Genomic DNA, 288,358 nt, shown 5'->3' on the forward strand with positions numbered 1-288,358 from the left:
TCAACCCTGAAAGCACATTTTCTTCTATCTTGAGAAGCCTCGTTCACACTGGCCCATCCTCCCCGAACAGGACAGCCTCAGTGTGGTCTTGTCAAACCCCAGTACCGCCGCCACAGTGCTGGAAATCATACACGGATGCCAGGGATTCATGCTGGTCGTCCATAATGTTCGGCAGCCTGTCCTCTGCTGCGGAGATGGCGTGAGCGCGGAGCACATGGTCCACTGTTTCCATGCCAGATGCAACGGTGCAACTCCTGTTCTGCATTTGGAGCGGGCTTGTGGATGCTCTAGTTGAGTTCCAGAAGGAAATTATCCGCCAGCAGGCAAACAGACAAATTATTATTATCTTCAAACGGTCATACACACAAACGGTGACACTCATTGCGACAGATAGATAAAGAAATCACTGGGGATAAGAGCCTTTGCAAGTGCTTACAAAGGACGTTTCTATGCAAAATTCCCTCTACATTAACATCAATAAAAGCATTCAACATGTATGGAATTTCATTGAGGTACACAAGAATCACACCATGTTAAACTATGATGAAGTATGTTACTGTATGCTCTGTGTAGTTTGTTATCATGATTAGCTGGCCTGAAATCAATTTATTATCAGTCCCAAATCTGTAAGAGCGTGTTGAGTACCATGTGCGATTCAACGGCTTAATAAACAGCTGATGATCTTCCTGTAGAGGACAGCTGACAAATGGCTCGGCTGTCGGCCATTAAGAAGAAGGGTGCAGAGACGCATACATGCTGCCAGGCATGGACATCAGACACGGACATGGAAGCTGCCGAAGCAGCAAAAACGAGAGGACCAAGGAAGGTTCTGCAACTGAATATGAGACGATTCAAATGAAACTGCTTATCAGTGATGCAACATATCATTTAAGCAGTGCAGCAACAATTATGTTGTCTCATAAATCACCTCTGTAATTTTCTCATATCAGACCGAGAGGTGGTGGTTATGGTGCAGTGCTGCAGCAATTCTAACTGAGGTTCTCAGTTTTCATCTGTCATGCACAAACCCGGAACATGCACCTCTGGATGATGAAGACCTGTTCTGCAGCGAGGCATGTGATCGGAATGGATCATATAAATCGATTGTTACTGCCACTGAAGTCAAGGTGGCGGGGGGGCAACTGGTCCAGTGTGCAGACAGCTGCAGATGATTTGAGGGGTGCCGTGTTGAGCGTCTGAGACAGCAGAAAAGGTCACCATTAGACAAAAGTGTGCTGTAAGTCTTACTGAGTTTAATTGCAGATGAACGTAATAGGTGAGCATGAAATGTGCAAAAATAATATTGTCACTGTAAATGATGTGTTCACCACAGCACATTACTGCTGCTCAGACATTTCTCGTTAATGCAGGGAATGAGGACCAGGTCCAAAATTATTCCAAGGCTGTCAGGAGGACGATTCTGCCACCTGGCCAGACTTCATGCTGTGTGGGAGGGCGATGGTGATGACAGAGTTCTCGGAAATGAACCTAATGTGTTTTTGGGACAAACACACAAACTCCTACACCATCACGTTTTGACTGGTGAGATTTGTGAACTCAGCCTTCATTCACTTAATCATAATCTGAAAGATGTCTCCACTGAGTCACAGTTACTACGTTGTCTTGTGAATTATAACAGAGGTATTTAACCATCAAACGGACTTTACAACCAAAAAGGCAACTGGCTAACAAACCTGCAAGATTAGCGCTCAATGAAGTCAAAGCCAAGATGTCCAGGAGAACATACTGGCTTTGACTTCAGTGAGTGAGATGATGAAAAGTGGAAGGTTTGAATAAAAGTCTATTCAAGAATATCAAATGTGTATGTGTGCTGTTGGGGTGTAAAGATACAGTCCGCTATCAGTTCGGTTTGCTTTGCAATAGACACAGTAGTTACTCTTGATCCTTTAAACAAAGTCTGACTGAAAATAAAGTGAAAATTGAAATGTTCATGTTTATTTCTTCCTTACTGCATAAAATGCGCTACAACCCTGACAAAAGTCACCATTCCTAGTTTTCTAAAATAAGGTTATCATAGTTTTCAGTGCAAAATTCAAACAGAAGACTTTCTTTATACGTTTATGTGTTAGAATTGGACATTTTGGACTGCTGCGACTCCTGCTGTTAGTATCAAGGAAGACTAGTTCTAAAGGCCCATTTTTGCTCAATGTAAGATATGTATATTTATATGACCATAACACCTGACAAAGGCCTTTTAAAAACCCCTCACCCCTCTGTTGGGGTACCTAGCACATGAATCTGGTACTAAAAGGTGGAGCTGTGAACACTGCAGTCTGTTGATTGGTCAATAGGGGATGGTCAGTCTGCTCAGGGCTGAGTTGTGGCTGGTTTTGAGGCTCATGTAACCACTGTTCATATCGTGGAGAGTTTTACATAATAAACTGTAACTATGAAATGAAATGATGTTTTGCTGCCTCTTGCAGCAGCTGTAGACTGATAAAAAATTAACTGCAAAAATAACTTATTTCACTGGGTCGACTGCCGGCGGAAGATGGAACGTTTCCTTGGAATGTTACTCAATGTATGAGTTAATGACGTGAATCTATCAGCACATCTTAAATTTCACTGTGACAGCTATCTTACTACATAATGACGAAAACTCTGTATGTGGGTGTGTCTGTGTGTCTGTTCCACGTTTTTCTCCTCACTGACTTGGTCAATCCATGTGAAATTTGGCACAGTGGTAGAGGGTCATGGGAGGATGCGAATGAAGCAGTATTACATCAATTGGCCAAAGGGGGGCGCTATAGCAACCGACTGAAATTGCAAACTTTGAATGGGCATATCTCATTCCCCGTATGTCGTAGAGACATGAAACTTTGCACAGAGATGCCTCTCCTCATGAGGAACAAATTTGCCCCAAGACCCCATAACTTCCGGTGATATAGATTTTCTACCATTTTGAATTTTTTGAAAAACACTTAAAATCGATCTCTTCGTAGGAAGTTTGACCGATCTGCATGAAACTCGGTGAACATAATCTAGGGACCAATATCTAAAGTTCCCTCTTGGCAAAAGTTGGAAAACTTACTAAAACTGAGCTTCTATAAGGCAATGAATATTGCGGAGGGCGTGGCTCATCACATAAAGGTGTATAACATCTCAAGGGTTTCACCGATCACCACGCAACTTTGTAGGCATATGACCACACATAATCTGAGGGGACCCCTCCATTATTGACCCCATCACACAAAATGGGGGCGCTAGAGAGCTAATTTCTTATCTAGGCCTAACCGCCATATCGATTTTTTCTAAACTTGGTAGATATGTAGAACAGGACGCCTCAAGGTGACCGGAGAAATTTAACTCTAATTGGCAACTGGGTGGCGCTATAACAACAGAAAAATGCTTAAAAATGGCTAAAATGCGACCGATTGCTGTGGCTCCCCCTGTGGCCCAATGTTGCAGGGTTTTTTTTTCTAATTTTTGGTATGACTAAGTCATGGTATGGTATGCTGTACTCAGTGGGTATGGAATAGTAACCATTATTTTAGTTTTTCTTGTCTCTCTTGGATGACATACACTTTTAGTCATGAGTGGATCTCCAAACATTTAAAAATATATTTGAATTTTGACCTGATTATGTGAACTGCAAATATCCTAATACTCACTTTGAGAAAAAAATAAGCATTGCAGAGCGTCGTTCCTGTGGGCTTTGGCAACACTAAACTCCTGAGCTTGTCTTAGAAGGACTAAATGCACAAACTCACTATTTTTAAATATCTAATTCAGAGAGACTGGAGCCATAGTGTAGCCTGTTTAGTTTTGTTCTGAAAATGTCGGTGTGTAACCTCGTTCTGTAGATGATAAACAAGGTGCAGATGGATAAAGGACTAAACACAGCGAATGCTGGACGGAACAGTGAGTGACAACAACCCAGCCTGCATGAAAGAGTTCTGTTTGTGGTGGAAACGCAAAGCGGATCTAGGGTCTCGGTACTATGTCTAAAGGGTCACTTTTAGTTCCAAAGGTACCATACCGAAAGTGTTTGGTGGAAACAGGGCTTATTACAACCTCCTCCACTGCCATGTGTGTGGTTGTCAGAAACTCTTGACTCTGCCCTCCAGTGCCATCCATTGGATGCATCTATACCAACATTGAGAATGCATGGATGCACGTGGGCATTGATAGTTGGAAATTGACATATCTATTTTCATACGCAAAGGGAGTATAAATGAGCCTTTACAGCAAAGCAAGCTGCCATCCCTTTCCAAATTCACTCAGGCTATCAGTTGAGGAAACTCCACTGACTGCTCATGGCCAAAAACACAGATGGAAGAACCAAGAAGTCATAGCTAGAAGAACATTGTATCTACATTTGGTGCATTATTTTGGCCTGATGCTTAACAAGCACCACGGGAAGCATCGCCTCCATACCTTACAGCTCACATAGCTAACTGATATGATTAATAAGTTGATTTTGCTTCTATTTTTCAACTTGTTGATGTATAATCGAGTTTTAGTTTCACAAAATATCATGCCATGATAATAAAGCTTACTTACTGCCCTTAATGCACACTGGCATGTAGGGCAGCAACAAAGGATCTACACTCATGTCTATTTAGGTAAGCTTTGGTGGTACCCCAGGTCTGCTTCAGGACTTTCAGCTCTCTCTCCATTGTTAGACATCAGGTTTCCTTTTGTCTCTCTCTTACATCTTCCTTCTGGCGCCCAGTGGACATCAGTTGTTGTGATGTTATCCTGTTCTCTTTGCATTACATGTCCAGTCCATCTTCCCTACCATCTCATGATGATCTTCTCAGTCTTGTCTTGACTGGACCAAGCAAATAGTTGTTGGTTGGAGATGATGTTAGGCCAGGAGATACAGAAGTTTTCTGAGACTCCCTGTGTTGAATGTTGACAGCTTGGGGAGGTTGTGTCGTTGTGGTTTTCGTCTTTCTGTTCCGGCTTCTTGAACTTTAAATAAATATCCTCTGATAGATTTGTAGGAAGGGAACACTGAGACACAGAGGAACGAGGCTGTGTTTCTGAAGTACAAAGTTTTTATACTTCGAATTCACAGACAAGCACAATACAGGCTTGAAAATACAAAGGGTGTGGATTCAGAATGCAGATGAAGAACAGTTGTCCCGGCATCATATTTAAAAGAGGCCATATTATGCTTTTTGGGTTTTTCCCTTTACTTTTGTGTGTTATAAAGCTTTTTTGTGCAAGTCCATGCCAAAGGGAGTCACACTCTTCCACAGACAACGCCTAAAGCGGCTTGTTTGCGGTCCAGCCCTTCTTCCATTACCTGTCCATGTCACCATGTAACACATTTGCACAATACTTTAGTGACCAAGCAGCTAGTTTGGCATGTTCTCAAATAGAGCTACAAAGTAGGGGCCTCAGTTTGGTAAGTAGAATTGCTAGCTGTAGCTTCAGTGCAAATGCAAATTCCCTCTTTAAAGACTTCCAAAGGGAGCCAAAGTGAAGTCCAAACTGAAGCCTAGGATAGATTGATACTGTCTTTCTCTGACCCAACTTCAACCTTGGAAGCTGTAAGATTTGCCTGTTGTGTTTTGTTTCACTCTTTATTTTGTAGGTTTGCTTGTGTAACTTGAATGTTAGCATGTTGCACGGCAAATGTGTTTAACTTGGATTGTAGGCACACAGGCTGGATGTAATACCAACATTGTCTCACTCCAAAGTCGTCAAAATCCAGCACTTGGTCAGTGACTTAGGGCGTCAGACAATGACAAAAAATGCCATCCTTTCACACGACTGGTCACCATTATTGCTTAGTGGCACCTGGTGCTGTCAAGGGGAAACGTGGCAGGAGAATAGCTAAAGATAAGGCGGCGGAAGTCTGATGTCCCACCAACATTTACCTGGGAGGCTGGTGTTCACTTCACATAAGATTGTAAAGCCAGCCCTGTTCTTGTTCTTGAACCCAACCATGTGCTTAGGGTGCCTAAATCCAATCACATGCATGTGTTTGCAAAACATAACCACGTGTGTTTGTTGTTGAACAACAAGAAACGTCAATTCACGCTGTTGTACTGATGTTGTTAGATAATTTTGAAAGAGACTACATGCAAACGTTACATTTCCTGTGAAAACGGAAGTGTATTTTGAAAACAGACAATGCATGCGTGTCAAGAACTGACACACCCAGGGTACCTTGAACGTTATATCTCGACATGGAAAGTCTATGATTAAACCTCATTATGTGACGAGGTTGTATTGAGAATGTGTTGGTAACACAGAAAGAGACTGAGTGGATGTAAAGCTGCATTTGAAGCCATTTTAATAATGACAGAAGTGGGTTGCATGTGGCTAACTGTTTTTTCATGTTGCTTTTTTGGGTAACGTTTTAAGGCGCTTCATGGAGAGATCATGTGCCGTTACAGTTTCACCCAGGTGGAGGTGCAATCACACAAGGAAACTACTTTACATAACTGAAACTCTTGGCAACCTGTACTTCACCTTTGCAAGCTTGTCTTAAGCACAGTGGTGCCAGACACTTTATTATACAGAGACTCTGAAGTTCCTTCACTAACGAGCTTAGTTACTTATAAATGTATGCTCTGATATGCACAGGTCAAAATGATCCTCTGACTTTTCTTTGTATACTGACTTGCTGATCATTCATATTCTCTTATTAGAATGAACACTCACAGGTGATTCAAGTAATTTATGTACAGTGATCAAAATGACAGATGTATAACACACTTCCCTTCAACAGTTGCTCTCTGCCATCCTCCAGCATTCAAAGCCCTATAGCAAGGGAGGAAAAACTAAGCTCTTCAGTTTTTGCTTGGTGTTGATGCTGTACTAGTGGGACTTCCATACGTTGCTCAGCATTCTGAAGGTGTTTCTGGTCTACCTGAGGCAGCTTTTGATGTCACTACCTGCTCCTCCATCATATCTAACAGTATTTCCTCGATATATGCTTCCATTGTGGGTAGGTTTGCTCACGTATACCACGTTTTTTGTCTTATTTCAATAAACCCTTGGTTAACTGTGAGCATTTGCTATATTTGGATATTGTCCTAAGTATAGAATTTGTTAACCAGCCAATCAGCCTGCACTTAAACACAGGATTCATACTTGAACATGATGAAGAGCAAAGTCCCATCCCTCAGCGAACGTCTCAAAGTCCTAACCCTTGAATTTTTAATATCTTTTCTGAGAAAATTGCAGTCACTACAATTTTCTCAGAAAAACTCAGTGGTCAATGGTCAAGTGTCTCGCACACAGACAATCAAATTGACCGATGAGCAGAGATTCCCGGGGAATTTGGGAAGGACTTGGATGAAATGTTTGCAGAGGCTGGAGCTGAGTATTTCATGTCCCAGCCTTATCTCACTCTTCCAATTCTGCACACGTAAGACGACAAAGGCAGCACTTGCAAAGCTTGTGAAACAGTATGGAGAGGATGAGATGTTTGCCTTCCTACCAGGCAGGTAGCACAAAAGCTTTGAGGGATTTAGATATACCGTGGGGAAGATGAGGAATAAAGATAAAACACTGTTGTGATCTGAACACTGGATTAGAGTGGAATGGCATATGAATGAGACATAATGTTAGTTTAGCAATGTTGGTTTTTCTTTTCTGAAAAAAGTGTATATTGCAATGAGGTTAGAACAAACTTAGGGAGTTGGAGAGACAATAATCACTGGTAAAATAATTCAGTATACTTTCCCTTTTGATTGGGTGTATTACTTGGTTGAAATCAAGGTTATAATACAGTCTCTTTCTCTGCCAATGTGGAAAATCATGAAACTATTTAAGTTTACTCCAAACTTACCCTGAATTGTGGACCCACAACTGTCTAACTCTGTTATTGCTGCTTCGTCCAGCTGCCGTCTCCTTTTTCATCCTCATGCCACTGGATTGGTTAAATGCTAGGTCTGACTAAACGTCTTCCCATGAAAGACTTCCAGAAGATGGAGAATTATCCATCACTCATGTTACGCACATTATTTGTGGAGAATTGAAATGATGTGTCTCATGTGTGACTATTCAACATTCCCGGTCTCAGTCTTTTGATGCCGACGGTGTTGGCATCCTTGAGTGTTACCTTTCAAAATGCGAAATGACTAAGGAAAAATGCTTGTGCAATTTTCTCTTTTCAAAACTGCAAAAGCAGGAATTCATAGAGAGCCAAATGGTTTTTAGTCCCCTGTGTAATTTATGCTTGTTAGTGGTATAAATTGTATGCAGTGCCCCAAGGAACGTCACGGGGGAAAAAAAGGTGTTTACTTCAAGTAAGAATCAAAATTGGCTTTGAAGCAAAAACGTACAGACTAAAATACTCCCAAATAAGAGATGGTCACACACTTTGATTTCTCTGTAGTATAATGTAATGCGAGTTCCATTGTTTTATCAGACATGCTTGCATCATTGGGGGTTGAGACAGAGCACAGATCTTAGATTCCAGTCAATTAAAGGCAACCACAGCAGGTGTATGCTCCTTTAGTTTCTTCAAAGCTAGACTGAAGAGGTTACCAACCTACAATTTGAGAGTTTAAAACTTAAAAGTATTCTTCACAGGTTTGCTTAAATTGCATGCGATCGCATTCATGAGCTTCACCAGTGTTATTTGCTCTCTGCTATTTTGCCAACCCCAGCAGGAATAAAGAAGTGCAAACATCCAGCATATATTGGAAATAAATGGCATTAAAACAGAGATCACACAAATGCTAATCATGTGGCGCTGCTTGTGTTAGACTGAAGGATAAGCCCTTTTACCAGCTTAATCCCGCATAGCATTATTTCTGATATAATTGTGCTATCTTACTTGGGGATCATTTTGAGTTCATCCCTCACACACTGTTTACCCTCCAACATCACTGCTGGCTATCTGTGCAACTGCACAGTCAGGTTTATCCACCCAGTCAAATTAATCCTCAGGAACAGCTTTGAATGTACCGTATCACGGCTGGCTCTGGCACACGCACGTAAGAAAAATGTCATTCAGAGGGAAATAACAGACTCCTGTTGGCAGTCATTTAGAGACAAAGGATACATTAGCTACCCATATGCTTTTCCAATCATTTTCCAAAGTGCCTATTCTATCCATATGGTTTTACATGGTTTAATAACTTTGAAGTACAGGCTTTACAGTAGACTCTTTTGCCTAATAAGACTGTACGAGGCCAGATCCGTACTCAGTGACACTAATACCACTTGACTTGCTCTTGAGTCAGTCCCACATCCTTACGCAAGTGGTGCTAAATTTAAAACACTGAATTAATCTATTGTACAATCATTTACTTCATTATATACCTTCACCTCACTGGCCTTATCCATGAAAGTAAACACACCTTTTTTTTTTTCTTTTTTTTTTTTTTTTTAAACATAACAGCTTACACAACGTCCATTGGCTCCTTCTCAATCGCCACCATCACAGGCAACAGCTTCTGTTGTTTCTTTAAGATCTGGCACAGCTAAATGCTTAGAACAGTTTTCAGTTGTACATGTCCTCACCACACGCAGCCAACCTCCTTTAGTTTTGTTCTAGTTAAAGGCATACTGTGCAGGAATTGTGGCTTACTGTTGTAAACACAACAATTATACCTGACCCCTCCTTCCTACACTGCTTGTACATACACTGTAAGCTTCTGTTTTAGGAGTTTTGCATTTGTTGTAATGGAAAAAAAAGTATACTTTAGCAAGCTCGCAAAGCTGTTTGCCGGCACCTACAGTATTTGTCCAACAGAAAACAGACTAAATATGTGTTGCTTTTCATCCTCATCCTCTCCTTCAGTTCTCACCAGCGAGTGTTAAAGTGAAAGTTAACCCCAGACTCACTCTTGTTCTGTAATGAGCTGTGTCTGCTTGGCTTTTCGCCTCACTATGCTTGTGAGGGTTTTTGTTTTTTGGCGCTGTGTCTGCAGTTTTTGTAGCTTCCTATTGGATGTGTACTGCTACCCTTTTCATTAAGTCCCAGCCTCACCTGTTACTGGCTGTTGGCTACTCACCACTACAGGCAAAGTGCAGGATCTCCACAGGAAAATCCTGCATAGTATACATTTAAACAGTATCTAGAAAATACAATATTTCAATTTGGTTTGAATATGTACCAGCTGAGAGCACTTGTTAGTCTTGTGAACTGACCCACACCTAATTTTTGCCCAATGCCCCCCCAGTGAGTTAATCTGACCATGAGCTGATTGCATAATTTCACTCCCCAACAAAGCAGAGGCCTGAATTTCCAATGTGCCTCACAATGTTTCAGTAAATGGTCTTTTTTACCTCCCTTATCTGATCCAAATGGTAAACCTGGGAAATCATTAGCAAAGTCTAATAAATGTTTTAAAGCACAGACTTTGGAAAAGGTGAAGGGATAATTTCAATACGAAATTAAGAGCACTAGGCTGGAGCAGATACAAAAAGCAGAACGTTTAAACAAGACTTTCGGATAGGACGGCAGGCCCAAAATGTAGGGACGAAATCGGGCTCATGAGGGTTGCTGATGTTGTGTTTGGGAAGTACATTAGGCATTAAATGATTTCTGTTTAAAATCTTATCTTTTAAACTGCTGTAATCAATGTTTGTTTTTTTTTTAATATAAAAAATGACTGACATGAATTTGTGTAATTTGAATGTGGTCAATCACAATGACGAAACCACAGATAATTATCATCAGCTCCACAGAGTGTTGGAAAAAACTGAGTGTACAGCTGGATAAATGAGACTTGCACAAGTTGTGTAAGAGTTTGTAAACGGATGTTTTGATATATCGTAAAACTTCAATTAAAGGTCCAGTCCCTTTTACTAGTGTGGTGTAGCTACACGTTTTGACAAATAAAGGCATGTCTCAATTAGACGCCCGGTCTGGTTGCCAAGCAGTTCATTTTATAGAAGTTCTTTGGATGTATAAAACCAGGTGTTGGCTACCTCAAATTATGTGTCCATTCCTCGATTACACTGTAAGTTATTCACATTCCTTTAGTCCATAAGGGTCCTCAGATCAAAAGAATCAAAAGGGTTTTTCACAAAAAATTAATCCAGTGAGCATTGTTGTAACAGGATAACGTGCTGATGTATCGGTATGCCAGGTGCCATAATCCTGAGGTGCCATAACTCTCTCTCTGTCTGATGGGCTGTCTGTCAGAGTTAGATCAAATGACTGATTCATAATCAATATGTCATCTGACGCATAATTTTTATACAAGTAATATTCATACTGGTTTAAATAAACAGTTTGATTGTATTAATTTGATCTTTGCTGAGCAACAGTTTTGTGTGAAAGGAATTAAAGGCCTGTCCCATATAGAGGCCTGTCCGAAGTATAGGCCTGTTGATATCAGTGATTTAGCAAATAATAGCCTGGGTACATGCAAATGTTGCCCTGAATCTGCTGGATGTGTAAATAAGCAACCATTTACTAAAAGGTTTGTCATTTCAGCTTAGGTATAAGGGTAAAACATGTACATGATGTGTTTACTGCTGCTTTCCATGGAAACAAAGTGGCCAAAAAATAAAGAAAAAGTTGATTCAGGTTTAATGGAGGTTATAAAACAATTACAGAACTGAATGAAATTGCCAATTTGGAGCCAGACAATATTTGAGTAACCTCATGATGAATTTATGTAAAAACATTTTATCTTAAACTCACATTTTTTGTCAATCACATGGAAGTGTGCGTGTTTGTGTGTGTGCGCACGCGCGTGTGGACTGAATGCAATTTTAACCTCTCTTCAATGAGAAGTAAGCTGCACACATTTTCAGCCACTCTGTTAATGACAATGACTTTCTTGTCACATTTTTCAGACTGCCGCGGCCCTAAGCTTACTGATGCTCATTTTATCTAATTACATTTATCAAACAACAAAAGGCCAGAGCAGGCAGAGGAGATCCACACTAATTACATTAGAGCTGGAGGAAGATTGGCACATGTGATGAAGTGATTTGGCCACTCGCAGCCCTACCGACCGTGCTCAATAACTTCAAGCCCATCCCAGTTGTTTATGAGATCGAGCTGTCATCCGGACATCACTCACTTAAGATGCTGCCTTAGTCTCTACGTTACAGACCCTAACCAGCACTGGTGGTGCAGTGGGGCAGCAGCAGAAGAGGAGGATGTTACTGAGTGAGTCAATCTAATTAGCCAAAGATCAGGTGAAAAATGGTCAACTAACAAGAACATCATTGAGACCATACATGTCTGTGAAAATACTATAAACGTACTGTCACACAGCAAACACACAGTTGGAAATTATATAAATTAGATTTTCTCCCATACTGTTTATCATGCACATACCATTCTGTTTACATTCAGCACTATATTTTGCTCCAGATGCTCGGTGCAGTAAGCTCCAGGAGTACCAGGCAGCTCAAACAGGTCCCAGAAAGCAAATCCAGCATCTCTTTGTGGCAGTCAGTATTTTCCCCAGAAGACAGAGTGTTGCTCTTACTACTGTACAAGCTTTCAACACAGCTCAGAATCTTCTGTTGACACAAAAGGGTGTTCGTGTGTGTGCGTGTGTGTCTGTGCCTGTGTATGTGTGTGAGAGAGAGAGTGTGTGTGTGTGTGTTTGTCTGTGTGTTTGTCAGTGTTTGCTGAAGGGGTACAGACAGGAACTTAGGAGTTTTCAGCTGTCACAATGAGATGTCAATATTTATGACACGTTTGCTATCTGGTACGTGTGAACTCTTTCTCCTTCAGACATCTGCTTCAGATATTTGCACATTCACACTGGAGCATTATGAATAAAAATTAGTAAGCCAGTTAAATCAAATTAACTATTGACAGCTATTTTATTTTACTTTCAATGTGTTCTGTTCAGGTAAACGATTTCTGTCTCTGAGTCACTCTTTTTTCTAAACATTTATTTATCCAGGGAAGGTTCCCTGAGAGCAATGCTCTCTTTTTCAAGAAGGCCCTGTTCATACTCACACTGTTACTATACACACATTCACACCTGGAAGCTTCCCAGTACAACCACAGTCTGATCTGTTTGCCTCTGCAGCAGTTGGAGATAGTGTTGGGTTGGTGTACCGATATGATACGAAGCAACATGTTCTCATCCCAACTCATCAAATACGGTGCAGGTGTGGACGCTTGCAGTCACGTTTCTGCCAGCCCTGCTAAATATGTGCTAAATAAAGGTTCTTATTTCTGTTTTGCAAGTCTTGGTGGTGCTTTGGTGTGTGGCTGCCCGTCACTTATCAGGAAGAGGAAATCAACTCACCAGTCTGTAAACTCTCATGCTAACTAAATGCTAGCTAGCCAGGTCAAGGTTCTCAAACGTAAACATCAAGAAAGATGGATGGCTAAACTAGCATCCTGCCAGCCATTGTACAGGTATTGGAAATAAACCGGAGACCTCCAAGTCGCATCAGTTTCTAGAGTGATACCAGAAACTGCATCATCCTATGATTCACTGAAACTTGTCTAAATCCTGAACAGCAGCCAACCAGGTCACCCTTTTCTACGTGTCAATAAAACAGAGCAGAGGACTCTGGCGAGAGAAGGAGAGGAAGCCTGTGCTTTACGGTGACTAGTGTGACGGTGGGGTGCCCCCCGATCCTGTTGTGAATAGCCGTTATAACATTATGCCATGAAGAAGCAGCTGCAGAGCGGAGTTGCAGCCTGTGTTGCAGGAGAAGGAATCATACGGCCATCTTTTTGAGGCTGGGATGTGTGGACAGTTAAATCACTCCACAACCAGAAACCATGGATTACCAGAACCATCTGGAAACATGGACAATTACAAAGCAGCAGCCAACAATGTAAAAAGATTGACTAAATTGCAGCGCACAAGTTAAGGGAACTGATGGGATCACATTTTACTGGAGTTGTATGTTGTATAATTCCATGTGACAAATAAAGATTGATTGATTGATTGATTGATCCTGCCCCTTTGTCAGTGGACATACACATCAAAATATGATGTGCTAGGTACCCCCTGCATTGGTTTTTGACGTTCACATACTGTATGGCATTTCAATTTATGCTTGCTGCATTGTGTCTTTCAAAATACGTTTCCGTTTTCACAGGAAATGTACAGTTTCAGCTTGTTTCTTCTTTTTCAAAATAAACTTACAAAAAAAGGTTGATTTCCTTAGGTTTAGGCAACAAAAGCAAGTGGTTAGGTTTACAAAAACATGGTTATGCTTGAAAACCGCACGGGAAGCAAACAGCAGGTTTTGGGATAAAAGTCCAGGGTTTGTTTGACCAATCCACCTCTCTTCCCGCCCACCCTACTGGGACTTTCTTGTTCTTTATACTACGGTATTTGCTAGCAGTGTTACAAACTGCTGCGACCGGTGGGTATCATATCGCCGCAAAGGGTGCCTCTCTGTGTCTGTGTCTGAAGCCTAGATCCACTGACTAAGCAGCGATATTGTATGACGTATGTTGTTGTCCGCTGCCTCTAAAGGTGCTTTCACACCTGCCCTATTTGGTTCAGTTTGACTGTTCGTTTGCCCCCTAAGTGCGCTTCGTTTGTGCAAGTGTGAACACAGCAATCACACTTGGGTGAGCACCAAAACAACTGGAGACCTTCCTAAAGAGGTGATCTGACGAACTCTGGTGCGGTTCGTTTGTGGTGAGAATGTGTTCTGACCTCGATCCAAACCAACTACAGTCACATTAAGCATTGTTTGGGTTAAACATGAGCATGTTACAGTCCTGGAGGATTATTAATGTGTGCCTCCTCCTGTCACATCCAATACATCAAAACATTGTTTTCTAGTTGGAGCTGCGCTTCGTTTTCAAACTGTATGGTTTGACTAAAATGAACAATGACAGCAATATAGTCCACGATGAGCAGCGCTAAATTCAACCTGCGTAGCTGTCCCTCCACTGTGACATTAGAAAGTGTCACATTTATCTTGCAAGTGTACTCTTCTTCAACGTTTTGTTTACTTCCTGGATTTTTCCCACATGGAAATTCTGACCAATCAAGTGCAGCTTTCTCGCACAAGGCATCTGATCTGGTCCGCTTGTAAATGCTGCCGTGAGAACACAAACCAACTCTAGGTAATTATGCAACTTTGTAACAAAATGAGTCTCTGATTCGGACCAAAGCAAGACAACTCTAGATCTGACAGCACCCTAAAACTGACGCTCCTGTTGCGTATCAACTGCCACACTAGTTACCTGAGTCCAAGCTCATTGACAAAGCAGTGATATTTGAGGAGCTGGGAGTGAGAACGAGCTGTATTAGCCAAACACCAGACCCAATTTTACCTCTTGGTCACACTTGATTCAAGGCCTGCTCTCAAGTGGAACATAATTACACCATGTTCTAACAGCAAACACACGTGCGACTGTCGGGTCGCATCACATAACATCAAAGCTCTCTGCCCCTATTGAATCCATTAAATATGCACTTTGGTGACATCATGTAAACAAAACAGTAAATATCAGCTGTGCACTCTTGATCAGACTGGAGACCACTTCAAAGATGGATGAGTAGCCTACCTGCTCTTTTAAACTTCTAAACAGAAAACACACATTTTATATGATGATGTTTACTGAAGGTGACAATATGCAATACAGCCAACAGCAAGTACATGTTATTATAGATTTATCAGCATCTTTCAGCTGCCTAGCAATCACCCTCCAGTCAGCAGCCACCTTATGTTGTTTTCTGTAGTGATATGGGGAGGTATCATGTAGGTAAGTACGCATTTCAGCTTAATGAATGGCCCATTGCGGCGCTTTCAAAGCGAGCAACAGCAATAAATAGAAACAGGACATCTGACATAATGGTCAGCTCACGATGGCACACCTCGTCCCCGGCGGCCAGCTAGGACACCTCTTTTGTCAAAATGTTGCCATTTCGGCGCAGTCTCCGTTTTCTTGAGAGATTAACTCCGCCATTTGTCATCTCCATTAAAAACACATAAACTTTCTGGATAACAAACAAAGGGTGCACCGCTCCTCCTCCCTCCCACCTCTGCTGAAATGTTGATCTCCTTCATGTTGCTGGCGTTGGTCTGTTAGTCCACTATAAACACACATGATATGTCAATCGCAATGTCATGTTGCTTATTAGTAATGCAGTACAAGCTGGATTTAGTGCCGTGACACCGTTAACACAGATTGCCGATGTAGGCTACTTTTTAATGTGCCAGTACACTTGAGTGTCATAATGACAAGTGCCAGTTCAGCTGGTTTGCATAACATCAAACTGGTTTAAGGTTGTACACTGCACCAGCACAACCAGACCCAACTCTGGCTGGAAACTAAAGGACTTAATTGCTGAAGGTAATAAGGGAGGGGCAAAGCTGCTCTTGTCCCTGGTGGTTTAGAGACTGAACCACGACCTTCCACTTACAAGCTGCTCCTGCCATAAGCCAGAGGTCAAAACACTATGCATTGATTCCTTCCTTTTTTAAATGAGAGAGAGGCTTAGAGGTGTTGCTTTGCTGTGTGTGACGACTCGCTGCTACTATAAAAGTTTACAGCTGTGGGTTTATTACAGGTTTATTAATGTCAGGGGTCAATTCCTTCTTCCAGCCCCATTCAAATACCTCTATGCTCAAGTGACAGATCCTTAGTCCACACTGTAAGCACACCACAGTGCGAAGCATATGGCTCGTTTTGTAGTTGAACAGACCAAGAGGGAGACGGCTTTGCCTTGATGCCTCACTAGAGCTTGTGTTATTTCCCACTGCATCCTCAACACCGCACCTGTTACAACCTGTCCATGTGGACCGGGACATTCACTGGCAGTCGGTTAGGCAGGTTTCTTGTGCTGTGGCACACACTGACACCGCTTTCCAGCACCCCTTCTTCAATCAGGCGCCCTCCATCATCAGCCATAAATTAAATCCAGAAGTGGCAAAAGTGCCAAAAGGCTTAATATATCTCACACTGTAAAACAACGCCATGAAATGTTGTTTTGCCATTTATTTGATTTGTGCATGTCATCAATCTGGCATAGAATTACTTGCCCAACTCCATCTGCAGTTGGGCCTTTGTGTCACCCTTTTTTCAGGCACAATGCCACTGACAACGCTCTGGTAAATTGGAAAGAGCCCCCCCCCACCACCACCACCACCACCACTTTCTTCCCAACTTGCTTTAAGACTGCCTCTGTGCATGCTGATGTGTTTCGCAGCCCCTCTTTTGAAAACAGACAGTGTTGTCTTTATCTTGTTAAAAGTACACAACTTTGAACTTTAAGAATCCTCAGTCTCACTGACCCTCTGTCACTCTGCAATGTATTTCATCAAAGATCCCAGAACTCAATCCCCCAAACAATATTGCTTTTCTTCTTTCTATTTCATTTACAGAGGTTTCAACCTCACATTCAGTAATTTTCCAGTTCTTCTTCACTGTCCGCACTTGTGTTGCTCTCAAATTCTCATCTCAAAAGCACAGTTCCGCTGATTGCCTTCATGCTGTGATTCGTAATGAGACACAGGTGTACTCGGTGTTTTGTAAATCTAGGAATATACACAGGTACACGGAGACAGGGAATTGTGTATGTATATTTCACTTGCAAATCTGCTAAAACCTTAATATATCTGGGGCCAGCGCTTCAATAATGTGCTAAACTCCTGCCAGGCTCAGGCATCTACAAGCTCTCCTTTTGCTCTGGGTGATTAAAATATCATCACAGCTTAAATTAGCACTTCATTAGCAAAACCGGTTATTTCACAATGGAGCACCCAGGACTCTGTGCAAACAAAAATATACAGGGTTTTAACAAACGAAAGAGCAGGGCATGAAATGAAATGTCGCAATGATTAAATGGATGTGAAAACAAAGTGTCATAAGTGTAATATGCTTCAGAAAGTGCCCAGAGCTGAGAAATGTGCAGCGCCATGTAGAATGATGAGTGGGAACACACGTGAAAAAGGCAGAGAAGCAAAATATAATCTGAAAAGGAAAGAAAAAAAGGGACATGTAGATATAGAGTTAGAGGGAGAAGGAGAATGCTAAGGAGGGTATTTGCTGTCAAGTGCAAAATGTAAAAGTGGGAGGCATGAGATTTCTTCACTGCTGGCAACAATAATGAATATTTTGCGAATGGAGAGCCTCAGCCCAGTCCACAGCATGCCACTGAGCCCATCAGACAGCCTTTGGCCACATCCTAATCACTGCTTAATTATTTAGACTGAACAACTGCTCTCAAGGCTGCTTTGTTTTCTTTTCCATTGTAATCCTATTGCATATGTTTATTCTCTTTTTCTGTCTGGAGCGAGAAACAAACAAAGCCCACATTTTTTGTTTAAATTACATCGTTTGCCAAGAGCAATAAGAGAAGAGAGAACTCCCCGTAGTCAGCAGTAACAAGAGTTTGATTCCTCCTTAATTTGGCCCGTATTTCTGCTGGAGAGTCCACGTGATGATGGTTATAGTCTCACATTATGGAGGTGAATTAATGGTTAACAGTTGTAGGTATTCAACAATAGTTCTTTAATGCATCTCTTTATCGCAGAATACCTGCTGTAATTCCACTGATTAGGGCCTGAGGTATTACAAGCATGAAAGTTTCAACCTACAGAGAGCAGGGAGCAGAGCACCAGCTGTTTTCTGTCCTCTGCGATTCATAGTTGAATTATTCTTAAATACCCTTCGCTACACTGCTCATAATAATGCAGTTGTGCTGTCTAAACTGGCTTGGTTGTAACTCAGTATTATTATAATGCACCTGCCTGCTTGTCTGCCTCCTTGTGACAGACTTTACATTAATGATGCCTGAAACGTGTTTTCTAACAGCTTTGGGATAACGATAGAAATAATGATGCACACAACGATCCAGTAGTTTGTAAGAGATTATCTATTAGGGATTTAGGGGGCTTTCACTTCAGGGGCCTGAGCCTGGCTCGAGTACACTTGACTCTCAGGTTGAGTTTGTTTGATTATGGTGAACATTGTGTACTGTATCCACGGATTGGTGATCCATGCATGAATCCAAAGGTGGTCTGGAGTATGATTCATGTGTACTCTGGTATGGTTCGCATCAGGTGTGAACACCCAATGTAGCAAAACATGGAAGTGGACTGCTATTTAACTCGTCTACAAGGAGTTTTTAACTGATGAATCAGTCTCAGTTTAATACTCATTCATTCATTTTAAGTAACTGCTTATCCTGTAGGGCATTGTGGGGGATCTCGAGCCTATCCCAGCTGTAATTGGGTGAAAGGTGGGGTACACCCTGGACAGGTCGCCAGACTATCACAGGGCTGATACATAGAGACAAACCACCATTCACACTCACATTCACACCTACGGGCAATTTAGGGTCACCAATTAACCTACATGTCTTTGGACTGTGGGAGGAAGCCGGAGCACCCAGAGAAAACCCAGCTGACACAGGGAGAACATGCACACTCCGCACAGGAGGGCTCCCTCTTGCTGTGAGGCAACAACGCTAACCACTGCGCCAACGTGCCGCCCTCAATTTAATACTCATGCCTCTATATCAGATGGCAGGTTAGCCCACTGCAGACAGACCTAGATCCGGCTTCGCTGCCACCTTTTAACCTCCAGTTGGAGCACTAGTGGGAGGCAGAGAGCTCTGTGCTCGAAAGCAGTGGATTCTCCTCCAGCCAGAAGCAGAGCCTCACCTCGCTACTCCTCCATCCCACTGATGACAGTCCTTGGGGTAGCAATGTCTGTCTGCGGCGCCCTTTTCTACACTGTAGCATAACAAAAATGTCACGTAGGTGATGACGCAAGTGCACACGGGTACGGAACAACATTAATAATGTGATAGCTAAGTGGTGGGGGCAATGATACTCCGCCACAATGTGAATCAATTGTACTTAATATAAAAATGCAGTTATACACCATGAACAATGGCTCTATAGGGTTGATTCAATTATTTGTTGACAGAAATACTAACTGCTTACAGATGTCTACATTATTACAGAAATGTTCCTATGCACTGCACGAATTATTTAAAAGAGGTTTCAAATAAATAGAAATTATAAATATTTTCAAAGTATTTAAATAAATAATTTAAAGACTTCCTTTTTCATGTGTCAGTAAATGACTCAAGATCTGTATGTGGAAACAGAAATGAATCCATGCAGTGTCCTCAGATGGATGAGGCAATGGAAATAGATAGATTTACCAAAGAGCATGTTTTTCTTACCGAATGGTTACATTTCACATTTAGTTCACTAGATTGCAATTTCATTATTTCATCACTGAGTGTGGACAGACATGAATAATTCAGTGAGTTTGTCTCGACCTTTTGAAAAAATAAAATCCCTCTAAAAATGAAATCTAAAAAGGCAGGAAAGCAAAAAACAGTAGTGGATGGTAGAGAGTTAGGTTTGTCCCACTTGTAATCATGTTATTAACAAGACAGCCTGCGTTCAGACTAACTTTAGCCCTTGGGCAAAACAAAACAAAACAAAACAAAAAAAACGTAGGGTTGTTGTAAACCTGCTTCAGCTTTTGCCAGATCGTTTTGTTAAAATGTAACATTATTGCCATATTTTTACTGTGTACCTCCCACAGACTCGAGACAAAAATATTGTATGATTATCACTATGACAACCTCTGAACTCACCTGCTATTGGTCTGACAAGGATAAAGCCTCTGAGGGAAACAGTCAATATTTCTGGAGATCCAGAGTAGCAAGCCAACACACATTTAGTTGTGTGTTGGCCTTCCATGTCTAGATACGGGGATGTCGTTCTGGGATGCCCCGTCCAGTTATGCCTGTTGCATGCAAATTCTGTTTTCACAGGAAATTTACAGTTTACAAACATGTGGTTAGGTTTAGGTCACGAAAGAACGTGGTTGGGTTTAGGAAAAAAGAACAGGGTTTGGCTTTAAAAACTTAGGAGACACGAACACTGCCTTCCCGGGTGAAAGTCGATGTTTGTTGGCATCATTCGTTGCCTTAGCTTTTGTTCTTGTCCCACCATGTTTCCCCCTGTCACCCCCCAGTGCCGTGAAACTGTAATTGCGACCAGCCACTTAGTATGTTGACGTTAAAGGACAGCTTTTGTCGTCAGTACTTGATGCCGCGAGTCACTACCCAAGCACCAGATTTCGACGGAGTGAGACCGGGTTGAGCAAGCGGATATCCAGGCCAAGACTTCCTTTTCTGTTTGCAGGTCATTTCAGCTAATGTCTATAAGCACATATCTGGATATGAATGTAGATAGATCTTTAAAAAGCTAATGTAAAGCTAGACGGACTGTTTACCTTCTGCTTAAACACGATTGGTCAACACTACTCAGAAACAGAAACCAGAACAGTTCCGATACCAAAGTCTTGCCTTCCCTTGTGAACTGCTTTGCTTTGTTATTAATTTTCAATGGCACCATGCACACACAACCGGGACTACTGATTCATCCTCTGTATTTCCTGTTGCCACTTATCTCCCAAACAAAACTCTTTAGTGAAGTTTACCAAAGAAAAGGGGAAGTGATGATACAGCCAAACAACACTTTGATTGTGAAGTGTTAGTGAAGCCTAAGAGGCAACACTCCAGCAGTCAAGTACTCTCCTCAGCTAGGAATCCAGCAAAGTCATTCAGAAACACAAAGTAGATTGTGGAATCTCACCCAGTGCTCAACAATGTTTTCAAGGAAAGGAATCAAGCTTGTATTTTTTATGCTCAGCTAAACTTTGTGATTCACTGTGCACCCTCTGCGTGCACAGTCCTTCGCTTTTGTGCCAGATGGGCAATTAGAAATATGGTTACTGCATGCTGAGAAGCCACCCACACACTGGCTGCAACATTACCACATGTGGTGAGATTACCTGTAATACCACTCATATTATATACCCTAATTCAAGGTCCTTGTCGCTAAGCTCGAAAGTTTCTGTGCATTGCACACAAGAGCCAATAAGGAAGAACAGCTGACGTCTGTGATTTTGTTACAACGGGTTTAAACAGTTTAGTTACAACATCATTATGTCTTAGGAAACTTCTACAAAGTCATTATGGGTCCAGTAATTCCGATCTGTCATTGTACTTTAACTGGAACTTTATTGCTTTGATGTACAGTTTGATGCGTACATCATTTTAAAAACCACTTTACAAGAATCTTTAACATTACTTCTCATCTAGACTGACAGTATTTCCATCTCTCTGTGAGAAAAGCATCACCTTCATTCCCTCTCAAGTCTGCCCTTTTTTTGTAAAGGCTGTCCTTCCAAGAAGAAAGACAGCATCAGTCGTTTCAGCAAGGGCCCCAAAATGACATGTTTATGTTCAAGTGACAAAGTCCTCTTACAGGCATAGTAATTATGACGAGAGCAAAGGACGAAGACAGTGACCTTATTAAAGACTGACCAAGTATGTACAGAGAAGAGGCTGGAGCTGATAGATGGATCAACAAAATGTCAGACTGTAACACATGAGACAGTTGATTGATTTCAGTCATAATTGATTTTCTTTTTTAAGCATCAAAACAATCATTAACAACCCTTAATTATGTGTTTATGATTGTCACAATGACAAGGGAACTTCCCAACCCCAGAGAAGTAATTTCAACCTAAACTACAATGTTTCCTTAATCCAGGGGTCAGCAACCTTTACTATCAAGAGACATATTTGACCAAAAATAATAAAAACACAAAACATATTTTAGCCTTATAATGAAGGTAAGAAAGTCTATTAACTCTAAATTAGTTAATCAACATTACTAGTTGGTCTAAATGAGCATTTATTAATATGTTTTACCACGAGGTGGCTACTCTGCAGTGGACAATTTATGATTATTTGGAGCTTTAATTTTGCAGAGCTGGCAGTAAATTCAAATGAAGCTGTCCACACACTATTAAATTCTTTATTCTCCTCCAAAACTTTATTGTTTTTGATTTGGACTCCATAGCTCGCCTAGCTAGGGAGCCAAAACTCTTGCAGTTTGGACAAATTTGGAGCAAATGGCATCAGACGATAGACGTTTGAGTTTTAAACTGTTTAAACTATTTTTAAAAAAATTATTTGCATTGTACATAATTTCTTTAGGCCCACAGCAATGATGGACCAAATTTAACATTCTAAAATAAAGCCATTAGTCATTTCTTTAGGATTTTTTTTTTTTTTTTGTAAAAGCCACAAGGAGCCACTGAAGAAGGGCTAAAGAGCCACATGTGGCTTCATAACTACAGGTTGCCTACCCTTGCCCTAAACCAAGCATGTCCAAAGTCTGGCCCGGGGGCCAACTGTGGCCCGTAGACCAATTTTAATCGGCCCTTGGCTTGACTTTCAAAATATACCATATGTGGCCCTTTTCACAGTAATGGTTAACGGAGCAAGATCACCTTGCATTTTTACCCTTCACCTCACAATGACAGGACATACAGTTTGTAGAAAGGCTTCACATGGTAATAGTTCATTGCAAGATAAAGATGGCTGCATTTGTCTTTTCTTTCACCCAATTTGATGCGAGAATCAGTTGGCCCCTCTGTATTTTCACGTTGTTTTATCTGGCCCCCATTCAAAAAAGTTTGGACACCCCTGCCCTAAACCTAAGTAAGTAGTGTTTGTGCTTGAACCTAACCAGACCTTAACCAGTGCTGTCAAAGCAAAACATTTCATTTTAACATTTAATAATGTATCCTCATGAAACGGTTCCTTTCTAATGAATTAGCGCCCCACACATGACATTATGTAGTTAACATGAAATTACATAGGTGAGGTTTAGAAAAGAAACATGGTGGTGACGTACCTCAAATAACTCACTTGGTTTCACATAGTTCAGAACATCAGTCTCCTGGGGGAACGTACTGTGTTTTGCAGCCCATCCACCACCCCAACCTCCTTACATGGGCTACATTTCAGGATTTCAGAATTTCAGGAAGATATGCAATTACCAATTTTATGAGGTGTAATGGAAAAGTAATATAATGACTAGTGTGATGAACTACTGTTGGCAGGGAGTAATAAGTAATATCATACTATTACTTTTGCAAAGAGTAATGAGTAATATAATACATTTTAAGAGTTACGAGCCCAACACTAGTCTTTACTTCAGCGCATTGGTCATGTGATTGCAGTCTTCCGAATTATGGGAGCTAGTGTTGTCACAATACCAAAATCTTTGTTTCGGTACCAATACCAATATGAATTTCGATACTTTTCGATACTCTTCGGTACTTTTCCTAAGGAAAAGTCCTTTTGGATACAAACCTTTAGAACAATAAATAGTAGGGGTGTAATGGTACCAATAAAATCATGGTTCGGTAAGTACCTCGGTCTGGACGTCACGGTTTGGTAACTCAAATGTTCCACCAAGTTTGTGTTGTCTCGTGTTGTCTCCCTTTGCGAGGCAGACTTTCTCTTGTCTTTTTTCACTTGATACAGGTGTTGTCATACACACCACTCACAATCTGTGCTCCAATAGGAACAAGAAAGGCGTTTGTGTGCATAATTGAGTAAAATAAATTAACTAAATTAATGAATTGAATCAGTTTCAAAGTACCGGTATTTTCCAAATGCAGTATAGCACCGTTTGGAATACTCTAGTACCGCGGTACTATTTTAGTACCAGTATACTGTGCAACACTAATGGGAGCTATAAGTGAATTAATGGCTTATGATAATGTGGAATATATATGAACTGTGGTACATTACTTTTTGTAGGTATATGTACAAAACAGTGCACGAGAATAATCTGAATTCATCAATAATTTGTAACAGTTTTAGAAGGCACAGCCAAGTGATGTGGTCCTGTTTTCTAAAGTGTGTGGACAAATATATTTTGTTATTTAATTTGGACGACTTGGTTTTTTCCTTGCTTTTTTCTTCTTTCACAGTAATTGGATGAAATGACTCTCCTGTGTTTTGTTGGCTTTAAAGCATCGGCCAACAAACCAACTGAAACTTGTCATCATTGCATGCAGAAAAGTTTCCACAAATATTTGTTTTTGTACCACTCAGGAGTTGTCTTTTGGTTTGAAATGTTAGGTAGCCTCAATAGTAAGGTAATACTTTAAAAAGTTGTTGTGTGTATGTTTGGATCTGGCTGGCTGACTGTCTTATTACCCAGAAACTTCCTGAAAATGAGTTTGTTTTTCATTAGAGAAGCAGAGAGGCTGGAATGGTGTCATCTTCATTCATCTGTGTTTCTCCCACTTGACCCTCCCTCCCTCGCCCTGCGAGAGAAAAAAAATCCTCATGACTGATGGACCTGCTGGCTATTTGGACATCTGTCTTCTCCTTCATAGCCCTGGCAGGGAGAGGTCTGGGTACAGTGTGACAGGCTTCCGCAACAGCGTGTACTAACACCGGGTAGAAACATCTCTGTGGCCTAAGCCTGAGAGATCAGCCATTAGTAGGTTGTCAATCTAGCGAGCGCTAACAGTCTTCTGGGCAGCTAGGAGGGAGATTCAGCCCATGGCTTCCAACAAGGAGGTAGATGTGAGATCATTAGTCCAGATAAATTTAGCTCCTGTAAGGGTATTGTGTCTGGGCTGGTGCTGAATATGGCACAATTATTGTAGTTATGTGGATAATGGAGTCAAATCTGCACAGTATAAAAGTATATTTTTTACCTGACAGTGGTATTCCCAGAAGGCTGAGTTACAAACTTTGGTAATATTTGACATTAAGGAACACATGCTCACCAGTAATGAGATGCTGAATGTCATGCATGTTAGCATATTGCTCCGTAATTCTCCTTACAAGTAGTCATTAAGCAAGTTGATGCGCATAAATGAGGTTCTTAGTATGCTCTGCACAGTAGGCTATTTGACTAATAAGGTGTTACTATCAGAAAGACTCATACCTTTGAAAGACTTCTTAATAAAATTAGAAAGTATGACTGAGTATGGAAAGAGGTGTTAGAATTACCACGAATACAGTCCATTTTGGAGTGCGGATGAGAAACTTCAGTATTTCTTTCTCAAATATATTACATTATGTCACACACGAGCAGTTTTAGCTTGTTTCTTGCCAACCCTTTGGGATTAACTATGTTCCTTCCAAGTGGTTCTTGGACTAATTAGTCCTTTTTACATATATTCGTTTATTTATATCCATTTTTATGTAAGTTTCCAAACACCTGATTACAAATATTAAAGTCAAACTTCTTTGTATATGCATTTTTAAAGGTCCAGCGTGTAAGATTTAGGGGGATTTGTGACATCTAGCAATCAGCTAAAACTTCACCCAGTTAGAATTCAACAAAAAAGTGTTTTTTGTTCAGGAGATTTTTACCAGGAGTCAAATTATCAGCAGAGGTCTCTTCCACACCAAAAAAAAAAAAAAAAAAAAAGCAGACCAGGTGAGTGACCATTAGTGTTTCTACAATGCTGTTTGGCATCAGCATATGCAGATGTATGCTCACCTATTTTCTCAGTTAACTTAATGTGTGCTCATCTTACTTCTGATCCAGACATATAGGAGGTTTTTACCATGAGCCAAATTGTCCGCAGAGTTCTCCTCCTCTTTAAAACAAATACACCTGGTGATTTAAACTCATAATTTATACTCATACTCATGAAAAACTCATAAGCTCTTTTTAGATGGGAATTGTGCAAATTTGCAGGAAAGCCCAATCAGTCTTTTTCCAGCATTGGCAGTGTAAAAACAAAATTGGGGAGTGCAGCAAAATGCCACCTACCTACTTTTGTTTATACAGAATGCTCCTTTTTCGGGGCAATGGGGGGCGTGAGCAAGTAACAAAACATGTAGCTCAGCGTGTGACGTAACCAGTGACGTGGGAGGGAAGCCACGGCTAGTCAGATGGCGATAGTCAGGCAGCGATTCTCTCATAAATCGGCCCGTTCTTCACGGTTAATGGCCTCTTCGTTTGCGAGGACAAGGAGGGCGCGCAATTCCTTGTCTCCCCAGTTGCTCATCTTTACAGTGTCTGTCAGGTTTGCGTTTCCCTCTTGCTACTACCTGCTCGCTAATTCCAGCTATCAGCTGTTATCTGTTTATCCACCGCCAGTGGGTCGCATGTGCGGCGTCATCAACAGCTCCTCCCACAAGTCTTCAACAGCCCCTCCTGTTGCAGAAGGCCGCCTCGGTCTGTTCAAACTAAATAATATGACTACAATATGACTACCCTATGAGGCGGAAAATTGGGCGCCTCGGATCAACACGCCATTCCGCCTATGTGTGTCCAAACGCTCGCAGCTGGCCAGCAAAACGGCCCAACATTCGTGGAAAATCTGGCAGTGTAAAAGGGGCTATAGTTTCACTTAAAAAAATCAGTATTTTTTTTGACCCTCTCATCACAGAGGGGCTGCTAACTATGGTGGCCAATGTGCAAATACAAATGGCAATTTTTTGGTCTGTTTTGGGTAGGGGTTTGCCATACCATCTCTCTTCCTCTCTTGAGGGTCGCGGGGGGGCTGGAGCCTATCCCAGCTACATCGGGCGAGAGGCAGGGTACACCCTGGACAGGTCGCCAGACTATCGCAGGGCTGACACATAGAGACAGACAACCATTCACGCTCACATTCACACCTACGGACAATTTAGAGTCACCAATTAACCTAGTCCCCAATCTGCATGTGTTTGGACTGTGGGAGGAAGCCGGAGTGCCCGGAGAGAACCCACGCTGACACGGGGAGAACATGCAAACTCCACACAGAAGGGCTCCCGCACCTGGGATCGAACCCGCAACCCTCTTGCTGTGAGGCGAGAGTGCTAACCATGCCGCCCCTCCATACCATCTCATTCACGATAATACCAGTATAATTTTCAATATCATATGAAAAATTCATACTATGATATTCATCATAATTCAACTTGTTTACATATTGACATCATATGGTTACCCATGGCAACAACAACAATGGCTGAAAGCAAAATCATCACCGACTTCATGGTGGTTCCAGAAAGAGGAGCAGCTTCAGTAGTGTGGAACAAACTGTGGCGTCCTGAATGTTTTATGAACAGCCCCAGGCTTCTCAGACTCTTTTAGCGAGTTACTGCTCAGAGGGAACTCAGTCAGCGGCTCCTCCGGCAGCAGCACAGTGTCTCTCCCTCTACTTCCTTGGTGTCGCCAAGTGATTTTGTCATAAACCTTCGGTAATGTAAACCTACATGACGCTCGCAGCTCGACAAAACTACATATATGTGAATGTGCAGTAGCTATCGTAGCATAACAGCCTGTCACAGGTTACAGTGTGATGATTAGAGGAGAAATGGCAGAGCATGAAGGTCTAGGTGGGAAAAAAATCAACTGTTGATTTATACATATAGATCCCAGGGTACATTTTTTTTTTGCATTTGGGAGCTGTTTGAATGTGTAATTTGTGGTAGATTTCATTTTGTTGTACTTTTTTACTGAATATTTGAAGGCAAACTGTAAAACTGTATCACTTATTTTGTTGCAATTTTATGTTCTAAAATTAATTTCAAAAAACAACATTTTTTTAACTAATTTGTCACATCATCAAGAATATCTTTAACGCAAAAATACCCTGAAATATTGTGATATTATTTTAGGGCCATATTGCCCACCCTACTATGTAGAGTTAAACAGCTTACAGCTTATGGTAAAGAAAATATAGATTATTATTTTGTGATTATACACTAAAGAAAACATTATATTATATTACATTTCTGACAATAAATCCCACAAAATCCAACACACTGGACCTTTAATGGATTCCACAAACAGCCCTGGTTACTAAAGTTCAACTGAAATCACAGAGGTATCTATTTATTTCCATCAAAAATTATAGTCATATATTTTTATTGCAGAAAGGACAGGGGAAAAGCAGTGGTACTGGAGAATAAACTGTTCAATATTCTACAGCTGACTAGCTTATGGTTATCTAGTCATGCCGGCAGAATTTCGGCAGATTGGGAACAAGTAGAAAACCTTTTGTGAGCCTGTCTTGGAAGTATTCACACATTCCAAAATAGTTCAACCCCCACAGAGCAAAAATGTGTGCTGTTGCAGAAAATAACAGTGCAGTCTACTTAAAGTTGAACTTCAGGAGTTTAAGTCTTCATCCTAATTCGCCGATAAAACCTTCATACGTCTGCAAAACTGCCGTCCTGTCGGCGCAGCCTGGGGCACACACTCCCTGAATTTATTTGTCTGAAAGGTGATGTAGAATCATCACAAGAGAGCACCTCATTTTATCTCTAATACCCGCTATGCCAAACGCCCGAGAAGTTTGTTTGCGCACCAGGTCTCTGTCATCACCAGCGATCGACAAGCACAAACAGTCAAAGTGGAAGACTGTGAGCTCTCTATCTGTAGTCTCCCTGTTCAGAAGGTGTTTGGTGGTCTTTGAAAAAAAAAAAAAAAAAAAAAGCAGGATATTTTGGTTTAAATGTGATTGTGCGGTACACAATGGATTTCAGATTACATTTTCCCAACATTTTTAAATAATTTATAAACCTTCTTTTCTTGCCAATTTCCCTTTCTTTCCAGTCTGTTTGCCTCTTCTTTTAATCCGTCTCTTTGCTTTTAGGTTGCCAACAGTTACTCACCAGCACTTCCCCTCTAGAGATAAGGAAATTTAAAATATGCATCCCACCAACACTCTGCCTGTCATCACCGAACCACGCACACACAGTGCTGCACATTTCATCAGGAAGGTGTACTCAGTGCAACAGAGGTATTCGCAGTTCACGGTGACATTTATTACCAGCATGAACATAACAAACATAGTTGTTTATCCTCTCCGCTGCAGCGACACATGGAAACATGTGCACCTAAAAATCCACATTGTTTGCTTTGGTGTGCTTGATGATCTGACACAGAGATGCATCCACACACCTTTTCTAAATCTCACTTGAAATCTGTCCTTTTATAGTGGCTTATATATACACAGGCTGATGATGACTTCATTTTAAAGGGTGTTTAAGCAACAGCAAAAGGTGTTAACACTCAAAAGTCTCTGACTATCCTCATGAACCAAGTTGAAGGGAAGTTTCTAATTAAAAGCTACGGCCAATAGAATCATAGGATGTAACGACTTCAATGATCCCCGGAGTATTTTATGTCTACTATTGCAAAGGCAACTTGTCACGTGTCACCAGCACTTCCAGGCTAACGACTCTCTAATGGCCCCATTTATCCATTTAGCCTCATTGAGTTCTACGCAATGCTGGTCCCGCCAGGTTCTCTGCCCATTGGTGGATGCTTCAAACACTTGACTGCAAGTGGACCGTTGGAGAGCGAGTGGAGGTGCAAAGCTGTCTGTGGCCGCAATGCATGGAGTGGTGTTGAAATCATTTGAAAAGTTAGCTTTGAGCTCCGATGAAGACTTTAAATGGACACATAACTGTGAGACACTGTCATATATGTTTAATTTTGGATATTAGATGGGAAACTGGAAACTTATAGTGAATTCCATTTAGGCTTTTTTTAATAGCTTTCATTGTGCTGTTAAATTATACCCTGGGGTGCACTGAGATGTATGTACAGCATGTCATTTCCTGTATCATGTCAATGCAGCAGTGTGTCCCTACATCTCTCAAACATTACTCTGAATATCTGAAGGAAGGAAGACATTGGTTGATTCAACTAAATAAAACTGACATAATTCCATCCATCCATCCTTAATCAGGCTTTACTCTGTTGTGTCACTTCATCTGCATGAGTACAACTTTTTGAACTCTTCAGGACGAGCGTTACATTTTTAACGACCTTAGTTAACCTCACCAAAAATGGTTCGGGGCTCAGCTGCTTTACTACCAGCTTGATATTAACACAGTCATTCATCACTATGTTTTATCGAGGCTCTGTAATATCTGTAATAGAGCACAGCTGCGGAAAGTAGCTCTGTTAGCTCGTATCAAAGGAAGAAACAGGTAGTACTTGGATTAAACTTAGAGGGATTTATAATTAGCTGAGGAGGATTTGTTACACAACTTGCCATTTTCGTAAACACTGGAGTCAATTTAATAGAAAGTGACAGTGTAAACTTGTATGTGTCGCTTTTACATACCAAGGTGGATAAAAACAGATTTGTTAAGGCCGTGCGCTTACCCTCTCAAACACACACACGCATGGGACGTGACTAACTTACCATGGTGGCATTATTGTTACTATTAGTGTTATTATTATAGTTTACTGTAAAGGGATTTACTCAAATAACAATAACACACACACACGCACAAAAACCAACAACACAACCCATCCTTTCTTAAAAATCTTGAATGCCCTTTCATTGGAATCAGACTGTTAATTCTTATAATTGCTGCATTGTGTGCTTTTACAAAAGCTGCAGAAACTTAAGAACAGTACTAATCAGTGTCAAACACCATGTGTGGGCTTTAGCTGTGAGTTACACTTCACTTTAGAATGAAGACAGCAATTTTACTCCCACAAGAGCTGAAGTTACCGGAGCTTTACTAATGCATCTGGTTTACTTTTGATTTATATGGATTTGAATTATTCAAAGCTGTGATTTAAGGAGAAAATCTCACTTATAATACTGCCACCTTGCAAGCCTAGCACCCTAAGTTAAGAAGTAAATTGCAAATGACATGCCCTGTTATGTGAAGTATTAAATAACAAATGAATAATTAATGTGTGATTTGTTTTGTTAAAATTGTGGTAACTGTACTTAGTGTTACTTTAATTGAAGCATTCTCTGGCACAAGAATTTCCTTCTGGATAAATAAAGTTCTATTGAATTGAATTGCAGACATTATGGCAAGTTTTTATATAACTTGCATGTGCAACTATATGCCAAGTATTTTTAATTTTTCCAGTCATTCCCAAACTGATGCTTGTATCATGTTTTAGTAAGCTTCCAAATCTTTAGTACTATTGTCACACCAGTATTGTTTTGCCCCAGTCATCAGTGCTGTAGCCAGAATTTTAGAAAAACTATGGCTCCTAAGTCCCCCATGGCAGTCCTACAAAGAGCTATTAATACTGTATCATTTAGCATTCTCTGTATTAATTTAGAGGGGAATTTTCTATAAACTTTGTCCAAATGCCTTTTCAAAGCCTTCCCTTCAATGCCAAAAATATAATTCTATTGAAGAAACACAGAATCTCTTAATTCTAATTATGTCGTTGGTCTTAAACTGTCACATTTAATAATACGCACTTGAAAAATACCAAAATCAGCCTTAAAAACTCAGTGAAATGTGTGCATAACTGTAGATTACATGCTTCTAATTAAGTCATTAAAGCCCGCAGTACAAAAACTTCAGCCCAACCACTCAGTCAACATTTGAGTTTTGGGTCGGTATATCTTTAGAATCTTTTGAATTTATATTTGTCTGCAAATAGAAATAAGAGCATCATGTATTCATCTACAAAATCATGTAAAAAAAAAAGTCAAAGCCTCTCACAGAAAATGGCGGATACTTAAATATTACAGTACAAAACATTACAATCAAGTAATTTAACATAACATAGGTGCTTCTGCAGTTCAAAAAAACAGGTGTAGGCTGAAGCTACAGCTTAAGAGTAACCGGTGGACTCTAGTGATGATGATATAAAGAGGCCCAGACCGTGGATATGTTCAGAGGCAATCTCCAGCCCCTACACAAATTAAGCGACACAAGATTGTGTTGGCATAAAATGAACTTATAAACATAGCTTAACAATGTTAAAGCATGGAAATTACTGTAAGAGCAGTGTCACTTACCTCTCCCACAGAGCACAACAGCAAAAGGGGAGAGGCAAGGCGGAAGACATCCCTTTATAGGTGGGATACCCCCAGAGGTGAACGCAGGGGTACAGAAACTGAGTATCAAACGTTCTACATATTGAACCAAATTTTGTGGAGTTATAATACTCAACATTACAAATGCACATTTGTACTTCCAGACATGACTACTGCGACAGTTTCCTCTACGGTTTGTCAGCCAAAACACTGCAGTATATCCAGGACTCGGCTGCTTGTCTGCTCACACACTCTCGCACCGGGACCACACTACCCCTGTCTTTCATAACCTCCACTGGCTTTCCATCCCCCAGTGTATTCACTTTAAACTCCTCATCATCACTTACAAAGCTCTCCACAACCTCCTGCACTCCCAAAAGGCAACTTACACACTTTAAATCCCTGTTCCATGTGCCTCTACGTCAGTATTACAGTCTGATCATCTACTCTCATATATGTTACTTTAAAACAGTTCGTCACTACAACTGTTCCATAAACTCACTGCTTCAACTGAGATTCAGTTCAGATTGTCATTGGTCCTCACCAATGGTTTTTTGAATATGGACACCTCTCAAAGCATGTTGACCTTCTGTCTTCTGGAGCAACTTTTGGACACTTTCAGGTAATATGTTCATTGTGAATAGACGTAAAATCCATCAATACCATAGGCCTCTTGAGTTGCATTCACACTGGAGCTATTTGGTCTGCTATAAATGAACCCTGGTCCACTTCCACGGATAGTTCGGTTCATTTGGAGTGGTGTGAGCGCTCATTCGAACTCTGGTGCGGACCAAACGAGCAAACCCTGGTCCGCTTGACAACTTGGGGTCTCGGTTCACTTGCAAGTGAACCCTGGTGCGGTTCGCTTACAGTGGGAAATGCAAACGGACTATGCAGCTAACCAAAGAGAGGAAGTGACGTACAGCGCAGTGCATTTTGTGTACAATAAAAACAAAGCCAACAGCGCGAACTGGGAGAAGCAGAGGTAAAAAGAAAAGTTGGAAAATGTCTCGTGGGCAGACGTGGAGTAGTGAGGAGGTGCAGGCGCTTATTGTTATATGGTCAGAAGACTATATATCGACTTCCGTTTTTGGTCCTGGCCAATCGATGAGCTGCGTTTTCTTCTTCCTCGTGCTTTTTTCCTTCCTGCTCAGTGGTCGTTTCGGGCAATACTGCCCCCAAACAAGCAGCTGTTGTAACTGCGTGGCTTGGTCCAGGCAGTTTGGTACACTTTAAAAAGTGCAGTGTCAAAAATGAACCGAACCAAATTAAGGTGTGAGATTTTTCGACATTCCAAACCGAACCGAGTCCCCCCAGACTATCCTGGTGTGAATGTGCCCTAAGCATCACAGACAGCAACCAAAAGGACCAAACTTAGGTTGTGTTTCAGCACCATGGACAGCAAAAACAAGCACTTTAAATGAGATTGTGTTTGAGCATCGTGGAGAGCACCCAGCAGGATGAACTTTTGAGCTGTGTTTCAGCACCATGGACAGCGACCACCGCTGTTCCCTTCACTTGTAGGTAAAGTTACAGACTCCACAGAGCCTGGGCTATGGGGGATTTTTAAGAAGAGAGTTTCAGGTTAGTCATTCCAAGTTTACATTACCACAGTCATACAGTCACGTTGTATTTTATGCAAAGTGCACAGCCTACACGTGGCACACTGTGGCACCTTCTGTGGCACCCACCACCTTCATACTTTGTTCAATTTTCTCAGTATTTCTCACGCATGAATCCCACAGCCTGTCCTCCTCTATGCTTAGATTCCCCCCAGTTTTTCCCTCCTTTAATTAGTAAGTGTGTCTGTGGCGCTCACCCTACAGCCTATAGGTGTAATTGTTCACCTGTCAGCAGAGAAAAAGTCACGACACGGCTCCTTATCCTCATCCACCCTCAGTCCCCTCGCCTTCCGCCTCATACAGTCCAGACCCACCCCTTACTGTCTGCCATGACCGTCCTCTACAATACGAGACTGTATTCTTTGTACCTCCCCTTTCTCGCCCTCAGTCTGTGCATCCCAGCCTCCCTTCCTAGATATCCATCCCACACCTCTCCACCCGCAAACGGCTCCTACGGTGAGAAAAAAAAAGAGAGCAGAACAGTTTCAAACACGTCGGCATAAATCTCCCATCCAGAGCTCCCTTTTTCCTCCTTCCCCTCCTGACGGACTTCATGACTTTATTCCTCTGCGCGCCAATGCCCGAGACCACGCCGAAACGGAGGATTTTTTTCCCTTGAGCATGAAAAGGATTGCCAAATCATCCGCAATCCAACATCACCGACTGAGCCACCAGCATGAGCACTGGATACATATGCTCCAGCAGAAGTTGTTGGCTAGAGAACTAAGAAATCTTGGACCACAAATACAGCTAAGAGGGGAGAGTCAGTTTTAGGTAAGTACGCGTATCCCGGCTTGAACCTCTAACATAATACCAGGGTATCTTATATATATATTTTTTCTGTCCATCACTGACCACGAGGTAGTGGTCGGGTAGGCAGGGCTATATTGTGGCACAATTATGGCGATGTTGCGTGGTCAGCATGTTACTGAGGTGGCCGGTTGTGTCCTTTTTCAGGATGGAGGCAATTTGTTCCTCTCAATGTGAAGCTACCTTTCAAATAATCGGTGTGCAAGTCCTTTTCAAGCTCCGCCCGGACTGAGCGTCGACGGAGCGTTTTCTGAGGGGGGCTATTAAAAATAATATCATGACTCTTGTAATCTTTTTAAACCCCATCATCTCCCCCAAAACATTATGCAAATGAGTTATTCTCTCGATTATGTGCGCCCGACTGCGTCCTCCGGTGCACGTTGTGAGGCAGCATCTTCCCGCGGTGATGCTGCAGAAGTGCGGACATAAAGGAGCATAAAACACCGGGAGTAAAACAATGATCTGAATTTTTTTTTTTTTTTTTTGGTGTTGGCATATTACGCAGAGCTGCCGCGGCTTCAGTGCATGGCATTACAGGGGCAACACTGAGAGTGAAGGAGGTGCATTAGCAGGCCTGCAGATCACTGTGCAGTCGGCATCAATATTTGTATTCAGGCTCATTCCGTTTGCAGTCCAGTCGTGGCTTTTTGCACACCCCGTGTTGATCCCGGTAACTGCACGATCCATGAACTTAAAGTGAGTGTCATCCCAGATGTGGAATGAGTTGCGCTCATGCTTCCTGTTGTTTTTATCCCTGTGCACATTTTGGATGAATTACTGCCTGTTAGGAATTCTGTGAAAACAGATAGTCAGCTGGATGTGTGTGTCTGTGTACGTGCTGGGTCTGTGTTGGACGTGGCTCTGAGCGCGCGTGCAGAAAAAGAAAGCAAGCACGTACAATGCTTGTTTTATTATACGTGTGCATGTGTGCGCGCGCGCGCGTGTGTGTCACCAGTGAGGCAAAGTTGCCGTTCCGTGTTCCCTCAAGTTGTTTTGATTGCTGTTCCACTGACTAACTGCGAGGGGAGCTCATGCTCTTTTACACCAGGTGTCATTCTGTGGCTCAAGGCGAGATAGCTGTGTATGGTGCTGATACCAACTCTGAAATTAGAGAAGCGGCTTCTGTTTGAAATTGGTCCGGAAGCATTTATCTGCACTTCCATGACTGCCACTGCAGTTTTTTTTTGTTTTGTTTGGCATTGTTTCTTTTTTGGAAAGCGGGACTAATTAGCTACATTCACGTTGTATTAACAGATATATCCAGAGAGGAGGGAAAAATAACTTAACACAAGACACTATATGTGCAGGCCACACTTCATGCAAGGTCTCCATCTAACTGAATAGCTTAGCCTTTACAGAGCAAAACAAAAATCTGTGTGCTAGGAATAACCCTGCACACTGAACTTTAAGTTATGCTTTTTTGAAATTAACATTATATTGACAGCAAGTCAATACATCCCGCACTATTGTCCTGCCCTCGTCTTCCAAATGTGCAGTGCAGAAAATTACACTGGCAGCGGAAATTGCAGAAGAAAAGCTGCCTTATTCAGTATGCCTCATTCAATCTGGTGGCCTTTTCAATGGCAAAACGCTGGCAACATGTAATCATTTTCAGAGGGAAGGCATTCCACATCACATTGCCAAAATGAAAATGCCAGCAGTAGCTTAAAGCTATATTTGTGTCATGGCTTTAGATGACCCAATGTTGATGATGCTTTCAAGGACTGAAAAGGGAACATTCAGCAGCAGAGGTCCCTTTTGCAAACCCTGGCAGTGCAACTTACCGATGAATTGTCTGTAAAGCATGTGGCTGGGATTCTTAAATGGGGGAGGGAATAAACACCAAATATAATTAGAAGGAAAGGATGATAGAATTCACACCGCTCTATGTATAGTATCTTGCGATAAGGATATTATTTACAAACTGTGGTGGACAGAGAACAGTAGTCTTGTGTTGGCAGGACCCACCAGCTCTCTTCCTCTCCCTTCCTCTCTGTCACTGTCTTTGTGTTCCTGTATTGGCACGACATTGTTTTTATGTGGGGGCTGGCTGCAGCTGTAGTGGCCAGAAGGCTGCCTCCCGAGAGGGTTTGAAAAAAAAAAAAAAATCTGTTTTTATCGGAAACAAACAACGGGGTCACGTAATGACATGTGACAAAATCCTCACAGAAGGGCTGGTGAGCTTACAGTATTTTGGAGTAGAGGCAGCTGAATCGTTTGACCTCCACTAGGGGCTGTCTGACCTATGTGCTGCTGCGATCAGTCCCTGCAAGACCACATGGGGCCTTGCTTGTACAGTACGGTGTTCAAAAAGAAGTCTCACCCCGTAAGGCTCATAATTAAAGGGGTTGGTAGCTGATCACAAGTGGTTAATTGCATTCTTGCACACCATGAAATTTAAGCCATGTTAAGCTTTGATTAACAATTCCAGAAGGAAATTATGTTTTAAGTTTTTTTTTTCTTTGACAATGGCCTTAAAAACATCCAAGAAGACAACCATGGTTTTTCAAAACTTAGCCTGCAGTCTAACTAGTCTTCGCCGTCTTTATCAGGCACTGGATCCACTCATTCTGGGCTCTGTGTGACGCCTCAGGGAAGATGAAAGCAGACTCAGAAAAGCAGTAAACTTATTGTTATAAACTATTTAGGCATTCAACACACAGCAAGTCATCGTCTGAATAGACGATGACTTACCGTCCTCTTCCTCTTACCTCACAGTAGTGAGTGGACACAGGCACCGTTTTCATCATACAATCAAGAAATAAATCAGTAAGTCAAAAGTTAAGCGAAAGGTAATCAATATTTTATAAGACAAATATTTATGCACTTTCACTTCCTCAAAGCAAAGCCTACTGTGGCTCACCTCCTGACTGCTGATGAACCTGAATATGATGTTACGTAAAAATCATTAATTATTAAGTTCATTTGCAGGAGCTGCAGTTTTTTGCACTGGAATCATAATTTCTGCAACACTTCCTGGCATTTAGGTTCAGAAGAAAATCAGCAGATCACCTTAATGTTATTAGTATGAAATAGCATAATTTGAGTCGTTTGTATCAGCGGTGGCTGCTGAATGTTTGTGGGTGAAGCCAAGCGAAGAAAATCCACCTTGCATACTTGCTCTGAATATTTCCGCTTCCTAATGTGAAAGATCAGACCTCGCATATTTGGTTAACACTCACAGTCCTCTGCAAACTATTCATCTTGACCTAACATTTGGTGGGTTTTAGGTAGGAGACAGCGGGTAGAACAGTGATGCTAAATCCAGCCTCGACAAACCTGAACCCTGTGTCATTAAACACTGCTGGGAACCTCAGTTATTACTCCTTAAAATATGATAAGTCTGACAACACAGTAATAACTACAGTCATTTATCTTGCTTGACACCGCCTTGGTCTTTGCTGGCTCGGTGATAGCTGCGGTTGTGCATCCATTTGAATTTTCTGCCCCGTGTTACTGTGAGTAGGAGAGGCAGAGGGAGAGAGATGTTTTGATTTGCTGTGGTCTCTCACATCACTGAACAATAGAAGTCTGCACTGGCCAGCAATCACACATAGAACCTTTAAACTTAATTTGCTTCACTGTTGCCTCCCATGTTCCCTCCGGCAATGTAATTTGATCTGCTTCAGTCTAGGAGTTGTGTCTAAGGTATCTTAAACAAAATACAAGCTTCTCTGTCATAAAATATCTTAGGGCTCCAATTTGTATGGAGATGAAATGCAGCTGTGACCAGAATTTGGCGATTGGTAAATCTGTTGTGGAGATTTTCTTTTTCCAGCTGCATCTATGTTGTAATTTTGTGGGTAGCCATAATAAAAATTCATTCTGGGGGAAATGTAATCTTGTGTGCAATACTATGTCAGGATATCATGTTAATATATCATACATGGGCTGTGTGTTGAATATATCTACACAACTACCACAGGCAACATATATGTTTGTGTGAACATTTTTCAGTGTTATATTCTGCAGTGTCCCCTTACGGCGACTAAAGCATGCAGAAGACCAGCTCTAGAAACTGACAATATGTCAGTGTTGTGTTTGCAGCTCGGTGCTGCCCCCAAGTGGCCAAAAAATGCAATTAATGTCGGGTCAAGGTTAGGCCTCTAAAATGTCTTGGTTTAGATTAGAAAAATATGTTAATCCAAGTATTTTTTACACAAATATAATATACTTTTATATGGTGGCCAACAAGGCTAAATGCTCTACAATTAGGGGTGAAGGGAAAAATCGATACACCATAGTATCGCGATCTTTCTGTGTGGCAATATCATATCGTTACATGGACACCAAGAATCAATTTTTTTTCATTATATAAATTATTAATATTAGAAATACAAATGAAACTTTTGGTAGCCTTTTCGAATAATATAATCAATTGCGTTTTCAGTTTGCTAGATACATTTTCCTGCAATAAAAAATAACTGAAGGGATATAAATAGATTAACTACTTTATTTTATTCAATAAAACTGCTGATGTTGACAAATATTTCCTTTAGGGACATATTTTGGAGTTGAAAAAAGGTAATAAATTGCAATATATTTTATCGCAATACTCAGCATATTGGTTTAAAATCACAATAATATTGTATTGTGACTTAAGTATAATGATAACATCATTTCATTGGGGCTTCTCTCTGCCTACAACCACCCTAAACATTTCCATTTGGAGAAATGTGCTGCAGTTTTAGAAACACTGCCAATTCAAAAACACGTAAACAAATCCAGAACAAATAGGACAATGGAAAAATGCTGCAAATGAAAAATATCATGCTGTAGGAAACCAATTATACAACTATAGCAAACATGCTACAAATACAGAAGCAATGCAAAGTCGAAAATGCACAAACTTTGAAAACATATCCAGTCAAAACAACCAAAGTTCTCCAGCCTCTAAGGGGAGCTATGTGTTTTTGAATTGGCATTGTCTCTGAAACTGCAGCATGTTTCTCCTTATGTTAATGTCTTAGGCTGTTGTAGCGTGTTTGCCCATGTCGCCCACTGTACTTTCACTGTGTAAATGTCATTCTGCTTCCTTCATTGGCCAGTTATCATTGTAAATCAGTTGCATATAAACATCTCTGCTCATGTGCCTTTCTCATCATACTGTATGAAGGTTAAAGAAAACTGTAGTCAAGTCACATTTAACATTAAACTTATTTTCCAAGATTTAGCCAATTGCTCAGAATCCAAACAAACCCTTTCAGCACAATAATACAAACCCAAACTGCTCTGGGCACCGTGTGCGAATGATAATCTTCTAGCCTCATGCTTTACCAAAGTCAGTGCACAAACTTCCAACTCCTCTGGCGCACGTCCAACTGGTTGATCACAGCTCAGTGTTTTTGTGGTATTCACAGCTTACAGGGGCCTACGGTGCAGTTGCCACTGCACAGACAGTGATTTCCAGGCTGCACAGTGAAAACAATAGCTCAGATCCACCGAAGATTTTCAGGATAGAAATCCTGTATTGTCATAAAAAAACACTTTCTTTCCAGAGGTGCATCAGTGGCATATATTATTCCCTTCTCTCCACAGAAGTTGTCTTGAAGCAGAGTTTGACAGTGGCAGGGCACTGTGATAAGTGATTGATAAGTCTTTGAGTGATCAGCTGAAACAAACAACTGAAAACATTAAATCAAATTATTATCAAGTATATTTGCATATTTGTAATCATTGTTAATCAAATTATTAGTACAGATTAATGCAGAGCTTAATTACAAGGTATCAAGTTATCAGTTCTATTAGATCTCTGCCCTACTTCCAATTGATAGCAATGGGTGCATTATTTTTTGTATGTAAATATAGTTATTCACCTACTGAGCGCAGCCTTTGGAGCATCATGGGAAAAACAAACTACAGGCAAGCAACAAAACAATGCCAGCACTTTGACTGTACTGTGTGAGTCTCTGTCTTTCATAATGGGTTTGGATCACTATGGACGGACAAGATTGTGATGGGGATTTCACATCTTAAGGAAATTGAGCCCCTCTTAAAAAGCAGTTGCTTTGGACTCCTCTGGACAACTGTCAGTGTCGTAGCAGGGAGCACACTTTCAAGCGCTACAAGGGGTTGAGAGGATCAGATTTGACTGGCAAAAAAAATTACCAAAAATGTGGTCATTTTGACGGTCATATTCAAGTGCATAAGAGCCCCAGCACTCATTCCATGACTGATAAACATGGCAGTTTAAACTCTCTCCAAGAAAGACTCACTTCATGACTCAAAGGCACAATCTTTAAACAAATGCATCCACATGTCATGAGAAATCAGATATATTTTAGGTATATAACTCAATTTTTCGTGGGCATTTTTCAAGGAATGGATTCAAATATGTGTCATATCCTGCAGATCCACATGTAGTGTTAAAGTTCATAAACAAATCTAAAGTATTACATATTTCTATGAGTCAGCTAAGTGTCTGCTAGTGCAAAAAGCCTCAATTTAAGATATGAACAATCATGGGACAATAATCTTTCTGAACAATTTTAATTAGGCCTCTCACAGAGAATGTTTTAATCTTTTCCAATCTTCCTTGTGCTGACGTGCAAGCGAGAAGCACTCCCCGCTGGAACATTTTAGGTACCTCCAATTATTCCTTAAGAATAGAAAAACATTTGCTAAAACATTTCAAATAGACTGGGATTTATAATACGAGGCCTGGATGAAGATGAAAAGCTGCTATTTTCAGTACATACAGTATGTGTCCCAATTTTGAGACACTCAACAGTGGAGCAGTCATTTGGGAGAGAGGGTAGATTCATAGACTGACCCATGACCGATGTGATGCTGGTGAGTCAATGCACTGTTAGCTCATGCCAGTGGCTCCCAGCGTCTGTGACCTATATTGCAGCTCGGGGCAGCAGCAGCTGACAATGCTGCAAATGACTGATCAGATTTAAGTATTCAAATTGGAGTGGAATGATATTGGTTGCTACTGTAAAAAGCTCTCCTATCTGGCTAAGCTGCCAGGAATATATACATTAACTCAACAATTTTATTGCAGATAAACTGCTATTGGATCAGTATGCATATACTGATTTTGTTTTGTCTATTAGTAGCAACTTGGGACTTTACTTGTAACATAATTTCAAATTAGTATGTAACCTGTTACTGATTACAAGCTACAGGAACAAATTATGTAAATTCAATTTCCTTTACCACAAATTGCATTTTGTGAATACTGTGATTTCCTTTACTGTATAAGGTTTCTTTCAGACATGCACCTCTTTACGTAAATATAACGGCAGCTTTAACTTACTGCTGAATAAGGAGACTTTCCTAGTATGACAGCATCAATCATTTAAGTGCCCAAAATTGGCGTATGTTTACGTAAGGCCGGGTGATATGGAGAAAATCAAATGTGATATTTTTGACCAAATGACTTACTTGAGGCGGCACAGTGTTGTGGTGGTTAGCACTGTCGCCTCACAGCAAGAGGGTTCCTGGTTCGATTCTGGGTGCGGGAGCCCTTCTGTGTGGAGTTTGCATGTTTTCCCCCCAGGTACTCCGGCTTCCTCCCACAGTCCAAAGACATGCAGATTGGGGATTAATTGGTGACACTAAATTGTCCGTAGGTGTGAATGGTTGTCTATCTCTACATGTCAGCCCTGTGATAGTCTGGCGACCTGTCCAGGGTGTACCCTGCCTCTTGCCCAATGTCAGCTGGGATAGGCTCCAGCCCCCCTGCAACCCTCAAGAGGATGAAGCGGTTAGAAGATGGATGGATGACTTACTAGACTTGAACCCTTTTGCTCCTTGGGGAGCATAGGTCATTCACGAACTTTCTCCAGCTGGTTTGGTGTTGGGCGATCTCTATTTCCTTCCAGGATGTTCTTGATTCCTTGAGTTCTGCCTCGACAGACCTTCTCCAGGTGTTCTTTGGTCTTTCCCGGCTTTCTTTTCCCCTGTGGGTTCCAGGATAAGGACTGTCTGGTCATGTTGGAGGGGGGGTTTCCTCAAGGTGTGCCCGATCCAGCCCCATTTCCTGCGTTTGACTTGTGCTTCAAGTGGTTCTTGTTGTGTGGTTTGCCAGAGCTCCTCATTTGTTGTTGTATTTGGCCAGTATATTCCCAGGATGTGTCTTAAGCATCTATTTTGACCAAATACCTCTTTATTAATACTGACACAATATTCTGGGGTTGACTATTGCTGCTTTCACAAAATAGCTAATGAGTTGTTGGATTAATGACCATCAGTAATGTGGATATAATGACTAAGTGATTAAAGGCTAATAATACAACAGCTAGAACAGTCTGGTAAGTTCAGAAAATTAAATCAATTTACTGTAATACAGCCTTTAAAACCAGTAAAAGACAACACTTACAGTGTATCCATATCCAAATCTTAGACGCTATGGAGTCCCATATCACGATATTGATAAAATATTGGTATTTTGCCCAGCCCTATGTTTACATTAGAGTGACAAACCCTCTAGCAGCTGTTGTTATTATAATGGGAACAACACAGGAAGTCAGGTGATGTTATTAGGGCTGTCCCGAATACCATTTTTGGGGCTTTGAAGCTTCAGTGGTAATTACTTGTAAATATTTAAAGCTTCTATGGGATGCAACGCTACCAGTGGGAGAAGGGGAGGGTAATGATAATCAATCATATTCATGTACGCCAATTAACGAACCTGATTTTAGTAGGACCTAGCACCACTGCATGTGTGTGTGTGAGAGACCGTAATAGGGAGGGGGAAGAGAAGGTGGAAGGTGGACTATTGCACGCATTGTTTCTGTTAGTTATTAATAACTCATAATAATAACTCATATCAATAGATGCAAAGCATGTGTTTTACTACATTTGCCAGTTGTGGATAACCGTCTGCAATTTATCTCACCTGTTCCTTCTCCTTAATGGACAGCTAGAGTAATTGCTTGAATCGGAGGTCACTGACTGGCCTCATTTGTATCCGACACTTTAAAGTTTCTCCAGCTTTTCACTGGTAAAAAAACCCAAAACAAAACAAAATATATGAATATTGATTTAGACATCAAATATCATGGCAAGGATTGAAGCTTTGAATCTTCACAGCATTCAGGTCAGCCCTAGTTATTTTAGAGCGTCAGTGTACGTGTGGGGACGATGCAGGGTTGGATGGAGTCAGCAAAACTGACAATCAGCGTTTTTTAAAAAGCATGACCAAAATTGCTTCCTAACCTTGACCACGTTTGTTCTAGTAACCATGACAGCAAAGGTCCCCCAACCTTAATGTAGTAGTCATTTAAGTCAGTAGTCATTTTAACCCAAACCATGATGTCTGCCTAACCTAAACAGTGTACTTAATTCAACCCATATCATGATCTTTCCCTAAACCTAACCAAACCTTGACCACCATAAAAACAAGTTTCAACAGTATTGTGACAGTTTTGGAAGGTGCAGACAAATGATGTTGTCGTACAGATGGGTCCATTGGATTAGAAGACACTTCCATGTGTCGTTCTAGAGTCCATTGTAAACACTGTATGTTGTCAATTAATTTGGAGGACTTTGCAGTATAAGACACATTAATGTTACAAAGCACCATCACGCCTTATCTGAGTGGCATGATTGGATATTGTATGATCAGCTGTGTAAAATCACTGGCAGTGTATGTATATTTACAGTACAATACAGTGCTAAATGCTTTCGTCTGAAAACATCATCCGGGCAGCATTATGCTTCGTTAAAATGTAACTGCTGAAGCAAAATGGACATCATTTGCAGGAGACACAGTTGATTAGCGCTGCATTCTTTTTCTGCAACAACTTAGTGCTGTAAAAGGCGCTGCGCCTCTGACTCCAGAAGTAGCACATGAATGGCCTGACACAGCACTTTCACAGAAGTACCAGCCTATAGATTTTTTCTATGTACCTGACCTTGCCTGTGCCGGTATATGTGTGTGTGTCTCCTGCACTTTGAGCATCCTTTGAGTGGCTGAGGCTGAACATCTGCCACCGCAGCTGACATGTATATTAATTAGAATTTAAACACAGATCATTCATGTTCACTAATGTCAATCCTACACGTCCCAATGGGTGAACCATTAGTACATTTGCATTCCTAGTATGTGAGCTTTACTGCCTAAGCACCGCATCCTGTCACACATAGCCTGGAGGATATTGACTGGAGATCCAGGCATATTTGTGATCATTTGGCATTGCCTTCAAGGCTGTTGCTATGGTTACTCTTATAACCTTGTATCACGTCTTCAACCGGTGCTCATGTATTTGGTCAGCTTAATTTTCTGCTTATCATTCATGCAATGGTTATTTCAAATTTACTCAATGAATGAATGATGAGAAAGAAAATATTAACTGAGTTTCATTATGACCTGTCTTTTCAAATGATGTGGACTCACCGCTGTAGTTTGATTTTTCACGACTAGTTGTGTTTAAAAGGCAAGTTCACACCGGAAGGCTGTAATATTGTTTTGGACATTATGGAATATAAATTGAATTTGCCTCAGGATGAAGAATATGATTAACAGACAATAAATAAAATATTATATCACCTCCAGGCCTGCGCATATTGCTGTTATTGCTCGGCCTCTATAGTCATTATGTTTTAAGAAATGTTTGAGCGCGATGGCATCAATATTGCTAACTTTAATTGCAACTATCAAGGTCTGCTGTTTTTCATGCAGAGTTTGCAATGTGTAAAAAATGGAACCAGCTTGAGAGCCTCCACCTTCCGTGCTTTGAAATTATGAAATTATTATGACATTACAAGATAATAACTTATGTGCAGATGGTTTGCTGTGGCCTGTAGTCTCTGCTGTTATGTTCCAAGATCACTTAAAGTGAAAAACTGCTATTTTTTCCAAGTATTTCTCAGTTAAAAGTGGGGGCGGAGGGCTTAAACATCTCAAAAAAGCAAGAACTAAAACTGAACCCAGCTAAATCCCACATGTAGTGTCCACTGAAGATGAAACAAGCAAGCAGATGTTAACTGAAGGACAGTGAAGGAGATGGAACTGTGTATCTTAGACTAACTCTAATGAAGAAATCTACTGAGAAGCTAGCATCTACAACACTAATGGTTACACTGTACAACCATTACTTTCATTCCACAATGAAATAAAATAGTGTTCAATCGTAAGACCTTGTAGCGAAACAAAGAAAAAAAAATCCTAGTGTCATCTTAGGGCACTTAACGGCAAATATGTTATTCTCACCCATAAAGAATACCAGCTGTGTTATTAAAAGTTTTTCTTTTTAATCCTGGATGAAAAAGGTCAAGCTACAAAAGCGCTCATAGTTTGCAGAAAGAGGGTTAGGTCAACTGTCAGCACGGGTTCTGAAAAGAGGATCAAGCATTGCATATTTAAAAGTAGAGAGGGAACTGTGGCCAGAGAACTAGTAAAAATAGACAAAATGTTGAATCAAATTAAGTAGAAACTTAGTGGGGCAAATTTATGGGACAGATTGGGGACTGCGGATTGCAAAAACATTTTTGCAGTTTTTAAAGTAACATCTTAATTATTAATAATTGTACTTAACATGTTTATAAGTGGGAATATGCTTTGAGATGGCTGCTGCTCTTTGCACTGTCATATAGGCATCTTCATATTAAATTCCAAGTTAAAGGGACAGTTTGCCCCTAAATCAGAAATACATAATTTTCCTCTTATCTGCAGTGCTATTTATCAGTCTTGATAGTTTTGCTGTGAGTCGCAGAGTGTTGGAGATATCGGCTGTAGAGATGTCTGCCTTCGCTCTTATGTAATGGAACTACGAGGCACTGGGCTTGTGGTTCTCAAAGGGCCAAAAAGAACCATTTGAAAAACTTAACAGCAATGTCTTTTTCCAGAAATTATGTAGGACTATTTTCTTTCTACCGAACTACAGCCACTAACCATATCACCACACAGATGGAAATTTGTGTCTACTGCTAGCTCGCCTAGCACCACTGAGCTAGCTAAAGGCCAAAACACACCAGCAACCACCACCAATTATTATCGATGTACAACCTCACACCGGTGACAGCCAAACGAGCACACTGCGCTTTACACCACCGTCTTATTTCCAGCCTCGCTGCCCCCAGAATTCAATACATTTTCCCCCCACTCGCTCTCTGCTTGCACATACCAGCGCCCATAGCAGCTCCTTCCTCTGCTCCTATGGCAGCTCAACTCCTCTGCTCATCATGGATGCATAAAGAGAACTCTGTAGCTGCTGCTGTGTCTCATGTACGATGAAGAATGGATGAGAAGAGACTCGTTGTTGAGGTTGAGAAATATCCTGAGCTACACGACCCACAATTACATCATTATAAAGACAATGGCCAAAAAGACATTGCCTTGGTGAGTCATAGCTCTGGAGATCAGCTTTTCAGGTGAGAACTTTAATTAGTGGGTGTCAACACATGATTTTAAGCTAACGCAGATCTTAAAAGTAGTACTAACTTTGTGTGGTTGTCTGTTAACAAGCTGTAGTGCGACGTGTCTGGTGTGTACTAGGGACAGCACTTTACATGCATCACAATTAAGGATAGTTAACTATGGTTTTCCTTACACAAACAAACCAAACATTATGTATGCATTTGTTCATGATATCGATCTCAAAAAGACACACTTGTGCCTGGTTTCAGACTTAGCAACCACAGGCCACTTCTCCAATCAAGTCAGTTTTGATATCAAGCTAATGCAGTACATACACATGGCCCATTCTTTGGGCCTGGTTCAGCTCATCTACATCACCAAGATGAAGGTTCTGGCCCATGCGTTACATACTGTATTTACCTCATTATTTCATAGGTAGACTGCTTGTGATGGTAATGCCCGCAGCCTCATCCCCACCTGGTTGCCTGCCGACTCAACTAAACATTCAAATTCTCCAATATGACAGGATGGAACAAAACAGTCTCACTGCAGCAGAGGCTGTCATGCACTGTTGGACTCCATTTGCCTCTACTTTGGTTTCCATGAAGGCTGTTGGGATTACTAATAAACAATGGCAGTGGGTTGCCACCTGGCAACCTATTGTGATTGCCTGCTGGAGGGAGGAGACCCAACCAGCTGGCCATTCTTTACCGCTGGTGCCAGCCGCTGTCCCTCACACTGCACATGTGTAGTTTTCAGTAGAGAGGAATGCCTGCTCTGTTGTGCATCCATCACCCTGTGTAGGTTATAACCCTGTCAGAGGCCGGAGGCAAAACTTGTAGTGTATGTTTATAATAGCGGCTTACCTGTGTTCGGTAGAGAGTGTAGTATGGTATAGTTTCGTGCAGTGCAAGCCGGTGCCATTGTGCTCTGGCTGCAGCTGCCTTAAGTGAGTCTAGTACTGCAAGTCGCACTTCAAAGAGGAGACGATTGGAGGGTGAATAAAAGCTCCAACTCAGTCAATTGGACCTGAATTGGCCGAACTTAACTGCAATATCAGCAGTGCAAAAAAAGTGGCTGGCGTGGTCAACTTTTTTCTCGGCTTAACTTGCTCAGCCCCTCACATTGACATCAGGGCCAGGTGGATAGGGAGGAAGTGGAAGGAGAGGAGGCAGTGTGCTCGATTTATCAGTAATTATGGAGTGCTATTTTCTCTGTCTCCTATCTATGTCTGCCCTGGAAAGCAGTAGCCATTCTTTAATCTTGACACCCAGTGATCATGTAACACAAGGAAGTGCCTATTAGAGGTGGAGAGAAATTGGAGGGGGCCTCTCTCCTGATCCTCTTTCAGGGGACTCGGGTTGACAGAGATGGGGAGTATGGGGATACATGAGCGAGGGGAGAGGGGGAAAGGGGTTGACAAGAGATGGTGGTTGAGGTAGCGAGGACAATTATGGAACTGGTTTTCTAAGCTCAAGAGGTTTAGTAAGGATGTGGGGTTAAGGGGAACGTAGGGAATCTTCAGCAAGCTTTTCTGCTAGCGTGAAAAAAAAAAGGCTTGCCAAAGGACATGTGAACTAATTTGATTTTTTAGATGAACTAAAACAACTGTAATAATGTGAAATTCAGTTGTAAAGCAGAGCAGGTCTTTATGCTGCTCCCTCTGGGCTTGCTATGCACTGAGTCAAACGCAATCAAGGAAATGTTGGGGGTAATTATATTATGCTTTGGGATGATTGTGTATCAGATAACATAAATCAGCTGATGGAGATGCAAGCAAGGCCAAATGTTGTGTTTTAATACCTCTTTTGATTTTAGCTCAAGATTATATCTGGCAAAAAAAAAACCAGACTGAGAACCTCAGTAAAAAGAGACGTGTTTCTTTCCCATTGATTTTCGCTGCAGTCTTTTAATGGATATGCAACATCCAGACCCATGAAGCCAAACACATGCAGGTCATTCTCTCTCTGTTGATTCTATCTTAATTGGGTAAAACTGGATACCCCTACTGAGTCGATCCATATGCAGGAGAAAATACATCAAAATATTCCCAATTTGATTAATTCCGAAACACTTCAGTGGGTGACACACTTGTTGGCTTCAATCAAAACGGCAGAGGCATTGGAAATACACATTGATTGAGTCTTTTAACATGAATAATTTGTTTTCTCAACTAACTGCAGTGCCACCAGCGCTGTGCCAACCTGGCACCTCACTCCATTAACAGTCCTCTTCTAATTTTGGAGTAACATGAAATCACCAAGTGGCAGGATTATTATAATCAGTCTTATATGTTGTTCTTCACACAAAGAAGACAGACACAGACAGATCCTAAGTGTTTGAACTATGAATAAAGAATCACGAATCAGCCCACAGTGGGCCTATTTGTTCCGCTGAAATGCCGTTTTAGCACGAAAAAACCCTGCAAAATCTGACAAGCATGCCTGAGCCAGACGGGGGAATGATTTGTGTTTCAGTCAGATTTGTGTTTGAATCAAACTGCTGACAGTGTGCTGACTGCGAGAGGATGCACAGCGTGCACTGTAAATACAGAGGCATCTCATATATGATTTAATCAGCCACTGTATACTGTGATTCACTGTGAACGTGTTTGGCTATATTTAATTCCCCAAAAATGAATTATGGATGTAATGCTACACTGATGTGGGTATTCGACATACTGTGATGTTAAAGTTACATCATTGTTTTATACGATGCTTGCTCGACATTTGCTGTGTGGTGAAAATATGTTTTCCTGCACGGTTGCCTTCAAATGTTCTTGTTTCCCCTGATTCTGAGTTGATATTATGAAGGCTTCTGACACTACCCTTAAAGGTACAGTTCACCCCATTATCAAAAATGCATATTTTTCACTGTTAATGTTATAAACGTCACTGCTCTCACACCATCATGTGTCCTTTATGATGGCATGGATACAGCCAAAAGATGGCGATAGAGGGCAGAGTCAAAAGTTTCACACAAAGACACATGAGGAGATGGTAGAGGAGGTCTTTATATTGTTCCTTTAAATGGAGGCAGCATTGTTGATAGTGGTTGTCTGTTCGGCCATTAAATAAACTGCGACATGTGAAGGGAGAATTCTTCTCACTATATTATTGATTTGTTCCGTTCCGCCATCATTTGAATTTCTTTATCATCTCCTGTGGTCGTTTTTTGCTTGAACTATGCTACACTGCCCCCACAATCTCTGGTGGAACTGCTCCACCTCAACTATCCGTAAGCTTTTAGAAATTATGAACCAAAGAAAATCTTGATCGACTAAAGTCGCACACAATCTTCAACTAATCGATTAGTTGTGGGAAAAAAAAAAATCTGCACGTTATTTTTACTGCGGTGGTGTGTCTGTGTCACTCTGCAGTTCCAAAACACTAGTCGGCGTTGGAGGACTGTGTTAAGTGCTGTAAAGTTTAGTTCAAATCAAACTTTATTTATATAACGTTAGTTGATTAAAAACACACATTAAATATGGCTTAATAGAGACAATTTCAAACACAAGTACGCAAACTGGCTTCACTATAAATCTCAGAACTGACACACAAACACTTCTCTTTATCTGGACACATTTCCCCCACCAGTACAACATGCTAACGTTAATAGCACAAATCTATGGCATTTTATATTGTATAGATTAGCCTAGCGTCTAGCAATCTTTTCTTCTTCTCATATAAAACCCGGGACAACAGCAACATGTAACAAAGGTAACGGTACATAATTTGGCTCCATTACAGCTCACAACATTCACCGACAAAACAACTGTCTTATACTGAATACGTTTTCCGAGCGAATATAACATGCTAACGTTATTAGCGCCAGCCTATGGCATTTTACATTGTATATATTAGCCTAGCTATGAGCGATGATTTACTGTGTTCATATGAAGCCAGGATAAATCACACACACAACTTAAAATGCTATTTTAGTGGAGGCTTTACTGTCTTCACAATTTATTGTTTCTTATCTGTGAAATACAAGTAAATACAAGCTTCGTTTCCACTGAGGGAAATGATTTCAGCTTACAGAAACAGACAGGAGGTCTGCGTCACCGCAACGCTGAGCGTGAGGGTGGCCGAGTTCAACTTTCTGTCAACTTTCTGTCAACAACAACGACTAATGAGAATTTGATCGGAGGAGAGCATAGCGACCAAATAATCGACTAGTCGACCAGGAGACTACAGCCCTATTAGAAATTGTGCACAAATACGGACAAAATGAACGCAGAGTACAGATAGGCTCTGTCCGTCTCCATCTGTGTGTCTAACGCTAAGCATAAATGAACCCTTACCTGCAGTGCTGTTTTGGTGTGCGTTACAGAGTGTTGTTGATATCAGTCATAGAGATGTCTGCCTTCTCTCAAATATAATAGAACTAGATGGCACTCGGCTAATAATTCACAAACTTTGTTGTTAGCAGTTTCATGTGGGAACTATTTTCTTTTAACAAAACTACACCTGCCAACTGTATCATTGCACAGAAGGAAATGTGCATCTACTCGTAGGAGAGCCTCAAGCTTGTGACAGTACAAAATGTAAACATTAATGGTGTCCTCCTTGGCTAAATTGTAATGTTAGCTAGCCAGTGGATGTATATAGGTGCATGCTTTCTTTTGCACTTTTGTTAGCGAGTATAGTCTGCTAGAAAGAAAAAAAGTTCTCTCATAAAACTGCTCACAACAAGGTCTGTAGATTATCTTGAGTAACCAGGTCATGATTTCAGGAAAGAGACATTGCTGTTGAGTATTTCAAATCTATTTTTTGGTGTTTTGGGCACCATAAGCTGAGTGCTATCTAGTTGTATTATATTGGACAGAAGGCAGACATTTCCACGGCCAATATCCTCAACTCAACAGCTCAGATCAAAACAGTCTAGACTGATAAATAGCACTTGAGAGATCCCTTTAACCAAAGACGTGCCTCAAAACTGGGGAAGGTAACTGAGTGTCAGAAAAAAGATGGTTCAGCTAAAGTGATTATTCTAATGTAATTACTGCAGCAGCAATCAGGAATTATGTATGTAAGTAAACACTGTCCACATTGTCATACTGTCACTTAATCATGCCATTGTTGACCTAAGTGATTATATGTGTAGCCTTCTGTAAAATATGACACATTACAGATGTGTGTTTCATTGATTCCACTCATCGATCCTACACTGCTGCTCACTCAACCACACAGATACACAAACAACATGTTTTTTTCCGACAGAAAAACATTGATTAAATCTAATGGGACAAGGACCAGCACACATTTGCATATATATGCACACGTTCACAAAAAGCACACACGTGTACCATCCCCCAAAGACCTGTGTGCCGGCTTGCTGATGGAGCCGGTGTTGTTAGTTTTAATGATGGAGAGGCCAGTCCAGGTGAAGCTAGCCCGAGCAGTATCCTCTCTGGTGTTCCTGCAGACTCAGCACACCAACATGACACCAATGTAGGGCAGAGAACAGGCAACGCGGCATATTCAAGTCACAGTGGTGAGCATTAAAAAAAAAAAAAAAAAAAAAAAGTGCAATGGTAGTAGCCTTTGGCTGGATAACAATCTGGCTACAGTGACGGAACAGCAGTTCTGAAAACAGATCACATTTAAAAGAGACATGGATAGTGACATCAGATTATATTCTGCCAACGTACTGTTGAGCTCAGGAGAGATTTTGTAAAAATGTGCTTGTACTTTGATGCTCTGTTGCAATGATCTTTTGTTCGAATGGTTCATCAGACAAGCCTTTTATCATTGTAATTGAGCTTAGCGAAAGTTTAATAAGGAAGACTACTTCATTTTTAATTCTTTCACCTTTAGGCTACTCTTTCATTCATTACTCCTTCCAAGCCACACCTCTTGGCTGCAGTCCTTTCATTCCCACCTCCCTCCATTATCACATCACTTTAAAATTCAAAAGGCAACCTCCTCGTAGTTCATCATCCAATCAAGTCAGCCTAAAATTCACTCCTTCTCTCTTACCCACATGGGAGATAATCACTAATCAGTGCGCTCTTTATTAACCCATTCAACTTCCTCAAAGGCTCACTGCTTCCCAGTGCCTCCGGTCGCCTTTTTGGGGACTTAAACGAAAACACTCTTGCCACCCCTTTCAAAAGTTGTACCAGACGCACAGCAGACTAACACATAGTGTGAAAACAATGATTCCACCAAGCCAGAGCCTTGTCACAAAAGAGGAAATGGATTACCAAAGCTTATTTCCAGACCAGACAAAGATGGTTCTCCCAGCGGGAGCCTCACTTAAGCATAATTTCTCTAAACAGCATAACATTACTGTGAACAAGGTTTCTCCACATTTGCTCTCCAAAAAAAAGCCAAGCAGTCAGTCTTTGATCCATGATGACCGCCCGGAGCCTGCAAAAGAGACACACACACACATAAACTGATACTTCATATGAACAGTAGATTGGGTACAATCCAGAAATTCACACTGGGATCCACACACAGCTTGCCATCTAAAAAAAACCCCACTGAAATACATGCAGTTATTAGAGCAGATTACTGTTTCCACAACAACCAAAAGTTTGATTCTTCTGGACATGATGGCAAAAACATCTTCACAGCAACAATTATCGTCTGAACCAGTAAAACAGGCTGAAACCGGATTCAAATTAGAAAACAAGACAGGAGATTTACATATAGGCAGAGGCCTTTTTCTGTTATTCTCATGATGTCACTGTGATGTTCAGCTGTTTTGCTTTGTCTGTGTTTAAAAATATTCTTCCTCTCATCACCTTGTTGCCCTTCCATCTTTACCCATCATCAGAACTCCTCTGGCAAGAAAGTCTGACACAATGGCAGAATCAGCAAGCTACAATATTACACTGAGAGCCATCCATTGTCCACTTATCAGTTATAATACCTTTGAGGAATGATCCACTTTAAATGTATAATTTGAAAATCAAACCCTGCCTGTAGGCTTGAAAGGTATAGCTCTGAAAACATCTGCTTTAGTCATTAAGAATTCATAATGTTTACAGTTCCAATCGCTACCTTGTGTTAAAACAAATACATCGACATATTCTTACTCCCAACATGTCAAATATTGACGCTTGGTTAGAGGCCCTACATGTCAAACTATGCTGCTCAGGGTAGCCTTCTAGCAACACTTTTAGACCCTCAGGGACGGCCAGTCAGTTTCCACTCAATACATGCATAGTGTCTTTCCTTTTAAAATAAACTAGAAATGTACAGTTTGTACTTCGTAAATGCATCTGTAGTTTCAAAATAAACTGTCTATGTAGGTTTACTTCATAAGTTTAGGCAACAAAAGTACGTACAATGCGGTATGGTACTAAGGTATAGAATGCAAATGTGCAAATCCTATGATAGTGAAGGGAAGCCCACCTTACTCTGCCTTCCTCTGTAACCAATCTACAATTTTTTGTTTTGTTTGTTTTTTTTGACAGTAATTAGTAGCTAGTTCCTAAAATGTTCAGGCAGAGGGTACTTGCTGTTGCTCTGGTTGAGGGTGAGAGGCTGTCAGCAAATAGTTTGTCGGGCACAGGGAAACGGAGATCTGTGTCGGCACATGAGACCCTAAAAAAGAGGGTGGATCACGGGGAGTACCACCAGTTGGTCCAGGAGCTTCACCTAGATGATGACCGTTTCCAGGTGTATTTTAGGATGACTCGGGGGCAGTTTGACAACCTGCTGTCTATCGTCCGGCCGTATAACTTGTGGTGTTCAGCAACCGCTACCTCCATTGTTTATCAACTGTAAACTTGTTGTGACCACCACAGACGGCCTGCCTCTCAAATCATCTGATTGGACAATGGAAAAAAGATTATTGAAAAAAAAAGATGTGGGGTGCTTTTCTGCTCTAAGTTGACGTTTTTTCAACTCAAGGAGTTCAGAGTGTTCCGGCAAAAACACCAGGCACCTAGAGCGCAGAAACACGAGGCGCACTGCAACGCAAAATCCCCGAGCAAACAGTTTCATTCTCTTTAAAAATAATTACGAAAAGCTGCCTTCAGCTGCTAAAATGCTTTCTGTGTGATCGGGGCCTTACCCTGCCTCTTACTGGCTTACCCTAACATTCTTATCCTAACCTTAACCAATCCAGCCAATGAAGGCAACGAGTACTAGCCAATCATGGGAGGAGAAGGGCAGGTCATTCCTTCACCAGCCTAGGATTTGCAAATGTGCGTATGGTACTGCACATGTTAGGTTATCAAAAAAGATCATGGTTTGGGTTAAAATACTTACGTTTCTTAATAACGAAGTGACATGTCATGTGACATACTACACTACGTTCTCAAAATAACTTGTTCATTTTTGGATTCACACGGGACACAAACAGCAGTCTCCCAGGTGAAAGTCCTGTGTTTGTTTGACCTGCCCACCATTTATCTCTTACAGATGCTAAAGGGTGCTTAGGTGCTTAAGTCTGGACTTGACAAGTTAGCAGTGAGAGAAGGTTGAATATATCTCAGTCTAGTTTACGTCAGCTCCTCCCTCCTTTTTCCTTCATGTACCTAAAAAATAATCTCTCTTTTGCCATTCTTAATATATATATATATATATATATATATATATATATATGTGTATATATACAGTACAGGCCAAAAGTTTGGACACACCTAATTCAATGCGTTTTCTTTATTTTCATGACTATTTACATTGTAGATTCTCACTGAAGGCATCAAAACTATGAATGAACACATGTGGAGTTACGTACTTAACAAAAAAAGGTGAAATAACTGAAAACATGTTTTATATTCTAGTTTCTTCAAAATAGCCACCCTTTGCTCTGATTACTGCTTTGCACACTCTTGGCATTCTCTCCATGAGCTTCAAGAGGTAGTCACCTGAAATGGTTTTCCAACAGTCTTGAAGGAGTTCCCAGAGGTGTTTAGCACTTGTTGGCCCCTTTGCCTTCACTCTGCGGTCCAGCTCACCCCAAACCATCTCGATTGGGTTCAGGTCCGGTGACTGTGTTTTGGTTTTTTTTTCCCTAGATTTTTCTAATATTAGAAAGACTAATGTTAAGCTCTCATCTACTGAAAGAGTTTGGTAAACTGTATAATGAACCGCTGAATGATTGCTGTGAAGCCTGTTTTTTTTTTTAGACACTGCCACTGGGGGGTGCCAAAGTCAGACATTCTCAAAAATCTAAATATAGCAGCTTTAACTTAATTACCATGTAATATACAGTACGTGCATTATACCCTAAAGAAAGGTAGGATTACCTCTTGCTATTTCACCTCATGAACACTTAGATTGTAAAGAGGCATTTGCTGTCTTTATTGGAGCATAACCATTTGAAGAAGAACTCAGAAAATCACCCCTGTTCTTCTGTGGCTCACAGCACACATTTGGAAAAATTGGTCTGTGAATTATTAAGCAGCTGTGGGCATGTTGTTATTGGCTATCATGCATTGAGCTTTTACTTGGTGCTCATAACCACAGCTGACTTAAATCTCTATATAAGGACATGCATTTTACATGGCTTATGACTCAGTTTGGTTCCATCTTTGAAAGGAAGGAGGCCAAAGAAACGCTGGAGCATGGGAAATGAAAATGCTAGCCTCGTGGCGAAAGCCTCTGAGCTACGGGATGAAAAGAGGACAGCTTAGGGGAGGAATACAGCGACAGTAGAATTTCAAAGGCAAGAGGTCAAGAGCACTCTATTTTCAATCTTAACATGGGAAATGGGTACAAGTTGGCTGCTATAACCCATATCAAGGGCACGTTTTTGCAAACGATAACCTCCCAAGAAGAGGAGACGAAATGTGGTGCAGAAAAGAAAGAGCTTTTCTCAGCAAAAATTCACAATCCTTTTAGTCATATCAGGCCTGAAAATGTCTGCTCAGGATGCCTTTGCGCATGGGGATCTATATACTGTATGACTATGTGCGTGCATGTGAGCGTGCTTGTGCACTGTATATGACAGAGCATCCCCCCCAAAGCTGTAACCTTTTCACTAGGTCTCTCGTCTAAGATACAGTGAAGCACCTCTCATTTGAAGCACTCTGTAAAAACGACTGAGAGCCATGGCGTGATAACATCTCCCACAAATAAACTGTAATAAAAAAAACTCTGACCTCCATTTTTTTTTTTTTTACTATAATTCTACAGAGATGTATCTCTCAGATACATCGGCTAATTGTATTTCATCTGCAATTAGACAGACAAACTCACATATACATCCAAATGAACTATTTCCATCCAGTTTGTGAGTTAATTGTCATTGTCCTTGGCACTGCAGAGCAATCACTAAAAACGCTCCTAGGTCTAAACGGCAGATGCACCCAATTCATCCTGAAACTACAAGCAAATAAAACAACCCATCCCACCCTTTTAAAGAGTTCTTCTTATATATATAAGAAGGACTCTTTAAAAGGGTGGGATGGGTTGTTTCTGTGGTATACCACAGAAGTAGTGCAGCATTGAATATAAAGAAGAGACAAATAGAGGTATTCTATGCGCGTCTTCATGGAAAAGAAGCTGTAATGGACACCGCAACAGTAAATTGCAAATGGCATACTGTAGGTTAATAGATGACACTTAATTGCAGTTGACATAGAGTAAGTTCATTCTAACTGTGAGGGAGATTGAGCCTGGCACTGAACAAAACACCCTTAGAATATTGATATTCATGCACAGCGCTGACACGAGGCATACGTAACACGGAGCGGTTTAGCTTTGCAATGCTTAATTTGCAAGGGATTGAGATGGGAGCACTTTTTTTTCCATTTTCACCATCTGCTCTGTGTCTCTGCAGATTTTGCTGATTTATGGAACCCACTGAGTCTGTGCTTGCTCCTCTGCTTTCCTTCCATTTCGCAAATTTATGGCTTTGAATTAGGAACAATAGTCGCGGTGACCATCGCCTTAACACCCCCATTCCTTTCTGTTGCCGGTGAGCAAGGCGGTCGGTCAGATCAGGGAACTCTTGCCAAGGTCTCGGGATTAGCAATTCGTCAAAAGGGTGAATTGGAAAAGTAAACATCAAATTGGGAAGAAAATGAGGTCAGTAAATTCAGGGATGGCATTGAATCAGAGTGCGCGGAGCAAACGGGGGGTAGCAAAGGGGAACAAAAATAACCCACTGCAGCTGGACAAAATCTCTCTCCACATAATGCCAGTGGTCCAGTCTCTTGAGAGGGCAGCAGCTGTTATGTATTTCTGTCAGAGAACCACCCCCCTGCTAAAAAAAAAAAAAAAAAAAAGTGCAAAAGTAGAAGGTTGTCGTGAAAAGGTTAGGTGAAGCAGCATTAACACTCAGAACGCTGGCGAAACATTTTCCATTATCTTTCCTTTTTTGTCACAGACGTTTCCCTGTGATATATAAACATCTGGGGGTAGGAATTGCTCAAGTATGACGGTCGTTAGGAGTGCAAGTGAGGGAAGGACGAGTTTGAGTGAAACACATTGTTCTGCTCGAGCGTCATCTTGTGCACGCGCTGATAAAAATCCCGGGATGAGAAAACGAGAAACATTTCTTCTCCCTGCCAGAGTCCTGTACCTCAGATACTGAAATGGGATGAGCAAATCATGCCCTCACCCTGATAAGGTGATACTTCCCTCACATATGTCTGCAAAATAAAATGCAGCTCCGCAATCCAATTGCAGTCTCACAGTTGCCTCGCAACAACACTTCATCACACCCTGCCCAGTGGCACTGATAGTGAGATGTGAATAAAATGTTACAGACACAAGCAATTATGACAGATCAGTCACAGAAGGGAGAAAAGAGGAAGGAGGATCTGCTGTTTAATTCTGCTGGTAATTACAGTAGAAAAAAAAAAAAGAAGGATATATTAATGGGGCCTGAGGTGAGCTTCACCACAGCTCCATTAAATGCCTGTTTTTTTAAGTGAATGCACAGATTGCACAGTTATAAATGACAAAGAAAAACAAATGTGAGCATGCACGGAGACACTTTAGAGAAAAGCAGCACCTTGGGTGTATTTATATTATACTTATCTTACATGCGCTCTCTTGGAGATAAACGCATTTAGGCTCCCTCTGAGACGTTCTTTTTCTCCCTGTTCATCCCTTCCTTTGGTGGAAACCTTTTGAATCTATTCAGTGGAAACCATACAGTGGATAACATCACTTGACATTTACATGCATGAGCAAGGAGGAACTGCACTGCGAACAGTGTCATTTACATCCTCCCAGCAACTCCTATTCAGGCTCTTATTCATGTCAGGGGGCTCCTCTGGGTGCATTTTGAGTGTGACCAGCAAAGGGAATGGAATTCGCTCTGGCATTTATTTGCCTTTAATCTCACATTGTTTTGGCGAAACATCAGAGACAAGAGGTAGCATGCAAAATCTGTTAAGGTTGGAGCATTTTATTTGCCCCTCTAATGCCTTTGGAGAGGAAGGTGAGAGACAACATATTCAAAACAAAGACTGTGCCCGGCGAGGTAAATCGAAGGAAAGCAGTCAGTGGTTTCTCATCAATAAAACCACAGAGTAATTAGAGAAAGCACTTGAAAGCCAATTTGCGAGTTGACAAATGATCAATCTTCATCTGTAACGCAGCCACAGTAGCATGCAGCAGCAGTGGTGGATGTGGTGACAAATGGCGTGCCTGTTCTTGCTAGCATCTCATTCTCTTTGGTGAAAGACTGTGATGCTGGCGAAAGACGTAGGAATCCTTCTGTTTCTCCTATCAGTGCAAAGCACCTTCTGCTGGAGTGAGATGAATACAGGAGCAAATCACGACTGTTATGCTCTTTTTCACTTAAGAAACATATGTTAGTGATAATCAGTTCAGCTGTCCCATTCATAACGGTAATGAAAAGGTGAGCTGTGTGTGTATTAAAGTAACAGATTGAGGGGAGATATCTGCATGGGAAAAAAAAATAATTCAAGTGTCACAATGTTTTTATTTCCCCTGCTGCAGAATCCCTCATGAAGCAAATGAATTTCATTTTTATTTCATGCTAAATTTAATTGCCCTTTCGGTTAGCCAGTGTGCTTAATTCATCTGAATCGCACGTTCAAAAAAACCTTATACCTTTACTGTCCACAGTGTTTGCTCTCCTGCTCACTCCGAGACCTCATTAATTAGTTTGCTTTATGACAGAGACAGTCCCTGTTTAAAACCCTCTCATAAACCTCCCCCGCATCGCTGCTGTTCAACTGGGCAGCTATCAAATAAACCTCACAGCACACTCCTTGCACTGCTTCACATGACAGATGCAAGCGGCTCCCCTCTGCTGCTCCTCTCCCTGGCTCGCATTGATCCTTCCCCTCCCCGAATAGATTTGGACACAATAATTCAGCAGCCAGGTAAATTGGAATAACTCTGACCATTAGTGAATTAGTTTGCTCTTTAAAATCAGCCATTGATCCCCGAGCTGAGCTGATTGGTTGCTGACCAACCAGAGAATTTAATTATCAAACAGAGTGTTGCTTGCTCAGCCATGTTTTCTGAAGGTCAGGGTGCCACTGCAGTCCTTTTTTTTTTTTTTTAAGAAACGACAGCACCAAGGCAAGAGATTCGGGGGGTGGGGGGGGGGTGGGGGGGGAGAATCCAGTACAAATGAAGTTAGCCACGGCCGGCCCTCCCATTCCTCTGTTGCTTCCCAGCAATTGCAAGTGGCAGACCATTACTACGCCTTTCCAGACACGGCTGTGAGCTGTGCAATAATATTTCTCAGAATTCACATGATGGTTTGGCATATTTAGATGCAACTCTGCTCTCGCTCTCCTCATTCTGTCATTCCCTTGCATCAGTCTCACATAACCCTTTAGTCCCATTGAGGTCATATTAATATGACTAAGTTAAAATAACCCAGAGGAGTATAAAAATTCATTTTTAGGCTGCCAGCCATCCATAACCTTACGTCAAAGGTTTTGCTTCACTACGCGCATTATACCTGTATCACTGGGAATTAATTCGCTCTGAGGCAGTCATGCTGATAACAGTTCAGAGAGAACTCCATTTGCTTGTATCCATACTGTTCCACTGACAAATAACGTAGAAAATAAATATTACATTTTGGTGGCCAGGTGTCACGCACGAGCTATGGGTAGATGGATAATGCAGAAATACATTATAGCTGCTCTAATTCCCTTGAGTCTACCTGTCTCCCTGCAAAAGGCTTCATTCTACCCTGATCTCTTGCCTCCCTGGGATTTAGAATACAAATAAGGAGAACAAGCCTCCCCATTCTTATGAACTTTATAGAATAAAGAGGGACACTTAGGGCCCCACACAGGGGAGAGGGGAATTGATTGGCAAAGCTAGTGACGGGACCAGAATTGAGATTGAATTCCCTTGAATGAACCAGAATGGAGGAGGAGTTGCGGCATGAATAAGGCTGTTTAAAAAGAGGATGGAGAAAACAAGCCTCCCTTGTCCCGTCTTGTGATTTCCTGAAGCAGACATCCTCCCCTTTTTACCCTGCTTATTCAAGGGTAAACGTGATCCACTCTCTGTCTCTTCCTCTCTCTGTTTCGCTAATCCACTCGGCAAATAACCGTAATCTGCAAATAACAGAAGATAAAGAATATTTCTGACGTACCAACAAACACATTCGCGGAGCACACGCAAGGTTTGGGATCAGTGTGAGTTATGATCTCATGCAGCGACAGGACACAGATACTTCAGGATGAGGAGAGGGTTTGAAAAATTAGATTTTGCCACGAGGTTGATGGAGTGCAGTGGAGTGGACTGCACAACATTTGCTGCATTATTTTTTTTTTTGTTGTTGTTGAGTAATCAAACAAGCACTCTTGAAATTTGAATGAAAGTGTCATTTGTTACCACTAACACGTTTTAATGGATTGATTGGACCATCCCTGCAAATTTAGACTCTTAATATCAAAATGGAGTTGTCAGTGCATTTAAATTTGTGCATGAGGTTTTGGAAAGGGTGATGAAAGCAGTTTTTATCATAAAGAAATAATATAAATATGTGGAATGGGATGGTTGGGTATGGCTCTAAATTAATATTTTTTCATTATCAAAAGGTTTTTCTGAAAAAAGTCTCTGGGGAAATATCAGGTACGCTCCTTTTCATCAGATGTCTGTGTTTGATTGACAGCAGCCGGCAGGGTGCCAGAGTGCCGGTGTTACACCTCAGGGAGCAACAGACAAAGCAAACAAACTCACCCTGTAGCCCACATGTCATGGGCAGACAGCATGTTGTTAGTGGTATTGAAAAGTAAGGACCACACCAGCATCTAACCGGACCAAAGTGACATTTGCAGGTACGTTAACATGCTGTGTAATGTGCTGCAGCTGAGCAGCTAATTAGCTATCTAGGTTGTAATCTGACGTTAGCGGTGCACTTTTCCCTGGTGAATGTTTGTTTGGTTGCTCGTTCGGCAAGCTAAAGACAAGATGTGTTAATGTTTTTGAATTAGATAAGAAGGGGACTTTAGCGGCGAAGCTAATGTGGTTGTTCTAAGTCTGTGGCTCTTCTGTTATGTAGCTGGCTGCTGTCTGGCTGAGTGTGATGTCTGCTCTGCCTGTGATTGAACAGGAAGGTCTGTTATTTATCTAAGATCTGTAAGATCTGAGTAGCTGCATCAAAACAATATACTGGATGCAATTTTTTTCTTGGTATGGCAAAGACATGAACCCCCCTACTTTGCCTTACTCTGCATCTGATTGGCTTACCCTGAGGGTACGGTGACACATGAGCGAAGGGGCAAATAGAAAATTTGCTTGCAGTGGCAAAGCAATTTCACAACTTCGTGTAACGTGGATTTCAACTTTGGTGATCTTTGAGCGGTGAAGTTACAGACTCAGCTAACGGCAAAAAAGTTTGTCTGGTTGATCCCGAACCAGCCGACATTGTATGATATTGGCCATGAAAAATACAAACTGCATCACATGAGATATGCTGCTTGGCTGGCAGCGACTTGAGAGACAGGCATAATATGTAAGATTATGGAAAATGTATCAGTAACATCCTATTTCTTGGTATTTATTAGCAAGCAAGCTAACATTCATTTGTTCACTTGTTCACTTTCAGCATGAATATTGTTTCAGCAGATGAAAGTCACTTACTTACATTCACTCATGTTTGACTGTGCCTTAATCTTACTACTCTTGCCTAACCCTAACCAACTGGGGGCAGCAGTAGCTCAGCCCATAGGGACTTGGCTTGGGACCTGGAAAGTTGCTGTTTCAAGTCCCCGTATGGACAAAGTATGGTAGCTGGAGAAGTGCCGGTTTGCCTCCTGGGCACAGCTGGGCACCGAACCGCCAACTGCCCAGGGTTAGGGTTAGGCAACACATTTTCACTCGGACCTCATCACATATCAACGTTTGGTCATGGACTTTCTATGTCTAGATATGACAGGGGAGGTACCCTGGCTGCGTCGATTGTTGACGTTCTGGGACTCTGTGTCAAGTTCTGCCTGTTACATGTCTTCTTTCAAAATACACTTGAAACACTCCTGTTTTCACAGGAAATTTTGCATACATTCTCTTAGATCCATCCACCACCTCTCCTACCCGACCCAGTGCGACTTTTACCACCTTAACTTTCCTCTTTGTCCCGCCTTGTAGTGTTTCAGTCTTTGTTTCGGTACCAATACCAATATGAATTTCGATACTTTTCAATACTCTTCGGTACTTTTCCTAAGGAAAAGTCCTTTTGGATGCAAACCTTTAGAACAATAAATAGTAAGGATGTAACGGTGCCAAAAAAATCATGGTTCAGTAAGTACCTCGGTACGGACGTCACGGTTTGGTAACTCAAATGTTCCACCAAGTTTGTGTTGTCTCGTGTTGTCTCCCTTTGCGAGGCAGACTTTCTCTTGTCATTTTTCACGTGCACCAGCTGCGAATGTTGATACAGGTGTTGTCATACACACCACTTGCGCAATCTGTGCTCCAATAGGAACAAGAAAGGTGTTTGTGTGCATAAATGAGTAAAACAAATTAACTAAATTAATGAATTGAATCAGTTTCAAAGTACCGGTATTTTCCGAATGCAGTATAGTACCGTTTGGAATACTCTAGTACCGCGGTACTATTTTAGTACCGGTATACCGTGCAACACTACCGCCTTGTCTCCCCATGACGCTGCCGGGCATCATTAACTATAACAGAAACCGGCTGAGTGTCATTCTGAAGTTAAAGGATGCCTTTTTTTGTTGGTTTCTGACACCATGCATACCTTTTAAAGCATGTATGTATAGGTCCTTTTTGTGTATTTAGTTATCCTTTTGGGATTAATAAGGTATACCTTCTTCTTCTTCTTCAACCCAACCAAAGGAGCAATGAACCAATCATAGGGAGAGACAGGTCAAGCCTCTGCCATCTTAGGAAGAAAAATTGGCATTCCAGATGGTCGTCCATTGAATTAATGCAGCATGGGGGTCGTGGCTAGATGGCAACCCTAGATTTGTGAGCCTCTCACGAGCCTCTTTACAGTAGTCACGTCTTATTGCACCAGCAAAGCCCCAGATGTTTTATGTTGTAACAACGTTGTGGTCAGTGTCTGGTTAGGTTCAGACACAAAAAGCAGTCGCTTAGGGAAAGATAATGGTTTGGGTCAAAATGATCACATGAAACATGGAACATGAAATCTCCCAGTTTTTGTGAGTCAGGGTTGCCATCCAGACATGACCGTTTGGCTCACTTCAAGCAATCCTGTTAGGGAAGCCTTTTTTTTTTTAGCATATCAAATCCACTTGGCTGTATACTGGGGAAAGAGCAGGGCGCCATCATCCTTTCAATGCCACCCTGCTCGTCTTTCTCCAACCTACTCTGACCTTGATGTAGGTGTTACTCTGGCTTCTGTGGCTCTTTGTGTGTACCAGAGGGATTGGGTGTACTGTTCTCAAAACAGCCAGAAAATGCTGTTCTTTATGACGTACATGTAAAGTCTCATCGTTTCTGTGTATTTGTCCAGCGTCAGTGCAATTTAAGAGTCTAATCAAATCCAGGATGCTTTTCTCACCATGACTTGACCTTTGAAATGTTGAAGAAAGATCACTGATTTCATGAATGCACATGCATGCCCCGAGATCTCGTCACAAAATTTCCGCTTTTGAGCTGGCTTTGCAGATACAGTCACATCCTCAGCACCAGTGAGGGACTGGCTATAGTGGATGGCCCCCATCCAGTTGTTAAACTGTCCCCGCGGTTCCCCGCCAAATTATTTGGCTCTCCTTGTGATGGCATTGAACTGTTCCCTACCTCGGACAACAGTTCTCGTAGGACCTGGGCACTAATTATTAACCAAATGTGTTATCTCCTCCCAAGCTATTTTAACATCATCAGCCCTCAGTGGCTTGTTTACAGTGCTGCATATTTGCTCATGGTGAGTCAGCGCTTCTCGCACGCGAACATCAGTTTATTCCTGAGAGAACTTTTTTTTTTTGTTTGGTAAATGCTCCCGACTGTTCTCCGTGGCTTCCAAATTTTAACTCAAAGAGCAGCGTGGTGTCGAGTCTGCATATTTTAAAGGGGAGAATAAGGCTGTATCTGATTCCTAATCCCAGCCGATTTCCAGCTGTGCAGTTGGTGCACTGCACAACATGGCTCCAACCCCCCAAAATACCAAAAGTCCATCACCTTACCCCATGCGAGCAGGGGTTTTTCACTAGTATGCATTGATTCAGTGAAGCGGGGCCTTCAGATTCTGAAGTGGGAATGCAATATGTTGATTCTGATCAATCCAACAAAAGGGACTGGTTTAATACTGAGAACATTTTTCACATAACTAAAAAATGAAAGCATCCATGTCCTCATGAGATCTTCATAGCCACTACGACTCATATTTTTCCAGCACTCCTCTTTATGACTTGTCGCTGTTTATTAAACCAGACTCCCTTTTATCTCGTAATATATTGTGGTTTAAGGTGTGATAATGTTCACATGCAAAACCCACAAAGCAAACAAGCAGAAAATCTGGCACGAGATGAATACCATTTAATGGCAGTCCATGATAGGCATACACATACAGACACAGGCTTAAAGAAAGCAGCACTGAGAATTAACTCTCCTCATGTGGCCGTATGAATGTAAATGTACTCACTGTGGGAGGTTTCAGAGATTCAGACAGCATCGATGCCTCAGGTGGTGAAATGACTTAGCCTCTGGGTCAGCCTCAGAACTAATTTTCATAGTCGTGGGGCAATCAACAGCACATAATGACTTACTTCAGGGTTGAGGTTCTGTATTTCTTTGTAAAAGTGAAGATTAAAAATTAAGAGATTTTAAGTTGCATGTAAAGCAAATGTGTGTCTACATTGTGACCTTATTTGTTTGGTACTGCCTCAGTACAAAATAAATTAGACTGCCCATTCTTGCACAGATTTATAAGGATTAAGTCATCCACCAACCAGCTGTCTTTACCGAACTGACAAGTTTAGCAATAATCTGTCAGTACACCTTTTTTTTATTACGTGCAGTTACTATTCAAATACCAGACAGCAAAATATGAAAGTATCTTTTGTGAGAAAAAAAAACACACACGTCTTCCACACAGTTGAATATATTTGGCATCACGCTTGTGTTTGGCCATGCAGTTGAGCTATTTTGCTGTCTCTGTCGAGTTGTCGAGCTGTCAGTTACTCACTCTGCGTCAGAAAACGGCACTTCAAAATTTAAGCTCTGTGCCAGAGATTCACTGTACTTCAAAATAAGGTGTATTTTTTACAAACCCGCAACCCACTAGTTGGGAACCACTGCTCTAGACCATCTTTACCATATTTGATCCAACACATATCTATCCTGGGCCAAAATAATGAATTATCCATTTGTTTATGTCAATATTCAATAACATTTTTTCATGATATGCTACCAAAGTGGTGCTGGAAGGGCCTAATATTAAAAAATGTGGTAAATGGTAAGCGCCTTTCTAGTCATCTGACCATTCTCCCATTCACACACACAGTCATACACTGGTGGCTGAGGCTACCATACAAGGTGCCAACTGCTACTCAGTTTTTGACACACTCACACACCGATGGAACAGCCATCGGAAGCAATGTGGGGATCAGTATCTTGCGATTAGTGGACGACCCGCTCTACCTCCTGAGCCACAGCCGATGGTCATGATCGATGATAATAAGCGATCAAAATATACTCTACAGGAAACTAGAGACCATCTTGTGATGGGATGACACCAACCACCATACAGCGTTTCGTGACTTAAAACATCCGTCCTTAAAGATGGCCATCACTGTGATCTCCACTACACACTGTTAAAGTTTCATGAGCCAGGTGCGTAAAGTCTGTCAGGAAGGGGGGGCAATGGGCCCTTGCTACCCTCTGTTTCCAAAGTTGTTGCTCGGATCACACCCATCTTAAAACGTGGCCTTCATTGTGATCTCAACTACACACCTGTAAAGTTTCATGACTGCATCTTGTACATTTGTGACACTTTTGCTTTGACAAAAACAACCAACACATTCTCACTCTGATCTCATCACACATCTTAATGTTTGGTCATGGACTTTCCATATCCAGATATGACGTGCAAGGTACTCTGGGTGCGTTGGTTGTTGACATTCTGGGACGCCATGTCAAGTTGTGCCTGTTACATGCATTGTCTTCTTTCAAAGTACACTTCCGTTATGACAGGAAATTTACAGTTTACATACGGTCTCTTTCAAAATAAATGCATTACATTGGTACAACACCGCGATTGACGTTTTTTGCCTTCAACAACAAAAGTGGTTGGGTTTAGGCAACAAAAGCACTTGGTTAGAATTCGGATAAAAGAACAGGGTTTGACTTTATAATTTCATGGGACGTCAACACTGCTCTCCAGGTGAAGGTTAGCGTTTGTTGGACCCTCCACCTCCCCTTCTGCATATGAAACTTCTATTATAGTTCTTTTTACAATAGGTGTTTCCAGGACTACATTTCATCATGACGACAACAGGTGAAAACAATACCAGCCCTGCTGTCTCAGTTGGTAACAAGTTATACCCTCATAGATTTCTTCTGTATTCATTAAAAAGTCAATGAGAACAAAGACGGTCCCAATCAACCTTCTAAATAGTCCTTTTAAAATGCCTACAATGTGAACCGCCTTGTCAAAAAGTGAAGTAATGCATTGAACTCAATTAATTAACTATTTTTTAATATAATTACTCACTGACATGTTTTCTCATGCATTTTTTTTCATATGAAAATTCACACTCACACCCTGCCTTCACACAAAGGCATATCATTATCAATCCCCTGCTCAGCCTCGTCCCCCTCTATCAGATTATGTATTGTTTCATTTTGACAGCCACGCTCAAATTAGTCTTACGTAATTAGCCTAAAACAGGCCTGTTCAGTACACTGTCATATTTTGTCATCGCCACTGAGTATCTGGTTGATAGGGTGAAAAAGAAGGCTTGTTTTCCTTCTGTCAAACGTGCAATTATAGCTGAAATGCACTATTCTCAGTTGATAGTTGAGATTTCATTACAATCAGTTTTAAGAACTGATTATACTCCAAATATGGCAGTATAATTATAATTAGTTACACAAGTGGATATATTCAAATGATCCCAGATTGTTCCGGGTCCTTTGGAAAGTAGGTGAAGCAGTGTTTAAATAATAAAATACATAATTAATTTAAGGCGTCATAAGAAACTGACACACTAATTTTAACTGATATGACACGCAAAAAAAAAAAAAAAATCCCCTTTAAGTATGCTTCTGTGATTTCTTTAACTTTTTGCAATCAAGTAGTTCATCATCTATTTAACAGGGAAAGATTAGGTCCATTAAATTCTCCCTGCTCTTTTATGATGTGTTATTGTCTAATAAACCATGAAAGGGGGAGGATTTTTTGCATACGGTAGCAGTTGATAGCACACAGTTGGGTGCTCCACGGCCAGGGGCCAAAGTTCTTAAATGCAATTACTGATGGAAATCGTTTCCTTATCAGTAACTAAGAGACATAATTTCACTGCCAAGTGAAAAATAATGTTCACAGTCAATGCAAAATGAGGAAATGTATCATTTTAATGTCGCGTTTGAAATGGTGAAATGTTTTTAAGATTTTTTTTCCTGATTTTTTTTTTTTTTCCTTAAGCAAGACATGATGGAGTTAAATGTGCTTTTTTTTGCTGTGTAATGGACTTTAAGATTATTGCAACTCCAAACAAATGGGAGAATATGCTGCATGGTACTGTTCAATATATCAGAGTATTAGTTACATAATAATATTAGTTACATTTATGCTAAATTGCCTGATCCAGTCAGCGTTAGTTGTATAATGTCTGCTGCTGTCGAGGATTTTTTAAATAAAGCAACACCATGAATCTGGCCTTGTTAAAATCTGTTTTTAGACGACCTGTTCTTGCTACTTTGCTGATCCATGTGTCCAGTTTTTTAAAAATGCATCATCTCTAAAATATTTATAGAGCGCAGGGTCACGTTTAGTATTATAGTGCCATTTTGTAAAGCTAAGGGCAGTAATACAGTTGTATTAACCATCCCTGGAAGCTTTAGCGGAACCAAATCGAGTTCTTATTTTGTATTTGACGAAAGAGGCAATATTTTGTATCACATTAGTTTTAACAATTCATGAAGTCGCAAGTCAATAGTTGAAAGTTTCCTCCAGCGGTAATTGACACCACTGGGTAAAGGGAGATGGTGCTCTTCCACATTAGTGGCTGGGTGTCATAACATATCGTAAAGCAGCCCTCTAACCTTGTCAGAACTTATCATGACACCAATTAGATGTTAAAAAAAAAGACAGCCACACAGCTGAGGATGTTCTTCATGCTCATCTGCAAAAGGGTAACAGTCCTTGTGTGGAGAGGCGCAATCTGTGTGGCTTTCCGAAAAACTCCAGGGAGGCATGTAGGTTGAACTATTTGAGAAAGAGCAGAAAATAAATACAAATCACATCACAGTAAAGTGACAATGACAAGGGCACTATCTTATTTGTTCAGTACTACACAATTAACCTAACTCAATGACATCTTCTTGTACTGCTAAAATAGATTTTGTCATGTAACAGCTCTCTCCTTTTTTTGTCCCTGTGTCTCCCTCCCTCCTTCCCTCTTCTCCTCTCTCCCGTCAGGTCTCCACACAATGGAGCGAGAATGAACAGAGAGCGGCTTAAAAAAAAGCATGAACTGGAGGTTTATTGAGGTCATCTGCTTCCTGTTTATATGGGACCATATAACAGTTCAGTCTTCCCGCCAGGACCCGTTGGCCACTGAACAACATGTCACCAAGCAATATGACTGGCTCATCTCTGACCGTGGACCTTTCCACCACTCTCGGAGTTATCTGTCCTTTGTGGACAAATTCCGCCAAGGATTTACGACCAGATATAAAATTTATAGGTGAGTTCACTTTCAGCTTGTGTACTGATGCCACGCAGGCTTTTTAAGAATCTGTCCGTTTTAGTGGTTTTCTATTTTGAGATTCTTTTGCAAAGAGCTGCACTGTGTACATTTTTAACCTATTCAGCGTGCATCTTTCATACCGACCTGCGACCACTCTCAGCGCTGTTAATGAAGCAGTCTGCTGGATGTTTGCCCACCTTTTCTATTATTCAAGTTCCCTTTTTTTTCTTTTTTGGAACAATTTGACTCTGGGTGACATGAAATATGGAAATAATAATCATTTTATAGCTTAATTGTCTCTTTAAAAGACAAAAACATGAAAAACAAATAAACACAAAACAAAGATTTTGGATCTTGATGCGGCATTTCAGTCTAAATATTTGCACACTGTTATTAGTCAGCTTGTTGGTAATAGGTACTGTGTTTGCACTGCTATTACTGGCAGAAAATGTTGGCAGGTGCAGGGTACTTGAATGAAAAGCACTGGCTAAATGAAAAAAAAAAATCTGTAATGGTTTGCTGTTTGTACAGATTTGAACAATTAAAGGGGATCTCCGGCAATTTTCTGTTACATTTCCATAAAGTTTGGAGGCTTGCTCGAGACAGATTTAAAAGAGAATTGTCAAGATCAGGGCAGCGCAGACCGAGATACCATGACTCTTAGTCATGGATCAAAATTCTGAAATACTAATCCTACACTTCCCATAATCCAACTCAAACGTGTTCCTGTCCTGAAGTTGCATCTGTCAAACCTTACAACCCACTTTGTAACACAGGCTTTAACATTTTTGACATATGGTTATAAAAGTATAGTCTTTAAGCCCATTATAATTTGTCATATTGTGTAATATTGCATTACATAAGTTTTTATTAGTCACACAATGAGTTCTGCACTACACAATTGGACAGCTCTGGCTATTTCAAGTGGGCATTGATTGATTAATTAACCAAATCATTTCACATACTAAAACATGCATAAAGCATTTACCACCAAAGGACTTAAAGGGTTCGGGGCCTTTAATGTGTTGAATTACATTCAGCTACAAATCAAGTCAAATAAAAGTTTATTATCGTCTGATATCACTGATCTGATATGAAGTATGTTTCAAAGCAGTGACTCCCAACTGGTCCAGCCATGGGGTCCAGTTTCTCATTAATCATTTGTTCAAGGTCCACACAGCTCAATGTATTCAGCATCATACTTGCATTCAGTCATGTCATTGAGCTAGTTAGCTGCTCTCTTGTCGTGTAGCTTTCAATTAGTTATTCACTCTACAGAAGGAAACGGCACTTTAAAGTCAAAGCTCTGTGCTGGAAATTCACTGTACTTCAAAATAAAGTTTTGGGTTTTTTTTTTACAAACTTGACATGTTCATGAGTCACTTGCAGTCCATTGAGAATGGACCTGGGACCCACTTTTGGACAGGACCCACCAATTGTAAACCACTGTTTCTAAAGGGCTGTACATTTAATAAAACAATATGAACAATGTTAGCAAAATATGTATTAAAAATATTAACAAAAAACACACACTACAAAAACTAGAGTGCAGAGCTCTGCCAGGCAGCCGTAGGGCTGATTACGGCCACTCTTGACAATTCTTGTAATTTCACCAGATGCGCCACAGCATGTTTTGAAAACATCCCAAACCTAAAAAAAGAAATACTCCCTTTGTCTACTTTTGACAGAGCAATGGCAAGTTGCACAGATTTCCGGCTCATAGGCATGCTATACATACATTTGCAATATGGAAACAGTAAAATCGTGAGGATGAATGTATTTTTAACAACTAAAACACAGCCAGAAAGCTTTGATCCATGTATTCATCACATCACAGCATTTACTTGCTACAGGAAATAACAACAAAAAAACACAATTAAAATTGACCAAAAAAAATGCCAATGTGTCGGCCCTCAGCAGATGGTAAGGAGCATTCTTAGCAGAGCTGATATCCGCAAAACTTACAGCCCCCAATGGCTGGCTAAGAGGAGTGAGGAGACTGCAGTCAGTGATGGTAAATAAACACACAAAAAACAGATTTTTTAACAATTATGAATCATTCCAACCACAAGAGGTCCTTGAGCATACAATCATATATGTGCACACAAAATATTAGGCTAATTGGTCTAGTAGTTCGTAACATTCTCTATCTATCTATCTATCTATCTATCTGTGATCTATACTATCACAGGGCTGACACAACCATTCACGCTCACATTCACACCTACGGACAATTTAGAGTTATCAATTAACCTAATCCCCAATCTGCATGTCTTTGGACTGTGGGAGGAAGCCGGAGTGCCCGGAGAGAACCCACGCTGACACGGGGAGAACATGCAAACTCCGCACAGAAGGGCTCCCACACCCGGGATCGAACCGGCAACCCTCTTGCTGTGAGACCAGTTTCTACCAGTGCTCAGCTTTTATCTTTTGTGCTGTACTTGTTACAGAAAAATACACTTTGACATTCAATAATTGCAACATGGTTCATATTTTCCACCTCACAATTTGCTTTGCAGCGCACATCTCCTCATTTGTCACATACAGACGAAGAGGTGGAGAAATTAGATGGATAGAAACCCTCTTTCTCAGAATGATGTGCTTTGATTTCCTTGCATCCCTAATCCCTAGTATGCTAACTCAGAAGTATAGAAAGACTGCGAAAGAGTAAGAGAGTCATTTGCCACATTCCTTTGGCAGTTCTTTCACAGAGTTTGTTCTCTGTCTCGCTGCTCCGTCTCTCTTGGTAACTTGCCACAGCCCCCGGTCCCCACTGGCTTTCGTGCCTTGATATTGTCACATGAACAGTAAACAATGCATTTGCATAATGTGTAACTTGACAGAGCGGCGTGTTGCACAGAGACATGAATCTCAGAGGCAAAACTTCTGAAGCCGCTTTCCACAGACGCTGTACAGCCGTCGAGTGCTGTCTGTGATGCTGCAGTGATTTATTAAAACAGAGAGTGTGTGTTTGCATGTTGGGGGCTGCTGGGAACGTTGCCGGGCCCAGGTGGCTCCTGTTGTTTCTCCCTCTTAACAAACCATTAGTGGCGTCAAATTCAGCCATCAGTGCTAGATGTCCCTTTCCTCATGGCAAGACAATTAAATCCTGCATTAGGAGTGTGAAGAATTTGATGTATTTCTTGTTAAAAAATTGGATGACAGCAATCAACAATCCACATTCACATCTGTCAGACATCTGCAGAACTGTCAGATAAAGTTTGATAGATGCCTTTCACTTTTACAGCTGTGATTTCCCTCAAATAAGGCCTCTTAACATGTCCAGTAATATACAGTACACACTGTACAATACAGTATAGTGAAGTCCACGTCTGTATCAGTGGACCAAGTGAAAGATGCTTTTGAGCATGAAATACATATTTAGTAAAATAATCATATTATACAGTGTTTGAGGCAGCGGTGTGAAGCATTCCCCCAAAGGTCCAAGTGTTTTCCAAGGATTTTCATCCTAACCTGGACCACCAGTTATTTCCAACGATTAGTACATCTTGATCCAGCGAGGGGGGGAGGAAATCAGTGTCATCAGCTGGTGTAGCGTTTGGTTGGAATGAAATCATACATACCCTCGGTCCTCCTCGGCACATGATTGCCCAGCCGTGCTCTGTTCTAACCAGCAATGAGAACTGAATCGCTTTGTAAATTTCCCCGGGGACTTTCTCTGCCTCGACGATTTAGTGGTGGAAAGTGGTTGAATCAGATTTGCAGAGAGACAAAGCATCCATTCCTTTCGGGTTCTCTTATCAAGAGAGATTACCCCGGAGGCACGCTGCGTGGACAATGCCAACCTGATCAGCAACAAACAAATCTGCCCCATCTTTAATAACATGGGCATTGTGCCTAATTTGAAGGATAAACACAGATTTAGGAAGTGCCAGCCTCTTATCTGGTGCTCTGCAAAGGTCACAGACGCTTGAAGGGGAAGACACCACAAGGTACCAATTAGAAGGCACGGACCTATCCAATTGCCACTCTGTTAGCTCAGTAAATTTATTCAGTTTTATGCTCTTACATTTATTTTTTTTCCAGACTTATTAGTTGTACCTTTTGTGAATAATACTGGACACTGATACCATATGTTGATGAGTCACTCTTCAGGACAGAGAAGTGGTGAACTCACCACTTTGTAAACTCTGCTTCTGCCAACTCTGCTACCTGGCCGGTTGAGGTTTTCAAATGTAAACATCGGAGTAAACATTGAGGAAAAGACAGAGACAAGCTAGACCATCTCTACATCCAACTCTGCATTCATGTCAACACTGGAAGAAACGCTGAGATAAATGCGGAGGAAATAAACACCAGCTGTGATGTCGGTCATATGGATCTTCCCTGCCAAGCATCCAGCATATGTAAAGACCTTGGATAATAAACTGGCTGACCTCCGTGCCAGCAACAGGTTCCAATGGGATATCAATAACTCTAATGTCCTTTGTTACACCAAAAAATTGGTTAAATTCTGGAATACTGTAGAGCACTGTTCATCCAGGTGAATCTTTGTCTCTATACGAATCTGACAGAACAGAGGACTTTCTGGCAAAATTAGACTCGTTCCTGCTCACCTGTTCTGGTGTTATTGTCAAACAAATGCAGACCACTCTTTCTACCAGTGGAATTTACCTTGGTCATTTTTACAATGATCTACATTCTACCACTGGCGAGTACAGAGGCTGCCCTGTCGGATCTTTTCAAGAATGCTAACAGACCAGTAATCCTGATGTGGCACTCATTATTGCTGGAGACTTAAATCAGGCTAACCTTAAGAAGGTTGTACCTGACTTCCATCAACATATTGACTGTGCCACAAGGGGAATAAGCACTCTGGATCAGTGCTACACACCATTTAAAAAATTACTACAGAATAGAATTTCTACCTGTGTTCAGGTAGAGCGACCATGCGGCCATCTTGCTTAAGTTGAAGTATGTAAACAAACTATGAAGCCTGTCCCAGTGACGCAAGAGGTCCAAAAATGGTCAGGCCAATGGCCAATACTATATGACACAGTCTGGAGCATGTTCAAAGTGTTGTTCATTGCCTACAGTTCATTTTTTAACACCGTAATTCCCTCAAAAATCATCACAAAGCTTAAGGACCTGGAATTTGATATCTCACTGTGCATGTGGATCATTCACTTCCTGATGGCCAGACCCCAGGTGATGAGGGTGGGCAGACACACCCCTTCCACCCTCATCAGTAACAATGGAGCACCCCAGGGCTGCGTTTTGAGCCCACTGTTGTGCTCCTTGTAAACATGACTTTGACTAGCCAGTTCTTACTCCAACACAATCATAATGTTTGCTACACACAGCTGTGGTGGACCTGATCACAGATAAAAATAAAAAGGTGTACCTGAAAGAAGGAGAGGACCTGACCCAGTGGTGTCAGGACAGCAACTTACTCCTGAATGTCAGCAAAACTAAGGAGATGAAAGTGGACTTTGTGAGGAAGCAGGGAAGGAATTAGGCCCCCTTGATATTAACAAGTTCTTGGTTGAAAGGGTGAACCGCTTCAAGTACCATGGTGTCCACATCACTGAGGGCCCAACCCAATGACCCTGTGGAAAGTGAGGCAAGATAGAGCATGGAGTAGGCGTACTAGGCCTTGCAAAGAGTGCTACATTTGGCTGAACATGCAGTAGACACTGCTCTACCCTGCCTTAAGGATATATAATCCAGGGTCTGCAAGCAAAAGGCCTGGATAGTCATACATTTATATATAAATATATTTATTACTAGTCCTATCCTATTTAAAGTCTTTTTTACTGCACATATTGGTAAGGAACTGGCAGGATAAGATTGAGTGATAGCTTGATTAATTGATCAATCAGTCTTGACTCCTGCCTCTTAAAGAAATGATTGGAGTGCGTTTTCTGTAGGTTATCGTCACCCCTGTCACAGCTGATTGCAAATCTTCAAACTGAATCCCTTCCTTTTCTTTCCTCCCCTGTTATTGTATGCTTAAGTGCACATTTCCTATATGGTATTCATCAGTCACAAGAAAGCCACTTTCACTGCTGGCTGCATACTGCTCCTGTATCAGACCTGCAGCTGAATAATGTGTATCAATGTGTGCTTCAGTTAGTGGTGAAACTCGATGGCCTGTTTTGCTCACACTAGCATCTCTCATTCTGTTGCTTGTACTCTATTATGGGGTCGAATGTGTTTCAGATAATGCGTGTTCTCTCTTTGGTCTTTGTTCGCAGAGCTCTATCTCAGGTTCTTGTGTGCCTGAGTGAAAAACCAATATAAATGCAAATCTGGTCGCCATTAATGCATTTTAAAGGCCTCAAATCAGCATTGCACTGTAATCAAAGAAGCGAGATGGGGGTTGTTATTTAGAATAAAAATATTTATGAAAATGAATAGTTCTGATTGATCACACTTTGAAAAGACATGCTGAAGTGAATGAATAGAGAGGGTTGATAGAGGCACTCTTGTCATCGGACCAGGGCCCATGAAGACCTCAAAATCTTTTTGAACAAAACTTGATAATGACCTGTGGATAAATAATACTTGGAAATGAATGAAAACTAACATGTTGGCCGGAGAAATAACAAAAATAGGCTCTTTTCTTTATTTGTTAGCATGATTACATAAAGTAAATATCACATAGACTCATTTGAAAAGGAAAATTGAACCATTGTATGTTTAACTGCACTGTTTACGATAATTACAAAGCCAGTTTAATATCTGTTATCACTACACTAAATTACAGACTTATTAAAACCTTTGGATATTGTTTGCATGCATATGTTCCCAAAATGATTACAGCTTTGCTCAGAGAAGAAAAAAACCCAAGAAAAAACAACTGTGATTTCCATGTTAATATTTCTCTTTAATCGCCTGCCTCTGTTCTGTAATATAGTTTATCTCTGCTGGCCTGTATTTCTGTCTCACTTTATTCGATTTTGGTCCGTTAGGATGATGCAGCAATAAAAGCTGCTTTTTATATGACCGATGTTACTACGACTGATTTCCCAACACAAAAATAAACATTACATTGTTTCTGAAGCTAATAGCTAACTAACTAAGAAGCCAAGTAGAATAGCCTCTGGAGGACCGTCATAGCAAGCTCTTGTGGAACTATGCTCGAAACAACAATGACAAAAGTGGTACAATGCATGACCTGAAAAACAAGGTCATCATGAGGTCATCACTTAATATTTAAGTAATATCATGAAACTCCAATAAAGTGTTAGAAAGAGAAGATACTTACTGTATATATTTGGTTTGTGGACTGCTGTTTTGAAGCCTTGAGTTTCGATGTTTTGGCCATCGCCATCTTGTTTTGTTTGTTTTTTTTAAGCCAGAGATGACCATATTTGGATGAGAGGGTGAAGTGGATTAATGAGGGTTGATCTGATTTATAGAACGTTTATGCCTTGACAAAATGTAAAGTGGTAAATAATATGAAAAATCTCCAACTCCCACCACTAGCCTACAGTTCTCATGAATGTTGAAATTAGCTATAGAGACCAAAACTGTATTTTTGTACTAGGCTGTATTTTTGCCGTAAAGTTGATTGACTCGCATCTGGAGCCAGCCTCTAGTGGCCAGTTAAGGAACTTAAGTTTTTGGCATTTCCGCATTGGCTTCATTTTTCAGGATGGAATTTTGACACATGGTCAAAAGTAGAAAGCTACTAGCTAACTTGCTCCCGTTGACATGCCTACATATCCCATTCATGTAGATGTGTCTTTTGATGTTTAAAATAAGCAGGAGTTCTTTGATACACAGCTTTAATACCAGGCTTGACAGGCATGAGATGGCTGTATTCAACGCAAGCATATTATGCATGTCTCTAAAACATTTACTTTCATGATATTAATTATTCCTAACTATAATCAGCCCACAGACAACCACTTGATCAGCACTAAACCTTGAATGAATAATCTGCAACTCTAATTTGCATGTGCAAACAACTTCTTTTATTCAGTCTCTAATTTAAACGGTTCATCAAATAGATAGCCCTGCATCTCCAGACTCACTTCACCTTTTATTCCAAAAAATTTTTTATCCTCATTTTTCTTTTAATTTGGTATTAGCATAGCATCAAATGTTGCCTTGGTCTAATTTGTTAACATTCTCCGATGAACAACGGGCAGCTACAAAAAGCACATTGAGTTTCCTCATGTGTTCAGTGCTGATGTGCCTGTCAGTGCTGATCTGGGCCCCATTTGTTTTAAACAGAAACAAGGTGTAACATTTGTCCGACTCAGGTCCTGAATTAGTTTGGATGAGCCATCTGTAATTGGATAGAGCGAGGGAAGGTGGATTTGATGTAGTCGGCAGATTTGCTGAGAGAGGCTGCAGCAATGTTTAATTCAGCAGGCTGCAGCCAAAGGAAGAGAAGGAGAGAGGCAGTCAGGAAGTCAGGAGGGATGAAACAGACTGTAGAAGGAGGACAGAGACATGGTGGGGTCTGAGATGCCATTAGGCAGTGAGACAGGAAGGTGCTAAAAGTGTGTGATAACAAAAATGTATATAAGTGCTGGAGACATGGAAAGGGGTCCGGTGAGTTCAGTATCAAAACAAGGAATGGGGGAGCAGACAGGTAAGCTGGCAGTGAGGTCACAGTCAAGGTGAGGAAGAGCCGCCTCACAGAGGCTTTGGAGTGGTTCAGATGACTCACAAATACCACATAGTCGAGTGCACCTCTCCTGCAAATAAAAAAACATCAACAAAGGCCATGTATTATTTAAGCCTTCTCTGCATCTCATCAAACCTGTGCTTGGAAAATCACATGTTTATCATCCGTCAAAACGTTTCATTAACATCCAGGACTGAGCCAAGGATGCTGGGCACCGCTTGAAAATTGCATATATTCATTGTTTTTATTCATCCATGCACGTATGCTCAGTGTGTGACACAATATTGTTTTATTTATTTATTACTTATGTATTCATTCTTTCTTTTTTTTCCAGCAGTGATAGGTTCACAGAGAGAGTCTCTTAAGAATGAACCTGGTGGTGAAGTCAAGATAAATGAGGAATAATAACTGAGGCGATGACAACAGCACAGCGAGATTAATAACAATGCCACTCCCCAAAGGAACAAATATAGGTTTATTAACCCACCACTTTATTGCTTCAACTTTTCACGTTGACATTATCTTGCACAAGCTTAAATTTAATCTGCCATATGGAACCTACTCAATAAAAAAATAAAAATCTTAATAAAGGCACTCAGAAATTTACTTTAAAAAGAACTTAAATCATATTAATCTTCCATTAAATAAAAAGTATAACATTGTAAGTGAAAGTATAAGAAAATTCAGTTAATTATTTATAGATAACTTCCTCATGCTTTTCAGCAGTCGGCTTCCAGTTTGATCTTCCCACCAGCACTTGAACGCAGCGCAGGAGCCATTTGCTGTGTAGTGTATATATTTTGTGCAGTTTCTAAGTGACACTGTTACGAGGTGATCGTGTCCATTTAGCTCGGATGACTCATGAAGATGCTGTCACCAAAGAGAATGTTGGCTGTCACCTCGCACTCTGGCAGCAGTCGTGAGTTCCCATTTGCTGACTGAAGCAGTAACCACTTCCAACGCTTGGGTTTTTAAGCGCTGTGCTCAGCCAGTCACCGCAACACAGCTTGGGACTGTTGTGCGCCAATTGCACCAAACAAAAAAAAGATTCATGTGTGTGAGTATTGTTTGCTATGGGGTGATATTACAGACATGATGACGCGGACAAATGAGGAGCAAATCAGACTTTATTATGAATTTGCTTCACATAGATATAAAATTTACATTTCCTCTCTCTGCATCTTTCTCTGTTACACACATGCAAACAGACACACATACACAAAATACAATATTAACCTGGGGCTACACTGCAATTACAATCACTGAAGTAGTGCTGGTACTGGGTGTTGATCTGCATCTCTCAGCTCTTTAAGTTTAGGAGAACCATCAGGGGCTGATCAGGGGAGGGACTCCATGCCATTTCCCTTCTCCTACCTAGTGGTAAAAAGCCCCCGCTGTGGGACGACTTAATTACTGGCAAGGAAGCGATGGTAATTAGAGGAGAAACAGGAGGCTAGAAGAAACTGTCAGGGTTAAGCACTGACTAATTCACTGCGTGGGACGCCTGTGCCACTCTCCCTTGAGACTGGCAATACAACATCACCAAGTGCAACAAGCTCTGAAGAGAAGATGCTGGAGAAACCCTGTCTCATATTACCATCCCTGTGATGTGGTGATTCAAGCTGCTAAATTATACTAAATATTCAACTAAAGTGAGGCCTGCATTTTTAAAAGACAGGTGCATATAATGATGATAAAAATCTATCACATCGACCTCAACACTGCCGATTAAATTAATAAAGCAATGTGAGCCTTTCATACTCTCTACCGTCTCTGACTTTTAATCCACAAAGGTAAAGCCCAAGGACTCTCCTCATTCTCAAGTTCATAATGTTATGTTTTTAAAAAATTCGCCAACCCATATAAGTGTTATTTTAGCTGATTAGACTTCACTTTGGGTTAAGGTTGGTTGAAGCTGAGGTCCCCAGACTTTATATATTCAACAGAATCAAAGCTGTTGCCCTAACAGGTGCAATGTACGACCAACACTGGAGGGTCAGGGAGATGTCAGTCAAGCATGAAGTACAAACACTTACAAGTCTTGAGTAAAGGTCTTATCAAGGAAACTAAGTGAATACACCCACATGGGTGCACTGTAGAGGCTTTAAGACAGAAAAACAGGCAGAGACAGCAGTATTCTTGCTCCAAACAAACACATTATAATAAATAACAAATGGTCATTATGATTTTTTTTTTCAGTCAGAGACACTTTTATAGCAAATGGTTGTGCAGTAAGATTTGTCAGAAAAGGCCATGCTGTTTGAGGGAGCTCTTAAGATTCTGCAGGGAGAGCTAATCCCCCTTAATAAACACAGATACTTAAATCTTAGTTAAGTCAACAATACAAAATGCCAAATGTTTGGGGTGGTGGAAGAAGCTACAGCACCAAACAGTGTTGGCATTAGTGTGATTAGAGTAAACTATGACAGGAGCTGTGCTTACATGGACAATATTTCCTCAATCCAATTGAAATCATTCTGATTAAAGATTCAGACTGAACTGTTTACACGAACGAATAAGATGTGCGTTTAAATGCCCCAAAGCCTTTAATCGGAATGGTTGTTTGCGCAAAGTGATTTGCCGTGCGGTGAGGCATCTAATCTGCTGAAAATAAATTCAGTTGATTCAATACACAAAATTTAGCAGGAGGAGAAGTGGTTCCACCTATTAATACAATTTTGAGGTTATTAATGTGAATGTATCCCACATTTTTTGTGTACCTACGAATTACAGGTGTCCCCTAAACACACCAAACCAATCAAAGAACTAGCGGTGACGAAAGCCAACTGTTGCATTGTCTACGTCACCTCACGTCACCCTGTGTCAGTTGCATTTTAACACACTACACGGACTACATCCGACGACCAAGTGGCACGTACGTTCTGCGCCTGCGTGAGAGAGAGCGGAGTGACAGAGTGGTATATCCTGACAGCCGAGGGGTTTCCTATCTGTGCAGCCAAGCACCGCAGCACCTCCACGGACTATTACATTTAGACGGTCCTGGTGTTTCCTCCGCAGGCTCCACTTCACTCAGCTTCACTCAGCTGCCCGACAAACCCGCTGCTTCTTCCAACTTTAACCTGAATAAGCTGCTCCCAGCTAGCTCTGGTTTGTTGTGAAGCATTTTGCGCTGCATTGTTAATGTATGAAAAGTGCTATACAAATAAAGTTTGATTGATTGATTTATTGATTGATTGTTATTCAGTGGGAAGAAGCAGCAGATCTGTCGGGCAGCTGAGTGAAGTGGAGCATGAGGAGGAAGCACTGGTTAGCCCCGGTTTCACTACAGGCAGATTCACTCGCTACAGGGGCGAGGAAATAAAACCTGAACAGCCAATCAGAGTGATCTCTCTCACGACAAGCTCCGCTGCCAATTCAACATGCTCAATCGGCCGAAAAGCCGCCGCCGAAGTGCCGACGGTGCGGGACACACCGCGAAAACTAGGGTGACAGACGCTCGCCGATGGCCCAGCTTTGGTCGACAGCTGACCATCGGCTTGGTGTGTCAGGGCCTTTACATGCAGACTTTTTGTAGATGCTACAATTTACAGATGTCCCTGAAATGTCTCATATGCAGGCTACTTTTACTGCTAGTCATGCAGCGTTTGTTATGTCCAGAGACTTCCACATTACGTCATGTTATAACAAGTGGTGAACCAGGTGAGAGTGGACTCAAACGCACCACTCTGGAGACAGCTGGGGTAAAATAACACAGTCTTTACTGGTCAAAAGGTAGGTTCAGTACACAGAGGGGCAATCAGTGGAGGCAAACAAATCCAAAAGGGATGAGGGAAAGGCAAAGTCAATCAACAGGCTAAACCCCCCAAAAAAAGAAAAGGACATGGGGAGACAAAAGGCTGGAACGCTAGACACACCAGGAGCTAAGGGACAACACACACTAAATACTCCTGTGAGAGGAAGGATAATGAGACACAGGTGGGGCTAATCAGGGCGGGACAGACAATCAGACGCAGGTGGCATCATCAAAAGGGAGGGAAGGCTGAATCCAAATGTCCACCCTCTGGACTTGCAGACTTCAGTTGTACGTAGTGTGATGTATTTACTGTCATCATGTAAAGGCTGCAAGGACAGAGACTGCAAGTGGCTGATAGACAGCCATTGACTGTTTTACTCGTTGCCGTGGAAACGTTCAACTATTGCTGCTGTCATATTCACATGTACATAATTTAAGTTGATGAACAGTGCAGAGCTCACCTTTCCCTGCAGATAACGAGATATAAATCCCATGTATAGCCTTTTTTGGTTTCGTATCTATATAATAGGCTACATGCGTTCAAAAACAGAAATGTTTGTAAATAAGGACAGGACAATAACTCAATAAATTGGGCATTACTTACATCAGAAGACCGTCTTTTGTCGCCTGATAGGCCGCAATAATAAAATGCATTTTCAGTCTCTCTACAGCCAATACTTAATCATATCTCTGTATCATGATGTGGTTGAATATTATTTCTGGCGGGCACTTTAATAGACCTCTAACTATGAATTGTGGGTTATCAAATCAGTGAAGTCTGCGTAAGTCTGCACCCCAAGCGGACTCTCCGGAAGTCTGCAGACAGTCCACTTGAGGCCCCTTGTAGATTGGATGAAATGTGGATTTGGACATCCCTAGGCACTCCTGGACTTCCCGGGAAGGCACCCGCAAAGTCCCCGAGTCTGCAAGCGCAGTTAAGTGCGGACATTTGATTGCAGCCCATAACACACAGGGGCAGGTAGGGAAGTGATCTGGAATGAGAGGAGATGTCAGTTTCAAAGTAAAACAGAGAACGACGTGAATGAACGAAATAAAAAACATAACCTTAGCAACTTGAGCTGTGACACCTGTAGCAACAACATCACATAAAGCTACTGTTCAATCACAGCACTAGCAGAGCACTGTTTTTATGAATGTTTTTTTGTCAGAATCAGCAGAGGTAGGCCTGTCGAAACAGCTATTGTTGCATGTCATAAGTCACCAAATGTTACCACCAAGTGGGGCAAGCAAAGAATATATTTGTTCCAAATGGAGATAAACAATTTGATTAAGTATTTATATGATTACTAGGTGTTAATATTTTCCTTTTAAATGGGTTATCAGCTTCACACAACCCATCTCAACTCAACTGAAAATTCCTTCTGATTGGGCCGGATCAGACCAGTCTCTTCTGACTGACGTGGTTACGTGAGGCATTTTTATTTTAATTTGGCGATATATCGATTATTTGTGGAATACTAGTCCCCCTGCAAATGCACTAAAGCAGTGGTTCCGAACTGGTCCAGCCACGGGGTCTAAATTTCTCTTTTGTCACTAGTTCAAGGTCCCATAGTTTAATACATTCAGCACCATACTTGTGTTTGGCCATGCAGTCGAGCTAGTTTGCTGTCTCTGTCAAGTAGCTGTCTGTTAGTCTCTGTTGTTTTTTTACAAACTTGACATGTTTGCAAGTCATCTAAGACCCATTCAGAATGGACCCACAACCTACTTTTGGACCACGACCCACCAGTTGGGAACTACTGCACTAAGGGTCAGGTTATAATCTCCACAGTAGCAAATAATTAAATACAAATACAAATAATTAAAGCTCATATCACTCACACTGCCAAAATCAGAGACAAACGTAATCACAAATATGTGAGATATTTACAAAGTCCCAAATATTCTTTGAAGGTCTAAAACTATAATAGCTTGGAACATGTTGAGTCGCAGAGTCAGCAGTGCCTCCCTTAATACCCCAGCAGAGTTGTCTTTACTCTGGTACTTCTCTGTCCTGCAGTCTGTGCACAGCTTTGGTGGGTTTTTTGTGACCTATACAAACACAAAGAGGTTTATTCTCGGCCTCCCGCAGAACATCTGAGTCAGTTCAGTTCCAGCAAAACGCTGAAAATGCTTGGCATGTTATCCTCGCTGTGTTAGAAATATACTATATGGCAGGGTTTCCTGTGCTGTAGGAATCCAGAAAGGTTACTTGTCCAAAACCAATTTCAATGGGGCTTTTATGTGACATCTGCCTCAACATGTTGGCCGTTTACCAGCAATTTAAAGACATAAATCTGTGGGTGAGCTGTAGCATGTGAGCTCGATACAAACGTATTATTTTACATGCTCTTCACAGAGAATAAGCCAATTCTGTGGTGATTCAGGTTGAGAAAATGATTTATTGCATCATTTTTCTTTTAGTGAGAAGTGTACAGAGTGTATAAAGGGAGTTTCAGAAAGAGGGCACAGAGATAGCCAGCCTGAGGTTGTTCTGATCTCGAGGGGTTCGTACAGCAGAGGCCTGATAAGTGGGTTTAACAAGTAATGACACGTTTCTCATTTTCAGACTTGAAGCAGTGAAGCAGCGATGACATTATAGATTACCACCGACTTGTTCATGCCTGTGTCCAGTATAACACCTTTAATATGTACTTGCCAATCAAGAGTCAAGAACATCCCTGGAAACCCAGCTAGGGCACTGCAGATGGTGCTCTGAGTTCTCTACCACATTATCATTATGATGTTAATTTCATTTAGGGTGCTTTCACACCTGCCCTGTTTGGTTCGGTTCAGTTGAACTCAAGTTTGTTTGCTCCCCTACTGCGGTTCGTTTGGGCAGGTGCGAACACAGCAATTGCACTCAGTTGCGCACCAAAACAACCGGACCGAGACCCTCTTGAAGAGGTGGTTTCAGTCCGGATTACGAACTCTGGTTCGGTTCGTTTGTGGTGAGAACATGTTCTGACCTTGATCTGAACCAGCTGCAGTCACATTACACATTGTTTGGGTTAAACAAGCAGGAACATGTTACACTCCTGGAGGATTATTAATGTGTGCCTCTTCCTGTACTGCCTTAATATGCACATTTACTGTATGGAGCTTTTTTCCTATCAATATATATGTGTGTATGTGTATGTACATCAATTTGAGAGCATTATTTATTGATTTCATGTTCAGATTTTCTAATACTGTTCCTCACAACCCTGCCCTCGCACTCAAATAGCCTCTGCTTGCGCTTAGATCTACTCTGTTTCTGCTCAAACTGTGTGCTCGTGCTCAGATACAATGTTGCTTGCATAGATTTCCTGCTCCAGCTTCAGTTCTTCTCCTCGCGCTCAAACTGTTTCTGTGCCCTCGTGGAATTTCTGCTCTCAGATTTCTGCCCTGCGCAGATTTCTGACATCCCCCAACCACTAGAACGCCAGGTTTATTGTTGACCAGTGAAATGATCCCTGCCTTCTTGCGGGCTCGCTTGCTTTAGTTTAAGAGCGTCACGTCCGGGCGGGTACTCTTTAACTGGGTTCATTCACACCCACCCTCCAGGGCTTTATTAAATGTTCTTCGCTTGCTTTCTTTACGACTTTTGGAATAAAGGGACTGTTAATTTACACACATGCGCCGGTGTTTTTTAGGGCAGGGTTTTGAGGGACAATATTACAAAATCTGAATGTGAAATCAATAAATAATGCTCTCAAATTGATATACCACTCTCTTGAATAGGAAAAAAAGCTCCATACACATTCAGCACATCCAATGTATCAAAGCATTGTTTTCTAGTTGGAGCCGCGCCTTGTTTTCAAACTGTATGGTTTGACTAAAATGAACAATGACAGCAATATAGTCCACGATGACCAGCATTAAAATCAACCTGTGTAGTTGTCCCTCCATTGTGACATTAGAAAGTGTCACATTTATCTTGCAAGTGTACTCTTCTTCAACGTTTTGTTTACTTCCTGTTTTTTTCCCACATGGAGATTCTGACTTATCAAGAGCAGCATTCTCGCGCAAGGCATCTGATCTGGTCCGCTTGTAAATGCTGCTGTGAGAACACAAACCAACTCTAGGCAATTATGCAACTTTGTAACAAAATTAGTCTCTGATTCAGACCAGAGTAAGCAAACTCTAGGTCTGAAAGTACCCTAAATCAAAAGTAATCCAAACAAGCTATCCAACCCTTTTTTATGACAAACACTTGTCAACTAATATATCATATTAAACTTGACAGTTATTTCATGACCTTGAAACCAGCAGTTGACAAAATAATCTCAACTCACAGTCAACTTTCTTGATTTGGAGCTGTGATCAAAAGACATACTTCACATTTGTATTAGGCAAACATCGTATCTCAAACAGAAAAGTGTGTTTTTTTTTGAGAGGTACTTTCCAACACAGCTTACAAAGATTGTTCCCCTGAACAGCTCTTGTATTGGCTTCGTAAAATTTGACCTGCATCCAACAGTTTCTTTTTGTGAGGGTACTATTGCCATCCAAGGTGCTGAAATCTATCCTCAAAACATCCCTCAGCACTCTTCACAGTTTGTGCCACAATTTTCAGGCAAGATAACAAGAGAAATTATTGTCCATTTTTTTCTGACTGCCACACAATTTTGAATAGATTTTGCTTGTTTTTTTTTTATCATCAACATATACACTTGTCATACGATACTGAAAATAATCACTTAGATATCCTTGAATTAAGGAGAGGGTAGTAAATTGTTAAAAGCTTTGTTTCTGGTAGATATAAAGATAAAGGGATTACTCAGTTGAAAGAGCTGGCATTCATTTTAACCATTACACTAGCGGTAAATACAGTACATAGAAATCATCAGCATAATGCTGTTTTATTTGGGCTGTGACTGACTGTTATTACAGGGCAAATTGAGTTCAGTCGTAAATGGATGGGATACAATAAGCTGCATCTAGGGCACTGACAATAGCAGTTGTTTCTTTTTTACTGCATGAATGCCTTGACCTTGGTAGGTTTAGTGTTATATGTAGATTGGGAGAGCATTGTTGGTGATTTCATTACAGGACGCAGGAGGTGATGAAGTGTTTCATCAGCTGTAAACAGTGTACAGGAAGACCGAGATGGAAGCATATGGGGAAAAGATAATCTCCCGAACTGCGCCGGCATCCTGCGAGCGCAATGCAAACAAAATTTCCGAGGCGATCGTTCATTTTGAGCTTCCATGCGATTCTGGGTTTCGCTTGGATGCAAGTCAGCGTCTCTCATCCCATTATTTGTTGTGTGGGCTCGTAATAATTTCCATTCAATCCTTGCCCACACAGTCTGACTAGTTCATCAGCAGAACTTCTCACATTACACAGTTAATTAGATTCAAACACATGCTCGTGTCAGTCACCCGTGCATTTGCTTCCGGCACCATGTCCCATCAAATTCTTGAGATCAAAGTGAATTAAGAGATTGTTTTTGATTAGATCCATTTTCGTTTCATTGCCTCATCACAATTACAGAGTGCACTAACAAAGCTATTATGCCAGCAATCATATTCCATTGTGGCAATCACGTTCCATTTGCTGATATGCTCCAATTAATGGTTAATAACTAAGATACTTGCATGTGAATATGGAGGAAGTGGAATCATTTAAGGTATTCAGTACGTAAATCTCTTAGTTACTCAATTGGTTATTTTGGTAAGCACTTTTTCTGTTATTCCAACTTATTTCTAACATACAACAACTCTGAGAATAACCCAGTTATTAGTCTGTGCTTTGTTACCACTGAGCATATTTATTGCATTAACTGTGTCATTGTGGTAGTAAGCAAATTAGATTTATGCTGTTTATTCCCTCTTCGCCCTAACTTGAGCCTGTTGAGGATTTCGTCTAGGGTCGGTCAATTTTCTGCAGACATGAAATTAAATAAAATGATGACCCAGCCAAAAGGCTTTCACAGAAGCTTTCTACAAACAGCTGCAGTTAATGGAAAGAACATTCATTCACAGATTCAATTCTGAATTTGGGAATGTTTTTTTTTTTTTTTCTATTTCATTCTCTTCACCTTTCTCTATCTCTGTTTAGACCTCACAACTAGCTGTACTGAATAAACCATTTCAACTTTCCAAAGGAGAAACTGAAATTGAATTTCGCCAGCTCATACAACAGTTGGCAACAGGAATCAAAAATCTACCCAAATTCTGCCCTCATGCTGGAAGATTGATCGTAGCTTTCCTATTTCTGTGTGTTGATCCTGTGCATCACGGTAACCTTGACATAATCCTTTCCACGCAACTGATTCTGTCTCTCTTTCTGTCTACATCTTATCTTCCCTTCATCTGGGCTGAAAACAGTACCGGCCTGATGCCACCACTTTTCACAGATGGACTCTGCAGGCATCATGCTGCGTGACGTCACGGCTTGGAAAATGTTGCAATTTGCAAATTTAACAGGGGTTAAGGGGGGGAGAGGGCTATTTTTGCTATATTCCTTACTGTGCCAGTCAAAAGAGCTGATCATTCTGGCAGGATTATCAACAATATTATAGTGAACAATCCATCAAATCGCTTGTATTTTAAATGCCTTATAACCCTAAGACCATTACTTACAGGGGTTATATAAAAGATATCATTAAAAATAAGTCATTCTGTACTAGATTGTGTTTTTTAAGTGCATGTTGGGACACTTATCAAGGATGTCAGCTGCCTCGCAGAATGTTTTAATGAAATATATGTAGCTATCTCTGTTAGACAGTGTACAGTATTACCATTAAGTTGACAGACATGTGAGAACATTGACAGTGAGTCTAAAGCGATTTACTGTTAACGTGCACCTAATTTTATCTAAACCCATTAGCTTGGAACAGTCACTCGGATATTTTTAAATGGCCTCTCCGCTGATGGTATCTGCCTTTTTTTTTTTTTAGCAGCACTATAACAGAATTTCAAAATAGCCTCTCGGATTTCCTGCACTATTTACACTGCTGTGCCTCGAAATCGGGCCCATGCCAGTATGGAAGTGAAAATAAATAAAACAAGCACAAGCAAACAGCTCAGGCCATCCAAAATAACATCCCACCTCTTCTTGCGCATAGTCCTTCACTGTGCAGTGGTGCATAGGATTAAGATTCATTCTATAATGTTTTGAATGGTTCGTGGTGGTTGAAATTCATACAGGATTTCAATTGTATCTCTGTCTGTTTGATTTATTACTGGGCCTTGCCTCCTTATTACCATGAAAGGCCTGGATTTTTTTTTCTTTCTTTCTCTCTGTCAAGCTGCTGCATAATACTGTAGCAGCACAGGAACAAGGCTTGTATGGTTCCAGATAATGGGGGCCTCTTTTAAAGAAATAACTGTTAATACTGCCCCCCACCCCCACTGAGACATGGGAACATGAAATTCTGCGGTATGTAATGCAATAGAGCATGGCTGTTCCCAAAATAGTTAAGTAGTCAAATCGCAGATATACAACCTGTTAGGGCACTTTGATTGCCAGAAAGTTAATCTTTCCATCCATAATTTTCTCACCATTTATGATAATGCTTTTTTCACATTGGCTCAGAACAATACCCCAATAGAGCAATATCCCTGTGATATAAAACACATGCCTTGTTCTAGACATCTGAATCACTGCCCACATCTCTTATTTGTCCAGCAATTTATGTAGGTCTGGTGTTGTGCCCAATGATGGCTATTTCCATTGGTTGGGAAAATAACTGACCAATCAGAGTACAAGAAAGTTGATGGTATTAAGAGCGATGGCACCATTTTACTCCATAGCGTGGAAAATTGGGACATAAAAATGGACACAAGCCTGGATGACTTACAGAAATAATAACTCTTAATCGCAAATAGTTCTTTGATTGTTAATCTTTTGAACAACGTTAATATAACTGTCCTTAGCATCTGCTACTGTACCTTCCTTGTCAGCCAAAAATGATGTCAGCAGGAGGAACACATCATTTGCTTTTGATTGGTTAGAGCAGGGGTCAATAACCTTTACTATCAAAAGAGCCATTTTTGGCCAAAAAAACCCCCAAAACAAATAAAGAAATAAATATCTTTCTGGAGCTACAAAACATATTTGAATGCCTTAGGCTGAAATAAGTCAGTTTCCTTTTGCAGCTGTGCATCAGAAAGTGTCACATATTTATGAGTGCTGACAACTTCATTTGCTATTTTTGCTATTTTTTTGGTGTTCACTTGTTACACTCTAAAGACATTTGAGTTGAGCATGCCAGTTTTTTTTTGTTTTAATTAAAGAAACACAGCCTATTAAGTCTAAATTAGCCTATTAACATAAAAAAATAAGTCACAAATAGCATCCATAATATGATTTACCACAAGGTGGCGACTCTGCAGTGGGCTATTTATGATTATTTTGTACTTTTGTACAGCATTGGTGGTGAAAACACACAAGTCCGTCCACGCCATCAAAATCTCAATGTCCCATACTTTTCCTTTTTTGGTTTGGGAATCGATAGCTACCTAATTAGGAAACTCAAGACTAGCCACCTCTAGCAAAAGCTAGAGGAAAAAGCACCAGGCCATAGATGAAAAACAGGCATTTTAGTTGACGACATGTTGAAACATTTTTTTTTGTAGTCTGTGTATAGGCCACAAATTTAAGAATTAAAATGTTAAAAAGCTAATCCATTATTCATTTTTATATAATTATTGTCAAAGCCACAGGGAGCCACTGAAGAGGGGCTAAAAAGCTGTATGTGGCTCTAGAGCTGCAGGTTGCCTATTCTTGGGTTAGAGCAAAACAAAACAGCATACCTCTACCATTAAAGGTATACTATGCAGGATTTTCCTTAAGAAACAATGTATAGACACATACAAAAGTAATCTCAGTTATGACCCGCTAGAAATGTGTGGTGGAGTATTCATCTGCGGAAACCCCACCCTTCTAACTTCTTGTTCTATGTTTGGGAGGTTTGTGGGCACCATGTGTAGGTAAGGTCAGGATTTCATTAAAGGGCAGCTACCAGGCGCCAGACTATAAGCAGCACGCCAGAGTGTGGATACCTGACCCAAGCCTGACGGGACCCGTCGGAACCCAATGGGTCGGGCCGGGTTCCGATAACAAATCAGAAATTTTGCTCAGGCTCAATTCAGGTTCAGCCCACTTGACATGGTGCTGTGTTGTGCGATGGCCTATTCAAGTGCTGGAATATGTGATATACATGACAACGCCTTAACACATGGTCATTTACACACTGCCCATAACAATAACTATGTCAGCAGACAATCTGCATTGGGCTTGAGTCAGATTTGGACTTAAGAATCAGAAAAGCAGTCGAGTGCGGGCTGGGCTCGGTTATAACTGTCTCTGACTTGGGTCGGGTTCATTCAGGAAAATGCAGCCCGAGCCGTGCTCTACAGCATGCATCCAAAAGGAAGGTACAAAAATTGTGGACACATTGCTGAAAAGCAAATATAGCAAGGCAAAACGCCAAGAGGACAAAGCTTATTCAAAAAACGAGTAAATCTAGGGTTTAGCTAACTTTCACTTTTACTTTGACTGGTACAAACAACAAGTGACAATTCCTGCATAGTATACCTTTAAGAAACCCGCTATTATAAAACCAATGTCAAGCTGAATGAATGAAGTAAAATGTCAATTCTGCCCTCTGATTGGTTATTAACGTGCTGCAAAGAATATTAATGTAATCCTAACAAATGTTGTCTGAATCTTAACAAATGTTTGTGTGGTCTTGGTGGGCTAATTAGCTAAAGCTGGCAAGCAGCAAACTGTGTCATGCTAGATATATATTATATGTAAACCTGGATGTCATCCACATATTATTACTCACAGCAAGATAAGACTACCTACTTGCCCAAATTTTCAAGATATGAGCAGTGTATCCTCTGTGGTCCTTATAGCAGTGTGCCAGGATCTATAGTATGCCATTTCTTAATCACGCAGTCTATCCCCATAAGGTCATGGAAGGCCTTAATTAAGTTTTATTTACCAGGTGTTTGCCCTCGGCTGCTCATCTGTCACCAGTAAATCACACAAACCCGACAAATGAAAAAGCCACTGCAACATGTAAATCATGGGAGCCCCTTGTTGGTAGCCGTGACAAGTTATTCTTCAAAGGAGGCAGCCTCGGAAATGCAACGCATATGGACATTCATAAGCCCCGCTGGGCCACATGGCGATCTGGATGTAATAACATTTACTTACAACCCTGAAAATATATCCAAGTAGATGAGATCATGTGGCACTGTTTCTGTGTGGGAACACCATGTACAGAATGAAAGGGAATAAGTCAATACTGTGTAGGAAGACAAAATCGCTTCACAAAGTCATTCATGGGGGAATTACCATTATTGGATCAAAGTCTCCCCCAGTCTTAGCAGCTTGCCAGTATTTTCTGCTGAGGCCCTCATGGTGCACCACTATCAGTCAGCTGAGCATGGCTCTACAAAGAAGAGTGTGGCAAAGATTCAGTGATGTCTCAGGAATGTTTAATGGTCTTTTGTAAATAATGTAGGATGCTATAAAGCAAAATCTCCATGTGCAGGATCATTTGCTAATTAATTTGAATAAGATAGTATTATAGCCAGAGACAAATGAGATCATCATGGTGAGGATGATCCCCCTCACCCCACCCCCAGACATTCATCTCTTACTGTATTAGCATACCTTTAACATCTCTAAATAGTTGCATCAATCCTTTATTTAGACCTGCACGGGGTTATTTTTCTCACCTTTCCAGCAGCCACATTTCTGACTTCCTCACCTCTCTTTCACACTTTCAGTCTAAAAAAAGCCTCTGATACAAATGTAAGAGAGCAGAGTGAGCAAGTAAATACACAGCAGGAGCTGAGAAGATGCATCGGCACCACAATAAACCACTCTCATCCTGCCATTAAGCATCCATTTTCAGTTTTGCAAAAAGAAAAAAAAAAGTGAGCAGACCCACCCATTCCACACTCTGCTTTTACTGAAAGCAGATAGAGAGCTCACTGCTGTTTCTGTTGTTCTTCTTTTTTTTTTAATAGTTGTTTTGATGGATCATTATGTTTATGCTAATCGGACTAGCACTGCATTAGCATAAGCACTGCTTCTGTGCCACTATATTATGTTCAAATAGTTTTCTAAATACAGGAAATGCAGAACTAGTAAATGACCTCGCAGAACTGTAAGCATGTGTTTCAGTTTTCTGAGAAGGCGTTTCTTTATTCATATGTAAAATTGCAGCTATGTTAGCATGAATCTGCCATGTGTGCAAACTTGAACTCAGCTGGAGCCAGTGGTGTAATGGCCGTTTACAGTATACCCACCTATCAGCCAAAAAGAGACTGGAATATATAGGAGCCTCCTAGGTAACCGACCCATCGACGTAGTGGCACACCCACCTCAGCAATTACCACTGCACTTTTTACAAGAGCTGATTTATTTTTAGGGCAGGTATTAAACAGGCAGCACTTGATGACTCTTCTCCCTTGATTGGTTGTTGGAAACGGACTGTTACCCTCCAAGGTATTTTGTTTCCTGACAATAAATTTGACTAAAGTAGATAGTTCAAAATGATGTTGTTGTATTGTATCCTTTTCAACTAGCAATTGAAGTATTAGTCAAGTCATCCCTAACAAACAAGTAGTGGAACAAATGACTGAAAATGAAAGGTTCATCCTTCATCAAAGCATTAAAATCGATGCTGTCTCCTCACATCAGTGGCACCAAACAAACCCAGCTCATTCCGTGACGTTTTGCATTTCACAGGCACCATTAAAGGGCTGGAGTCACGGGGGAGAAACACAAAGTCTTCAGTTAAATTTTAAAAATGTTCATTTATGGCTTTGTTTTTAGATTAAGCCTCTGTCATTTTCGCTCTGCTCCAAAACAAAACTGTCTATGTATTATTTACCAAATTAAAATGTAATAGAAAGTGTCCTGTCCAGTTCAGATTTTATTAATTAGTCAGTTTGTTTTGGTTTCATATTCTTGCAAAGCCATGCTTATACAGTACAGTGAATAGCAGCTATAGCCGAGTTTTTCTCTCATTTAGTTCTTTGTAAGGTTCAAAAACGCGTCATGGGAATATGGGCAAGAATAGCTGACTGACTCACCAGATATGAAACACATAGCATGTGAAAGGTGACAAGAACAACTGGATGACTGAGAAGTGAATGTGAAGGAAGCTGAAGGAAGAACTGTTAGCCCCATGACTGCAGAGGCTTTCAGTGGACACTATAGCAGAAGCAATGGAGCAACAGGGTTTAAATAATAATATTGTAAACTCTAAAAGAAATGTAACTCTAAATTAAACATTTGGTGTGACTTCTGAGGGATAAATATTGCATCCTTGTATATAGTGAGACTTCCAGCATGATGAATATTGTATCTTTATCCATAAATGAAAACCTCAAAGTTTAAGAAAAAAAATGAAAGGTCGTTTTAGGGTTTTTTGTTTTTTTTTTGCACTACAAAGATTTTTAGATTTAAAGTTTTATAACTTTAACACATGTAGCTTATTCCTCACAGTAATCTATAATTAATCATTAACCAAGAGACTCCCTCCGTCTCGCACGTTTTAGTTTCACAGTTAATATGTGGTTATGTTCTTGATTAGAGCTCGGGTAATAAAATGGCATTTCTAAATAATCATTTTTGGAACAATGCCAAACAGATGCTGAAATCCTTTCTCACTCTTTGAAAATGTCAGTAAACAGATGGATGTGACTTTGTTGCCCTGAAAAGTTTCTACAGATTGGGCTAATCTGTATGCAACCATTATTGCTGTTTTATTACAACATCAGAGTCATCTAAACATTCAGTCCTGTCTCCTAGAAACAGTAAAGATAATGGAATCGCTACCATGATGTCACAGTGGTTTGTGGACTCCTGTTTTGAAGCCTTGAGTTTGGCACTTCAACTGTCACCATCTTGGTTCTTTGGAGCCAGAAGTGACCATATTTGGGCAAGAAGTTGGGGCTGTCACTCACTCACCCTTAATTATGCATCACTTTAAGACCTAATAATTGTTAGCTGCCGCCAACAGGGGATTCTTGGATGTGTGTCGTGCAGGAGGAAGGATTACTCCGGACAAGGCATAGAATATTTAGCTTTATTTACTAAAGATTTGCAGAGTTGTACAGTCTGGTGGACACTCTAACTCCAGTGCAGACGAACTTTGAAAGTTCACACCAGAGCCAGCGAGCAACCACGATAACACACGTACAAAACGCGAGACAAGTGACGCTCAACACACCTACGTAGTTCCGGCAGGGAGGTAACATTCCCATAACAAATACTACTGTTATTTCAATATGCTCTACTGGCTAAATATAACAGAAATACTTTACTAAATAACACGGGGCATAGTAACACTTATAGCATTAATAGTACCATTATTACAATATGTAAATGAAGATTTATAAAAACAAAATTCAATTCAGTTTTATTTATAAAGCCCAGTATAAATAAAAGTACAGCTATCATGAACAGGGACATTAGCCATTAGGGCTGGGAATCACCAGAGGACCCACAATACGATATTATCACGATACTATGATATTATTGCGATATTGCAATATGCTGATAATTGCAATACAATATATTGCGATGTATGCTTTTTTACCAACTACAAATTATTTCCCCAAAGGAAAACTTTGACAACATCAGTTTTACTTCATAAGTTTTCAGTCTGTTCATCTGACTTCAATACTTTTTATTGCAGCAAAATGTGCAAAGCAGACAGACTGACCAGCACTGTCATTAAACCTGTTGTAAATGCTGCGCACACCTGGCACACTGAACTGTTGGCAGATTAAGTGGCAACATGGCAACACCCAAGCGTTGTCTGTTACAACCACAGTCGCCCATTCTTGTGCTGCATTTTGCAGGAGGTCTGTGGTGTTTGCTGCTGTATGACTTTCGTTTACTGCTATAATTTGGAGAAAGTGAGGCAGCAGTTGCCAGCCCTCTGTGAGATAATTTGTCACACCTTGAAGAAGTGACCTTGAAGTCCAGGCGTCAAAAGTTAATGCCACTCTTCCTCTTTCTGCTGTACTCAGATTCCTCAGCTTTATGTTTCACCTCTCTGTAGAGCTTGGGTATGGCTGTGTTGGTGAGAAAACGCCAGGACGGAGTCACGTATCTGGGTTCCAGTATTTTTTATCATGTAGCAAAAGCTTTTGTTTTCAAAAATGCTGTATGGACGCAGATCTTTGCACATTAAATAGGTGATGGACTGAGGTATTTTCTTAGCTCTCTCAGAGTTGGATGGTGGTATTGTCAAGATAAGTGTTTCCAATGTTGGTTGATTTTTCAGTAGAGCTGCTTTAGCGTTAGCTTGGCTGTCATTGGCTAATGCTATCTCTGGGTGGTGGAGTGTGAGGTGAGCCCTCATGTTTGTAGTATCCCCAGAGCATTTTATTCTTATATGACACTGCTTGCAAATCGCATGTATTATATGCAGGTCCTCCTTCCCTTCCGTGTTAAAAATCCAAAATAAGTCCAGACATTTCTCTGGTGCCTCCATCTTTGTTTTAATGAACCTTTGCTGAACTCACCAGGAAAAAAAATAAAATTAAAACATCAGCACAATCTAGTGGACCGAAAAAGCAATTGATTTTATTATTCTATTACAATTTTTGTTTTATTAAAATGTGTATTTGCAAAAAAATAATAATGTATGGAATAAATGATTGATACTTGGCGTCCATATGTCGATGCAATTATGCAAGACTATGTTTTATCAGTTTTTTTTCCCCAACCCCTTTTAGCTATAATGCCAAAAAATATGTTTTTTTACGAGGCTGTAAAGATGTTTATTTATGCGTTTAAGTTGGGCATTTTAACATGGGTGTCAGTGCGGATTGACTGGCATTTGAAGCTAGCCCCCATGTGGCCATTCAGTGAACTGCAGTTTGTGGTACTGTTGGCTTCATTTTTCAGCCACGCAGATTGCCGCTTTCCTTGAAAAGACATTTATAAATAACGGCAACAAAATGTTCTGTGACAACACATTTCAGATGTTCTGGCAATACAATATCCACTCATTGTGACTGCAGCATTATTTTTTTTTTTCAGTTGTGATGACATTTAACTGAAAGCACAATCTTTCCTTTACCTCAACCAAAGCGCTTTAGTTGCCTTAACCTCAGACAGGAGTCTGGACGTGAACCCAAGTTGAGTCATCAAAGTCCTGCTCTTTGTAAAGCTGCCATCCTCCCCAGCCTCCTCCTTCTGAAGCCTAACTGGTACATGAAAGTAGTGTTTTGGTACCTGAACAACATGTCTTTGAACATACTCCAGGAAGCAATTATGTTGCCACAACAATGTTACAAAGAAAGCAGAGTAGGAACATATAAATGTCATTTCTAGGAGACAGCACTGAAATACTTTTTTTTAAAAAAATATTAACCAACAAAAATATAAAATCATTTCTTTAGTGTACCAAATGGCATAATAATAATAATAATAATAATAATAATAATAATAATAATTGTCCATAATAGACTTACTAAAAATGCTGTTGCTATTATTAAAGTATGATGTAACTCAGTATAACATAAGCATAAACTACAGCTTCAGAAATGACAGCTGAATCACCTCCTCTCTAAAATAGTCCATGTAAAAACAACTCAGTGAGTTCACAAATGTACAGAACATACCCACCCTCTCATCTACTGTATGTCACACTGTATGTCTGTGTTAGAACTGTCTTCTAACACAGATAAACATTCTGTATTCAAGATATTTTCAGATCAGTAGTGATATTTATTTCAGGAGAATGTCTATGTTCTCTTTTAGATCTTCAACAAAATTTTTCAGTTAATAAACTGTAAACCAATATGTCTATCCATTCAAAAAATGTGCAGTAATCTGGTTTCCGTCATTATTCTTTTAAAAGTTATAGCACAAGAGATAAAAGAAAGACAAATAAAACAAAATAAATAGTTAATAGTAATGTAATGCAGTGCAATCTTTTACTCTTGAATAGGATTATATGTCTGCATGCTTGTCCAGCAAATACTGCTTTATTATCACTGTCCTGATTTATTATTAAAGACTGCAGTGCTAAGCGTCTGCACTCAAACAAGGAGGCACAATGTACGTGTAAGATAAATTTTGGCCTGTTTTTGTTCCTGCGTTATTTTTTTTTTCTAAAGCAGGTGCATCCTTTAAATCTTCCTTGTAAAATGCTGTGTGCCTCACTGTTGCCCTTTATGACAGCATCTTGTCTGCTTCAAATAAAGTCAGCGTGTTTTGATAACACTAACATGTTTATAGCTAGGTGTAACATTTTTATTTTGTTTCTTTCATCATAAATGCTTGTTTGTGCGCCTTGAGCGAAATGAAAATGGCAGAGGCTCTTTGTCAGATATTCATGATTTTTTTTTTTTTTTTTTTTTTTTTTACCACAGGCTGACAAAGGTCAAGATGTAACCGAACAACATATCCGTCTGAATATGTATTGCATTTAACAGTAAAGACTTTGATTCAGTACAAGAGGGGGACAGAGGTGAACAAGAAGCCAAGTATGGCAGGTTGTGTGATTTACTGACACTCCTGCTTTTATTGTTATCTGATGTCATTTATGAGGCGTCCAGGAGGATGTTGTCTCTGGGTCCTGCGGAGCCAGTTTCCCACTCAATTAATTAGAGATTTTCTCGAAGCAAATCCGAGCCTTTCCTTCCTCTGTGTCGCCACACTTCCACTTTGAATGTCTGTCATGCTCTCTCAAGGTTTTTTAATCTGGGCTCTAGCGCCAGGATCAACAAAGTGCCTGTGGTGACACACTGTATGATGGTCGTTTCCTGCCCCTGTCAAAGCTTTAGGGAATATTCACTGGATGTCAATACAGCCCAGCCATAATTGAAGCAGACAACATGCTGCCTTGAAGGTGTGATGACATGCCATTGCAACACTTTCCAGCCGTTATGGTTACACAGAGAACTATGATATTCATAACCCCTCGCAACTCATGCAAGATGAGGAAAGTAATTGCTGTTCAAGCAATCATATAAAATATACTTAACATAGAAAAGTATTATAGGCATATTTATAATGCCATGGAATTGTTGTTTTAAGACATCATTGCCATTGTAAATATTTATAGTGATTTATACAAGTGCATTACAATGCACTTTGAAGGCATATATATAATGTACTGTACAAAGAGTTACCCAATGTTCTTTTGCTGGCAGGGTGTTTGTACGTGGGAGTGGATGGTTTGCTGAGTGACTAACAGCAATAAAAGTCATGTAGGATTTAAAGGTACTCCCTAAAGGGCCGTGCACATGCCGTGTCTTTAACCGCCTGGAATACGAGAGGTCAGGCGCTAGGCGCTACTTTTGTGCCTCTTTTGAGCCAGCTTTGAAGAGCGAGGTGGAAGGTTGTGTCTGAGGTTACTAAGCAACCTTAACAAGCAGCATATCACAGCCTATTTACCTGGAATCCTGAGTGAGAGCTGATCTTCTTCCAGGCGCTGTTTAGTGTGTGGGCATAATGTCCCTGGGACAGATGTAAAGCTCTGGCAGCCCTGCACTAAAATGATCAACTTTTCCACATTTACCACACTCTGTTATTTTCAGAGGGAGGAACAATATCTGCCAGCTGTGATTGGTTGTTCCTTATCGTATGACATAGGGTGCGAGCACGGTTTCACTCCGAAGTCGTCAAAATCCAACGCTTGGGCAGTGACTTGCGACGTCAGAAACCAACAAAGAAAGGCCAGGTCCATTAACATTGGCATGACAGCGGCCGGTTACCATTATGTTTGTAACGTGGCGGGATAAGGACTAAAGTTAAGGCAGCAAAAGTCAAAATGGGGCACCCACTTTCACCTGAGAGAGCGGCGTCCCGTAAGTTTCTAAAGCCAAACCCTGTTCCTCTTTTCTGGAACCTAACCATGTGCTATTGTTGCCTAAACCCAACCGTATGTTTTTGTTTTTGAAGAAAAAAAAAAAAAGTCAGTTTGCGGTGTTGTACTGACAAACTGCACTTACTTTGAAAGAGACGTTAAATTTCCTGTGAAAATGATAGTGTATCTTGAAAGAAGAGAACTTGACATGGTGTCCCAGATCATCAACAACTGACGCACCCAGGGTACCTTGCATGTCATATTTGGATGTAGAAAGTCCATGACCAAAACGTCAATATGTGACGAGGTCAAAGTGAGAATGTGTTGGTGGTGCATGCTGCTGTGTTCCAAAAGTTAAACTCAATTTATCTTGGGGTGCAGCCGTCATGTCCTGGAACGTGTGCGCACCGTGATGACTTCGCTTTGGTCTTTGAGTGCACCTATGTCTACATTGAAAACAATTAATTTGAGGGCACAAAAAAACGTGTCATGTGTACGGCCCCGAAATATTGAAACATACAGTTTTACCACTAGAGATTGTGTCTGGTGAAAGAAGTTTGCCAGTACATAATTGAACATGTTGGCGATTTGGCACACATGGGTATCTGTAGATCCTTTGTCAAATACAATAGATGAACAACCGTGCCACCACAGTTAGTGTACATGTTTACAGTGCAGCCAAACAACCTGACCTAATTTCCTGCTGCACATGGCGTGCTGCCTGTTGCTCACAACTCTTCATGTAACAGCTTACTAAGGCTTGGTCTGTCTTGTTCCAGTATTCCCTGCAATATTTAAAACTGCAGCTGAGTTTCCCGTGATTATTTCACAACCAAAGCCACTTTGTGTTGATTTTCTTTTTAATCTGAAGTCAGTAGGAAATGTTCGGTTTGCATTTCCAGTAAAGTGATACAACTGTGCTACAGTGTTAGATATTGAACAACAAACAGTGAGGCTGATATCAATAAGAGAAAATTACAAACAGTAACACTAAACAGGCAGTCTGAGCGTGGGAATGGCGCACCCTGCCACTAACAATGCAAACTGCAATAGAGAGAGGTGATTACTAAATTTTACACGCTTGATGTCTTTTTTCCCTAAAGGCTAATCCAGAAGTATCAAAAACAGAGTTTGGTCTTTTAAAAATCTTACTTGTGTTGTGCTGCTAAATTAATGTTTAGCAGCACAATTTTAATCTCCCTGTCACCAACATGATTAAATATTCAAAATCTCAAATAATTTGATTCAAATTAATTACTGAAGTCAAAGTAATACATACTGTTTATTTCTTTTAGCAGAGTGATGAAGTTGAGATGGCATAATTTACAGTCGATGAATTGATGAGATGCATGAATCGTTACACCCCTTGTAAACATCAATTAGTGCAAATAAAATAAAAATGGGACACTGGCAGAAATGTGTTAATGCATTCTGTACTTTCTCTTAATTTTGTTTTCATTCTGCCACCCCAGTTTTGCATTCCATTTTTTGCATCCAGTTCATCCTCAAAGATGACTTTCAAGTATGTTCATGAGTGTTCTCTGTAATTTGGCTCTAACAAAGACAGGCAGTCGTAGTCAGTAGTTCACATCAATATTTCATGCAATAACTCCAAAGCAAATCAAAGCTACTTTTAGAGGCTTTATTGCTCAGGTGTTGACTTTGACAGACTTGCCTAGAGATCCCTCTGCTTGCCTTGGTGTATTCTTTATTTTCACATTTTAATATTTATCTTGCATTTCCTCTGTAACAAGTGAGCCAGATATAGAGTGATAGCTCAAGGTGATAAACAAAAAACAACCAGTACATATTGCTGCTATGTGCTCTGAACATTACTTTCCTTTATCAGGGTCTAACATACAAGCAGACGTGTTGGAGCCACCGGTATACTCATTTGAGCAAATGATCTTTAGTGAAAAACATTCTCATTCTGATCTATTTTAGATGAAGAGGCTGGCTGTTTGATTACAATAATGCATTTCCTAGCAACCACTGTTCATGTTTATTGGACTAAACTGTGCTGAGACAAACATTGGAAAGGAATCAGATAAAACGGTGGTCTCAATGAGGGCACCAGGGGATTAACCGACTTTAGCTGATTCTTCAAAGAAGAAGAAAAACAAACTCCACTGTCATGGAGAAAACGCTTTGTTCAAAATGCCAAAATGTTGCTTGTTAGAATAAATGAATGTATGTATGTGGGATCAATGCGTGCACATTACCCATGCACAGAGTGTATGTCTTGAGGGGCTTCTCCACCGCGAAATTGTGCACTGTTGGTGCCATTTCCAGTAAGTATTCATAAATGAATTAAGTATTTATTTATGGCCCTTCGCATCCATATCATGTATTTTCTGTAGGTCACAGACACTTCCACACAGGCAAATGTAATGTACTCACCCTCCCACACGAGTTACTTGAACACCATAAAGCAATAATCACCTACGTTCCCATTTTCCTCCTATGCAGCTGCAATGCCATTTATCTCCTCTTAACTTCCTCTGATAGGTCATTAAACCGGTCTTGGAGCTGTGAAGTAAAGCACTGAATCATGTCGCAGGTTCCATCTGCTGGCATGCCTAATCTGGGGCAGAAGGGCTCAAGTACATATGGCTGCCATATAAAGTTTTATATAATAATTGGCAGCAGGAGAGCTGGGCAGAGAATGAAAAGGGAGGAATTTTTGGTACATCTGCTGCAAATCGGAAAGCCTCTCACAATTCTCCTGACTTGAATGTTTGCTCCAGATTTCAGAAATAACAGCCAACGTGTACCTCTCACAAAGCTAAGTCATGGAACAGGAGTGAAAGCTGATTCAGCATGTACTCGTATGAGTGGTCCCTGTCCCGCCGGATGAGGAGATGTGTCTTTGCAACGTTGAGGAATTGAAAAGTTCTGGAAAGAAAGACTTCTGCAAATCTGCCACAAAGCGTTTATTAAATATCTGGCTGGAAAACATTATTGGATGATGTATGTGATCAGACAGTGTAAAGAAAAAGCAGTGCAGGCATTCTCCTGCCAGTTGTTAAAGCCTATATTGCCATTATATAAGCATGCATACACTCATTCTGATATTATATCTTCACTTCTTCTTGCCCTTTGATAGTACTAACTGTATAAAATTACTTCGTCTTTGAGGGATTTGTTAAGATATTACCTTTGAAATGTTGGCTACATTATGAAGTTGTGTCATTACGCAACAGTCTATACTGGCAGAAAGGAATTCAGCTTTAAATGCTAATATAGAGTGCTGAATAGAGCATTAAAAAGTGCTGCCGTCAAGCAGTGCTCAAGCAGACTGACACATCGCTGACTGCGTGTCAGAGATTTCAAACTAACCGACGATCAATCTGAAGGGACCCACCTATTCATTGTTAAATCACCCATTAGGAGCCGCTGAGGGCTGCGAAAGAAAAGGCTTGGAGGGTGAAGCTGTTATAAAGCTGTAGCTTTAATTGCTTACCTTTTTAGATTAAAAATAAAATCATTTTTTATAGGGTGATGACAGCACCGTGGGTCACAAAACAATGTGTTAAACAAACCTTAACAATGGAGCACTTACTCAGATGCATGCAGCATTTCACACAAAGGCCTCGCACTGTGCATGTCACTGTATGTGGCTGAACCAGCTCCTGCAATTCATCTTTCACTTCAACATCTGATGTGTTTCTTGGTTTGCTTTGATTGCATTTAAGACGGTGTGCAGAAGTTTCCTCCCACCTGTCACTGGCAACATTAAGGAGACGAGAGGATACACAGAAATCATTGCTCTCCACAGTGCATAGAAACCGTAGATAATATACAATAATGGATGAAGCTACCATGACATCACCCATTGGTTTGTGAACTCCCATTTTGAAGCCTTGAGGGTGGCATTTTGGCTGTCGCCATCTTGGATTCTTGGAGCCAGGAGTGACCATATTTGGATGAGAGGGCAGAGCTAACCCTAACACTTTCTGCTAGTTTAGTTTAGCTTACAGTAATATATTTGATTTATAAGAGGACAGTGTGCAATGACATTAATCATTTATAACAAATGAAAGCATGGTTGCACCAGATTTAGCGAAATGCTAATTTCCATTTGTAGTCCTACACGTAACTAGCCTGGAAATCCAGACTCAAATCCATAAAGATTTTGAGTCTGGCCCTCAGCGATACACCCTTCCTACCCAAGGGGCGGCACTAACTGAGGCATATTAAATGCCGCCGCACACAGTTGGATAGCACGATAGCCAATCAGAGCAAAAAACAAGATGACGTATTCATTGCACTAAGCCCCATTTGTTTGCCAACCAGTGGGGCTAACTGATAAACGTTCTTCCTGGAAACGAAGGCTTCTAGGGCAGTCTTCTGTTCCTCTCTCAAGGAAAAAGATAAGTGTAGTTGGCTTAGCGTTTCTTCCTAAGCTAAATTGAATGGACGCGGTCCTTCAGCAGCTGCCATCTTGGCTGTTTACTTTTAGACTCTTACAGCGCAGCACTGTCCTCATCATGTTATGCCCGCCCAGAGCCCGCCTCTGTCAGATAGACTGATCTGATTGGTCCGATGGAGATTCAGCGGGCTCTGCTCGTTGGGGCCAGATCCCCGTACATTGCAAATTTGAATTTGCTGGGGGCAGGGCATCTGGATTTCCAGGCTGACACTTAACAAGTAGACGCAATAAATAAGAATAAAATTCAAGGTGCAATGCAGACTACAGTTAATCCATGTGTCTTACATAATTAAAAACAAGCAGTATGGACACACTGCACAGTACAAAATACAATATTAAAACACAGTGTGCACACTGCATGGCTAGCTTGGTTAGCATGGCGCATTTAGGCCTACAGCTATAGTTAACAGTTGATAATCCTAATGCTAACTTTTGCTAGCAAAAAAACAGGCTTGAAACCATTAAAACAAAATATAGTGAAAAAACTGCACATCAGACTCCTTAGAGAGTCTTTTAGTACAACCAAATGCTGAGCATCATGGAGCACTGCCTGCATTCTTTTGGTCCCCATGTTAAGCAGTTGGGTTGCTCACATGGAAAGCGCCATGGCCATCTTGTCATTCACAGCGATAGTTTTTGCATCTGGTCTATTTATACTGCAGGCCGTGAAGGAATCTGTCAGGAAAACATTCTCATAATCTGTTATGAACAATATAAAGGATATATTTGATATGATAATGATCCGATAATGATAAATGGTAGAGTATACATCCCATGCTTCCATGTATTTTTAGTTGTGTCTGAAGAGAGACCGCGACAGAGAAGACACACACACAGGCACACACACACACACACACACACACACACAACAGCTAGACACAGAGCTCTAAGTGTGATTAGATCAGAGGAGAGGAGCAGAATCACTTGCTGACCGGTGCAGAGAATTGCACCTCTGGTGTGAACAGCCAGGCGGCTGTGGGAGAATTGACATATCGGGTTGCTTCCACATCCAGTATAAACGTGGCTTTATTAAGGTGACCCAAGAAACAGAAATACAGATATGGCAACACAAATGAAATGTATAATAGTGTAATGAGTTTAACGTATGCAGGCATTATAATCTATGACTAAAATACTGCATTGCAACAGAAATGACCAGATTTAAAGGGTAACGTGGCGGGATAAGGACTGCAACAGAATGACCAGATTTAAGGGGTAAATCTCATCAAACCTGGGGTTGCAGAATTACTTCTTATATCATTGTGATGATGTCAGAACTTTGGAGCGTATCACATATTAAGGCATTCTCTTCTATTTTTATGATAGTAAGAACAATAAAATCCCCATTTTCAAATCTCCTTATTGTACTATCGCAGTTCTATATTTTCATGAAGTGAAGTGGACAGCAAGCAAACCCTAATAAGATTTAAATACATGCTTTAGTAAGATTAAAATGCTATATAAGCTAAAATCTTCAACATAGTTAGTCTGGATTGTGGAGTGTGCGTATGTGTGTGTGTGTGTGTGTGTGTGTGTGTGTTTGCATTTTATTCATCTGCATCTGTTTCCTGGCTGATTTTTACGTAGAAGTCATACGCATTTATCGAACACAGCACAGATTTCAATTAGAGCAGGCTTTCAGAGTGAAATTATTGAGACGATAAAGCCTTTTGTTTGTGCTTGATCCGATGGCGCTTTAGTTGCACTTTATGTCACACACTTACTGTAATTGGGCTCATCGCTCATACACTAAAGTCTGCATCATTAAACATATCTAAATTCAATCTAAATCTAATTTTGAGGAAATGCTTTTAAAACTATCAGTCAGTAATCAGGAAATTACCCACCCCCCACACCCCTCCGTCTATAGACTAAAAAGAATTAGTTTTATGCTCATCTCAGCAGTGTGGAGAATGTCTTTTCTTATACCATCTGAATGTACATCGCACCTTTCAGGTGAAGGTGTGAGCATATATATCACATATCCAATCCGGATGACAGAGCAGCATGCATGTGTGTTTGATAGGTGTGTGAGAGAAGGTGCAGAATCCATATGGAAATAGAAACATCTCTGTGATTGACAGAAGAACAGATGGTGATGAAAATCACAGTTTCCTATTTAGTTTGCATCAAAATGATGACTCCTTTAGAGTCAGCCCATACATCAGAAATGCTCTTTTGCTGTTTCTCCCCAGAACAACCAAACACACTAAATTACATGTATATCGCTTGTTTTACAACAAAAAACAGCTTATATGCAACTTTCTACACACTTGTACCACACAAACCTACTTACAGGAATGCCTCATCAGTGACTTTCAGTACCTCAGTATGTCATGCATTAGGCACTGACTCACCAACAGAGCTCCTTCTTCGGCATTTCAGACAACCCAGTAGTTTTATCCTCGGGGCAATGTTATTTGGTTTTTCTGTAACCTTCAGAGAAACAGAGATGCCTGTAATGCCTGTCTGTGGGAATGTTTTCTTGATGTATATCTAAGCAGAAACACAAACAAACATCAAGAAAATCCACACTGATATTTTCAGGATATTTTTGTTATTGACGCTGAAGGGTACGGGAGAATGAGGCACAGTTTAGCAAGTTGTATTGTTAGTTTTAGGAGTGTTGTTTTTTTCTTCAAGTTGGAGCTTTAGAAAAACGAGAGAAAAGGACCTTGAGCAATTTTAATCAAAACACAAATGAACAGAATAACCTGTTCTCATTCCAGAGTCGTTAAATACCGCATTTGGCCTTGATTTTACGGTCAGACAAAGACAAAAAACTTGCCACTTTTGCAGCAGAATTTGACACTGTTGCATGGCGTCAACTGAAATGATGCCGATTGTAATTTAGGGACCTGGAATGTCTTTACAGGGCGGTTGGGAGGGGTGGTGGGTGGGTCCAACAACACAGGACTTTCAACCAGGATGCTGGTGTTTGCTTCTTATATGAATGTAGAGCCTAACCAGAATGTGTTTTGTAAACCTGGCCACATGCTTTTGTTGCCTAAACTTTCCTACATGTGTTTGTTGCACAATGAAATAAACGTAAATATGCCATGTTTTACCCATGCCATGTTTTTTTTTTTAAAAAAAAAAAAGACTGTATGCATCTAAAGAGAAGAAAATGTGCATTTCCTGTGAAATTGGAAGTGTATTTTAAAGACACAATGCATGTTAAATTGACACAGCATCCCAGAACATAATCTTATACTAATAATAATAATAAATTTAATTTATATAGCACCTTTCATACAAAAAATGCTTTACAATAAGAGCATTATAAGCACTGAGTGCTTCACGTGAAAAATGACATAATGGACATAAATCAGAGGTGGCAATTCACTACAAAAGGAAATTTAAAAACAGCTTAAAACATGGGTTCACTGATTCTACAATTTTTATTTAAAAGTGGTGGTGATTTAAGATCATATCAATCGAATCTCATAGCATTTTTTCTTATGTCACCTTTTAGGCCTTCTGACGTCATTAACAATCAGAGCTTATAATTCACAACAGGCACAGACCCACCAACAGACATTGATTAACTTCTCAAGAGATAAACTTGCTGCATGTATTGTCCCACAGCTGCCCCAGCATCTACTACCACCCAGTTGTGGCACTGTGGATCAAATAGAGCTCACAATATGTGAGTAGATGTTGATGTGAAAGTCCACTGACCAAGCTGCGATATGTTTGGAATGAGAATTCATTGTTTTTAATATTTCTATCAGAGCGGCTAAATGAGCACAACAGAATACTAAGCTTCTGCATCAACACACTCCACCAGATTAAAGTTTCAAATTATTTTTGCTTCACTAAAATAAACTTTTATATGAATTTTGAGATCAGGGAGCTCAGAACTGCTTGATGAATTATTAAAGCACTCCAGTCTTTTTTTAATGTCTTAATTATTTGACAGATTTAACCACAGTGGTTCACCGCCAGATAGTGTTTTGTTTTTCCTGAAATGCATTCTGTGAGATGGAGTGGGGTTAATCAAGGTGTTACCACGCTGTATTAATCACTGCTTTACAGTTAGTGTTGAAAGTGTGGTTCTATATTCTGAGTTATTTTGGTGTGAGCAGTTTTTTTTTTTTGTCCTGCGATTGTCAGGGAATTTGCACGTTGGAAGGTGAGGAACACAGCGATCGAGAGAAGGGACCTGATCCGGAACCCTGTGCCACTCATGCCTGAGTTCCAGCGCAGCGTACGCTTGCTGGGCCGCAGACCCACCACTCAGCAGTTCATCGACACCATCATTAAGAAATATGGAACTCACATTCTCATCTCAGCCACCCTGGGAGGTAAGAGAGGTTTCATTCACTCATTCTCATGCTTGATTAAGAATTCTTTCGGATGATTTAAAATGATTCTTATACATGGGTTGTGGTTTGCATACATGCCTCATGTCAATGAAATTACTTCATGGGCAAGGTTCCTTTCAGAGGCAGAATTTCTTGGGCTGCAGATAAGACTTGAGATCATAATTTTATGCAGATTTAAATATAATAGCAGGTCTTCAAATGTCCATTAGGGCTTGCAACATATACCCCTTTACACCTCACATTAAAATGCATCTCATATCCAGATTGTATCTAGATGTGATTTAACCTGATTACATCTACATCAGATATTATTACGTGTCTCCAGTGTCCACTTTGAGGTCACATTGAGATCAGATCCATCTGTCCAGCTCAAACAACCAAGATAAAAAGAAACAAAAAAGATGCTTGTTATCCGTGAAGCTGCTCTACTGTATAGACTTTTGCTTGCTTTTAAGCAGGGGAAGAAGCCATCTTTGACAACTCGAATGCCAAAGAGGAAAATGCTGCATTTATGTCAGCTGCAGTCAGTGCCACCACTGTCCAGAGGATGATCTGGATCAGGGAACGCAGGCCACACTGGTAGAGAGGATAGTGATGCCAACCTTTATGGATGAAGACTGGGTGTCAAACCCAAATATATCCATAAGCTTTCTTACCAGTAGCTTAGCTTGCAAAATGGCTAATGGCTAATGGCTGCTACCTCGCTTGGAACAGGCGCTCATGATTACATTTATCCGCTTAATTAGTTGTTGTATGTGAATTGAAAACAGCATTGCTCAGTGTGGTCACTAATCACCTGCGGAGGTGGATTGGCCAATTGGATAACAATCAGTCCTCAATGTGTCTGCACTTACACCTGTACTGTTATGTGGTCAAACATTATGCAATTGCAATCCAATCATCCAAATGTGTTTCAATGCAAGGTGTTAAAGGGGTCTTATGTACTTTCAGGTGTGTTTCCCTGAAATATAGACATATAAAAACATGGCTGAGAATTGCTCCCATGATGTGTAAGAGGAGGTGGATTGTGTTTCTAAACAGAAAAGCATAATACACATATGTGCAGATAAGTCAGATTAGATACTGAATTGAAAATGTAAATTTGGTAACCCTCTCTATGAAGACCACATCTACAGTGCATCATAATGCATTTATAATGCTTGATGACTACACTCGTAAACACACGTAATTCTTACTGATGCACTACATCAACAATCATAAAATATAGATGTGATAATAAATCATAAGTGTTAAGTGTCTTATCGATGCTCTTGACTAGTTATAAACTAGAGGTTGACTGATGGGGCTTATGATGCATTATGAACACAGTACTCACCTATCAACTCTATAATCAAATAAGGACTCATAAATTCTATAATCGTCCATGTAGTATTATAAATTATCATTATATGTAAGTAAAGTGAGGTATACTGATGCATCTATAATAATGCATGGTTAATCATAACATTTCATTGTAGGTGCTAAGTGTGATGCATTTTCATATTAAAATAATCTATGATGCATAATGGGTGATTAATGCCTACCATACAATAGAATACTTTGACAGTACTACTTTTAAAAGACTTAAAGGGATAGAGCACCCAAAAATGAAAATTCAGCCATCTCACCCATATGCCTGTGGAGGCTCAGGTGAAGTTTTAGAGTCCTCACATCCCTTGCAGAGATCCCAGGGGAGAAGGGGTAGCAACACAACTCCACCTAATGGAGGCTTACGGCGTCCCAGATTCAAATGTCCAACAACACAAAACTGAAACCACAAAATATCTCCTACTGCTCGTCCGTAGTGATTCAAGTGTCCTGAAGCCCCGACATAAAAAGTTGTTTGGAAAAACGTCATTTGAACTCTGTTTTTAGCCTCACTGTAGCCTGTAGCTCTGACTGCTAGACTTCAAAAACTGTTAGCTTCAAAAGGTAAAAAAAGTGGACAGACATTGTTGCAGCCTTCAAAATTGCCAGTGAATATGCTATATGCTATAGCTCGCTAGCTAACCACTGTCCCTATCCCAAACAGGGTTACTTGAAAGCTAACGTTAACTACTGCAATGTTTGATATTAGTCTACAAGTAAACTGTACATTTCAGCCAAAGATTTCTGGCTTCACTCATATAAGTGGTTACATGATGTGATTTTTGAAGGCAGTAATCTTTAGTTGAAACATTTAGTTATCTCGTTAGCTAGTGGGCTAATAACAAACATTCCAGTGGCTAACGGAATGGAAACAGCCCCTACAGTGGTTAGCTAGCTTGCGAGAGCATACAGCGCACTTCCAGGGGATTCCGAGGACCGCAGCAAATTCTGTCCACTTTTTCTTTTCTTCTCTACCATGGTACAACGAGAGGACATGTCAAAGAGGCACTTCCGTTTACTCCACAACTCAACTTTCTCCTTTTTTTCCACAGTACAAGAGAAACAACCAAGTATTATTTCCTTATTTACCATAACACAATAAATGTGGTCTTCATAGAAAGTTTTACCACAAATTTTATTAATTAATAATAATGAATATGTATAATTGAAATTGATAATTACTATTCCCACATAAAAAATAAGCCTTTTAATAAGTATAATACATATTTCTCTATTCTTTTTTTTTACAAATAAATATCACAATTCAATGACCCCAGCTGATTATACTGTGAAACTGCAACACCATTGTGGTTGCCCTCCTGGATTTTTCATCTGCCTGTTTGCAACAATGTCAAAACAGCTCAGTGAAGCAGTTTGGGGCCAACTTTTTCTCCAGGGTGTTGGAAAAACTCACCCACAGCAAAACTGCAGCAACGTCACAAGAGGGCAGGACAAAACAGACTGGAGACATTTCCACAGACCAGAACTGCTTTTTCTTTCCTCCAAAGCAAGATTGGGGCATCTTAAGGTGACCGCAGAGAAAGATCAGTTGAACCATTTTATGAGACATCTTGCTCCCGAGCAGCACTTGCATCCATAAAGCAAAACCAACCGAACAGCACTGACAAATGAGCAGCAGTTTCAAATCCATTCCCAATATTACAAAGTGAGTTTAAAGTTTTAGCATTTGGCCAAACAACCCCAAGATTTAAGAGTTCACTGAAAGTCAAAATCTGAAACCTTTTTGTAATTGGATGGTTAATATAATGAGTTTGCTGTATTAGAAATTAATATTCAGCATATTAAACCCATATCTAAATGTGAATTCCTCTGCAAAAACAGATAAAAGACATTCTTGAAATGAATAAATCACCAGTCTGATTGATATTCCTTTGAGCACGCGATAAGAAAACATGATTTATGAAAATTTAAAGACTTTGAGATATCAAAAAACAGCCAACACCAGTTTGACTGATAATCCCTGGCTTTCACACGCACACACACACACACACACACGCAAACATGATTGCGGATAATACATCAGAATGAAACTATCTGTTTTTGTAAATGAACCCTTGGTGCATAGGGAAGTCTATATTCAGGCGGGTGGATTTGTCAGTTGTTCAGGGTCGGTGACTCGCACAGCATCGACTCCACACTGACCAAAGAGAAGCACAAACTCTATTCTGAACAGGTATTCCATCTCGCCCGGCTTAAGTGGATTTTCCAGCAGGACAGTGACCCAAAACTTGCATCAAAGCTATGACAGGACTATCTTATACCCACAGTCACCAAACTCCATCCCCACTGAACGCGTGGGAACATTTGATAAGTGAAAAGGCAAGACGTACTGTAACACCTTAGAAAATAACATGAATTCTCACAATCTTCAATATTGTGGAAGCAACATGGGGCTGCCAGCTGGAGGCTGTCAACCTATCGAATACAGAGAACTCAGACTTTCCATGAAGAGCTTTCCTTGTGTGAGAAATGACCAGTCTGTATCTAAACATATACCTTATGCACATATTTACTTACTGCAACATAACATGCAAATAAGAACATTGTGCAATTAGCAGTTTTCACACTTTTTCTGTAACAGATAGAAGTACCAGCTGTGGTACTGATGCAGAATCAGGACTTCAGAAATTCATCTTCTCAATCGGCTCCCTAAATGCACAGGGATCTAAGTACACAGCTTCAATTTCATTCGCAACACCCCAAGACCATTATTGTCATGCATATTGTAATTGCATTTTTATGTACATGCCACATTTAACCTGAAGATAATCTTCTTCAAGCACTTGTACTTCAGGTAAATGGGGGAGGATGATTATCATACATTATGTATTGCTCTGATTTAGCCACAGGCACTGACTTATTAAAGTGGAAATAGACAAGTTTTTTGCTTTAACTTATTATTATGAACTTTTAGTCTCTATAAACATATTTCTGCACAGGGCAGACGGTACACGATTTTGGTATGGGAGGTGTTCTGGTTCAGTAGTACTGACGAATCATGATTGAAAACAGTTCATGAGAAGCACAAAAGAGGTGGAATGTATTGGCTGAAATACAATCTCGGAACATATCAGCTGTTGCTTGAAATCAATTTAGCTTTTTTAAATACTGTAAAACTTCAGTTAAACACCTAGTCCCATTTACTAGCCTGGTGTGACTACATATTTTGACAGATAAATGCCTGTCTCAATTAGATGCCTAGTCTGATTGTCAAGCAATTATTTATTTTCTTTTTTAATAGAAGCTCTTCAGATGTATAAAAGCAGGTTGTTGGCTACCTCAAATAATGTTTCCATTCCTCAGTTACCCTGTAAGATATTCATATTCATCTAGTCCATAAGGGTCCTCAGATCAAAAGAATCAAAAGGGTTTTTCATAAAAATTCATCCAGTTGTGAATATTGTTTTAACAGGATAAAGTGGCGGTGTGACGGTATAGCAGGTGTCATAAATCTTGTGTGCTGAAACCCTTTCTCTCTGATGTGCTGTCTGTTGGAGCTAGATCAAATGAGTAACTCAGTATTTGATATATTAAATGGTATGCATTCATATGCAGATATTTGTTTATAGAGATTAGCCGAAATGACCAGTGCACTGAAGAGACCAAGAAAAAAACAGACCAGAACTCCTGAAATATTGGTCATTGCCCCCAGGCACTTCCCTTTGTCAGACTGATGGGCTCCCAGATTGTTGTGAAGTAAATGATTACAATGATGATTACTATGTTAGAGTCATAGAATAATGACACCACCTTTTAGATTGTTTCCCTCTAAGTCTCGGTGTCCCTATTGAGTTCTGTCTGCCACAAAGTACAAACTCCCATGGGAATGAAGGTTCGATTTACGGCAATGGTGGATGCACAGGAAGTACATCCACCATTGTGCAACCAGAACAGGAAGATGATAGCACTTTTGTTTTTCCCGGTAGCTACCAGTAGCTATACCCTGTCACCAAAGAGTAGCATTGTAAGTTCTTGCAGTTACTAGTGCTAGTAGCCAAATGGCGGATGATGGAACAATGGAAGTAACTGTGGAAACTGGTTGTTGTTAATCTTGGGTTGTTGTCTTTCTCACAGCAACACATAAAATCAAACCATTTTAAAGAAGAAGAATAACAGATTCACTTTGCACATTGGAGGTAGCATATATCAGAGAAGAAGCTCTTTTAGAAACTAGCGTGTACAGAAAAACCATTTTATCATGGAAACATTGCTATGTTGAATATGTTTTTTTATTTTATTTTATTCTGTTATTATTGTTATAGCTGTTGTTGTCAGTGTAGTTGCTGTGCATTTCTCTCTATCTCCCTCTCTATGTATCATTTTGTCATATGGATTGTCTTTACTGTCTGTCCTGGGAGAAGGATCCCCCTTGTAGTTGCTCTTCGTGAGGTTTCTTCCATTTTTTCCCCATTAAAGGTTTATTTTTGGAGATTTTTTTTCCTTATGCACTGTGAAGATCCAAGTACAGAGGGTGTCGTATGTTTCTAAAGCCCCCTGAGGCAAATTGTGATTTGTGATATTGGCTTATGTAAATACAATTGAATTGAATTGAATCAACAAATAAACCACCACTACTTAAAATCTTGCAATTGCAGGGTAATAGGCCCACATATTATTAAAGTCACATTAAATTCCCAATTACAAAAACCCACTGTGTAAGGAGGAGTAAATGCCGTTAATGGATGATTTCAGTGTTTTGGATGTGCTTCCAAAATAAAAGTTAAGCACCCCTGCTGTCGGAGTCTAAATATAAATGGCTTCTCCCTCGAATCTCTTATCTTATCTCAAGCTCTGAGGGACACATGAAGGCAGCTAACTGTGCATACTTTGCCAATTGCGTTTCAAAGATATAATTAGTAAGATTATCCGGTCTTTTACTCCAACTCTGTATTATATAACTGTATGCATGAAACATTGCCAAGTAGTCACTCCAGTTGTGTTAAAATGATGTTTGTCGCTTTGTAATCTCGGAATCAAATGCCATTGTCATGTGTTCCCTCTTTTTAGTATAACACTGCACAGGCATACTTGGAACCTTAATTGGGGTATGTTTGCTCCAACATATAGCAAGAAATGTGATTTAAGGATAATGTTGAAGACCCTAAAGATTAGGGCCAATCTTGCAGACATTTAGTGAACCTTCAGATTATGTGGAGATCCTTTGTATTTGTAAAAGAGACAGTCCTTATTATCCAGTCCTTCGGTCCAATAATTACAGAACACACTGAAACATTTACTGTATATCAGTAGTGATAGTTTAACAAGACCCATTGATGCTTTAGCAGTTAGCAGAGAAAAGAAATCCTCTAGGAGACTTCTTTCATTTTAAAATGCTGCAGTCCACTTGATGTCAAACACTAGGCTTTAATAATTTAGCTAAACTGTGCAGAGGAATATCGGGTGTGAAGGGTTAGAGTTGCAATATCCTATACCCCACTCTGTAAGGTGATTCGTGCTGAGATACTCATTTTGGAAATTGGAAATACAATATTGGTTGGAAACATTATATGAAGGTAGAATGTAATTAAGTGTGTCTAAGCTCAGGGGAATGCCACCGCCACAGATGCACCAGGTGGCTAAAATTGGACAAATCAACCGCAGAAATAATCCCAGTATCATTTTCAGCTTCAGCATCCTTCCTAATCTCATTGTGTTGCATCATTTTATATTTGTCCTGTTTCTCTTTACATTTCTTGCCTTTCATTCATTTTTAACCTCTGCCTCCTGTTCTCTACCTCTGAGTTATCACCATATTATCTATAACCTTGAGGCCATCTTGTTTCGAGTTATGGGTCAGTACTCTCTTACCTCAATCTTGGGATTGCCCATTAAAGAACACAGTTATATGAAGCTATAAATGTGCACACCAGGCTAGTGATAAAGTAAGAAGAAGAGGCTAATTCTCTCTTTAGCTACTTACATTCTGTGGTCTCAGGAGTCATTATACACTCGAGAGGAAAGAAGTGAATTCTCGTTCTCACCAGCTACTTAGAGTTGAGTGGTCAAGTGTGAAGAGCCCTATTAGAGGTTTCCTCCTCTGAACTGGATAGAAATGGTTACCATGCATGACCACTGGACCGTTTATATGTCACCTGGCTTTTTTTTTTTTTTTTTTTTTTGCCTAATCATTGGGCATGGTAATCTTCCTCAAGTGCCACATCACTGCTTGACTGAGTGAAATGCTGCTGACTGATAAAGACCTTTACAAACAGAGGAAGCATCACATCAAGATTAAAGCAACCTTTCTTACTTTCTAGCTTTTTCTATTGGGTTTTCAAATTTATTTCATACTGCAATATCTCAGTTGGATAGTTTGGTGTTAGTATCCGATTGACAAAGTGACAAACTGACAGTGTCACAAGCATATTTCATCTCAGCAAGTCATCATGCATAAATGACACACAGTTTTTAATCAACAGAGCATTCCACAATGACCCATGTGATCCTTTTAAAAGAGTCTCTGATCTGGCACCCCTGCAGTTGAAGCCACTAATAGTACTACTGATGTTTATGAGTGGGTTCCTAATTTGTGTTGTGCACGTGTACTAGGGGACGCGCATGCAAATTCACACACAGTCAAACAAAACCAAAAGAAAACTCCACAGGGCACCTTTTGGGTCAGGTTAAATTAAGGCAACTAAAGTCCATGTGCAGATTTAGGGGAAGAACATGGTCATGGTTAAGGGTTGGGTAAAGACTGCGTTCAAAAAAACAAACTGAGGTAGGGATTTAAATTAAGTAATGCACCACAGTCTCCTGTGTTGACACACTTTCCATGTCCAGCCAGTCACCCTTTTCTGTTCCGTAAGATTTTTGTGTGACAGTAAATTGCCATTGACAAGTTGACATTGGCATTGTAGAAACATGATCTCTCGTTTCTTTAGTTTGTTAACAACAGTAACTGTTGGTGAGATTCAGATTCTGTATAAAATATTAAAAGCACAACAAAATTAAATCTCCTCTTTTTCTCCCTCTTTTGTTGTTTTTCCTTTTTTTTCTCCACCTGGACCTGTATGCTCTGACATTTCTCCTCTAATCATCACGCTGTAACCTGTGACAGGCTGTTATGATACCATAACTATTGTACATTCACATTTATGTTATTTTTGTCAAGCCACAAGCGGCACACTGGTTTACATTACCAAAGGTTTGTGACAAAATCCCTTTATGACACAGACTCTCGTGTGCCACTGCGAGAGAGCAGAGGGAGAGACACTGTGCTGCTGCCAGAGGAGCCACTGACTGGGTTCCCTCTTAGCTGTAACTCACTAATAGAGTCTGAGTAGTCTGGAGCTATTCATAAAACATTCAGGATGCCCAGGCCTAACGACGCCACAGTTTATTGACTTTATGTAAATAGATGCAGTTTTGTTGTATGTACACAGGGTGGCGCACTAGAACAGGTAACGCAGGTGGTGAGCAGGCGGTGTGTGACAGGGTAGGCAAACAGTTTTTGACCATGAAGTGTGGCGGCATAATGAGTTCGTAGCGTGGAAACTAGAACTGATGAATTGAAACTTGGACAGTTAACTGTTGACTCAGAAACTTTTAAATGGAAACCTACCTGAGATTAACAGATTACAGTGTTTTACCTGTGTGAAGGTGAGCACATGTGAAAATAAATGGGTCACCGCACTCAAAGAAACCTCGGATGAAGTAGACATTGGTTTACTGCTGTTGCCCAGAACACTTGTCCGAAAAGTTTTCCCCGTTCGCCCTTCAGAGCCTTAAATATAACGTTTTCTTATTGAAAGACTCTAAACTGCTCCTCTTTTTGGAACCACTGTGGAGTCGGTAATAATTTTGCTTTCAGCCATGCTTACTGTTGCAGTGGGTAACAGTATGACGGGTCCATGTCATTGGTCCGACATCCCATTAGTCCGATGGTCCGCAGTGCTGAACGGCTCCCGGCGGGCGTATTTCTGCCTTGATGGTACGCCGCGACCGGCTCACTCTAACCAAGTGGTTTTTGTGCCTAAACCTAACCAGACCTTAACCACAGGGCATCACGATGATTTCGGAACAACGGGACTTCGGAACAATGGGTTTAATATGGTCGGACCAATGGGCTGTCGGACCAATGGGCAGTTCCCCAGTATGACGAAGTCGAAATATGGCCAGTATCACAATATGAATGTTTCATACTATACTAAAATTATACCAGTATTATCGCAAACAAGATGACAAGGCACACCCTTAATTGTGCGTGTCTGCAAAGCACAGATGTGATACATTCGTACATTATAATTAGAGGGTATGTCGAAACGTTGCGTTTCAACAATGCTGTGGTTGATGTGTGGTTTAGGCAGGAAAAACCACTTGGTTATGGTTAGGAAAAGATTGTGGTTTGGCATAATCCTGGCAGGAAATGCAGCAATGTCTCAGTTAGAAAAAAAAAAAGCAACTTTTTATGACATTGATGTTTGGGGGCTAAAAAGTAGCTGGAAAACACCCACAGGTCGCTAAAAACCACACACATATGGAGGCTGAAGAGCCACAGGAAACACAGCAATGGGTTCCTAAAAAACGTTCACATTTGGTTGCTAAAAAGCTGCTAGAAAAACATCCACTGTGCTTAAAAACACCCTCTTTTGGGGGCTAAAAAGCAACAGAAAACAGAGCCAGGTTGCTTTTTTTTGTTGTGTGTTGGTCTTGAACAGTAGTCTGCAGCTTGGCAGGCATTTTATGTGTCCCATTATTCATCATCCCCTCCACCTCCCAAAGTCAGCATCATATATGTCACTTTGGAAACCTTGTTTTGATGTATGAAACGTAGAAATGGTTTGCAGAACATACAATGCCAGCATTTTCTTCTGCCGACTGAGCTCCATTGTTTGAACAGCTGACCGCTGCTGTTGTTTTTTGGTGAGGACACTCTTGTTTAATCCTTTCCACTGATTATGTAACCCCATCCCTTATCCCAGTTTTAAAACTAAAGCCCTAAGTTTAGCTGAGTATTACTTCTGGATCGTAAGTAGAGTGTGACCTTTTTTTTTTTTTTTCAATTTATTTATTTTTTGTTTGTATTTTATTGTGCCTTGGCTTCTTTTCATGTCAAAAAACAATTGTGCCTGGAAGCACTAGGCACCAACACTCAGTGCTCAGAGAACAAAAAAAAAAAAAGCTGTTTGTGACAATACCCTTTGTTTGTGTCTGGATTTATGGAGACACTCTTACTGAATATAAAGGTTTATATATTTCATTTTTATTTGCCTGCTTTATAATGCCTGTGGAGAGGTTCCTGGCCCAGGTTGGAGCGAGGCAATGACTCACTAATTGTGCTGTGGTTGTTACACTATAAAAGATTAATGCTGAACATGATCATATCTGATTTATTTACAAATAATATGACAACAATAATAGTAATAATAATGATATCAGCAGTTTTAGCTTTTGTTGTCTTTGGAAATTGGACCGTGTTAATTTAAAACTGTAGCTCTTGGAGTTCGTAAATGTGTGGAAATATAATACGGCAGTAATGCCAGGGTAAGCTGTATTCTAACAAGCATTTAAGAGAGGAAGATTTTCACTTACTCTCCCTTAACACTACTGAGTGACAGTGTCTGCTGAAGATTTTTGAGGAAATAATTATCAATTACCTGCTGCTTTTCTGCCGTCTGAACATTTTAACTACCTCGTACTACCCACAGCCGAGTCTCTGGCATATGTGGATGCTTTAAAGTAGGCATCAAGGGATGTGTATTTTGAAGTGCAACATATGACCCCTCTGGATCCAGGGTGCACACTGCGCGTGGGAGACTTGAAGCTTAAACACAGTGAACACATCTCAGACTTCGCAACAAAAGACACCACCACTGTGAGTCGATGCTCCAGAATTTAACTGAGTTCTGAAGCCCAAACTGAAAAATACATCAATACAGTTTGACATAGATGCCTGACGTCTTTGGTTTGCCTGCAGCTGCTGAGAACAATACTGTAGGTGCAGTCTGTTTATTGACAGTAGAATTCAAACCTTTCTGTGTCCGGGGCTTTAGAGCGGTGAAGGAGTCACTGCACAGCTGAGGCTGTACCGTATATAAATGCTAGAGGATGGTACTGCTATCTGGGAAAAAAAAGTGTGAAGGACAAATTTGCATTTTGCAAAAGCTGTGAGAGACACATTTCACCACATCTGTCATTCCCTTTTCCCTCATATGTTTGAAATCAGTTTTACACTTTGAGTAAGACCACTGCTGTTTCACTGTGAATTCTGTTGGTGTTTGTGCAGAGGGGTCCACAGCATTTGAGTTGAGGGACAGATGAGATGCAGCGCTCGTGAAAGTGTGGGAAGATAAATGTGCAATTAAATTCACTGCAGCTACATTTTTGAAAAGGCCATTGGCATGCATATCTACCTAAAGAGGGCAAAAGACACACCTCCAAGTGGTAACTTTTGCAGAACAAGTTAATATCAACCCCAGTTTTGTTAAGATTAGCTAACATTTAGCACCATGAGCTACTGGCACACTTGCCAACCCTCTCAGTTTTCCCAGAAGACTCCTGATTTTCCCTGCCCTCCCACAGTTTCCTCTCAGGGCCACAATTCACCTGCATTTCTCCTGATTTATTACAAATTGTCACACCATTTGCCCGTTTTATTATCACAATATGTTTCTGGCACTATACAGTCTGGATAAGCCAAGCCCTATTGTAACTGCATCGGTCCAAGGAAGTAAAGCTCACGCATCATAGATGTCTTTTTAAGTTTTATTCCCATCCTTCCATCCTACGCAGACACTGTGAAAACCACAAAAATAAAAAACACAAAGGTTTGAAATACGAATCTCTTCATTTCTTTTAGAGCCTCTCAACAGATGTCCAGCATTTAGACATGCCCAACAATAGTCTCCTGAATATTCTGATATTAGACAGGTCCCAAAAGGTTAGCACAGCAACAGAAAATATATTGAATTGTCCACAAACTAAAACAAGGTGCAGAATGGACCATCCATGCAGAATATTAGTATTCTGGGGCCATATGTATTTCCTTTGCAACCATGGTGGCTCTGTAGCCATGGTGGGACTCTCTGATGCCATGCTGCCTCAGCCCATAATGCATGACAACTTGACATTAACCAGGATGACATTGCCAGAAGTTGCCTTTGTCATGACAACTTGACATTAACAAGAAATGCACCTCTTTTTGTGTTTATGACAAGTTGACATAATGATTATTATTGTTATGACAAAGACATCTTCTGGTAATGTCATCCTGGTTAATGTCAAGTTGTCATAATAAGGACATCCCAAACAATGTCAACTTGTCATGACAAAGACAACTTCTGGTAATGTCACCTTGATTAATGTCAAGTTGTCATAATCAAGACAACCCAAACAATGTCAACTTGCCATTACAAAAACCGAATGACACTTAATGACAACAGTCATAAACGTTTATGACATGTACATAATGTTGATGACAAGTTCATGACAGTGTTATGTCACTCTTATGTAGATACCTTTAAGTAAAGTGTTACCAAAAAATGTCTCAGAAAGTTACACCTATGACTCTAAAAGTCTACTGTTTTCATGCGTGCAGAAACACATTTTCGCTGAGGGGTGCTGTGCACTATAAATGTGCAAACATAAAGTTTCATTATATCCCCTACATAATAAGGTGCAAAGTTGCATATCTTTGGTGTGCAGACACCTACAATTTGAACATTTATTCTTGTGACTGGGATGAGGAGCTACGGGAAAACTGCTCCAACATACTTGCATCTGTAGTTCCGTTCCAAAGTATCTGCGCTCTATCGCCTCAGACTCAATTTGTCTCTGGACCACATGAGCCAAAACTCTAATATTTCCTTTTGAGTTATGGCCCACATCCAGTTGTCTGATCGCTGAAGCTACTCACACCCTTAGGCAAATCATAACGTTAGGTTTCACTCACCTGCCACTCCATTACTAGCTGCTATAAACCTCCATCATGATGGATATGCTCCGGCAGTGGAAGTTCCTCGAAACCAAAATATTTTATGGATCTAAAAAGCAACTCCAGAACTGCCCTGGCAAATTTCTGATCTGATCAGTCTGGCCAAGCCTGGGCCAGGTGGGTGAGGACGAAAAAAAAAAAAGAAATGCTAAGGCAAATAAATAAAAATATATTTAACATAAAATAAAACTGCTGCAGGGTACTTAGTATTTTGTTATTTTCATTCTTTAAAAGCCACTTGAATGTAGGAAATAGAGTCTCTGAAACTCATTTTATGAGGAAGGACCCCCCTCTTACGTTTTGAAATACTCCCTAAATTCAAGGTCTCGAGGTTAGGAAGTATGCCAACCGGCAATACCAGTGTATTGAACTGAAGACGGGTGCGTTTTATTGCTTATGATTTCTGTTTATAATTTTAAATAGAAAAAAAGTGATATATTTTTCTTTAAAAGTTACATAGTTTCACTTTAAGGTCAGGCTGACCTGTTAAAAAGTGACCGAGATTGACCGGCTAAAGATTCCACATGTAGGAGGGACTGTATCTCAGCTGTGCGGACTCATTTGCCCTCCTACTCTTCGGTGATTACACAACCTATATGACTGGATCCGAGACCTTTTCAGTGCAGCAGTCTTATGCCTTTAGCACCAGAGAGGAAGAAGTAGTTTATTGAAATGACTTATGGTCACTGAAGCCTGAGGCTAGAGTTCACAGAGCACTGGCTGTGCCGGAGGTTCTGGTGGAAGACTGCCCTGCGGAGGCTGCCAACACTACCTTTTCGCCACATTGTGCTTGAAACTTTTTTGTCGTCGCTGTTGTTCTGCTGCCAACATAAAAAGCACAGGGCATAATTGGGCATTGAGAGCGTGGCTATCTCAAAGCAGCAGCCCCACTTTTAGAATATCTCTTGCATAAAGCAGGGATAATCTAGTTACAGTTGAGTAGAAAATTGGTTGAAGTCACTTCTCTACTTATTTGAATGTATCATGTGCGTGTATTTTATTTTAAAAGGTGTATCCAACTGTTTTCAAGGTCAGATTAATACAGTAATCAGTGGCCATTTATTTATGTTTTCATCATGTTTTAGTTTCTCTTTGTTGCTCTAATTGAATTTTAGTGTTCTTTTAGTGTTCTCTGCTGAAGTCTGTTGTGAAAAACACAGCTTGTGTTGAGCTTTAATTATTTTCCCATATCCAGAATATACACAGACCACATTTTAAAGGTCCAGTGTGTAGGATTCAGGGCGATATATTTTAAGAAATTGAATATAATAAATGTATTCTTAAGTTTATATAGAACTGAAAATAACAATCAAGTTTTTGCTACCTGAAAATGTGCTCTATCTACATAAGGAGTAGGTTCTCGTTTATGGAGATCCATGTTGGACCACCATCTTTCTCCAATAACCCACAGCGGACAAACCAAACACTGATTCTAGAAGGAAAGATTCATGTTTTTGTGTCAGCCACCATGATTAGCAGTCCCTGTGCAACAAGACTGTCTGAAAAATACTTTTTTTTTTGACATGAAACTGTTTAATTCAGTGTTTTACCTGTTTAAAACACCAGGTCCTCTGTGGATAATTTGGCTGCCAGTATAAACTTCCTGAACAATGAACACTGAGGGAATTCTAACCAGGAGAAGTTTCAACTGGTTGCAATCTGCAGTCCTCACCACTAGATGCCACTAAATGACCCCTAAATCATACACAATGTTTTTTTAAATACACTGGAGATAATTCGGTTCATGGTAAAAAAAAAATGAAATGAAGAAATGAGGTGCGCACTAAGTTGCAACCTCCATGGCTAAATATTAAGCCAATGGGAAATCGCCAAAAAGTGCAGTTCTTTGAATGGCCACTTGAGGCTAGCTCCAGAAGTGAGTCATTCCCCGTTGATTCCCATGTAAAAACTTTACAGCAGAAAGAAACATTTTTACAGCCTGGTACAAAAAAGTTTTGGTCACTATCATTAATTTCTCCATTTACAACAACTTTACAGAGTATGAATTTTATATAACTCACCTATTTACATTTTATTATGGCTTAAAGTTGCGCATATTTAAAGGCAAGCCACTTTAAGTGACAGGCTGTCTGCTGAAAGTGTCCTCAGCTTCTCAGTCAGATCCACCCTTTGGTCTTCCACGGCACCAGCCTCTCGCCCAAATATGGTAATTTCTGGCTCCAAAAAAAAAAAAAAAAAAAAAAAAAAGGATGGTGACGGCTAGAAAGCCAAACTCGAGGCTTCAAAACAGGAGTCCAGAAACCCATGGGTAGAGTCACAGTAGCTACGTCCATTATTTCTACAATGTGAGCACACACTGGCAGGTGCTGGGCTAGCGACCCACCTCTAACATGTCAAAGAGCATTGGAGAAACATTACCTGGTGTTATATCACCTGGTCCATTTGTTTTGGAGAGGAAGAGACGTAATTCAGCTCCTGGTAAAAACTTCCTAAGCAATGAACAATGAGGGAATTCTAACTAGGAGCAGATTCAGCTGGTTGCAATCTGCAGTCCTCACCACTAGATGCCACTAAATCCCCCTAAATCATACACACTGTTCCTTTAAATGCATAAAAGAATAAAGCAGGAACTAATGTGTATTCTTTGAATCTATATGGTTCTATATGGGATGAAAAGGGGGGGGGGGGGGAATACATCCATTACCAGCTTTCCTCTGCACAGTACAAAGCAGTATAGTTTAATGTTCTCCATGAAGTGACCCACACATGTACCATTAACGCCAAATTGAGCACTCCCAGCTATTCCATTACTTTAAAAACCTACTTGCACTCCAACCCCTAATTGACATCCACATGCACAAAAAAGGACCACTAAAAAAAAAAAAAAAAAATGTACATGTGTAGGAGAGGCCTTTGCGCACGCACGCACACACACACACACACACACACACACACTCTTTTAAGGTGAAACAGTACATTGTTTTTGAATACCTCTCAGCTGTAAACACATAAGCTCTGCATGAGCTGATTAATTCTGGCAGAGTGCCAGCGAGGCGCCCTGTAATAATGTAACACAATGTATTACTTACAGAAAGGTGCACACGGATGATTTTTTTTAAAGCCACAGAGGTAATGATTTAGTCTGACCAGCAGTAGTAACCATATTTATGTACAGAGGACGTCCTTCGTGCCACACAAAGTTGCAATACAGATAAAAAAAAAAGGGGCAGATGAAGGGCCTAATGTGCGACAGTTATTCTTGTGCAGTAGTGTAAGTCAAGTGTGTGTAAGTAACTTTGCTAACCCCCGAGGGAGCGAGAGCATGGTAGCGTCAGAGAATGGAGCCTCATCCCCTCAGTGCTAGTACTCTAACCAGGCATGAGACATTGGCCCTGACTGCTACCCACCCCTAGTCACGGTCACCACAAGTTAAGTGACCAATTCCAATGCATCGCTGGGGGCCAAATAACCATTCACATCGCCAGGAACCTGAACATATGTGACATGCTCTTGAACGAGTTCCATGCATATGGTTCGCCATTTGAACAACAATCTTCGAAGGCAAGTTTGTGTGAGCTCGCGGAGGCGAATTGGTGTTTGCTTGTTTGCTTTTTATGCATCTGTTTCTGCTTGTAGGGATGAGAGATGGGAGAAATATGATGTGTAAAGAATGAGCAGCTCAACCCTTTATAGTGTGTCAACAAACAAACACATGACATGCAAATCAGAGAGATTGTCTGGTGCTCTGTAAATATTTAGCCCTGTTGCTGCTTCAAGCGTTCACATTCTCCTTTCTTTTTGCTGTACACAGAGACACTTACTGAAAGGTCAGTGGTTCAATTTAAACACAATTCCCCACCCACCCGCTGTTTTCCTGTGGACATTTCGACCTGACTTATAGTACATACTGTTCACACATCAGTCAGGGTGAGGGTATTTTGGACTTTCATTTCTCACCTCTCAAATTTTAATTCCAGGCACAGGACTCCGTTTATGAAGAGAGATTACAGGCATGCTGATATTTTTGTGTGCAAAATCAGTTTTATATTCACAGTAGTTGTGACCTTATTACAGCCGAGGTGATTGTAAATTCACATCACGCTGGAGGTGGTAACTTCATCCTCACCTCAGCAAATGAGTAAGAACCTCACGTCCACCCGAGTCTACATTTAAACTACTCAGAAATGACACCACCGTCACCACTAACAATAACAATAGCTCATCAGGAGTGTTTGGCTTAATTGTGGCAGATATTTATACCAGCAAGACACCAAACAGATTGTTGCTGATTTAAGATGTAACAACTTGGCTATGTAAGATATTCCTCGGTGGGTTAAAAGCATTGTTGGCAAGAATAGAAGTAGAAGTAGAGGGAATTAGATGAGGATGAAATGGTTTAACACCTCTCCAGGCAGTGTTAGTATCACCAGACAGGGTCAGTAATTTGATTTAAGCATGCCTAAGTTATTTTAGTCAGTCATCCAGATGTAGAAGAAAATCAGTGGGTGTGTGGTAATCCAGGACAAACAGGTACAAGCCTCCTCAAGTGGCTCCACACTAGCCTCCTGTACTGAATTATATTTTACCAGTTTTCTCTGCAATTGGTATTGTTATTTTCTGTTTCTCTGTTTATATTCAATTTGTCTTCTCCCTGCCTGGGGTAGCCGAGGGAAAAAGAAAAAGAAAAAGATACCGGATGTGATATATTTGTTCTCAGCGGGATAAAATTCCTGTGGTATTGGGGTAAAAATTCTATATCACTGGACCTCTCATGGAAATAATGCCATCCCAATAGGGGTAAATCCGGGGACATTTCTGGGGATGGTGCCAGCTGGGGATGAAGCAGCAAATACCGAGACTGTTCCTGGAAAACTGGGGCATCTGGTTTCTCAAGCTGAAACTGCTTGCCTTGGTATTCAGACCTCTGACTTATCCCTCCTGTTAAGAGCTCCATTGCCTGCTGAGATAAGCCTGGATTGGACAATTCTTACAAATGAAGATATCCACTGTACACTCACATTATTTATTCAGTGCACCTTAAATCAAGATAATTTCTTCAGTTCTTCAAATGCTTTACTCACATTTTAATTTAACACTTTAAGCATAGCGAGTATTTTCCCCCCTCAAACTTCCAGGGCATTAAGTGCGTATAATCCTAATCATATTTCCATTTCCTTGTGCTACCCATAGGAGAGGAGGCACTGACTATGTACCTGGCCAAAAACAAGCTGGACAGGAAGCTCGCCAACGCTACTCAGAATGTGGAAGCCCTTCATCAGCTGGCCTCGTCCTACTTCATTGACCGCGACGGCACAATGAGGAAGCTGCATGAGATCCAAATTTCCACCAATGCCATCAAGGTCAGTGCAAACTTAACATCCACTACTCACTAACAAACATATACTGTGAGTTATGTCAATACTGACGCACTGACAAGCCTGCACAGATGATATTTCTTGTCCTACGCTGCATTCGTACAGTTAATGGTATGTACAGTATAGTTCAGACATGCGCCTGACAACTGGATTTCAGAATAAACAAACCTACATTATATCTTTCTTTGACAATCATATATATTAAGAACCATAGCTGACCTTTTAAGTACTCTTTGCAATTTCACCTTATTTAGACCAAGAAAACCCAAGAGACAGAAAAAGGGCTTTGTAAGTGCCCTCCAAAACAACCCGTATGAGTGTTCCAAAAATAATGTATTTTCTGATCTGCCCCCTTTGTTGTACGGTTAAATGTAGGAGGTTGGAGAAAGATCACTTTCACATTGCATCTCAAAAGCAGCGGTGTCAAAGTCACTCTCTTTGTTTAGACAACATTCCTCTTAAAGGAATACTTTACCCATTTTCAGCCAGCTTTGTATCATAACAATGTGAGTAGTATGCTTGAACTACAGATTGTACTTCCTCATTTTTGAATGCTGGCAACCATGGACACAACGAGTAAAGAAACATATCGAGAGAGACCCGCCCCTCTCTCTTTCTTTCTTAAACTCAGATCAAACTCAGATCAAACAGTAACAAGGCAATGCTGATCAAATACAAACAAAGATTCTGTCACTGTATTGCCTATTTCTCGCCTTAAATGTCTTCAGAAACATATTTTAGTGCACTGATTGGCAGTAATACAATTATTTCTGAACAGGGGGCCCAATACTGTTTCCTGTGTTGTAAATACAGAGGCTGAAAAAACTGACATCAAATGGTAAAACTAAGCAGGGCTGATTAAATGTTACTGTGTTACTTATTTCTCACCTCAAATGTTTTCAGACACATATTTTAGGGTACTTTCAGAAAAGCCTTGTTTGGTTCAGTTCATTCGCACTCAGGTTTGTTCGCTCCTTAAGTGCGGTTCGTTTGGGCAGGTGTAACCACAGCAATCGCACTCAGGTGCACACCAAAACAACCAGACCAAGAACGTGTTCCGACCTCGATCCGAACCAACTGCAGTCTTAAGGCTCATTTATGCTCCCTTTACATACGAAAATGTATACGTCCGTTTCAAACGATGTTACCGTCACTGCCCACATACTTCCATGCACCCTTTACGTTGGCATGGATGTTAACCAATATATCCACCAGGGGGCAGCCCAGCGTCAAAAGTTTATGACGACAACAAACTCAAAAACAAACATGGCGACTGTGGAGGATATATTGATAATGTACCTCTTGCATAAAAGACAAAAACAGAGGCAGTGTTGTAGGAGGCGGTGGTCGGTGAGGTCGTTATGCATCGCGACTGGAGGACAGAGAATTCTTTTCTATAGTACTGCCAATGAGAGAAATTGAATTATTTCTTCTTCGTGTCTCACTAGAGCTACGTATCGGGTAGTGACAGCAACACTGCCCCCACGGTTCCCGGTGGTACTGCTCCGTTTGGCCCGTATCCGTAAGCTTTATGGAAACGTGCAGAAATATGGACGAAATGAACGCGGAGCACGGACAGAAGGTTCCGTCCGTATCCGGATCCATATTTAACATTGAGCATAAATGGGCCTTTATAATACATTGTTTGGGTTAAACATGAGCATGTTACAGTCCTGGAGGGTTATCAATGTACGCCTCCTCCTGTACTGCCTTAATATGCGCATTCAGCACATCCATTGCATCAAAACAGTGTTTTCTGGTTGGAGCCGCGCCTTGTTTTCAAACTGTATGGTTTGACTAAAATGAACAATGACAGCAATATAGTCCACGATGAGCAGCGCTAAAATCAACCTGTGTAGTTGTCCCTCCACTGTGGCATTAGAAAGTGACGCATTTATCTTGCAAGTTTACTCTTCTTCAACGTTTTGTTTACTTCCTGGATTTTCCCACATGGAAATTCTGACCAATCAAGAGTAGCATTCTCGCACAAGGCATCTGATCTGGTCCGCTTGTAAACACTGCCGTGAGAACACGAACCAACTCTAGGCAATTATGCAACTTAGTAACAAAATTAGTCTCTGATTCAGACCAATGCAAGACAACTCTAGGTCTGAAAGCACCCTTACTTTACCGATGAACTTTGATTAAAGATAAATTGTTACCAACTGGTTGCTGTATTGTTTCTTGCGTCAAAACGGCCAAGCTCACATTAGGTCAATCACTAGCGGGAGCATTTATTGGTCTGGTGTGGCACAGTGCATCCTGATATTTGTAGGTTTTCTACCTCTGGAGCAAAGGCGGATTGCCACAGCCCTTTTCCACTGTTTTTTCAGATCACCAATTTCAAAAGTATTTGCAAGTCTCTACTGCATAGACAGCCTCGTTTTATGAAAATGCCACCTTTCCAACAGTGAAATACTTCCTTAGCACTTTTTGCTACAATACCCCAACACTTCCACTTTTGCTAATGAGAGAAAACAGTTATTAGAAAGGGGTTGCCTGTCAGAAAAACATAAACATATTGTGCCACCCTCCACACAAGCCATGTGATTTGACAGCCAGATAAACACCTTCATACATTCACCTCCTCCACAGACAGATGGCGGTCTGTGTAATGCAAATCAATGAGACTACAAAACAGAAATACGTGGAAGGTGCATCCCAATGAATCTGCATTAGCATAAGTTGTAAGGTGGCATTATACAGATATGCTTGTTTTAATACAAAAACTCACCAAATCAACATATTTCACAAAAGTAGTCATATAGAGGGGTAGGTGTGATGACAAGAAGCCAAAGCAGGCAATGCTGCCACAGGCTGTGGGATGTGAGCAGATGGATTGTAATACATTAATTTACATACATGTGACTGAATGGTGGCTTCTGTGATTCTAATCACATACATCCTGTATGCATATTCATCACATGTCTGGGTCGTATGGGCTTGGTTTTCAACGTAGAAGACATATACATTTTTACCACTTGGAGGAGCTGAAAATAAGTTAGCCATGCACATTAACAAACTGGAGCAGGACACATAGACGTCTCCTCTCTCTGTTTTGATAAAAAAAAAAAAAAGCTGACCTGTGTGAGGATACTGCCTGCAACTGCTTGCCAGTTGCTTTAATTCACATGCTCATTCACCCAGGGACACTAAGGAGAGAAGGCTAGGGAAAGCAATAGTAAAGTATAAATAACATCAAGTTAAAACCACACAGGTCAGGGTTTTGGAATCCCCCTCTCTGGTGACCGTGTTCCCGTAATTAGCCAAATGTTCTCGTCTCAGGTGAAGAGGGAGGCGCCATCAGCTTGGAATACGGTTTAGCTTTAAAACGTACAAAATGACTCTCTCTCTCTCTGTCTCTCTCTCTCGATTCATTATTCATAAGAATAATACTCATAAATGGTGATAATAATGCATCGAATACAGCTTGACATTCTACTTCCTGCCAACTGGAGCTGCCCTTGTTATCACATTATCAAATGTCATGTAAAAACACAAATCAAAGAGCTGCTGTCGGCTGATTATTACACCCACTCTCATTATGTCAGATATGTAATGACTTTTTTCCCCTGTATCTCTACCATAAATTACATCAAATGCCTGCAAATTATTGAAGCACTTAAGACAGCTTTATTGCAAGAAAAACAAAGTATTAAAACGCAACAACAACTCGGGCCCCATATAGTGTCTGGCAGTGAATCACTCCTATACCAAACTTGCAGGGATAAGCATCACAATTCCTTGTGTATACCTGTATAACAAATAAATAATACTGCCCACAACAACATCTCCTGTCTGCTATGACCTTGCCCGTATGCACCTAGTTTTCAAGGCAATACATATACGGCAACCCAAAAAAAAAAAAAAAAAGTTGGAGTTGGAGTGAGCCTGAATGTGCAGCACTGCTTCTGGGATGTTTTGTTGTGTGAAGATGTCAACTTGATTAACAAGTCAGCAGTTCAGCAGCAAGGACTGTTTGCTTCTATTATGCTTTCCAGTATAGCTGTAGGGACCCGGATGACCCAGAGGAACCGAGCGTTGATTACTGACTGTGAAATGCATCATTGTATTTCGAGTACTATTCCATCCAAGTATGTTAACGTGGGAGTAAATATGCCAAATATATCACAACACACATACACAAAAAAGATATGTGCATAGCTGTGCAGTCACAAAACAACATTTCCACTGTGAAAATGTCACATTGTGCAATTCCTCTCTTTATATTTGCCATCCCGACTACAGCATGTTAAACCACAACAACACCACTACTGTGCTGCGGATAAAAGAGCTGCACACTACTTTTTGAACTTCATTATACCTGACACACTCAATAACAGAAAATTCAGATATGGACAATAAGACAGTTGTGCGGTAAAAACAGCGAGTAGGTGGGAGAGAGTACATTCAAGCACACACGCCACAGCTGAAGCCTCAGAAGTTTTGTGTTGATATGGAAACAGAAAACCTCAGCCAACAAAGCTGCAGGTAGAATTGTGTTACCTGCCACTGTCAAATTTTACCTAGACTGAGTGAGTTAGCTGGTGTTAATTTCAAGCCCTGGTGAGCATAATTATTTAGACTTCTCTGGTTTTTCCGTGGCTCTGCAATCACACAATTCTTAGCAGAGAGCAGATTGCAGATGTGAAAATAGGCTGCGCCACGGAGGAATTGGAATGCCACATGATAGTATGGATTCGCATCCTGCAACAGTGCCTCCCCTCCTCGAAATATGAAGACCACCTAGACTTTAATATACAAGTCTTACTTTTGGACCGAGAGATTGGGTTCTGGAGCCTCGTTTGAAAAGATTGGTTTTTAACTATATGACATGGGACAATGTCTCAATTTATCTGTCTCTATTTATCTGGGGAGCTCCTGAGATAGTGGGCTCCAATCGAGCACAATTTGAGAGCTACTTTCTCACGAGATGACTCCCACACTAAGAGCCACAAAATTGCAACTGAGACTTGCACATCACCAAGGGTACAGATGCAATTAATCAATCAATATCCAGTGAAGAAAATCATTTTACATGGAGTCATCTATGAGCTGAATGACATCTTGACATGTGGCTAAACATCTGTTAGATGTAACTTGACACATCTAATGCGGGGACTAGAAGTTTCATATAACTGAGATGGCGTTGAGTAGGGTGTTGATATTTTTGACACGTTTTACACCATTAGCATCAGCATCAAAATACCATTTTAATGTGACTGTGGCAGTAATACCAGCAAAGTCTCATCTGAGCTGGAGATTAATGGGTTATATCTTTCATCCATAACTGCATGGAGGCTGTTTTGAAGTTTTTATTTTCATTCAATTGAATTCAGCCGTCTGGGGGTAACAGAAATTATATCTATAAGTTTCATTAATTTGAAAAAGGCAAATTACTAAAGTTAAGTGCAGTTACAGAACTCTAATCCATTGCAGTTAGCTTATTTGAATTATGCCAAATCAGCACCAGGCTGTTGGAATATTCATCTCGGGCAACAGCTGTACGCCTGATGTACTATTGATAAAATTCATTTTTAACTGCAGTAAACAAAAAGATGTCAAAGAACAGAAAATTCAAAAACTGCATGTGATAGTGTTGGAACAGGCAGTGTTGAAGTCTAAACCGCCTACACTAAGACCCAGTCATGACCAGGACCAGAGGGCACTGAGATCAAACCAAGACTTTGAGGAGTTGAGACCAAGTCAAGACCAAGAGTAGTAAAGCTCACACTGCATGACACACTAATGATAAACTGTGGAACATGCAAACTGAAGGCACCCCTCAAACTGATCTGACAGATCCACAACCCATAGAAACATCTAGAGAAAACAAATGAAAATTCCTTTTCCTTCACCTCTTTTATTGCCACGCTGTTTATATGTGTGTATGTGTTAGTGTACCATCACAAATGTCTTCATAAAATAATCTAAAGGCATTGCAGAGGTGAATTTTATGTGTGGGGATTGTCCTTCATTTTCTGTGAGCAAACAAAGGCACACAGTAAGGAGCTGAGATCAACTTTTAGAACAGAGAATGCAGTGTTATCCCTGCAGTCGCGGTCTTGCTAGGATTGAAATAAATCCCAAGTCCTTTTTGTCAGACGGAGACAAGACTGGGTAAAAAATATTGTCGTGTCTCAGACGAGACCAAGACCTTTAAAAGGTCATTGTCTCGAGACTAAAGCCCCGTTTCCGCCAGACACTTTCGGGATGATACCTTTGGAAACAAAAGTAACCCTTCAGACGTGGTACCTAGACCTGAGGTCAGTGTAGTGTTTCCACTGCAAACAGTACTCTTTCATGGGGGCAGTGTTGTTGTCACTCACTGCTCCGTCCAGCACTCACTGTCTTTCCTCCTTTATCAGTCCACACCTCGTTTATCGTCCACAAAATGAGGTTGCATGCCGACATTTTCAGAACAAAATTAAACAGGCTGCAGTGAGCGTCTCTCTCCATGGGATATTTAAATATAGCGGGTTGGACGTTAAGCCCTTCTAAGGCAAGCTCAGGGGTTAAGTGTTGCCGGAGCCCACAGGAACAACACTCCACAACACTTTTTTTTCCCTCCAAGTGAGGATTGGGCTAGGTTCCCCAACCATAGGGGGAACCAAAAATTGGGACGGTACAGAACGGTTCCTTTGGTACCATCCACAACTTTTCCCAGTGGAAACAGAAAAAAAGCATACCGAACTGAACTGTACCACTGCTCGGTGGAAAGGGAACTGCCCATTAGTTCGACAGCCCATTGGTTCGACATCCCATTGTTCCGACTATATTAAACTCATTGTTCCGAAGTCCGTTCTGAAATCATCATGATGCCCTGTGGTTAAGGTCTGGTTAGGTTTAGGCACAAAAACCACTTGGACCGGTGGAAACGGGGCTTAAAACTGATCTTGAGTACTACAACAAACACACACACATATACATGAATACTTATTTATTTTCTATGAAACTGCATCTGTATAGTTTTATACAACGAGTTGCATACATGGTAGAATGATGTGTTTCATTTTTTTTTCTCCTGGTATATTCTTGGAAATGGCCTAGTCTTGAAATTTTCCATGAGTCCAAAACTCCCACAGCTGCTGCCATGCACCTGTGCCTCCGCACCTGCACAAAAACCTCCAATCCAACTCTCCCATACACCCGCCAATGCTCCACCTCCCTGTCTTCATTCAAGGAGCACCTTCCTAGCTTTTTGTTGTTGTGAGTGACAAGTGGATTAAGGGGCTCTGGCAGATGAGACTCCAGGTAGCAGGAAGTCAACCATGACAAAATTAAGCAGACCTGACAGTGGCTGCTGAGTCAGTTTCTGAGGCAAGGGAGGCAGGAGGTGTTGAGAGGGGAGAGTATCCATACAGCACACACACATACACACACAGGGTTACTGTAGAGCTGAGTGGACTGCATGTCTGCTGATCAAGGCTGATGGACCTGAAGCATATGTCAAGAGGTGAGGCTTTGTCTGAGGTTGGCAATGGGCTCGGGATGGATTGGTGATTGACTGAGTTTGTGAGTTGGTTAATGGGAATACAGGCATGCAAGATAGCTTGTCTTTCACCTATCAGGTAAAGCATCCTCCAGAGTTAGTGAGGACTTTGCAACTCATGATGAACGTCTCCTACTCTTCTAACAGGATGAAATAGCAGTTTAATAGGCCTGCTCTATCAAGTGAAACAAACATGGCTGTTTACAGAGAGGGTATAAAGGAGGTAGTGTATAGCAGGAATGACTCTGCATTTGTAGTATTTGGTGACTCTGTATTCTCCATATATGTTTACGTTGCTGGTTATTCTGTGTGCAGTCTGTCGTCCAAGCAAAGGGACCCCTCCTCTGTGGCTCTTCCTGAAGTTTCTTCCATATTTCCCCATTAAATGGTTTTAGAGGTTTTTTCTTATCTGGACTAAGACTATAGGGACAGAGGGTGTCATATATGTTCCATTTGCGTTTGGACTGTAAAGTCCCTCAAGGCAAATTTGTGAGATACTGGGTGCATAAATAAGACTGATGACTTTCACTGAAAGGGAAGGGATTAAGAATACATGGTATAAATGCTGATAATGTCTACTACATTTAATTCAAGTTTTCCCCCATTTTCTGTGTTTAATGATGCATACTTTTCAGCTTAATTACTGACTAAGCATAGTGGTCCACAGCCCCAGGGGCTCTGAAAGCTCCAGGTTCACAGTGTGTAATTGCTGTGTGGTAATTTGATTAACAAAATCAATGATAAGCGCCTAAAATGAGCCCTAAATTATTATATAATCCTAAATTTCTGTCTTGCAGAGAGGCCCAGTGTCAGAATTGAGATCCTTTTTTTGGTTTATATGGTGCCTACGTGATGCATATTTCTACATAAAGTAGTGTTTAATGAAATTACCGCAAACTAAGGAGCCAGCATTGACAGCTGAATCAGAATCTGTCATGGTCACTGGTAACCATTGTGTTTGTTTTTCTTTTCTTTTATGAAAACACGGATGGCTCAATATATATAGGCGTTCACTCCTGGGACAAATGACTCTGTAGTAATCACAAATATTTATCAGCTCCGGCTCTGATCAGCTCTTATTGGTGATTGAAGATGGAAACATGACATCCACTTGGACACGCCACTGTTGCCCCTGTTGCGGTGTGATGCAATGATGTGCCGCCACAAATTCTGTCCATCTCCACCAAAGCAGCGCTCAAAATTTGCTCCAAATTAGTCAGCACTGAGTTTGAAAGTAGGTTTATAAGTAAAGAAGTAGCCAGAGTAACATTTTTACTGGCCTCCATGCTGCTTTCTACCGTTAACTAACTCTGTTTTCTGGCGCGTTCATGATGTCAAGCATGACACACTAGTATAAGATAAAAATAAAAAAGCAGAAAGCATAGTCATCTACTGGCAATGGGGAAGAAGTCTTTGGACTATTTTTAGCTAGTGTTCCTGCATTTAAAAAAACCTGCATGTAAGTGCTAATTCTGGTGGTGCTGTATGTCTTCAAACACAATTTCAGGGCGCAAGCATACTTTGGTATGACCAACATTTATTTTCTGCACTTTTGATGACTACAAGCAGAATAGAAATGTGGAAACTAGGGGAAAGGGTGAAATAGGGGTAAATACATTGTTCAGGAATATATTATCAGAGAATAGAGATGGCACAGCCTTCAGTAATGGCCAATCACATTAACTCTTCTCATCTCATTTTAAAGCAGCAGACAGTGTCGTAATAGGCTGGGGTTAGAGTCCAGGGCACATTCTCTCCGAAGAAAAGTGTCTACTGTCCTCTTTCCTATAATTTGCATTGCATAAAAGTCGAGAGCCAGATGTATGGCTATAAGTAACTATACCAATGTGCATAGTAGCCTCACAGCAATATGGTCCTTGATTTGAGCCCGAGGTGGAAGGGTTTGAACCCCAGGGTGAAGGAGCCCTTCTGTGCAGAGTTTGCATGTTCTTCCTGTTCTAGCGTGGGTTTTCTCCAGGTACTCCAGCCTCCTCCAACAGTCCAAAGACTCGCCATTTAGGTAAACTGGTGACTCTAAATTTGAGCGTATATGTTGTCGGTGAAGATTCTAAGTCATCTAGGTCATGGTAATCGTAAGTGCTATATCGTAGGCAACTGGACTTGCTTGCGTTGCTTGAAGACATTTTGCCTCTCATCCAAGAAGCTTCTTCAGTTCTAAATGACTGGTACGAAGTTGCAGGCTATAAACCCTGTGTGGATGGGAACCCTTGCAGAGTCGTAGGGGTTTCGTGAGCTCTTAGTTTCAGAGTCGTTAAGGTCACAATGTGAGTCGTTGACCCACCTAGCCACCATGTGAGTGAGTGGGGTGAGCGTTTATGGTTGTTTTTCCCTATGTTTTAACCCTGTGATCTTCTGGTGACCTGTCTAGGGTGTACCCCGCCTCTCGTCCAGTGTCAGCTGGGATAGGCTCCAGAAATATGAAATGCCTTTAATGTAATTTTATTTTTTAAATACTCTTTAAAAATGTGCATAATTATCAGATATACCATCACCAAAAATCGTCTGAACCTACGTTCTCGTGTCTGCCAACCATAAATATAGGCAGCATAAATTGGAGTTCTCCAGTCACGTCGGCAGCAGACAGACAGTGATCAGAATGTGCAGGGGAAGCAAAGTCCAGCAGAAGGCACGGATCTATAAACACAGAGAACAAGGGCTTTGCTCCTCCAATATTGATTCAGTGTGGCTGTGAGACCTGCTTTGGAGTGCAAACTTACAATCAGGATGAAAAACACGTGTCAATACAGCAGAAATGTTTTAGACATTTCCTGTCTGCGAGTAAGCAGGTTGAAAGTCAGGACCACTTTGTTCCACTGAAATATTTTGTGAGGCAAGTGCAACTCTGGCCTCATGATTAGCTCATTTATCAGTTTTTCCACTTTCTGCAACTTGAGTCTAACCTGTCGCGCCAGGTGGTTTGTTGCACACAACCATCTGAGAAGCCAGCACTGGAAACAGTTTGGAGCAGGCACTTTCAAAAAATACTTGACAGATGATTGGATGATCCATCTGTCTGTCGCCCTCTGTAAAGAGCTCAACCAATCACATCAACGGACCATATGAGCAAAAACATCTATTCCACAGAGGAAAGCCTTCAGTACTGCTCTTTGTTCTTCTGCCAATGAAGCAATACACTCCAGTTCAGATATAAGCGATGCTATTGCAGCATCTATGCTAACCTCTTGAGGAGCCACCATAGTTGCCACTGCAAACTGCAGTTATTTGAATCTACATAGGGAGTAGGTTCTCTTCTACAGAGATCATCATCTTTCTACAGTAGCCCAGAGCGGACAAACCAAACGCTGGCTCTAGATAGATATGTTTTTGTGTCATTTGTTTTGAGGAGGAAGAGATATTCTGGAAAATTCGGCTGAGGAAATTCTAACCAGGAGAAGTTTCAGCTGGTTGCAGTCTGCAGTCCTCACCACTAGATGCCACTAAATCCCCCTAAATCATACCAAGGGGAAACCTCTGTGGCTGAAAAATGAAGCCATCATTGAAGTGCCACTGCAGTTCTTTGAATGACCACTTGAATCCCCATAGACCCCCATGTTAAAATGCCCAACAGTACAGCAAAAATAAACATGTTAAAACATAAACATGCTTGCAGCCTGGTACAAAACTTAGTTATTAAGGCTTAAAGTTATGGATAATTTTGGCTTTTGGCTCCAAAAAAACATGATGGAGACAGTCAAAAAGCCAAACTTGAGGCTGCAAAACGTGAGGCCACAAGTGGGTGATGCCATGGTAGCTACGTCTATTATTTTTGTCTAATGTCTCCACACACACATGCCACATCTATGGCTGCCAATAGGTGCTCCCAGGATGCCGATTGGTCCAGTGGTTTGGACACAGATGCATTACTTGAACCCTCACAAGATTGATTGTCGGGGCGTCGGTGGCTTGGTGGTGGAGCGGGCGCCCCATGTGCAGGGCTGTTGCCGCAGTGGCCCGGGTTCGGCTCCGGCCTGCGGCCCTTTGCTGCGTGTCATTCCCTCTCTCTCTCTCCCTTTCACGCTTGTCTGTCCTGTCGATTGAAGGCTAACAAGATTGATTGTCATGTGAACCTTTAATAATAATAATAACAAGAATACTAATATTAAAAAAGAACAAGAAGAGTCTTGAAGTCAAACTATATTAAAGGAAGCATTGTACCATATTTATTATACTGCGCCAGTATTCTGATTTCCTTTCATTTGATCCCCTGAGGGTCAATGAGAGAAGAGTCTTCTTTTATTCAGTGCTTCTCTATGCCCAGAAATTAATAAGCAAATGTATGCCGATAGAATAATGCAAACCTACTGATGTAATGAATAAAACTGCTGATTATCTGATATTTTTCTCCTGACACTAAATACATTGAAATATGTATGTTCTCCTCCATCAAAGATAGATCCCCAGCAATGATAACGATCAACCCGAGGCAATGTATTTTTATTATTATTAATAATATTAACTCTGTTTTAACTTTAATATTAGATTATTAAAAGTTCCCCCCCCAAACTACAAGTTACTTTGAACTGTAAATTCCTATTATGGTCCTAACATGATAAGCATCTTACTTCTTACCTCAATATAAACTATAGCACAATACACAATCACCGTCATAGTTTCATGTGAAAACCTAAAACATATTTGATTTAATGACCTTTAATAGCTTCTTACACACGTCTGTCATGTGCCGTGTAAGATGTGTCTTGCACTGCCTGCAACAAAGAACAATTTTCTTGAATAGCTATCAGACAAATGCAGTCGCAAACCCTTGCTGATTTAACCCTTGTTTCTCAGGGAGCACCCATTAGCCAATAAAGCAAAAAAAAATAAAAATAGTCCCTCTGGAAAGAAGTTTTATGACACCCCAACCACAATTGCATTTGATTTTGAAGAGAAAAGAGGCTCTAATTTGGAGATGGCTGCATATTGTGCAGATGTCAGGGACAAGCTGGTGGATGCCCCCTTCTCTTTAACGAAATGTCCCAAATGGTTCGCCGCCAACTTTTGTTTGGCTCCACGCCTGATATCACAGAACTGCTTCCTGTGATGATGGATAGCAGTTGTCCTAGAACCAAAACAAAATAGTAACCAAATGTCTTATCATCATTTGAGAAAATGCAGCATCAAATTTGGTTGCTTATAAGGGATGTAGTAAAATTCACATGGCCAATATGAAGCCAGTACAGTCCCACACCAGCATCTAACTGGACCAAAGTGACATTTGCAGGTATGTTTACATGCTGTTTAATTTTCTGCACTGAGCAGCTAATTAGCCATCTAACCTGCAAACTGAGGGTAACAGTGCACATTTACCCGGTGATATTTGTTTGGTCGCTCTTTTAACAAGCTAAGGTGCACGACAAGATGTGTGGTCATGTTTGTAAGATAAGGTGAGTAGAGGAAAGCTAATGTGGTTGCTCTGCTAACTATGTGGCTCCTGTGGTGTGTACAATAGCAGGCTGCTGTGTGGTCAGTCTGCTCTGTGTATACTAGAACATTGACGTCAATGCAAGGTTTGACTGACTGTGTCAAAATAAAGTATCCATCCACATACATGCACACAGGTAGTGGGTGCCATCATGAAATTAAAGAAAACATAGAATAAATATGTCATGCTTTAACTAGAAATGTAAATAATCATGTATATGCAGTATATCAAAGCAACATTTATGCTTTTTTTCCCCTAATCTTTGCAAGCATTATTTGATTAAATGTGTCATTACTGGACTACTAATGAGGCAGCCGAACAGTACGTGAACATCAGGGCAGCCAGCAGGACATACAACAATCAGTCTTTGATGACATCAGACATCTGTGCAGGCAGTAATGCCAAGCTTTCTCATTATAAACTCAGTCGTCTTTTCATCAGCGAGAAATACAAACAATTGTTTGATTGTTATTGGACTCCTACAGGTTCCACATGCTGCGCGAGCTGCAACGGTTGGAATACTGAAAACACATTTATCGAGTGCCATTAAGGTTGCATGTAAAATTGGTCCCCAAGGAGCACTGATTTCATAGCTAAATAAGAATTCACTAGTAATCAAAATCAGTAATAACCAAAGTGTTTGACCTAAGACATGCTTTGAGGGGTCATGAGTAGCTTTTCCCTATGTGTGCGTGTCCTTTGTGGCTCATGCTATATCCAATTGCTTGCCACTAAATGTGTGGGCTGATAGACTACGTGCATAGTGGCTGGCTGAATGTATCAAACCTTTCATCCCTGATACCCTGCTCTGTCTCCCTGAGCCTTTGCACTGCTTAAGAGGTCTTAGCTTCATGTGAACGTTAATCAAAACCGAGACATATCCCCACTGTGCTGCTGGCGCCTTCAGCAGAGTCTTAGCCTTGTTATTTACCTGAGACCCACCTATCCTGAAATACACTAAACAAATGCTTTCTGTCTTTTCCCCCTGTGCATTAGACATACAGCCACTATTAACCACAGCTGTGCAATAAAGACAACATAAAACTAAAGCAAAGAACGCATGTACACGCTATGGAAAGGATGACACAACACTGTAACATAAAATTAGTCTCCCGACCTTGCCTGTGTTGCGTTCCCTTGTGTGAAATATACAAGGAAAGCTATGACAGCATGCATGTATACACACAGGCAAACAAGAGCGCATTAGACCCACAGTACCGAATAAGCTGGCCCGGGGTTACGATGTAATGAGATCGTACAGTAGGGGGGGATTCCTGCTGTACATCATTTATCTCCATGAACGTATTGCAGCTCTTTTATTTAATAAAAAAAAAAGAATCGCAGAAGCCATTCAACATAGGGGCATTATCCATTTTTACTGATTCATAAATCATAATTCAGTTCCCTCTTGTGCCAAAATCTGTATTCATCATCATTGTCGCTGCTTTTCCAGCTACCACTGAGCTGCACAGCTTTAATGCCTATCCAACTCGTGCACCAATTTCCCCCTATACCTTCATTTAGCAGGAAAAAATAAGTCATTTAATAACAGGGACATGGTTTTCCTCATGTATTATACATCTGTAAGGCTCTAAAACAAAAAACATGAATGAAGCCAATACATTGCGAGGTCTCTCCCCACTGTGAAGACTATCATACCTTGCTGATAGAAATAAATTACATGTGGTTGTTTGTCTTTGTGTGCCTGAACCTGATTGCTGCAAGCTAGAACTCCAGTGGAGAGGGAGGGTCATTTAGGAATGAAAATAAGATACCCAATGGAGTGTTTTAATGGAAAGAAAATGTCAGTTTTACGAGTGGATGCCTTCCTGTGGGAAAGTGTGATTATGCAGGAAGAGGTACGATTAGGAATCGACTGCGTACGTGCTATCTGCATACTGCATGTGAGTGTGCATTTGCCGTGCGTACTGTATATGCATTCATGCGTGAAGTGTGCGTTCCTACCGGGGGGAGTGTGCTTACTGCATCCCTCGCAAGGTCACCTATCCATACAGTTACTCTGATTTACACCAGCGCTCAATATGCATATTTCCTGATGATGCTGCAGTGCTGTGGGTGGCGGTGGAAGTGGTGGTGGTAATGGTGGTGGTGGAGCAGTCACAGCCATACCATCCCTTTTTCCTCATTTCACAGTCCAGTCATGCGAGCCTCATGTGAGGTAAGGGGAATTTAATGTGTATACAATATGACCCAGATTTTTTTGTCGACTGCAGTAGCCAAGTTTGGAGCAGTTTACATCTAATTTGCATTTGCCACAAGCAAGCATGACAGATTTTCTATGCAGTGTTGCTTGACTTGCGCATTTGAGAGTGCCACAGTTATAATTAGAAATGCCCCAAAGTTGATCATTTTCTCAGTGTCATCTTAAACAAATGGGTTACATTAAAAATGGCTTCAACAGGCACATTCAGAGTTCTGCTATAGATGCATCACAGCAAAGTGCATTACATGTGTTCCTGTTATATGGCTGCACCGTCCCTCTTACCGTAACACTACAGCAACATGTAATATGATATGAGCAAGGCAGAAAAAAACGTCCTCGGAGATCTTCCAGTATCAGGCCAGGAGAATTACTGAGGAGCACGTCTCTTCATTTCTATGTATCCAGAAATAGCAAGTCATTAAGAGAATGGCAGGTGATGGACGTATTAGGAGGGCTCAGCAGAGGCAATGTGTAATGAAGACAGTTGAACCTTACAGTATTTTTCCCTGTCCCACTCACCCATCTTATTGCTGTCATCCCTTGTTTTCCTTATCTCACGTAACTTCAAACCATTTCTTTTCTTTTTCTTTCTTTTTTTTTTTTTATTCTCCTCGGTCTTTCAAGTTGAAATGTGACTTGGGGACACGGTAAAATGTGAGGTTTGCTTTCTGAGAAGTCGACTTCCTCTCAGTTTTGAAAAACAGAAGTGAGGACACACTGCTCCCATGACAAGTTACAGGAATTATAGAAATAATGAGAGCTCCATATGCTGTGATAATTTTAATGAACTTGGTGAAAAGTGGTTTTATGGCACAACTGAGACAGTCGATACACATCCAAGGGTGATATTGAATGCATAAGATTTCTTCTGTATTCTTACAGGGCTGCAATGCTAATGTAAAATTAATACTTATTAAGTCTATGGAGATTGGGAACCTTTTAATTTTATTCCATACATTAAACTACATTCTATGATTGTATTTTCTGTTGACACATGGGGGGTATAGATGTACACACAAGTTTAAAACTCACACAACACTCCCCTGAAACACTGTAGATTTGGACATTGTTGGGAAGAAACAGATAACAACCTTTTATTCTATTGAAAATGACCCAATTCTTAATCACTCTAATTAGGCACAAGTAATTCCTATGACATTCATCTTACAATTGGTGTTTTGAGAGGCCTGCGATTATCCCTGATAATTCACAAAGCTCCAAGAAAATGTGCCTATTTTGCAATTACTCTCTGTAAGAATATTTGCATCTCTTGGAGTAATAATAGCAGGCGTTATCTCTGTCATGAGCCGACCTTTGCCTCCCATGTTGACTGCTGGATGTTCCAAACATTCTGCATTAAAAAAAAAAGATAAACTGTCAAATTCCAGAATCCTAATGAGTTTTTTAATTGGTGCTTAACTGAAGGCATGTGCATCAGAGAGGTCAACCATACAAGTGATTCGGCATATGTGCTGAACACACATGGACAGTGCTGGCATCAGTTGTGAGATACAGTGTATAGAACTTAACAGTATGTTGTCAGCTACAGGTGCCTAATTAGAGTGGAACATCTAGGCCACTTCCAATCAAATAAAATGATAAACATTTCTATTCTAATTTTAGTTTATATGAGTGTAATGAGAGCATTGCTTTAGAAAAGTATATTATGTTTGAGGTCAAAATACTTGGCTGGTGCACTTACCAACAGATGAGGCATGTAACCGACAGAGACAAGCTCATATAGGATTCATTTTAATATGAGAAGAAAAAATAAATGTAATTGAGTCTACACACACACACACACACACACACACATTCAGAACCCACATATTCAGCCCACACACCCCTGATTTACTGTCTGCAGCTGCACAGCATGCCAGTTTCAGTTTCAATTCATTTTCATTTTAAGACTCAGACCGTTAAAAAAGCATACAACACCAACAAGGTACATTACATACATTAAAAATAAAAACATTACCTTTCTCACATTTAGACTTATATATTAAATAAACAAACTGATGGCTAATATATTATATATATTATATATTATTATATATAAAATATATAATATCTAACAACACTATGTTAACAGTGAAAAATGCACATGTGTATTTGCACAATGGCTCGGTGTTCACCACAGCAGTCAGCCGACATTTCACAAGTTTAAGGTTTGTTTGTGTTCCTGCTCCTTCCACTACACAGCTACGTAGGCAACTTGGCGACCAATGTTCCACAGTTCCAGGTACTCATAGTGCATTGCAGTTTGCCATACTTCTCAGTGTGAACGCAACCCATGCACTCAAAATAGCAAGTATAAGTACACAACTATCCGATGTGAGACACAGTATAGGATTTGACAATGTATTTGCATGTACAGTACAGTATGTCACCGGGATGAATTTTTGCATTTTGAAAAACAAAGAAGTTTGCCCAGACAGGAGAAACTTAGTTTTCCAACATTTGGGGCTTGGGGAATAGTTCATGTACATTCAGTTTGCCAGCAGAAAAATATAGAAACAGAAGACAGGCAGGATCTCATGTGCATCATCTCTTATTTACTTGCTTAGATGATTTACTTGATGACAGATGACAATTAGAGAGGATGTTCCAGAACCATGGTTTCTGTCTGTGGGCTGTGATACAGTCGGGGCCCAGTGGGATTCCACTGTTGTGTTCTGCTTAATAATCCAAATCCTCTAAGTCCCCCTCGGCCCACTTCAGTCCTTTGATTGCTCCTTGTATTTTTATTGCGTTATACTCCATTTTCATAATCTGGTGCACAGCACTCTTATGGTGTGTGCTGGAGAGAATGAAAAGAGAGAACCAAACAAGCCTTGCATACTGCCCTCCTAAAGTCATTCAGATTACAAGGGTCAGTCTCTAATCCATAAAGCTGGGTATGTCTGCTCCCAACTTGGAATAATAATTCTTGGAGAAAAATGACTGTATGGTAAACTGGCTGCGGCAAGCTGCGCTCATGTTTATGCACATCCACTGGAGTGTGTGATTTGTGTGTAACTACTAATGTAAATGCGCCCCAGCTAGCTCGTATACACGCCTGCTTTGCCACCTGGGAAGATGTCCGTTGGCGACAGAGGACAGATATTCACTTTGCTCAGTCACCATGGATCATGCAACACAACCTTTGGAAGGAAGTAATTCATTCGCTGATAAGCAAAACAAAAAGGGAGGAAAAAGAGCAGCGTCAGCAGCCATCAAGATGGTGGAGTGTGATAGGCAAGTGGAGCTCTGTAATCAATCTGCACATGCACCTTTTGCAAGGCCATGAAGTGCATTTCAAAGTCTATTGCTTGGCTGGAATGAAATAAAGTAGGGAACATGCTTGAAAACTCTGAACTGGTTGGATGAAAAATGCAATGAGATGATCATTAATGTCTCACAAACAATTTTAACACTCAAACCCAATACAATAGCTGTCAAAAACGGTTCCTAGTTTCACTAAAGCAAAGAATTGTGTTTTGCTTTATTGTGTTCTACAGTGAAATTGGACTGACATAGGTCTCCCGAGTAAACCTCAAGTTGCATTAGCAACAAAAGATGTGTGGGTTGTTTTGTGTACCATCAATATAAATTACTGTTATTGTAAACCACGGATGAACATAATGATATTTCACAGGAGTAACATTTTCTTTTCACCCAAGCGATTTGGAAGATGCAGTAACCTCCAGACAAGTCAGAACAGATTTACTGTACCAGGCCCTACCTCACCCAGAGGGTAAAATCCTTTGCACAGGGGTCTGACATGATCAGAAAATTAAGTACAAACATATTTAAATGTGATTTTATAGCACTGCATGTCCGTCTCATAAAGGGAGCACAGCTTACTTGCATTTAAACAGCAGGGTTAATTGAAAAAAGCAGTTTTATTAACCAAATTATTTGCCTTAATATCTCTGTCATTGTAACTTGGATTGCATTATTCTTCCAGGATGTAAACGAGAGGGTTTTATTATAGAGAAAAATAAAGATAAACACACTACATGTGTCAGCCTTGTAGTCTTTTAGTTCAGTTGTGTGTTAAAGGAAAGCATATTGCACTGAGGGAACATTATTAAAAGAAAAACTGGTTGCATAAAGGCATTATGCTGACCTAGTTTAAAACACATATAGTATAATGAAATATTTCTATAGCTTTAGTAGCCGTCGGTGTTTCTCTGTCACTACAAACTGAATTTATCACCAGGCATTAAACGTTATGTGTTTTAAACACATGCACATTAAGAATGCCACAGTAACTCACTGTCATATACTGATAGCGCTAATTTACCACCCAGAGATTAAAAGATTTAAAGTGATTAAATCATACAGCACATGCAGCAATCATGTCGCAGCGCTGCGATGTGAATGCCGTGTGTCCTAGGATGATGAAAATTAGCTAAATTTATTCAAGAGCGAGACCATTGAATACTAAGATGGTATAGTTCTCCTACAGAGCCTGTCCCTGTCTGTCTCACCATGATTTTGCATTTTTCCCCCCCAACAGCCTGATGCCAAGGGTAAGATATACATCTGTCTAATTTCTTGCTTGTCAGCCCACCATCTGGTGCAGTATCAACATTAAAGACAGGAAAAATGGTAACACACTGTAACACACACACACACACACTCACATGCTAGTGTAGAATACACAAGTTACTGAAGCCATAGGTGGTGAACATCCTACAACCATTGTTCATTTGTATTTACCCGTCAGTGTGATATTTGTTTCTTATTTATTTTATTTATTCATTTCATTGATCAGTTCTTGGTGTTAGTGTAAAACAGCTGAAACAGCTTATACCAGCTGATATATTGAGACAACAAGGGGTTACAAAAAGCAATGTATTGGAAACTCATCAGGCGTGTCCAAATTGGCCCCATTCCTAATCCTGTGGATCATCTTGGAACACCCTCCAACTGCATCCAAGCCTTCTAATCGTATTAGTTTCATGGTAATTTCCTGTGTAAAGCTCAGACATGTTTTTAAAACATATTCTTCAAGAACATTAGTGCGGTTCAAAGGTGGTAAAGATTTCAATACGGTATTTACTTTTACAATTTACAATTAGCTTTGTTATCCTTAACATTTTCTCTCCCATTTGTGGGATTTCCTGCTCTCATCTAAGGAGGCTATAATCAGTGTTTTATATTAACAATGGATCAGTCACGTGACTACCTGGATTTGTAAAGGGTTGCTCCTAGTTACAGACCCACAGGTAATTATCATAAGTCTCCACAGTTTCCCTCAGCTCCACCTTTATAGCACCTTTTAACTCATAGTTTTGGTTTGGCTCACTCTCACCACTCCTCCTCTATAATTAGTGGAGACCTTAAACAATCCAAATGAGAGTTAATATAGGACTTACATTCACCAGGTGGATATATACATGACTCCAAATGAATGCTATTTCTGCTCCGTATCTGCTGTGTATATTTGTAACAAGGGTTAGGCAATGTCATGCTGTCAGACTCTGACTTAGGCGGAATTTATACTTCTGCGTTGAGTCAACACCATAGCCTGATGTGCACCTCCCCAAACATGTACCAACGATGCAGACCTGTCTGTTTTTGTAAACTGAAGCCATTTCCCTCAGTGGAAATGAAGTTTTAATTTACTTAAATTTCACAGATAAGAAACAATAAATTGTGTAGATAACAAAGCCTCCACAAAAATAGCATTTTAAGTCTCATCCTAGCTTCAAATGAGAAGAAGAAATCTTCGCTCGTTGTTAGGCTAATTTATACAATGTAAAATGCCATAGACTCGTGCTAATTAAGTTAGCATGTTATATTTATTTGGAAAATGTGTTTAGTATAAGACAGTTGTTTTGTCGGTGAACCTTGTGAGTTGTAACAGAGTCTAATTTTGTAACGTTACCTTTGTTAAATGTTGCTGTTGTTCCTGGCTTCATATGAGAAGAGGAAAAGATAGCCAGTTGCTAGGCTAATTTATACAATGTAAAATGCCATAGGCTTGTGCTAATAACGTTAGCATGTTGTATTTGTGGGGAAAATGTGTTCAGATAAAGACAAGTGTTTGTCTGTGAATGCTGCGAGTTATAGTGAGTCTCTATTAAGCCATGTTTAATGTGTGTTTCGAATCAACTCAACTTAAAAGCACCTCACAGAAACCTCCGCTGCCGACTAGTGTTTTGGAGGTGTAATTGCATAGTGACACAGACACACCACCGTGCAAATATAAATGCTCACAACAGCATAGGTGACATGCGTAGGGTCTGCCGCACAAGTATAAATCCCGCTATAGATACGCTCTGAATGTCGAATAGAGCTCTCGGTGATAATGGTGAGGTGATAATATGTCAGTGTTGTGTTCACAGCTTATTTCCGCTGCCCCCAAGTGGCTCAAAAATCAGTTAGTGCATGCTGAGCTCCCAAGACTTTCAAAACCTGTGACAGACACATGCTGGTCACACATTCAGTCAATGATGAGCCACTGGTGAAGCAGAAAACCCCCCACTGTGCCGACAGAAGCCCTCTACTGTGCTGACAGTGCCCAAGTCTTAAACACAATATTTATTTATGTACTTGTACATGTGTGAGCTTTCAAACCATTTAAATAATGATTCCTGTCTTAATATTGTGACATGTTCAAATTATAGGTCTACTACTTGGCATTCTTCCTTCTTGTCTTCAACAAAGACCTGCAAGAAAAACCACTTGAGGTTTTCAGTGATTCATCAAGTCTTTCCCTAAGTCTTCTTTGCTGAGTGCTATCTCTTTTGGCTTCTTGGAACCTTGTAAAAGTACTATTAGGAACTACTGGAGGAACTTAATGAGCAAAGGCAACTGAAAGGAAAAGAGATTTCACTTCTTTCTTTCTTCTCAAGAGCAACCTCTTCAAGGTCTCAGATGTGGAAGCTGTATATTTTAAAGCAGCCTCTTCACATTTGAATAGCGTCATTATTCCTCTTGACAGTGGTCTGGGGGTGGCAAACAAGAACCACCACAATAGTCTTAGTGCTATTGTTTCGAACGGAGCAAGGACATAGTTCAAGAGAAATGGCCATTAATGTTTCCCCTTTAAAGAAAACCTTTTTTAAAGTGACTCTGAAAGAAATAATGTCCTTGCAACAAGTTGGACACGTCAGCAGCCGCTACATTAAAGATGCATTGTGAAACGGTGTTGTTTAAAAATGCAATTACGCCTTCTTTTGAGCATTGAGTCAATTAGTCCTCACATAATGGCCGGTGGAAAAAGATGCAAAGATTGTGAGGCATTTTTCTTATGAAAACTTGTGGCAATACATTATCACTGCACAATCTTCCTGTGGGCCACAGGCTGTTAAATTTACTGGTGTGAACTCAGTGCAATTAGCACATGTGAAAGTCTGAGTCAATCAGAAAAGAAAATCGCCTGAATACTTTTACATTATCCACAGACAGCAGTAATGAACAGATGTTAACATCTCACCACCACCTGACATTGCTAACGGCTGCTGGGTCTTCTGATCCCTAACATTGCACATGTTGTCTTCAAGTGTTACTGTAAGAAAGTGTACTGAGAGAAATACAACATACTCTGGAGATTGAGGCATGAGGGGCACTGAAACCTAGCTGAATTTTAGGAATTCTATTATGCTGTTTAAGTTAGGTTAATTGGTGGTTCTAAATTGCCCATAGGTGTGAACATGAGCATGAGTGGTTGTCTGTCTCTATGCGTCAGCACTGTGATAGTCTGGTGACCTGTCCAGGGTGTACCCGCCTCTCGACCAGTGTCAGCTGGGATAGGCTCCAGCCCCCCTGTGATAACTACCATGATAAGCAGTTACAGAAAATGAATATGGAAATATATTGGCTCGTTGAAACGTATGTCAATATGAGATTTAAGGATGGGACAATTTAAGATTTTTGAGACATTTTTGTACATGTGTAATAAAACCATAGACCCAGAGCTGCAGTCAGCAATATTCGATGTGGCCCAAAGAGACCTGGGTCTCTCCCGAGTCCAGACCCGTGCTTTGGCCTTTTCATCATTGCTAGCAAGACGTCTCATTCCATACGTCTGGAAGTGTAACCTGCTCCGTCTGTTTGGACGCTGGGTCAATGATGAATGATGTCATGGCTCACTTGAAGTTAGAAGAGCTCAGATATACCACTCAAGGATCAGTCAATGAATTCCATAAAGTATGGCAACCATTCCAGGACTGTTATAATAATGTCTGTACCTCAAGAAATGTGATTAAATGCACATGTGTGCCTATTATAGTATGGAAATGTAATATTAGCCCCATTCTGTTGCTGTTAATTCACTTGCAGTACCAGATTATTATCATTGTATATTCATGTGTATTAAGTGTATTTAACAGTGTTCATTTGTCTGTGTTGGCCAGTCTTGGGGAGGGGTAGGGTGGGTTTGGGTGTTGTGGGTCCAGAATATATATGCTCAATGTTTCTTGTTTCTTGGTTGTACTAAAAAGCAATGAAATAATTGAATAATAATAGTATGAGATTTAAGGAATCGCATAATGATATACTTTAGTTTCACATTTTACATTTAAAATTACTAATTATCTGATGTGCAAAGACCAGTATTGGTACAGTTTGGTACAGGCATCCATAGAACCCACTTTCATTCTGATATTTCAAGGTAAGAGTTCAAGGGCCCCATTTTTGAAATCGCCATGCCAGCCTTTCCCTTACCAAAAGTTTGTATCATATGGTTGGAACCAATCAATGCCTTAAGTCAGTGGTTCCCAACTGGTCCAGCCACAGGGTCCAGATTTCTCCATAGTCATTAATTCAAGGTCCACACAACTGAATATATACAGTAACCTACTTGGCCATGTTTGGCCATATCATCAAGCTGTCCATTTTCACTAACTCTGGCAGGAAACAGCACTTCAAAATAAAAATCCTGTGCCAGGAAATCACAGTCTTGCCACATTTGCAAGTCACTTTCGATCCATTCAGCATGGACCCAGGACCCACTTTTTGGCCATGGTCCACCAGCATGGACCCGGGACCCACTGGCCAAGACCAATATCGATACAGTTCAATATGGGTACCCATAGAACCTGTTTTCATTCTGATATTTTGAGGTAAGACTTCAAGGGCCCCATTTTTAAAATCGCCATGCCAGTCTTTCCCTTACCAAAATTTTGCCTAACTTTGGAGCCTAGTTTTGCCCATTCCCTGACAAGCTTGTATCATATGGTTGGAACCAATTGATGGCTTTAGTCAGTGGTTCCCAACTGGTCCAGCCACAGGGTCCAGATTTCTCCATAGTCATTAATTCAAGGTCCACACAATTGAGTATATTCAGTAACCTACTTGGCCATGTTTGGCCATATCATCAAGCTGTCCATTTTCACTAACTCTAGTAGGAAACAGCACTTCAAAATAAAAATCCTGTGCCGGGAAATCACAATCTTGCCACATTTGCAAGTCACTTCCGATCCATTCAGCATGGACCCGGGATCCACTTTTGGGCCATGACCCACCAGTTGTGAACCACTGCCTTAGGTTGTCTAGTGTCACTAGAAGCCAATGTATGAGCATGTCACAGGCATGTCTCTTATTTTTATTGGGGGGGGGGGGGGTTACGCACATTCAGTGACGCCCCTCCCCCGAATGCCACTGAATGTGCAAACAGATGTTTGCACTCATATTATACACATCCTGCAAGTGCTATTGTTTGCTTCCCAAATGTTCACCAATTTCATTTTAGTCTTAATTCTATTGCAGGTGACAGAGACACGGACGGGCCCACTGGGATGCAGTAGCTATGACAATCTGGACTCAGTTAGCTCTATCCTTCTGCAGAGCCCTGAGAGCAAGCTTCATCTGCAAGGTAAACAATCCCAGCATATCAATATTTTCCACATGCTGCCCACTGATGTTGGCTATAACATGGCAGCAGGGTCAAACTCCATTTTAGCCTCAAAAAGTAAACAGCCATACTGCTCTTATTTGGACAAGGAAAACGGTTTGTACTTCCTCAAGAATTGAATGTCAATGCATTTTTTAATTGGGACTGAGACAGATTTGCTTCCCACTCCCCTCTGGGGGATTGTGATATGATTCTCTGTGGTTATAGATGTCTGCAAACGTGATCGTTTTCTTAAGTGTCTCTCCGAGCTTTGTTTAAAGACAGGCCTACATTCAAAACAGTTGCATGTGCAAACTACTCAGACATGAGTGCAGAAACTAGCACTCACCATGCATGAACAATATAACAAGACAGTTCCAATAACATGCAAAGGTATTGCTTTACTTATCAATAACAGAGTCATACTGTGATTTATTTTTAGTCTGTCAAAATTTATCTCAAGAACATATTCAACGCTCAGTGACTTTTAAAATGAATGTACCATCATTTCACTCACAGATTGTACATCAGCGGATGCAAATAGCAACTTTTGCCAATTAGCGGCTGTGTTCTTTTAAGCGAAAATAGTTCTGTCTTAAACATTGACACAACTAATGATTAGCATGAGAGAAGAAATTGCTTGCAGTGACAGTCACCCTGGGGAGAAGCAGTGATGAAAGACTGTGTAACTGTGGTCAAGTGTTTGAATAGAGTGTTTGTCTCTTTGATTTATTCGAGTTTACGCAGGTTATTTAAACCAGTTTGAGAATCACAGAGGCTTATTTTCAATCCAGCCCACACTACCCCCCCATCCCCCATTTCCCTCTCTGAAGGAATCATTACTCGCCCTCTAAAATCAGAGAACTAAGTGGTTTGTCAAAGAATCACTTTTAAGTCCTCTGCTGCCACTTACTCAAAGGACTCTATAGGTTTTTGGAAAAGCTTTATTGTCATGCACCAAACGTATTAGCCTCCTGCTTTGAAGACTGTTTTGTCACCCTATTGATAGATGACAGGCTTGGAAAAGATCCTTTCTTTTGGCTTGATAATAACCCCAATAGAATGGAAAAGCTTTTCCAATTGGTTTATGGCTTAGAGTTTCGTATTAGGCCAAATTATATTGGTGTGTGTTTATGCGTTTATGTGTGTGGGCGAACCGTGAGGGGGATGCGTTGAGAGTTCTCCTGAAAATGCGTTCTTTGTAGAGCAATTAGCATTTTTGCCTTTAATTAGAAAGACAGCTGATGGCATAACTTCTTCAACAATCACAGTGCTCTTCATAGAGCTCTTCAAAATGATAGCACTTCACACAGTTCATGGAGAGGCATGTCATCAATGGAGAGCTTTTAAGGTTTATGCTTCTCAAATATGTTTATAATGAGATCCAATCATCTAATTCACCTTACAGTTTTCCTTCTGTCACGAACACTGTAACAATTAGTCTCATTTTATACCCTGGTGAACCATATATTCATCTCAGATCAAGCAAGCCACGTGCGTTTATGAAGAGTGTGATCCCCTGCGCATATACAGTTGGCATAGGTTAAACGTTTACAATCACTCGGGTCACAGGCTCCGGTCTGCATTGAGTCCCATGTTGCAGGGATTAATGCTGATTTTCTCTATTATTCCAAGGCAATTCAGTCAGCTTCAAAATAGTGTTATTCCTTCTGACTCTACTGGGAAATGCGATATAAAGCTCTCACATATTATTCCAGATCTCTGGGTTTCCCTCTTTTTAAAAGATACGCACTTATATAAGATTATGGTTTTGCCCACAGGCCACTTTTCCTCTGTGTCAACAAACACAAGCAGATGACAGGGACACACAGAGATGGTCTTTACTTTGATATGTTTATCAGTTCTCCCAGCATCTAACAACATTAGGATTTTCAAAACAACATGCAGCTGAAAAGCTCTTGGTCATAAAACATCGGTGTGTGTGTGTGTGTGTGTGTGTGTGTAGTGTTGTGCATGTTTAAATTATGTATTGATTAACAAATTATTTTTGAAAGGAGTGCAACAGTTGATATATTTCCTGAAGTAATTTTGATAGTTGTTGCTGTATATGCAAAATGTATTAGCATCAACCTTAAAGCCGTGCACGGCTTAATGTTTAGTTGACAGGGTACTGCTGCTGTATGTGGGTGGTGAGTGGCTGCGAGAGTGTTGGCAGACATGTTCCTGCTGTTCAGGTAGGTTGGTGGCTAGGCTGTTGCAAAGTTGCTGGTAGGTGGTTGCTATGGCAGTGTGAATGTGTGGTTGGTAGGGCGGAGTATTGGTACTCGGTACCTTTAAGGTATCGATTGATCCTTTTTGTGCCCAGAGCTAGAAAAAAATGATGATATGGTTTTGCTCACAGTCACTGCAGGTATTCTTTGATTCAATGTGACATGTGATTGGCCCACTACTGCAGCAGCTACAACCCATACAATCTGTGGTGCGGTGAAGTCGAGTGCGATGTATTTGACAGGGTTGGCACACCTGTTGCATCTGGTGGAATTTTACACAAGTGAATTCTTCCATTCACATAATAGGTACTGAATAAAGCAGAAAAAAAAGTATGACAAGAAATACTCTATTGGTATTGGTATCGCTCCAAGAGTATTGGTGTTGGTGCTGGCGCCTATTGGTTGGGCGTGCCTAGATGCTTTCTAGGGTGTTCGATGTGGTTGTAAGAATAACAGATAGCTGTCTACTGGTAGCACTGGTTTTACCAACCTTCTCAGTAGGTTGCACAAGCGAAATTTGGTCACACCCTTTTTTTTTCCTTTTTAAAATCCAGTAGCCCCTCCGAGGTGGGAGAGAGTTACTGCCCCAAGCGAGGGATTTCAAGTATCTATGGGTCTTGTTCACGAGTGAGGGTAGAATGGAGCATGAACTAGATCAGCCGTTTGGCGCAGTATCTGCAGTGATGCGGGCGCTGTGCTGGACCATCATGGTGAAGAGAGAGCAGAGCCAGAAGGCAAAGCTTTCAATTTAGTGGTCCATCTACATCTCAGCCCTCACCTATGGTCATGAGCAATGGCTAATGACCGAAAGAATGAGGTGGTGGATACAAGCGGCTGAAGTGAGTTTCCTCAGAATGTTGGCTGGGCTCAGCCTTAGAGATAGGGTAAGGAGCTCGGTCATCTGGAGGGAGCCAGTCGCTGCTCCTTCATGTCGAAAGGGGTCAGTTGAGGTGGTTCGGGCATCCCACTGGTAGGAGGTCTGAACATGCTGGAGGGATTATATATCTCGTCTGGCTTGGGAATGCCTCAGGGTCTCACAGGAGGAGCTGGAAAGTGTGGCTGGGGAAAGGGACAACTGGAGTACTTTGCTCCTCCTGCCACCCCGTGACCCGGCTTCAGATAAGTTGTTGAAAATGGATGGATGGATGGATGGATGGATAGCCGAAAACAGAAAATAATTGAAAAAAGTGTGAAAGTGTGACTTTCGATCTGAGACCACTACCTGTCTCCATCGAGGTCACTCTGTAGCCTTGCTTTGTGTCCCGCCCACAGCAAGATCTGATTGGTTACACATCACAAGTAATAGCCCATCAACACTGAAGGCTGCCAAAGATGGTAAAGCTGAAGCTGCTCTGGTGAGGAAGTGGTGCTGTGTGTGGAACTTTAGGCAGCAGATGTTACTGAAGTTGCAATAAACATCACAATCCTCTATGCTAAAGCTAAACAAACAGTGTTTCCACTGGTAACGTACTGCCAATAGAAATAGCAGTTATTGCATGTGACTTCAGTTGTATAAGAACGAGAACTGCAAAGGGAGGAAGAGGGAGATAGACTGTGCCTGGTTCATCGAGATATGTAACCAGATGATCATAGTTTAGAAAAATGCAGACATTTCATGCAACACATGAATATGATGCTGACCTGATGGTGCCCTTTCAGCCTGTGCTGGACATGTTTATATGAGTCAACTATCATTGTGTTTGTCACTGTTAGTAGAGACTTCAGTCTATGTGGCATGAATACCACCATGTGATATTTTAACTTGCACACTCATGCAACCATTTTGGTCAGAACCTAGAGCCCTGACCTGCTGGGGATTTTTAAGGGTGGTGCTGCTTGTGTCTGCAGTGTCTCGGACCAATTTAGAGCACTGTTGCTATTGTCTTCTTTTTTATTGCAAGGGTATTTAGAGTTATCAAGGTGGTAACTGTTATTAGTGTGATCACAAAAATACATCCACTCACCAGAAGAAAGGTATGAAGCATAATTTCACAAGCATGTGTTTAAATGTTTTTTATTTCCTGTATTTAGCTGCACTCAGAAAAATTGGATGCATAGAAAATTTGCAAGTTAACAGTTAAGCCATTTGGAACAATTCGTGAACCTCACAGTGATTCCAAAAGCAGCTTTATCGCCTTTTATTCATATAAAACAGTTCAATCCCCTGACAGATTTATTGTATCCCTTGACTGGTCTTTACAGTCAATGCCCAAAAAAATAACAGCTTTGACAGCATTGTCCTCGTCTTTGACAACACGCCATAAATGGACTTCACAAAGTATCCCTTGAGGAGGAAGACATTGGCTGGGCCCACGACTGCTCTTATAAGCACTAGCAGCTCCCAGCACATCTAATGAACACCCACCATGTGTCTCATTTTCAAATGCCCATTGACCTTTTACCAGACAATTAGCTAAAATGCTAACTTTTGGCATTTAAACGGTGGGGAGGAGTCACATCTGGCCAATTTAGAAGATCACGGATCACTGGAAGCACTATCTAATAGCAAAATATGCACATCATGCAACATTTTAGTTGAAAAAGAAGTTTAACTTGAAAAGAATATATTTCCCCTCCACTGTAGAGGCACCGCCACAGACAGATTAAGCACCTGGGACATGTAGCCACAGCAGATTCTACAGTGACTCATCTGTTTACTCTGTCCACATGGGTATGATTTGTTTCAGTGGTCCACACAGGACTCCCCCGCTCTCAACCAGCTCATTATTTTGAATGTTTGGTGCTTTCAATCAATAAAGAACTGAAGGGAAATACACACCTATTCTCGTGAGGTAAGGGTTCACAGGTAGACATCAAAGACAGGAGGAGAGAGCTGCACACTTTCAACTCTGATGCAATAATTTTATTTTGAACTCTTCTGCACATATTTCTTCTTATGGTTTAAAAAGCCCTTAACATTTTATAAGTATGTAGTGTGGGGGTCAGAAAGCTTAAATCCGAGAGCTCCAGAGCACCAGCATAGCCTTAGAAATAAAGTTCATAGAAAGGTTATTCACACTTCCAACATCCAGAGGTCCACATTTCAGGAATCGGCTATTTGTGGAAAAAGAAACATACATGCCTTTTAAATTTAGATATGTGTATGCTCTCTGGGTGGAGATGCATTATTGTATTTGTGTTTTTCTTTTACTTGGTTTTAAGTCTGTTATTTTCTTTTTATTTTGTATTCATTTCTTACAATGTGGACATTATGTAGTTAGAGGCCTGCCTCTAATTGATGAATTCTCTATGAATGTTTTTCTATGTTCATCCTGATCGCCGTGTGAGCTCACTGATTGGAATCACCTGGTTGAGATACATGTTTTGCTGTCCTGTGGAGAAAAAAATTATCTCCACATTTGGCAATATAACAAAAAAGCACTTATTCCTGTTCAATTTGTGGAAATTCTTCTACTTCTTAAGCTGAGTAAACCCATCTTAAAACCCCACTGGGTCTGTTGAAACATGTATTGTCTGTAAAAAAGGCTGTTCTTCATAGCTCATGAGAAGTTGCTGTCTTTTATTTTTTTTAAAGATATTTTTTGGGCATTTTTAAGCCTTTAATTGATAGGACAGACAAGTGTGAAAGGGGGAGAGAGAGGGAGTGACATGCAGCAAAGGGCCACAGGCTGGATTCGAACCTGGGCCGCTGCAGCAACAGCCTTGTACATGGGGCGCCTGCGCTACCACTAAGCCACCGACGCCCCGGAAGAAGTTGCTGTCTTTGAGATACATGGTCTTCACAGGACATTGACAATATGTCAGCCAGATGATTTGTAGTTTTCATACTGAGAGTGAAAATGTTGTTTTGTAGAATCTGAAATAACATGATTGCATCAAAGCTATAAAAGTGCGGTGTGATGTGTTTAACCAAACTGTTTGTGACATAAGGTAGATAACATTTGTACTCACAAAATTGGTCTTAAGGCTGTGAATTCTTTTCTTTTTTCTTATGTTTCAGCTCAGGGAAAATAATGCAGGGAATATGTTGAAGTGTCATCTGATTGACTAATCAACCTAGTCACCATTGGCACATTTCTGCAAATCACAGTTACATTACATTACATTTTACGTTACAGTTACATTTGTACATTATTAAGTAGCTGAACGCTATGGTCATTGTGTGATTAGATTCAGGCATAAAAAGCACTTGGTTTTGGTCAGGAGAAGATAAAGTTTTAAAACACCCAGTTTAGTCGGAGAAAACTTTATTTCCATTTGCAGTATTATATGTGACAGTATGGCTCTGTTCTGGGGCTTCTTTGCCTTTCCTAGGCCAAAGGTAAAGAGAGCACTCCTCTCCGCTCTTCCATGTGTCTACATGAAAAGCCTTAAGGCAGAGAGAGGACACCTCTCCACCCTTCCATGTGCCTATGTGGGAAGCCTAAGGTGGAGATAGCACACCTCTCTGCCCTTCTATGTGCCTACATGAAAAGCCTTAAGGCAGAGAGAGCACACCTCTCCGCCCTTTGACGTGCCTATGTGGGAAGCTCAAGGCAGAGAGAGCACACCTCTCCACCCTTCCACGTGCCTATGTGGGAAGCTCAAGGCAAAGACAGCACACCTCTCCACCCTTCCATGTGCCTGCATGAAAAGCCTTAAGGCAGAGAGAGCACACCTCTCCGCCCTTCCACGTGCCGATGTGGAAAGCCTAAGGCAGAGAGAGCACACCTCTCCGCCCTTCCATGTGCCTGCATGAAAAGCCTAAGGCAGAGAGAGCACACCTCCTTGCTCCTGGTGGAAGAGCAGCAGCAACCCCCTCCCACCCCCACCCCCCCGCCCCCCCAGAAACAGAGCCAGCATCAATGACAAACAGAAATGACATTGATAAGTCAGACACAGCATGAGATTTCCCAATTGCTTGCATAGAAGGGAATCATGTGATCTATCAGCAAACTGTCCCCTCCACCTCCAGATGGCAAAGTCAGCTTATATGCTACATCACTTTAAAAACACTGATGTGAAATGTATGAAATATGCAAATGTAAAGGTTACTTACTTTGATTTGGGTACTGATAAATTAAGTCAGGGCCAAGGAAAAGCAATAATGTTTTTATGACAGCATCCATGTAACCTCCTCTGTATACATGTCTTTTCTGCACTGCCTGCACTGAGGGCGAGAGAGGCTTTTACCAGTGAGGGAATACATTGCGGAGAAATTTTGCATGTTGCTTTTGGAGGGTGTAATTGCAGAATCACAGACAGCGTTATGCATTTCTCTTATTCCTGTTTGTGTTATTCAGTTGATATGCCAGAATGGTGTGTGTGCGTGTGTGATCTCTCACCCTACCGGAGCCATTTCTGGTGAGCCAAGATGAGCCGTGTCAAGTGCATTTTTTGAGCTTTTTCACCAGTTTTTCTATCTCAATTTGTGTGTTTCTAGAATTGTTCTTTTGGAAACGCTTTTACAACACTGCTTTATCTTCTCTTTTCTCAACCTATTTGTCTTTTCTGCCTATTTTCTTTTTCCTCCTTTCTCCACTTTTTTTTCAGCTTCTTTAAAAAATGTTTTTCATTTGGCTTCTTGGCATTTCCTGTCTCCAAAAGAATGAATTTCCCCACTCTACACCCCATAGACAGATGATCCATATTTTGGCTACTCTAAACATTTCTGATCATCTTTACTAACTGCAAAATGCAAAACATTCCTTCATGTATAATGCCATCTTTTGAAATGTATAAAAACCTTAATCTAGACTAGCTATTATAATTGCTTATGAATTAAATAAGGGATCATCATATTAGTATGCGGTGCCATGTGAGTTACAACAAGGATGCAGTAATAGAAAACCCACTCCATTCCATTCTTCTAATTAAACTTTTAATCATGCCTTTTCCTCTCCCACTTTTATTTTTCACTCCAGACCTCAGCACTTTATGTACCTTGAGGCGTAAGTGTAACTGCAAAACTTTGTGAGAAAATATATACAAGAAAATGATTACAAACCTGTTACCAAACTCATACTGCTTTTTGAGTGATTCGCTTTGGTGAGATTACTTTTAGAAACGGTCTGAGACAGCACTCTGGCTTAAATTAACAAGCTAGTGAATTTAGTTGTGGTCAGATTCCTCCTGGAGCCACTTTAGACTGTCTCTCAAAAATAAGAGAATTTTCAAAAAGGGAATGTCAGGGAGGGGGGGGGGTTCCTCCCCTCCTTCTCACCCCTGTGGTCGGTTCTTTGTGAGCTGGTGGGGCTGGGAGCCACAGATAACACAATGCGGATATGACACTCCCTGGATATTCCCTCTGCTTTCACTTAGATTTAGATTAGAATGCTGTCGTAGAATCTCACATCAAGGCAGCTACCTATCAAAGCCTAAACTCAGTCCTCTTCTCTCCCACAGTTTTGCTTTGTAAATGTTTGGCAAATTAACCAGCACCATGTGCTTTCTTCCCCCCTTTTTTCCCCCAACAATCATCAGAATAAGAGATGGCACTGGAACAATTTCATCACATTAGATTTCATGCATGACTTAGCAAAGCTTTGATCTATCAGACATTAAACTTTGTTTTGCTTAAATATAATGTGACTGTGGAGGTTTTACTTTTACATTTTGGCACACTTGAGTGCACACTATATTCACAGCTTTAGTGGCAGCTAAATACAGTGTAAGAGGGCATCAGAATATGTTATTAGCAGAGACTTTGTAGGTATGCAAGAAGGATTTATTGATTCTGGCCCAGTCTGTGTCACCTAAAGCCCAGTTCAGACTAAATATTTGTGGAGAGATGTGTTGAAACTTACAACTACTTGCAATGTGTCTGTCCGCAATGCTCTGAAACCCGCCAGTTTGCTACAGCTGCATTTCTACAGACGGTGGTGATAAAATGGCAAAAACATAAAAGCAGATCTGAGCCTCAGATTAACCGTATTCATAAAAAATATATAATTAATAGCCAATAATTATTAATTAATAATTCATTCATTCATTCATCTTCTAACCGCTTCATCCTCTTGAGGGTCGCGCGGGGGCTGGAGCCTATCCCAGCTACATCGGGCGAGAGGCAGGGTACACCCTGGACAGGTCGCCAGACTATCGCAGGGCTGACACACAGAGACAAACAACCATTCACGCTCACATTCACACCTACGGACAATTTAGAGTTACCAGTTAACCTAGTCCCCAATCTGCATGTCTTTGGACTGTGGGAGGAAGCCGGAGTGCCCGGAGAGAACCCACGCTGACACGGGGAGAACATGCAAACTCCGCACAGAAGGGCTCCCACGCCTGGGATCGAGCCGGCAACCCTCTTGCTGTGAGGCGAGAGTGCTAACCACCACACCACCATGCCGCCCAATTAATAATTCAATTAAACAATTATTCAGTCAATGCTTGCTTATATGCTTCTTATTTGAGTAAATTTGACCAGCTGACTACACTACAAGTTTAGTGGTTGTCATTCTCGGAACCCATTGGCTATATTTGGCGTCTGACTTCCAGCATACAGCGATACAGCCTCTGTGGGCAGACCACCATTTTTTTGGCATTCCGGTTTGATTGGGTGGAGGAGACAAATTTCCGTTTCCAACTTCCATTCATATATATATAAGTAAATATGCTGAACCATTGTGATGGATTCAGAGTTTGCAGTGACGCCAATTATGTTCCGCCTCGTTAGTTCACTGCACAGACTGTTTAACCTGGCAGCCAGCTCGAACGTGATTGGTCAATATCACGCAGACTACAAACAGCCTACAACCGGAAACCAGGGCTCTTCCGCTCTTCTTCCGGAGGCAAGATTTGCCTACAGTCTGTATATAGAGACTAAGTGGTTGTTGGAACAAGTGCTTCACATTCTAAAGCTGAAAACACACTGGTGCCACCATGCCCCGACGCGTCATGTGACGTCTTCACCTATCTGTAACTTAAATCATGTGTGGACAGCTTCTATTTAAAACTTTCTCACCCAAAGGGGCGATCTCCAGAGCTATGACTTGCTAGGCAATATGTTTGTCGGCATTGTCTTTATATTGACGGGATCGCGGGTCGTTCAGCTTGGGATATTTCTCGACCTCAGCAGCAAGTCTCTCCTCATTCTTTGTCACACACGAGACACAGCAACAGAGTTCTCTTTATGCATCAATGCTTAGTAGAGGAGTCAAGCTGCCACATGAGCATAGGAAAAGAGCTGCTACGGGAGCTGGTATTTGTGGGAAACATGCATTTAATTCCAGAGGTGGTGAGGCTGGAAATAGGACAGTGGTGTAAAGTGCCGCGGGGCGCCAATGCGCATCTTGCTGTAGCCAGTGTAGGGCCGTACATTGAAAATAATAGGGGTGTATGTTTTGATGTGCGGAGTTCCATGCCAATGTGTTTTTGCCTTAAAACTAGCCATCAGCCAATGCCCTCACATACCTAAACAACTGAATAGGTCGATTTCCACTGACTTCTAAAACATCTCTCTAAACGAGGTATAATACTGTCCTAACAGTCTGTGTTTTGAACGTCATTAATATCATAAAGCAGTCATAGTCCAGCTCCAGAACTACCTGGTTAGGTTTAGGCAACAAAACCATGTGGTTAGGTCTAGAAAAAACTGTAGAGGGTGCAGCCTTACAATTAATGCAAGTATGGGTTGTGGTTAGCTGTCTGTCAGGTTGATCTATATGGTCTTTTTTTGATGATAGTGGGCTGCACTGGCGTCTCAACAAGCAGGATCACTGGCCACACCAAAATCTAGCTTGAGTCGAGCCGAGATGGGCCAGTTCACACTGCTGCAACTTTCTAAAGCGGCTTTGTCTCATCACAAATCTTTGGTCTGAACTGGGCTTAAGATGAATGATAGTAGACCCTTCACAACCTGGTCTCACATCCAGGGCATGAAAACTGCAGCTCAGGCAGAGGCCCTCTGTATCAGATACAGACATGCAATGCCCCCTTTAGCATCTGTATGAGATGCACCGGGCAGTCAGCCAACTTCAATATAAACCCAACCGAGTCGATGTTTAGAACAACAGATGGAAAATAAAGAGCAAAAAAGAGTCTACTATGGATGGGTGGGTTGGGGTGGTGGTGGATAAGTCCAACAAGTACAGGACTTTTACTCATTAGACTGGTGTTCATGTCCCATATGAAACTACAAATCAGTGTTGAGTTATTTTGTCAGGTCAGTCGTCAGCTGACATGTGAAATGTCAATTCCAATCTTTTCCTAACTCTAACCAAGAACTTTCGTTGCCTAAACACAACTGCTGACTCCTTATGCCTGAATATAGGCAGACCTCAGTGGCATTATAACGACACTGGGGGCTTCTGCCCAACCATCAAAATATGACGAGTACGAATGAGATCACTTTGGCCTTACACACAATTATGTCTCTGAGCACGATGTACTTGACCTATTTTCTATTACATACTATCAGCTGGGCCAAAGCCATATTCTGCATATGTAGCAAAAGCCATAAATGTGAGCCCACCCTTAAATTTTGAATGGATTTTGTGTTTCACTGGAACACAGACATTTTTAAAAGAACTGCTTTTTTCTTTATTCTCTTAAGAAGATCCACACTATTTAGCTCCACTACAATTGGGATTTAAATACACTTTTGTTCTCCCACATTAATTTGTTCGTTGTTTGTTTGTCCTCTCTCCAGGCTAAAGCTTAGAAACCTGATGATATTGGCTTTGGCTGGATTCTCACTTTCTGCCTCCCCTGGGAGGTAAACAAGTAAAAATAGCTTATTGAGGGATGAGAATTAAGCGAAAGAGGGAATTAGCGTGTGGTAGTTAAATGGTCAGGATTTCCATTGTTTACTTAAACTCTTATTATACAGTATGGTTCAGGTGCTAGGGAGAAAGTAGTCATATTTCTATTTGCTGTTATAATCCAGATTTCCTGCTATCTGTTTATAGTTGATTACCTCATTTGAATTGGTGATATTTTTTAAAAAGGGAAACAGCAGGGACTTTCAGTATATTGGACAGAAGATTGAAATATTATTTGTGTAATTTGATAGCCAGGACAAATAAAGAAAACACGCACGGGGGATTGAAAATAGCAAATTGGTTGCATAAATTAGCTGGGCCAAAGAAAGATAAAAGGCCCTGGAACCTTCACAAGCCATTACCTTGCAAGGACCCAATCACCTCCAATGTGGCTGTCATAAATTAGCACCAAAACAAAAGCAAACTAATTTGCTTCTTTCAGTCCGCAGCACATGCTTTCTCTCTTTTCTCTTTCTCCAGTTTCCTCAACAGCCTATCTTGGAAGAGCCATGAGCCTATCTTGGAAGATTTATGAATATGTTAGAATAGCCTGAGCCAACAGTTTTCAAAGTGGTGAAGTGAAAATAAATTAAACTGGCCCTGTAGGCAAGTCGTGCGGAGAGTGATGAATTAGATACTCATTGCTCTGTCGCTCGATGCCTGTCCCTCTTTTCAAGTGAAAACGCTGCAAACATTATGGAGAAGACAAACAAACATACAAATCAATTAAGTTGTTTTTGATGACAGACTTGTTGAAAAATTGATTCAGAGACTAAAGTATATCAGTAAACACAATGTCCTTGGTTACCAGAGAATAATTTACTGAAGAAAAATCTTTGGTGCAAAACATGGAGAGCAAATGTTGGATGAGCACAACAATAAACACACAGAGAGGCATTTTCAGCATGTTCCCTTTCACTCTGTTACACTCTCTCATCCTCCGCAGCTTTCTCTTGACTCAGACTGTTTATCTTGTTCTTTCTGAAATCTGGACACACCACGAAAAATATTTAACGATTTGATAATACTGACTGTACAGTTAAAGTTATTTTGACTTCGAAATCACAGTGTAACTTGGGCCGTATCCCATATCACAGTAGCGATGTGAGGTAATGACCCAGCCATTGGACAGACCCACCGAGGTAGAAGTGTGCATTATGAAAACATGCACACTTTTTCCTAGAGAACTGATAATGCAGGATCATTTCCATCAGGACGGATGGCTGCACACATTTTTTTTTCACATCTCTCCAACATTCTGAAATCCCAGTACCTGATGAAATCTTTCCATGTTGACCTGGAGGTCAGCTTTCAATTGGAAATGGTCAATCAAGAGTGAGTTTCCATTTGGGGCAGCATGACCATAAATCTCTGTGTTTTTCCCCCCCCACTCACTCCAGCCAGCTGCAGGCTGCCATTTCAGCAAGAGCCATGGTTTTCCACTCAGTCTTTTTTCTCTCTGACAGACTGTTTCATCAATTGATCAAGGGTTTCTTTACTTTATTCTTCTTTTGAATTTAGAGGGGCCCTTTTCAGTATTGAACTGTTTATATAAACACTTTGTGTAGCACATTATTTGAAATTGTTGGTTTGAATGTTTGCACAAAGGCATTATATTTTAATTAACATTATTATAAGTAATAATACTTTATATTATTTTGAGGTCATTATTAAAAATACAACATTTTTTACCAGTAAATACAGTAACACTTTACTTGAAGGCATCTACATAAGAGTGACATGACATTGACATAACTATGACATGACACAGTCATGAACCTGTCATAAACATTATGTACATGTCATAAACATTCATGACTGCTGTCATTAAGTATCATTCGGTTTTTGTAATGACAACTTGACATTGTTTGGGTTGTCTTGATTATGACAACTTGACATTTATCAAAGTGACATTACCAGAAGTTGTCTTTGTCATGAAAGTTGACATTAAATTTGTTTGGGATGTCCTTATTATGACAACTTGACATCAGCCAGGATGATATTACCACAAGATGTCTTTGTCATAACAACTTGACATTAACATTAACATTAAGAAATGCACCTTGGTGTTTATGACAAGCTGACATAAAGATTATTATTGTCATGACAAAGACATCTTGTGGTAATATCATCCTGGTTAATGTCAAGTTGTCATGCCAAACTTGTCATGACAAAGACAACTTCTGATAATGTCATCCTGGTTAATGTCAAGTTGTCATAAGGACACCCCAAACTTGTCACTACAAAGACAACTTCTGGTAATGTCACTTTGATTAATGTCAAGTTGTCATAATCAAGACAACCCAAACAATGTCAACTTGTCATTACAAAAACCGAATGACACTTAATGACAGCAGTCATGAACATTTATGACATGTACATTATGTTTATGACAAGTTCATGACCGTGTCATGTCATAGTTATGACAGTGTCATGTCACCCTTATGTAGATACCTTCAAGTAAAGTGATACCATAAATACTACATAGTGGACAAACAGTGATGTTGCTGGGTATGGGTCCTGCATCCCTACTGCATTAATATCTGAAAGGACACAGTGAATTCACCACCAATGCGTGCGGATATACTTTCCCAATAATGCCACATTATGAGCAGCATTTCCAAATTGAAATCTTAGAAACAATGGCTTTACGTATTTTGAAAGTATTTCTCGTGCCACAGAAACCACTGAGAGTGAAACTTGTGTTTTGGATGTTGTTATGTCGGTGATGTGTCTGTGTTTTTGTTCCGGGGCCCTGCACAGATCTGACACCTGCCCAGACACCTGCCCACCCACCGTCATCCCCAGCTCTCTGAAGTTCTGTGCGCCAAGGCAACAGTGTCGGTGGCAACCTTATATTTTTAGTTTCATTCAGTGTATCTGCATGATGAATGTGTAGGATGTTACTACGGACATCCCTGTGATATATCAATCTTGATCATGATGTTGGCTGCCCACTATTAAATGCCCATGATCAACTGGGATATTGATGTTTACAGTGTGAGCTCCACTCATAGAAAACTCTGCTGCATATCAAATCAAGCACTCCCTAAACTAAACAGCCAGCCTCCACTTTTGGAGATCCATTGTTAGGAATAACTCGTCCTCATCCAGCATCAACTCAGACATCCATAACAGCAACGCTGTACAGCACATCACTGTATCCAGCCTGCTCCCAAAGACACACTGAAATTCTACATTCAGCCAAAGATATTTCAATCAGGAGAGACAGAAGAAAACAAAATATGAGTGAACAAATTAACAGACGATTTGTGCTGATTACATTTAACCAAAGTCTTTGGCACTTGGCACACCAGAGGGAGATATTTGTGTGATCAAGGAACATCTGAGTGGGAGCAGGATAAATCCCTTCATGCAGTCCAGACACTGGTGGTGGTGGTGGCTGATGACTCTGAGGGGGATGAGGCTGATGAATCCGCGGTGATGGCTGATGACCCTGAGGCAGATGAGGCTGATGAATCCGTAAAGACTGGGTTTTGATGGGGAGGTGAAAGGCAGGCATGACTGCAGCAAGAAAGAACTACGGCAGCGAAAGAACCATATTTAGAATGAGGAGTGTTTAGCTGTGCTATTGGTTGATTGTGAATCAGCTGATGACTCCGCTGACCTACCCAGACTATCGGTACATTTACATGGACAGTTTAATTCCACTTTTAATCAGAATGAAAGGCCATTCCGATTAAAAGTGGTCATGTTAAACGGTCATTCTGATTGAAAAATGGTTATTCCAACTGAAAATTAAATCCGATTAAAGGGGGTGGTTTATTCCATTTGTCATTCCGAATGAAAGAATCTTGTGTGCATGTATACACTCATTCCTCTTTAAGTTCATTCCGGTCTTTCTGCGCATGCTTGCCCTTTCCTTGCCCTTCTGGCACGATGACGTATATAACGTGCATAGCAACGAGCTGAGATAGAGCAGTCGGACTCGTTGCACTCACCGGTTTCCATTCACCGCAGCACGGTCTTCTGCCTCCCTTCTCCTGCTCAACAGATGAAGCATTAGCAGAACAAGGTTGTTGTCGTACTGCTGCTTCAACAATATAAGCAAAACACGTCTGAAAAAGGCACTAAGAACGGCGGTGTCAAGCATCTTGTTATCCAGAGCGAGGACTACAGTGTTTTCTTCTGGTAAATGTAAACACGTAACATCCGCCCTGCCCCCTATCCAATCAGAAACCTTCCCTGCCCCAAACCTTGCGCAGACCTGAATAAAGATGATTAAACTGATCTCCCATGTAAACCCTCATTCGGAATGAATATTTCCCATGTAAACTACCTGGAAAAACTTTAATTCCCAATGATTTCATTCAGATTTATTTCATTCTGAATGAGAAGCCATCATGTAACCGTAGCCACTGACACCTAGAGATAGTGAGTGAGTAGGTGTGCAAGGAGTGAATGGCAGGGTGAGAATGAAATCTTACAGCCTGAGCATAAACTATATTTTCTTCCTGACTGAACATTCGCGAGAGCTTAATGAGTCCAATCAACAGTTTCATTTGGTTGCAATCCTTGACAGCATATTCATTTTTAGTTACCTGGTATTTGCTCCGAGTAGAAACACTGAATTTATATAAAGAGCTACCTTATTTTAAGTCTTATTTTAATGCAAGGATTTATACATGAGCAGGAATGTAGCACAACATAGATGTGAAAGCAATGTTCTGTTTATTTAAATGTGACCGTGCATTCCATTATTTTGTGCTGTAAACCACTGAATGACCATGATCAATAATTGTGATGTCAATCATTATTGATTAAAAATGCACTGTAAAAAGAAGCTTTTTGTTTTAACCTTAAAAAAAGTCAGTGTCCAAGCGGCCTTACGTTTTTAAATTGACTGAATTTGAGAAGACATGTTGAATCATTACCAAATTACCTCAACTTGTTTTCTCCAGTTCAGTCAACTTAAAATTTTAAGGCAGCCTGGACACTATCTATTTTAAGTTAAAACAAACAGTTTATTTTTAAAATGTGAACTTATCATCTTGGCTATGATTAAGCATCCCCAGGACCCACTTAATTTGCCTTGGACCCACCCCAATGACCGCCTGTGGGTCCAGGGGATTCTCCACATTGAGAACCTACCAACACCATCACTGTGTAATGTATTCAGATTTAAGAAACAGTTAAAAATCATGATGTGTTTTAGTCTAATACAGACAGTTTTAATAATATGTTACCACACACACCTCTTAAAATCATATTAAGTCATGTTAATTATTCTTTTTTAGCCTCACGGTTTGACCTTATTTAGTAGTGCTCTTATTTTTTTAATTTATTCAATTTCTTTGTTCAATTTGAGGCCTTTATTTATATTTACATATTGCACTGAAGCACATTAATTGATTGCTGGCATGCGTGAAACACTTTCGTTTTTATGTGGAGCATAAAAATGACAAATGAAGAAATCTGAATCTAAAGGGTTGGGTATTTAAATAATAAAATACGCAGCCCACAGACGATCTAGCTTGTGTAATTTGGCTCTTAATTTTGGGTGAATTGAATCAGCAAGTTAATGAATCAGCATTCTTTATTTTGTCTTTTTTTGTTTTGTAGCAAAGCGTACAGCAAATATGTGCCTCCCAACACAAACACATCCACATTATTTCTGTATTAAGGGATGTTTGATCTAATTTCTGGGATGAATCTTGGCTTTTGATCTGAGGCATGTATACAGCACATCTTGACACTTTGAGGGCAGTTGTATCTTTTACAGCTGAAATGGAAATGTCAGAGCTTGTCATACGTCTCTCCTCCCCCTCTCCGGGGTTCTTGTAAAACATGTGATTTCTGCACGAGCCCGGAACGGGTGTGCACTTGCGCTCGCGCATGAGTCGACGCTTGCCTGCGTGCGTGCGTGCACCTGAAAGTGTGACACTAGTACGACATCTCACCAGCCGAGGCCCTCGTGCTACTGCTGTGCGGGGACACATGGCAGCACATGACGGAACAGCTTGAACAGTGCGACTGAAGTGCATGAGCAGCCAAAAGCAACCACATTACATTTTTTGAACGCAGCTGGTATGTGGCGTGTTCCGAGATTATTTTGTTAATTCAAAACAAAATAACTGCATTCAAATTACAACACTTTGAGGGCGTCGCTCCTAAAATAATAAATCGCAATAAATCCAAAATTGCACTCGCCCTACTGTGATCGTGCACACAGGGAAAGTAGATGAAAAGTAATCACGAACTTACTTTACTCTGACTCAACTTGTGTGTCTGTGTCCAGTGTGCAGCACAACTGGCAATAACTCAGCACCATGGAGAGCTCATCTACCTCTCCAGACTGCCTGCCCTCCTCAATCCAGCAATTGCTCCAACATGCAATTTCAGCAATTCCCTCTTTTCAGGAGGCAGGAGCAGCAAGCCCTGAATGCCAGGACCATTTTTATATGTAATTTATGCTTTTACAGTGATTACTGCACCTGCATCCTTGCTTGCTTTTTGTGTGAACAATATGAATAAGTGGGTTTCTTCAAAGCTAACGCTATATAGAGGTATTGTGCAGAGCACATTGTGTTTCGCAAGTCTCTCTGTTCCACACAGATAGAGCGGAGTGTATCACATATGCATATGCAGGCTCTTGTATGTTAATATGTTCTAGGAAATGGGATTTGCCACTTCTCTGTTGTTTTGCTGTTCCAAAATATATGCACACCTAAATATTAATGTACCATAAAAATCCCCAAAAATCCTAACAGAGCACTCAGGGACGAAAAAAACAAACATTCTTTGTTCTTGTACTTACACTGTGGACATGTTTGGGATGGAAATATTGATAAAACTGCCCTAAACAATTATCCCCACATACAAATACTTAAGATTTTACAACACAAATTGAGTCGGCAGTCCTGTTTGAAAACACAGGCTGCTGCCTTCGAGTGAGCCGAAAACACTTATGATAATCTACGATAATCTACTCAGCGCAGACACAGCAACACATTATCCATTTGAATGCTAAGTACACCTCACTCAGAAGTTTAAAAAATGCTAACATATTCCAAGAGCTGAGAATAGCTCCAGTGGAACATGTTATCCTCTGTCAGGCCCAACACACACGCTGTCAGAGACCTAAAGCGCTTTACTTAAAGAAATGAAAAGTGGATAAATAGCTACTTTAGCTGCACCTTTTTACCTCCGAGTCGTGGAAGAGGAGCTCTCGTGTGAAATGGGCCAACGCAGCAAATCTTAAAGCTATGTGCCCCTTCTGTTTTAAGTATCTAAGGATCAGCAAGGGTGCACTGGGCAGGCCTGGACTGCAGAGAAACAGGCAATCTTCCAGTTCAGAGGTCTTTGGTTTTGTATCATGGCTGCAACGATAACCTCCAATGGTAATTTAATGCCCCCATTCAAGTAATGCACTTTATTGCACCAGTGGATTAAGTAATGATTATTTTGCGAAATTGCGGCCACACAATGGTCAATTAATCTTTAATGAAACTGTAACTTATGAGGCGGAGCGTGGCATTGCAATAAGCAGGCAACTGCTTGCCAAGGCAGTTACAAGGCTCAATTGCGGCCTACACTCCCCATCTATCCCCATGTAAAAATAGAGCACTCCAGAAAGACACATAATGAAAACGCAAAGTCACAGTTGCAGAGTCTCCGTTTTTTAGCATTCATGGAATGTTTGAGGTCCTATATCCTCTGACGTACGTGAAGGAAATATATCAGCCGGTGATGTATGCGGTGAGATTAACTGCCATTTTGAGGTGCTATTTATTTAGAGCAAGCCAGGCATAGGGGTTGCAGGGAATTATGTGCACTGACAGAGCATGAAGTTGGAGGTTATCAAATGGCTGCACGGGAATTCCAATATGCACCTATTCATTTCATCAGCAGCTCTTTAATGACGGCAAGTGTAACTCCCTGCCCCAATATCGAGTGTTTTTCCTCCAAAATACCTGCATCAGAGCCGTATAAACTGTAGCTTTATAGCCCAATCATTCTCAATGTGTTCACATGTTACCGCACTAACACAGCAAAGCCAGGGAAGTCACAAAGATAAATGTTTTTCCTGTGATTAGTTTCTCATTTCATTTTTTTGGCCCGAGGGCTCCGGTTCTCTCACCCATTCCCCACTGCACTAACAAATGTTGATGGATTTACTTCTATTGCATGACATCATTTCTACAGTGGGAGGACGAGACATCAGATTTCCAATACTGGAGTACGTGCTCGGTGGGAGAAGGTAGAGGAGAGCGGAAGAGGTGAAGAAACAGGATTGAGGAGAGTGATTGATGGAGTGAATGAGAGCCAAAGGATGATGGGGGGGGGGGGAGTCAAGGGGGCATGTGCATGAGTGTGGCGGGAGTAAGAGTGAGTGTAATGAAGTAAGACAGAAGAGATGTGTACAGAGACGGAGTACGGGGTAGGGAGACAGAGACGTGGAAGAAGACGGGACAGAAACACTGAGAGGGAAAGAGAGTGGAAAGCAATAGATCGCAAGACTGATAGCACTGAGCTGAATGTCAGCATCCCGGACGATTCCTCCTGCAATCTCCCGGTACCAACACAATGATATCAGAAGAAGAAACGTGCCTATATGTGTGTGTGTGTGTTTGTGTGTTGATGGTAAGGTTGGGGGGTATGAGGTATGGTTAGACAGAAGAGGGAGAGAGGGAGGGCTGAGGCACTCGGTGTTATTGTGCACCCGGCCGCTGGCACCAGCACTGTCAGTAAGCAGCGTTGATCCGTGAACTTGCCATCTGGATTCTCCCACAAATCACATTAAAGTTTCAAGCCCAGGAATACATCAAGCTAAATGAATATTGGATCCAGGGGCCGCAGACAGGCCTGATGGAGAAAAAGCCCTGTGCAACCCAACTCTTTTGTGGTCAGACATGATCCATCCATCCCCTTTACTCCCTCCCTCCATCCCTCCCTCCTTCTGTTCCCTTCCTCACTGATGGGCAGTGGTTCGGTGAGGTGTAGAGGAGAGGGGAGATGTCCAAAAAGAGGTACATAAAAAATGGGTATAAAGAGTAGTTTAAAGTGTTACTGTGCAACCCAGTCGCCAGAAGAAAGCTACACATACATACATGTGTGTTTCTTGAGACCGTTTCATACTTACATCAGCGTTTCTATAGTGACGTCATATATAAGCTGACGTTGTCTGGAGGCGGAGGGGTTGGTGGAGGAAGTGTTACCTAGGTGAAATTCCTGCCAAGCTGCAGACCACTGTTGGAAACCAACCAGTTGTCTTTTGGCCACCCTTCGCACCAGTGTTTGTCACACCAAACCAAGGTGTTTTTTACCGACACATTGCAGCATTTCCTATCAATATTTCCTAGTGGCATTTCCCAGTGGTGTTTGAGCCATTGCACCTTGGTGTTTTTGACCGACACATCATGGTGTTTCCCAGTGGTGTTTGAGCCACCAAACCTGGGGGTATAGCACCGATTCATCCCTGATTTTCCAGTCACTTTTGTACGACCCAATGTCGATGTTATTCCCTGATATTTTGCAGTATTTGTGGCACCAAACGTGAGTGTCTTTTACTGTCACAATGCAGCGTTTCCCAATAGTGATTCCCAGCAGCATTGTTGGTACCAAACCTGGGTGTCTTTTACTGTCACATTGTGACGTGTCCCAATGGCATTTCCAAGGGGGCATTTCCCAGTGGCGTTTGAGCCACCAAACCTAGGTTTATGTCACGACCCTTTCCTGCTTTTCCAGTGGCTTTTGTACCACCAAACATGGGTGTTTTTCACCAACATATTACAGCATTTCCCAGCAGCGTTTGTGTCACAGAATCCGGGTGTTTTTTAACAAACCTGGGTCTTTTTAGCATCACATTGTGGCATTCCCAGCAGCGTTTGTGGCACCAAACCTAGGTGTCTTTTTACCAACACATTACAGCATTTTCCAGTGGCATTTCCCATTGTGTTTGAGCCATTGAACCTGTGTTTTTTAACTGACACGTCATGGTGTTTCCCAATGGCATTTGAGCCACTAATAGAACTGACTACTCCTTGCTTTTCCAGCAGATTTTGTATGACCAAATGTGGATGTTATTCACTGACACATTGCAGTGCTTCCTAGCGGAATTTGTGGTACCAAACCTGGGTGTTTTTTACTGACACATTGTGATGTTTCCCAATGGTATTTCCCAGTGGCGTTTGAGCCACCAAACCTCAGTTTATGGCAGCAACCACTCCCTGCCTCTCCAGCGGCTTTTGTACCACTGAATGTGGGTGTTTTTCACTGACATACTGCAGCATGTCCCAGTGGCGTTCGTGGCACTGAATCTGCGTGTCTTTTACATGCTTCCCAGCAGCAATTGAGCCGTTTAACCTAGTGTTTTTTTTCACTAATGCATCATGCCATTTCCCAGCAGTGCTTGAGCCAGTGAACCTGGGTGTATTCCCCAAGGCATCCCTGCTTTCCAGTGGCTTTTGTGCCACTGAAGATAGGTGTTTCAAGCCAAACTATGATCTTTGTCTAACCATATCAAATGATTCTTGTGCCTAAACCCAACCACACCTTCACCACAGCATTTCTGAGAAACCTAAATTGTCAGTGTAGCAGCTACAAAATCCTGTTACAAATCTAACATATTCATGGTTTGCAGAAATGTTCAGTGCCAGCATTTTTTTCTGGTGACTGGGTTGTTTTGTGCTGAATAAAAGGAGAGGTAACAGTTTTGCTCCGTGGCGTACTGAACTAAAATCATGATTACATACAATCTGACCTTACCTGTTTGTGACAATAACTGAAACATCGCTGCAAGAATTACCTCAACACAGTATGTCTCACTGTTTTTCAAAAGCTGTTACCATGACGATGGATGTTAAGCGGTCCTATGTTTCAGAGTCAAGTCTTGGCACATATTAAGACCTTCATTTGCTTCATCACCCACAGTTTTCATTTCTGCATATGCTATGGCAGAAAATAAGGAGCATTAATTGCCACATGCATATGCATCATAAGAGATACTGTTTGACTCTCCGAGAACACCCTGAAAATGATTCATGCATACAGTATAAGCTTACTCCCCTTTCATTTCCTCTATATTATGTTGATTTTACATAAATGGATTCCCTATTTTCACCCAAAGGTAAAAAACAATACGTGAGCGTAACATATAATGCAATCATTCATCATTCAATAACATGTTATGTTCTGGTTCCTGGTTGCATATTTTCTGCTGAAGCACTGTTTGTGCCCAAGTAAAACCTATTAAGAAAATATTGCCTCACCAAGATGCTGTTTCATACGAGAAGAAAAAAGTCTATTTAGTTCTTTTCCAATCCAGTGGCTTGTAGAGCTAGGGATTTATTTTCCCCAGGTCTGGACTGGAGACAAAGGCTGTACTGTTAGCTGCTCAAGCTTCAATTCTATGAGATCCCCAGGGTGAGATATGGATTGGCTCGGATTCCGAAAATTATAAATACCTTGTCAGTTGTGAGAGTGAAGGGGTGCTTTCAGCTTCAGCCACAAATTGGCCTCTAGATTACAAATTCAGATATTGCCGTTAGCATATAATTAGCAGAATGCTGCAAAATTGGGTGTATAAACCACAAGCAAATAGAAATGGGGACACTTATTGCACACAGTGAAGCTCATGATGGAAAACGCTCACAAAAGGGAAACAATTTCCGTGCTGAATAAACCAGCACAGCAGAAGCAGGCAGGCATCAGTCACTGTTACACACTGTCACATCATGAGTGACCCACCACAGAACATGCAGCTCAAGTCGAACACTGTCGAGATTTGAAGCACATCCTTCAAAACAAACGTATGCTTAGAACACAAAGCAATCCTGGGAGGGCAGTCAGCCATTACACCAACACTTTCCCCATTCTGGTAACTTATTTCTCACATATGTATCTGTGAGGCAACACCATACAGTATGGAAATCATGCGCTGACAGTAATACTGACCCTCTTCTTTTTTTATTTCAGTCCATACTTCTAACGCAGGCACACACTTAATTACAAAAAGATGAAAACATCATTTATGTCACTCAGCTCTTTCTGCTTTTCAGATGATTTTTTATCAGATCTTTTGTTATATAAAAAAAGGAGTTTATTGTTCGGTGCACTCACGATATAAAAAGTGTGAAGGCTGCACATTTCTGGTGTCATTTTTGTCCTATTGCTTCACCAATTTCCAACGTGAAGAAAACTGAACAAGGACTTTAATTTGTTTTTTCCTTGTCATAACAGAAAATAGAGCATTTTCAAACACATTCTATTTGACTAAAAACCCGTTTTTGTGTTTCAGGTCTTCAGGTCATTTTCCCAGAATACCTGCAGGAGAAATTTGTCCAGTCAGCCCTGAGCTACATTATGTGTAATGGAGAGGGGGAGTACATGTGCAGCAACAACCAGTGCATCTGTCAGTGCGCCGAGGAGTATCCCCAATGCAACTGTCCCATTACTGACATCCAGATCATGGAGAACACCCTGTTGGGGATGTCTGAGTCCTGGGCATCCTCTTATAAGGACTTTGAGAACTCTGGTAAGATATCAAATACCTCCAGCTTGTATCTAAATCATTGCAGTTATCTATTTATTCGTCTATCTTTTCTTTTTCTTTCTTCGTAATGTAAGAATCCCTGGCATGTTTAGCAATCCTAATTCCGAAGTGCATATCACTAATTGGCACACTTAAAAAGCTCAGGTGATTAAGGTAATCTCATAATCTGGCAAATTTCTTTTTGCTCGAAGATCATTTAAAAACACATTTTATAATTTGGCAGCTTCGTGTTTCCTTACTCATTGCCAAATCTACATAATTAATAGGAAATTAAAGGGTTTTTTTAATATTTGCTGCAGAAAGTAGTATAAAACTTTCATAGTGCTACAAAAGGGAAACGTTCATGGACGGACAGACTATGCAACTTTTTTATTCCAACACCAAACACTGGTGTTTGTCTCCGATGATAAACATTAATTCCACGGTGATCTTTCCTCAACCACGACCAAGTGTTTCACATGCGGGCAGTAGTTTGGAAAACACTCATAAAGGCCATTTATGTAATGCACTGACAAATAACCTCATTTATTACTTTGTTATTTTACACAGAATGAATGACAGCCAAAAAAGACAACTCTCAAATGTCAAATGCTTGACCGTCATGGCGAGTAATATTCCCTCCTGTATGAATTCCTCCAGTTTCTTTGAATGCAAATGCAGACTCAAAGGGGGGCAGTAGAATATTAGACACAGTTGGGAAAAAAGCCCAGCGAGAGCCCAGATGTTACATGGCAAGTCACCATGTTTATACATTATTGATATGATATAAAAGTGTCCCAATAAAACCTGCCAGCAACAGATAAATATATTTATGCACCGTGGAAGAAAGTTAATGTGACACGTGGAGGTCGCTGAGTGCAGTACGTCTGTGAAGAGGTGTTCAAAAGTAAGAGGCCAAAAAAGATATGTGTAAATGTATAAGCTGCCCTGACAACAAAATGCAAATCACACACAGAGGCACTTAACCAAAAGAAGAAATAAATTAATCTACAACTTTCTCATGATGAGAGGGCCTGTGTGGTACATTTGTCTAATCTTTATCACTTTGTCTGTGGTTTAAAAAATAGACAATTACTGTCCAATGATAATAAACTGAACATTCGAAATGGTTACAGTTTGACTGTCAAGCGAGTAAATTACCCAAATTAAATTAAGTGTAATCACTACAGAGGGAGCAGGAGTTTAGCATTCAGGCAACGTGCTGTAATTACACCAAAGTTGGGGTGTGTCAGTAATAGCAATACAGTATGTTAGCAAAGAAAGCATTGATATTAGTCTCGCTCACCAGACCTTTCTCAAGAAAAGAAAGGTCTGGTTGGGCCAACTCTCACTTTGAGATTGGAGAAAAATCACCCCGGCTGCTTGTACTTCTTTCAACCAATCACAATCGTTCTGGGCGGTGCCACAGCAACGGTGCGCTTGCAAAAATATTGAAACAGGTTTTGGTGGAACACTCCCACAAAAATATCGCCTACAGGACGTGAACCATGGCAGAAAAATGTCTACATCCCCGCAAGATCACACAGCGCAAAAGTTAGTAAAGGACGTGTTGAAAACGGTTGAAAACTGCTACACAACCGGAGGTGGTAGGGCGGGACTTCAGCGGTGGCTCGTTCCGCCCAATGAGAGGCTGATCTATGCAACAAACTTCTGCCCACTCAGACTACATTGATATGAACCACTCACGCAGGATAAAAAACCTTCCTGACACCAGTTGTGATGATGTGTGGGTAGGTATCCACTATTGCCAAATTAAAATGGTAAGCAAATGAGATATATCTTATCAAGTCACTTTTCATGTGCTCATAGCACTTGTGGACAGTGCCTCCTCTGCAAGGACTCCAGTTTCCTCTTGGGAGGAATGTTTTTTGCCTTTTAAAAGGGAGGAAAAGAGGTAATTGGATTTGTCATGACTGATATCAACATCTACCTCTCCCACAGATAATGTATTTGCCAACACTGTTGCACTTGTGCAGTGCGCATCCGGCCAAATTATCACATCAGCCAGACATTCTACATGTACAGTGTGTTGTCCCGCTCTGTGCTATTGACTTGCATTGACAGGAAATAACGTGTAGGTTTGGACTACATTCGATCCTATATCTACTACAAGAGTAAAGCTGGTGCAGCAGAAATGTCAGTAGCAGCTATTAGATAACTATGATAGACGGATAAAATGAAACGTGTGATTGTATGTCCGGGCTCCAATAAATTGAGATGAAATGGCACAAGAGGTAAAGTGGGGTTACATTGTGAGAGCTGTCATCTCTAGATAAGGTGCTGGGTGACCCGAGATAAGAGTCATTCGAGGGACTGTGTGGACTCTTTAGATGCTGTGTCAAGGAAGGGATGTTTGATGGCTTTGAAGCCTGTGTGAAAGGACTTGGCAACTGTTAAACTGGCATGAAGGGATGATGTTTTTTTTGTGAGGCAAATCAGACAATTTTGAATACTGGATGCTGGACACACCCATCTTTAGCGAGGGAGGTACCTGACATCTCTGAAAACTGGGTGGAGGAATATGGCAGGTTTGAAACAGGGGAGGAGAAGGAATCTGGCTTCTCTGAAGAAAAAGGGGAAGGGAGCTCTGACATGCCTGGGAGGAGAGTGGAGGAAGTTCTGACATTTCTCGGGCTGTGTCTGAAAAACAGAGATCTCAACTCTGTGGTTAGAGCTGTTAAACTGTCTTGAAAAGGTCTGTAGGAGAGTACTGGCTTACTGCACAGGACTTTTCAGGTCTTGAATATGAGGATCTTTTGTTTTAACTGTTTGGGTGTGGAGAGGCTGTGGGATTTGTGTGTTACCTCTTTATCCCAGAACAATGATCAGAATAAAAGTTGGCAGTGTACATTTCTGCAAACCACAGATGTGTATCATTATTGTGTAATGGACATTACCGCCTGAATTTATTTACAGTTATATATAAAAAACAGATGCTAAATTAAGTAGAGATAGTTAATTTGAATATAGCACATACAGTTGATATTCACTGAGGTATGATGTTAGTGTCAAATTAGCGACATTAGACATAATTGGGCATCTTACTATATAATGATCACATAAAGGTGTATAACATCTCAAGGGTTTCACCGATCACCACGCAACTTTGTAGGCATATGACCACACATAATCTGAGGGGAATCCTCCATTATTGACCCCATCAAACAAAATGGGGGCGCTAGAGAGCTAATTTCTTATCTAGGCCTAACCGCCATATCGATTTTTACTAAACTTGGTAGATATGTAGAACAGGATGCCTCAAAGTGACTGGAGAAATTTAACTCTAATTGGCAACTGGGTGGCGCTATAACAACAGAAAAATGCTTAAAAATGGCTGAAATGCGACCGATTGCTGTGGCTCCCCCTGTGGCCCAATGTTTGTTTGTTTTTTCTAATTTTTGGTATGACTAAGTCATGGTATGGTATGCTGTACATAATCACGGAAACTGTCAGTGTGTCATTCTGTCAGTCAGTCATTCTGTCTGTCCCATGTTTTTTTACTCACTGACGTGGTCAATCTATGTGAAACTGCACATAGGCACTGAGGATTGCATAGGTAGAAGGTGACAAAGCTACCAATGGGTATGGACTAGTAATAGTAATTAAACAAATTTTCCAGTCTCAGGTATGTAGATTATTTCATTGATGCTACTATTGCTGAAACCGGGCTTTGAAATTGAATTACAACCTATGTTTCTGTACAATCATTGCTCTTCCATCATCACAGTATTTCAAATACAGCTCCATACTGCAAAATCACTTTGCTGCACAGTCCCAATGTCTGGTATCCCCTTGTTTACAAGAGGAAAACAGACACCCTGGTTTGCAGTCCACCAGGTCGCTTCCAGTAGAAAGCTGATGCATCCATTTAGTTCTGCCTAAAAATAAAGGGCATCAATTGCACTTATATCTCAGTATGCTATTTTTGTTCTGTTTTGCACACAATTCAATGTTGCACACTTACTTCACACATACAGTTGAACATATATATTTCTGTTTCTGCATATATTTCTAACACAACACCTTTGGTTTCTTTTTTTGTGTGGCAGCGGTGTTGTTTCCTATTTATAGCCACTCACGGTTGTGAATTGTCTCACCTGTGTTTCACTGCATCCATGTCAAGATGCTTGTCTTCTATGATATGGGATGATCTTCAGCAATGGAGCATGCTAATCAGCACAGAAAGGTGTTGATTAAAATGCCCTCAATACACCAAACGTCAGATTTACGATCATATAAGGATACTTATACTTATATACTTCAAAGCATTTGAAGTATATAAGTATACTTCAAAGCATTTGAAGTACTGTATATGCACAAGAATTCAAATTTCTGCGATATTGCACCTAAAAACAGTATTATTCATTTGCAGCCATTACTGTCAAATGAAGCGAAAACGTGACAAACTGAAATCTGCAAATAACTTCAACAATTTTCCTCACATGTAGTCTATTTTGATGTATCAGCAGTAGAAGCATCCAATAAGCTGGTATGTATTTTCATCTTAGCACAACTTACCTCAAATCTGGACAATATGCCGAGTTTAGCAGCAAAAATCTGCATGCTTTGCCAAGCGAACACTTCTGTTTTCATCAACCGGATGTAGTTCACACTCCAACTGCTAGATGGCAGTGTCCAAAAAACACTCAAAATTAGTGGCACAATGGCTGGATCTGCAGCCAATGTCTTGCTATAACACTGACTTGTGGTTGCACAATCCCCTCTAGAGATGCTGCCGATGTCTAGCTAAAAATCACCTGGTTTCAGGGGTAAAGTTGTCGCTGGAAACGCTGCCAGTGTCTCCCTACAAAACACTGTATTTTGGTGGCACAATCATGGCTGGAAATCCCCCAATGTCTTTGCGAAAAACCTACCAGTTTTGTTATTGCTCTCAAACTGTGATCTGCATTGGTCTGCAGCTTAACAGCCGCCTCTCCTAGGTATCACACCACCCGCCATTCTCTCCATCTCCTGATGACACAGTGCACTCTGGCACAAACTGGACCATTCTTAAATCCAAAGCGCTGTTGGAATGTTCCGTTTGGTTATCCAGATCACCGCACTCTTAGCATTATGGAGAACTCCAGTATTCCTCTTAGTACCTCCCCAATTTCCGATCAGGTGGACATGATAACATGTAATACAAATAATTCATATTCATCCCTCCAACAGGAAATACTGAAGTGTGTGCTGCACATACGAGCATTTTTGACGATCACCTCCGTCCAGTCTTTTCATCTTTTTGCATTTATCCATAGTTGTCTGTTGTTGTTGAGGGGCAGTGGCGGCTGGTTTGTGATAAAACTTAAGTTTTGAGTCATGACTCCGTCTCTTCTGGCTCATAATAACAACAAGACGACATTTTAAGACTCGTATGTAGCCTACAGCTCTGTGTTGGCGAGTTGTGTCATTTCCTTCCAGCGACTAGGCTGCTTTATCTACAACAAATATTTTGTAGCACCAGGGTTTAATACATTAAGTGTATTAGGTTGTGTATGGCAAGCCGTTTTAACATTTAATCACTAAGTCTGACTGTCCGGAATTACCATTATAGATATCCGTAACGTTATTTTGACTAGTAGTAATGTCATTCTGACTAGTCAAAACTGAATTACAGATATCTATGACGTCATTCTGACTAGTCAAAACTACAGTTACAGATATCTGTAATTCAGTTTTGACTAGTAAGATTCAAACTATTTTTGCCATTCATGTGTATGGGGTTTGTCATTATAGATATCTACAATTACATTATGACTATCTATAATTCTAGTCTGAGATATCTACAACGTCATTTTGACTAGTCATAATTCAGTTACAGATATCTACAACGTCATTTTGACTAGTCATAATTCGAATTCAAGATATCTACTACGTCATTCTGACTATCTGAAACTCAATTCAAGATATCTAGAAAGGACCGTGTAGATATCTTCAATTGATGATAATTAAAGATATCTTGAACTTGAATTATGACTAGTCAAAATTAAATTGTAGATATCTCAAACTGGAATTACAGATATCCACAATTCAGTTGCAGATATCCGCAATAAGAATTGCAGATATCCGCAACTACATTGGAGATATCTATAATGACAAACCCCATACACATGAATGGCAAAAATAGTTTGAATCTTACTAGTCAAAACTGAATTACAGATATCTGTAATTAGAGTTTTGACTACGCAAAATCTAATTACAGATATCTTGAATAAGAGTTTTGACTAGGCAAAATTATGTTGCAGATATCAGTAATGAATATCCAGTCTAGCGATTAAATGTTAAAACAGCTTGCCATAGATAGTGTGTTCCTTTGCATCATCTAAACTATGACATTATAAAGAAAAAAATGTGAACCCTAGTAGAGGTGGTTATCTCTGTGTTAAACTGCTTTTACATCGTCTTCATCTTGATTGCTGACATTGCTTAGGAGAATTTTTTGGGCATTAAATTGTTCACTGTATTATTTATAATGATGTGCTTAAATTTATCTTCAGAGATAATGAGCTACTCTGAGTCATTTGACTCAAAATTTTCTTAATTAGCGCACCAAATATAATATTCCCTGATGTTGTGTATTTGCTGCTGGAGTCTTACTAACATCTTTGTATCTATTGTTGCTAAAAATTGAAGCAAGTGTTGAAAACGAGGGTCAGAGAGCTGGGCTCACGGGTTGTCTGGGGAGGAGACAAGCAAGAATTATCAGAAGCAGTAAGAGGCATAAGTGCAATCATCAACACTGTTGGGAACAAATTTGTTGGGGGCAGTGTTCTTCACTAAGTGTGTGTGGGAGCATAGAGTAAGAGGGTGTTTACTTCACCGAGGGTTTCAATTCTTTGCAAACCCTTGCAACAGAAAAAGGAATGCATCCACAAAATAAGAAGATTGGTGTTCACTCACCATTTCCACAGTAGAAAATTATAACTGACAGTCTTCTGTATGTTTCCTTACATTGCCATAGTATCTTCAAAATTATCCCTTTCACAGTGTACCACAGGTAAAAAATTCAATTTTTGATGAATTGGTCAAGAGGGCTTATTAAACTATCATGGCAAGAGTTTTATGTCCTCACAGTATAAACTGAAACATTTATTTCGACAACACTGATAACTTTTACCTAATTTTACTTTTGTGCTTTGTAACAGTTCACTGGTTAGCCATAATACTAGATTTTGTGAACAGGAAGTGGGCGCCATACTGTTTCTGTGTTGTTAAAATGAAGGCTGAAGGAACTGTGATCACAGGGTAAAACTAAGCAGTGCTGACAAAATATGAAGCAAGATTCTGTTACTGTTTTGCCTATTTGTCGCCTAAAAATGTTTCAAGAAACATATTTTAGTGCACTGTTTGCCTTTAATATGAAAATTTGTGAACAGGAAGTGAGTGCTATACTGTTTCCCGTATTGTTAAAATGAAGGCCGACAGGACTAAGCATCGCTGATAAAATATAAACCAATATTCTGTTACTGTGTTGCCTATTTGTCACCTAAAAATGTTTCCAGAAACATATTTTTAGTGCACTGTTTTGCTGTAATGAAAGATTTTCTGTACAGGAAGTGGGCATCATACTGTTTCCTGTGTTGTGCAAATGAAGGCCGAAAAAAATGATATCAACGCTGTTACTGCATTGCCTATTTCTGGCCTCAAATGTTTTCAGAGACATATTTTAGTGCACTGTTTAGCTGTAATATGAGAATTTGTGAACAGTAGGTTGGAGCCATACTATTCCCTGTATTGTAAAAATGGAGGCTGAAAAGCTGGTAAGAACTCAGTTACTGTGTTGCCTATTTCTCACCTCAAATGTTGCCAGAAACATATTTTAGCCCAAACTAATTCAAAACCGTTTGTTACCAGGCAGCCACCATATTGTTTCCTGTGTCAATACAGGCAAGGTCACATTACATCACCCACCAATAGGAGCATCTATTGATTCGTTGTGGTGCAGTGCATTCTGGTAGATGTAGGTTTTCTAACTTTTGAGCAAGCGTGAATACCATAGCCCTTTAATTTTTTTCCTCTGGTCATGTAGCACCAATTTCAAAAGTATTTGCGTCTTTCTACTGTCTTCAACAGCCCAGTTTTATAACAAAAAAAAAACATATTTCTAGCAGTAAAATACTTCTTTAATAAAGGTTAATTCTGACAAAATCCGTAACTACTGTACTGTCTGTCACAGTACTACATTTAAAATATAGTAGTACAGTTGCATTGCTCTTTATTAAACTCATATTACAGACATATTACTTATAGACAAAATAAAAGCCTAAATTACCAAAGAATTCCAACACATCCAAGGGTTTTGTCTCTCATCAGCGTGAGTCCTGTAGACAGTCTGTTGCTTGCCGTTGCTTTGTTTGTAATGCTACCCAGGATGCTTAGCTAGATCAGTGTTGAACAAATAAGTGTTTTGTAAAGCAAACCCATTCCCCAATATTATTTACTTTCTTATCATTTGAATGAAAGCACACTGGTTGGTTCACAGATAAGATTGTTTGTATACATATTTTTCTTATTTTACTACTTCAGCACTGATAAACAAATGCCACAAACTTTTAGATTTGCAAAGGTGGCATAAATGTAATCTACCTGCTGCTTTCCTGGGTAAAAAAAGAGAATAATTAAAAAAAACACCCTCTTTACTTCTGATCTTCTACTCTGGCTATTCTGACTTGGAAGTAGAATAAAAAAAAAATGTGTTAAGTGAAATTAATTCATTACATTCACGTTAGTGAAATAATTCTATCTATTCTTTAACTTTTCTGTCACACCACCACATTCTCTTTCCACCCCGCTCTCACTCCATCCCTCTCTGTCATCCAGACGAGTTCAAGTCCTTCCTGAAAAGGCTGCCCTCCACTCACTTCCTGCCCATCAGCAGTGTGCATCTCCTGTGGGGCAGCGACTGGGACCTTCAGGCCCGCTACAGGCTACTTCAGAGTTCCCTGGAGATCCAGCGGCTCAAGATCCAGCGCACCGCCCGCAAGCTCTTTGGCCTCAGCATCCGTTGTCACCACAACCCCAACCACCAGATGCCTAGGGAGAGGTGGGTAGAAATGTGACCTCCGCATCGTGAGAGGAAATTAGATGTGGGTTTGCTCAGCAAGATAAAGCAAAGATGCTGTCTTTGGCGTCGATATTTTTGGATATTTGCTTTTCCAAGTGCAAGAAAAGCAGATGTGAAAATATATCCCACAGAGGGGTGACATCTTTCGCTCTCCTCTGAGATGATGTAGAGGTTTTATTTTGATTGTTGCTTCTTGAAGCATGCACAGTAAGGATGTCATCCATTATATATTCCAACTTATGGCTCTGTTGTTTCTGTCCATCAAGCCAACTTAGTGCTGAGGCTTGCACATGCCCAAAGCACTCTTGCTCACTCTTGTATTTCACATTGCAGTCTGAAAAGAAAATGTAGCTGTGGGAGTTTTCTTGATAGGTCATTGCACACATCTGTCACCACCTACTGCAGTTTCAGCTTAAGAGCCTTGCTATGGATGTGCCGTGGTGTCAGCACTGCCTGAAATGCCTGGAATTTCCCCATCCGCTGTAGCAAATAATAGAAAACACTATGCAAAATATGCAAAGTTCCCGGGTGCCACATGAAACACCCCCAAAACTGTTATGTGTAGGGGATGTCGCCATATAAATGGAAACAGAATCCGTAAAATATTCATTTAAGTGGTCTGAAAATGAGCAGTTGTCAACTGTCAGTGACAGAAAAGGAGCACACCCACATTTGTGTGCGAGAGTTGGCAAAGGTTTGTTCTGAAGTGTTATCAAAGAGCCGCAGTATGCGCTTCCTCTTCCATGGAGTACGCATCAAGAGTGCCTGATGGCACTGGAAATAAGAGCAGCGTGTTTATTTGCTTACTTGTACGAGACAGCTTTGCATCAGATGGAGGACTTATTTGTTTTCATTACCTCTGTGTGCATGTGTGTGCGCTTTGCATACATGCGTGAGTGGGTTGTAAGTGGGCTATAGCTCACACAGGGGCTCTAAACCATGCTATACTGTTGTGTTTTCATGTCGGTATGAACTGTTGTACTGCAAATATTTTGTTGTATTTCATCCTAAGTCTCAACCCCCTGTTTTGTCTTATGTGGATGTCTAATGAAAGCAATTGCTTTATTCATACTTAACTGTATTATAAGACTTTTTCTTTTTACCCCTACTCCTAGTTTTCAAGTGCCCCCTTGCCGCTTGGAACAGGGTTACAAGGGGGTAGTGGTTGAAATCTTAAAACTACAAAAAGGGACTACCTTTCAAGAAAGACCATGATACGTCAGCGGTGAAAGTACTTTTTTTTTCTCTCTTTTTGTCTTTACCTATTTTTCGTTGAATTATTCGTGATCAACATCCGCAATAAACTCAATAAACTATTGAAATATTTACTATTTAAATCACTCTGACAGCATTTGAGCCGACCACAAGAATGTGTGGAATTTCGTTGGTTTCATTTATTGTTTGTCCTGTCCCGGTGCAAAGGGCGTTTTTTGACATCCGTGGTCCAGTTGTGGAAAAATCAAACATCCCAGTACAATAAATCAAATGCACCCCGACCACTGTGTTTCAGAAGTAGACGCGCATGCGCAGTCACATACTGCTGAGAGTGAAATCCCTGATCGTTAGCTCACACGCAGCTTGTTCAAGCTGGTCTCTGTGTTGTTGAAATTAAACAAAATAACATGGAGCATATCTGCTTATTATGCTACTGATTTTAATTGGGATATTTTTTGATGAACTGAATGACATTTAACGGAGTGTTGCACGTCTCAAAGGCTGGGCTTATAGGAGACCACCAGACTCTCTCCCAGGGGAGGGGCTGGGGGAGAGAGGGAGATGTCCAGAGTCCGGACAAAGCTTCGCAAGGAACACGGACGGTTCAGAAGCAATTTGGAACGAGTTAAGCAATTAATAAACAGACAAAGTGGTGTTTAAAACTGCATATATTGCTAGCAGATCTATTTTCTGGCCTAAAGTGTGACCGTGACTGGTTCTGAATGTGGGCTTTAGCAGGCAGCCGCTCTCTCCTCTTCCTGGTACTGCGAACCGCCACTGAATCTTTTAGTAGTGCGCAGTACTGGACCGTACCAGCTTACTTTCACCCCTGTGATATGCCATCAGTAGTCACTGATGCTGGCATTTACATGAACAAATGTGACAGTTATTCTCGGACATTGTGAATATGCTGACTTCTGCTGTGCTATAGGCATCCTTTTGTGGCTTTCAGGAAGATCACAATTCCCTCATAATTGGAGTTTCACCCTATCAGTTGATAGTGTTGGCATACTAGCTATTTATTTTGTTATGCTTGTTATAAAGAAAGGTCCATAATGTATTGAAATAATATTTAACTAAGATAGTCTGATAGTTATTGTAACTTTTAAATCTTTATTAACAACAGTAATACTTTTGGATTTGTGGATTTCTTTTTTTTGCATGTGCAGCCATCTTGCCAGTGATTGCCATGTACTTTAAAGGAGCAATCACACTGAGATGAAACGCCAGAAACGCGACGCAAGTAAAACCATTGTTTTCCTATGATACGGCGCATCTGACCGGCGTTCAAGCGTCTTTTTAGAGAGTTTTTCGTTTATAGATGCATGTAGACGCTGGAAAGTTAAAATATTTTCAACTTTTTGAGCATCAGACGCCAGTAGCTAGCACACATTGAATAGGCGCTTCCGGTGTTTCAGGCATCTTTGAAGCGTCCACGTCTCTAGCGTCTCATTTCTGTGTGATCGCCCCCTAACACTTCACCTTAACCCTCTATCCCAACAAGAATCAAGACATCCTACCTGAAAACATGAATACACCAAATGGAGGGGTAATGCCTCATTTTAACTTACGTATGTGCACGGAGACGAGACAACCAGAAGCCCATTAAATCCTATGGGAATCTCCATGATAGGAGACATGTAGCAAGCTAAGCTACTTGCTACTTGAAAAGCTACTTTTATTTACTCTCTGTCAAATCAGCATTTTCTTAGCGATAAGAAAAACTGTCAACCAAACAAATGGGCAGGCAAAAAAAGTTCAGTTGATCTTAATGCAGTTCTCTGTCTTGGCCCCTGTAGTACAGTATCTGGCTATGACAGTAATTCAAATGGCTAATAGTGAAAGCAGCAGGCAGAATAAACTGGAGGATTAGCATGTGATGTTATACAGAAGTGCTTCCCTTGTCTCAGCTGCACTTCAGAGGTTTTCCTGGGAAAAACAGCTTGTAACTTTTGTGGACACGTTTCGCACGACTCAGTCAATTAATCAACTTCGCTCCTGAAAATCTACTTGATTTAGAAAGTAGTGATGTTGCCACCATGTTACTGGGAAATGTTAAATTAGTAACGTTGCTACTTGTGGTGATGCTACTGCCCAGCACTGACTGTTGTTGCCATAGCTGCACCTGAACATAAATGCCATTGACGACCACTGATGCTGTATCAGGGTCTTGAAGGGTTGCATTTCATAGGGGAAGACTTCAACCACTACCTCATGTAACTGTGTTTCAAGGGGGAAAGGGGCACTTGAAAATGAGAGGTAGGGGTAAAAGTAAGACATGGGATCAGACCTTAAGATAAAATCTTTGTTTTTATATATCTGTTGGTTTGCCCTCTGCATGTGTATTGTCAGTATAGTCCCATTAGGCTTCTCAGCCTTTGTCCCTGTTTCACGAAAAATGTCCCCATCACCGACAGGGACTCCAACCCTCACCTCTCCTCTAGGCAGCCTATAACAGCTGATCAGAGGATGAGGGAATTGAGGCAAAGCTGAAGGCCCATAAACCATCAGCCCAAGTGATTTCAAGGTGTGTGCCAACCACCTCAGGGAGGCCTTCCAGCACATCCTCAACCTGTCAGTGAGGCTGCAGAGGGTGCTGATGATGATGTGAAAAACATCCCGCCTGGGCCCAGTGGCCAAGAATGGGCACACCAGGGTTCTAAATGACAGCAGGCCAGATCTCTTGTGAGAGACCATTTAGAGCCCCTCTAGTTCATACATCAGGCCCACAATGGGGAGGATGATGCTGTCAGCCACCTGCTACTCTGTGCATACTTGGCCAAGCACTGAAGGAATCATGTTCTTTTACTTCTCCAGTGGTTTTAACACCATCCAGGGGCCTCATCTGGGAGAATTTCCCCCAGCTATGCATGTGGGAACCGCAGTGGTCGCTTGGATCAAAGAGTGCCCCACTGGCACCACCAGTTTTTGACACTACTTAACTGTCAGATCAACAAGTGGGAAACACAGGGGCTCCTCAGGACTCTAATATCTTGCACGCATAGACTTCAGGAGTCATTCAGAATCACGCTATCTTCAAAGGCTATGTGAAAACTCAATGATAGTGTGGTGCATCTTTTAGGGAAGGAAGGAGAAATATATGGATCCTACAGGGGACTTTGTCATATTAAATCACCAGTGATTCAAGGTAGCCAAGATAAGAGAGATGATGGAGTGCCACTGGTAGGTGAAATCTCCCCCAATATATTTTAACACTTCCAAGAAAACTGTACTATCAGTATTTGGGCTGCATTTATGACATGCAAAATAAAGAGGGTTGATACTTTCTAGGGAGGCCGTGGCTGTACCATGGCACTGCACATGGCTTGCACAGTCTTTTGCAATGTGCTGCGGAGGTATAAAAAATAAGAGCAACAGAGAGAAAGAAAAGCTTTTGTGATGCTTTGTTGCCTTGGCAACCCAGCTAAGAAAGCTAGTTCAGTCAGGGAGGTGAGCTTTACTCACAATTTTTTTTTCAGTATAATGTATTTCACATGAGTGACCCACAAGCTACTTAATAAAGCATGTTTATCATGCACACACTGTTAGCGCGGGCATAATTGTGAGTGTGAGTAAGTGTGTTTTCATAGCTAAGTTAAAAATAGAGGTACCGATAGAGTGGAGAAAGCACACCGCAGTATGCATTCTCCTGTAATGTATTGACTGACACTACAGGAACAGCAAAGTGATGCATTGTTCATGAACTGGCTCCTCTTTAGTTTCATTTTATTTCATAATTCTTACATGCAGCCTTAAAGCACTCATATTAAGCCAGTCCGTCGCTCTTTGTTTAATTAAATTATGGATGCAAAGTAGGGGAAGGGGAAGTTACTTATTACTAATTGCAATTATGATGATGTAAACTTATGTTATTTAGTTTTGCTTATCCAAAAAAGATTTTAAGTTTTAAATCACGCTGCCCTTCCACTAGTGAATATTGCAAAAGGTCATACGATAAACATATTTACATTAGCTAATGAAACATATAGTCTAGGCGTAATTACAATTGCATATCACCACCTTATAATTTTCGAGGTGCACCTCACCACAAGGCACCCATTCATTACAAGCACTGTAAACTGGTGTTGTGAACACTCACTGCAATAACGGTGGGGAAACTTTATAGCTGAACTATATTGGATTTGCTATTGCATTTCCTGTAATGAGTATAGCAGCTCGCTTCAAGTAGAATAAACATAGCAGTTTGTCTTTGGTATAAATGATTAATAGTGACAGATATGAAGTAGCTTCACTCCCAGCCAAATCATTTTCATCCAGGCTTTGCATTGGCTTTAATTATTCATGTCAAGTCAAGCATATTTACAAATATGAGCCTACCTTCCACGTGATGAATTACTTTGCCCTAATTTCTTATTGATTCTGACGTGACGCTGCTTTTTAAGATTTCGCTGAAACATATTCCAACCAAATTTTTGTGTTTAGTTTTATACTGCGTATAAACTGTCGCAAAAAGTCATCAAAGGTGTTGCTGTCTCTCATACGAAGCTCTCGGAAGGTCATGTTTGGAATATTATCTGAGCTGCTTTTGCATTCCCTCACATTCCCCCTCGATCCATCCATTTAAAGTGTTGGTCCAGTCCCGTTATGATATACCGCCAGTTACGGAAACACTCTGCTGATCCGACAGAAAGGAGAGATGATGTGACACTTTACATTATGCATTTACTGCTCATTACTCCTTTCAAAAGGCCGAGCTCTGACAGTGTACAGTACACAGCTGCAGCTGTGGCCGCCGAAGCCGTAGCTGTGAAAATTATTATTGCTCGGACTATGGCTGCATTTGTGGTGCTATTTCACATGACTACTCTTTACTGCTCCTATTAACTTTTACAAAGAAAGCGTAGTTAAGCCACACGGGATTGGAACCCGCAGTGCTTGTATCAGATATGACAGATGTGTTATACATCACAGGAGTTCAGGAATACAGAAGCTTCAAAGCTCAAGCAGCACAGCCATTTCAATTCACTGCACACATATAACCCCTGCATTAGTGTTACACCCATTAAAGCCTGTCACAGCCATAGTCATAACAACTAAAGCACAGCCGTGGCTACAGCCACCATCACACTACAAAATGCAGCTCAGCTTTCCTCTGTGGATAAGTGGGGATGCAAAATGTACTGCAAGATAACACAAAATATTGCAAGAGAACACAAAACTTAATGCAAGGTAATACAGAAGAATTTCCGAAATAAAATTCCCACCGTGACCTTTGAGGGATCTCCATATTCTCATGCTATGATTTATATTATTTTTCAAATTTGTGTGCTTTCTTTCTTTGTCGGTTTTCTTTGATCAGATTCCATTATCCTGCTCCGATTTTCTCTTTCTCTCTTTTCTCTTCCTTGCTCCAATGTAGGAGGCAGCTATAGTGTATGTCATCTGAATGCCAAGGCTGTTTGAAGCCCCATTACAAACAAAAACTGTGCTCGAAATTCATGAAAACAAACAGCGTCCATTCCAATGTATTTTCATTTAATTTCCTATGGCGAATCTAAGCCAAGCTATTGCTTTAGATGGAAACAAATAAGGCAAAAATAAAACTAGCTGCATGATGCACTCAAATAGTTCATTGAAGGAGGCAGTTATATGATGGAACATATTTCAGTTCAGTATTTCAGACTGGATATTTCAACAGTTATTGCAAATAAATTCAAAACAGGGATCATTACGAGTGTGCCTGTGTCCAATGCAATAATGAATAGCCAATAAAAAGATAATGGGAATAGTTTTATATCTGAGGCACCTGTGAAACCAATCTCCTTCGTATGCCATTTCCAATGTGGGTTTATATTTTTAAAACAAATGAAGAAAAAATGTGTTTGATGGTGTTGTGTGTTCTACAGTAATCTGAATTACAGACATCCAGTGTTTCTCATCCATTGGTTGAAAAGGAAATCATTTGTAGTTTTCTCAAATGCCACTATTGCAAAATAAACATGCAATTTAAATTTGATATAAAAACCAATTTTCCAGTACTATATATATATATATATATATATATATATATATATATATATATATATATATATGCAGTGCATTGGCTTTCAAACTGCTGCAGCTCAAAGTTTTATTTTCATAATATGCACATACTTAAATTCATCCAAAGATTTGTTGCTTAGTAGCAGGGATTTGCTGTTATCAGTAGATGGGATTATCATAATCATTGATCTTTCCTATACAACAATTAGAGCTGAGATACAGAAAAATGACTTGCCGCCATGATTGTATGATGAGTGTATTGCTTTATTTGTTGTGTATAATTTTGATGCAGTGCACTTAAAATGCCATCAAACAAAACCAAGGTTGTTGCCAGAAGTTTAAGACAGTTGACCAGAAATGACTTTAACCCTTTGAAACCTGGAGCGACATCACTTTTCTTCTGCCTATTTTAGATGCCTTTTACAAGTATTTAAACCTTTAAAAAAATATGTAAAAAAAAAAAATATAAGATTTTTCTTTTTAAAGAAATTAAAACTATGAGATTTTTTTTAAAATCTATGGAAAAACTTTATTCACAATAATTAATATATATATATATATATATATATATATATATATATATATAATTATCTATGAATATGGTTTTTTATTATGTTACAGGGTTATTATAATTATTAAGTACTCATTCCAGGCAGTGGCGTGAGGTTGTTGCGACGGGCCCCAGTGCACGCTATTATGATGGGCCCTTGTGCACGCTGTCATGCACATATTGTCTCATCACATGATCAGAGACTTGATGGATAACATCAACATATATATTACCCAACAACCATCATTGCATATCTGTATATGACAAAAAATACCAAATAAAATAAAAAATATTAATTTCATTTAACAATTTTAATAGTTATAGCATATAGTTTTGTCATAGATGCTACTGACAATTTAAAAAAAAAAGATACAGATGGGTTTTATTTTAATGAGAGTTCTTCTTTGAACACAGGAATATTTTTAAGTTGGCAGTTACTTATAAGGGCCCATTCTCCACCCAACACATTGTTGGAGGGCCAGCTCTCTCTATGGGCCCCCCACCTCATGGGCCCCAGTGCAACCACACTGCCTGCACTGATTCCAGGTCATTTCCTTGTGTGTTTGTTTTTAACTTTCTGTCTTTCTTTTTTCTGTCTTTCTCGTTTTACTAATTTCTTGCTATTTTTTTGGGTAATTTCATTTTCTGTTGTTCATTGCCTTCTTGCCATGTTTCGTTCAGGTTTCGAAGGGTTAAATGCAGCATATCGTCTATGTACAGTGCCCTCATTTGTGTTTTTATACATGCTCCAATTTCTTTTTGGTGTAATTAGTTGTGAAAGAGGAATTTTTGCCAACATCAGGTACAGGTGAAGCTCACCTGTGAAGAAGAACAGAATGTGCACAATTTTGCAGCAGCGAGTTTCCTTTGTGTCAGTCACATAAAATGCATGCTCACTCCTCTCACTGAATGTTACGACTCAGCACCCACAAATCAGGAAGTTGCTAATGTCAACAGCAAGTAATGGCCAGAGTAACTAGAGCTCAGAGATAGACAGACGTGGAGCTCGGCTAGCCGGCCCCGCTGTGACTGCTATGCCTCCTAGGGCTAATCAAAATGAGACTGTGAAAGAAGACGGGGCACTGTGGTGTGTTCATTGTACCCCTCCGAAAATAGTATGATAACCGCATATTGATGGTGTGAGAATTTCTTGGCAATGTTGCCATCAGAATGTTTCACAAAGATATGGTAAAATCACTGTCCTGGCACATCTCTGCATGGTAGCTCATTTTGTATTCATACTGGAACGGACAGCAAACACAAGCTGGAGGGAACTAACATGATATACTCATCTCTCTAAAGACACTCCGGGCCAAGCTGCAATACTACAGAGAGGCAATGGAAAGTGATATAAAAATCACAAATACAGCGCCTGCACCAGGAGATTAAGACCTCTCATCTCTAGGGAAAGGGGCAAAAGCACACTAGTTCACAGATGCAAACAAGCTCAAGCAAAAGCTGCTCCATACAAGGGACATACCAAGCCTGAAATAGAACAAACAAACTGGGAAATCAGTCAGAGACGGGATCAACTGGGTTGCAGCGTTGGAAAGTACATGAATTCATGGCAAGATTACAAGAAGATATATAAAAAAATGCACAGGTCAGGAAAATAGAAGCGGAAATAATAAAAAGAAAGCCATAGCTCGTGTTAAAGGGATGCCAACTCTCAAGTGCTTGGCGTGACACATAAGCTTTCAGACTGCATCTCATGCTGTCATATCATGTTGCAAACAAATAACGTGCCAAACAAAAGACAAAGTATACAACAAAGGCATGGCACTCTGTCAAATAAAATACATGCTGAGCAGATTAAGAGCCATATCGACCATACACATGTCATAGGATGCTCAAAGCACATATTGTTGAGACGTGTTATCTTACACAACACTTGCACAAACTGCCCAGAGAAGATAAAACCAAATTCATGCCCAAAATATTAATATTAAATCATTGCTATTCAGTTTCTCCCTCACCAGTGTTAATTTAAAGAGAATACATCCACTCCAGACTGAATGCACTGAATCTACTTTTGTCTACGGAGACAACTAACCTTGTGACTTATGCAAAACATTAAATTTTTCTAGGGACTAAGTTGGCAAGGTTCAACGATGCTAAGTTAAGGAAACGGCTGCATCCAGATTGCACTTAATCTCTAGGAGGAAAATAACACCTTTAAATCCTTTTATATGAAGCTATATCCTTCCAGACCCATCAAGGATTCATCACTTTTAGATGTTCCAAATATTTAGGAGTTCCATATATAAATTATATAAGAGTTTTACAAAACTTCATTAATTAGATTCTTATGGCTGCTCCAATTATGTATCATGCAAATGTCTCCTCAATCTGTTAAACCCTTGAGACCTAGAATTGTACAGACAAGTCCGCTTTCTGAATGCTGATTATAAGATATTGGCTTAACCACCCACATGGTGCATCTTTGGGTTATTTCTCTGAAATCAAAAGGCCTTTATGAAAACACTGATATAAGAAATACATATATCAACATCAAGTACTCAGAGCATATTTCTTGTAGTCAATGATTAGGTTTAGCTTTGCTCCTAAAAGTATTATTATTATTAACATAATTACTCTCTGCCCACCAGCACTCTTCAATAGCTCTGTGGCTTCAGTTCTTTATTTTACCTTGTTTTATCTCAGATAGAGTTAACCCCTTTCCTTTCTCCTATTAATGTGCGCCATCAAGTTACTTGTGATTTCCATTCATGTAATGTCCATCCAGAAGCACAAACTCCAATTATATGCTGACGATTTGTTGTTCTACATTTCTAGCGCTCAATAAGCTTTTTGTCTATTGTAAGTATTTATAAGCTTAACATCTTAAAGAGTGCATAATTTAGAGTCAGTTGTCTCACAGCATACACACCACTACCTTCCTTGAACAATTTCAAGTATCTGGATGTGTGTGGGGACAATGGATGAAAATGGAATCAATCAGAAAAATTATGGATTTTTGAGGAGTATATGAACAGCTGGATAACAATATTGAAATGTCCATTACGAGCAGTGACTAAAATCAAAAGCACAGCAATTTATAGATTGCACTAAAGTTTCTTAGTTCAGTATGCTTTTTTTTTTCCATCTCCATTGTGAAAAGTTGTGGATGGTACTGATGGAATGGTTCCGTACTGTCCACATTTTTGGTCACCCCTCTGGTGGGGTACCCAGCACGCAGATCTGGTACTAAAAGGTGGATCTATGAACACTGCAGTCCATTCATTGGTCAATAGCAGAAAGTCACTCTGCTCAGAGTTCTGAGGCTCATGTAACCACTATTCATCCCATGGAGAGTTTTATAAGTGATTGTAACTATAACAACCTTAGATTTCTGTGGCAGCTTTGACCATTACTTTAGTTTTTATATGACATACACTTTTAGTAATGAGTGGATCTTCAAGCATTTATATATATTAATTTCGTCAGGGTTATGTGACCAAGGGTCTAGGTACCGTGTCTGAAGGGTTACTTATGGTTTCAAAGGTACCATAGCCAAAGTGTTTGGTGGAAACAGGGCTTAAACTGAAATCCAGACATTAAGTGACCACTTCATATTTATAAACAGCTATCTTGTATGTATGCAGAATCTTTAAGTGATGGCACAAGATTTTGGCATAGGAGGTGTTCTGGTTTCTGCAGTGTGAGTAGAATCACATTTGAATGGCAAGTAAACAGTCCGTGTGGAGAGGCACAACTCATTAGCCTTAATACAATCTAGGATTAAGGCTCTGCCTATAGTCTGATGATGATAGATATCTGTTTATAGAAATAAGCCTACATGACTGGCGCACAGAAGAGGAAGTCTTAGTCCGGATCTGTTGGCTATACCGGCTCAGCCTGATATATTGACCCTTGCTGCCAGAGCCTTTATCATTGACAAACAATAGATGATTGGCTCCAAGATTGATGACCACTGAATGTCTTCATATTATGCACTGCAAAAGTGTTTGTGTAGGGCAATAAAGGACATGTATTGAGAACGTTTCAAGCTGATGTTTACATTCCCTAAAATGCAGCTGTGGGACTATGGGATCGTGCCAATAATAGCACACCTTCACTTTATACCATCCTCAATTTGAAGCTAAAGTTAGTGGAATCAAACAATGTGCTCCCATTGTCCTCTATAGGCGATTTGTTCCGGGCTCATTTTGGGTATAGCTTGGGGGCTTTCTGGCCTACTGAGAATGCAATGTCATCCATCATAGTTAAGCCTTAGCTTCATTAACATGTCAAGCTAACCTTGACCAGCCCTCCTCTCTGAAAAATCAGGATTCAGAAATCACCTCCTACAGTCAGAAAAGAAGTTCCAGTACTGTCAAGATGACAGGGAAAGATGCCTGAGGGGAAAAGAAGAGACAAGATAAGAATAGCAAGTAATGCCTTCCACCTGAGGGAAATAACGCAACTCCTCCCCCTTGAAGGGAAGAAATTATCCTATTCCCTGACTATTCTGACAACATGGTTTTCATGTATACCTTGCTTTCAACAATTTAATAAAGCACTTCATTGAAATTTTGACTTTTTTACGTGTTTGTATCCCTTCTGGCCGTTGGTGTCCATTTCTATCAGTATGGTTAAGTCAGCTAGCTCTGACTTTAAACTTATTTGAAATACAGTAATGCAGTTAAGTTAATGATGGGTTTTATATGTAAAACTTTCAAGTTCATTGCTGCACAATTTAGACTTATCATGTGATAGATGTCAAGCAAGTGTCAAGTCTTTGCAAGTTTGCAAATTGATTGTCCAAATGCACAGAAATCAATACAAGGTCTTCTGGAAAATAAAGTAAAATTACACAAACACCACAGTATACTATGGAAAAATTGTTGTCAGCAATGTATTGCATACACAATTTGCATAAAATGGGCTAAAAATAGTGCCATTATGACGGGTCCATCAAACCATGGTTAATGCTTCTTTCCTGATATTTCTTTCTGTCTCTCTAGATCTGTGATGCAGTGGCTCAACAGGGTTCAGTCCTTCCTCTACTGCAATGAGAACGGTTTCTGGGGGACCTTCCTGGAGAGCCAAAGGACATGCGTTTGCCACACGGGTGTCACCTTATGCCAGCGACCCATCCCATGTGTCATAGGCGGCAACAACAGCTGTGCCATGTGCAGCCTGGCCAACATCTCCCAATGTGGCTCCTGCAACAAGGGCTACAAGTTGTACCGCGGTCGCTGCGAGCCCCAGAATGTGGACTCAGAACGCAGCGAGCAGTTCATCAGCTTTGAAACTGATCTGGACTTTCAGGACCTGGAACTCAAATACCTGTTGCAGAAAATGGATTCGCGACTGTACATTCACACCACTTTCATCAGTAATGAGATCCGTCTAGAGACCTTCTTTGACCCTCGATGGCGCAAACGCATGTCCCTGACTCTCAAGAGTAACAAAAACCGGATGGACTACCTCCACATGATAATTGGTCTATCGATGAAGATCTGCCAAATGCGAAATAGCAGCATTGACCCCATGTTCTTTGTCTATGTCAACCCATTCAGTGGCAGCCACTCAGAAGGCTGGAGCATGCCCTTTGGGGAACATGGTTACCCACGCTGGGAAAAAGTACGGCTGCAGAACTCCCAGTGCTTCAACTGGACTCTCCTGCTGGGCAACCGGTGGAAGACCTTCTTCGAGACGGTGCACATCTACCTGCGTAGCCGCGCTAAGATCCCAACTGGCCTACGCAATGACACAGGACAGGGTCCAGTGGACCTTGGAGACCCTAACAAGCGGCAGATCTACATAAAAATATCTGATATCCAAGTGTTCGGCTACAGCCTGCGCTTTAATGCCGACCTGCTCCGTAGTGCCGTGCAGCAGGTTAACCAGTCGTACACACAAGGAACTCAGTTCTACTCATCCTCATCTGTAATGCTCTTGTTGCTGGACATTCGGGATCGGATTAACCGCCTTGCCCCTCCATCTGCACCTGGCAAACCCCAGCTGGACCTCTTCTCTTGTATGCTAAAGCATAGGCTCAAGCTCAACAACAGCGAGATGATTCGAGTAAATCATGCCTTGGACATGTACAGCACAGAGATACTAAAACAATCAGATCACCTGACTGCTAAACTCTGTTGAACATAGTAACATTAACCTAAGGACAGTGAAGAGAAACACCCAACAAATGAATTACGAGGGGATATTAATCTTAATTTTGTTTTCTCTTTTTCATTTTTTGGACCTTTTCTGCCTTTTGATGTAATATTAACTTTGTAAGCATAATTCTTAAAGAGATAAAGGAAAAAGGCAGTGATGAAAAGCATTTCAGATAAAGATAAAGAAGATTAATGGAACCACTATAAAGACTGTATCATATGTGTCCCAGCATGTCTGTCATTCCCTAAAAGAACTTAAAAGAGAGAGAGACAAAAAAAGAAAAAAAAAAAAGAAATATTAAATCTACGTACTGGTGAAAAAGAGGCCTTGATTTTACTCCGAGGGATCAAAGGTTATATCTGAAACTGCCATTCTTTACAGAGAAAAAAAAAAAAAAACATTTTTAAAGGAATAATGATATAACACAAGGGCAGACCAGATATCCTTTTATTTCAGCTAATGTGCAAAATATTTCAGACATAACGGACAGTTTAATATTAAAACATGTTTATACATTGTAAGGATTAAATAGCCCTAGTGAGTAAGTAGTCAACACATTACTTATAGACTCTTTATTACATTTCAATCCCACGGCGAATCTGCATTGCTCTTTGTGAGTTATGAGGCACTCTGTCATTGTTCTGACACATAAGGCACACAGCGGGGCAGTAATGGATAGTCATGTCAAATAACAAAAGCCAGCTGTTTATATATACATATATATGTGGGTGAATGTATGTGTGCGTGCGCGTGTGCAAATGTGCGTATACCTTCTTTTGGCTTGATGCTTATTGCTGTTCGTTAATTGAATGTGTCATTTGAGATTGACTCCAGTCTAAGCAAAATCTTGCATTTGGAGCGCTTCTTCCCGTGTTTGAAATTCAAGCTGTGTTTTTCACAAGGCAGTACCTCCTGGTGCGTGAGTGCAATATTGTGGTCTGAAGATTTAACAATCAATGCTATTTTGTACAGCTTTGCAAAATGTACATGTTGTGACTGCTGATTTGTGGAGCTTTTCAGCACCAAGAGCAAAATGTAAACATTCATCATTCAGGCACATTTGCAAGACAACTTAAAGCCATACACTTCCCTGAGGTAGACATACAGTAAGACATAAAGGTCATCCCCGTTTCACACAAGTACTTACATTAAAAAGAAATGTTCCATTTGTATGTTTTTATTTTACTCTCTCCATTTTTAGATAAGAGCACAGCAAAAAGGGAGATGACAAGAGAAGGCATATTGTGTTGGATAAGAATCGTGTTGTAAAGCCATTGAATTTCTCTGTTGTGCCACAGGAAAAAAAAAATATAAGAAAAAAACAAATGGTTATATTAAAGCTTAAAATACCTTTTTGGCAGTGTTTAATCTGTAAGCTTTTTATGACCACATGTAAAGGTTTTTTCTTTCCAGAAATGAAATTTAACCTTGTTTTGCATGTTGCTGGAAACATCGACAGAGCTGCAACTGTGTTGAACACTCAATCATCAAAGTGAAATATGAAACACTACCTATGTATCGTTGGTCACACTTTATTTGGGTAATCTGATGCTGAAACATATGCTATTGCTGGTGAGTTTTTGTAGGTCCAGTCCATTCCCTGCATGTTTGTTACCAACAACAAAGGCAAGGTCACTCATGTCATATAATCTAGCTGTTCTAGCCATTGATGAGTTTGAATCAAAAAGAGAACACACAACATTTGCTGCCATAGCAGCCAAACTCTGGAAAAACCTTCCCCTAGTGTAAAAGCTGCCAGCCCAGTTGCTACTTATAGAAGACACACCTAAACACTCACACTTTCCCAGTTTTTCCAACCCTGTTTCACTCCTAATTAATCAAATACTGACACTTAGGCAGTGGCCCTCGGCATCAGATTCCGACACACTGAGGTACCCTTTAGCAGCGGTAAGAGACGTGTGGGGCAGCGGCATTTTTTGACACTCCAAGCACGTGTCATAGTATTAAGAGCAAGAAAGTTTGCACACGGTAAGCCGGAGAGGTGATGGATGGGTCAAGCAAACTCTGGACTTTCACCCAGGATACCATCGTTCGTTTTCCATGTGAAACCCAAAGTCAGCAGAGTTATTTTAATAACAATGTAGTCTGCTAGTACATGTAGCATACTACACTAGTGATGTATATCACGTGAGTTTACATTACGGTCGTAACAAACATACTTATTTTAAGCCAAACCATTATGTTTTTTTCTTTTAAACTTTTCTAGACTTAGAGAGTCCGCATGGGGCAGTAAGGAGGGGAGATGGATGGATCAAGCAAATTTTCACCAAGAAGACCTCTGTTCGTCTCCCATGTGAAACCAAAAGTCAACCAATTTATTTTAAAAACAATGCAGTGTGCTAGTACGTATAGCATACTACGCTAGTAACATATGCCAAGTGACATATGTGACATATGTCATGTACATTAGTTACAAACTTATTTTAAGCCAAACCATAATGTCTTTTTCTATACCTAACTACATACTTTTGTTGCCTACACCCAAGGAAATCAGCCTAAAATGAAATTTTATACCTATGTTGTAAGTTTACTTTGAAAAGAGGCTGTATACATTTAACAAGCAAAAACTGTACAATGCCTTTGAAATGGAAGATTATTTTAAAATGCATGCAACAAATGTAAATTGACCAAGAACATCCAAATCTGATCTAGGAGGGGTACCTAGAGCATCATAGTTTGACAAGTAGGGCCATGCACCAAGCACTTGTATTTGACGAATTGGGAGTGAGAATGTGTTGGTTTTATTTGTTTGGTTTTTTATTGTTTTTATGTCTGTTAATATCTTGTTGTAGTTGTAGTTTGCCTTGGTATTTTTGTTTCATTTTATGTTCTTTTAAATAACTGTTGCTTTTTTTTTTACAGTGTGATGAGACTAGTCTTGTGGGGTCAGATGTAAGCAGAAGTATGTAATGTATCTGAGAACAACCATGGTGGGTTGTGGGTTGTGGGTGGGAAAACCTATGAAACAGGAGACCAGGTTGAGAATTCCTCAACCAATCCAACACCATTTGAAAACAGTGGTCCAGCAGCCCTGAAACAAAACCTGTTCCTGATTCTGAATGGATGTAGCTTTGTCAGCTGCAGATTTGACTGCATCCACAATCACAGCCTCAATAGTTGTCTCCAGATGTGCATTCTTGTCATGATGTATTAACAGAATCATGTCTGGCTTTGTGTGGCGATGATTGTCCTTATGTTTTACTTTACTGTCGTCAGTCTTTCTGTGAAGCACTTTTAACGCTTGACAAGTGCTTTACAAATAACAACGTAGTTAAGTAACAGTAATGCATCACTACAAATCTAATCAGTTTCAGGTGATTTAGTTGCAAAATAATTAGCTGATTTCCAGTGAATGGGTTAGCCCATTTGTGGTGGCCAGTTCAGGGTACCTGGGGCTCAGGCTGTCAGACTCAGCTCTGTTGTCAAATTAATCTCACGGTACAATACTTTCATCAATCTGTATCCTTTATCAGGTTAATGGCTCAACATGTGTAAAGGTGGATTTAGTGAGCGGGCAGTTACCTCTGCAGTGCTATTGTTTCCAATTTGCATAGGATGGCAGCAATGCCTCGAGGTAAGCAGCAAGGAGAGGCAGGGCATCTGGAATGGGTGATATCAGTGAAGTGTACTGTATCGAGACCAGATAGTAAGCTATCTTAAAAGTCCTTGGTAGTGAAGTTTATCAGGCCCCAGTAAGACTTTTGAGCTAATTAGCATGCTAATGTTAACATGGTACACTTTTGCAAATATATTAGCATCCATGGCATTACTGATGTAATATTAGCATGCTAACAGGACCTCCTAATGGTTTTGATTAGAGCTGATTTTGACACACTGAAGCTAACAAGCCTGAGATGGCCACGAGCCTACAGTCAGTGGAGATGCAGTAAACAGGGGACTTGATTGTTCAGCATTAACATTGGACTATCCAAATGAATTGTTACCTTATTATTATGATTATTATCAGTATTATTATTATTATTAAGTGCCTGTTATCTATCCCTTTAACACATTTAGAGCTGGAGAAGTTACACAGAAGAGTGACACTGAATTAGCTTCAGAATTTACGACCATAGATGTTGATCAAATATATACACACAAGGAGGTTTTGTGCATGTGGGGAAATCAACCACCGGACAGAGGGTCAAAAGGATGACTTGAAGTAAGGGTTGATATTTTTTTTGGTCCCCTGTTGTACAATATATCTGTAAATATTAATTCTGTTACAGTAACAACACTCTGCTACAGTAACAATATTATAAAATATAACAGTATTGAAAGGGAGTACAAAGACTACTTCAAGAAAAAAAAAGCCCTCCATTTGAGTACATCAGCACAAAGTACAGGGCACCCATGTCTTATGTATCTAATTAGATTCATGACAATTTATGACTGTTTTTATATTGTCAAAACATACTGTACATTTCAATTTAGTTTCCAGCCACTGCAAGGTCCATAAAACAAGCACATTTACTCGTATGGCATTACGCTACCACAGTGTTGCTTACATGTATCCATGGATTTGTCTGAAGATTTTTACACCTAATACCTTGCCTATGTACTTTTTTGCTGTTCTGTTGAGATCATTATATCAGCTTATTTCAAATGAATGTTTCATATAATAATCTATTTCTCATTAAAAGGCTATATTTAATAAGAAGAGCAAGGCTTGTTTGTACCATTTCCCATTATAGGAACTATTATAAGTATTTTGCACACAACAATGAAACACAGACTATCTAGCAAATCCTATGAGCCGCCTAATTTTAGCGTACCAGCTTGCCAAAATACTTTCTCTTAACTACGGCCTCTGGTTCTGTAGAAGATTCTCACAATGCGCATTATCCTGTCCCTGAAGTTTGCTGATAACAAAAGATTTCTTTCCTTGGCATGCCGGTTCTTTGTGTGGCTTCACATTTTATTGTTTGCTGAATGCAGTGGAAGAAATAATGCTTGTGCTCAAGGATTCACATCCTGTAAGACCGTGGCATTTCATCACCAACAGATTCGGTATTTATTTCCCCATCACACACACCCAACAGTCCTGGCCATCTTCATCCACTTAATCATGTCCTGCTTTTGTCTTTGCAGCACTTCAGTGGCTAAAATCAGTGCTGGTACAAGCATTAGAGCACAACTGCTCTCAGTCCTTGACATGCATGTGACAGAACATACCCTGATGATGACATATGTTAGCCAGCACTTGACAGCTACAGCAATAACATGAAGAGGCTGCAAAATATTTCCACAGTTCAGGGGGAATTCAGAGTACTGACCTGTTACATTATGATTTTGATGACCATTTCATGAAAAGTCGACTTGACATACATTGTAAACGCAGCACTCATACAAGTGTTTTATGGATCATCAAAAACATCTCACTTCATTTAACGATGCTTGGAGGTGAAGAGACAGGAGGCTTCAGTGAAGAGACACACTAGCCACTGAATGTAAATCTGTAAAGACAGTGTCACTGTTGAAATTCAGCACAAAAATGAAGTTTTATTACTGAGTGGGTCAGATTATAGCACAGGTTTTCTGTACATATGAGGTTGGTAAAAGCGGCAGTGCCCCCTACTGCACATTTCACAATAATTAATGCAATTATACTAATAACATAAATTATAAGAATATTTTTAGAGTTGAACAGAGACATTCTGATTATATACAGTGTACTATTATAGGACTGTTCTTTGCACTTAATATTAAAAATATAACCCGCCTTATACTGACACATAATATTCTCTCTTCTGCCAGTTTTTCCTAGAAAAAAAAATGTTAATACAGAGATTAGATTATAAATGGCATGTGCTATATTTAGGCTGCAAATCACTGCTATCATAAACACTCTTTACAAAGTCTATCCCTATGGCGTGCAATTTAGGACATTTATTATGATGATTTAAACATATTTTCAGGTTGTAATTTTTGTAATGTCATCAGAGAAAAAAGTGTTTAGAAAATACCATTTTGGTACTTATCATCCTCCCCTTGCCAGACAAAAACTTTAGCACATGGAGTATCGGTCTCATACATTGATAGAAAAAGTGGTTAAGAAAACTGTCTTGCAGTTTATCAAGATTAGCATGATAACATTGCTAGCTCCAGTGGTGCAGTCTGTGTGATATGCCTCTATGTCAAACACCCTTCCCTGCTCAGATAATCCGGATTTTGTTACACACACAAGGAAGCACATTTTGGAGTTGTGCAAGTCTGGCTGTGAGCTATAGTTGCCCAGCAGTGTTTTCTCTGCATTTTTGCAAATATAAAATTAGGAGCTCCAAATGCAAAAAAACAAAACAAAACTGGAAATATTCCCTTACCTATCAAGCCAGAGAAACCCCAGTTGGGAAGTGAACCTGCAGGTGCCTGCTGTGGTGTGCCACCTGGACTATCATCTGCCTCTTTTTTTTTTTTTTTTTTTTTTAGCACAAACAGTTTAAAGTGGAGATGGACACCCCCACTCCATTTTGAAGTACTGCATCAGTTGGCTTTCTGTTTTCAGCAGAGCTTAGCAACTACCAACAACATGGGACACACTTACTCCCTTTGTTCCACCGTCTACTATTTCTCTTACTGACAACAGTTACGTAGTTGGCAGGTTTTGAGTTGTGCCTATACTTATGAAGGTAGTACAGCAATAATACTGTCACACTGGGCACTTTCCGTCCTCCATACATGTCATCTCCTTAGCCAATTCAGTAATTTTCCATTCACCCTGCCTTATCACCACACCTACCTGCCAGCATATCACCTGCCCATTCATTTCCCGCTCCTGCCGATCTTCTATGCCCACATCATCAGGCTAACACTGCTCACCTGTAGATCATTACCCCCGTCACTATAAAGACGCCCACTTCATGCAGACTCTCCAGCATTTGTTTCTGGATTGCTTCCTCGGTATCGACCCTGCTCGTCTCTGACACACCTGCCTCATCTGATCCCCGGTAAACCACTCTGCCTTCCGTTTTCAACCACGAGCTCTGCTTCTGCCTGTCTGGTTCCCTTTGCCTGTTTCCTCCGGCTTTCTGAAAAGACCGTCACCAATCTTTTCAAATTGAGTTTACTGGCCTAGTCACCTGTGACCTTCGGAGCTGTGGTTTGCATCATTGAGCGGCAGTACGTGCGCCACAGATTCCACATTTCATTGCTGCTGTCAGGCTCTCCTCTGTCCACAGCCGGCCTTTCATCGAAGAGACTGCATTCTCAGTGAGTACTCCTGGTTTTGGTATCTCAGCCCTACTGACATCGTTCTCTGCCTGCTCCTTCTCATTACCATTATACGCTAATGAACTGTCTGCTGTGTGTGGGCGCCCGGCCGACGCCAGCAGCTCACCTGTGTGCTGCTATAGCGTTCCACGCGGAGAGCTGCGGACTGATTCTGTTCCCCTGGGAATTCTGAAATTGAGCACTGACACTTCCTCTGTTGCTTCCCCAGTGTGCATTCACTGTATTTATTGAACTGTGCTTTAAATCTCAGTATAAACTGTTCCGCCTGTCCCTGGCAATACTATTGGGTCCAGACTGTACCCATTATAAATACAGGGGTTACATAGCCTAAACCAGGATGGCAAACTATTTATTGCTCCACACAAGGACAAAATAGCTTGCGATAACTGCAAAAAACTTAAACTGATAGTTTTTGGTAGCTGGGGATAGCTGCTGATAGCTACCAGAGAAAACAAAAGTGTTATCTTCCTGTTTTGGTTGCACAAGGGTTGATACACTTCCCTTGTGGCATAAATGGAGCCCTCATTTTAGCGGGAGATCATGCCAAGCAGAACAAGGAGCAAGGAACCAAGATGGTTTTGTTATTTTATTGCCATTACACTGAGCAATCAACATTCATATCATAATGATAAATTAAACCAAAAATCTATTTCAGCTTGAAGTACCAAGGGATATACTGTTTATCATTTTGTTGCAAAATATGTCAAGTTATTACATTTAATATAAAATATTGCCACCTATATTTATTTTTTGTACATCACCACTGCAACACTTCTGGTAGCTAAGTGTAAGGATTTTAAAAGACTTATCATTTTAGAGCAAAAGAAAGGTGAACGTAATGTTCTTAAAGGGAAAAACGTTTCATTTGATGGGCATAAATGATTGCTTAATTCCCCAGAGCTCCTTTCTTTTCAAAGAAAATTGTTCTGTCGTTCCAGGCTGTGATTTGAACTAAAAGGAAAGGTTTTACAAAAAGAAACCGAGAGAAAGCTTTTAAGATAATTTGATTTAAATGCAATAGAGAAGTGAAGCAGCTTTTCAAATGGCTACTTCACTGAAATCTCCTCGGCTGCCATATTTACTGTATATACAGTATATCAACATTTACCATACTCTGTTGAGCTTTGAAGTTGAAACACTCAGCGCCCAAGATTCTGAGCTGCAGAACAAAAGGAAAGAAAAGAGAAGTCAACATCCAGGAACAATGCCGAAGTCAATTTTGTGAGCTGCATGGCAACGGCTGTCTGTTTTGTTTTTGTCCTCCATGAATCAACAGAAATTGAACAATGCATATTGGATCCTCTCCTTTTTTCTTCATCTCAAACTAAGCTAATTAAATAGCTGAATAGCTATTGTAATCCCTGCATCTCAAGTGAGACACAAAAGGCTTAGTAAATCTAGAACTCTCTCTCATGTCGGAGTACAGTGGCACCCTAACTGATGGTAAATGATGGGAGTTTCTGAGCCTGGTCTTTACAGTAATTGGACAAATGGGCTGTCCATTGTCAGCACTGAGGTTTCATTAATAAGTGATGAAAACCAACAGTGGAAACAATTTTAATTTCACTGCCGCGTTGCTAGTAGCATCAGAGTTCTGTGGTCACTTTCCAGTTCCTGGCAACATATAAATGGCAGTTTATTGGATCAGAAGAGCAGCAGAGCCGCAGCACACAGAATCCCCAGCTCTTAAACATTTGTCCAATTACCATAAAGACCAAGCTCAGAAATACAAAGAAAGCCCAAATAAAATCTGTGAATCAGAAACCAAATATAACAAACAAAGGCAATACAGTCACGCTTAATCTGTTAGTTTGGATGCAAATTACATTGTTTTGCATTTGACACTCTAGCCCTTTGTCATATTTTGGAATGGTTATCATTTTGGGTTTCAGTTTTGGTTGGATAGTTTGTCGTCCCACTTTTCTTTGCACATTAATGAACAGAACAAATGTTTCCCATAGTCACAGGAGCATTGCATCCAAGTCTGACTGCAGCAATACAATAAAGTTTTTCAAGTTGTCAGTTGTGTTAAGTCACATCCCTTAAAGTCACGACCGTTTACCCTACATTACTGCGAGAGGCATGTTGCAGCAAACAGAGGTGGTTTCAAGGGGAAAGATCTCTCTCATATGTATGAGTTCAGAGATGAATTAAGGCACTCTTTAGCAAAGTGCAACTTAACAGAAAAAGCACGGAGGAAATTGAAAATGTCCTCACAAAATTAAATTCATGGCAAGAAAGGCTTATGAATAACAACCTTCAAATCTCCCCCCATAATAAGAGAGAGAGACCCCCAAAACAAAAGTCTGTATCCTTATTCAAAGACAGTGGTACACATAGTAAAAATGCTCTGTGTTATTTCCCCTCTGTGAAGAATGGGAACTATGACCAGGCTTGCAATCCTTTCAGTTTCCCAAAATCAGAATTTTCAAGAGAATGTCCCAATCAGAGGTAAAATGTCACATCATTAGAAAACTGTTGCATGGTTGGCACAGGGTCAAACCAAAATATCAGTATGATTGAAAATACAAAGAGCTTTGATACTGATTAAGATACTGATAAGGGATTTAAGCAGGTTTTATTAGAAGATGTCCAGTTTCATCTACGAAGTGGTAACCCTTACATTTCATTATCTGTGACTGAAATACTCAAATATTGCTCCTGACCCCTTATGTGAGCTTTCTTGTCACTCAGTAGATATGGTTTGCTTTTGACATGAAAATACCCATTGTAGCAGTATCACCTTGGATCTGGTCCTCAGTCGGATTATTTAAGTTTCTGATGTAACACTTTTGCCTCACTAGTCACTGTATCTGATCCCTATGACATGAATTCTAATTTGAACTACTCTACCATCACACATGCCAGTGGCAGACCAAGGCTGTGTGAGGGGCAGGGGCAAAAATATTAAAAGGGCACTGGGTGATTGTGGTGAGGCACCAACGCACAGGAAGTTCTTTAGCATGTAGGGCAGCCTAAAGGGCACTGCATCACATTTTCTCCACCCTATGGGCCCTGCACCACTTTTTCTCGAATGGAGGGGCACCCTAGATGGCACTTTATCATGTTTTCTCCAAAGTGAGGGCACACTAGAGGGCCCTGCATCGCATTTTGTCTACTGGAAGGGCACTCTAGAGGGTCCTGCAGCATGTTTTCTCCACTAAGACGATACCCTAAAGGGCACCTAACCACATTTTCTCAACTGGGATGACACCTTAGAGGGCCCTGCATTGCAATTTCTCTACTAGGAGGGCACCCTAGAGGGCCATGCAGTATGATTTCTCCTTTGGAAGGGCACCCTAAAGCGCCCTTTGTTCAGTTTTCTCCACTAGAAGGGCACCTTACTGTATGCTCACACCAAAGCTGCCAGAGCTGCAAAGGTGACCGGTCTAATTCATTTTCAATGGGCATGTGGCGACTAGAGGCATTTTGAGCTGCAAAAGCGATGAGCGGCGGCAGTTTGGCGAATTGAGCTGCAAACAAAAGTTGAAAACTGGTTAACTTTATGCAAATTAGCTATGACGCGTTTCAGCTGCAAATGACCAGCAACCAATCAGAATGTAGATGTCCATCGCTTGTGTGGAACCCAGAAAACATCCTCGGAAACTTTTAGTTCCTACCACACATTCGTTCCTACTTCAAAACAAGATGATGATCTATGTTCAGCCTGAAGTAGCACTGCAACCTCTCCCCATCCAGCTGCAGCTTCCGCACCAGCTGATGATATTCCCCGTGCTGTTCACGGCCCTGGAGGATATCGTGAACCCAGACTTGACAGCGGCTACATCCACGCAGGTACCACACGGCAGCACAAATTACAAGAGTGTCTTCTTCCATGTTGAATCAAAGTGTTGACAAGCGCACGTACTTGCTTATACAATTTCTTTGTGTTCTGGAATGCTTGTTATTAGCAGGAATGCAATTTGCTCTCCTTACCACCAGTTTAACTAATCACACTGTAGGCACTCGAACCCAGACCACTGACAGTGTTTCCCCTAGGTTTACAGCTTTGCTCATAATTGGTTCGGGTTTGGCCCATTTGACATGCTGCTGTGTTGTGCTACGGCCTATTCAAGCGCTGGAATTTGTTATTTATGTGACAACGCCTGAACGCAACACAGGCTGCGTGTGTTTAATGTTTAATGCCAGACCTATTTAGACTTTTGATTCCATGTGAACGTACAGTTGGAGGTCCTTGCCTTGCTTTGTGTCGACTAGGAGGGCACCCTTGAGGGCCTTGCATTGCAATATCTCTACTAGAAGGGCACTCTAGAGGGTCCTGCAGCATTTTTCGCCATTGGAAGGGTTCCCCAAAGGGCACTTTGTTCAGTTTTCTCCATTGGGAGGGCACCTTAGAGGGCCCTGCCTCACTTTTTGACTGGGAGGGTATCCGAAGGGCACTCTATCATGTGTTTTTTTTCTTCCAGAAGGGCACGCTAGAGGATATTTTTGTCCACTGTGGGGCATCCAAGAGGGCTCTACCGAAAGGACACTGTTGATGCTCTTCTATCATGTTTTGTCCACTAAAAGTGCACCCTAGAGGGCCCTGCATCAAATTTTCTCTACTGGAAGGGCACTGCATGACATTTTCTCCACTGGAAGGGCAGCCTAGATGGCACTTTATCATGTTTTCTCCAAACAGAGGGCACACCAGAGGGCTCTGAATCGCAATTTCTCCACTAGAAGGGCACCCTAAAGGGCACTTTGTTCAGTTTTCTCCAGTAGGAGGCCACCTTAAAGGGCCCTGCATCACTTTTTCTCAACTGGAGGGTTACCCTATAGGACAATCTATCACGTTTTCTCCACTGTGGGGCACCCAAGAGGAGGGAGGGAACTCCAGATGAACCTGTATCATGTTCTGTCCACTAAAAGGGCACCCTGGAGGACACAGTACAGTTTTCTCTGCTGGAAGGGCACCCTAAAGGGTCCTGCTTCACGTTTCTTCCACTGGAAGGGCCATCTAGAGGGCCCTGCATCATGTCACCTCCACTGAAGGGGCACCCTGGAGGGCACTTAATCACATTGTTTTGCACATTAGGCCACTGTAGAGGGCATTTTATCATGTTTTACCTTCCATTGGAGCATCCAAATGGGCTATTTTTCATGCAGTGGATTTTTTTGTATCTCCCTAAAGCTCCCAAGAACTAATTTCCTGAGTAACATTGCAGCCTCGATAAATTGGACTCATGATAATTGCTTCACTATAGAGTGAAAGCTACAAATGTGAGCTCCCCCATGCTAAATCTCAGAACTCATCAATGCTAATAAAGATAATCATTACCTTCTTTCTGACACGGTAGCTTTTTTAAAACCCTCTCAATGACCACCTCCTATCCTCATATCCCAGTTTACTGCAAATGATTCCTTAGCATTACAAAATGACACCTTTCATTTCTTAATCTTCTTCATTCGCAAATAATTGACCTAATCAGACATGAAATTATCAATTTACCTAATGAGGTCTCTGATCTCTTTCTAAGAATGCACACCTACTGCTTTGGTGCCCACCAGCATATTCTCTCAGCGAGAGACAGGCTCACTAGACACTTTTGCCATTAGCACATGCTGCGAAACCACCATCTTACCTGTTGAGCTTGCTCCCCCGCCAAAGTCAATTAAGAGCTCTTTCATATGTCGGGATCTCTCTTGTAGGTGGTCACTGAACCACTGCATTGACTAAATATTACATTATGAAATCATGCATCACAAGCACATTTCAAAACTCCGACGCTGATAATGGGATTCATGTAAACCTGAGGGAATTTGTCCATTGAATTGGACAGCATTATTAGAGCTTATGTCGTGATACTGCTCACCCTAAACATTGACATTCCCGCTACATCAGTGCAGCAGTATGTGTGTTGAAAATTTATGAAACACTAATCTTTCAACAGGGGCCTTCACTTTAGGATGCAGCCAGTAAACTATCAGTGTGTCACAGGTACCAATAAAACCAGAATAATCTTCATTTGTATGTACGTTGACGGATAAGGAATTTGACTCAAAGTTTTTCAGCGCCCCTGCACATATACACCAATAACATATTGTATGAGTAGCACAAAAGCACAGGAAGATACCCATTATGATGCACATTAGACAAACCACAATTCCAAGAAAGATGAACAAACAGTAATGTAAGCAACCATGACAAAATAAACAACATAGAGTGAATGTAATTAACACTGCATGCTTATTTAAATTGATAAATTAATTAATTCTGTTTACGTTTACTTGTGTAACGTAGTCAAAACTTGCCAATGCAAATTAATAATTCCTCTGCAGTTTAAATTATTATTTTTTTAGCCATGATAATGTTGTTAAAAGTTCCCCCTGAATGTTAAAGGATTATATAAGATACGCTGTAGTGTATGAGTTACCCTTTTAATTTGTGCATGAAAGGTGGCGGCATGGTTTCCTCTGTACTCCATTGTGGTTGATCATTTATCAAATTTAAATATATCATAAACTACATACTCAAAATAATACATACTTAACAAGAGTTAGGTTTTCACTAAAGTCTAAAGTGACATAACTAATCTTTTAAAACTTTACAAATCAGTACACTGTATTACAAAGCATATATAAGAATTACTGGTTGCCAGGTTTTAAGTGCATTAGTGAAGAAGGATCCCTTTGGTTTCTGTGTATCTGCTCTGAACTAGGGTGACCATATTTTGATTTCCAAAAAAGAGGACATTCGGCCAGCCACGACATAGCCTACTTAAATGATACTCGCAGTTTACTCAAAGATGCCTTATAATTATAATATATTTAAAATTTATGTGTATGGATAGAAAATTCAGTTATATTACAAAATAATATCTCTCAAAGACAGAAATTCAGATAGGCCCCAATAGGGGACACATACACACACTAGAGTGTGGCGATCCGTGCACGATGGTACCTGACGGGTTGGGCCAGGTTTGGTCAAAAATGTAGCTATAAATTGTATTCGGGCTCGGGTCGGATTCGGTCAGCTTTCAGTGAAAATGTAGTGTAAAAATAAATAAAATCCTATTGTCTGTCCTGTTTATTGCTTGGGCACTGTTATTTACGTGACAACACCTGAACATAACACACACAGACACACATTGACTGTTTGTTTCTACCTCTCTCCTCGCTGGAAGTCCCGGACCTCCAGCCGCCCGCCTCCGCCTTGATTAAACGCTGAAAATAAATTAAAAGAGGGAGACAGGTTTTTCCTATTTTATCTTATTTTGTTATATTTCTCCCTCTCGTCTCGCTGGAAGCGTCGGACCTCCCGCCTCCCGCTCCCGTCTCAAACACGGGGGTCTCCCTCTCCGCTGAGCACGCCCGGCCTGTTAAATAGCCTGTAACTGTAACAACTGTGTGACACAAACTCAGTGCTTTGGTCATTAAATAATGTCGGGCTCGGTTCGGGTTCGGACAGAAATATGTGGCCCGTGCCGCACTCTAACACACACACAAACACACGGAAAACCGGACATTATCATCAGTTTATAAAAACCACCCGGACGCCCCGGACGGGACGTGAAAAGTGGACATGTCCGGGCAAAAGAGGACGTTTGGTCAGCCTACTCTGAACATATCTTACTTTATTTTTTACACAAGCTCATTAATTATAAGATATAATGCATGAATTTAAGTGAATAATTTCATTGTGCACTCACATGAAGTAGACACCCACACCTGAAAATAAACCTATTAGTTTAGTTTAGTTGTCATGTCATGTCATGTCTATTGTCATGATCCTGGGTTTATTTATATTCTGTTATCCTATGGACTTTGTTTTCTGTTTGTGTTCCTTGTTCCATATTCTTCATTCATGCTTAATCTGCTTCCTGTTCTAGTTTGTAGATTCTCTCCTCCTCTCCTCCTGTGTCGTGTCTGCTTTTACTTCTGTCTTTGTGTGTTTTCCTGCCTGTTTTCTGTCACACCTGTCTCATTGGTCCTTCCCTGTTCCCAGAGTCTTCCCTTCACACCTGCTCTATATTATGGTGCGTTCGTTTTGTACTCGGAGGTCGGAAATTCACAGTTTCCATTCGGAGTTTAAACTTGAACGCACCCTGAGATCAATTTTCCAACTCGGAAACTCGGAGCAACTGCATCAATCCCGACTTACGAATTCAAGATGGCTGCCGGTCACACACATAGTGAGTAAACACTCTGCTAAAGTACTACTCATAGTAATTTTATCTTATTTGTTTTACATTAGGTCAGCCTCATCTGCGGCGTTCATCAGTTGGAGTGCATGATGCTTTTGAAGCTGTCTATACCCTGTTTTTCTCCGACTTGTCCACTGTTGTCCACTAGAATGCAAAAACTGTTGTCAACTCGGAGGTGACATCATTCCCACTTCCAACTTCCGACCTCCGAGTACAAAACAAACGCACCATTAGTCTTGTTTGCTCCACCCTTGTTGTTAGCCAATCTCAGTTTCTCTCCTTTTGCCCATGTCCTGTGATTTTCTCGTTCCATGCTCTGTATCCTGCCTGGTATCTTGTGTTTGGATTTTTCTACCTGAGTTCATTGTATTTTCCTGGTTGGAATTTCATATTAGTTTTTGTTCTGCTTTCATTTGGACTTTCAGTTACCTGCTTTATCTGGATGTTTTTTATCTGCTCTATTAAAGTTTGCTTTCTGTTAAACTTCAGCCTGCCTGTTATTCGCATTTAGGTCATCCTTGAACTGATGCTATTAGTAACTATTAGTTGATAGCTTTGTTGTTCAGGTTTCATTTGTATGACTCTATGCCAGGGGGTCAGCAACCTCAACTATCAAAAAAGCTCTCAAATAATCTACCTGGAGCCACAAAACATAATCAAGCTTTTATAAGGAAGGTAACATTGAGTCTAAATTTGCCCTTCAAAATTACTCATAGGCCTTAAACATGTTTTACCACAAGGTGGCTACTCTGCATTGGGCTATTTATAATTGTTTGTACTTAAACATTGCAGCACTGGAGGAAAAAGCACACAAATATATCCATGCACTGTTAAATTCTATGTACTCCAAGCCATTGCTATAAAGGTGCAGCAAAATTTAAAGTAAAAGGTGATCGCTGGTATGACACACAAGTTTGTTTGTTTTTTAAAGATATTTTTGGGGCATTTTTTAGCCTTTAATTGACAGGACAGACAAGTGTGAAAGGGGGAGAGAGAGAGGGAGTGACATGCAGCAAAGGGCCACAGGCTAGCCTAGTTCCAGACCATAGACCCCGCCCACTCAACTGAGTAGGCTTGCGTCTCTGGTCTGGCATACTGCAATGAATTTGCGATTTATCTCGTCCAAATGATGGACGGACCAATGAACGCCGGGGGTGGGGGCGGGTCTAGCGATTAGCCAATCAGTGCGACTCTGATGTCAAGCTGTCCGCCGGTGGGTAACTGGTGAGGATAGCAACAATGGCGACCGCCACAGATCCTACAGACCACGTTGACGATGCTATCGAGGTATTTCGCCACTACTCGCGTTAATGGAGGACCAAATTAAGGAAGCTGCTAAACTGGATTTAACGGCGATGCAGCTGGGCGTGCACGACGACGGAGACATTTTAAACGGGTAATGCTCGCTTGTTTTCGGCACCCCCGAGGCATGGATACTAATGACGTCAGATTCTGGGTGAGTCATTGATCTCTACTGATTGGCTAGGGAAAAATCAAATTCCCTCCCCCTTGTAAATCGCCTTCAGTGGAAGCCATGTCAGACTGAAGGTTCTCGGAGCTTCAGTCTGACACTCAGGCTAGCCACAGGTTGGAGTTGAACCCGGGCTGCTGCAGCAACAGCCTTGTACATGGAGCGCCTGCTCTGGCACAAGGCACAAGTTTTTATTCTGTGTATAGGCCACACATTTTTACAGAAGAGAATGTAAGAATCACTCAAGGCCTATGACAATGAGAAATGAAAATTAAATTAAAAAAAAAAAAAAAAGCCGTTATTAATTTCTATATAATTTTCTGTCAAAGCCACAGGGTGCGACTGGAGAGGGATGAAAGAGCCACCGCATGTGGCTCCAGAGCTACAGGTTGCCTACCCCTGCTCTGTGCTGACATTGTTGTCCCTTGGTATGATTGTCTTTTTTTTAAAGATTATTTATTATTTTTAAATATTTTTTGATTTATTTATTTTTGCTTTTTTTGCTGTTATTAGTCTACTTACTGCTGTGAAAGTGCGTACTTCAGCCATTGTGCTACCCAATATCCCCTTTTGAATTCAAATAAACAGCTGATCTATTTGCAATTTCCTTTAAGTATTACATAATGCAAGCACTTTGCAATCATCTCCCTTTGGCACACAGACTTTGTTTTTATTAAACAAGTAGAAGTTGCCCTTTATTATTTTACACTCTGCCTATACTCACGCTTAAATTAGTGTCTTGAACACATTTTTTTTTTTCCTGTGGTGCAGTGTCTGAAGCTTCAGAGCCAACACCTGGCAGAGTGCAACACAGGAACAGGAAGACTAGAGGAGACAGATGCCTTCTATCAAAGACCTTGCATTCAATAAAAGTTTGGCTGAGAATCAATGAGCGAGGTGGCAACAACTTGTGTCACCCGATTTAGAAAAAAAAACACATCAAAAACGTAATGACAGAGAAATTTACAGGGGACGTGCAAAGTCTGATTTTGAGTCCAATTTTCTTTTTTTTACACGCTTGTTTTCCCTCCTTCCCTCTTGACACTGGTTCACAGGAACTGATTATGTTCTGAAGGACAAAACAGAAAAAAAAAAAACACACACATATTTTTTAAAGTTCACAAAACCCAGAGCGCCCAGACAGCAGGAAAGCACATAATGACTGAAAGTGGGACAATGAAAACACGTAGCCTTGTATAATGGATAAGTGGGGGGAAACAATCCGGCCTCAGTTAAAATAAATGTCAAATAAATAAAGCCCATTAACAAGGAACAGGTGAACTTAGTGTTAAGATTGTACTTTCCTCTGGGCAGAAAAACAGCTGACAGGAATAAACACACTTGTTAGTGTACACTCTCGCCTTGCAAGGAATTAGACACAACCTGGCAGGTAGCTCTCCTGATAATTGAAGACACTACACCGTAAACACCTCAAGGCTGTTGTTATTCTAGAATCTTGTTAACAGCTGTGGATGACAGAAATGTGTGAGTGCAAATTTTAAGGGCATCCTACAGAGTGAATTTTGTGACAAGCCACACAGAAATAAAGTATGAAGTATTTTAGGTGCAAAATGTTGTCATATGGCTCACAGCGAGAAGAAAATGACTTGAAACACCTTAATGCAGTTTTTTTTTGCGTGTGTGTGCGTGGTGAACACCGTTTTTTTTTTTTTTTTTTTTTGAGGATCTGTCTTGATACTGTATTATGATGTTTTGAGTTCAGCTGCGGTGTTATTTATGATGCCCCTCAGGTGCTGAGGAAAAGCACAAATTTGCAAAGAAAACATAAAATAATGAGTCAAAGCAACCGTATAGCGCAGCAGCACAATAAATCAGAGAGGAGCACTGTAGTTTGTACACAACACCAAGGCACAGGACTAAAAAAATTAATCAGAAAACACAAAGTTGCACAAAAAAATTGGACAATTCAGATAACAGTTTTCACAAAACTGAGAGTGGAAGATAAAATCAGCTTCCAAAGATGCATAAATGCATCTCTGCATGCAAACCAGAAGTGAAGTGAGCACTGCAATTCTCTAACAACCACAAACCAGAAGCAGTGTTATGATTACCAGTTTCATTACTGACCATTTTGTGCCAGTGGCTGAATAAGAAAGAAATATAACAGACAAAAACACACCTATGCTCGCCCTGCTGCAGGCCTGTGCCTCCTGCTAACACTAATCAGATTCTATCAGCCCATTTGCCAGAATGTGTTGACACTGTACATTTCTGCAAACCACAGATATGTTTCATTTCTACGCTTCATATATATCACATCAACGTTTCCAAAGAGAAGTTATTCTGATTAGCCTGCATGTATATGAGCTGACTTTGTCATCAAGAGGCGGAGGGGACAGTGGACAGCATGACGCCTAGACGAGACGGCTGCTAAGCTGCAAACCGCTGCAGACCACTGAAGACCAGCTGTTCATTAGCGACACATCATTTCAACATCTTCAGCAGCGACTGTGCCACCAAACCTGGGTGTTTTTTACATGACATGTGACATTTACAGCAATGATTCTGCAGCTAAAAGACAATAAGCTTATGTTCATGTGTTTGTGTCCACTTCCTGTTTTATAACGTAATATGCTCTCATTGTGTTTAGTGTTTCTTTTACTTCCTGAGTGTTCCCGCCTTTGTTAATTACCTCATGTTTCACCTGTGTCTCGCTCCACTCACCTGTGTATAGTTAGTATCAACCCTTGTGTATTTTAAGTCTAGCGTTTCCCCTATTCAGTTGCCAGATTGCCAGTGTTGTCCTTGTGTGTTCATGCTCTCCAGCCTTTTCCTCATGTTTGATTCCTTGATATTTTTCTCTCTGCTTGGACTTATGGACTTTGCTATGTTTTTTTTTTTTTTGCCTTTGCTGATGGCCTTCATGTGTTTGACCCCTGACCTCCTACATAAAGATTAGGATTTTATAAACTGTCCTTGGTGTTTTGTGTTTTTCTCTGCAACTGATTTCCAGTTTTATACTACATCATTACAAAAACATAATCTTTTCCTAATCATAACCAAGTAGTTTTTGTGCCTAAACATGTTGAAAAGTTTAAACATAATACATAAAAACTGAATAATGTTACATATTCATAGTTTGGAGAAATGCACAATGCCAACATCTATGGGTTTATTGGGATGCAGCAACCCTCCATCTGACAAAATGTTTAAATAATTTTTTTAAAAGTGTTTTTCATGTGTCTACATTTGAGATTTAACAAATAAAAATATTTGTTTGCATACTTTAATTGTGGATTTAGCATTCCTAAATAAGGAGGAACGCAGTCAAATGTCAAATCTTTTTTTTTCATTTTTTAATTATTGAACATTTTAAATGTACAAAACAACAAGGTATACAATAACAAGCGGCACATCTGATGAGAGTACATAAAGAATGTATCAAGTATATCAGGGACAGTCATATACATTAAATAAAAGTAATCGTACAAACAATGTGATTGAGGCAAAGAAAAAATAAATAGATAATACACAAATAAATCAAGGGTAGAGTACAAATAAAGAAAAATAGTTAATCCAGGGGTTTCAGGGAAAAAAACTTTTCGTAATGATTCAGTAAGGTATGCTTTTTTGTTATTTATCAAACTAAGAGATTTAAGCAAAGAGCTCAGTTCCAGGAGAAATGGAGCAACCTTAGGTAGTGATTTGGCAAATTTTTGTTTGTGGATAAAAATTTTTTGTTTATAGGATAACAAAGTTCATCAGGTGTTCAAGTGCGTTATCTTCTGGATTAACATAGCAGCAAATAACATCGTTAAGAGTAAGAGAGTAGATAGAGTTAGTTAAAAAATGAGATTCAACATCACTCCAAAACTTTTTACATATACCACAATAAAAATATTCTGAGGAGTCATCAACAATCAAACTTCAAACCTTTTTTTTTTTATAACTTTATTCAAAGTTTGCAGTATACAAACAGCGTACCATCAGTCATTCCAGTTCACCGTTTGTGCAACAGCAGCAACAAGGTTTACAGTTATATGAAAGCATAATAAGGATCATTAACAGTATATCAGTATAACAGTATGCAGTATGCATACAAAGGATAAAGGAAAAGAAAAGAAAAAAAAACCAACCCGGTGTGACAGACTTCATAATAATATTCTGTATATAATGAGAATTGTATTTGTGACAGCTTATTTCTTGAAAACCTCTGAGTGAATATCAATTATTGATATACATCACAAATAATAATCAACTTCAATCAAAAACAACTTAAATAATGGAGTTGAGTTTTGAAATTTACATTTATGGATGTGGAATTTTCCTAATAAAATATAAAGATTGACAATAGTGCATAATTTCTTTTCTTTGAATTCAAAATAAGTAATAATGTTCTGCCCTTCTATGTTGATTTTATATGTTGTTTTGCACAGTATATAGTTCTCAAGTTCTTTCCAAAATGTATATGAGCAACCACAAAACAAGTGAGTTACACTTTCAGGTTCAGTTTTACAAAAGGTACATTTGTTATCAGTGTCACAGAATCTTGAGATATATGTGTTAGATGGATATATGTCATGTAGTATTTTTAAATGTAATTCTCTGATTTTGTTTGTGATACAAAATTTAAAAGGGACAAGTCACGCTTTGTGCCAATTAATACCCACAAAAAGAGCATTCCAAAAAAAATTTCCCTCGTGGTGTTATTTTCCTAGCATTAGAGAAACATTTTCTGATATGTTTATTAGTGCATTTTTTACTCAAGATGTCGATACCATTTATATAAAGAGTGTTAACAGTTGTATGTTGCACATTTTGTTTTTTATAGCTTTTCATTAATTCTATCATCCCACTGGGAATGGAGTTTATTACTGAGCTCAAGTCTTTAAATTTGATTGGGAATGCTCTTTCTGTAAGAAAATCTTTATAACTAAGTAATTGGCCATTAGAGTTAAGTAAGTTTTTTAAATAAATTATATTTTTATCAATCCAATGTTTTAAATAGAGTGATTTGTTCCTTCAAATGTCAAACCTCGCACATTACTGCGAGATTTGATGACCGCGCGAGGTCAAGGGTTAAGCCACAGGCACAGAAAGCTTTGGGAAGTATCATTAGCGAATATTAGTGCATGCTTGGTGATGATGACTGATAAAGAAACTGGCTGAATTAAAAAATGGAAATTCAACCGACGAAAATAAAAAATATGAGCGGCTCGGAAGAGGAAGAAAGACAACTTGTGAGGAGGAGGAGGAGGAGGAGGAGGAAGAGGGGATGAAGTCACGCCAGAAGGCCAGGCTACTTGAGCCCTGTGGCTGGAGACCAGCGGCTGTCACCGGTTCGTGAGGACTGTCAGAGGGCCACAACTTCAGATGATCTTGGAATGAGGGAAAATGCACTCATTTGACAGACGTCTTTACTGACCAGCGTCTTCGACAGAGACCTCACATGCACATGCCTGAATTAGCGGAGGGACAGCGTCCTCGGGAGAGACGCGTCACCTGCAGCTCAGGTGAGTCCAGCTGCTGCTGATTAACGCTGATTTGCATGCTGCCTGTGTGAAAGTTCTTTGCGCAAAACTTGCCAGTGGTTCAAGTCAGGTTAGTGAGTTATGCTGTGGCGTTTTTGTGGAATCAATCAGCATTTTCTTCAGCAACTTGTTTGCTTTAGTTTAATAAGTTGGCGCTTGTGCTGCGCTGTGCTGCGTTTTTGTCGAAGTCAGTGAGTTTGTTTTCTGTTAAATTTTGGAAATAGCGCTTTGCAAATTTGTGATGTGTTTTTCTATCAGAGCCCAAAGCATCAGGCCTCATGCTTTGGGCACTTTTACCAGTTTCCAGCCATGTTTAAAGGTGACCTACTGTGAAAATTTTCGGGTTCATACTTACATTTTGGAACTTAGGACAACATGTTTACACATGTTTTAGCTCTTAAAAACCACTGCTTTTCTCAGACTGTTTGTGCTGGAACACCTGTAATCTTCCTCTGTCAGAGACATTTTGTTTTTCACCTGTCTCTTTAAGACCCCCTCTAAAAAGCTCAGTCTGCTCTGATTGGTCAGCCTTCATGGTTCAGTTATATCTCAGTGGGTCTGCACCATTACCACGCCAAGGTACGCCTGTGGTGTGGCGAGTAGGCGGAGTCTGCACACCATTTGACAAGTATCATCACCACCAAATCAGCCAGATTTGCTGCTAAATTTGAGCAGCAAGAGCGGCATATACGTCACTGCGACTATACAAACACAAACAAATCAGGGAAATGATGAATGTCATTCCTGCGTACATTAAATCATGTTGTGAACATCACTGTCCATTAGGCTTGTCACGATACCAGAATTTCAGTAGTCGATACCAATACCAGTGAATTTCCACGATTCTCGATACTCATTCAGTATCACAATAAAAATCAAAAAACAGAACTCATGTATTTCTAAATTCACTGCTTTATTAAAACTGTTTCAAACTTTAATTTTGACTTCAAGGCCCACTGATTGTCACACAGCTGAGTGTGTTCTCCACATTTGACCCATCCCCTGAGGGATGCGGTGAGCAGCAGTGGTGCCGCGTTCGGGAATCATGTGGTGATCTCACCCCCCAATTCCAACCCCTGACGCTGAGTGCCAAGCAGGGAGGCAACAGGTCATTTTTTATAGTCTTTGGTGTGACCCGGCCGGGGATCGAACCCACGACCTCCCAGTCTCAGGGCGGACACTCTACCGCTGAGCTGAGCTGGTCACTTTAACTCTAAGGCCTCATTTACACCGCAAGTGATGCGGCAGCACACGTGTATTCACACCAAAACCAAAAAGAAAATCTCCAATAAACCCCATAGAAGAAGAAGTGAGATTGGACCCAAAGCCCAGGGTGGACAGGTTCACGCGCCAGTGATTATTTCAACGCTTGGAGAATTAATATTTAGCACTACAAATGGGTACATGTAACATGTGCCTGTCAGGTCTCGCTTGGTCAAGGGGGAGATGTCTACGGTGGCCGACTCGCTTGCGACTCGCACAAAAAATCGGCGTCTCTTTTATTTTCGAGCCTGAAAAGTTCATTCATTTATTTTATTAAAGATTTATAGAATAATGGCTGACTTTTTGCCAGACTTCGACTTTGTGTCAGCCATTATTCTATCCGGTTCTGCCTTCCAGCTGTTGCAGCTTGTTCTCGTGAGATTTCAGGCACGGTATGAGATCGCTGCTTGTTCTCGCGATATTTCGGCAGTGCTTTGGAAAGCAGAGCTAAATGATAAAAAAACATGGCAGCACACTGGTAAGGTAAGACAACACGTTTACATGTCGTTTTCTATATGTTCTCTGACATTTATCCTAACGATATGAGACGGTCTTTGTGAAGAAAAAGCTTTTTTAGTGGACTAACTTTGCACTTGAAGGTTGCCCGTTGACTTACGTTTTAACAGGTCTGACGCTACGGCTGTATCTAGGCTAATGGCTAACATGCTAACAATTATTTTTATGTCACTAGTCACTTGAAACTAATTTAGGACAATAGGAGACAGGTTGAAATAAACCGAAATTTCCCTTTAAGGTACCGGGGAAAAAAAAAGGTACAGATGTATTTTTTGCGTGTTGGCATCGACTTGATACCGAAGTATCGGTTCTCATGACAACCCTACTGTCCATGCAGGCAATTATTTGTCAACTAGGAAAACAACCATGGCTTTTGCCCTGTAGATCAATGTTGTTTGTTTTGCCAGCTGACAATTACATGGTTGCTGTCACGTGCTGACAGATGCACTCCATTTTAACAGCCTCCCTTGCTCTCACGGTTATGTGGTATTGAAATGGAGTGGACCCAGTGTCTCTGCACCGTCATTGTAGCCAGGGCAACCACTGTAACAGAGTAGTGGCACTTTGTACTGTGAAAAATCACCAATAGAAGCTTCTAAACATAGCGGAACATGTTCCAGCAGGAATCTGATTGGAAATCAGGGAGAATCTTACAATATGGCAGATTTACATGTTTCCCTGACATTAGTATACATGTAGCAGTGTAGGCTTTGTGATGCAAACATTTGCAGTAGCTTACCTGAGGCAGATGACCATAGAAATCTGGCACACTATGATGTGATACTGTAGCCAGAGTAGAATGAAATTATGCTCACAGGGATTACTTCCACATACATTTACCTCATCATTTGAAGCTACGGATGTGATTAATATGAACATTCTGAATTGTTACACTGTATATAAGACACAAGTTATGGAAGAGAATCACAGGCCCCCTTTAAAGTCTGGACCCCCTACAGAAACTGAATACCCCCCATCAATTTGTTCTGCCTACTGGACTGACAATTCATTATAGGTAGCTATCAGCCTCAAGTAACTACAATATCTCAGCCTCAGTTCCTCAGTAAGTGGCTCTATCATACTTTTCTTGAGCACTAAAATAAAAACCTCTTACATCGTACCTTGTGCAATCTAAATGTGTCCTTGACACTACATGTGGAACTCTGCTAGAGTCAGGCATCACAGTTCTAAGTGTCGGGTTGAGAATCAATCTAGTTACAAGAGCAGCCGGTATCATAGACTGTATGTTAACCTGCCAGAGCTGCAATTTTAGCAACTGTGTAATTAGACTATACTAGATTTGTGCTTCTCCACTTTGGATGTGGATTTAAGGAACATTAAGTCAGACGCATGACAGAATCCTGTGCTATAACCTTGAATTATCACCCACCAACTGATAATGAGCTCTATGCATAAAGCAAAGTGATAAGACTGATGTTTATGCTGGTTGTGAAGATGTAATTGTAGTGATGGTTGGGTTGAGTGGTGATAATTGGATACATGTTGTTGATGCTGCGATAAGTGTGTAGGTACACAGTATATCCTGTAATGTTCTGATAATGAGCCTTTTTTTTCCTCTGTGCAACAACAACTTTCTTTCAGTTCAAGCTGAGAGTTGAATTTCCTCAGACTGACTCATAAGATGGACTCGCATCCTATTTTTTTTGCCAAATTGTATTATACCCTTAATTTTCAAGGAGTTTCTGGGCGCCTCAGTTGCTGCTTGAAAATACATTTCAGGTTTGGGCACTTGGGCGAGCACACACTGCTAATAACACATGGTTTCTGTATCAAAACTATGAAGCTTATTGGACCCAGGTGTACATTTGTTCTATATATTGAACATGACATTCATTTCCAATATAACTTCTATCGTCTGAGCCTCACAAACCATATGGTCCAATCAGATTTGGAGGGTTATCTAAGGTAGCTGACATAAGCGGGACATTGCACAGCAGGAATGTAATAGTGGTAATGGAATTTGAAACCACCTATTTTATTGCAAGAGAACATTGTCCTTCCTTTATATTGAGCTCAGTGGTTTAATCTATGAACAGCTCATTGTTGGTAAAGACATAGAGACATGGATGGTGTCTCCATGTCATTACTTTGATGCCTGGTGTTAATGAGGAATCTGACTGTCTTTACCTTGAGTCTCGCTTGCTGAATGATGAAAGGCAAAATGTGTGTTTCTTTTGTAGTGTGCTGCTTTATAAATGTTATTTTAAGTCGCATAATCAAAGTTAACACTCATCTTATTTGTGAAGGATTGTATACATTTTATCCATCCATGACAAATTCCTGTTGAAGTGTTCAGTTGTCATGTTTTATGACTTTGTTACTTCCAGTATAAACAGTGCTCCCACTCTATGGCAGAAAATGATGAGCCCTGCTCCTCCTATATCCACCTATCCTTGTAATTATTAATCATTACCAAACATGCTTCACAAGTGGTATATTGTTTTTCTTCTGATGAGGGGGACAGACCACAGACTGTATAAAATAATGGATGTAATTACCGAGATGTCACCCGTTGGTTTGTGGACTGCCATGTTGAAGCCTCAAGTTTGGCATTTCGGCTGTTGCCATCTTGGTTTTATGGAGCCGGAGGTGACCATATTTGGTGGTGGGGTCAATTATGTGTAACTTTAAGCCTTAATAAACTGTAAATGGATACAATTCAAAAATTCACACCTGTGCAGTTGTTACAAATTTTAAAATTAGCTTTAGAGGCCAAACCATTTTTATACTAGGCTGTAAACCTGTTTATTTGTGCTGTAAAGTTTGGCATTCTAACATGGCTGTCTGTGAGGACTGACTCACTTTTGGAGCCAGCCTCAAGTGGCCATTTAATGAACTACAGTTTTTAGCACTTTTGTGTTGGCTTCATTTTTTAGCCTCGGAGGTTGCTGTTATCGATAGACGCTAGTATTTTTAAGCACTGGGCCCACAGGCCACCAAGCTCCAAAGTTTGGTGGCCAAAGTACATTTTTAGTGGCCCAATTGTAAGTGTCTGTAAAAACAACACAGCAAAGGCAGTTGAACACAACTTAACACAAGCTTTCTCAACCTTGACACTTCAATAAATGAAATGACATCAACAGAATGAATGTATATAACTATTTAAATTGGAAACTCAAGTTCTCTGTAAACATATTGTACATTAACACTTACAGTCTTGTCGTTTACAGTCCCCTCCCTCACTTTCAGCATTGTGCCACATCTGAGTCACATCTGCAGTAAAAACATTACAGTAAGCAGTAGAAAACCTGTAATACATACTTCCAACTGTTGTAATTGCTGTTTCATTTTTTCATACTCTGCCTTTTGTGTATCTTGCTCTTCTGTAAGGATTACATTAGCAGTTTGAGTAGGCATAGAAAACCCATACTTCAGTAGCCACAACATATTGGTAGCAAGGGCTGGGCGATATGTCCTGAAAATTATATCACAGTATCTCTAGGCTATATCTCCATAAACAATGTATATCTCCCAAAAGCATTTTATCAATGCTAGGACTAAGAGACAAAATCAAACATAACAATATTTCTGATCATACACCCTCTCTGATACAACAAAGTTGTCGGGATGACAAACACATTGAGATTTTTGATCAATAATCATCAAAAATGTGGATATAATGACTAAGTGGGTCAAGGCAAGCCTTAAAACAAATAGTAAAATCTGGTAAGTCGAAACATTTACATCACTTTGCTGTGATGCAGCCTTTAAAACAAGGGAAAAACCACCATTCATGCCATATCACAATATAATGATATCCATAATCTAAGACAGTATATAGTCGCATATCTCAATAACGATATAACATCTTCATATTGCCTAGCCCTATTGGTAGCTGTCAACTGGTGACTTCCAGCTGAATGCGTCCCTTGTTGCTTGTAGTTACTTGCGTAAATGGTTGGCGACTTGGGGAAGATAATGAACACAGATGATTATTTATTTAAAATTGACCAAAGTATAGTTGAGAGCTTTTATGAGGACAGCTGCCGTCACAATGAGCAACCATCATGCATTCGGCTTAGAATCAGGGTAGGGGAAAAATCGATACAGCATAGTATCGCGATGTATTTGTGTGGCAATATGTTATCGTCACAAAGTGCCAAATATTGATATTTTTTATTATAGAAGTTATGAATATATTACAAATACAAATTAAACTGTAGATAGCCTACTGGAATAATAGAATTGATAGCTATTTTTAATATATTTTTTAGGGCATTTTCTTGCCTTTAATTGATAGGATAGTGAAGTGTGAAAGGGGGAGAGAGAGAGGGAGAGACATGCAGCAAAGGGCCACAGGCTGGAGTCCAACCTGGGCCACTGCGGCAACAGCCTTGCACATGGGGCGCCTGCTCTACCACTAAGCCGCCAACGCCCCGAATCGATAGCTATTTAAGTCCACTGGATACATTTTGCTGCAAAAAAAAAATGGCTGAAGTGAGATGTGCAGATTGAAAACTTATGAGACAAAACAAATGTTGATTAAGTTTTCCTATGGGAACGTTTTTTTGCAGTTGAAAACAGGTAATAAATCACAATAAATTGTAATGTATTTTATTGCAATACATTGCGTATCGCAACACGCAATAATATTGTATTGTGACCAAAGTATCGAGATAATATTGTGTCGTGGAGCCGCTGGTGATTCCCACCCCGAGCTAAGAGTCATCAACTAACATGGTCACTTGATAAACTCTGGCAACAAGAACTGTTGGCTGTTTTCATAGAATGTTGAACTAAAAGGCGCAAATGAATCGGAATGTATGTGAAAGTGTAACAATGCATTGGCGAAGGCTCGCAATATTATTTAACCTTTCTGTGACAGATAATCTTATTGAAGCAGGCAGTCTTATTCTCGAGAGACCTGATAAATCGTGGTGGCCACAGGGGGGCACCTGCAGGGGATATTTGGTGCAACTTTTTGTGGCCATGGGCCATCAGTGCATGGCTAGTCAGTTGCTGAACCCTGTGATGTTCAAGAACTGCTATAACTATTACTATTATTGTGTCCATTATGCTACCATAGATGGTTAACAGGGTCATTGGATTAGAACGGGGTCAAAGTAGGATGGTCAGATTTGTTGAACATGTTGCTACTTCCCACAGTACATGTGCCTGCAAATAGTCCTAAGAGGCTGTTCATTAACACAGGACCTCCAGTTTTTCTGCCCTACTTTCACTGTCTGATTGACAGAATGGGGCAATTTATTCATGACCGACAGCTTCACCTTTTACCATTTAGTTCTTTGCATGAAGCTGCTGGCGGCTGTTTGTCTCTGAGGCCTCGGAATAGCGTGGCATAACACACTCATCTTTTGTGAAGACTAACAAACTAGCTCTCCAGCCTGCTTGATCTAGACAGGCACTGGCGAGATTGATGGCTGTGACTTGAAAGCTGTATTTCAGAAACTGCCTACTCTCCCCTGACAATATTCTATAAACTGCTTCCTCTGGTAAATCTGGTGGCTCCCACTCCATCTGTCTCTGTCAGGGGGGAGACACACACTCACACACACATACGCACCATGATCACAGTTTCAAAACACAAGCCAGGAACACCTTTCTAGCCTTGCTCTCCTCCTTTCTAGGGATTGTCGTACTATGGAGTAAGATTATGTAGACACATTCGTATGCATCCATTTATCAGTAGCAGGATGGGTGGGGTCAAAGACAAGGAAGCAGCTATTGTCTGTTGGAGGGGTCACTGTGCTACTTTTATTAAGGACCTGCTTCTGTTTTAGGGACAAGCTCCTCCTGGGTGTTGAGGGGAGCTCTGAGAGCTAAATGCCCAATTAACCTTGCCTGGCCCAGGCACATTTTTACAAATTTAAATGGTTCCCAAATGGCAAAAGGTAATTAATTAATTTAATGGGACGGCATGCTCACCTCATTGTTGAAAGGTGCTGAGTTCACATGACACTAATCAATGGGATTACCTTTGGCCTTATTTTGCATGCCACCGAGAGGAATCTTTGGCAAAACAAATTATGATTTGTAGGACAAGTAATTAGTCTGCGCTGATACCACTAGTCAGCCGTTGTGAGACAATGAGAAAATGTGTCATTTTGACAAAGCAATTTTGCTGCAAACTGATATATTTACAGAATATACAAATGGGGTTTTCTCTGGATTTTTTGGAGACACAGTTGGCAAAGGCTGGCACTGCATGACTTGAATACACTCCTTTAGACTGACTGCTTTATGATATTAACATAATGCGAGGGGATGTGTTTCTGCAGCGTGCACACAACGTCCCGTCAAGCGTGTTCATGAGCCAGCTATGGCTTTTTGGCCATGCCACTTCCTCTGTGCCTCCTGTGCTGATTGGTAAATGGGAAAAAGAACGAAAACAAAATGACATTAATTTTTACTTGTATAATCGCTCACTGTCCTCCGGTCTGAATCTCAGACTGACCCTCACTTTCCTCCTGAGCATTAGTGAGTCACCGTCCTTGTCTAAAGATGTTAAAATAGCCTATTATGGTCTGTCACCTCCTCTTACCCTCATCTGTCCTATAGGCCTTTTATATAAGAACACCGTCATCTTCTTCATTTTAATTCTGGAAATTTTAAGTTAATGCATTTTTTTGACGTCCATGACGCACAAGTGTGTTGTTTGTGGGCTGTGTATCATGTTTTGATTTTCAATTTTTTGATAGAAAGTAGAGGCAGATATTCCTTATGTCGCTCAGTAACCATGGTGACCACAGTAAACGATGCGGCAATATTTGCAACATATGTCGTAGAGACATGTTGTGAAAACAGAACAATGATAGCCTTATCTATTAATTTGAAATAACAGAGAAAGTATACATGATCTCATAATTTATTATCGTTATTATTGTTGTTATAGTGATAAAAACCCCGCAACCCACCCCTCAGGCATCAGAAGCAAATTTATTGCCAAGGCTTTGTGACATTTTCATTTGCTTAAATAGATAAATGGTAATTTTTTATTTCTAAAATGATCTGTCAAGTACTGGCACTCCAAAAATGGGATATAGGTGTGATAACTTGTCCTATTCACTCCTATAAGTGAAGCTAAACTAGCTTTCATTACAAACTTACAATTGTTTGCTTTGTGAATAACAGCAATTCATCACTTACGTACTTAAATTCTTCCATGCTGGGCGCCCAGTAGGTCAGTGGGTAGAGCATGTGATCCATGTACAGGGGCACTGTCCTTGCCGTGGCGGTCACGGGTTTGATTGTAGCCTGCGGCCATTTGCTGCATGTCATGCCCTCTCTCTACCCCCTTCACACTTGGTCTGTTTTATCTAATAAACAATTAATTCTTACATGCTTAAAGTTTATTGTGTAAATTTGTAATGAGTTTTGTTTTCATATTAATATAGTTAAGTATACTTTTAACTGTGAAGAGTAAATATATTGTTCAATTTCAAGTTCATATTTGCTTTGGCAATAAAAAAAGCAGTTATTAAATATCACTAACCGACGTTTGGTGCTTTATTATTTAAAATGGTATCCGTTTATGCACTGCTACCATTCATATCGCTTTAGCACCGGTATCTGAAACACCAGCACCATGATGCCTAACGCTACTCATGCAAGATAGCTTTGGCAGTCTCTGTCTTTGAGTGTGCATGATGTTCCACGGTGATGTGGCAGGCAGATGATGATCACCACTCTCTGCTGCATGTTACACACATCTGTCCCTTTGCTAGGGAACCAGAGGCAAACACTGCCAACCAAGTGGCCTTGCAGCCCCTCTCTCTCGCTGTCTGTCATTTTTCCTCCAGTACAATGGAACTCTTGCCATTTATGCACGAGAACTGCCAGTTTCATGCATCTCCTGTGCAGTGCTCTGGAGTTTGTGTATGGTTTGTGAGCAAATGACCCCCTAATTGTAATGTTTTGTCAGTTTAAATCCGATTTTAAATCTCAACATTTTCATTAGTTATAATGGGTTAATGGCAAAGCAGCTCATAACATATTCATGGTGTTATACAGACTATAAGGTCTGCATTAAAATAACAACAAAACAACAGGAAACTGGCGCAAACCTCACACAGTTCAAGCCCGAGAGAGTTTCAAGGAAATTCCAGGCAGATCCAAACCTGGTGGGTTGGGCTCAGGTCCAGTCAGGTTTGGGCTGAGAATCACAGCTCTACTCGGACATGATGCTTTTTGCCGTCACTATTTTGTTGTATCCATCTCCTCCTCTGTATCTACAACAGAAACATATACTTCTAAAATACAGGTCTTGTCGAGCCATTCACGCTGTTGTGTTTGGTTCACTCACACTTCAGTAAACAAACTTACGCTGCTCGGCAATAATTTCATCACCTCCTCCAGACTGTTGCAGCTAATAAAGCTCTCTGGCTGCAGCCCGCAGTGAATGGCTGTGGGATTACTCTGTTACCTTCACGCTGTACACCATAGTTAACAAGCCTGTCGCCTAGCAACCTAAGCCATGTGCATTTGTTTTGGTGTTATGTCTTTAGGTTGTTTGCATTATTTACGAAGCCTCCGTGGTTTCATTTGCATTATATAGAAATTGAAATTACCACATGACCCTCTTCAGTCACAACAAATAAGAAGAGGGTTTGTTGGGCCCGAGGGAGTCGAGGCTGACTTCTATCAAGTGAGTAAATTACAAGCTGCCATTTTGAGATAATAAATGAGCATCAAGACTGATATTGATATGAGAATTGAAGCTTTTTTTCCAGCCGATTCAATAGTATCAATGACAATATATTTTCCTCATGCTAAACCCCCCATAGGCACCCTTGAGCCTCTATACAGCTAAACTATGCAACGCATTAAACAATCATAATACATGATAAATTAACCATATTAAATCACTTCCCATGACATGCCTAAATGTACAGTACAGTACTTGAACAGTAGGAAGCAGCAAAATCTTTCATATTTTAATGTACATAAAGTGGCAACTTTACTGCTCACCCTAGTCACAGTGGCAAAGAGAGGCCAGCTGGCTGCCTCCCCATGGGAGAGCACACAGCTTTGCCATCTGCCACCAAAATTTAGCAGGTTTAATATGTGCCTCTTGCCGCTGCAGTAACAGCCAGGAACCAGTGCTGCTGCCAATCAATGATAAGATGAGATATAACACTGCTGACAAGCATAGCAGAGGATGCAGACTATGCTACATTTTTTATGTACAATGTGAATGGGTCCCTCATAACGTGGAGATTGCAAAGAATCAACCTCTAAACTCTACAGCTCTAGAGCTTTTAGCCTCTTCTACCTCATTGATTTGTTTTATTCCCAGCATGTTTAGAGTATGGCTGAGTCGAAACAGCTCTCATCGACCCCTATAGGAAGTCATTGTCAATGAAATAGTTTTTGCTAAAATGTTACCCATAAAATCTATACTGATATCTGTATTGACTGTATATGGTGTGTGTGTGTCAGCATATATTGATGCTTTTCTGCCCCATGGTGACCCAAAAATCAATTCATACTGATTATTAATACACATAGTGGCAATATCCACATAGTGAAAGACTCCAGAAAGCTGAATACTGAGCATTGCCTGACCTTATTAATTAAAACATTTTGCATCATCAAAGTCTGCTTTCAGAAATATAGACATGAAAGAACTTGGTTGTAATTGCTAATGAAGACTGAACTGTTGAGATTCAAAGTGCATGTACAAACAGAGTTGCTCATATCTTGTAGATAGAGATGTCAAAAATGAACAGTTCAACAATTAGCAGACAATAGGAATTGTGACTATTTAATACTATCAGTTTATCAGGTAAAGATATGTATTAAATAAGATGTATTGGTGCTAGGAGCCAGGGCAAAGATGTCATGTTGCTTCTTGGAGATGACTACTACACCCCTCAACAGTCTAATCACCTGGGGTCTAATTTATACATACAGTCCATAGGATCCATGCTAAAAATGTATGCAGGGACAAAAGCCCAAAACGGTGTGCACCAAAAAGTATTCGACCTCACCATCTGTGTTGCCAATTTCCTGTCTCCAAAATGTTCGTAATCATGGGTCAAAGTTTCTCCCACCAAGTCTGTTTGTATAGATGACAACCTTTGTGTTGGAAGATGCGTACGCCTCTTTCAGGCCTTGTTTTGTGCTTGGCTGTGTTCATAAATGAGACCCAAGGGCTGTTTTCCATGTAAAGTTTTAAAGTTTGAACTTGGTTTATAATATAATAAACAAGCTAATAGCACTAACAACGGATCGGAAATGTGCAACAGCATTTGTTGCAAACACTAGATATCAAACAAAAGCCAGGTACTGCGTCATATTAAGTATTTGTATGCTGTGAATTCACCACTTTCCGAGCAGGAGAGAGAAGATTATGTTGTCTTGGAGCCTTACTGTGGAAAGTTTCTCCCCCTCTGTGCCGCTGCATTGTATCCACAGCTCTGTACTAAAGAGTTGCGTGGAAGACATGAGCAATCACTCTGCAGCAAAATCTAGGAACCAAAACATCCCCAAAAGTACACTGTACAGCACACTGACTACCAGAAGAACCCAAAAAACACTGCTTGACTTGAAGCAATTTCAGTCGACTGAGGGGTCTCTGACTGACAATTTGAATCTTCAACTTTCGAGTGGGCAGCCCTGCAAAGGGCAGGCAGAGGTGGACACCATTCCACTGCTGCTGACAATCACTCAGGGCTTTAAAGGACAACTTCGGTATTTTTCAACCTGGGCCCTATTTCCCCATGTGTATGTGTGCGTATAATTCATGGGTACAACTCGTACTAAAATTGGTTCAGTATTGAGGGAGGCGGATGCAACCGGAGCTGCGAAACAAGCTAAAACGGTAACAGGGGCAAATGCGTCCCGTATAAGTTTGCGCATTAAAAGTGTTTTTTTTCCCCCACTGACTGGTTCAGATCGCCAGTGCTATCTCTGTAAATAGCATACTAGCCTTTCCCTTACCTCTGGGCTGTGTGATGTCAAGAGCTTTGCTCCACTGTGTCTGTAGATCTCTCTTCTCGTGGGACAGCCATTTTCTTGAGGAAGAGGTGTTTCGGGATTGGATGTCTTCTCTTCTTCAGCTGGCAGTAGTCATCTTGGGAGAAGTGAGCACTGCAGACCCGATGGTCTGCAAGGCGCAGTGTCTGGACAGGAGTGTTAGCATCCATTTGTAGCACAACTAGCCACAACTTCAGCATCTCGCCATCTGACAAAAGCAGCCTATGAAAGCTGTACGGGGTGTTGCACGACATCCTGTTCTTGCGTTCGGGAAAAAGGGCTGTTTATTTGAGCACTCCAAAAACTCCGGTAACCCTCCAGAGGGTAGCACGTAAAAGACTCCGTCCTCTGACTCTTCTAGCGTAACACACACACTTCATACACACATACTCACTTACAGTACCCAGTGGGGCAGCGCTCCCCATCTCTGCTCCAACACTGACTGACAGCTGACTCCACTCATAGCATTCATAGCACTGGCGATCTGAACCGGTCAGCGGTGAAAAAAAGCACTTTTAATGTGCAAACTTATACGGGACGTATTTGCCCCGGTTACCGTTTTAGCTCGTTTCGCGGCTCCGGTGGCATCTGCCTCCTCAATACTGAACCAATTTTAGTACGAGTTGTACCCATGAATCATACGCACACATACACATGGGGAAATAGGGCGCAGGTTGAAAAATACCGAAGTTGTCCTTTAAGGGAGGTTAATTTAGTCGCTGAGAGTCTATAATCTATGTATGTACAAAACAACAGTAAAAAAAAAAAAAAAAAAAAAAGAATAACCAACAGCTGAAAATGTATTTTATTGTCATCACGTACCTATAAACAATGAAGAATGCTTAAAGAAAGCTAGTAGGTTATAACATTTGATGTTACATACCTTTGTTTGAATGACGGTGTTTCCAAAGTCCAGAGGTTTATAGATTTCCAGGTCATGTACCCAACCATTGGTAAACTGCACGTGGGCTTCCAGAGATTTGAAACTGTGGAATTGTGCAGCAATATAGCCACTCACACCTACACAGGATAGGTAAAAATATTGGTAAATGTGAGGGGAGGTAAAGCGTACGGGTCACGAATCCATTCTTCTTTGGGTATTTGATAAGGATCCATGCTTCCAATAATGTAATTTATTTCAATATAGCGTTTCTTTGTTGCCGGTAGAAGTTTGTCTCAGTACAGTCCCTTTCCTTTCAAACTTTTTAGCATGAGGCGAGCAGTAGGCTACAGCAAGTAACGTTAATATTAAAGGCTACAGCAAGTACGTTAGCATTGACGGGTTTGGAGGCTGTGCACTGCGCAGTGGCGTCGGTTGCCAAGGTCTATATGAGAGACCACCCCTCTGTCTTTAAACGTGTTAGGTACTGTTAGCCATGTGACGCTAACAGTTAGCCCTGTCACTGTGTATGGGCAGACTCTCAACATACCTAGAGAGCAGAGCTCGCACTCCTGCAACAATAGCATCTTGATTAAAAAAAGAGAAAAGAGCTGGGCAAGGAAATAAGATTTGACCATTTTTAAATATAATGGGTTAATGGTTAAGGATTGTTTAATAAGGGACGGCTGTTGGTCACAAAAAAAAAAAAAAATCAGAATTAGCATCCCTTCTTGTACAGTGTTTTTGTATGTAAGCAGAAAGTATCAACTTGTTGTAAATTATCGTGAAGCACATCAAGGAAATCAAATAGCAAGTTGTCAAAATGATCACAGCTGCTTAAATGTATTTGAAATATTCCTAAATGCACCCTGTCTACTTTGTTCACCCATCATCATTTACATAGATCTCCATTTAAAGGATACGACGGAAAACCTTTGGATTCACCCCCCGACTCAGGCAACACACACTAATGGAGACTGGCAAAGTCCACGCAAAAGTGTCAAGGCTGATGAGTTAAGTAGGGCAGAGATTCATCTGCATTTACATCAGATTTGTAACCGTGCAAAGATGAGCGTGACTGATTCACTGTTCAAATTGATGAGTTGATTGCACAACCCATGTTGCCCACACCAGGACAGGAAAGGCCATTAAAACACACTGACCTTTTGTCTTTCAACGTGACAACAATGAACTGATGAATAGGACGGAATATTTCAACATTTTAATCCTCCCTCTTTGAGTCACCCTCTGTCTGCCCCATGCTCCATCTCTTACTTTTTACACACTGTTCCTCTATCCTCCCCATCTATCTCCCATATTTAATCCTTTGCTCCACTCTTCCTCTCTGTGCATTCAACCCCCTCTCAATCTGTTTTGATCCAATTCTTAACAGCCGTGTGCACTTCTGTAAGTAAGAGTGAATCACCCAGGGGGCTCTCATCAAAGGGCTGCCAGGAAGACAAAGAGGCTGGGCAGCCCTGTGCTAACTGCCAATGTCCTTAAAGGGGACTTGCTGGCAATGCCACCTTTGATCAGTTCACCATGACTGTATTTCACACAGCACTGGGACTGTTAGCCAGCTTACTGTGTCATAAAGTAGCATTCAGACCAACGCTGTCGGTTTAAGTAGCCACTTATCTAAACACCTAATACTCACTGTTTTAGTAAAGAAGCTTTAGTTTTAGGTTTCAGTGTTATGCATTTGCACTTTGGTTTCCGTATAAGAAATCTGGATTAAAGTGACTGAACCAAGAATATCCACTTAACGCTTAGAAGACAATTTTCCTGCTGAACATCATCAATATAAAATGAGTTTTTTATTTAAGAGGTTTTTTAATATTCTCACAATTTGCTGTATCATCTTTAAACCAGGGAACTTTTTTTTTTTTTTTTTTAAATCACCCCCGCTGTGATTTTAAATTTCTGATGAAGCGTTCTGCAGTTGACGTCTCTATGGGGGATGTTCGTGAAACGCACAGGGGTTGGATTGAGGGTCCTCCTGCTTCATGCAGAGTGGTAGACTAAGGTATTTTTTTTATATGGCAAGGTCAGGCCAGAGTTGAGGCCACCTGCTGTCAGAGCACAAGGACAAGGGCAGCCTTGCAGAGTTGAGCCAGTGCAGTGTCAGTCAAGCTGTGCGCCAACCCAACCGCTATCCTTTCCTTTTCTTCCCCAACTGCAACTTCCTTCGCGCTGCCCCTCTACAAAGGACGAGCGGAGGGTGGGAATGGTGATGCGTCCCTCCCCTCCATCTGGTGCCGCATGCCTCTGTCAGGATGTCAGCCTGCACATAGTAATGAAGGGTGTCATCAAGGTTACTGCAGGCTGGAATGTTGCCTGCGCTTCTCTCTCTCTCTCTCTCTCTCTCTCTCTCTCTCTCTCTCTCTCTCTCTCTCTCTCTCTCTCTCTCTTTTTCTCCCTCTCCTGTATCCCTCATCCTCATCTCTCATCTCTTGTAGCACATATTGTTGTCTGTGTGAGAATCCAGTTGTTGGTAATCATTTGATATTTTCTTCCTTGAGGTTATTTACAGTTAGTAGTTGGGACATCTTGTGAATCTACTTCCATTGGAACTAGTTAGCAGCACTTACGACTTTCTTATGATTCATTATACAAGGTGGGGATAAACCGCCGCTCTAATGAGGCATTGATGAAAAGGGTAATTGCTTGTGTTTTAGGGCAGGGGTTCCCAATTGGTGGATCATGGTCCAAAAGTGGGTCCCAGGTCCATCCTAAATGGACCACAAGTGACTCATGAACGTGTCAAGTTAGGCTGCTTTCAGACCTAGAGTTGTCTTGCTTTGGTCTAAATCAGGGACTAATTTTGTTACAAAGTTGCATAGTTGCCTAGAGTTGGTTTGTGTTCTCACGGCAGCATTTACAAGCGGACTGGATAAAATCCCTTGTGCGAGTAAGCTGCTCTTGATTGGTCAGAATTCCCACACAGGAAAAAATCCAAGAAGTAAACAAAACGTTGAAGAAGAGTACACTTGTAAGATAAATGCGACACTTTCTAATGTCACAATGGAGGGACAACTACACAGGTTGATTTTAGCGCTGGTCATTATGTATTGTATTGCTAGCATTGCTTATTTTAGGCAAACCATACAGTTTGAAAATGAGACGCGGCTCCACAAAGAAAACACAACATTTTTTGATGCAATGGATGTGCTGAATGTGCATATTAAGGCAGTACAGGAGGAGGTGCACATTGATAATCCTCCAGGACTGTAACATGCTCATGTTTAACCCAACTGGATTGAGACCACCTCTTGAAGAAGGTCTTGGCCTTATTGTTTTAGTGCCCACCGAGTGCCATTGCTGTGTTCACACCTGCCCAAACGAACCACACTTAGGGGGAAAACGAACTTGAGTTCGATTGAACCGAACCAAACAGGGTAGGTGTGAAAGCAGCCTCAGTAAAAAACACTCTATTTTAAAGTACAGAGAATTTCCAGCACAGAGCTTTTATTTTAAAGTTGCTGTTTCCTGCTGTAGAGTGAGTGAATAATGGACAGCTAACAGAGACAGCAAACAAGCTCGACGACATGACAGAATGCAAGTATAATGCTGAATAAATTAAACTGTGTGGACCTTGAGCTAATGACTAAAGAGAAATCTGGACCCCGTGGCTGGACCAGTTGGGAACCATTGTTTTAGGGGGTACTTTTTCTAGTATCATTAGATTGGGTTATGGGAGGAACAGTTAGTTACAAGGTAAATACGCAGTAATCATAGGTAGTAAAATTGAAGTGCATGGCAATCAATTTCAGGGTATATTATGGTAAACCTGCTGTTCGAAAATGCACCACCTGTAGTAGGGATGGGTACCGAAACCCAGTGTTAAACCAGCCCTAGGGTTAAATGATCAAAGATTGATAAACCCCGATGTTCTTGGTTCTTTTATCAGTACTTTTAAACATTTTTGGTTCAATATATTATCATCTTGCAGCCTTTCACCTGCGCTTTGTCCTGGGGCTGACCTCCTACATACACAGACACACACACCCATACAACACGGACTTGGTAGTTGGTGAACAGCAGAGATGCCGCAGTGGAAACAAAGTGAAGATAACTGGAAAATTGCTCAAGCTGACAGCAGCAACAATTGTTACTGTAGGTGCAATTTAACCTTTGCAAGTAAAAAGCCAATGCTTTATCAATACCAATGTTCAGCTAGCATAAACATGTAAACATACAGATAGTGATATTTCATTCTGCTCTATTTGCAGTGTTGCATCCACTGCTGCTAACATTATGCTTTACACATGGACAGCATGCTTGTTTGGCTAATAGCGACTTTAACATTTCTGATGACTGTTACCAAGACAAAAATAAGTTACTGGCATAAAAAGTAGTGTATGCACATAGTTCTGGAGGTTTTTGAGTAATGGCATCAAAGCCAAAAATTGTTACAATTGGGCCTGGTCTCCCCTAATCAGTCCTGTGTTTACAGTCACAGAGACAAATGATTCAGAGCCTGAAGAAATGCAGATATAGAAGAGATGGTATACATAGGGATGACATATTGGTCATGTGGGCACAGTGCAGGGTTACAAGGCAAAATATGAACACTGTCAGAAAACTACAGTGTATTGCAGCCTCTACAAATGTGTTCAGTGTGGTGTGTGTGCAGGGCGAGCAAGGAAAAAAAGATGATGTGTCTGCACTTGGGACAGGCAGGTGAGCCGGACGTCAGGTTGGCAGTAAACCATGAATGTAACAGTGAACGTTCAGTGTGAGTTACAGTTTGACAGAACAGATGGAGCAGTGAAGCTATTTTAGTGTCCCAGTGCTGCTGCTAAATGCATATAGTGGAAACAGTGCTACACCATAGCGCACAGACAGTGTATACACTCATGTTCAAGAAACCAGTTTGAGATGATTTGAGCTTTGTGACATGGTGCGTTATCCTGCTGGAAGTAGCCATCAGAAGATGGGTACACTGTGGTCATAAAGGGATGGACACGGTCAGCAGCAATACTCAGGTAGGCTGTGGTGTTGAAACCATGCTCAGTTGGTACTAAGGGGCCCAAAGTGTGCCAAGAAAATCTCCCCCACACCATTACACCACCACCACCAGCCTGAACAGCTGATACAAGGCAGGATGGATCCATGCTTTCATGTTGTTTACACCAAATTCTGACCCTACCATCTGAATGTGGCAGCACAAATCAAGACTCATCAGACCAGGTAACATTTTTCCAATCTTCTGTTGTCAAATTTTGGTGAGCCTGTGTGAATTGTAGCCTCACCTGGTGTGGTCTTCTGCTGCTGTAGCCCATCTGCTTCAAGGTTCAAAGTGTTGTACATTCAGAGATGGTCTTCTGCAGACCTTGGTTGCAACCAGTGGTTATTTGAGTTACTGCTGCCTTTCTATCATCTTGAACCAGTGTGTCTCTTCTGACCTCTGGCATCAACAAGGCATTTTCACCCAGAGAACTGCTGCTCACTAAGTATTTTCTCTTTTTCGGACCATCCTCTGTAAACCCTAGAGATGGTTGTGCGTGAAAATCTCAGTAGATCAGCAGTTTCTGAAATACTCAGACCAGCCCGTCTGGCACCAACAACCATGCCACGTTCAAAGTCACTTAAATCACCTTTCTTCCCCATTCTGATGCTCGGTTTGAACTTCAGCAGGTCGTCTTGACCATGTCTACATGCCTAAATGCATTGAGTTGCTGCCACGTGATTGGCTGATCAACTATTTGTGTTAACACGCAGTTGAACAGGTGTACCTAATAAAGTGGCCGGTGAGTTTAAATCATGCAAGATTCAGATTCATCTTATTGCTTTCAAAGTCTTTACACAATAAAAGACACAAAACAGGTAACACCAAGACACAAGATAGAAGAACACCACAACACAGCACCAGTCTGTACAGTGTGCCCAGGCTATTCAAGGCAGAAAAGGCTGAGGTGACAAAACATTCCTAAGAGTATTTTCTTTGTTTTGTTTTTTTTTTTGCAGAGTAGTTATCTGTCTCTGCAGGACCAAAAGTATTTGCTTTATTATGATAACTTGGGTATGAACCATGTCATGTCCTCCTTATGATACTCTGCCAAGCTGGTCAAAGGAGTGCCTGGATTCATTGGAATTCCGAGTATTGCGATGATCATTAACTAAACATTATCTTTTAATCACTTCATCATGTTTGTGACCCTTCAACTAACATGATAGATGCTCCCTCCCTAAGACTGATCTATAATGTGTTATTAATGATAGCATAATTAAACTACGGGGCCTCTCACTGAGAGCCGCTCATCTTCTTACTCCAGTTATCCTAACCTCATACAGAATCTTCTTCATATGCAAAATACAGAGTTTGTTCTTAAGATATTTTCATCTACATTATTAATTTAACTGCTTTTCAGAATTACAGTTAAAACATGCAATGCTGTCAAACTTTGTGAAAATTCTATCTTAAAATGTTTTCCAAGGTCATCATGAAGCATTTAAGCATTTCTTTACCTTTGTTTAATATCCTTTGTTGAGGATGACTGTAGCTGATCTGTCGTGTGTCCGGCCTCTGAGCAAGATGCCGTCAGTAGCATCGCTGGGCTCTGGATCTCAGCGACATTAATTTTCCCAGTGTCACCGCTGATGTATGGGGCTACTGGATGAACATGGTAGGGAGGGCATGCTAACCTTGTGGGGAAACTGTTAGGGGTCAAACCTTACTCATCCCAGACACTGTGCAGAGGAAGGCATGCAAAACGGACATTTATACCGTAACAGCGGGAGCTCTGCAGCCCACATTGTTTACGCCGAGATACTTTCTGACCTAAATTCCATTTCATGTGTCACTTTCTGTGACAAAACAAATAAATCATCGCGGCTGATACATCAAATAACCTCACAGTATTGCCAGTTCTGAATTCTTCAAGTTTATTACATTTAAATGATATACAGGGCCTGCATTAGAACACAATTTTGGGAAATCTCCGCAGACAACAATTTAAATTTCAGCCCTCTGGCACCTTAAAGAGTCAGATGATAAGACTGAATTAATTTCCCTGTTTCAAACCTGGTGGTGTATAAAAGGGTTTTGTGTCTTATCTCTTTATGCTATCTGCCTTGTCCCGCTCTGCCCTGGGAATCGGGATACAATACAGAAGAAGAGAACAGAAGAACACTCTAAACTGCTCGCTACAGATCCTTGGAATGAGGGCATGACACTGCACCCATGAATCTCTTTGTGCAGCATAATGTCTCTGTGAATCAGGATAGACTCTGCATCAACACACCTGAAATAGCGCTCTTGTGAGAGGGAAGGGTGTAGAGGGCAGGTGTGGGACAAGGTGGGCTCTGACCATTCGTGCTCAACCTTGTCACACAGCAAAGGGAATACACCTCTGCCAAGCTTTTAAAGAACCATTACTGTCATAGGGAGTGGTCTGACACAAGCTATGAATGGGACTACAGAGGGAAATAGCTTGACAACCTTGGCTGTGTGTGTGGTGAACAGACACAGATATGCTCTAATGGTGCCAGGAAATACTGAAAGCAGTGTCAGTAATCTCCTTGCAGATAAAAAAAAAACCTTTTCACAGAGAACAGATCAAAGATGTACACAGTAGATTTCACAACTTATGTAACTTTGTAACATTTTGACAAAAGTACGACTCAGCCTCTTTTGATACCCTTTGTCCTGTTGACGTCCTCCACTCTACCTCTGCAGGATTTAGGACAGCCCCAAAGCATTGTCAGGAACATTTGGCATGCAAGCCTTTTTCAGTTCATTTGTGTCTGAAAGTCCTTGGTAAATTCTTACATAAGCAATGTATAGATGTCATAGCAACACATGTAAACACCATAAATTCAGGCTGATTATGGCTGCTGTCCTTCAAGAACAATTAATTCTTGTAAGAAATATCATAAAATATACAGCTATTATTTGAATAATTGCTTTTTTCTGACTATGTATAGTCAAGTATGCTGTCTATAGTATACTATGGCAGCACGGTGGTACAGTTATTACAGCAAGAGGGTTCCTGGTTCGAACCTGGAGTTTGCATGTTCTCCCCGTGTCAGTTGGGCTCTCTCCGGGTACTCCGGCTTCCTCCCACAGTTCAAACACATGCAGGTTAACTGGTGACCCTAAATTGCCTGTAGGTGTGAATGTGAGTGTGAATGGTTGTCTGTCTCTATGTGTCAGCCCTGTGATAGGCTGGTGACCTGTCCAGGGTGTACCCCACCTCTTGCCCAATGTCATCTGGGATAGGCTCCAGTCCTCTGACGACCCTGAACAGGATAAGCGGTTATGGAAAAAAATGAATGACTATGTATAGTATCTGATTATAGAGCACTTTTGTGCAACTATCACAGTGCAGACCAACCCTGTCTGTCATCTCTTCCAATACCAATGCTTAATCAGTGGCCCTCACTGTCCGATACCGATGCACTGAGGTACTCTTTAGTTGCCGTATCAGATGCACTGGGTGGCAGCATTTTTTGAGGCTCTAAGCAACTGCTGTAGTATAAAAAGAAGACAGAAAAGAAAAAGTCTGCATACCGTAAATAGGAAGGTTGGTGGATAGGTCAAACAAACTGAGGACTTTCACCCAGGAGACCTTTGTTCCTTTTCCATGTCAAACACAAAGTCAGTGTATTTTAATAACAGTGTAGCCTGCTAATACATGTAGCATACTACGCTAGTAATATATGTCACGTGATGTCACATCACAGTTGTTGGATAAACAAGCTATGTTTTTTTCCTAAACTTAAAACCACATTTTACAAATAGACTGTGTGCATTTAACAAGCCAAAACTGTATATTTACTGTGGACACAGCTCAGAAGTTTATTTTAAAAAATGACATTCTATGGTCCGGGCAACTATTTGCTTTAGGGGTTACAGCCTTGGCACGTGGGGGATTACGGCCTTGGCACGTGTCTTACGTCGATCACTACCACATTATTTTAATATTTTGCATCATGTGCAAAAGTGAGCGTCTCCGGCTTGTCAGCGCAGGCGTGTTGCTCCTCCTCACTTCAAGTCGCTGTCATTAACTTTAACCGGCAAAGGCGGCAGTGCCGCAACATTGTAGGAATTTATGAAAGCCCTTGTGAACATTTCAGTAGTTACACATTAAAACAATATTTATTTGCAATTACTCTATTGAACGACCCCAAAGCATGAGCAAATGGGCTGTGTCACTTTGGATCAAAGAGATGCGCCCTGTCACTGTCAGTGCAGGGCTGACAGGGCACCCTCCGCTGAGAAGAGAGAGAGAGGGGAAAGGAGAGGAGATGGATTGTAGGTCTGTTTGTAAATGGGGCTTCTCTGACAGTCATGTACTTGCCCAAAAAACATCTCTTAATGCATGGTAGAGTCCCGGTTTTTTTTTTTGTTTGTTTGTTTGGTTTGGTTTTTTTCAGAATCGCCTTGATATCCAGCAAAACGCCTGGCAACCCTCCAGTCGCCAATATACGATTTGATTGCTGATCGTCCCAGGCCTATCCCTGAACACCCAAAACTAATGCTAGAGGGGTAGACATGCAGGACCACTGACCAAGCATTTGTATTTGATGAGTTGGGAGTGAGAATATGTTGCGCAGACCACAAGAACTCAACAGTGCCATTTGCTCAATCAGCATGGAGTTTATGCTTCATAATATTTAGGCCACCTAGGTTGAATCCAGTGTTAAGAAATAAAGTCTGTTATATAAGTGTGCCCTCAGATTTCTTGACTACTGAGGTCTTGGAATCTTTAAACCTTGACATTACCTTCCCATTATTCACAGCTCAACTCTGATGATCAACATCTAAAACATATAAATGCTATATAGTCAACATAACAATTTCATGTTTGTGCTCTTGGGGGAATATGGAAAGCAACTTGGCCCTCACAGGCACCGAAAAAAAAACAAGATTACCATGGGTCAGAGGAAAATATTAATGGAGGTGGAAGAGCTCTGTGGCTTTTAAATCCCTGGCCTAATGGACTGTATTGACCACATTAATAAAACAGGATATGTGTTTCTAATGTCCTCTCCGTGGTGCATTAGGCTTTGCTTGGACTGTGGTTCCATTTGTTTGTCTGCATGGCAGCTGGGTGCAAGCAAAGATCTGAATCCAAAACTCATTTGATCTCTGGCAGAATGCAGTAAGAAAATCTCCAAATCTTCCCTCCATGCTGTGCGATGAGGTTGTGCAAGGGTTTAATAAAGTTTCCACATCCATGAGACAATAACGTTAGTAGGAAATTTGTCTTATGAATTTTATAGAAAAGAGAAGATAAAAGATGATGTAAATAACGTGCACAGCACTGAAGGGTTTCAAAATAGTATTGCTGTATTAATATTTTTCTATGCGACCTCTTCGGTGTTGTGGACATCCTTTACTTTTTATCACCGATATGTGCTCTCTGTCCAGCACCTAAAAAGAACAGTGTACACCTTCTCCTTTTTTTCTGCAGGAACAAGCAGGCCCATGAGCCCCATGCTCTAAAACCCACCCTGTAATTTAATAGTTGTACAGGGCAACATGTACAGTTACAGGTGATAAAAATAAAGGTAGGAAAAAAAGGTGATATAAATCTTGAGAAGGAAGAAAAATATCCAGTCCTAACACTAGTCTTACCAGACTTACACAATGCCTACAAGGACACTGTGATTTTGGGTTTACTGAGCATCAAGACTTTACTGCGCAGTATATTTAACTGGCCATACACCATTTATTTAACTTATCCTAAGAATCAAATTCATATCAGATACATAAATAGCAGCAGGGAAATACATATTGAGGGAAATGCAATGCTCCCAGATTAGATTCAAGCAACACTAGTAGGGTGGTTACAGGGATGGCACTGAGGGGCGGACCAAAAATATCTCAATAACTATTGAATGGATTTTCATAAAATTACAGCATCTGTGATCCCCAGAGCATGAAACCTCCCTTAACTTATCTTGTGGCGCCACTAGAAAGTTCACATTTTTGTTTTTTAGTGAAATGTCTTCAACATTTCGATGGGTAGCAATCGGGTAGGTGCCGAAAAGATGAATTGTGCTAACTTTTCCCCTAATACCATTATCAGGCCGATTTGTGTCCAGTACACATTCAACATGGTAAGACATTATGCTTGCTAAACATTAGCATGTTAGCACTGTTATTTTTTATTACTTTGAGAATGCATGCACAGCGAGGCACAGACCAGTACCAGCTTCGATGAAATTCCATCAAAATGTACAATGCAGTGTTTCCCCTACCATTATATTATGGGGACGCCCCACCCCCCCAACAGCAACGACCACTAGATCACAACAGAAGTCATTTAAGGTTACCTTTCCTATAGAACAGGTCTATACCTTGTCGTTTTATTAAACAAACTAAATAGCCTTATGTTATTTATCTTATTTACACGATGGCATGCCATTTCTGTCTACACATGGTCACGCATTCTCCTGTTTTCCGAAACGCGCACGGCGGAGTTCAGCCCTGATGGGCACATGGGGTCTGAACTTGACCCCAGCCTGATGCAGTTTGTTACCTGACATAGTTATTGTTATGGACAGTGTGTAAATGACCATCAAAATACTGCTGTTATGCACACGGCACTCGCACAGCAGCACGGCACAGCACTGAACACACACTCAATTGGACCGGAGCCTGTTGTCACGTAAATAACAACATCTAGCACTTGAATAGACCATAGCACAACACAGCTGCATGTCAAGTGGGCCGAACCCGAACAGTACATGAGCAAATTTCTTGATTTGTTGTCCGAACAAATGTTATTTATATGAAAGAAATGCATACTTGGCACTGTGTGATGATACGATATTGCCACACAAAAATATCGCGATACTAAGCTGTATCGATTTTTTTTTTTTTTTTTTTTTTTTTTTTTTCCCACCTCAAGAGCTCTAAGTATATTCATTAGCATCTGGTCACACTGATCAGTGTGTAATTTCATGCTGCATTTCTGTCGGTTGGTTAGTAGAGTTAGATCGTAACGGCACACAGTAAGATATGAGATGGGCATCGCAAATTTCTGACACTGTCAGAATTTTATCCTAGACTGTCTTTGATCACAAGACTGTGACAACTGCCATCCTTGAACCTCTCTCACTGTGCGACATAGGCCCAACGTTTTAGAGCCACGACCAAAGATTTTACCACGTTTCTTTCATGTTGGTCATCTTTCGTCCGGGACAGCCCAACATCACACATGTATACCAAGCTTTGGGTGCAGCAGTTTTTCCTTTTTTTTCTCGAGTCCAGGGAAAAACAAAATAGCACTTCAAAGATGACAGAGAGGAGCTTACCGGTAGCCTGCAGCTGCACTTTATGAGTGGAAGAGGCAAAGTCCAGATAGTCGTTTGCTTGCCAGCCCGGAGCCACCAAAAAAGTCCATTGTTTGTAGTTATACCCTCCAACAACTTCATCCTTCACTCCCTAAATCCACCAGCAAACCACCCATCTACCAGATGGTCTACCCTGGGGGCTATCTGAAACACACCGGCCACATTATGGAGGTAATTGAGGTGTTCCAGGAGTTTCACTAAGCTCGTTAGTCACAGGAGGCATCTCATGGTTTTCTTTTGTTTGGCCAAATTTTGTATTAAAGCAGCAGGAACATTTTACCATTAATAAAACTGTCCCTAGTTCATATCACCCCCCCCCCCCGAAGATCCGCATATTTATTTGAACCCAACAGCGGCAAAAAAGCCTTTCTCTGTATGGCTATTTAGCGTAGCCTTGGTCGGGTTGGACACAGCGGAAGTCAGCAAACCAGAATACGGCACCTGGAGGCGGAAGTAAGTCTGCACGCCCGCGGCGGCCGCAGCCATTAATCCACAGAAGAAGAAGGAGCCGTGTTTACGAGTAGGATTTAAGAAACAGGCTAAATGACATGTAGCAGGGAGTAGTCTCTTGTACAGTAGGTGGTGGTATGCACCTGGAAGTTGTTTGCGATCCGCCAATAAATTGAGAGAAGAAGAAGAGCCGTGTTTACAGAGAGTGCTCTTCGAGTAAGCGGTACGAAACGGGCATTGCTGAACACATAACAGTTTTACCAGATGTATCTATAAGTACTTGGTTGTACTTTCGATGTCATGGCGGATAAAGAAGGAGCACCATCTAAAAGAAAAAGAACAGAAGAAGGCTAAACGGGACAGTGATAGGGCTCGAGCCCAAACACGAGTAAACCTCGGTCGGGCACTCACCAAGTGGAGAGAGCTGAGAGATTTGAAAGGTTTTAAAACAGATCCCGAGTTGGCTCTTTTCCTAATCGACGGATATGTAATTTTTGTTTTTATTTAGAGAATATACCGCAACTTGTTAGATGCTGTTTCACTTCAATATATGACGACATGGAAGTTATAAGCAAGCTAAATGTAGCTGATGTGAACTGCTTTTGTCTAGTAACGTCACAACAAACGCCACAAAAATATCTGTGACTGTGACCATGAACACAAATATACAGCAGGCAGTTGTCCTCAGTTTATAAGAAATTCAGAGCTACACCAGAACATTTATGATTTTCCTCTCGCTCTCCAAAACAAATGCATGCGGTAATTGCCGGTTGCAGTTGAGATTTTATGAATGAAGCCGAATGCTGACTGCAGTCGGAATTTTACGACACCAGGCTGTGGGTGTCATACTGGTTCGACCAAAGGGGGCGCTATAATCAACGAAAACGTAAAGTTCCGCACAGCAAACTGAGTAATTTTGGGCTACTCATGTAGATGTACTTTAATTTTTTATATGCTTTTATGTAAATACTAATTAATTTTTAAAAATGTCTTTGATATTTTTCATTTTCCAATTACAATATCTGAATATAGGAATAAGACTTCAAAGTTTCTTACTCTGTAAACGTGTACGTACATCATTATGCTATAATATTATCATATCAGTGGCATAGAATGGTCTCAAAATGACAATATAACGTTCAACACAAGTAGTTATTATGACAGGCCAAGTCACAACATGCTGCTTTTGATTATAATTCTGTGATTGATTACAATACAAAATCCCACTTTGCCTTATTTGAAGTATGTCTTCAAATAGCTGAGGTCAAACATATTTGACCATAGCTTGAGGGATAGACACCTCACAGGTTCAAGCAATGCTCTCTGAGATTTTCCACTCTGCTCTTTGAAGTTGCTAATGTCATGAGGGCATAGTCTCTGTCTCTCTGTTATTCTTTTCAGCCTCAGATTCTCATTTTCCCCCCAGGCATTTTTATTCCAAACATGTTATTTCCTCGCTGTCCAGCAGTTGTCCCCAGTGTGTTTCAGCCTTTTCATATCACCTAAACTCCACCCCCACCTACTCTCCAGCTCCTTATTCCCACATCAGTCCCCTAGTATGTGAAGCAGCCATCCACCTAATCACTGCCAGATCATTCATTGTAACCCCTGTAGCCTTACAGCTTCCCCGCATCTGTTCATGTTTTCTGTCTGCTTCTGTTTTATTACTTGCCATCTCTCTTTTTCGGCGTTTGTTTGCCTCCGCTGATTGACTGCCTGTTGCTGACCCCTGCTCTGAAACAAGATCCAGTGAAGCTCATTTTAACATTGCCTGCTGTGTGACTTCTGCTTCAGATCAAGCTCTGCTGCACACACGCCGCAATAGCACCAAGCAGAAAAATTTCTGTATCTGGTTTTTGCACTAAAAAATGAAGACATCTTCCCATCCCTCTAAAAAAAAGACCTTTTAACTTTTTAAACCAGTCAACCACAAACTTAATGTTGCGTTCAGTCCTTTCTCACCCTTGAGCAAGCATCGTAGAGTAGAGATTCATGGCTCTGCTAATTAAATTTTTTGCAAACCTGGTGGAGCCCCTGGCAGCCATTATCTGCCAACAGGATTTTGATTAACTGGACATGAATACACTATTATCTAGAGTTACTGTTTGGGGCTTATAAACATCAGCCCCCTAATTAAAAAGAATAATGCAGCGCAAATCATGTCTAAAGCAATCTGCATCTTGCTTAGCTATCAGGGGGAAAATGAGGAAAGTCAAACACCTCTTAAGTTCCTGCATAAAATGTAATAAAAGCAAAATGATGATTCGTGTTTTGTAGTTTATTAGGGGTTGAGTGGAAAAAACATGCAGTGTTTTGAGTCCCGAACAAGACGAGGCAAACCTGATTCAGACAGACCTTGAACTCACTGTATGAGAAATACTTGTAATTTGGTTTTATGTACAAGCTTTTGATGATTCAGCCTCCTTTTTGATAGTTGGTAAGATTAAGAGACATTTTCAGGGTGAAAGGAACATCCATTAGTGTATGCAGTATAGATTAAATATTCTCACTTTAAACATGCTGGATGTTGTACATTCTTGCAATCCATTTGATATGACACAGTCTATTTCTTTCTGGAACTATTTGTACACAAAAGAATTTGTTTTGCACCTACTTCACACCCTATTTGTTTAATATCAAATTAATTAATACATCTCATGTCAACAATAGTCAGATCCAACAGCACTGATAACTAATCAGCTTGTCAAAACCCACACTGACTTGTTACAGAGACAGTATGGCTGGTGAAATAAATAGATGACTAAATGAGGTGAAAATTATTCTGAAGACTAAGCCAACCGAGGTTTCTGTCAGCCTCTTGTAAACTCAATCATGCAAGGGCTAAGCACAATAAAAGCTGATTTATCTATAGGTAATAACACACTTTACAATAAAAGAGAAAACAATTAAAAACATAGAGAATGAAACAAATTAAGAGCCAAACACAGTAAAAACAGGGTAAAATGAATTAAATGTCATAAAACATGAGTTCTTAAAACAGATTTAAAAGACGAGACAGAGTTTGCAGATCTGTACAATTAATGTAATCCCAGTTAGGCCTTACATCAAATGCAAGTTACATTTTATGCTCTGTTTTAAATGGAATAGTGGTGGAGTGGGAGAACAACAGAAAAAGTGGAGATTGTGTCTGATGTATCTTTCTTTTGCACAGTTTCTCGTTACGGCCAGTGGTGCTCCCATAAATTTTTCATAGGGGTGACTGGATGAGGCCACAGAATATTTTGGGGTAGCACACCAAAACCAAAAACCATAACTGAATTCAAGAAATTCTAATAAGCTGTTCTAGTATACATGCAAGGCTGGCCCTGACCAAGAATTTTCCTAGTCGACCCATAGTCGTCATTTAGGGCCTTGAGTTGACTAGTCCTCCACATGTTTATGGTATTAATTTAAGTATTATATTAATGGTTTGACTTCATGGTCTGAGAAAGAATAGTATCAGTAACATTGTTAACACTGTGCTACATTACAGAGAAATACAAAACCGTACTAATGAACCTTCATTAATATATTTTATCTACAAGTGCATGTCACACACTGAGCGAGCCGCCTGTTAATGATGCTGTCGGCAAAGCAGTAATGATTGTGCTGAGTGGCTAATGGGCATGTAGCTACTTACATGTTTCAGATGATACGTCATGTTTGTAGTCAACGAATGATAGGCATAGGTTCGTCCTTCACCTTCTCAAGATGATCCCACACTGGTACTTGTATCGTGGGGCCATGGCCCCCTTACAGTGGTGCCACTGGTTAAGGCCCTGTAATGGAGGCTTACCCAGATATGTTTAAAACTAAACTTGTGTGGTGAAACTAATATTTTATTCCTCACAAAAGTAAAACATGATGTTAGATGTACTCAGACATACAGTTAACACACGCAAACACTTAAGAATCTTCCCTTCCTCAAAGTACAGCATACAAGATTCTGTCCATAGATTTAGGACTGGTTTACTACTTCTAACACCACAATGAATTGAATGCAGATTCCACAGAAATCGCTGCAAGTTACACTAAGAACAATCAGGCTATGAAATGATTTCCAGGTTCCCATTTAATTAGCTTCACCACAGAGAAGATGAAATTTTGTCGACAGCTAATCACATAACTCAGCTTATAAGAGGAAGGAGCTGTTTCACAGGAAAGATAAGGAACATAATATTTTCCCCTGGGAGATGTCAGGGTGGCAAAAAAGAAATGAGAAAGAAAGAAAGAGAATGCTGTCTGTGCCAGAGATGATGCCCACCATTTGACGCCTCTAGTACAAACAGGCCTGCACGGCCTATTCAGAAATCTATTGTGTGTTACTCACCTGCAGAGCCAATCTCTCAGCCATACTTCGCTAGCCAATGACATTTTTAGTATTGGCTTTGTAATGCTGGAACTGTGGGTCATGAAGGTCTGGGTATTTTTTCTTTCTTAAAGTTTTCCTTGTACTTTCTGACAACAATGAGACCGCAAACGAATGTCACCTGACAAGAGAAGAAGAGAGGTGCAGCAGGATATGCCAAACTAGGCAGTGAGTTGCAGTGAAAGCTTTTCTGGGACGTCAGCACTAAAATAGGGCAGGTACGTATTCTGTCCACATGAAGTGACACACTTGCACTTTTATTATGACAAATACATTGCAAAATCAAAACCACTTTCAAGTGACAAGTAAAAGTTTAAAGATCTTGAGAGTATCAGATGGTCCTTGAGGTTGGGGTAGGCACATGAATCTGGCACTATCTTTGAGTTGCAGCTACTTCTGCTGGCAGTTTCCATTCAGTCACGTTTCTGTTGTGCATTTGAAAGTACATTGCCAGGACAGGTTGGTTTGTCAATTTGTTTTCTATTTTCCAGCTGCTTTTGTTCAAAGGAAAGTGTAGAGATATCTAACAGGGCTCTGGCACTTGTGTTACAGACCCTGGTGGAAGTTGGCAGGGATGTTGGTTTAAAAGGAAAGATTCTGTTCAAAGAGATGGATGATAAAGAAGCAGCCATTTGGTGATGACAAGGATTAATGTCTTTAATGATTTCAGCTCTATGAGACAATCATGGCTCAAATTTCAATAGAAGCAAATTTGCTGTAATAGTTTTTGCCACTTCAAATGTACAAAATAGCTTACGGCTATAGCCAAACAAGATTTCACGATGGTATCGTTGCTGGGGGCTTACTCAAAGACTGTATAAAGTAATGGACACAGCAAATGTGACATCACCCATTTGTTTGTGGCATTTCAGCCATCGCCATCTTGGATTTTTGGAGCCAAAAGTGACCATATTTCGATAATTGGTTTGAGCTGCGGAGGAACGAGGGATGGATCTGACTGAGAACCCAATGACACCATCTGCAGACAGCCTTTTAGAATTGGGTTGATTTCTGGTTTTGCAGATGATCTCGAGTGCACAGATCATAGTGTGTGATTTGTTTACATGACATAACAGAAGTGCGTATTTAATGGCCTCAGTATGGACAGAGAGCTCCCATGTTACACTATGCCATGCCGTATTCAAACACTAGCTTTCTGTTAGGACACTGTCATTATGTTCCACTCAGGAGTGGCTGCTGAGTCAAGTGAGACACCTGGTAAAATTCAGTATACGGGTCGGGTCTGGTGTTGGGCTTAATATTCAGCTGTTTTAAAATTTTCACAACGGCTCAGTTCCACAGCCCATCACTCAAAGCGTCCTAGCCCTTAATTATATGCAACTTTAAGCCTTGAAAAAATGTAAACTGGAGAATTACATAAACAGCTGTCATGAACAGGGAATTAGCTTTAGAGACCAAAACCCTTTTTGTTCATGGACCAGGCTGTCAACATGTTTAGGGCGTTCTGTGCAGAGTTTGCATGTTCTCTCTGGATGCTCCGGCTTTCTCCCACAGTCCAAAGATGCAGGTTAATGGGTGACTCTAAATTGGCGGTAGGTGTGAAAATGAGTGTGAATGGTTGTCTGTCTCTATGTGTCATCCCTGCGATAGTCTGGCGACCTGTCCAGGGTGTACTCCGCCTTTCACCCAATGATAGCCTCCCCGTGACCCTCAAGAGGATAAGAGGTTACGGAAAATGAATGAATGAATTAATGAATGTAAACACGTTTATTTTTTCTGTTAAGCTGGGCATTTTAACATGTTGGTCAATGGGGATTGACTGGCTTCCAGAGCCAGCCTGAAGTGGCCATTCAAGGAACTGCGGTTTTTTACATTTTAGGGCTGGCTGTATTTTTCAGCCACACAGGAGTTGGGCTGTGGCTGACCTGTCATAGGAGCCAAAGCATGCACCAACCAACCGACCAACCAACGATTATCAAAATGATTTGGGTTCCATTTTTGGTTCACTCAAATTTTTAAAAAAAAGCCGTTTGATGTCATGTAAAGTAAAAAATGTAAAGTTCATGCAGTAGTTCCATTGTTTGAATTATTTATGTCCATGTATACATTTTGAAGCAGCGTAAAGTATCCAGTACTGTGTGAGTACACACTGGGATTGATTTTAAATGTGCTTAGAATGCAGTTTTTGCCTCAGTGCCATAAGGAATATATAATTTTCAAAATTAAAAACACCAAGAAGCAGTGAAATGGGTTCCTAACATCTTTAACTGATACAAAACTACATAAAACAACCCAGCAAACGGTCTTTCTGAGACTCACTCTGAGGAAGATGGGCAATTACATGTAAGGATCGCCTTTGAAGGCTGCCCTTTGAGGATGATATCTTTTACTTTGACATCAATCTCTGGAATCAGTATGGACCTTCCACAGGATGTCAAAGCAATAGACATAGTATAGTGTAGGTATCACCCACACAGCTTCAAAGAGACTTAAGATTTTTAGATATATTTTTTTATCTTGTGATAGCTGCTTAGCGCAGGTACTCTGAAATTATGTGAATGTATTTTGCAGAAAGATAGTACACTGCCTGTCATTAAGAGATAACTGATAAGATACAGTGTAAAGCATTTACCACTTTGGGTTTTCCTTAAAAAAAATACAGACACTGACTTGTTGTAGAGGAATAATTGTGGGCCGTAGTGGTTTGCAGTTCCATGTGTTTGCTGTGGTTTTCACTCTGTTTGCTTTCCCCAGCACACCCAACTGTATATCCTGTGCTCAGATTTATCTAGATTTTAAAACATGGGCCCTCCAGCAGTCGAAGCTTCAGCTGACTCCCATCCTCCATGTAATTTTGTTTTGGCCCGCCACAGGCCACAACATAATTTGACATAACGGAGCCTTACCTTTCCCCCAGTCTGAGAATATTGTGACCTTTCATTATAAAGCCTCTATGAATCCAGTTCATCACCATAGCTCAGGGTTGTGGTAGAGGGTGGAGTGGATTGGTTTGAGAAAAGACTACAGGAAGCACTCTTCTTAATGCTGGCACTGGAGCGATGTTTAGAAGTACTCCAGGGCTCTAAAGCAAAGACCTTTTCCCTCAATTAGATTGATTCGGAAGCCCGTGGCTCTAACCTCTGCTGGAACACAATTTGTCTCATTTCGCTCTGATTTTAGGATGTCCAAAGCAATCTCACAAGTGCTTACAGATATCCTGGCTCTGTATGCATTTTGCCTTGCGCATTGTTTCCACTTACATCCATCCTGCTTGCACGTACATACCCATTTGTCTATTTATGGAAAGTGAGACATTTGACAATGGATATCCAGGGTAAAGTTGGCTTTATACACTGAGCAGGAGACATATGCTATGTTTCCAGCATAATTGTTTCAGGCTGATTTATCAAATTTAGGCTGGCTTTTGCTGTGTATACATTAAAGAGTATTGTCTGGCTTTGATGCAAAAGGGTCAGCACATATCTAACCTTTCACTGTGACTGCTTATCAGGGTCTAATATGCTCTTGTTTGGGTAAATGTGCCATCAATTCAGCTCTTTAGTCTAATAGAGAACAGGACTGCAGAGAATTAACTATTACATTATGCTTTAATAAGGCAACCAAATAAAGAACCAAATATGCTGCAGAAGTCACTAGAGATCATGCACACTACCCAAATTGTAAATGGCAGCCTTTACAGTCCTTTACAGTAAAGGTCACCAGTTCGATCGCTAGACCAGTGGGAAAATTCTGGGTGGGGAAAACAAAAGAGCAGCACTTGCCTCTCCCTAATTACCACCACTGAGATACTCTTGAGCAAGGCCTCTAACCCCTACTTGCTCAGTGGCCACTAGAGCAGACTGTGGTTTTGCTGTGCAGCTTCCAGGTGTGTGTGTGTGTGTTACTGTTTGAGAGTGGATTCCTGGAAAAAGAAAGCATTGTTCTCAGCAAAAGTCCTCCGGATAACGAAGAGATCTGTAAAAATGTGACAGCCTTGTTTCAGACAGAATTAGCATAAGTCTTTTATAATTATTCGCTCAGTGATATTTATGATACTTCAAGTGCAGTCTTGTGTGAAAGGTGCTGACCTGCTCCCTTATTTATAAAAACTTACCGAAAGCCTTGTAGGAGAAACTATGAACAATTCTTTTAACGACTCAACAATGGACAAGAGCTGTTACATCAGTGAGGAGTTGTGGTTTACACTTTTTGTGCTCCCTTTTCAACACATTCAGTGTATGCACAGGGAACTGCTCTCCATAACAACACAGCCCATGAGCTTCATTAATACTTTTGAAAATAATATTTCCTATGTGATAAAGACATGCTGCAATCTAATGATTTTAAGAGACAATTTAGCAAACATCTCAACTTTATAATAAGTGTGCAGCACCCTCAGGCATTTATTTGTGAAGATAAATTACTGATTGACATTAAGAGCAGGTGAACATGGCTCGAGACACTGTCTAATTAGTGCAATTTCTCACTTACGTTGGCAAGCATGTTGAAGAAGACTGACGATGACACAGACACGTGTCCCAACAGTGATCCCGACAACATCGGAAAAATCTGCTATACCCATTAGTGCTGTTGCTGGCTTGTAAGCTACAAACATCTGATGGAAATAAAATCAATTATAACCCCTAAACAGCTTCATTTAATTGCCTAAAAGCTTTACTTCAATGAATGAGAAATTGCAAACACGTTCGAGGTAATCTGAACCCTCGCTATTGAGTGTTTGGGGAACTTCCCCCTCTGCAGAAGAAACTCCCAAGATGCATTCCCACAACGGGTCTTCACCTTCAGTGCTGTCTTTTGAGTAAAGATGCTTTGTAAATAGCTTTTGTCTACACAAGTATTTAACTTGAATAACCAGAGCAATGAAAATGTCACCACTTTAAGAATGTGAAGACAGAACAAAACCCTCAGTCGTCTGTGTGGTCACACACACATCCATGGAAGTAAGTTATTTTAAGTCAGCCAAGTCAAACCAGAAGGGCTGGTCTAAAATAATTGACTACTTGGACATTTATCTATTGGGTAGGTATTTTTTTTTTTTAAATTTTGGGATTTGGATCTTTGTGCTTTTTGAGAAATGACAAGGACATTATAAATAGTGTATATGCATAGCATTTATTTACATGTGCACATAAGTATGTGAAATTCGAAACGTCTTTGGCGATTAGACCCCATCATGATGTCATCTATTCTAGGAGGGTGGTAAAGACATAGTGGAGTCTAGACAACAGCGGTAGTAACAGTGATGATGAGATGAAAAGAAGATGTAGCTGAGGATCTGGATGTGAACAGGAGTGGGCTTTTGATGAGCTTGTCCTGGGCTCTGGATAAGGTGACTAGAAGTGAGTGGATGGTGGAGGGCATGATGATTCCGTCTAAAATGATAGCTGACAGGAGCAGAGAGGGGAACAGATTTAAAGTTTGGCAGCAGCAGCATGAATGGCTGAAGGAGATCGTGGCAAAATTTGATTGGCTAACCAGGAGAGGGAACACCCACAGTCAGCTGATTGGTGAAGTGGTGGGAGTGGGATAAAGAGAGAATAGTGAATGGATACAGCATAAAGGAAGTCTTCCTGGTTGAACTTATGCTGAACTTAATTATTCGGAGCCTTTATTGTAGAGCTGTACCAATACCACTTTTTCCTTCCTGATACCGATTCCGATCCCTGAACCTTAGGTATCTGCCAATACCGAGAACTGATCCGATGCCAGCGCGTAAAATAAAAATGTATGGGAAATGAATTGTTGCATGTCTCAGCTCCTAAAACTCTATGTAAAATATTAAGAAATAAATACATAATAGTAGAATGATGTCATAAAACTTTTTTTTTTATTATTATTATTATTATTATCCAGTCTTGACACAGATCAAGACACAGGATGAAGTGCAGCCACACAATTTGGTAAAAAAGACATTTTAAAGGCTACAGTTGAATGCTTTTTAAACTCTGCTCCGTTTCCGTTTCGTTTGCCTGTAGCGTGCGTATGCGTAATGACGTTAGGCATTACGCGGTATCGGATTGGTCATAGGCTGTACTCGCCGATACCCGATACCGCATTTTAGGCAGTATCGGAGGCATTTCCGATACTGGTATCGGTATCGGTACAACTCTAATTTATTGTAAGCATTTGACCTTGTTAATGCCTAGTTATGTTCAGTACCCCACCCACCTGGCCAAAGCTTTGAATATTCGCTATTGATTACTACAGAAACTTGGAAGCCCAAAAAATGGTATTTGGGACAGCCCTACAAACCAGGGCCTTATGAATATGGTACAAGTATGCAAGTGCTCTATTATTGTCAGGGTTGACAAAGCCAGTATCTAAGAGAGACAAAAAAATGTGTGGAAAACTTAAAGGAAGAAGATCTCAATCCAGTACCCATGGCAAGTACATTCTTTGGTCTGCTTTATGCCCTCTGGGGTTAACTCCTTACTGAAGCAAAGCTAGTAGAGTATCTTCCTGTCACTTCTTCGTTTTGTCCAGAACCATTGCCACTAATGTATCCTTCTGCAAGGTTTTGTGTTTTGGATGAAATTGTACAAAAAAGCACATACAACGGTTCGTATATTATCTTTCAGAAATGCACCCCATGAATAGCATTATGTACTTAATGTAGCATTACTGCATTAATATAAATTTATTTATTTAAGTTACATTGGTTGGGTTTCGGAAAGGAAACATGGTTAGGCATCTTTAGGTTTAGGTAACGTTACGGTGGTCAGATTTTTGAAACATGGTGACGATGTATTTTAGAACAGTGCTTCCCAATTGACCTATGGCTAAGCCACACTCCCCTCCACTCAATCGGACAAACCATCAACATTCAGTGACCGGGGTGCTTTGGCAGGTGTCACAGTACACGGCATTTCGCAGGAGGCAACTGACTTTTGGAGATATAACGATCAGATGTCATTGAGAGGTAACCAAAAGGGCCTAAACTACGCATTGGAGGGATATATTAATCATTTTATTGTTGAGAAGGTCGATGAAAAGCTTAAATTACAAGTGAAAATTTATAGGTCACAGTGTACGCTTGTGAACTGCATCTTGTTGCCCTCACCATCAAAGACAACAAGATAAAGTGCCACTGAAGTTAAGGTTTTTGGCTCAGAATATGAGAAAAGGATAACGTCCTTTTTACCATCTTTACCAAGAGTGTCTCTCTGTTAGTTTGGTGCTACAGTATTTACACTGAATCATTCAGCCTAATGTTTGCCAACCTTTGTTACCTCTGCGATTACAGATAAATTAATGAAGCTAAGCTCCAGAAGGTAACGTTAGCTTAACTAGAGCCCTTTAGACAACAGCTAACAATGATGTACGATCACCAAAGTACAAAACTAGAACAAAATAGGCTAATGAACTCCCAGCAAACAAGCTGACATGATGAACAACGCAGCTAGGAGCTAACGTTAGGCTAACTTGAGCTAACGTTAGCTAGAGATGTTAAAGATAACTTTATATTTTTTTCCAGCAAAGTGACAATATGTTGCCTCAAACACAATGTTGACTTACCTTAAAACAGATGTAGATACCATTGTTAATCTTATTCACCTTGAGTTGATGTTGTGGTCTAACGTTACCACACAACTTTATCCAAAGGAGACACTTTTTGTCAGTTTAGATGTGGTTTAGGAAAGGGTAAAAAAATACACCTTGCCGCCCAGCCTCTCAGGGTACCTTGTGTACAGAGTTGCTGGGTGGACCTTGAACTAGTGACTAAGGGCAAACCTTGACCCTATGGCTGCACCAGTTATGAACCACTGTCTTAGAATAACTTAAAGTTCACTTGGTTTTCCACAGTTCTGAACACCAGTCTCCTGGGGTAGTACTGTGTTGTCTGACCAATCCACCACGCCACCCCACCCTGCCTCCTTACCGGGACTACTCTCTTCTTTACTACTGAGAGCGCATTGGTCATGTGATCACAGCCTTTTCAGTTATGTAGGTTAAACACAAATTACTGGCTCATGATTACCTGAGATAGATAGGTATACGTTCAAAGAGTGCATGAGAACAGCCTGATTGACACATGTATTCCTATTCCCTCTTAGTTTTCTTGGAGTTTCTGTCACTCAACCATATGATGGACAGGAACATTTCAATTTAGGAAATGTAGCTATAGATTTTATTTCGGTGTCAAGGCTCTGGCTCATGAGTGAGAAATAATTTAAAGCCAAAAGCCAAAAAAAAGTCAAATCAGAGGCGATCAATGCTACCTTCCTATAGGGAAGCATGAGGAAATAGAGCCAGCAGGTGGATAATTGAGTAATAGTGGGACCTGACGTGCATAAGCAGCAGAAGCAGGAAATGAGCAGTGAATTTGATGTTTTATATTAACCACCCTATTGGTGATGACAGTATGCACACTCAGCAGATCCTGGACGCAGCATCATGAGGCTGAGAGAGATACATTTTTATTCCTAGCCTTTTATGGTACGAGCCTACCTGAGACCAGGTGTGGGGAGCTACATGGCTCATTTACTTTAAGAGATAGAAATAATTGCAGAGGTGTATAGCAGATAAACTTGCTGGTGCTTAGCTGTAATCTCTCCTCACTAAATGACATCTCAAGATGGATTTCAACGTATGGATAATGGTTTCTTTTCCTTTTCCGCTTGCTATTGTATTTGCTGTTTTTAAACTGACCTTACCAGATTTGACTTTGATGACACTGTGACTCTCCCCATTGTCTCAGCTACTGCATTCTATAAACAGATAGTGCCAAATAGGATTTTCTCCTTGGGTGCAGGAGCAATAATCCACTTTGTAACGTTACCTAACATGACAGGCAAATTTCTCAATTTCCCCTAAGTGGTGGGGAGTCAACACTTTGCTTAGGTTCGCATTTCGAATCCGAGCACACACACATATTTGTGCGTTTGAGTCCAAAAACAACAGTAGGAGTAGCTCACTAGTGGCAGTTGAGTTTTATGGTAAGATTTTATTTGCTATAATGCTCTTTGCCTCAAATTTAATATGGCCGTTTGGTCAAATATGATTTTTTTTTTTTTTTTTTTTTTTGCTTCTCTCAACCACTGCCCAGCCATCTGTAGTATCCCGGAGTGGTCCCTAAACACACCCCTACAGTGGATGGTCAGACATGGCACACAAGAAGGGGAGAGAAAAACATGTCATCAATCATAAAAGCTTAAGGCCAGGAAGGCAACAGCACCATCACGCCATTCATCTCTTGCTCTTTCCTTGCTTGTATCTATCCTGCCTCTTTCTGTCCCTGATTCCACCCCTCCCTCCATCCATTTCTGTCTCACACTGATCCTTCCTTCCTCGCTCTTTCCCCTCTATTTTATCCTTCCTCCCTCCATCCATCACTCTCTCACTCCATCCTTTTTACTCTAGCCTTAATCCCATTTTTCCCTTCATCCACTTCTTCTTCTCCCCGACATTTCTTCCTTCCAGCTTCCAGTCTCTCTGCCGGTGACAGTTTTGTCTGAATGTTTACTGTTGCAAGGAAAAATATCAGCCTTCAGACACATCATGTTGTAGCTTGTTCACAAGCAAAATGAAGATTAAAAAAATGCAAGGACATTGATTTTGTGTGTGTGTGCGTGGGTGTGTGTGTGTGTAGACGAAGTAACTACCAAGCAGATGTTTCTCTATTGTCATTTCCCAGTGCAGTGGCTACAAATCTGTGTAGCCCATAACAAAGATAGTTTAGGAAATTGTATCAGCATGAAAATGTCACTTTCAGAGCAATGTGAAATAATTAGAGGTAAACACTTTAGTATCATACAAATGCCCCAAAATGTTTGATAGCTTGTGTTACATTATTTTCATAAGGGATCAATTCTGTTATGGCTATACCTTTATGGCCAGTGAAACTGATTATAAGCCAACTGATTTCACATAAACTGGATCAAACCAGTCCTGCTCTTGGAGGCTTTCCCTCTGACGTGCTCTGAGCACTGGGCTTTATGGCTTATGATGAGTGTTTTGTTTGCCTTTTTTCCTTTCCAAGCTTTATATCTCAATTCAAGCTAAATTCATCTTACATTTGTATCAGATTATATTCCATTTTGAATCATGTGTGCTTGAAATGTTGAGCGGTTGAAACCATGACCAAGGCTTTTCTTAGATTCCTGAAAATGCACTCGAAACAGTGAGTGAAATGAAATACCGAGAGGAGGATATGTAATCCATGTGTAGATAGCAAGGCAGCTACATCTGTGGCTTCAAAAATAATGGTTCTGGGAAAAATCATTGTAGTTTTTCAGCTGCGGAACAGTTTAATCACATTTTTCATATGATAGGGTAAGTATTAGAAGGAGGGTGGAGAGAGGAAAATGTCTCAAGGACAAAAGCATGATGCATGCTTTGCAGCGTGATGACTGCAGATAGGGCCTATCTCCTGGATATCTTTTATTGCTTTTATATTTGCTCCTGTCCTTGGGTTCTTCATAAATTGGAATGTGTTTCCTTGAAGTGCATTTCTCCCTGCACACAGAAAAATAAGCACATTCAAACGACAGGATGATACTTACCTCTAAAGGCTTTTCAGGTAGAGCAAGGCTGCCAGCGGATGGCTGTGAAAATCTTTTAACCTAGCAAGTTTTTTTTTGTAAGTATTCAGATCCAAGTTTACACAACAGCTATGAGGAAAAATCAAAGCTTTCTAGAAATCATAAAATCAGAGGTTTCACATGAAATTGCTTTGTTCATGAAATATTTATTTAAATGTCCAGGAAGAGTCCAGTGAACTTGCGATGCACTTACTCACAAACTCAAAGTGAATCAATAACCAAGCCACCATGCCAGCTGCCTTACCCAGGTTATATGGTCAATGGCAATGAAACCGTGGGGTGCTGTCACTTTCGCCGTGACAAGGAGCATGCAGGGACCTAATGGTTTGCCCCGCTGTCATCAGCAACCACCCAGCAGACCTCAACGAGGACCGCTCAGGAGGTGTTCGGCTTTGTTGTTTACTCCTTCTGAGACAGCTTGATGAATGGATATCAGAGCCAGTGGATAAATTCTTTTCCCCCATAGATTTGTTGCCTCAGCATGTCGTGGCCAGTTCCCGAAAGCATGTCCCCCACAGATCGTTTCAATAAATAATCATTCAAATATGCCAGGAGATGATGTATTAAACATGCTTTTCTATACTCAAGGCTGCCCAGCGGTTTTGCCTGTGATAGGCAGTGGGTGTATAAGATCAGAATGTGCTTTCAGTTAATGCTGGTGGGTAGGTGTAATGCACGGCTAGCCAACATGGTGCCTGTGAGTACCTGGGTCCCCCACAGGGCACATTCTAAAAATAACTTCGGTCAAGCCAGCTGTCAATCACACCTCTGTAGTCACACCAGCCGACGCTACAACTGCAGTGCACCTATATACTGATGTTAAATGCATTCAGATGACCCAGATGAAACTGATGAGGAGAGTTAGCGACAGAGTTGGCAAAGTTAGCGGAAGGATGCAGGTGTGACTCCAGTTTTCAAAATAATTTGTTCACAAATGGTGTATACAAAATACTGTATAGAAATGAGACCTATTGAATTCTATTCAAAAGAAGTGAAAGCCATATTATCTATGTCCTTTAAGAGACATTCCAAACTAAAAATCTAATATTTCTACCTCATTATAGCTACAGTTGTGAACTTTTGACTTTGGTAAAACCAATCAGGTGTTTACAAATGTTTTATTTTGAAACCTAAAATAGGACTTAAACTCTTGGGCTCTAGTTTCCCGGCGCAGCGCAGGGTGGCGAACCCTGCGCAGAGCTAGTTTTGAGCAACACAACCCGAGGCGCGCTCAGTTTGGTAGTTTGGCAGACCGAGGTGTGCTGAGATGGGTGTGGCGGCGCAGCAGGGGGAGGTGTCGACAGATCCAGCTTGGTGCAGTGACAGTTTCATGCCAAAAGGCTTTGCCGAAGGTGCGCTAAAAGATCGCCAGCTGAAACCAGGTGTACTGTCAGCGCAGGGGGAGCGCAGCTGGTGTAAGCCAAAGTTTGGCTGACCGGCGGACAGTGCGCACACGTCACCAAAACCTCACAGGCAGGTTTCCAGAATATCAGGCACATTAACAATGCAATAAATAGCCACAAAACCGCTATTCAATGCAACTATCTGCAATCAGCACATAAATGTATCTCTATATCAACTGTCCTGTCACATCTGATGTCAGATCAAAGGGGATTGGCACCGTTTGGCACATTTGGCACGCGTAATGGAAACCCAACCTGATTTGATTAACACAGCTGCAAACTAATGAGTTCACATCCCTCTCAGCCAACCACAAACAGCCACAGCATCAGATAGGGAGTATATATTCAGCATCTGTCATCTTAGAAAAGTCAAAAGAAAAGAAACAGAGTGAGACTGCGAGAGAGAAAGAGAGAGCGCGCGCACGAGAGAAACGCAACATTGATTTACAGTTGTGGTGACCTCCTCCCAGGCTACCTTTGCATCATCAGCCCGTGGAGGTCTGCTCGCAGTTCCATATATTCGGACACTGCGAGCTTGGACCTCCCGGACCAACACATTAGTTTCCTCCTGGGAGAAGTTTGGCCGTCTGACGCTGCTGCTCTCTTCTGCCATGGCGAACTCTCATTACGCCTTCGCGTGGTGCATTTAAGGGCGAGGAGAGGGGCTCATTTGATTGGTGTGATGTGTGTAAAACCCACTCCACGCCTTCTCTCCTCCCTCTTTTCGACTTGTGCAGGTAGGAGGGACGGAGGTGGGAAAGAGGAGTAGCTGTGCCAGGCGCACGGTGTGCCAAACTTGCAAAATCCACCTGGCCACACCCAGATGGTGAAGCGCAGGTGCGCTGTACCCCCGCCTCGCCCGGTCTGCGAAACTAGAGCCCTTGAACTCTCACATTGTCTAAAAATTTGGCAAATGTGATATTGTATGAGGGCGGCATGATGGTGTGGTGGTTACCCTCATAGCAAGAGGGTTCTCTGTTCGATCCCAGGAGGGAGCTCTTCTGTGCAGCGTTTGCGTGTTCTCCCCATGTCAGTGTGGGTTTTCTCCAGGTACTCCGGCTTCCTCCCACAGTCCAAGACATGCAGGTTGGGGACTCTAAATTGTCCGTAGGTATGAATGTGAGTGAATGGTTGTCTGTCTCTATGCGTCAGCCCTGTGATAGTCTGGTGACCTGTCCAGGGTGTACCACGCCTCTCGCCCAGTGTCAGCTGGGATAGGCTCCAAATATATCAAAAAGTGTCTCATTACAAATGACAAATAAGTGCTCATCAAATGTATCAAAATTAAATACAGAATACTGGTTTGGAAAATGCATTTAATTAACATACAAGTAATTTGCTTTTAATAGGGGTGTAAATCACTAGTTTAATCACGATACAATATTATATTGATTCAAGGACAACAATACTGTTTGCTAACACCACAAAGTATGCCATGATACAATTTCAATTCGATTTAACTCAGGGGCCTGCGGTCGATATGGGATGCTATTATTTGTCCATTTAACATAGTCAGCTACAGAAGAAGCCATTTACCCATTGCATTTTTCCTTTTCCACACAAACAATGTAAATAATTGTTACTGGTTAAGTTCAGTAGGGTTTCCTTTAAATTGACTCCACTAACACACATAAAACAACACATGGGGTAAGTTAACTTTCAGGAAGCCCTTTCTGGAAGAAATGTTTTCATTTTAAAACATCATGTTTTCCCTAAAACTTCAGGGCTAACTATTATCTGGCTTAAAGCCCTGAAGGCAAACTTCTCCCAACAGCCATAAAACATTGACTAACAAGAACATCTTTTAAAAAAGTATAAAAATTGGCTAAATAAGAACTGTCAAAGTTCAGATATTAAACAATTGTTTTTTGCTTATCACCAACTATTAGCTAGAGCATGTTTCATTGCATAAATTAGCCTAGCTGCTAGTGGAGTTTTCCTCTACTGATGGCTTATCGAGATACATTCTTTTGTTACTCACTGTCACTGCGTCTCCTGACAGAACAGCACGGTTGAATTTCAGCCTGCATGCACACGTTTTCAGCTCACATTGTTGAAACAGAGCAGCTAATCGCAGATCGTTGTTTTTACTTTGCATCAGTGATATTGGATCGTAGATCGTTGAATTGATACATCGATCCAGATCAAAGGATCATTACACACCTTCTCAAAACAGCTCTGATCCTAAATGTTCTATAGTTGAGATTTGAACGTTAAACTTGCAGCAAACAACTATCTGCTATGTAGTGGAGTAATGGGGTCTTGAGCAGTTGTTATTACCACTGGCTAGCTAATTACCCCAGTTCTGCACTGCTCTAATACAGGGCTTAACGCTGATAATGGAACATAGCCAAAAATGCAGGTCGTCTGCAAATCGGAAGATCAACAGTTCAATCCCAAGGTCAGTCCACACATCGAAGTATCCTTGGACAAGATATTGAACCCCAAAATGCTCCCGATGGCTGTTCCATCTGTGTGTGAGTGCATGTGGATGGTTACTGAGTTGCATGTGGATGTATGGTAGCCTCAGCCACCTGTGTGAATGGGTCAATGTGACTTGTATTGTAAAAAAAAAAGCACTTTGGCTGGTGGAAAGACTCAAAGTGCTGTACAAGTGCAGTCCATTTACCATTTACCATAATGCCATCCTGACCCACAGTGGCAGGAAGGCATTGTCAAGTCCAGGGGAGCACAACTGACACACAGTAGTTCAGGATGAGCACATTATTTTCTCCACTTCCGTTGTGCCAAAGGCCGTGATAAGGTGAATTGTTGTACATTTTACAGTTTAAACCTGGGGATAAAATTGTGCCTTATTTGAGAATAAAATGACATATTACACAATGTATTTTAAGTATTTCAATACAATACAAATACAATACAAATTCAAAAATAGTAATTATGTGTTTTGAATACATAGAATTGAAATGCTGCCAATTTCTGGTGACCCTTGGTGTATTGTGACTTGGTGACCAATGAGCAATGCTTTCATGAAAAAGAAATGTTTGTGTAGATGTGAAAATGTTCTACAGTGCTCTTCTTTCTGTCATGATGCAGACATATTTTCATTTAAGAGCACAGAATGCATGGAATAAGGTGGATTACTTTCCCTACCTGCTTTCGTCAGCAAAGATGTGTTCAGAGAATGTTTGCTATGCAAACTTATTTTTATAATAAAGCTGTTAAATACTTCTGTTTTTCAGTAGATTTACAAAAGAACCATTTGTGCAGAATGCAGAAGTACGTGATTATTCATCAGATTGCAGGTGTTACCATGGTTACATGACAGCATCTCAAATAACCTTAATAAAATACAGCAAGACATAATTTGAAATGGACTCATTGATGGAATAGCATTCAATAGAGGTACATAATTAAAGACCTTCTCTCCCAAACTAGAAATTAGCTCAGCATGACTTTGAACCATGTCCATGGCTGCTCTGACATCAACTGCATTCACAGGGGCAGCAACATGAGCCACTACACTGAATGATCAAGGTCAGAATGGTGTTTCTTTCAGTCCTGCCACATCACATCCATCTCTTCTGCTGCATACCAGAAATGAACCCTTGCCGCATACATTCCATTACAATATTACAGCACATTTAGTAGAGAGCTTAGGTTATTTCCTCTCATGCTGACAAAAACAATTTCCCTCTCAGGTCTTAATGAGGATTGTGGAGCCTTTCCTATTATGGTTCCACATAGCTTATCGCGTCTTGGCCTATGTGATATTGATGAGAGGCAAGCAACTGCATTCATGAAATTAGGGTCTTAAAGTCAGTGCAACAGAATGCACAGCAGTTAGCATTTCTTCTGATGATTTACAGGATCTGTTTACTGGCAAGTGCATGCTTTATAGCTTAATTCATGCTCATAATTCAATATCATTATATAGTTTGTAACAGTCCATACACAAGGTGAAATAGGAGTGTAAAAGAGAGTGAGCGCAAATGGGCATGGTCAAGACAAAGAAGGAAGTGAAAAGGGAGTAGGAGTGTGTACAGGGAAGAACGGGGAGGTAAGGAACATTACAACAATGGCAAAACCCTTCACCGCTGTGGGCGAAATCAGAATTCTCCAGAAATCTACATGGGTACAGGAACAATATACAGTTACAGACTTGTGCAACGTCCATTACATATGACCTTGTAGCAACAAACATAATACATGTTTTGTGTCTCAAACACAAAAAGGTGGGAGTAAACATGGCATGCTGGGAAAAAAAAAATCTAAGGCAACAATAACAACAGCATTTTTCCTTATCTATAATGGTGCGTTCCATTTGTACTGGATAGTTTGAATTTTCGAGTTTCCAGTCGGAAATTTCAACAGGGACGTTTCCTTAAGTCAGATTTCCAACTCACCAAACCCAACCTGAAAATCCAATATGGCTGCTTTGTATATCGATGGTAGTGAAAGCTGTACTATTATACTTTTTGTCAGCACTTCTGTCTTGTTTTTGTCTTAGTAAAAGACAGTGTTGCTGTCGGTACGGTGTTTGTATGCATAAAATGCAGCGTAATGTGGTGTTATCGCTAACAATCGCTAACCTGGCTTGAACTGGTATTGCGAACAACACCTTGGTTTTCTGACTTAAGTGCAACACACACCGCTGCTGTACGCTGCGCATCAAAACGCCCGCCTCCATTATATTCTATGAACCAACCCACACTGGCGCCGGCCGACGCGCCGCGCCGCTGTGCTTCAGCCCACTGCTCTATTTCCAGCGTGGCCAGCGCTCATGTGGCGGCGCTGCGAGAAAAGCCTTTTATGTACATCTCGTCTCATAGGATCAACTCCGGTTGTTTCAAATTTTTAATAAGACAATTTCGATAAGAAACTCACCCGTGAAATTCAAGTTGTTGTTGCCTCAAAGTTTTTCCTCTTCTTCTTCTGTTACTAGCAGTTGGCAACCGTTGGCAACTAGTGTAGGTACAGCCAGCTAGAGGGCTGGGGTGGGAAATACATGTTGATGGTACCGCTGCGCGCCGCTGCCAGTGTGCGTTGGGGGGCGGCCCTTGACGGCCTCAGCGCCGCGCCGGTGGCGGTGTGTGTTGCACTTTACTGGAGTGTACCAATGTACAGGAACATGATAAAATCAGGTCTGACTCATTCGACCTCTGACTTCTGAGGTAAATGGAATGCAGCATAAATAAACCAGGTCGTTGTTGTCTGAGTGTAGCTCACCCACAAATTACATTTCAAGTGTCATAGTGCAACACAAAGCATGCATTTATTTATTCCAGGGGTCAGCAAACTTTACTATGAAGTAGGGGTGTGCCATATCATCTTGTTCATGATAATACTGGTATATTTTCTATCATTTTTTTTTGGACCTAATTGTGTTGCGGAGTTTTGCACGGCGGCGACCAGATCTTTGCTCTCAAACCACAAAAAAATGTGATGGCACAACAGTCTCCTTCAGCACATTATTCTATGCTTTCTTTTGATTTTCACATTGGCTAATTGGTTGCTGGCAGACACTGTGTTGCAATAAAATGGTTAATCAGCAGTGCGGTGCACTGTAGAGCCGATGCGCTGCTGGTTCTGCCGGCCTGAATAGAATATAATGTCTATAGCTTTACTGTTGTGTATACAGCCTTTATAGACTGAGCTGAGTAGTGATGTGTGGGTCAACCCGTAACCCGCAGGACCCGCAAATGGACCTGCGGGTCGGGCAGCAGTGATCGTCTGTTAAATTGGTCTGTAAATGATATTTTGACTTACTGTCATGGCATCCGAAGGTACTGATGCGTTGAGCAGGTGACAGTCCACGGTCGTTTTCAAAACACACTTGTGTCACGCACTCCAAAAGAAACTTGTTGAAAATTTAAACAGTAATTTATTGTACAAAACAGGGGAAACAAACTTTGACAAAAACGGTTCCATAATTCATATTACATTCAAAAGATAACGAAAAAACAGCTACACGTTAGAGGGAATAAAGATAAAGATAAAGTGGTAAAATTTGGCATTGATCCACAGCCTCAGACGGATGCGCTCAAGCGTGCCGTGCGCACAAGCTCAGTTGGTAGGCTATACTATATTTTCACATTTTTAACAATGGAATTTAAAAGTTTTGATTTTTATTGATAATCTACATTTACCAACAACAAAAGACTACATTTAGCACCAAACAAACAAAAAAAAAGGTAAATTAAAAAAACGAATATGGAATACCAAATTTTCATAACGAATACCTACCCATGGAAAGGAATATTCAAATATCCGAATATTTGGGTACAGCCCTAGAAATGTGAGATAATTTTTGTTAATTTTTGTTGTTTTACTGAATATTTGAAGGCAAAGTGTTAAGTTGACATGTAAAACTATACCACACTACTATACCAAAATAATATTTTTTTTTCTAATTTGTCATATCATTAAGAATATTGTTATTGCAGTAATACCCTGAAATACAGTGATATTATTTTAGGGCCATATTGCCCACCCCATTATCAAAAGAGCCATTTTGACCCCCCAAAAAATTAAAAAAAATCTGTCTGGATCCGCAATACATATTTGTGTCTTATTGTGACTGCAAAACAGCCATTTAATCTACATTAGGCTACAAACATTACCAATAGGTCTACATGAGTATTCATTGATATGTTTTACAATAAAATATATGTTTTACAATGAAGTAGCTACTCTGCAGTGGGCTATTTGCAGTGATAGCGGTGGAAGCAAACATATCTATTCACTCACTAAGAAATTCTCTGTTTTCCTCCGAGCTGTTTTCTTTCACGAAGGTGACTCAGGCTTAGCCATCGCCTTCTGAGATTCAGCAAATTTCAGGAAAGGGTGCCAGGCGGCAGACATATGACAAACATAGTTGACGAAATCTTAAAACATTTCTTTAATTCAGCGTAAAGGTTATACATTTATACAATTGGAAAATGAAACAACCACTTAAGGGCTACAACAATGATAAATGAAAATTGAAATTTAAAAAAAATAACTTAACTCATTTTCATATAATTCTTTGTCAAAGCCTCAGGAAGCCTCTGGAGGAGGACTAAACAGCCCCAGGTGTAGTCAATTAATTGATTAGTTGACTGATAGAAAATTAATATGTATACTCTCTAAATATTTTATCAGCTATTGCATAGTCATTTTAGTCATGACATGACAAACAGCTTCTCTAATTTGAGTACTTGATGCTTTTCATAACCTATTAAACTGACATTAGGATTTTGGACTGTTTTTCAGATGAAGACATTGTCCCCTTGGAATGTTGGAAGTTCCAACAGGCATATTTTCTGACATTTGTAGACCAAACTATGAATCTAGTGATTAAAAAAAAACAAACACAAATGTGTATATATATATATATATATATATATATATATATTATATAATATAATATAATATAATATATCGAGAGAGAGAGAGAGAGAGAGAGAAAACTGTCAAAAAAGACAGAAGTTCTATCTCCACCACGCCTGAAAAAGTGTTCGTTCCCCATGGTAACAATGCTAAAAAAAAAAATAAATAAAAAATCCACAGTTGAGCCTAATTACTGACTCTTGCCTGTACTTTCTGTGTTTATTTCCTCATGACATGATTAAGTATGATAATGAAAAAACTATTTACTCTTTGCTAATAAAGGTAGACTTAATTTCTTTAGTACAGAAACCAGCCTCTACACCTGTGATAACATGGCAGTGGAATGAAATGAAGCCTATCAAAACACCCGTATTGTATTTAAATATCCTTATTAAAGATGCATGAGATGAGTGAAGAAGAAGAAACTGTTAATTAGCTTTGTTTATAATCACCTAAACCCCGAGCCTGGAAGTTAAGTAAGATATTCACAAGGAGTTGTTTTAAACTGCATTTTGACACTTACAATAGGGTGATAATTTCATGAAACAAGTCATAGTTTTTCTTTCTTTTTTTAACCAAAGTAATTAAAGTTTCATTCAGTTATATTTGCATCTGCCTGGATTTAACAATTAAATGTTTGTCAAGTTGGGGATGAGACAAGTGTCACACCATTATGCACAGGCAGGGTTTTGCTCTAACATATCAAGTTGTTAATTGCAGTCTCAGGTCGCCCCCTTTAAAGTGGAAATAGACGAGTTGTTTTGCTTTAACATGTCATAAGTTAATGTTGATTGCACAATGTAACCGCTAAAGAATAATGCCTCTACTAGTGTTTAGATCGGTTCCCTATAAGCCTCACTTTCCCGTTGCACTGGGTAGCCACTGGGTACAATCTACAGGAACATGAAGGCTATTGGTAGCTATCCGAAGTCAACAGTAACTGGCGAAACAGTGGTAGTTTCTAGGCTTTAAGAAAAACAGAAAGCAATAAGATAAGAAACTTTAATTGTCATGAAACTGCTGCACAAGACAACAAGAAAACAAAATTACAAATTACAAAATTACTGAAAATGGCAGTTGATGTTCAACACTTGGATTTGTCCTCTGTGAAGGTTGGTCTTTGTGGTATTTGTCCAGCACCCTCTGTGATTGGAAACATTTTTTAACTCTCATTTTTAATCGGAAAACTGAAAAATCAGATTTATCATTATGACCTTATTTTACTTAGTGTCCAAAAACACACTGCAGTTGAAGGCTGGATTACAGCCTCTGAAAGGGATACAGTCAAACCCAAGCCCTCGTTGGAGCTGCAGGATGGCTAACGTTTGCTCCTTGGCTAAAAATAGTAAGTCTCTCTTGCAGGCAGCTTTACAGAGACATTTAACGTTAGTTACGTTGTGTTGTATGTAACATGGTCAACCCCAAAGTTAACTTCTATTGTCAAGTTTATCAAATTTTGTTCATCAGTCCTGATCTACCCTTAATTGCGAGACAGACTCACGCACACAGCTCAGGGGAAAAGGAGTTACAATATGCAGTTTATTTTAGGATAATATTATATTGGAGATCACATTTATTTTTCACTCGAGACCCGAGGGCTTTTAAATCCCGATGTCAAGCTCATTGGTTAGTGACAGACAGTAAGGGTGTGCCATATCATCTTGTTCACGATAATAACGGTATTATTTTTGATATTATATGAATTATTCAAAAATTCATGACATTCATGTTTAATTTGTGGTCAGTTTTATTTTTTGTAACCATTAATAGTGTATACAGAATCTGAATCTCACTCTTGAGTTACAGTTGTTGATTACAAACTAAGGAAATGCAAGATAATTTTTGTTGAGTTTTTACTGAATATTTGAAGGCAAACTGTTATGCTGAAATGTAAAACTATATCACAAATTTTGTTGCAATTCTGTTTTCTTAAATGAATAAATATTTTTTGCTGCTAATTTGTCATATCATCAAGAATATCATTATCGCAAAAATACCCTGAAATAATGTGATATTATTTTAGGGTCATATCACCCACCCCTAACTCACAGCCATCAACGATGGACATTGCCATCGTCCATTGGCCTAACTCTAGTTTTTGTGCGTTGCTGCAATGTTACCCTCAGTCTCAGCTTGTCCAGCTTGTTGAAAAGGGATCCTACATAAAGGTAGCCTGGAAATCCAGACCCAAATCTAGAAAGATTTAGGGTCTAGCTATGAGTAATGCAAATGGCCCAACTTGAGGGGCGGCACCAAGCATGCATTTGAAAATATCACTGCATGCAACTGGATAACACTACAACCAATCAGAACAATACATAGGGTGACGTATCCGGAGCGCTACCAGCGGAGCTAAATGGTAGATTAGACTCTTGCTGTATCCGGTCGGCAAAACAGCAAAAACGTCCTTCTTGCAAAGGAAAGACTCGAGCGCCGTCTTCTGTTCCTCTTTTAGAGAAAAAGCCAAATCTAACTCGTTCACTGTAGCAGCCAAAGCCGTTTCAAACAACTGGTGTTCATCCGTAGCCATCTTGCAATGTTTATAGACTGATTCCGGACTTTGTCATCGCAGCGTTGTCGTCATCTGTTTAGCTCGCCTCAGGCCCGCCTATATCAGATACACCGAAGTGATTGGTGCAGCTTGGCTCCAACGGCATAGATAATGAGCATCGTTACTGATTGCCAGGGTGACTCGTTGTGCAAATTCAAATTGTGCTCTCGCGAGAACTCTGGATTTCCAGGGTAACAAAGGATGGTCTGGAGCAATATTTTGTGCAGCGTAGCCTTTAGCTTAGCTTGTAGCACTACTCAATTTCCTGTTCCTGCCTTCTCTGCCAGCGTCTTCCACCTGGGGTAGTACCTGAACTGATCGCAATGGTCTACCAATCTGTGCTGGTATGTGCTTGTAGTCAAACGTGAGGCACTTGCATGCAGTGATGATTCTTAGGAGATCATAGCGGTTGTAAGGCTAATAATACCTCATCTTTACTTTCCAATACAGGCAACAGTAAGAATGACATAAATGTAATGAAGAGGAGCAGCGTGGGAGCTGAAATGATATGGTTGTCTTGGCGACAGTGGCATTAATAATACGAATTGGAAACGCTGAGTTTTTAAAAAAACTGTCGGTTTCCAATTTATATGTATGAAAGCAGCTCTTCTGCAGATACTTTTGCCAGCCCTGTTGGAACAAAGTAGATGACACACAGCTGTGGCACCCCACTAGCCCAGTGTTAGTTAAAGAACTGTGAGAGAATTAATTCTTGAGGAAGTTCAGTCATGTAGTAATGAGAGAGAACTTTAAATTGTTGTAATTGTACATTTCTTCCAGTCTGAGAAGTGTGTGTATTCCCAATGTGTCCTGAGGATCTTCAAAACTCCTGTTGATTCCATTGCACGGGACACTGCACAGAATAATGAATCCGAACCAATCAGTGTGATGTTCATAAGGACACAGACTGTGTGGTTATTTTGCGACAACCTGGCGGTGGATGTTCAAGATTTAATTAAGGTGACCACTGTGGAACTAGCATGCTAAATGTACGCTACTGAAATTAGAGACTACAGATGGAGTTTACCTGCTGACTTCAGATGGCTGTAAAGAGAGTTAATCAACTGAGAGGCAAGGCCTTTATATATGCAAGCTGTTGTGGATGACGTGCTGTAAGAATACCAATCTATTCTCTGCCTACCAGCATTATTGTCATTACCAGATCAAAATTGTATTTTATGGGCGTTTAGATGTGTCTGCTGGTTGTAGAATGTATAATAAAAGTAACTCAGACAAGCAAAACATACGAAGAGTTGTATGTTGGTTTGCTTCCACCAATTACAATGATGAAAATATCACAGAACACGGAGTAAAGAGGTCAATTCTGACACCAAAATTGGGATTAACTACGCAGTTCAGTGTTCAGACATCACAGAAAAGTGGCAATCGTGTTTATTGAATGTATTAATTTCCTCTGTAATGAGTCCCCATTTCCCTGTGAGGCATTGTTTCGATCCATTTCACTCTTTTTTCCACCATTCCAGACACTGCAATAACACAATTTCCAGGAACATCGCCATCAGTTGTCATGGCTGTCCTCAGGAGAAAGTGCAACAGCGTGAGCTGTTCAAAGACAGGTCAAGAAAAATGGTCAACATTCCCAGAAGGCAGTTGCTGATGACAGCAACCAGTTGACAGACGAAGAGGGACCAAATAACTTAAACCAAGACTGATGTGACAGGGGCCGCCATTAAGGCTCTGACCAGCTGACAGACTGTGTCATACAGACAGACAGACACGGGCAGACGGACGAGAGGGGCAGACACACAGAGGCACCAGACAGAGGGACAAAAGGTCTGATGGAGAGATGGGATGACAGACAGACAGATGCAGCAGATATTTGCAAGATTTGTCTGAAACTTTGATTTGACACGATATGAACTGTGTAAAGGTGATGCAGCAGACATCAAGAGAAACTCCATTTATTTTTAATGATGCTACCATAAAAATATGTGTGAATATTTTACTCAGGATATGCATCACAGCCGCGCTGAAGTGTTGAGACATGCAGATACAGAGTATTGTGTCTGCTGTCATCATTCAGTATAAATGTTTTGACTTTTAGGTGTCATTTTCGTGCTTGTACAATATATGACTTAATCAAGCAACATTTAGTAGCCTGATTACAACATGTATAGGCTACTGCATGCATTCAATCAGCTGCTTCACACTGAGAATGAACAGTGATTGTTTTATTTAATGGAAAGAGTGTCTCTTCTTCTCAGTGCTGCATTACTCTTCAGTCCGAGTGTAACGGTCCGAGACTGTATAAAATAATGGACATGGCGACTAGCGGTGGGAATTGCATTAACACGATACTTATGTTACGATATGATGTTATTATGATACTGCTATGTGCTGAGTATCTATCTCTGGATGTGAGGTTAGCCCTCATGTTCGTAGTATTCCCAGAGTATTTTATTCTCATGACACTGCTTGCAAATCGCATGTGTCATATCCAAGTCCTCCATGCCTTCCATGTTAAAAATCCCAAATAAGTCCCCATGTTTGATTTCAACACTGACATTGCATTTCTGAATCTTCCCCCATGCCTCCATCTTTGTTTTCGTGAACTTCCTGCCAAATACACTCACTGAAACCTCTGCTGACCTTAGCAGGAAAAAAAAGAACATGAGGACCGAAAAAGCAATTGATTTTATTATTCTTGTACCAATTTAATGTGTATTTGCAAAAGTTAATAATGTATATAATAAATCGGGATGGGAATCGAGAACCAGTTCATGTTAAGAACCAGTTCCAACTGGTTCAATTCATCGACATCATTAGCCTTTATGTTTAACGATTCCCTTATCCATTCTTTTCATTCCACCGAATCTTTACGTCTATGACGCACGTCACGCTCGTCAGTCAGCAGCATGTTCAACAACAAAAAAGACGTAATGGCGGAGAGACAGAAGCTGTTGAAAGCGTGGCTTCACTTCACCAAAAGGACTCTAACAGCACGACGTGCAATTTATGCAGCACCGTATGCAAGGGTGGAAACACCATCAGCATGCTGAAGCATTTGTTGTTGCATGGCATTAAATATCAAGAGTGCCATGTGCTTGACGATCTCCAGTCAACGAGTGCAGCTGCAGCAAAGTCTCAGCAGGGCAGTGTCAGTGATGGTATGTATGTCCTGTCCCATGTTAACGATATTTGATTTTTATTTGGCTACTTTTTGTCCGACGATTGAGAGCGGTGACGCACGGTCCATGTGGATGAACTTGTATGACCCTGAGTTGATTAATGAAGTAACTTGAAGTCAGAAAGAAGGAAAACTGTTTTACTTTTACTTTTACTTTTACTTTTATTATTATCATCTTATTATGCCAACTGAAGAATTTAATTTGTTTATTTGGGTGTTTTAGTTCTTTTCTCTGGAGCGGAAACTGATGCAAATGAGCTCGACTTGGCTCGAGGGTGTTGAAGTGTGCGCAGCCCAGTTCTGTGCTCTGGCCCATCAGGAGAACCATGAACTGACTGAACTGCTACAGAACTACTGGCGCTGCCGCAGACAGCTGACCCAGTCACACACGCAGCTACATACATACACAGTCCTCTGACTGCAAGAGCGCTCAGAATCGTCTCTGGAGCTTCAGAGATGAACAGCAGAAACAGCCTGTGTGTGTGTGTGTGTGTGTGTGTGTGTGTGTGTGTGTGTGTGTGTGTGTGTGTGCTGTGTTCAGGTGTTGTCATGTAACAGTAACAGTCCCCAAGCATTAAACAGGACAGACAATAGGGTTTTATTCATTTTTACACTACATTTTCACTGAAAGCTGACCGAATCCGACCCGAGCCCGAATACAATTTATACATTTTTGACCGTATCGCCATGCAAAATATCGCGGTACCATCCTTAGTAGCGATGGTGATATCACTCATAGGTTCGCGGACTCCCATTTTGAAGTCTCGATTTCGGCATTTCGGCCATTGACTTCACACAGCCTGTCACTCAAGCTGCCCCGGACTTTTAAATATCGTAACTTTAAGCCTTAATAAAATGTAAATGGGTGAGTTATATAAAAGTTCACCCCCATCATTTATTACAAATGTTGACATCAGCTGTTGAGACGGAAACTGTTTTTTCTTACCAGGCTGTAAACATGTTTATTTCTGCTGTAAAGTTGGACATCTTAACATCTTAAGTGATTTTTTTTTTCTTTGACCTTTTTTTAATGCTTTTTTTGAGAGAAAAAAGACTTTAAAGAACTGTTGCTATTGTGAGATATAACCTTGACATCATATTTTATTTTGCTGCAATCTGTGCCCCGTAAAACTAACTGCAAGTATATTTCAACATTAAATAGATAACCCACAACAGTTCTGCCATCTTATTTCCATTACAACTCTCTGAATGCATTAAAATGGGGATCCTGTGGGTTGTATCACAATGTGAACAATTTGGAGAACGTGCAATATGAACTGCATTTAAGAATATATAGTATAAAAAACTTTTGTGAACTTAACGTTTACTTCTTTTACTTTTACTTTATACAAGTAGATGTAATATACTTTTTATTCTGCTGGTCAGTTCACTACAAATGATGAAACGCCGCGTCTTGGGTAAGAGCAGTGACACTATGAAGTAGTTAGTTTATGCCCTTCCCATTGTTATGGAAACAAAATGGCAAGCTGTCACTTATGTGAATGAATAATGACAGTGAGTGTATGACATGATGATAAGGGTTGCTGCTTTGATGCCGGCACTGAGAGGCAGACAAACATTGTCGGCATAGACTGAGAGCTTCATGAAACGAATTTAGCAAAAAAAATCAAGCAAACAGCCCTCAACTAATCTGTGTTTTTTCCCACATTATTTATAGATGTGCCTTGTGTGGAGTTGGCTTTCTCAAAATATCAGAATGTGAAATAACAGTGAAACTGACAGCGGTGTTTGCTGTGCGAATTTGACGTGGGCTTGTTATGCTGTGTTTTATTTCTCTGGTCAGTCAGGCAGCGTAGCATTATCAACATCACAGGACGCAGCGATAAGAAAGCAAATGCTTAAGAGATGACTGGACAGTCTTGAGAGCACATTACTTCTGTACTTTAATTAGTCCGGAGGACTCCAGAGCAGCACACTAAACCCGTGCATGGTGGTATATCAAAAGGCTTCGGCTTTAAAGAAGCTTCTTTTTAACCTGCTGGAGTTCTAATCACCCATTCCTTTGTGTGACCTTGAGTTTCACTTTCTGGTGCCCTGAGTGGAGCACATCAAAGGAACTTCAAGCGCCACATCTGGCCCTCTAGAAAGAGATGAAAAAGTTGTGCAACCTCAGGCATTACTTTTAGAAGTAGTAATCTCCTGTGGTTAAAGGTACCTCAAGTATTGAGAGACTAAATGAGAAAGAGAAGAAATAATCGCTCTATCGCTCAGCAATTACTTATCAGTTACTGTTTCCCTGCTTTCTTCTCTGCAAACTGGTTAACATTGTCACTGCTGATTAAGAGTTTACTTTTGTCTACAGACGTGTGTATAGAGCCTATACTCGCATAAGAAATCAACTCTGGTTTGACTAGTTGCAATATGTAGTGCTGTATGCATTCAGATGGAAAGGGAGGTTTTGCTTTGACCTGAGTCAGGTCAAATGGCATAAAACCTAATGATCTAAAAGCCTTACCCTGAAAACATGAAGACATTATTCACCACACAGAGTGCTTTGGGTCCAATACCTTAATCACAGTATGTGGCTCTTTCTCATTTTCCTCACTTTGGGAGATAGCTGTGTATGACCAGTGTCCAGGGTCACCATAATTAAATGATCTTGATTTAAGGCAACACATTACATGCCGGGGACCGTTTAATGTTTGCCAGTGTTATCGTCGTGTAAGGGTCGCCGCCTCCTCCCCTGGGATACTGTGAGTGGTGTAGCAGTTAATGATTTCCCAGGGGACCATATCAATCCATGCTATATTCAAATGTCACTTCAATTTAATCACTCAATTACAGAGCTGGTGATTGCAAGCTACAGTACATTATCAGACTCTCTGAAATATGTTTATGATGTTATAATATATTTTTCTTTATTTCAAAGAAAATGTTTAAGATTTTTCATTACCTTTGGAAACGGAGTCATTTTTCTTATTTTTGCACTTCATTCGGAATTTTAAAAAAAACAAAGGATATTTCATTGAGATTCATTGATAATCAGTCAAATATACAGTACAGGCCAAAAGTTTGGACACACCTTCTCATTCAATGCGTTTTCTTTATTTTCATGACTATTTACATTGTAGATTCTCACTGAAGGCATCAAAACTATGAATGAACACATGTGGAGTTATGTACTTAACAAAAAAAGGTGAAATAACTGAAAACATGTTTTATATTCTAGTTTCTTCAAAATAGCCACCCTTTGCTCTGATTACTGCTTTGCACACTCTTGGCATTCTCTCCATGAGCTTCAAGAGGTAGTCACCTGAAATGGTTTTCCAACAGTCTTGAAGGAGTTCCCAGAGGTGTTTAGCACTTGTTGGCCCCTTTGCCTTCACTCTGCGGTCCAGCTCACCCCAAACCATCTCCATTGGGTTCAGGTCCGGTGACTGTGGAGGCCAGGTCATCTGCCGCAGCACTCCATCACTCTCCTTCTTGGTCAAATAGCCCTTACACAGCCTGGAGGTGTGTTTGGGGTCATTGTCCTGTTGAAAAATAAATGATCGTCAGCTAAACGCAAACCGGATGGGATGGCATGTCGCTGCAGGATGCTGTGGTAGCCATGCTGGTTCAGTGTGCCTTCAATTTTGAATAAATCCCCAACAGTGTCACCAGCAAAACACCCCCACACCATCACACCTCCTCCTCCATGCTTCACAGTGGGAACCAGGCATGTGGAATCCATCCGTTCACCTTTTCTGCGTCTCACAAAGACACGGCGGTTGGAACCAAAGATCTCAAATTTGGACTCATCAGACCAAAGCGCAGATTGCCACTGGTCTAATGTCCATTCCTTGTGTTTCTTGGCCCAAACAAATCTCTTCTGCTTGTTGCCTCTCCTTAGCAGTGGTTTCCTAGCAGCTATTTGACCATGAAGGCCTGATTCACGCAGTCTCCTCTTAACAGTTGTTCTAGAGATGGGTCTGCTGCTAGAACTCTGTGTGGCATTCATCTGGTCTCTGATCTGAGCTGCTGTTAACTTGCGATTTCTGAGGCTGGTGACTCGGATGAACTTATCCTCAGAAGCAGAGGTGACTCTTGGTCTTCCTTTCCTGGGTCGGTCCTCATGTGTGCCAGTTTCGTTGTAGCGCTTGATGGTTTTTGCGACTCCACTTGGGGACACATTTAAAGTTTTTGCAATTTTCCGGACTGACTGACCTTCATTTCTTAAAGTAATGATGGCCACTGGTTTTTCTTTAGTTAGCTGATTGGTTCTTGCCATAATATGAATTTTAACAGTTGTCCAATAGGGCTGTCGGCTGTGTATTAACCTGACTTCTGCACAACACAACTGATGGTCCCAACCCCATTGATAAAGCAAGAAATTCCACTAATTAACCCTGATAAGGCACACCTGTGAAGTGGAAACCATTTCAGGTGACTACCTCTTGAAGCTCATGGAGAGAATGCCAAGAGTGTGCAAAGCAGTAATCAGAGCAAAGGGTGGCTATTTTGAAGAAACTAGAATATAAAACATGTTTTCAGTTATTTCACCTTTTTTTGTTAAGTACATAACTCCACATGTGTTCATTCATAGTTTTGATGCCTTCAGTGAGAATCTACAATGTAAATAGTCATGAAAATAAAGAAAACGCATTGAATGAGAAGGTGTGTCCAAACTTTTGGCCTGTACTGTACATGTATTTTCAAACTGTTTTTTAAGCGTCTTTTAAGGTGTCTTAAATTCGAGCTGATAAGGACTAACATAAATTGTCACAAAGAATTTCATCAAGATACTCATAGGCTTGGCAGCTTATGTGGCCAGCCCCGCTCTTGTTGTTCCCATCCTTAATTTCTTTGTATTTGGTTTTGAGATTTTTGATTTTCCGTTAGCACTGAAGGCAATGAGCGTCTCCCCAGATCTACGTCGTTGTTGTTGTTCGTGTTGCGCTGCGAGTGACGCAGAAGACACTTGGAAATCCTACATGAGCGACCAAGACATCAGATCTGTAAAAATCCAATCGAAACCCCATTTGAAACCACCTCCGTATGTGGTTTGAATCAGATTTGGAAAAATCGGATCTTGTGTTTTTTCGTTGTCCAGACTGTCAGAAAATCAAGCTTGGTACAATCTGCATATGCTAAAAATCTGATTTTGAGTGGTAATGTGAACAAGGCTTTCGAGTTACCAAGTAACTGCATGTCTTGGAAGCCGGAGAACCCTGACAAAACGCTGATACGTGGAGCACATGCAAACTCCACACAGAAGGGCCCCAGGCAGCTGGTGGGTTTGAACCCAGAACTGTCTTGTTTTTAGGTGGCAGTGCTAATGACTGTACCACTGTGCCACACTTTTTGTTGTATTCTTTTTGATGTATCATCAAACTAGGAATGATCGTAGTGCTTAGAACGCCAATTTTAAGGACTCTTTTAGCTCCTATTTTAGAGTATGGACTCTCCCACCACAAAAGGAACCATGATTGGTCGAACATAGTCAATGCAGCATCGGCAACCTCCATTTAAAAAAAAACAAAACAAAAAAAAAAACAACTGTTAGCTGTACAGATAACACAAAACACAAACAACAGTGTAGGAAAAAAAGGGAAGAAAGATGGACCAACAGTGAAGTCCAGGCCTTACAGAGCATATGTGATATGCTCAGTTAGGCATATGATGTAATATATATGATGAATTGAATGCCGGCCAGCTTATAGTACATCACTTCAGTGTTCCTATCCTGTTTGTGTGAATGCAAGCAAAAACAAGCCCTTGAAGGTAATTAGTTCTCAGGGGAGCTCGGAGTTCTCAGAACTGTTTGGTCTGAAAACACCTCATGTAGTGGAATGGACGGGTTTCTGTTCATGTGTCAGCTTTCTCACTTGAGTGACAAGCAAACAGGTGGCTTCTGATTTGTTGTTGTTATAATGTTACTGTGAGGCAGTTGCATTTCGCAGAAGGCAGCATACAATTTTACCTTTCCCCACAATTTGTCCATCTGTGGTGTGGAATCCCAAATACTATAATACAGCTCTTCTCAGACACTTTATTCGTGATCATCCATTTAACACTGTGTTATTGCCAGTCCCAATGTCAGACTTTCTAAAAGCATGACCTGCCACTTCTGATTTCGGCTAATTCCGATTTCTTTCTGTCTAGAACTATAATTGACAGCATACGCAAACATATGTAGAACTTTTCTTTCAAGGCACTGGAAACGTAGCCTAAAATCGTAAAAATGCATAAATGATACCAAAGATAAGCGTCTCATTAAGCATCCACAAAAATCTGAGTGAAGATTAATGTCCATAACTATAGAAAACCTTTGTCAAAAACAGCTCTTTTGGCATCCCAAACCATTTCTAAGGATTGTGGGGGCATGATCAAATCATGCTTGATTGACAGCTCCCTTTCAGCTCAAGCCTGTTACCATATTATTTTCCTTTCAGTCACTAGTGTTGAAACATTTTGCTTTCATGATATAAACTACCAAATGTATCAAATGGACTTTACTTGGTAAGACAGTTAACTAACTAGCAAACGAGGTTGGATCACCCAACTCTGCTTTAATTAGCTATACCAACACATTCTCACTCTGACCTTGTCACATATCGACGTTTGGTCATGGACTTTCCACATCGCGATTCAATGTGAAAGGTACCCTGGGTGAGTTGGTTGTCTTATTTCAAAATACACTTATGTTTTCACTGGAAATTTAGCACTTGCATGCAGTCTCTTTCAAAATAAAAGCACCACGTCAGTACAACACCAAATTTTTATTTTTATTTTTTTTCCCTTAAATCATTCAGCATGTGGTAGGGTTAAGCAACAAAAACACAAGGTTAGGGTTAGGAAAAAAAGAACAAGGTTTGGCTTTATACACTTACTGGATGCAAATACTACTCTCCCGGGCGAAAGTCGGTGTTTGTTGGACCCGTCCACCAACTGTCCCACCTACCCTACTCTGACTTTTGCTGCCTTAACTTTCATTCTTTTCCCACTGCATTTTCCCCTGATGCCACCAAGTGCTATTTAACTATAACGGCGACCAGCTGTGTATCATGCTGACCTTAAAGGGTGGCTTTTTTGTCAGTGTCTGACGCCACAAGTGACTGCCCCAGCACTGGATTTCGAACGACTTCGGAGTAAGAGCGGGTTGGCTATACCTCTGGGAATATGCTGCTAATATTTAGCATTTACCCTTCACTTACATAAGTACAGTTAAAATTAGGGATGCACCGAAATGAAAATTTGTGGCCGAAGCCGAATAATATTAAGTGCTTGGCCGAATACCGGGTACCGAATACCGAATATGGTTGTTTAGTTTTATTTTTATTATTTTATTAAATTAGTTTTTGCAGATGAACCCCCTCCAGATTAGTGTTGTCACGGTACCAAAATTAGGACCCACTGTACGATACCAATGAAAATATCATGGTTCTGAGTAGTATCACGATACCACAGCGAAAATGAGGCAGATGTGCCTTTTGTCATTTATAAAAAGATAAATCACTTTTCTATAATACATCACTGATATTTCAATGGAATAAATTACTTACTGACTTATTCATACTTCAAAAACAGCATCAATAAGTGATTAACATAGGGGGGATCAAAATAAATAAATAAATAACTAAATAAAATAAAAATCAACCAGCCACCCTCCTCCCCTGACAAGTCCCTTCATAAGTAAAGAACAGTCCCTAAAGTGCGGTGAGGTTTGTGGACCGTGAACGGCTCGTTTCTCCTCTGACACGTCACATACGGTCTGTGTTCGGCTGGCTTGGCTGTTCAGGTACTTCTGGGCAGTCCACATGCCAAGAAGAGGATATTATTGTAGCCGACTTCTTCGTCACCCAGTAAGCCGATGGCCGCCATAATTGACAGGAATGCATTACTGTCTGTGTCTGTGACCCCCGTTCAACCCACAATCAGTGGGATTCGCCTTTCGTTTCTGCTGCTGGTTGAAATCTGTAGGCTGCTCGCACAGCGTGCTGAATGATTTAAGCCTCTTTTGCTCGCTCAACACTATTTTTAGTCACAAATGCGAATCCGGTGATGGGAGGATCACCGCACTGCCAACATTTTACTCCGCCCGTCACGGCACGCTGTTTGATTGCGTTATCAAAACATGCCGCTATTATTCGGCCTTGCTTTTAACTTATTCCACCGAATACCGTATGTGTGTTTTTTTTGCAATATTCGGCCAAATATATTTGGTTAACGAATATTCGGTGCATTCCTAGTTAAAATTACTTATTCTGTGTGAAACTTTAGTAATCTGACAGTTATCTAGACTGATAGGCTAATAATCAGACTGGGGTAAACCACCGATTATTGTATTTTTACTGAGCTATATCTCATGGATGAAGGAGCTAAGTGTTTTAACACCCTCCATCCACTTACATTAAATGTTTAGCATTAGCTTTGCTATGCTACACTTGTGAGCTACTTATTAACTCTATGATTAATACAGATTTGGGTGGTACACTCCAGTCTGTTTTTTAGCTTAAGACAGTAGCTTTAAAACCATGTGCAGCATGCTTGAGAATGAATTACACCCTTTGACAACAGGTTGCAGTCGTCAGTTACTGTCTTTGCTGCTTTTTTGCAACATAAACTATTGTGTGGTGCATACATGTAAATTTGATGGCCATAGGATCACCATATCCGAGACTGACAGATCAGTCGCCAGTCATGGCCGATCAAGCTGAAAACCAGCCAATTACGGTTGTACGGCACATCTCTAATTGTTTCATAAGAAAGAGAACAACTGTTGCCCAGTTCACTGACAAGGCCACTGGACTTACAATTGATGAGAGTGCTATGCCTCCTGATGGAATATGAAGCAGTCTGTTTTGAATTCAGACAGATCATTACATATAAAATATTCAACTTTTTGACCATGTTCAAATTTGAGTTCAAAAATTTCAAATTAAAAAGTCACAGCCGTGCTAATTAGCGTGCCTTGCATGCTGTGATATAGTGATTAGTCAGTATAAAGGACTGTTCAGATTGCACACAGAATAACTTTACACCCACAGAGATGCCTTCAGTTATTTCGCCTGATTTGATCTCTCCTCAGGATTGTGTGGGAGTTGCCAGTTCAAACCTACTTGACATCTACCTGACGAAGTTTTGTCACACCTGTTAAGGCGGAACAACTTGACCCCTTTCTTTCAAGGAAGGGTGTCCTTCATCTGACCTCACCAGTGTGCTGACGTTTGTAGCAACGGCGGCTTGGGCAAAATGTTAAATAGAGTGCCAGTAGCAGGTGTTACTTGGAAAGTTTATCAGCTGATGATCAAACAGTGTCAGAATGCTCCTCAGAGGAAATATAAAGCTACGCTTTCATCAGTCGTTCTATATGACTTTGATGAGTGCCCTGCCTTTTTTCACATCCCTAACCCCACCCCCAACATCTCCCCTTCTATCCTCCCCCCTTGTTCGCTTGAACATATGAATACACTTAGAATATAAATACAGATGGAAGGCATTAAATAGAGAGCTGGTTGATTATTTAATCAGACAGCTGAGCATTTTACAAAATGACACTGAGACAGTCACACTCCACAGCCGATCACCCGATTACACAGAGGAAGATAGGATAGGATAGGAGGAGAATTACAAAGAGAGAATGAAATAGGTTTAAATGAAGAAATTGAACTGAGAGAGCAAGCACATCAGATAGGGCATACAGAAGCATAGAAACCGCAATAAGATTAAATGAAGGGGAGAAAAATGGGCAGCAAGTAGAGAGGGGGAAAAAAAACAGGAGTATGAATGAGAAGATTGGGGGGGAGCAAGAGGCGAATATGAAAAAAAAGTGCTTAATAATAGCAAAAATCAGACAGTTTCTAAACCCTGACGAGAATCCAGATTAAACTTCCTTTCAATGTAATAGCGCAGGAGGGTTTCAAAATATGATAGACCAATTA

General features: G+C 40.7%; 1 protein-coding gene across 1 annotated transcript; it reads left to right on the forward strand.

The window, feature by feature from the left end:
- The first annotated feature begins 34,391 nt into the window (after positions 1 to 34,391).
- brinp1 (bone morphogenetic protein/retinoic acid inducible neural-specific 1) lies at positions 34,392 to 205,068 on the forward strand. Its single transcript, XM_049604572.1, has 8 exons — positions 34,392 to 34,848; positions 70,175 to 70,442; positions 109,141 to 109,331; positions 127,828 to 127,997; positions 152,877 to 152,982; positions 177,198 to 177,434; positions 186,273 to 186,495; positions 199,252 to 205,068. The coding sequence occupies exons 2-8, from the start codon at positions 70,225 to 70,227 to the stop codon at positions 200,390 to 200,392; spliced, it is 2,286 nt and encodes a 761-aa protein (XP_049460529.1). The 5' UTR covers positions 34,392 to 34,848; positions 70,175 to 70,224; the 3' UTR covers positions 200,393 to 205,068.
- The last annotated feature ends 83,290 nt before the right edge of the window (positions 205,069 to 288,358 follow it).

This window comes from Epinephelus fuscoguttatus, linkage group LG18 (genome assembly GCF_011397635.1).
Source record: "Epinephelus fuscoguttatus linkage group LG18, E.fuscoguttatus.final_Chr_v1".
NCBI lineage: Eukaryota > Metazoa > Chordata > Actinopteri > Perciformes > Serranidae > Epinephelus > Epinephelus fuscoguttatus.

Coding starts and splice junctions, on each gene's coding strand:
- brinp1 (XM_049604572.1), top strand. CDS start 70,225: ATGAACTGGAGGTTTATTGAGGTCATCTGCTTCCTGTTTATATGGGAC. Junction 70,443..109,140: donor ACCAGATATAAAATTTATAG/GTGAGTTCACTT, acceptor TGCGATTGTCAG/GGAATTTGCACGTTGGAAGG. Junction 152,983..177,197: donor GAGCAAGCTTCATCTGCAAG/GTAAACAATCCC, acceptor TTTGTGTTTCAG/GTCTTCAGGTCATTTTCCCA.